The 245,487-nt window shown below is 52.4% G+C and overlaps 10 protein-coding genes and 1 non-coding gene across 36 annotated transcripts; 8 read left to right on the plus strand and 3 right to left on the minus strand.

Annotated features, from left to right (window-relative positions):
- The first annotated feature begins 453 nt into the window (after positions 1 to 453).
- On the plus strand, positions 454 to 2,796 carry LOC100970460 (histone H1.0). The gene has a single exon (XM_003821571.5). It carries the CDS (start codon positions 899 to 901, stop codon positions 1,481 to 1,483), a length of 585 nt encoding a protein of 194 aa, XP_003821619.2. The 5' UTR covers positions 454 to 898; the 3' UTR covers positions 1,484 to 2,796.
- A 446-nt stretch (positions 2,797 to 3,242) lies between these two features.
- GCAT (glycine C-acetyltransferase) lies at positions 3,243 to 12,309 on the plus strand. Of its 5 annotated transcripts, none has more exons than XM_003821572.6 (9): positions 3,243 to 3,525; positions 5,390 to 5,520; positions 8,254 to 8,355; positions 8,833 to 8,979; positions 10,537 to 10,691; positions 10,829 to 10,911; positions 11,073 to 11,244; positions 11,612 to 11,733; positions 11,979 to 12,309. In XM_003821572.6, exons 1-9 carry the CDS (start codon positions 3,330 to 3,332, stop codon positions 12,128 to 12,130), a joined length of 1,260 nt encoding a protein of 419 aa, XP_003821620.1. In that variant the 5' UTR covers positions 3,243 to 3,329; the 3' UTR covers positions 12,131 to 12,309. The 5 variants fall into 5 exon arrangements, 3 of the variants coding, with proteins under 3 accessions (XP_003821620.1, XP_034804282.1, XP_034804284.1); XR_004668519.2 differs by having other exon boundaries at positions 3,248 to 3,525; positions 5,312 to 5,520; positions 11,073 to 11,286; positions 11,518 to 11,733; positions 11,979 to 12,005; XR_004668518.3 differs by having other exon boundaries at positions 3,248 to 3,525; positions 5,312 to 5,520; positions 11,518 to 11,733; positions 11,979 to 12,005.
- Positions 12,310 to 12,448: 139 nt separating this feature from the next.
- GALR3 (galanin receptor 3) lies at positions 12,449 to 35,934 on the plus strand. The gene is made up of 4 exons (XM_034949066.3): positions 12,449 to 19,142; positions 20,081 to 21,164; positions 22,080 to 22,199; positions 35,433 to 35,934. The coding sequence occupies exons 1-2, from the start codon at positions 18,616 to 18,618 to the stop codon at positions 20,826 to 20,828; spliced, it is 1,275 nt and encodes a 424-aa protein (XP_034804957.2). The 5' UTR covers positions 12,449 to 18,615; the 3' UTR covers positions 20,829 to 21,164; positions 22,080 to 22,199; positions 35,433 to 35,934.
- Positions 28,823 to 46,450, minus strand: ANKRD54 (ankyrin repeat domain 54). 4 transcript variants are annotated; one of them, XM_057300999.2, is made up of 8 exons: positions 46,318 to 46,450; positions 38,096 to 38,143; positions 36,413 to 36,506; positions 31,625 to 31,696; positions 31,100 to 31,147; positions 30,899 to 31,023; positions 30,578 to 30,685; positions 28,823 to 29,971 (listed from the first exon to the last, which is right to left on the minus strand). In XM_057300999.2, the coding sequence occupies exons 2-8, from the start codon at positions 38,114 to 38,116 to the stop codon at positions 29,897 to 29,899; spliced, it is 543 nt and encodes a 180-aa protein (XP_057156982.1). In that variant the 5' UTR covers positions 38,117 to 38,143; positions 46,318 to 46,450; the 3' UTR covers positions 28,823 to 29,896. The 4 variants fall into 4 exon arrangements, with proteins under 4 accessions (XP_057156982.1, XP_008973304.1, XP_034804961.1 ...); XM_008975056.6 differs by lacking the exon at positions 46,318 to 46,450 and adding an exon at positions 45,487 to 46,156 and having other exon boundaries at positions 36,413 to 36,511; XM_034949070.3 differs by lacking the exon at positions 46,318 to 46,450 and adding an exon at positions 45,487 to 45,599.
- EIF3L (eukaryotic translation initiation factor 3 subunit L) lies at positions 46,362 to 84,233 on the plus strand. 4 transcript variants are annotated; one of them, XM_003821574.7, is made up of 13 exons: positions 46,362 to 46,737; positions 47,270 to 47,318; positions 48,544 to 48,754; positions 52,807 to 52,886; positions 55,908 to 55,969; positions 60,200 to 60,269; positions 60,516 to 60,589; positions 66,547 to 66,718; positions 70,428 to 70,582; positions 71,894 to 72,064; positions 73,722 to 74,219; positions 82,382 to 82,462; positions 84,028 to 84,233. In XM_003821574.7, exons 1-13 carry the CDS (start codon positions 46,576 to 46,578, stop codon positions 84,064 to 84,066), a joined length of 1,824 nt encoding a protein of 607 aa, XP_003821622.3. In that variant the 5' UTR covers positions 46,362 to 46,575; the 3' UTR covers positions 84,067 to 84,233. The 4 variants fall into 4 exon arrangements, with proteins under 4 accessions (XP_003821622.3, XP_063459332.1, XP_054961642.1 ...); XM_063603262.1 differs by having other exon boundaries at positions 46,488 to 46,737; positions 82,382 to 84,233; XM_055105667.2 differs by lacking the exons at positions 46,362 to 46,737; positions 47,270 to 47,318; positions 52,807 to 52,886 and having other exon boundaries at positions 48,547 to 48,754.
- A 2,666-nt stretch (positions 84,234 to 86,899) lies between these two features.
- On the plus strand, positions 86,900 to 87,001 carry LOC112438179 (U6 spliceosomal RNA). Its single transcript, XR_003026657.2, has one exon. It is a non-coding gene; the product is annotated as a U6 spliceosomal RNA (small nuclear RNA).
- Positions 87,002 to 101,790: 14,789 nt separating this feature from the next.
- Positions 101,791 to 144,566, plus strand: MICALL1 (MICAL like 1). 3 transcript variants are annotated; one of them, XM_034948662.4, is made up of 16 exons: positions 101,791 to 102,135; positions 107,526 to 107,574; positions 107,929 to 108,070; positions 113,289 to 113,377; positions 114,615 to 114,757; positions 117,551 to 118,005; positions 120,214 to 120,271; positions 121,216 to 121,598; positions 122,966 to 123,375; positions 127,350 to 127,484; positions 128,119 to 128,245; positions 128,364 to 128,454; positions 128,605 to 128,678; positions 132,648 to 132,762; positions 133,314 to 133,360; positions 136,267 to 144,566. In XM_034948662.4, exons 1-16 carry the CDS (start codon positions 101,990 to 101,992, stop codon positions 136,386 to 136,388), a joined length of 2,586 nt encoding a protein of 861 aa, XP_034804553.2. In that variant the 5' UTR covers positions 101,791 to 101,989; the 3' UTR covers positions 136,389 to 144,566. The 3 variants fall into 3 exon arrangements, with proteins under 3 accessions (XP_034804553.2, XP_008973312.3, XP_034804554.2); XM_008975064.5 differs by having other exon boundaries at positions 101,797 to 102,135; positions 122,966 to 123,381; XM_034948663.3 differs by lacking the exon at positions 101,791 to 102,135 and adding an exon at positions 107,006 to 107,146 and having other exon boundaries at positions 122,966 to 123,381; positions 136,267 to 137,560.
- Positions 123,399 to 149,169, minus strand: C23H22orf23 (chromosome 23 C22orf23 homolog). Of its 6 annotated transcripts, none has more exons than XM_034948674.3 (7): positions 148,957 to 149,151; positions 148,556 to 148,667; positions 146,990 to 147,052; positions 142,807 to 142,989; positions 140,573 to 140,704; positions 139,952 to 140,052; positions 123,399 to 127,354 (listed from the first exon to the last, which is right to left on the minus strand). In XM_034948674.3, the coding sequence occupies exons 2-7, from the start codon at positions 148,656 to 148,658 to the stop codon at positions 127,346 to 127,348; spliced, it is 591 nt and encodes a 196-aa protein (XP_034804565.1). In that variant the 5' UTR covers positions 148,659 to 148,667; positions 148,957 to 149,151; the 3' UTR covers positions 123,399 to 127,345. The 6 variants fall into 6 exon arrangements, with proteins under 6 accessions (XP_034804565.1, XP_034804562.2, XP_054961674.2 ...); XM_034948671.3 differs by lacking the exon at positions 123,399 to 127,354 and adding an exon at positions 138,551 to 139,781 and having other exon boundaries at positions 148,957 to 149,169; XM_055105699.2 differs by lacking the exon at positions 123,399 to 127,354 and adding an exon at positions 138,687 to 139,781 and having other exon boundaries at positions 142,807 to 142,887; positions 148,957 to 149,156.
- An 11-nt stretch (positions 149,170 to 149,180) lies between these two features.
- POLR2F (RNA polymerase II, I and III subunit F) lies at positions 149,181 to 237,116 on the plus strand. 9 transcript variants are annotated; one of them, XR_004668553.3, is made up of 9 exons: positions 149,181 to 149,316; positions 152,280 to 152,349; positions 154,856 to 154,986; positions 160,765 to 160,836; positions 165,892 to 165,972; positions 178,685 to 178,855; positions 179,729 to 179,940; positions 219,373 to 219,651; positions 219,777 to 220,187. XR_004668553.3 is itself a non-coding variant. In XM_063603288.1 (6 exons), exons 1-5 carry the CDS (start codon positions 149,297 to 149,299, stop codon positions 165,932 to 165,934), a joined length of 336 nt encoding a protein of 111 aa, XP_063459358.1. In that variant the 5' UTR covers positions 149,181 to 149,296; the 3' UTR covers positions 165,935 to 165,972; positions 237,053 to 237,116. The 9 variants fall into 9 exon arrangements, 5 of the variants coding, with proteins under 5 accessions (XP_063459358.1, XP_034804559.1, XP_034804560.1 ...); XR_010111791.1 differs by having other exon boundaries at positions 179,771 to 179,940; positions 219,083 to 219,651; positions 219,782 to 220,187; XR_010111789.1 differs by having other exon boundaries at positions 179,771 to 179,940.
- SOX10 (SRY-box transcription factor 10) lies at positions 165,974 to 178,195 on the minus strand. Its single transcript, XM_014343299.4, has 4 exons — positions 177,978 to 178,195; positions 176,996 to 177,507; positions 171,529 to 171,797; positions 165,974 to 167,859 (listed from the first exon to the last, which is right to left on the minus strand). Exons 2-4 carry the CDS (start codon positions 177,421 to 177,423, stop codon positions 167,156 to 167,158), a joined length of 1,401 nt encoding a protein of 466 aa, XP_014198785.2. The 5' UTR covers positions 177,424 to 177,507; positions 177,978 to 178,195; the 3' UTR covers positions 165,974 to 167,155.
- LOC100972053 (uncharacterized) lies at positions 179,951 to 204,021 on the plus strand. Its single transcript, XM_014343300.4, is given in 4 exon segments — positions 179,951 to 180,327; positions 180,330 to 180,372; positions 180,374 to 180,408; positions 180,411 to 204,021. Coding segments are annotated over 4 exon segments (882 nt in total). The 5' UTR covers positions 179,951 to 180,089; the 3' UTR covers positions 180,977 to 204,021.
- Positions 237,117 to 245,487: the final 8,371 nt, after the last annotated feature.

Raw genomic sequence — 245,487 nt, forward strand, 5'->3', positions numbered from 1 at the left:
TGGACAGAGAGGGGTAGAGGTGTGGAGGGACCGGTGGCGGGGTGACCCCCGAGAGGTGACCGGACCCCGGGGGAGCGACCCCTCCCCCCTGTCCCGGCTCGGCCCGGTTGGGAGTCGCCCAGCTCGGGGCCGCGTGTGTTAGTTGGGGCCGCTTTCCGGCAGTTCCACCGGGCTAGGGGACCCCGCAGCGGGCCGGGAGCAGAGCCCCCGGTAGCCTCAGGGGAGAGCTTTGCTACGGGGGGTTTCCCGCACCGAGGCTCCCTAGCCCCGCAGAGCCAGCCCCCCGCAAAGGGGAAATGTGCCGGCACACCAGCGGTCCTCGGCGCCGTTTGGGGTGCGTGGCGGGCGCGGGGGGCTGCGGCCGGGCCAGCGGGCCGCCCGGCGGGGAAGCCCAGGGAGCCAGGCAGCGGCCCAGGGCGGCGGCGGGGAGCAGGAAGGCCCGGGCCGGGGGGAAAGGTCGGATTTGCTCGGCGGAAGAAACACAGATGGCGGCGGCGCAGCGCCATTCCGGGCCGGGAGCAGGCAGCCAGCAGCCCTGTCCTCACCGCGGTCCGCCCGCCGCCGCTAAATACCCGGATGCGCCGCCCAAGCGCCAGACGCGGAGCTGGGAAAAGGGAGGCAGAGGAGGCGGAGGCAGAGGCAGAGGCAGAGCACGGTGCCGAGACCAAGCGACAGACCGGCGGGGCTGGGCCTCGCAAAGCCGGCTCGGCGAGCTCTCCCGACACCCGAGCCGGGGAGGAAAAGCAGCGACTCCTCGCTCGCATCCCCGGGAGCCGCACTCCGGACTGGCCCGGTAGTCAGGGGCTCAGGAGCAGATCCCGAGGCAGGCTTTGCTCAGCCTCCGACGAGGGCTGGCCCTTTGGAAGGCGCCTTCAACAGCCGGACCAGACAGGCCACCATGACCGAGAATTCCACGTCCGCCCCTGCGGCCAAGCCCAAGCGGGCCAAGGCCTCCAAGAAGTCCACAGACCACCCCAAGTATTCAGACATGATCGTGGCTGCTATCCAGGCCGAGAAGAACCGCGCTGGCTCCTCGCGCCAGTCCATTCAGAAGTATATCAAGAGCCACTACAAGGTGGGTGAGAACGCTGACTCGCAGATCAAGTTGTCCATCAAGCGCCTGGTCACCACCGGTGTCCTCAAGCAGACCAAAGGGGTGGGGGCCTCGGGGTCCTTCCGGCTAGCCAAGAGCGACGAGCCCAAGAAGTCAGTGGCCTTCAAGAAGACCAAGAAGGAAGTCAAGAAGGTAGCCACGCCAAAGAAGGCATCCAAGCCCAAGAAGGCTGCCTCCAAAGCCCCAACCAAGAAACCCAAAGCCACCCCAGTCAAGAAGGCCAAGAAGAAGCTGGCTGCCACACCCAAGAAAGCCAAAAAACCCAAGACTGTCAAAGCCAAGCCGGTCAAGGCATCCAAGCCCAAAAAGGCCAAACCAGTGAAACCCAAAGCAAAGTCCAGTGCCAAGAGGGCCGGCAAGAAGAAGTGACAATGAAGTCTTTTCTTGCGGACACTCCCTCCTGTCTCCTATTTTCTGTAAATAATTTTCTCCTTTTTTCTCTCTTGATGCTCACCACCACCTTTTGCCCCCTTCTGTTCTGACTTTATAAGAGACAGGATTTGGATTCTTCAGAAATTACAGAATAATTCATTTTTCCTTAACCAGTTGTGCAAGGACAGCAACAACCAATCTAATGATGAGAATGTACTTATATTTTGTTTTGCTATTAACCTACTTACGGGGTTAGGGATTTGCGGGGGGACTTGTGTGTTTTGTTGGCTTGTTTGCCATGAAGGTAGATGGGGGTGGGGAGAAGACACAAGGCAGTTTGTTCTGGCTAGATGAGAGGGAACCCAGGAATTGTGAGGTTAGCAGGAATATCTTTAGGGTGAGTGAGTTTTCTTTGAGTTGGGCACCCGTTGTGAGAGTTTCAGAACCTTTGGCCAGGAGGAGAGAGGTGGTAGGGAGCAGCCAGCCGGCAAAGGAAGGAGGTGGGAAAAAAACCGCCACCGGGCTGACTTCCACCTCCCAGTGGTGAGCAGTGGGGGCCCAAACCCAGTTTCCTTCTCATTTTTGTTAGTTTGCCCTTTCGGCCTCCCTATTTTCTTAGGGAAGGGGAGTGGGGTCCAAGTGACAGCTGGATGGGAGAAGCCATAGTTTCTCCCAGTCAGCTAGGATGTAGCCATTGGGGGATCTTTGTGGCTTCAGCAAATTCTCTTGTTAAACCGGAGTGAAAACTTCAGGGGAAGGGTGGGGAGTCAGCCAAGTGCCTCAGTGTGCCCTGTTGAAACTTAGGTTTTTCCACGCAATCGATGGATTGTGTCCTAGGAAGACTTTTCTTTTCCTCTGGATTTTTGTTCCTCCTGTACAAGAGGTGTCTTTGCTTGGTTTGGTGGGGCTGCGGCCACTTAAAACCTCCCGATCTCTTTTTATTTTGAGTCCTTTATTATAAGTAGTTGTAGCTGCGGGAGGGGGAGGGGGAGGGGGAGTGGGCGGGCAGTGGATAGTAAGACTGCAGTCGATTTGGGATTTGCTAAGTAGTTTTACAGAGCTAGATCTGTGTGCATGTGTGTGTTTGTGTATATATATATACATATCTAGGGCTAGTACTTAGTTTCACACCCGGGAGCTGGGAGAAAAAACCTGTACAGTTGTCTTTCTCTTATTTTTAATAAAATAGAAAAATCGCGCACTTGCGCGTCCCCCCCCACCCCCTTTTTTAAACAAGTGTTACTTGTGCCGGGAAAATTTTGCTGTCTTTGTAATTTTAAAACTTTAAAATAAATTGGAAAAGGGAGAAACTGAGCGGTGTATTTTTCCTCACTTTGAAGACTGGAGAATGAATGCGGAGCGGTTAGGCGGGCGGGCAGTGGGGACATCTGGGGCGTTTGCACCTGAGAATTGGGGGGAGGGTTCAGGAGCTGGACAGAAGCCAGGAATCCTTAGTCCCGGAGGCTGCGGAACGTGCCTTAGCCGGCTTCTAGGCTTCTGCCTTTGGGGTCCAGAGGGTAACCCATTTCCGGCCGAGAGGTGAGTACGTGGGAATGCGGTGGGGAGTCTGGTGGGCTTGGCCCTGACGCGACTTCCTCCGCCCCCTTCCCTCCCCTCTGCCATCCGGACTGCTGCAGTCTCAACTTACAAGTCAAGCCGCTCGCTCCCTGGCGGATCCCGCCAGGCCCCGCCCATCCGTCCTAGGCCCGCCTCCCCGCCTTTTTAAGCGAGCCTCCTAGCTCCGATTGGCTGCTGGAGCCCGGCCCCCGGCCACGCGACCAGGCTGCGTCCGCGATGCGCACGGCTCCCAGGCAGGCAGGCGCGCTCGAGCGAGGTAGGAGCGATGTGGCCTGGGAACGCCTGGCGCGCCGCACTCTTCTGGGTGCCCCGCGGCCGCCGCGCACAGTCAGCGCTGGCCCAGCTGCGTGGCATTCTGGAGGGAGAGCTGGAAGGCATCCGCGGAGCTGGCACTTGGAAGAGTGAGCGGGTCATCACGTCCCGTCAGGGGCCGCACATCCGCGTGGACGGCGTCTCCGGAGGTAACTCTCCGTTCCTGGAGTCGTTCCAAGACCTTTCCCGAGCTTGCGCTGGAATGGAGGTCCTGGAGGTGGGGGTGGGCGGCTCCTACACTCTTAGCTACTGTTCCCCTTCGCATCTCTCAGGGCGACTTTATGGCTTCCTAATATTGACTCTCGCCTGGTTAAACCCTTTTGACGGAGGGAGGCGATTTGCCCAGCAAGAAAACCCGCATTTCTTGAGCGGCTGCTTTGTGAAGGTCTCTACCAATTGTTGCTGCACGTGAACTCCTGCTAACTTCTAGACGCAGGAATGACTAATTCCACTTTACAAACGAAGAGGCTGAAATCCACAGATATGAAATGGCTTGCCCAAAAGCCCCCAGCTAGCTGCAGGCAGCGCTGGAATATTGGAGCTGGAACATTGTCTGACTGGCCAGAGAGGACAGCTTGCTGGGTAAACTCATAGCAAGCAAGGGGTCCCAGGGCTGCCGCAGAAATCACATGATGAGTTGGCCTTGCCAGGTCTCCCTCATTTCTTTCTTTCCTTTTTTTTTCTGAGACGGAGTCTCGTCTTCCTCTGTCGCCCAGGCTGGAGTGCAGTGGCGAGATCTCGGTTCACTGCAACCTCTGCCTCCCGGGTTCAAGCGATTTTCATGCCTCAGCCTCCCAAGTAGCTGGGACTACAGGCACGTGCCAGCACACCCGGCTAATTTTTGTATTTTTAGTGGAGACTGGGTTTCACCATGTTGGCCAGGCTGGTCTCGAACTCCTGACCTCAAGTGATCCTCCCGCCTCAGCCTCCCAAAGTGTTGGGATTACAGGCGTGAGCCACCACTCCCAGCCCTCCCTCACTTCACTCTAACCAGTGGTTACACCTGACTTATTCGTGTCAGGCCTCAGGCGAGTGGTGATCATCAACAGGCTCCCAAAGCTGCCTTCTGCCCAGGAAATAGGCATAGAAACCTTGGTGCTGTTGCACTCATTTGTAAAACAGACGTCCCAGGTAATCCCTTCTCTCCCTCAGGGGAAGCTTAGAGCCAGTCAAAAGATGGGAAATTAGGAGACCCAAGTTCTCATCCTGTTTTTGCTTTTCCCAGGCTGTGTGAACTTTCCCCTCTGGCTGTTTGCTCCTAAGGTCAGCTGCGTTCACTCTGGGCTTTAGAATTAGGGGACTGGTATCTCAGGCACCTACTTTTGGGGGTGTGATTCTGGCAGCAAAGTAAACTGTGGAGTTCCAGGACTGCAGCAGGCATCTGACCCAGCCCTCTTCTTTAACCCTCAAGGAAACCAAGGGGTCAGATAAGGAGTCAGTGGTGGTCTTCAGGCACAGGAGAAGCCTGTGAGGAAGGGCTGAGTTCCTCCTTGGGTAGAATGTGATTCAAAGCCAGAGTTTAGGCTGGGCACAGTGGCTTGTGCCTGAAATCTTAGCACTTTGGGAGGCCAAGGTAGGAGGATTGCTTGAGGCTAGGAGTTCGAGACCAGCACGGGCAACATAATGAGACCCCATCTCTACAAAAAATAAAAAAATTTAATCGGGCATGGTGGCACGCACCTGTAGTCCCAGCTACTCAGGAGGTTAAGTGGGAGGATTGCTTGAGCCTGGGAGGTTGGGGCTACAGTGAACCATGATTGCACCACTGTACTCCAACCTGGGCGACAGAGCTGGACCCTGTCTCAAAAAAAAAAAAAAGTTTAAACTTCTTGCTCTTCAAGATGTGTAGCACTGACCCTCCTTCTGTAGCTGTTGAATTTGGTGCCTCCTCAATGGTGACTCCAGGTCTGTTTCCTTTCTGGACCATTTCCCCAGGGCCTGGCACTGTCATCTTTCCAGGCCTGCCCTTGCCCCACCTGAGCTGCTGTATCCATCTCCTCTCCTTCACCTCAGGAATCCTTAACTTCTGTGCCAACAACTACCTGGGCCTGAGCAGCCACCCTGAGGTGATCCAGGCAGGTCTGCAGGCTCTGGAGCAGTTTGGAGCTGGCCTCAGCTCTGTCCGCTTTATCTGTGGAACCCAGGTACACAGTGAGTGGTGGGGGGTTGTGGGGACTGACCCCAGCTGCCTGCTTCCCACAGTCAGCAAGACTGGTTTAGCCAGCTCAGCTCAGCCACAGCCCTGGGCCTACTGTTGGCCCCAGAGCTGTGCAGCAGAAAGGCTGAGTGCAGGCCTCTGTTTTGCTGAAAAGCTTTGGCCAAGGAACTTTATATACATTTTTTTTCTTTTTGAGACAGAGTCTTGCTCTGTCACCCAGGCTGGAGTGCAGTGGCCCAATCTTGGCTCCCTGTAACCTTCGCCTACCAGACTCAAGGGATTCTCCGTGCCTCAGCCTCCTGAGCAGCTGTGATTACAGGCATGCTACCACACCCAGCTAATTTTTTTTTTTTTTTTTTTTTTTTTTAAGACGGAGTCTCGCTCTGTCGCTGAGGCTGGAGTGCGGTGGCATGATCTTGGCTACTGCAAGCTCTGCCTCCCAGGTTCACGCCATTCTCCTGCCTCAACCTCCCGAGTAGCTGGGACTACAGGCGCCTACCACCACGCCCGGCTAATTTTTTGTATTTTTAGTAGAGACGGGGTTTCACTGTGTTAGCCAGGATGGTCTCGATCTCCTGACCTCGTGATCCACCCACCTTGGCCTCCCAAAGTGCTGGGATTACAGGCGTGAGCCACCGCACTCGACCTAATTTTTATATGTTTAGTAGAGATGGGGTTTCACCATGTTGGCCAGGCTGGTCTTGAACTCCTGGCCTCAAGTGATCTCCTCCACCTTGGCCTTCCAATGTGGAAACTGCCTTTTTGAGCATTCATTTTCCCACCTGCAAAACAGAGTCCCTCACACCTGACCTTCTATAAGAAAAGAGGAGTAGGCGGCAGGAACTGAGACTAAGGGCTCTGGGGCTGTTCTGACGGGAGCACAGTTGCCAGTGCTGCCCTTTAGTGTCCCTGTTCCTGTGGGCAAATATCTTAACTTTTCTCTGTCTCAATTACTTCATAGGGAAAATGAAGATAATAGCACTTAATAGGATCATTACAAATTAAAGACTTAATACATGTAATGCTTAGAATAGGCCGGGCGCAGTGGCTCATACCTGTAATCCCAGCACTTTGGGAGGCTGATGCAGGCGGATCACCTGAGGTCAGGAGTTTGAGACCAGCCTGGCCAACATGGCGAAACCCTTTCTCTATAAAAATATAAAAATTAGCTGGCATGATGGTGGGTGCCTGTAATCGCAGCCACTTGGGAGGCTGAGGCAGGAGAATCGCTTGAACCTAGGAGGTGGAGGTTGCAGTGAGCTGAGATCATGCCACTGCACTCCAGCCTGAGCAACAGAGTGAGACCCTGTCTCAAAAAAAAAAAAAAAAGCATAGAACAGCCTGGCACATAGTAGTGCTCAATGAACATTGGCTATTATTTATTTTCCAAATGTTACAAAATAAATTTATATAAGTATGAAACTTAAATAGTACTTATTATGTGCCAGGAATTCTTTTAAGAAAATTACAACTATTGGCCAGGCGTGGTGGCTTATGCCTGTAATCCAGGCACTTTGGGAGGTCGAGGTGGGTGGATTACTTGAGGTCAGGAGTTCAAGACCAGCCTGGCCAACATGGTGAAACTGTCTGTGCTAAAAATACAAAAATTAGCTGGCCGGTCTCGCTTGAACCCATGAGGCAGGGGTTGCAGTGAGCCACGATGGTACGACCACACTCCAGCCTGGGTGACAGAGTGAAACTCTGTCTCAAAAAAAAAAAATAAAGAACATTACAAGTATTAACTCATTAATCCTAAGTGATAGTTGCTATTCTTATTCCTGCTATTGAGATGAGGACACTGAGGTCCAGAGAGGTTAAGTGACTTGCCCAGAGGCACACAGCCTGTTGTGGGATTTGAACCCTGGCTCAAGAGTCCATGCTGGCTGGGCATGGTAGTTCACACCTGTAATCCCAATACTTTTGGAGCCCAAAGCAGAAGGATCACTTGATGCCTGGAGTTTGAAACCAGCCTGGGCAACATAGCAAGACCCTCTCTCTACAAAAAAAAAAAAGTTTTTAATTAGCTGGGTGTGGTGGTGCGCACCTGTAGTCCCAGCTACTAGGGAGGGGAGGCTGAGTTGGGAGGATCACTTGAGCCCAGGAGCTCAAGGCTACAGTAAGCTGTGGTCTCACTACTGCACTCCAGCCTGAGTGACAGAGAATCCCTGTCTCATTTGCCAAAAAAAAGAGAGAGTCTGTGCTCCTGACTACTTGTGATTATCATTAACTGCCCTCTCAGAAAGGTGAGAGTGAAATGAATGTCAGAGGCAGAACTCCTGACTCGCATCCAGTCACTTCCCAGCAAAGCCCTCACCCAGACCCAACAGTTTTCAAATCTACAAATTAGAGGCCCAGGTGAGCCCAGAATTACCTCTGTGATCTTTTTCTTCACCATTAGGCAACGAAAAAAGACACTCACTATGGTGTTAGGAAGACACATCTTTCTTCTCCACGAGTGCCCGTAATTCCACCATTAGACTGCCACTGTAAAACCAAAGTCTGCCCAGGGAGGGAACCTAACAGGTCCCCAGTTCCTCAATGGGAACTGTCTGTCAGATTCCTGGCAGCTCTGGGATAGCCCATGTGTGGCAGAAAGTAAGGAGACTGAGGCTGCAGGCTTTCTGGGTTGGGTCTCTGTGGTCCTCCAAGCCTCTGTCCCCTCGAACTTGTCCCACATGACCCCACAGGCATCAACACGTGTCTCACTCATTTTCTTCAGAGCATCCACAAGAATCTAGAAGCAAAAATAGCCCGCTTCCACCAGCGGGAGGATGCCATCCTCTATCCCAGCTGTTTTGACGCCAACGCCGGCCTCTTTGAGGTGTGTGGAAGCTGTCCTGCGGGTGAGGGTTGGTGGGGCCTGTTAGGCTGAGGAAGGCTTGGGGGTGGGCAGTCGGGAGAACCTAGCAGGATTCAGTGCCATGCCTAGAGGCTCCAGAGCCCGCTTCTTCTGGAGGTCAAGGTTGGGCCAGGTAGGTGCTCCAGGAGGAATCCTGGGGCTTGCAGGGAGCCTGAGTTCCAGAGCCTTTGGGGGATAAGCTACATCAGCTGGAAGGCTGGGGGAGGCGGGGGCCTGGTACTCACCAAATATATTCTCACCTCCTCTTACTAGAGCAGGGCGCTGGTCCAGCCCGGCACTGAGACACGGGGGCCCCAGAGAGAAGCACAGAACACCTTGCCTCTCTACCCAGAGGAACGCCCTGGCTGGCAGTACAGTTTTTTGATTTGCGGGAGTCCCGGTCAAGGGAGAATCCCAGGGTGGTTAAATGATGGCTCTACGCTCACTGCCTCCCTCCAGGCCCTGCTGACCCCGGAGGACGCAGTCCTGTCGGACGAGCTGAACCATGCCTCCATCATCGACGGCATCCGGCTGTGCAAGGCCCACAAGTACCGCTATCGCCACCTGGACATGGCCGACCTAGAAGCCAAGCTGCAGGAGGCCCAGGTGGGGCGACGCCTGTGTCCACCCTCAGCCTCCGCCTGGGGAAGGAAGTGAGGCTTAGAGAGGCCAACTCCTCATTCACAGAGATAGCCTGAAAGTTTGAAACAGCAGAGATTTGTCCAAGATTTGAACCCAGATCCCTCACACCCACAGCATTCTTCTTTTTTTTTTTTTTTTTTCCTGAGACAGAGTTTCACTCTGTCGCCAAGGCTGGAGTATAGTGGTGTGATCTCGGCTCACTGCAACCTCCACCTCCTGGGTTCAAGTGATTCTCCTGCCTCAGCCTCCCAAGTAGCTGGGATTACAGGCATCCTCCACCCCACCTGGCTAATTTTTGTATTTTTAGTAAAGATGGGGTTTCATCATGTTGTCCAGGCTGGTCTCGAACTCCTGACCTCAGTTGATTTCACCTGCCTAGGCCTCCCAAAGTGCTGGGATTATAGACGTGAGCCACTGTGCCTGGCACCAGAGCATTATTCCATTGTGCCATGGTGCCTTGAGGTTTTTCCCTGTGTGTGTGTGTGTGTGTGTGTGTGTGTGTGTGTGTGTGAGAGACAGACTCACTCTGTTGCCCAGGCTGTATTGCAATGGTGCAGTCATAGCTCACTGCAGCCTCAATCTTCTGGACTCGAGCGATCCTCCCACCTCAGTCTCCTGAGTAGCTGGGACTACCGGTGCCCACCACACCCAGTTTTTTATTTGTTTGTTTGTTTTTTAGGTGGAATTTCACTCTTTTTGCCCAGGCTGGAGTGCAATGGCGTGATCTCAGCTCACTGACACCTCTGCCTCCCGGGTTCAATTGATTCTCCTGCCTCAGCCTCTGGAGTAGCTGGGATTACAGGCACACACCACCGTGCTCAGCTAATTTTGTATTTTTAGTAGAGATGGGGTTTAACCATGTTGGCCAGGCTGGTTTCGAACTCCTGACCTCAGGTGATCTGCCTGTCTCAGCCTCCCAAAGTGTTGGGATTACAGGCATGAGCCGCCGCACCCAGCCTGTTTGTTTGTTTTTGAGACAGGGTCTCACTATAATGCTCAGGCTAGTCTTGAACTCCTGGGCTCCCAAAGTTACAGGCATGAACCACCATACCCAGCCAGTTTTTAAAATTTTTAGTAGAGACAGGGTCTCACTATGTTGCCCAGGCGGGTCTCGAACCCGTAAGCTCCCAAAGTGCTGGGATTACAGGTGTGAGCCACTGTGCCCGGCCTGCCTTGAGTATTAGCCAGCACCTTCTGTGTGGCAGGCCCTTGCTAGGCATAAGGATAGAATGTACATGTTGGTGAGACCTGGTCCCAGCCTAGCCTGCCTTCTGGGACCTTACACAGGAGACTGAGACGTGAGCCCATTCTCACTGTCCAGAGCTCAGCGTGGAGATGGGTGACGCTGAGAGGCACAGATGAGGGAGAGGATGTTCCAGCCCCCAAGATGGTGGTACCTCTGTGCCCACCCCTGTGCTGGGCACTGGGCAGGATGAGCTCTCAGAACTCCAAGCAGCACAAGAGACGGGTGGTTTGGCCCAACTTGACACCACCCACCATCTGCTCATGTCTTTCCTGCAGAGGCATCGGCTGCGCCTGGTGGCCACTGATGGGGCCTTTTCCATGGATGGCGACATCGCACCCCTGCAGGAGATCTGCCGCCTCGCCTCTAGATATGGCGCCCTGGTCTTCGTGGATGAATGCCATGCCACTGGCTTCCTGGGGCCCACAGGACGGTGGGATCATGTGGCACCTGAGGCCTGGGGTGGGGCTTCTGAGGGTGGCTGGGAAACGCGGAGGCCAGTCCCCAGCATGATCCATAATCCCTGGGCTCTCAGGAGGCCAGTGACAGCAGCGGTGGCTTCCCTTGCAGGGGCACAGATGAGCTGCTGGGTGTGATGGACCAGGTCACCATCATCAACTCCACCCTGGGGAAGGCCCTGGGTGGAGCATCAGGTACCTGCAAGGTTGTGTCCCTGGGGTCCCCTTGTCCTTTTGAAGGGCCCTGGAGGGGCTCAGGGAAGTGGGGAGGGCAGCATGGACTGTACTTTCAGGAGGGGTTGGGTAGGCTCTGGCCCCTGACCAACCCCTCCCCCCACCTCTTCCCTTCTTCTCAGGGGGCTACACGACAGGGCCTGGGCCCCTGGTGTCCCTGCTGCGGCAGCGCGCCCGGCCATACCTCTTCTCCAACAGTCTGCCACCTGCTGTCGTTGGCTGCGCCTCCAAGGCCCTAGATCTGCTGATGGGGAGTAACACCATTGTCCAGTCTATGGCTGCCAAGACCCAGAGGTGCGACTCCCAGCAGGGCAGGCTCGGGGGCGGAGAGACGTGGTGAGAGCCAGCCTCATGTGTCTGCCCAGGCCCACAGACAGCTCTGTGCCCACCGGGTCTGCTTCTGCCTGTTCCCCTCCCTTCTCTCTGTCCCTGCCTCTCCCCTCTAGCTTCTGTGTCTCCTTCTTATCCATCCTGTCTTTCCACCTCCCTTGTTGTTCTCCCTGCCCCCTGCCTGGCTCCCATCTGCCTCTTAGAGCTTGTAACTGTCTTTGTTGATCCTTCTTGCAGACTTGGGCATAGACCTCGGGCCTGGTCCCTGCAAGGAGCGGGTGTGAATGCTCCATGGCCCCTTAGCTACCTGTGACACACCTTGTGCTCACAGGTTCCGTAGTAAGATGGAAGCTGCTGGCTTCACTATCTCGGGAGCCAGTCACCCCATCTGCCCTGTGATGCTGGGTGATGCCCGGCTGGCCTCTCGCATGGCGGATGACATGCTGAAGAGAGGTAAGGGTGCTGAAACAAGGGAACTGGTGGTGGGTCCTGAGAGAAGAGAAAGGGAAACCCCTAGACTGTGACCCAGCCCCGCACCCAGCCACGCTGCGGCCTCTTAGGCCAGCTGTCTGTCTAAGCTTGAAAACCCCAAGCCATGAGGCAGTCCCGAATCTGAGACCTGGGGCAGTTCCCTTGCCCTCTGTGTTCTGCCCCCAAGCCTGTTGGTTCTGGCACGCCCTTGCTTTCTACCCTCCCAGGCATCTTTGTCATCGGGTTCAGCTACCCCGTGGTCCCCAAGGGCAAGGCCCGGATCCGGGTACAGATCTCAGCAGTGCATAGTGAGGAAGACATTGACCACTGCGTGGAGGCCTTCGTGGAAGTGGGGCGACTGCACGGGGCACTGCCCTGAGCTCTGGGTAAGGACGAGAAGAGCCAAGGTCCACCTACTGCCACAGGGTCAAAGGAGGTTTTCGATCAGCCCAGACCAGAGGCTCTGAGCCCTGAACCAAAGTCCCAGAGCTGGGCTGGGACGTGACCTGTGCTGAGGGCTGTGAGAATGTGAAACAACAGTGTGAAAATTGGCTGTGACACTCTGGTCTGCTTTATTGTCTCTGGGCAGGCCCAGTCCTGTGGCCGGTTGAAGAATCAGGCAGGAGCCAGGGCTCTGAGGGGAGGCTCCTGAGGACTGCAGATCTCCACTGACCTCTTTCCCTAGATTAAGATGGGACCCAGTGGCCGGGCACGGTGGCTCAGGCCTGTAATCCCAGCACTTTGGGAGGCCAAGGCAGGTGGATCACCTGAGGTCGGGAGTTTGAGACCAGCCTGACCAACATGGAGAAACCCCGTCTCTACTAAAAATACGAAATTAGCCAGGCGTGGTGGCGTATGCCTGTAATCCCAGCTGCTCAGGAGGCTGAGGCAGGAGAATCGCTTGAACCCGGGAGGTGGAGGTTGCGGTGAGCCAAGATCATGCCATTGCACTCCAGCCTGAGCAACAAGAGCAGAAGTCTGTCTCAAAAAAAAAAAAAAAAAAAAAAAAAGGCTGGGACCCAGGCCTTTGGGAGATAGGCCCGGGCCACCGTTTGTCTCGGGTAGTTTCTGTGCTGCTGTGGAGGGCTGCTGAGAACTAGCCCCACAGGCCCTTTACCCTGCCACTGCCCGCTACTCTGCAGCCCCTGAGTCTAGTCTTAGAGTCTAGCTTCTTCCTTCTCCCCATTGGAAGATGTCCTGTAGCTGCCCAGATAGGAGGAGGCTGGGTGTCCATGTTTGGAAGGAGAGGCAGAGGATTCAGGCCCAAAAGAAAAGAATGAGGATCACCCCTGGGGAAGCTCCAGACAGTCTGGAACCCTGTGTTCGCGCCCACTCTCTCCCTGCCTTACTCTGGCTTTCGGCAAGCTCCAGTCCCTGTGTGTGCCTCAGTCCTCCTGCCACTACGCCTTGAGATCTGAGGTCCTTCCATCTCGCTCATTCCAAGGCCTACGATGATCAGCCGCCAGGGGGTGCTGCGAGCACGGGCCGCGGCCGCCGGCTCGCCCCGCCCCTCCAGACTGGGGGCCTTGGGCCGCGGCTGTTCAGGCTGCCCAGCAGTCAAGGCCAGGAGGGGCGATTTGCTGCTGCCAAGGCCCCATCCTCCCTTGTGCCCCACAACGGCTCGCCGCTTTCCTGTTGGAGGGGCCTGCGGGAGGAGGGCGGTCTCTCCCTGGCGACCTTGTGGACCCCTTGTGGGGTGGGGAGTGGGGTCCCCGCAGCTCCACCCTCAGCGTGGTGTGACCTTGGGAAGCTCTTAGTTTGCTTGGGACAGAGGATGAAAAGGCCCTTTATCATTAACGACATGAAACTAGCCCTACGTCTCTCTCTGACGTCCTGCACCTCCAGCCCACCCATTTGCCTGTTATCTTGGGATGAACAATATGAGCTGGGCTCTGGCCCAGCCCTGCAGGATCTGAAAGCTGGGATTCAGGGAATCCTAGCCTGCGATCCGGAGGACCTTGCTGCTGGGGTCCAGGAGCTGGGGAAGGGGTGGGTGTGGGGAGCCGGTGTGAGGGTGGAAGGCAGCCTGGCTGGGGTAGCTGTGGCCACATTAGCGGCAGGAACATTTGCAGCCCACCACCACCGGCTAGGGCACGTGGCACCAGGCGCGCTGCTGCAGGGGATGTGCACAAGGGCTCAACCAGTAATGTCGAGCCAGCAGCTTGATGAGCATGGTCTGCTCTAGTCGGCAGCTCATGTTAAGCGCCACGGGCAGCTGCGGGGTGACGTGTGGCAGTCGGTGTGGTGCACCCGGCGGGGCCAGAACAGAGGGCCCAGGTCCACCCAGACCGACGTGAGGCGGCACGAGGCGAGATCCAGACAGCGGCGCAGAAAGTGCGTCGCCGCCCCTGTGGCTCCCAGGAGCCGCCGCTGGCGTTGCCCTGCTGCGCTGGCAGCGCCGCGACCCCCTGGGCTAGCCGATCGCGGTAGGGCTCCACGCCGTTGGCCAACCCGCGGCTCAGCGTGTCCTGCTGCACCAGCCCGGGTCCGCCGCCGCGCTTCTTCCGCAGTCATCCAGAAGGTGTCTGTAGGAGGCGCAGCAGCCGCTCTGGGTGCACGTGTTTCGGCTTGGGCGCCTACCGGTAGTCGCCGGCCGCCCACGACAAGCTGTAGGGCCACGCGGGGCGGGAGGGCCGGCCGTGGATCAGCTGCAAGTCTGCGTTCTGCAGAATCAGAGGCTCTGGGGACCGCCCCAAGGGCGCAATGTCCTTGTTCTCTGCGTCGCGCACGGGGTTCAGGGCCGCGGGCTACCAGAAGCGGCAGTAGGGGTGGATGGAGGTGGCACCGGGCGCACCCAAGGTCTAGGCTCACGGCCGCGCTCTTTATGGCCGCCTGTTCCTTCCTCCTTCCCTCCACCTCCGCTCTCATATCAGCTTAGCCTTGCCGCTGCTGGGAGCTCATCGCCCTAGGCCAAGAAGGACCTTGTGGGCAGGGGGCTCCCAAGGGCCAGGAGTGCAAAGTCATGAATCTCAGATGCTTTCCAGCCCGTTCCAGGGTTCAGGCATGCACATTCGTCCAGGATTCTGGGAGTCTAAGGGTGCGTTACTTTCACGCAGTGGTTGTAGATCTGTCAAAGGTTCTAAAATCCCACCAAGCTGAGTCTCGCCATTCAGGGATCATAAGAGTCTACAATTCCGTTGCGCAATTCAATTCTGAATTCAATTCAGAATTAATTCAATTCTGGCCGGGCGCGGTGGCTCACGCCTGTAATCCCAGCACTTTGGGAGGCCGAGGCGGGCGGATCATGAGGTCAGGAGATCGAGACCATCCTGGCTAAAACGGTGAAACCCCGTCTCTACTAAAAATACAAAAACAAAACATTAGCCGGGCGTGGTGGGCGCCTGTAGTCCCAACTACTCGGGAGGCTGAGGTGGGAGAATGGCGTGAACCTGGGAGGCGGAGCTTGCACTTGCAGTGAGCTGAGATCGCACCACTGTACTCCAGCCTGGGCAACAGAGCGAGACTGTCTCAAAAATATATATATATATTAATTCAATTCTGAAGCTTCTGAATTCAGGTTTGGCAAGTCTAGATTAGATTCCTAATAGTTTCAATTCCGTGAGACTCTGCTTCCAAAAATTGAGGATTTTCTGCATCTAAAGAAGGTGACATCAGGCTCTATAGAGGCACCTCTGAGCCCTCGTGAAAACCCCGGGGCCTTTGAGGAGCTGGTTCTTTTCTTTTCTTTTTTTTCTTTCTTTTTTTTTTTGAGTCTTGCTCTGTTGCCCAGGCTGGAGTGCAGTGGCACAGTCTCCGCTCACTGCAACCTCCGCCTCCCGGGCTCAAGCCATTCTCCTGCCTCAGTCGTCCCAAGTAGCTGGGATTACAGGTGTGCACCACCATACCTGGCTAATTTTTAGTAGAGATGGGTTTCACCATGTTGGCCAGGCTGGTCTTGAACTCCTGACCTCAAGTGATCCAACTGCCTTGGCCTCCCAAAGTGCTAGGATTACAGACGTGAGCCACCACGCCTGGCCTTAAGGAGCTAGTTCTGAGCATCTACCGAGTCCTGGCTCCACCAGCGCCCCTCACACTGTTTTCTCTCCCCTTACGCACTTCCCCTTGATGCTCCCCAACCCCACCCCCAGCTTCTAAAAACACTACACTCAGCCCCTCCACCTCTCCCCTCCCTTCCTTAACTCACTGCAGACTGCCTTTTGCCCTCAAAACACCTGTCCAGTTTACCAGCAGCCTCCTCATTGCTGAATCCAGTGTACCTTGCTCCCCAGGTGCTAGCCTCCCTAACCCTCTGGAGGCATTTGGCCATGTGGCCCCTCCTCCACACAGTTCAGGACAGAACTCCATGACCAAATCACACAGCCGTTCACCAAGACTTATTCACCTCTTTGGCTCTTGCCTAGACGAGAGGCTCCTAACAGGTCACTCATCAGATCTCTCCCCCTCTGTCCATCCTTTTCACCCCGGGCAATAATAGACTTTTTTTTTGAGACAGAGTCGCTCTGTTGCCCAGTCTGGAGTGTGAGCGATCTCGGCTCACTGCAACCACCACCTCCCAGGTTCAAGCGATTCTCGTGCCTCAGCCTCCTGAGTAGCTGGGATTACAGGTGTGAGCCACCATGCCCAGCTAATTTTTGTATATTTAGTAGAGGCAGGGTTTTGCCATGTTGGCCAGTCTGGTCTCGAACTCTTGACCTCAGATGATCCGCCCACCTCGGCCTCCCAAAGTGCTAGGATTACAGGTGTGAGCCGCTGCGCCTGGCCCATAACAAACTTCTTACAAAAGATAATGTGGGGGAAAAAAAAGAAAGAAAGAAAGAAAATGTGCGGGTCATGTCTCTGCTGTAGAATCTTAGTAGTTCCCCGTTGCTATCAGGTAAAGCCAGACTTTTTGGACAGGTACCTAAACCATCTGGGCTCCAGCTGGACTAAGGCTCTGGAAAGAGCTTCCAGAGAAGGATCTCAGGATTTGCAGAGCCTGAGGGAGGAGTCTCTGGAGTCTGCCGAAAGGAGACTCAAGTCCTGGTTTCCCACTCCAGGAAACCCCAGTCAAGACTAGGAATCCTTTTTTTTTTTTTTTTTGAGACGGAATCTCGCTCTGTCGCCCAGGCTGGAGTGCAGTGGCACGATCTTGGCTCACTGCAACCTCCAACCCCTAGCTTCAAGCAATTCTCTGCCTCAGCCTCCCGAGCAGCTGGGATTACAGGTGCCCGCCACCACACCCAGCTAATTTTTGTATTTTTAGTAGACATGGGGTTTCATCATCTTGGCCAGGCTGGTCTTGAACTCCTGACCTCATGATCCACCTGTCTTGGCCTCCCAAAGTGCTGGGATTACAGGCATGAGCCACCGCACCCAGCCTCTTTTTTTTTTTTTTTTTTTTTTTTTGAGACAATGTCTCACTCCATCACCTAGGCTGGAGTGCAGTGGCGTCATCTTGGCTCATTGCAACCTCCACCTCCCAGGTTCAAGCGATTCTCCTGCCTCAGCCTCCAGAGTAGCTGGGACTACAGGCGCCCACCACCACGCTCAGTTAATTTTTGTATTTTTAGTAGAGACAAGGTTTCGCCACATTGGCCAGGCTGGTCTCGAATTCCTGGCCTCAAGTGATCTGCCTGCCTCGGCCTCCCAAAGTGCTGGGATTACAGACGTGAGCCACCATGCCCGGCCTAGGAACCTTTTCTAAACATGGATTGGAGCAAGAAGGTGCAGGGATAGGGGATGGAGTCACATCAGGCTGGGCCACAGGAGGTGGGAGTGCCAGAGACTGGCTGGGCCCTGGGCACAGAGGGGTTAACTACAAAGCAAATCACAGAGAGCGAGATCAATGGGTTACTGGCTGCAGAGAGAGGAAAAGGCAGCAGCAACGCAGAGAGGCAGAGAAGAGCCAGGCAGAAGAGCCTGCCACCTGGGGGAAATCAGGGACTGAGGAGGAAGTGGCCAGTGGCTACTCCAGAGGGAGTGCCCAACTCCGGCTCAGCAGAGGGGGCAGAGGAGAGGAGGGGCCTTAAAGGCAAAGGGGGAGAAGTAGAAGGCAGACCAGTACCTGCAGGCAGGCACCGAGGGGCAGCCGCTGAATCAGGAGGCCCACCCAGCCTGGCCATTCCACCCAGGATCAAGCCCACTGCCCAAGGCGGAGGTGGGTGTTGCCCATCCTGGGCTTTGGGGACCTACTGCATGCTGGGTGCTGGGGTGCGGGCAGACATTGCCTTTCTTCCCTACTCCCTGCCTGACCCCCCTTTCCCCTACTTTGTCCCACCACCCCAGTGGTCTCAAGCCTGCAAGGAGATCCACAGGTAGTAGGAGACATGGGCTGTAGAGTGGGATGGGGGTGAGCATGGGTGCGGTGTGCACACACACACAGGTTGTCAGAGGCACCACCTGTTACAGGCTCTCAGATGAGCACTCTAGCTTAAGAGGCAGGATACCAGGGTGGCAACAGCCCCAGAGTTGCCATTTCGAGTGTGATATTATCCTCCCATGTCCCCTCTCTGGGCCTTGATTTCCCTGTGCAGAGAGGGAGCAGTGACCTACACGGTCTTCCCAGTTTTGCCATTGTGATGATCTCACTATACTGGACCCTCCAATGACTCAGGGATGTTACCCGTGTTTTGCTAAGGCTACAGCTTGTAGCCAGAGAAAGCCCTAAACCCATGTCCCAGGGTCTCCCCTGAGCTTCAGATCCCCATTGAGAAGGAAAATATACCAGTTTCTGGGTTTGGCCCCTCCCCCCATCGCCATATCTTCATCCTACTTCGCTTGTGCCTTCCCCAGCCTCGTGGGTTGAAAGTGTCCCTCAAATACCTAGGTAGTCCTCCAGGCAGGACTCCAGGGGTGTTCCTTAGGAAACTGAGGAACTCTCACCCCTTGAACACCACGAGCTTGCTCACACAGTGACACTCAGCGATGACTTTGGCTCTGCTCTCCCCTCCTCCATCTCCCACGAGCTTCCAGCCCAGAACACCTGGCCAGACCCAGGTCGGGGGAGTTAGATCCCGGGGTCAAGCAACCAGAACTGGGGGCTCTTGCCTGAGGACTCCAGCTTCTCTTCCCAGGTGCCCGTCTGATGGGGAGATGGCTGATGCCCAGAACATTTCACTGGACAGCCCAGGGAGTGTGGGGGCCGTGGCAGTGCCTGTGGTCTTTGCCCTAATCTTCCTGCTGGGCACAGTGGGCAATGGGCTGGTGCTGGCAGTGCTCCTGCAGCCTGGCCCGAGTGCCTGGCAGGAGCCCGGCAGCACCACGGACCTGTTCATCCTCAACCTGGCGGTGGCTGACCTCTGCTTCATCCTGTGCTGCGTGCCCTTCCAGGCCACCATCTACACGCTGGATGCCTGGCTCTTCGGGGCCCTCGTCTGCAAGGCCGTGCACCTGCTCATCTACCTCACCATGTACGCCAGCAGCTTCACGCTGGCTGCTGTCTCCGTGGACAGGTGCGCTGTGCCTGGGGCCTGGCTGGGCAGGGCTGTGGGGGCGGGGGTTGGGGGAGGAGTCCTGAACAGATCCTCACTGGCCTTAGGAAGGAGAGAGTGGGGGACCAGAAAGGGAGGTGGGTGGGAGGAAACAAAAGCTCCCTGACCCCTCGCAAGCAGCCTCTGGGCACCTGCAGGGCGTGCTTGAGGGGACTGTCCTGCCCTTCCCCTCTTCCACTGTGAACTTCCAGAGGACGCCTCTGAGTCTCAAGTGGCAGCACAGGGTCTGGCACATAGTAAGTGCTCTGTAAGCGCGAAATGAATCGCAAAAGAAGCTCACGAATGCGTTCATCAGTTTTTTTTTTTTTTTTTTTGGATCTTGGCTCACTGCAACCTCTGCCTCCTGGGTTCCAGCGATTCTCCTGCCACAGCCTCCCGAGTAGCTGGGATTACAGGCCACCACACCTGGCTAATTTTTTGTATTTTTAGTAGAAACGGGGTTTTGCCATGTTGGACAGGCTGGTCTCGAACCCCTGACCTCAGGTGATCCGCCCGCCTCGGCCTCCCAAGTGCTGGGATTACAGGCGTGAGCCACCGCGCCCAGCCCAGCTATTTTCTAACTGCCCACACCTGGCCAAGCTGTGCACACATCTGCTTCCACAGCTTGAAACTTGGGGTCAAATCCAGGCTCACTCCAGCTGATGACCCTGGGCAAGTCACTTCTCTCTGGACCTCATCTGACGCATCCATAAAATAATCCTAGAAATAACAAGTCACCGGGATCGGGCCCTTGCTAGGTGCAAGGGCCTAAGCACCTTGCGCGTTCACACCCTTAATCCCCGCCACGTCCCCCACGGTTCACAGGAGGCGCACTGGGCCGCAGGGCCCCGGCGCGGGACGTGGCGCGGGCCCCTGCGGGAGGGCACCTGCCCGCCCCGCTGACCAGGCGCCCTCCGCAGGTACCTGGCCGTGCGGCACCCGCTGCGCTCGCGCGCCCTGCGCACGCCGCGCAACGCCCGGGCCGCAGTGGGGCTTGTGTGGCTGCTGGCGGCGCTCTTCTCGGCGCCCTACCTCAGCTACTACGGCACCGTGCGCTACGGCGCGCTGGAGCTCTGCGTGCCCGCCTGGGAGGACGCGCGCCGCCGCGCCCTGGACGTGGCCACCTTCGCTGCCGGCTACCTGCTGCCCGTGGCCGTGGTGAGCCTGGCCTACGGGCGCACGCTGCGCTTCCTGTGGGCCGCCGTGGGTCCCGCGGGCGCGGCGGCGGCCGAGGCGCGGCGGAGGGCGACGGGCCGCGCGGGGCGCGCCATGCTGGCGGTGGCCGCGCTCTACGCGCTCTGCTGGGGTCCGCACCACGCGCTCATCCTGTGCTTCTGGTACGGCCGCTTCGCCTTCAGCCCGGCCACCTACGCCTGCCGCCTGGCCTCGCACTGCCTGGCCTACGCCAACTCCTGCCTCAACCCGCTCGTCTACGCGCTCGCCTCGCGCCACTTCCGCGCGCGCTTCCGCCGCCTCTGGCCGTGCGGCCGCCGACGCCGCCACCGCGCCCGCCGCGCCTTGCGTCGCGTCTGCCCCGCGTCCTCGGGCCTACCCGGCTGCCCCGGAGACGCCCGGCCTAGCGGGGGGCTGCTGGCTGGTGGCGGCCGGGGCCCGGAGCCCAGGGAGGGACCCGTCCACGGCGGAGAGGCTGCCCGAGGACCGGAATAAACCCTGCCACCTGGACTCCGCCTGTGTCCGTCTGTCTCACTCCCGTTCTCCGAAGGCGGGACGCCACCGGGCCAGGGATGGGGCAATGCCACGAGCTCTCTGAGGGGCATTGAGTGGAGCGACTTGTCCCCGCTCCACAGCGGAGCACCAGCCCAGTGGACACCCCTGGGTGTGAATATGGACAGCACAGCCCGCCCCCAGCAGGGCAGCCCCCAGAGCCTGCCCAGAGCCAGCCTGGCAGTCCCTCTGCCCATCCTTCCAACTGGGTGACACCTAGGCCCTGCTTCCTCCACCACCTCTTAACTATCTCCTTCTTGGTTCCAAGCTCAGTCCTAGGTAATTTAACATCAACAGCTAATAAATGGCTAATATTTAAGTGGGACCAGGTGCTTGGCTCATGCCTGTAATCTCAGCGTTTTGGGAGGTCGAGGCGGGAGGATCGCTTGAGGCAGCAGTTCAAGGCTGCAGTGAGCTATGATCACGCTACTGCATTCCAGCCTAGACAGCAAAGCAAGACCTTGTCTCTAAAAACATTTATTAAGCAGGTACCATATGCCTCATGCTACATTCTTTGTCAAAACAGCTTTGCAAATAGATATGATTAACCTTTCCTTTTTTTTTTTTTTTTTTTTGTCTTTTAGAGACAGAGTTTTGTCGCCCAGGCTGGACTACAGTGGCGCCATCTCGGCTCACTGCAACCTCCGTCCCCCGGGTTCAAGCAATTCTCCTGCCTCAGCCTCCAGAGTAGCTGGGATTACAGGCGCCCACCACCACATCCGACTAATTTTTTTTTTTTAATAGAGACGGGGTTTCACCATTTTGGACAGGCTGGTCTTGAACTCCTGACCGCAGGTGATCCGTCTGCCTCGGCCTCCCAAAGTGCTGGGATAACAGGCGTGAACCACTGTGCCCGGCCGTTTAGCCCCATTTTACAGATGTAGAAATCAAGGATCATAGAGATTTAGTGATTTGCCACACCGCTGGTGTTTGGCAGAGGTTGGATACAAACCCATGGCTGTGTAACTTTTTCTTTTTTTTCTATTATTATTATTATTATTATTATTTTTGAGAGAGAGAGAGAGATTGTTATCCAGGCTGCAGTGCAGTGGCACAATCTTGGCTCAATACAACCTCCGCCTCCCAGGTTCAAGCGATTCTCCTGCCTCAGCCTCCCGACTAGCTGCGACTATAGGCGTATGCCACCACACCTGGCTAATTTTTGTATTTTTTTTTATTTTTATTTTTTGGTAGAGATGGGGTTTCACCGTGTTGGCCAGGCTGGTCTTGAACTCCTGACCTCAAGCGATCCGCCGGCATTGCCCTCCCAAAGTGCTGGGATTACAGGCGTGAGCCACCGCGCCCCGCCCAGAGGTAACATTTGACATGTATTTTCTTGGACAAAGGTGGGGAGGGGCATGCCAGGTAGAGCAACAGCCTGTGCAAGGCAGGGGACATGCAGGGCAGTAAGTGGCTCCTGCAGCTGAGGCAGGGAGAGATTGGGGCAGGGGAGGCCTGGAGGGCAGGAGCTTCATCCTTCAGGCAGATGGTGATGCCACTGAAGGTTTTCAGGAGAGGAGGGGGCCTATCAGATGTGCAGTTCAGAAAGCTCCCAGGGCTGCTGTGTACAAGCTGGAATGGAGGCCTAGACTTGGCAGAGGACTCAGATCAGGTGGGTTCTCCTGGGCCCTTCTTGGAAGTGAGGAGACCGGTAAAGAGTCTGCTCCGTGAGCTCTGTTGAGGAAAGCCAACGAGGCCTGGCCTAGGACTGGGAAGATATTTTTGCTGTGGACTTGGCAGGAAGATGGATGGCCTGCTGCCAGGCTTGGGCTTGGTTCCCGAGGCTCCGAGGTTTGCTTCAGGGGGCTAATGAAACACTTGGAAGAGCAGATGGTCGTAATAATAATAACTCAGGAGAGAATTGTGTGTCCAGTAGAGCCCAAGGCAGGCAAGAGGGTCGGAGTGGAGGCTGAATTGAGTCCTGGCCACTGCTCCCCAGGGCCTGAGAGAACCCTCCTGATCTGAGCCCTCTGTCAAGTGTAGGGCTGAGCCTGGGGCAGCCCTGGGGACCTGGAAAGGCACTTTTCTTAGTTGGAAGGAGGTTTGGATTCTACAACCTTCTTACCTTCCTGTTTGTGCAAACCTCTTAAGAAGAGGCCTGGCCGGATCACGAGGTCAGGAGATCGAGACCATCCTGGCTAACACAGTGAAACACCATATCTACTAAAAATACAAAAAATTAGCTGGGCGTGGTGGCAGGCGCGCCTGTAGTCCCAGCTACTCGGGAGGCTGAGACAGGAAAATGGCGTGAACCCGGGAGACAGAGCTTCCAATGAGCCGAGATCACGCCACTGCACTCCAGCCTGGGGGACAGAGTGAGACTCCGTCTCAAAAAAAAAAAAAATTACTCTTTAGGGGGCCTGGCGCAGTAGCTCACGCCTGTAATCCTAGCACTTTGGGAGGCTGAGACGGGTGGATACGAGGTCAGGAGTTCAAGATCAGCTTGGCCAAGATGCTGAAACCCCCATCTCTACTAAAAATACAAAAAAAAAGTGGTCGGGCTTGGTGGTACACACCTGTAATCCCAGCTACTCGGGAGGCTGAGGCAGGAGAATCGCTTGAACCCAGGCAGTAGAGGTTGCAGTGAGCCAAGATCACGCCACTGCACTCCAGCCTGGGTGACAGAGCAAGACTCTGTCTCAAAAAAGAAAAAAAAGATTTACTCTTTAGGGAGCTCTTTCTGGCTGCCCCGGCAGGCTTTCCTAGGGAGGAAGTACAGAGTGTGCTGACTGGAGCAGAGAGGTCAGTCAGGAGGCTCGTGTGAAAATCCAGAGAGAAAGACATAGAGGCATTGGAAGTGGTGGGGAGACATGGACAGATGGGTCAGCCACTTAGGAGGTACAATTGCTAGGACTTGGTGACTGTTGGAGGGTAAGGAGGAGAGACGTGTCCCAGATGACACCCCAGACTTCTGGCTTGGGCTATTTGGGGGTGGCAGTGGGGATAACTGAGGGGGACAGTTTTGGTGGTCATGGTGGGGGTGCCCGCAGAATAGCGGTGTACTCTGAGTACGTGCCACGTTTCAGGCCTGTGTCTGGAACTTACGCCTCATCAGCTTTAGAGATTGAAGATGGAGAAACTGAGGCTCGAAGATTAAGTAGCTTGTCCAAGATCACAGAGCTAGCCAGAAACAGAACTGGGGTTTAACTCAGGTTTGTCTGATTTTGGTTCCGTGGTCTTTAATGGAAGCTATGGGAGATGAGGCAGGAAGGAATTGGTTGAGGGGGAGGGAGAAATTTGAAATGTGCAAAGGTGACCTCCTCATCCCCGTCACCCCACCCTAGGCAGCCACAGTGGCAAGGCTGTAACTCAGCCCTGCAGAGAGCAGGCAAGTTAACCTATCTCCTCTGCCTGAGGCTGGCAGGAACAGCATCATCTGTCAACTTCGAGGTGTGCATCTGGGGAAATAAACACCAATTAATGACCCTGAGGTTTCCTATTCGTGAACACCAGTTCTTCAGCCCTGACGTAGGTTCATTTGTGAGCCACTGGCTGAATACAAGATGGCATGAGGCCAGAGGGAGAGGCTGAGCAGGGGGTAATATTGCTTCTGGCTCAAGAAGATCAGACTCTGATTTATTAAGGCATCTGTTTGGTGTCAAGTTAAGTGGCCCAGGCTCTGTGTAGGAGGCGAGGTTGAAGCAGAAAGGGTGGTGAGGGGCAGGGGTGCCAGGATTAGGCTGGAATATCGGGGGGTGCTCTGGGGCTCCCCAAGCTTCCCTGGCCCTGGCCGACTGTGTTGTAGGGGAGGGCACTGGCCTAGGCATCTGATGAGCCTGCAAGGGCAACTCTGAGAGGTGGTTGATGCAGGGGCTAAGGCAGAGACTCTGGAGCCATGCTGTTGACTTTGAATCCAGACTACTGCGCTTGGCAACCCTGACCTCTCCACGCCTCAGTGATCTGCTCAACTGAGCTCTGTCTGAGCCAGGTTTCATTCCAGGCACCGCGGATCCTTCCAGAGGGAAGCCTCCTCAGTTGCTCACAGTCTGGCACCAGCTTCATGCAATGTCTCATGGGCTTTCTCAGGCCCTCACAACCCAGTGGAGGAGGCGCGACTCAACTGCCTCTGTCCCTCTGGGCGCGCTTCACTGCCAAGTGCATCTGTGGATACGGGCCATCCTCCTGGGCTTCCAAAGCCAGCTGCTGCCCTCTGAGCACAGGGACAAGGAAACACTCTGGGCCTGGAGCCCTGGTCTGGGGCATCAGGCAGGGCTCTTGCACTTCTCTGAGCCCGTTTCCCCATGTGGAAAGTGTGCTGATCTAATCTTCCTGTCGGCACTGAGGGCCCAAATTTGAGAGTCAGCATGGGGGTTTGGCCGTCATTCCCCTTTGGCCCCACAGTTGGAGGGAACCAGGGACTTTGTCGGGATTACCTTAGGTTTCAGTCTAGCTTCCTGCCCCAGCTTGGGCTCAGCATCTGAAGTAGTCTGGGGAGCGGGTGGTCCTGGTGGGGGTAGGGGCTTTTCCCCAGACTGAGGTCACACCCAGAGCCAGAAACCTTCGTGCCTGCTCAGGGCTAAGGATGCAGCTGGCCCCAGGGTGCAGGTAACTGCCCACTTTACCTGGTTTCTGCCTGCCAAGGCCAATCTTCAGAACTTGAGACTTCCTAGCCTGTCCCACCTCCCTCTCTGGCCAGGTTAGAACCCTCCCGGATCCAGTACTTTTTCCAGGCCATCTCCTGGTTGTCCTCCTTCCCTGAGGCCTGGCTCATGCTGCTCCCCCTACCCACTCACCAAGACCCTCAAGGACCACTCCACACCCAGCTCAGCCCCATCCCCCTGTGTAGTCCTTTCTCTTTCCTCGGGTGACTAGGTGCATATCTTGGTGCTCAAGACGTTCCCTGTCCCTGGGAATGCCCTGCTGATCAGAGACCAAGGCATTCACTTGGTAAGGCCCATTGGTTTCTACCAACTGTGTCCTGGGAGCACTGGGGACATTGCACTTTGGAAACCTGGCAGAGAGGATGCTAGACCTGGGCTGGGCTCCACTTACCAGCTGCGTGGTCTCAGGCAAGTTACTTTCTCTCTCTCAGCCTCAATTTCCTGCATCTCTAAGATAGAGGAGAGCAATAAATAACATGGGCTACCTAACACTTTATTCCAAACACTAAATCAAAGGGCTTCAATAAACTCCCTACTAGCACATAGTAGGAGCTCAACAAATGCTGCCCTCTGTTTTAGGAAACTGGTTGGGAGAAAGTTCTAAATTTCGGGAATGGTAGAAACAGCATGAACTTTGGGGGTAGATCCAGGTTTCAGCCCCAGCTGCTTGGCTGGGTGACCCTGTCTGTTTCCCACCTAGAAAAGGCAGCAACAAGGCCACATAGCTTTTTTTTTTTTTTTTTTTTTTTTTTGAGATAGAGTCTGGCTGTCGCCCAGGCTGGAGTATAGTGGCCCAATCTCGGCTCACTGCAACCTCCGCCTCCTGGGCTTAAGCGATTCTCCTGCCTCAGCTGCCCAAGTAGCTGGGATTACATGCGCCTGCCGTCACAGCCGGCTAATTTTTGTATTTTTAGTAGAGACGGGGTTTCACCATGTTGGCCAGGCTGGTCTCAAACTCCTGGACTCAAGTGATGCACCTGCCTCAGCCTCCCAAAGCGCTGGGATTACAGGTGTGAGCCACCGCGCCTGGCCAAGGCCACATATTTTACAGGATGGTTGTGAGGATCTGTATTTCTCTCCAAGCGCTTCCCACTGTTTGCAGGTAGGCAAGGGCAGGGAGCTTGTCCTTTCATTCCCTGCTGCCCTCCCACCTAGAACACTGCCTAGCACATAGCAAGCACTAAGTTAATAAGTCAATATTTATTTTTATTTTTTGAGATGGAGTCTCACTGTTTTGCCCGGGCTGGGGTGAAGTGGCTGAATCTTGGCTCACTGCAACCTCCACCTCCTGGGTTCAAGTGATTCTCCGGCCTCAGCCTCCCAAGTAGCTGGGATTACAGGTGGGCGCCACCATGTCTGGCTAATTTTTGTATTTTTGGTAGAGATGGGGTTTCGTCGTGTTGGCCAGGCTGGTCTTGAACTCCTGACCTCAGGTGATCCACCTGCCTTGGCCTCCCAAAGTGTTAGGATTACACGTGTGAGCCACTGCGCCTAGCCCAGTATTTCTAACATGAAAGAAACACGAAGTATAAGGCAAAGGATCTTAACCCGCAAGGTGAAATCAACAAATGTTTCTTCTTCCTGCCATCTTCTAAGCCTTCCTCTGCACCTCCCCGACTCTTCAGTAATTCGCAGAGCAGCCAGCAACCAGCAAAACTCACCCCTGTGAGTACAACCTCAGCTGAGCTCTCTTTCCTGCCCTGGCCCATGGCCAGCTCAGGGACCACTGAGCTCTCTATCCTGCCCAGTCCAGCCAGCTCAGGGACCACTTGGGTGTTTTGTGACTCACTCCAGTGTCTGAGGCCGACTTCATCTGGCTGGCTCTTCAGACACAATTGGGGTTACAGGAAATATCCTGGCTGGAAATGGGGTGAGGCAGATTGGCTGTCTACATGGCTGTCTGGCAAGTGTTTGATGACTGACCTATTAGCCACCTTCAGTCAAGCCTTTGGTTCACTGTCTACATGGCCAGGGAGGGAGTCAACAATAGACACTCCACCTCCGCAACGGCCAGTTCTCCTGGATCCATGGCTCCAGGGATGGAGGATGCTGCAGGAGACACAGGCCTTGCTTCCCAGCTAAGGACTGTGGGTCATCTCAGGGTGATTTCACGGTCCCAGCATGCCCCAGCTCTCAGCTCTGCAAATACCAAGCAGCCTGCCTAGGGGACAGTGGGCTCAGGAGTGCCCTTGGCAGGCCCTCACCTATCTGCTCCCACAGCTCTGTAGCAAGGGTTCTAACCTTTTTTGAGTGTGGAGCCTGCTGAGAATGAGAATGAGAGCTGTGGACCCGTTTCCCAGAAACGCATGTGTGTACTCTCCACACAAAACCTTGCACTGTTTCGGGGGCTCACACCTCCCTAAGGGCTCGCTAATTGAACCCCTTGGGCCTGAGGTTGAGAAACCTTGCCTCAATTCTTCCCCAGGTGATCAGGCCAGGGTGAGAGAGGACAGACCTGGCAAGCAGGACCCATGAGAAAGCCCCCTTCCTGGACTTTGAGGCCCGCTCCCTCCTGCCCCTGCCTCCCCTCTGCCCTGGACTCCTCTCTGCTCTGCCCCATTCCCAGGGCCATGGCCATGGGGGGGCTGTGTTTGGATACAATGGCAACCCTGGGCCCAGAAAGTGGGCAGGCTCACCTGGAGGGGATCAGAGTAACATGGCAGGAAGCGAGTGAAAAGCTACCCCAGAACCGCACCTCTGCTCTCCATGTGACTGGGGTGCCATCCTCCCTTACCTCCCTCAGGCAGTGGCCTGAGTTCCACGGGCGCGCCCCACAGCTCCCTCTGCCGCCTCTCTTCAGACTTGGGGCCACCGCACTTTCCCTTCCCCAGCCCTGCCAACCTGGTGGGGCACTGGGCTTCCCTCTCACAGGGTCCTGGGGACAGGCCTACCCTACATCTCATACCCACAGACAGACCCTTTTTTCCTCCAAGGCCTGGCCTAGGTTCTATGAGTTCAATGCAGATCTGAGCCATACCAAGCTGGGTTTGGGGAACACACTCTCCTCCTCTGAAAGGTAGACAGGGATTCCAACTTGGTGAAGGGGAGAGTAGGGCAGAGCCAGACGGGACACGGACTGATCACCTGGAGAAAGTCACCATCAGCAGCCTTGGTGCAGGGGCGGGCCCAGCAGTGCCATCCCCTGGGTTTTCCCTGAGCAGGCCTCCGCTAGGAGCGCACGCTTTCTTCTGCCTGTCCATGGCCCACAGCAAAGGACTGGTGCTCCTGCAGCGGGGAGCGGGGCTGCTGACAGGACTGAACCTCAAGGTGAGTTTTTGGGGCTTCACTACAATACTAGTTTCTGGTTGCTGCTGCAATAAATTACCACACACTTAGTGACTTAAAACAACACAAATTTATTCCCTTAGAGTTCTAAAATCAGCCAGAATTATAAAATTAGCCTCACTGAGCCAGTCCAGGTGGGAGCAGGGCTGGGGCCTTCCAGGGCTCTGTGGGAGGATGCATTTCCTGGCTCTGAGGTGGCTTGAGCTGCCCTCCTCGACTCCAGTTTCCTACTCCATCGCTACACCTCCAACCTGCTCTCCCGTCACCTGCTCTGCTGTTATACAGACCCGGGTGAGGACATCAAGCCCTCCTGAACAAGCTGGGATAATCTTCCCGGCCAAAGATCCTTAACTTCATTACATCTGCAAAGCCCCTTTGGCCATACAAGGTAATTTTGACAGGTTCCTGGGATTAGGACATGGGCATCTTGGGAGGCCACTACTGGCCTACCACAACTGGGCAGCAAAACTATTACACCCTCCGGTATAATAGTTTTGGTGTTTCAATGACTGGGAGGAAAAGGGTTGGAATTTTTTGCTTTGGGGTCCCTCTTAACCTTGTATTTTTAAGGTCTGGGACTCACCAACCCTCCCCTTCCAACCACAGAAACTCACTGCAGTATCTCCTTGAAAGTCCGGTGACGTGTCTGTCTAAGTGCTAGTGAGAGGCACAGGACCAACTGAGGGCCTCACGCAGTACCCCTGGCCACAGGGTGCCCGCCTAAGCCCACACCTGCTGACTGCAACAAGCCCGTGGCCAGGACGGAACACAGAGAAGGGTCTGAGGCCTGGGGCGCGCCATGAAGGCCATGGGGCAAGTGAGGTCTGCTGAGATAGCGCAGATCTGCGGAGCTGAAGTGCAGCTGCAGAGGCTGGTCTGGTGCTGCGAGAACTGGAAGAAGCTGGGAGCTGTGGTCCCTGTCCACAGAGATGCTGGAAACTGTGGCTGGGAGTGGCTCTGAGGCCGTGGAGAGAGAGCATCTCTGCCCCATGGCATCTGTGGGTGAGGGCAAGGTCCTCACCAGACAAGTGCAGCTCCAAGTCCCAGATGTTGGGCTTTTTCTTGGTACTGAGACAGCAGTGGGGCAAGGTGGGGCAGTGGCAGGAAGGCAGGGAGCCTCTCTTGCTACCTCTTCTCCATGCTCTGCATCTGCAGACTGAGGGAGGTAAAGCTGGCCAGGAGGTCAGTCACTTCATCCACCTGCAGGATGGAACAGAGGCTCTGTTATGGGACATGGGGTGTGCCAGGGCTCCTGGGTCTCTTCCACAATCCCACAGGAACGGTCTCTCCTCCCAGGGTGTGTGGTGGCTTCTGACTATGCAGCAGTTGACCAAGGGTCAATCTTTGACACCAGGTGGCCTAGGGCTGTCCTAGAGGGCAGGGCCATGAACACACACTAGCCACTGGCAACTTCAAAGGAAGTGAATGGAGGCTTTGAAGCCTGCAACCCCATAATCATAGGCTCTTTCCCCCACTTTTTTTGTTTGAGACAGGGCCTTGCTCTGGTTTTTTTTGTTGTTGTTTTAATAATTTTTGCCTTTTTCCACATGTTCTGAGAGGACCTTGCTTTGTCACTCAGGCTGGAGTTCGGTGGCAATCACAGCTCACTGCAGCCTCGAACTCCTAGCCTCAAGTGATCCTCCCACTTCAGCCTCCCATAGCATTGGGATTACAGGTGTGAGCCCCTGCGGCTGGCCCCAGCCCACAGCCTCTTTCTGATACGAGTGTCTGGTGGCATCGGAGCAGGGTGGACTGGCCCTGAGGCTCTTGCCAGGCCCTGGGTCTGGGCCTGTGGCTGCAGCTCACCTGCTCTTTGGTACTGGTCATCTGCAGGCGGGTGCAGAGGTCATCCAGGCGTTCTCGCTGCTCATGTTGCCCTAGGCGCTCCAGATACTCCCTCAGCATATGGATGATCTGGAACAAGAGGGTGAGCTGAGCTGCCTGGGTTCCTAGGGAGGCAGACAGGCTGATGCTGCTTCCAAAAAGCACAGTGGAGCAGGTGCCAACTGGGGTCAGTGTGAAACGACCCAGGAGCCCTGGGGCCAGAGGCAGGTGTGTCTGTGGTTAGGGCAGCATCTGTCCAGTGCTGCCTTGGTGCCGTGGGCTCCACACAGAAGGGGTACTCACCTGCTTCACCTCCAGACGCACAGCCTCTAGGCACTGGGCATGGCCCTCCTGCAGGATGTTCAGCTTTGACTTGGCCAGGTGCAGGGGTGTGCGACCAGCTCGGTCCAGGGCATCCACACGGGCCCCTGCAGGTACCAGCTGAGGTGAGCATTCTGGGGGTGAGGGGGAGAAAGAGGACAGAGAGGGGAAGAAACCACATACCTCCTCGTAGCAGTGTGGTGATGACAGGAACGTGGTTGGTGCAGGCCGCTGAGGAAGAACAACAGAGACTTAAGAATCCAGGACCACCAGAGCCTGGCTCTGTGTGGCCACTGGAGGGAGCAGGGCTGTGTCTCCCAGACGCCTGTGCCAAGTTATGCCTACTGAGAAGGTATCACCAAGGCACAGCTAGGTAGGACTCAGAAGTCAAGTTCAACTCCCTCCCTGTACAGCAGAGGAAACTGAGGCCTGGAGATAGGATCTGCCTCAGTGTGAGCCACAGTGCTGAGTGCTGCTGGGCTAGCCTAGGTTGCTAAATTGGCTCTGCAGAGGGCACAGCCAACTGCTAAATGATTGGAAGACCCATGGGACACAGGCTGCTGGGCAGTGCAGCCCTGGGAGTGCAGGCCTAGGATCTTCCCTGACACTCACAGTTTCTGCCAGGAGCATGCCGGGCCCCACCCTCTTCATCTAAAGAGCCTTTCTTTGCTGCAAATGAGTTGTCTTAGTGACTTCTGACATGCTTACCCAGGTGCAGTGGCGTGTTCCCCAGCCCATCTCGCTGGTTAGGATCAGCACCATGGTCCAGGAGCAGCTGCACTGGAAACAGGCAAACCCAAGAGGAGTTGTCGGAGGCTTCCATTGCCTGCACCCTGAACCCCTAACCTAGCTAGAGAGGCTGGCTCAGAGTAGGGGACATGGAATGCAAGCATGGATGGCTATGTTACTTCATTCATTCACTCACTCACTCACTCACTTACCAGAGTTCATGGGCAAGGCCCTGAGGGCCAGGAACTGAGGATTTGGGGAGGGCCTCTTGGCCTATGCAGGTGTAGGAATGAGATTTGAAGGGTTAAGTAAAGTTCTTCCAATAGCAGCTGCTCCTGGTGAAGGCTGTCCAGGGCATTTTCTGCTTCTCCCACAGCCAAGCACCATGGTAGGAATTAAGTCAATAAATGATGCTGAGCTCCATGGATAACCTCTCCCTCCTGGCAGTCTTGGGGTCACCTCAGGGGTGTGCTGTATTATCACCAGGGTCTGCCAATACCCAGAAGGATGCATAGGCAGGTAGCTTGGATCCCAGACATCATACAGGGAGGTCAGGCTGAGCCTCACACCATGTACAAAAGCTAATTCAAGAGGGACCATAGACATAAGTGTGAAAGCTAAAACAGTCAGGCTTCCAGAAGAACATGAACATCTTGGGCAGGCAAAGATTTCTTAAATAGGTCACAAAAATACTAACTATAAGAAAGAAAAAGCCAGGCATGGGAGCTCAGGCCTGTAATCCCAGCACTTTGGGATGCCGAGGCAGGTGGATCATTTGAGCTCAGGAGTTCAAGACCAGCCTGGGCAACATGGAGAAACCCTTTCTCTATACTAAAAACACAAAAATTAGCTGGGCATAGTGATGGCAGACTTGTAGTCCCAGCTACTTGAGAGGCTGAGGTGGTAGGGCGGCTTGAGCCCAGAAGGCGGAGGTTGCAGTCAGCCGAGATGGTGCCAGTGCACTCCAGCCTAGGCAACAGAGACAGACCCTGTCTCAAAAAAAAAAAAAAAAAAAAAAAAGAGAAAGGAAAGAAATATTGATAAATTGGATTCATTAAAATTAAGAACGTGGCTGGGCACGGTGGCTCATGCCTGTAATCCCAGCACTTCGGGAGGCCAAGGCAGCCAGATCATCTGAGGTCAGGAGTTCAAGACCAGGCTGTCCAACATGTTGAAACTGTCTGTACTAAAAACACAAAAATTAGCTGGGTGTGGTGGCATACCCCTGTAGTCTCAGCTACTTGGGAGGCTGAGGCAGGAGAATTGCTGGAACCTGGGAGGTGGAGGTTCCAGGGAGCCGAGATCACGCCACTGAACTCCAGCCTGGGTGACAGAGCGAGACTCCGTCTCCAAAAAATAAAAAAATAAAATAGGCCAGGGCACAGGAGCTCACGCCTGTAATCCCAGCACTTTGGGAGGCCAAGGCGGGTGGATCATCGGAGGTCAGGAGTTCGAGACCAGCCTGACCAACATGGTGAAATCCCATCTCTACTAAAAATAAAAAATTAGCTGGGTGTGGTGACACGCACCTGTAATCCCAGCTACTCAGGAGGCTGAGGTGGGAGAATAGCTTGAACCTGGGGAGCAGAGCTTGCAGTGAGCCAAGATCGCACCACTGCACTCCAGCCTGGGCAACAGAGTGAGACTCCGTCTCAAATAAATAAATAAATAAATTAAAATTAGGAACTTGTGTTCATCAAAGTATACCACTCAGAAAATGAAACAGCAAGCTCAGAAAATCAAGTCATTTATATTTGATAAATGATTTCTAACCAGAATATACAAAGAATTCTTACAAATCAATAAGAAAAAGGCCAGGCGCAGTGGCTCATGCTTGTAATCCCAATACTTTGGGAGGCCAAGGTGACAGGATCGCCTGAGCCCACGAGTTAGAGAACAGCTGGGTAACATAGCAGGACCACGTCTCTACAAGATGTTTTAAAATTAGCTGGGCTTGGTGGTGTGCACCTGTCATCCCAGCTACTTGGGAGGCTGAGGCAGGAGGATTGCTTGAGCCTAGGAGATTGAGGCTGCAGTGGGCAGTGATCAGGCCACTGCACTTAAGCCTGGATGACAGAGTGAGACTTTGTCTCAAAAAAAGAAAAAGACAGAAAACTAGTTTTTTTGTTTGTTTGTTTTTGAGACAGAGTCTTGATTTCTCTCCCAGTCTGGAGTGCAGTCACGCGATCTCGGCTCACTGTAAGCTCCGCCTCCCGGCTTCACGCCATTCTCCTGCCTCAGCGAGTAGCTGGAACTACAGGCACCCGCCACCACACCCGGCTAAGTTTTTGTATATTTAGTAGAGATGGGGTTTCACCGTGTTAGCCAGGATGGTCTCGATCTCCTGACCTCATGATCCACCCGCCTCGGCCTCCCAAAGTGCTGGGATTACAGGCGTGAGATACCGCGCCCAGCCAAAACTTGTTTTTAAAAAAATGGACAAAAGAGGCCAGGTGCGGTGGCTCACGCCTGTAATCCTAGCGCTATGGGAGGCCGAGGCGGGCGGATCACCTGAGGTCAGGAGTTCGAGACCATCCTGACCAACATGGAGAAACCCGGTCTCCACTAAAAATACAAAATTAGCCGGGCGTAGTGGCGCATGCCTGTAATCCCAGCTACTTGGGAGGGTGAGGCAGGAGAATCACTTTAACCCGGGAGGCAGAGGTTGTGGTTAGCCGAGATCACGCCATTGCACTCCAGCCTGGGCAACAAAGAGTGAAACTCTGTCTCAAAAAAAAAAAAAAGGACAAAAGATTTGAACATATAGTTCATAAAAGAGGATGTAAAAATGGTCAATAATTGGACACAGGGAGGGGAACATCACATACCAGGGCCTGTCGGGGGGTGGGGGCCAAGGGGAGGGAGAGCATTAGGACAAATACCTAATGCATGAGGGGCTTAAAACCTAGATGACGGGTTGATGGGTACAGAAAACCACCACGGCACAGGTGTACCTATGTAACGAACCTGCACGTTCTGCACATGCATCCCACAACTTAAAGTTTAAAAAAAAAAATGGCCCGGGCATGGTGGCTCACACCTGTAATCCCAGCAGTTTGGGAGGCCGAGACAGGTGGATCTCCTGAGGTCAGGAGATTGTGACCAGCCTGGCCAACATGGTGAAACCCTGTCTCTACTAAAAATACAAAAATTAACTGGGTGTGATGATGCGTGCCTGTAGTCCCAGCTACCCGGGAGGCTGAAGCAGGAGAATTACTCAAACCCAGGAGGAGGAGGTTGCAATGAGCTGAGATCACGCCATTGCACTCCAGCCTGGGCAACAGGCAAGACTCCGTCTCAAAAAAAAAAAAAAGGCCAATAAACACATGAAGAGGTGCTCAACGTTACTGGCCATCAGAGAAATGCAAATTAAACCACTATGAGACACCGAAAGGGCTAAGATTAAAGAGAGACAACAGCAAGCACTGGCAGGGACGTAGGGAAAGGTGGAACTCTTACACTGCTGGTGGGGAGTGGGAATGTGTGTCAGTACATCCCTTTTGGGAAAAGGTTTAGTAGTACCTACTAAAGCTAAATACATGTGTACCCTAGTGACCCAACAATGCCATTCCTAGGTTTATAGAGGATAGATGAGTGTTTACAGCCACAAATCACATATACAAGAATGTTCACAACACTTCATTCATAAAGCTAAAACCTGGAAACACCACAAATGTCCATCAATAGTAGAATGGATAAATGGGGTATATCACAATGAAATACAAACCAGCATAAGAAAGTACTAACTACAGTCCACCCTCCCTAACTGTGAGTACTGTGTCCACAGATTCAATGAACCCTGGACTCAGAACCCGAGGATATGGAGGGCCAACTTCAAAGGACTTGAGCATCCATGGAGTTTGGTATCTGAGTGGGGTCCTGGAACCAATCCCGAGAACACTGAGGGAAGACTGTACTGATATAGGCAGTATTCATGGGTGAATCTCATGGAGATAACTTTGAGTAAAAGTATGCAAGGCTGGCGCAGTGGCTCACGCCTGTAATCCCAGCACTTTGGGAGGCCAAGGCAGGTGGATCACGTGGTCAGGAGTTCAAGACCAGCCTGGCCAACATGGTGAAACCCCATCTCTACTAAAAAATACAAAAAAATTAACCGGTGTGGCCGGGTGCAGTCTCTCATGCCTGTAATCCCAGCACTTTGGGAGGCCGAGGCGGGTGGATCACGAGGTCAGGAGATCGAGACCATACTGGCTAATACAGAGAAACCCCGTCTCTACTAAAAACATATAAAAAATTAGCCAGGCTTGGTGGTGGGTGCCTGTAGTCGCAGCTACTTGGGAGGCTGAGGCAGGATAATGGCGTGAACCCAGGAGGCAGAGCTTACAGTGAACCGAGATGGCACCACTGCACTCCAGCCTGGGCGACAGAGCGAGACTCCATCTCAAAAAAAAAAGACTCCTATAAAAAGAGAAAAGCTGTCCTGCTGCTGTGGTTGGCACTGAGTAAATGTTACCTGAAAGTCTTGGAGGGCTGGGTCCTGCACTCTCCAGTGGTCTCTTAGTTGGAGACATCCCTTCATCCTCAGTCAATCATATTATCTCCCCCAGGTTTACCCTGCCCCAGTCTAACATTGCCAGTTCCACAGGCTAACGGAGGGAGAAGGGCAGGGCACTGCAGCGCCAAGTCTTCCTTATATCCAGAACAACTGGGTATCCCAAGGCTGTGCAGACAGCAGCGCCTCCCCCAAGGCCTGTGCAGAGACACTACTTGCCTAGCCCTACTCCCTCCTCCCTCCCCAGGACTCACCAATCTGGTCATTGCCATTGCACGAGGCAAAGTGTAGAGCTGTGCGGCCCTTGTCATCAGCTGCACAGGGATCCGCGCCATCTTCCAGCAGCTGCTGCACTGACACCACCAAGACAGAGGGAGGAAGGGGGAGAAAGCGGCGATGTTAGCTAAGCTGCAGACCCGAGCGATGGAGAGGGAGGTTCAGGGGTGCCTCTAGACAAGACATCGACAATGCACAGGAAAGCAGCCCTTCCTAGATGCTGGTCCCATGGGAACAAGCAACTTGTTCTTCTGAGGGCACAACTGAAGGCCATGGATTCTGAGTGCTCAAACTACACGCCTAGTGATAGAACATCGTAGGAGGTTCAAGGCCCTCAGGGTCAGAAATTTTAGGGTCACAGGAATCCCTAGCATAGACAGTGGTCCCCCTCCCGTGACCTCGGCTTGGATACACATCCATTCTGGCTGGAAACAGCTGCCCAAGCTATTGGCCTATGCTTTGCTCCCAGCAGGCAGCAATCCCCCAGCTACTTGGGGCCTCCCAAGTAGCCCCCAGCTAATTTTTGTATTTTTAGTAGAGATGGGGTTTCACCATATTGGTCAGGCTGGTCTCGAACTCCTGACCTTAGGTGATCCGCCCACTTCAGCCTCCCAAAGTGCTGGGATTACAGGCGTGAGCCACCACACCCGGCCTGAAAAAATGTTTATGATACACAAAAAATTATGCAGGCTACAGCATGTGTATATAGCAGTTTGCAAGCCAGCCCATAAAGAAAATTCCAGTGTATAGGAAAGAAGCCTTGAAGGATATTCATCAAAATATTAACAGATTAGTTCCTTTGTGGACATGGATGTTTTTCTTATATATTTCTCTAATTTCCACAACATTTTTTAAAAAGTTTTTTCTTATTTATTTATTTGAGACAGAATGTCGCTCTGTCACGCAGGCTAGAGTGCAGTGGCGTGATCTCCGCTCACTGCAAGCTCTGTCTCCCAGGTTCACACCATTCTCCTGCCTCAGCCTCCCAAGTAGCTGGCACTACAGGCGCCCACCACCACGCCCGGCTAATTTTTTGTATTTTTAGTAGAGATGGGGTTTCACAGTGTTAGCCAGGATGGTCTCGATCTCCTAACCTCGTGATCTGCCCGGCTCGGCCTCCCAAAGTGCTGGGATTACAGGCGTGAGCCACCGTGCCCAGCCAACATTTACTTTTTGTAGAGACGAGGTCTCCCTATGTTGTCCAGGCTGGTCTCAAACTCCTGAGCCCAAGTGATCCTCTTGCCTTAGCCTCCCAAAGTGCTGGGATTACAGGCATCAGCCACCTCACCTGGCCGTGGCAGCTAAGTTGAGTATTCACTCCCATTAACCACAAGTTCCAAAGTTAGTGCCTACTCTTTGCAGAAGACTGTGATGGCTGCCAGGGATACAAAAGTATACATGGTCTCCACCATCAAGGAGTCCACAGGGTGGTAAATGCTATGACATCAGGAAGTTCAAAGTGACAGGGAAGCATGGGGAGAGTGAGTGTCTAAGCCAGACTTACCTTCAGCAAGATGACTGCACAGTCAGACAATAAATACAGTGAGCCTGCTCCAAGGGCGTGAGCTTGCAGACTGCCTTCCCACATATTGATTACCTGGCCTTTTCCTTCCCCAACCAGCCCATGGGACCCTGTAGCTGGACCTACTGTGCACACTCACCTGTTTCCACATCATTGGCATTGGCCGAGTCCCTCAGTCTCTTCAGAGCTGTAAAGAGAGTAACGGATGCCAGTTTAAAAAAACAGCCATGGCTGGGTGCGGTGGCTCATGCCTATAATCCCAGCACTCTGGGAGGCCAAGGCAGGCAGATCACGAGGTCAGGAGATCGAGACCATCCTGGCTAACATGGTGAAACCCCATCTCTACTAAAAATACAAAAAAATTAGCCGGGCGTGGTGGCAGGCGCCTGTAGTCCCAGCTACTCGGGAGGCTGAGGCGGGAGAATGGCGTTAACCTGGGAGGCGGAGCTTGCAGTGAGCAGAGATCGCGCCACTGCACTCCAGCCTGGGTGACAGAGTGAGACGCTGTCTCAGAAAAAAACAAAAACAAAAACAAAAACCAACAAAAAAAAACCCAGCCATCTAGCTGGGTGTGGTGGCGTGCACGTGTAATACCAGCTACTTAGGAGGCCGAGGTAGGAGAATGGGTTGAAGCCGGAAGGCGGAGGCTACAGTGAGATGAGATCACGCCACTGCATTGCAGCCTGGGCAAGAAAGTGAGACTGTCTCAGGAAAAAAAAAAAAAAAAGCCACAATGGCTGGGCGCAGTGGCTCATGCCTATAATCCCGGTACTTTGGGAGGCCAAGGCAGGTGGATCACTTGAGGCCAGGAGTTCAAGACCAGCCTGGCCAACATGCTGAAACCCCATCTCTACTAAAAATACAAAACTAGCCATACGTGGTGACTCACGCCTGTAATCCCAGAACGTTGGAAAGCTGAGGTGGGCAGATTGCCTGTGCTCTGGAGTTTGAAACCACCCTGGGCAACATGGTGAAACCTTGTCTATACTAAAATACAAAAAATTAGTTGGGCATGGGGGTGCACGCCTACAATCCCAGCTACTTGGGAGGCTCAGGCAGGAGAATCACTTAAGCCCAGGAGGCAGAGGTTGCAGTGAGCCAAGACTGTGCCACTGTACTCCAGCTCGGGCAACAGAGTGAGACTCTGTCACACACACACACAAAAAACATAGGCCGGGCACAGTGGCTCACGCCTGTAATCCCAACACTTTGAGAGGCCAAGGCGGGTGGATCACAAGGTCAGGAGTTTGAGACCAGCCTGGCCAATAAGGTGAAATCCCTTCTCTACTAAAAATACAAAAATTAGCCAGGCATGGTGGTGCATGCCTGTTATCCCAACTACTCAGGAGGCTAAGGCAGGAGAATCACTTTAACTTGAGAGCCGGAGGTTGCAGTGAGCCAAGATCGCGCCACTGCACTCCAGCCTGGGCAATAGAGCAAGACTCTGTCTCAAAATAAATAAATAAATAAATAAATAAATAAATAAATAAATAAATAAAAACACAAAAATTAGCCGGGTGTGGTGGTGCATGCCTGTAATCCCAGCTACTTGGGAGGCTGAGACACGAGAATCACTTGAGCCCAAAATCACACCATGGCACTCCAGCCTGGGTGGCAGAGCAACACTCCATCTCAAAAAAAAAAAAAAAAAAAAAAAGAAAAAATATTTCTCAATCTTAGGTTAAGTTCTAACTTAAATCAATCTAACATGGTAAAACCCCATCTCTACTAAAAATACAAAAACTAGCTGGGTGTGGTGGTGCGGGCCTGTAGTCCCAGCTACTTGGGAGGCTGAGGCAGTGAGCCGAGATTGCACCACTTGCACTGCAGCCTGGGTGGTAAAGCGAGACTCTTGTCTCAAAAAAAGAAAAGAAAGACAGTGCCCTGGGAACAAGGAGAAACTTGAAATGAGGCGGAGCTAGTACAAAGGCCACATCCTCCTGCAAATCCTCCAAGACTTTTGGAGCCAGATTTCCTCTCTATCACTTGTAGTCACAGGGTGACCTTGAGCAAGCTAGTTAACCCAGCTGGGCCTCAGGTCTATCATCTGCAAAACAAGGCTGAGTTGTTCTGCCAGCCCTGAGTTATTGCAAATGATTTACATAGAAGCTCTTTGTGAGCTGATTACACAGATAATCTTACATTCTCCTTCAAAGCAGGTCGTTCCCAAATGATTTGCCTAAATTTGGTATTTCCTAAGCAGATTTTCCCCCTCCAATGGCTAATGGAAAGCAATGTCTTTGTCATCGGAGATATGGTCAAAAATTGCAATTCAGATACATGACAATTCCTTGCTTTCATACAGCACTTTATGGTCAATACAACGCTTCCAAATTCTTATTTCATCTTCGTGACATCACTAAAATATGGCTAGAGTCATAGCCAGTCCTGGAAGAAATCCCCAAAGTCCCCATTCTTAATCTCTCAGTACCTGGGTTTCCATGTCACCCATGCATTGTAGAAGACAATATGGTAGATATACCAGAGGAGAAGTTTGAGTCGGGCTGACCCGGATTCTAATACCAGCAACAGCCACTTGCTATGTGACCTGGAATAAGACAATTTCTCTGAGCCTCAGTTTCCTCTTCAGTAAAGTGGGAACAATTTCTATGTCTCAAAGAGTTCTTGTGAGGACAAATGATCATGTATCAGCAGTGTTTGGGGCACAGCAAAGGCAGCATAACAGCCAAACATCCATTACCTTACTTAACTCATCCCATTTTACAGATGAGAAAACTAAGGCTGAGGCCGGGCCAGTGGCTCATGCCTGTTATGCCAGTACTTTGGGAGGCCGAGGTGGGTGGATCACCTGAGATCAGAAGTTCGAGACCAGCCTGGCCAACATGGCGAAACCCCATCTTTACTAAAATTACAATAATTAGCCGGGCTTGGTAGTGGGCGCCTGTAACCCCAGCTACTCGGGAGGCTGAGGCAGGAGAATCGCTTGAACCCGGGGGGCGGAGGTTGCAGTGAACCAAGATGGCGCCACTGCACTCCAGCCTGGGCAACAGAGCGAGACTCCGTCTCCAAAAAGATAATAATAACAAATAAATAAAAATAAAAAAATTTAAAAAGAAAACTAAGGTTGAAAGGGTCTATCATTTGCCCTAAGGTCTAACTGTGGTAAAGGAGTCCAAGTCCGTGCATTTAAACAAGCTGGTACGACTTGGCTGCAGGCTCTGGCCTCCCCTCTCCATGATAATAAAAGTGTTCCCCAGTACCTCATTTTATTATTCACCAATAAGCGTTCCGAGTCATGGGAAGTTTCCATTCAGAAATTACCCAGTGAGAGAAGACTAGGGTGACTGGCTCAGAGCAGGAAGACTTTCTAAAAAAACCATCATCACCATCGTTACTGAAAGGAGACTCAAGGGTCAGTGTGGCCCTCAGCGCAGACGTCGGGGGACCCCGGCTGAGGGTCGGGGGCGACCAAAGCGCGGCCATTGGTCCTCTGAGGCCCCGCCCCTCGCCCGGGCTGCCCCGCCCCGGGCCGCCGCGCCGCTCGCGCCGCTCACCGTGCACCTCCTTGCCCGTGGGCCCGAGCCGCCGGTGGGGCCTGGCAGCGCGCCTCAGCCGGCCGGCGGGTATCTTGCAGCGCAGCTCGTCGCGCGGATCCGCATCCTGCTGCCACAGGACGTGCAAGTAGCGCAGCGGCGACTGGGCCCCGCCGGACGCCCGGCCCGAGAGGCCCGCGCCGCCGCCCAGCGCAGACCCGAAGTCAGCGAAGGAGAAGAGGCCCTCAGCGTCAGTCAGCGGCTCCGGCGCCACCGCGCACTCGCCCTCCGAGCTCGAGTGGCCTGAGCGCGGCTCGTCGTCCGCGTCCCCGGCGGCGGCTGCCATGGCAACGGCTCCGCGCGGGCCTGGCCGCCTGAGCCTCGTTCCCAACCGGCCAACGGACCTACTTCCCTCCGCCCTGAGTCGTGCTGTCAGCGAGCTGGCGGGCGGGCCGGGCCCGCAACCACGGCAACCGAGCGGGGGCGGGCTCAGGCCGAGACGGAGCGGCGAACCAATGACTACCCTTCCAGCTTAAACCGGTCCCAAAACCAATCGGAAAGGGAGGGCACAGTACAAGCAGGATAATTGGACAGGGTTTCCGGCAACGTGACTGACAGACATTGTAACCAATTACAAACTTGAAGTGACCTTGGCTTTCGCTGTACGTCGCTACCGGAGCCAGTAAAACAGCATTTCAGACGGTTTTTTTTTTTGCGACGGAGTCTCGCTCTGCCGCCAGGCTAGCGATCTCGGCTCACTGCAACCTCCGCCTCCTTGAAGCAATTCTCCTGCCTCAGCCTCCCGAGTAGCTGGGACTACAGGCGCGCTCCACCACGCCCAGCTAATTTTTGTATTTTTAGTAGAGATGGGGTTTCACCATGTTGGCCAGGATGGTCTCGATCTCTTGATCTCGAGATGTGCCGGCCTCGGCCTCCCAAAGTGCTGGGATTACAGGCGTGAGCCACCGCGCCCGGCCTTTTTCTTTTTCCTCTCCATTTCCCGGTCTAATGAGAAAACAAGCAGATACCTTAGCAAATCAGATTAAGATGATTTGCAGGCACTCACAAAGGAAAATGAAGAAGCCACGCTATCCATGTAGATAGATATAGATGTTGTAAATCAATGAACGCAAAAAAAAAAAAAAAAAAGAACTTCCCACAAATGCATAATGTACGTGGGAAAGGGAAAATGTGTTGAAATTTGGAGATACCACTACAAACTGTGAGTAATAGTGTCTAAATGCAATGGATTTCCTTTAGTCAGAGTTCTCTAGGTAACCCCGACGTAGATCACTGATCTACAAAGATTTGTAATACAAAGTGATTACATTAGAGCAATAGTTTAGTTCGACAGCCAGTCACTGAGCCAGGTAACTGCTAGGTCCTGGACACAGGATCAGACTTGGTGCCCCTGAGATGCTCACAATCCAATGGGAGAAGACCAGCAAACAAATAAGTGTTCCTCAAGCAACATTTCATGGGTGCACGTTTTCATAAAACTTCTCACAATCCCGTACCCCACAAGCACTTCTATAGACAAGAAGGACCATCCCTATTTTATAGATGAGGAGTTGAAAAGCAGAGGGAAGAGACTCATTCACAGTTGCCCAGCTCTCACCGGACCAGGTCTTGTGTCCTGGCAAAAGTTCTTTCCATATATAAACCCTCCCACTCAACCCAGTTAAAATGTAATCTTTCCGCACGGTGGGTCACGCCTGTAATCCCAGCACTTTGGGGGGCCAAAAGGGGCAGATGACAAGGTCGGGAGTTCAAGACAAGCCTGGCCAACATGATGAAACCTCGTTTCTACTAAAAATACAAAAATTAGCTGGGTGTGGTGGCGCACGCCTGTAATCCCAGCTATTCAGGACACTGAGGCAGGAGAGTCGCTTTAACCTGGGAGGCAGAGGTTGCGGTGAGCTGAGATCGCACCATGGCACTCCAGCCTGGGTGACAGAGCGAGACTCCATCTCAAAAAGAAACAAAAACAAAAAAAAGGCCAGGCGCTGTGGCTCTCGCCTGTAATCCCAGCATTTTGGGAGGCCGAGGCAGGCGGATCACGAGGTCAGGAGATTGAGACCATTCTGGCTAACATGGTGAAACCCCGTCTCTACTAAAAATACAAAAAAATTAGCCTGGTGTGGTGGTGGGCACCTTTAGTCCCAGCTACTCAGGAGGCTGAGGCAGGAAAATGGCGTGAACCCAGGAGGCAGAGCTGGCAGTGAGCCGAGATCGCACCACTGCACTCCAGTCTGGGCGACAGAGAAAGACTCCATCTCAAAAAGAAAAAAAAGTAATCTTTCTCTTACAATTGGAAAAGCAGTTCCAGAATTTTCAGTGTTTGCAGGTCGCCATTGTGAGGTTTATCATTGTACTATATGGAAAAAAATGCTATGTTTATTTGTACTCTCCTCGTCTGCCCCATAATGGATACAGTGCTGAGACAGGATCTCTTACTGTCACTCAGGCTGGAGTGCAGTGGTGTGATCACAGCTCACTGCGCTCAAGCTTTCCTCCCACCTCAGCCTCCTGAGTAGCTGGGGCCACAGATGTGTACCACTGTGCCTGGCTAATTATTTTCTTGATTTTTTGTAGACATGGTCTCACTTTTTTGTTCAGACTGGTCTTGAACTCCTCGCCTCAAGGGATCCTCCTGCCTCCACATCCCAAAATGCTGAGATTACAGGAGTGAGCCACAGTGCCTGGGCCCCAATTTTTTTTTAAGATGGGGTCTCACTATATTGCCCAGGCTGATCTTGAGCTCCTGAGCTCAAGTGATCCTCCCACCTTGGCCTCCCAAAGTGCTGGCATGAGCCACCACATCCAGCCCCATGAAAATCTTCTGACTTCACAACTCCTTCTCAAATGTCATGAACATTTTGAGAATTGTTGTCAAATTGGAGCAACTTGTATCAAATTCCTGTCATATATGGACTATAAGATTTCAGGTAATTTCTTTTCTTTTTCTTTTCTTTTTTCTTTTTTGTGAGGCAGTTTTGCTCTTGCTGCCCAGGCTGGAGTGCAGTGGTGCGATCTTGGCTCACCACAACCTCCACCTCCTAGGTTCAAGTGATTCTCCTGCCTCAGCCTCCTGAGTAGCTGGGACTACAGGCATATGCCACCATGCCCGGCTAATTTTATATTTTTAGTAGAGACGGGGTTTCACTATGTTGGCCAGGCTGGTCTCGAACTCCTGACCTCAGGTGATCCATCTGCCTTGGCCTCCCAAAGTGCTGGGATTACAGGTATGAACCACTGTGCCAGGCCTTGGAGAAGAGTTATTATTTAAACTAGAAACTAAATGTCTCCCAAAGTTAGCTTGGTTCGAGCCAGGAATGATTAAGGGCAGTCTGAAGATTAAATGGAAGATGAGGGTTGGTTAGATCAGATCTCTTTCACTGTCATTATTTTCTCACTGTTACAATTTTTGCAAAGGTGGTTTCAGCAATAAAAATATTTCACAAATTTTACAAAAGCAAAGGACCATGAGGACATTGTTGGGGACCCTCCCTGAACCAAGGAAGAGACTGCGACTCTTCCTTGGTTCAGGGAGGGTCCTGAACCAAATCGAAGGTCGGTAAAGCTTAAGCTCCATTATTTCCAAATTTGTGTCACCTCTGGTGACAGCACAAGGAAGAAACACAAAACAAGAACGCAGCATAGGGAGTTGGGGCTGGGCATTGCAATTCTCAATAGGATGTTGAGTGGATGGCATCAGAGCAGACACCTGAAGGTGCCATGCAGATACCGATAGGGAAGGGAATGGGAGTGGGTCTGCCACTGCATTCGATTCTAGACTTGGATAACAGTGAGTGCAAAATCCCAGAGGTGGAGCGTGTGCCTCAGTGGGAAAAGCAAGGAGGGCGGCGTGACAAAGGGACCCAGAGAGTCCTGGTCACACAGCAAATCAGTGGCGGAGTAGGGACTGGAACTCGGATTTCCACTAGGTGTTGTGTATGGGCAGATGGCTAAACTAAGGCCTCTCCTTGACTCATACACCGGTTTTTATTGGTTTGTTTTATAACCCCATCTCTACCTTGAGGGTTTCCCCTGGCCTCGAACCCGGTGTACTCAAGAGCTGCCCATGTCCCAGGCTTCGCGACACAGTTGGCCTCATCTTTGCCTGCTCCAACTTTAATGTCCAAAGTTGGGTGGCTCCTGTTCTCCATGCCCTCTTACTGCATGGGACCAAATCTCAATTTTTTTTTCTTTTTTTTTTTAGACGGAGTCTTGCTCTGTCGCCCAGGCTGGAGTGCAGTGGCGCGATCTCGGCTCACTACAGCCTCTGCCTCTCAGGTTCCACCGATTCTCCTGCTTCAGCCTCCTGGGTAGCTGGGATTACAGGCGGACGCTACCACTCCGGCTAATTTTTGTATTTTTAATAGAGACGGGGTTTTGCCATTTCGGCCAGGCTGGTCTCGAACTCCTGACCTCAGATGATCCACCCGCCTCGGCCTCCCAAAGTGTAGGGATTACAGGCGTGAGCCATCGCGCCCGGCCAAATCTCAACTTTTATCCCCAGTAAGTTTAGTCTTGTGAAGTCCGAACGTTTGAATAATTTACTCGCTGCAGGCAAACCGCCTACAACTAAATCCATCAGGCCCCCGTACCCGAATCTCCCTTCACGCGAGAAGCCGGCCATCTTTTGTGTAGCATTCTTTCTGGTTCCTCCAACTTTGCCTCTCCTTTACGCCAAATACGTGTCCTTGTATCTGAATCTACACCACTATTATAGATTCACCTTCTTTGAGAAGTCCCTATTTTAAGAGAGGAAAATTCAGGCTACTTGTAACCCTCTTATTTTTTTTAGACGGAGTTTTCCCTCTTGTTGCCCAGGCTAGAGTGCAATGGCGCGATCTCGGCTCACCGCAACCTCCGCCTCCCGGGTTCAAGCGACTCTCCTGCCTCAGCCTCCCGAGTAGCTGGAATTACAGGCATGCGCCACCACTCCCGGCTAATTTTGTATTTTTAGTAGAGACGGGGTTTCTCCATATTGGTCAGGCTGGTCTCAAACCCCCGGCCTCAGCCTCAGGTGATCCGCCCGCCTCGGCCTCCCAAAGTGGTGGGGTTACAGGCGTGAGCCACGGAACGCGGCTCCTCTTCCTTCTGGATATGGCTGTCTCAGATGGCCAGAGGCCTCGGAAAGGCTTCCGGTTTCCCGGCAGGCCCGAGTGGGGCTGAACTTCCGGCCTCAGGACGCAGGCGCGGGCCGCTCATTTCGCTCTTTCCGGCGGTGCTCGCAAGCGAGGCAGCCATGTCTTATCCCGCTGATGATTATGAGTCTGAGGTAAGGTGGCCGTAAGGGCGCGGTGGGCTCCACGACGGGGTGATCTCTGGGACCACTGGATGTGGGTCCCGGCGCGAGGCAGCTTCCGGGTCGCGGCCAGCTCCGGCCGACCTCCCGCCCGGCCCTCAGGCTGCTCCCACAGTTCCCGGTCCCTAGACAACCCTGGCTCTGCCCGCCCACTTCGCGTGTTCGATTGGCTTGTCCTTCCCCTTTCTAAGACCGGAGACCAAGGCCTGTTAGACGTTTCTGTGTTTCTGCACCTGAGTTTTTTTGGTCTAGGCTCCGTCTGGTCAAATCTCGCTGATTCGCACAGCCTCTTGTCCTTTGCTCCACCTCATTGCACCCGTAATGTTGTATTGTCATTGTCTGTTTACTGTCCCTTTTCTCTAAGGCCTGTGAGTTCCTCAAAGGCAGGCACAGTGTCTTATTCGCCTCTGTATCTTTAGCTCTCTGCTTGGCATCTAGACTCTAGGATGAGCGTTTTGAATTCACGACTTGGCGGCTGTCCTTGACTGTGTCTTTTTTCTTCTAGGCGGCTTATGACCCCTACGCTTATCCCAGCGACTATGATATGCACACAGGTGAGACCACGGGTTAGGCTGGCTGAGTACTCGTAGGGATCAGTTCCTTTTGGAATGTCTTAGAACCAGCTCTGACAGGCACCTGTTAAAAATTGCTCTTTGATGGTCCAGGTTTGGAGTCAGTCATTAGCTGCCAGTGCGAGGGGTTGTATAAAGCCTAATAAACCAGGCTTTTTATCATAGTCCACCTCAGTGTTGGAAGAGAAGGATTACTTACCTGGCTATGGTTTTCTTGTGTAAACTATTAGCCAAATAAGAAAAGCTTTTTTGTTTTGTTTTGTTTTTGTTTTTGTTTTTGAGATGGAGTTTCCCTCTGTACCCCAGGCTGGAGTGCAGTGGTGCGATCGCGGCTCACTGCAACCTCCGCGTCCCACGTTCAAGCAGTAGTTCTCTTGTCTCAGCCTCCTGAGTAGCTGGGATTACAGGCGCCCACCACCATTCCCGGCTAATTTTTAAATTTTTTTAATAGAGACGAGGTTTTGCCGTGTTGTCCAGGCTGGTCTTGAACTCCTGACCTCAGGTGATCCACCCGCCCCAACCTCCCAAAGTGCTGGGATTATAGGCGTGAGCCACCGCGCCTGCCCCAAGGAAGAAAATCTTGATGTGAAAAATTTAAGTAATTCAAACCAAGCCCGAATGAAATGTTTTTGGGAGGTGTCTGAGGTTTCCTGAAACGTTATAGTGACTTGACTTAGTAGTCAGTGTTATCCATTGTTCTAAGTACTTTGTATGAAATATTTTGTTTAATCCTTATAGCAGTTCTGTATGTTAATGTCTCCTAAAGAATAGAAAATATAGCAGAGAGGTTTATTAGTAGTAACTTGGCACAGTCATATATTTAGAAGGTGACAGTTATTCATTCAAGAAATATTAAGTACCTGTTACCACTTACTTTCCAACAGTCTTGCCTCTCTCCCCTCCAACGCACACTTTTCTAGGCCCTGAGGATATGTCCGAGTACAAGACAGACGAGATTCCTGACTTCCTAGACTTGGGAGAAGGGTGCAAAACAGATAATAAGTGAAAAATAACTTTAAGTCATGGTAATATTTTTGAAGAAACAGGGACAATGAGATTGGGAGTGACTTGAGATGTTTGTATCTCTGAGTATTCAAAAGGGAATTTTACGCAGACCTGAGTTTAGTTTCTGGGGTGGTCTTGCCATTTCGTTCTATCATATATGTGGGTTTGAGCATACTCTGTATTTGTTATATCCAACCTCCAGGAGATCCAAAGCAGGACCTTGCTTATGAACGTCAGTATGAACAGCAAACCTATCAGGTGATCCCTGAGGTGATCAAAAACTTCATCCAGTATTTCCACAAAACTGTCTCAGATTTGATTGACCAGAAAGTCTATGAGCTACAGGCCAGTCGTGTCTCCAGTGATGTCATTGACCAGAAGGTGTATGAGATCCAGGACATCTATGAGAACAGGTATGGGCTACTGGCTGAAAGGGCCTCTTTCTGGGTGGGAGTGGCCTGGTAATATAGTTCCTACAAATAAGGTGAGCACTCTGTAAACAGTACTTTCGAGGGGGTTGGGGGGGGGCGTCTTTGTGAGTCCTTGAGGCTAGGGACATTTTATTTTGTTAGACTTTATTTTATTTATGCATTTGTTTATTTTTTGAAACGGAGTGTCACTCTGTCGCCCAGGCTGGAGTGCAGTGGCAAGATCTCAGCTCACTGCAACCTCCGCCTCCTGGGTTCAAGTGATTCTCCAGCCTCAGCTTCCTGAGTAGCTGGGACTACAGGCATGTGCCACCACGCCTAGTTAATTTTTTTGTATTTTTAGTAGAGACAGAATTTCACCATGTTGGCCAGGCGTGTGTTGAACCCCTGACCTCAAGTGATCCACCCGCCTCAGCCTCCCAAAGCACTGGGATTACAGGTGGGAGCCACCGTGCCTGGCCTAATTTTTGTATTTTTAGTAGAGACGGGGTTTCATCATGTTGGCCAGGCTGGTCTTGAACTTCTGACCTCAAGTGATGTACCCCCGTTGGCCTCCCAGAGTGCTAGGATTACAAGCGTGAGCCACCATGCCCGGCCTGTTGGACTTTATATCCTCAGAAATTTATACAAAGCCTAAAATAATATCACTATTAACAATTATAATAATAATGATTAGCATTTGTTTTTATTACCAGGATAGATCCGTCAATGTTCAGTGTGTTGTTTGTGTTTTTACTCATTTACCCTTCACAGTAACCCCATGAAGGAGCAGTTTTTCTCATTTTACAGATGAGGAAACAGCACAGAAATAAGTCATGTAGCTAGTTTAATGGATGTGCTGAGATTTGAACCTGCAGTGTCTGGCACCAAAGCCTAATTTCTAAACTGTGCTATGCAGCCCTTCAGTGCATATCAGAGCAAGCTGAACTCCGCAGGTTTTGAGGGGCTGCCGTTGTGTAATGAGCGTTAGAGATAAGATAGGTCAGTCAAAGCTGGGATAGTCAGGAGTGACTTCACCAAGGAAATAGAATTTAAGCAAGTCAGAAGGATGGGGGAGAGAAAACAAATAGCCAAAGGCCTATTGATCAATGAATAGGATCTCTGACATGTGTTTTCTTTTTTTGTTGTTTTGAAAGAGCTGATTGTAGTTGAAAAGCAGAGGAAACCTCAGACATTGCATGGTTTTAGGCTTCACCCCTGCCACTCTCGTGAGCCTAAGTTCTACTTGGTGTGGACTCCAAGGTCCTTCCCACCCCTGCAAGCCACCCGTTAGGTTGAGCTGAGAGATCAGCCAACGGGAACAGAGTCACTTATGACCAAGAAGAATTGTTCTGGGGGTTAGTTAGTAAGCAGGAGAGAGAAAGAGAGAAAACCTTGTTCAGAGGTTGAACACCTCCAGCCGAAGAAGGTGCAGCATCGAGGTCTCTCACCACTAGCAAATGGATCCAAGTCATGCGGCACCAAAAGAGGTTAGCAGCCAAAGGTGTTCAAGTGACACAACACCAAAACATGCTACCAATGATGAATCCGTATCTGTACAGGTCTCCAGCAGCCTCAGTTCTTGCCTCCTCAAAAGAAAGAATTCGACTGAGGGGTAAAATGCTGCCGATGATGAGTCCGTATCTGTACAGGTCTACAGCAGCCTCAGTTCTTGCCTCCTCACAAGAAAGAATTACACTGAGGGCTAAAATGCTACTGATGATGAGTCCGTATCTGTACGGGTCTACAGCATTCTCAGTTCTTGACTCCTAACAAGAAAGAATTCGACTGAGGGGCACAAGGTGGAAGAAGAGAGGGAGGCAAGTTTGAGAGCAGGAGTGAAAGTTTATTAAAAAGCTTTAGAACAGGAATGAAAGAAAGGAAAGGACAGTTGGAAGAGGGCCAGGTGGGTGACCTGAAAGGCAAGTGTGCTGACCTGTGTTTTCTTTATTCCCCAGGTCTTTTGTGATTAGAAGTATATAAACCAGTGCCTACAAAAATTAGCTGGGGCATGGTGGCAGCATGCCTATAGTCCCAGCTAGTTGGGAGGCTGAGGTGGGAGGATCGCTTGAGCCTGGGAGGTTGAGGCTGCAGTGAGCTGCGCAACAGAGCGAGACCCTCTCTCAAAATTAAAAAATGGACCTGATATTCAATAGAAATATAGCTAGACATTAATTTTAATTTTTCAGCCAAGCGAAGTGGAGATTTATTTAAAATATTATTTCTATTTGTAATCAGTATTTAAAAATTAAGGGGATATTTGCCCTTTTTTTCTTTATACTTAAAGTTTCCTAAATCCAGTGTGTATCAGAAATACTTGCTTTGTGTTTAGATTTTATAGAGTTTATGACTGGAAAAGCAGATTCAAATATTAGAGTAATTCCAAATAGACCTAAAAGTTTTCCAATACTGAGTTAAGTGTTGGTTTTTAAACTTAAATGGCAACTAACTGAAAGTTAAAATTTAACTCTTTGCTTATATAGTAGCCACATGTAGCTAGTGGCTACTGCATTGGGCAGTGCCCGCAGATACAGATGACAGTTGAAGCCAAGCATCTTGTAAGTCTTTCTCTAGGAGAATGTGAGAAGAAATGCTGGTGCCTTAAGAAGTATGTTTCTTTAGGGATGGGTGGGCAGGCAAAGAAAGGATCTAGTAAAGGAGGCAGAAAGAAAAGTGAAAAGTAGATAGTAAATTGGCAAAGAAATGTCACAGGAACCAAAAAGTCTGCAGAAGAAACTGAGGAAGAGAGTATCACCAAATGTTTTAGTGAGGTCCAGATGAGAAAAAAAGCCAGTTGAATTTGGTAACTTGGAGGGCCTTGATAACCTTAGCAAGGTCAATGTCAATAGAGTGATGGAAGCAACAGCCAGAGAGCAGTGGGGTGAGAAAGGGGAATTGGTAAGTATCGGGGACATAAAGGGTCACTGAGTGGCTTTGTGTTTTGTTTCTGTGTTTTTTCTGTTTTTGTTTTTTGATTTTTGAGACGGGATTTCGCTCTTGTTGCCCAGGCTAGAGTGCAATGGCGCAATCTCAGCTCATCGCAACCTCCGCCTCCTGGCTCCAAGCGATTCTCCTGCCTCAGCTTCCCAAGTAGTTGGGATTATAGGTGTGCACCACCATGCCTGGCTAATTTTGTATTTTTAGTGGAGACGGGGTTTCACCATGTTGGTCAGGCTGGTCTCGAACTCCTAACCTCAAGTGATCCACCCGCCTCAGCCTCCCAAAGTGTTGAGATTACGGGTGTGAGCCAGCGCGCCTGACCTGTTTCAGTGTTTCTTTTCTGTTCTGTTTCTATGTTTCTCCCCAACCCCCATCCCGTAGAGACAGGGCCTTCCTATATTGTCCAGGCTTGTCTTGAATTCCTGGGTTCAAGCGATACCCCATCTTGTCCTCCCAAAGTGTTGAGATTACAGGCGTGAGCCATCATACCTGGCCTGTTCAGTGTTTTTTAGGGGAACTTGAGCATGTTTATATGTTGGACTAAAAGAGCCAGAGAAGCAGGAGGGGTGGGGCTTGAGGAGATTGGAGGAAAGTATTAATAGCTGCTGAGGGGATCAGGAGAAGAAAATTAAACAACCTGTTGCAGGTTTGTCAAGTAGCAGTGTTTGGATTGGATAGGCAGCAGTGTTTAAATTGGATGCTGTAGGTCTGTTGTGGCCTTGGACTGCAGCAGACTGATTTGCTTCTGTGTTTAGAGACGTTTGGATGTGCTCCAGGAGATGGAAACGCTGTGTTAAAGAATGGTGGCCAAAAAAGTAGTTCTTATAGCAGAAAACAGCAAGCAGTTAAATATGGCTATAGTTAATGATACAGAGGCAGGAGATTATCCTGAAAAGCTTGATGGGTCCCTAACTGATACAAAAACAATATTTTCTTGTGTTGAGAAAGATTGAAGTGTGGAGTTGGGTTGAGGACAGTTGTGGACTTGAAGGGCTTTGGCCTCAGCTCTGTTTATGACATCTTCCCCTTTCTAAGCCTGGGTCCTCATCTGTAAAATGTTAGGATTGGCATTCTCCAGTCCTTTTGGAATTTTAGAGATTTTTTTGCTTGATTTTTAGCTGGACCAAGCTGACTGAAAGATTCTTCAAGAATACACCTTGGCCCGAGGCTGAAGCCATTGCTCCACAGGTTGGCAATGGTAGGTGTGAGCTCTTTATATCTTGTGCACTGAGCGGAATCCAGTGGCTGAGTCATTAGACAGGAAGCTCAAGAGGGTCTGTGTCTGTTTTGCTCACCGTTTTGTTTCCCTGGTGCTTGGTATGTAGTAGGTCCTTGGCAAAATAACTTGTCGAAGGCTGGATGATTTAAGAGAGGACAGAGATCTCTCATATATGGTGAAATTTAGATCTTTGTACTGACTTGTTTCTATTTCCTTCTATAATTTGGGGGTCATTACAGTCACTCTGGAATAAGCTCTCTAGCTTCCCACCTTTGACTTTCTTAGATGATGTCCTTTATATATGGGTGAGGTAGGCAAATCCAACTTCATTATTTTGCTTGTGGATATTCAGCTACCCTGGCACCAATTTACTTATTTATTTATTTATTTATTTATTTATTTATTTATTTATTTTTTTTGAGATGGAGTCTCGTTCTGTCTCCCAGGCTGAAGTACAGTGGCACAATCTTGGCTCACTGCAACCTCCGCCTCCCAGGTTCAAGCGATTCTCCTAGGTTCAAGCAATTCTCCTACCTCAGCCTCCCGAGTAGCTGGGATTACAGGTGCCTGCCACCACACCCAGCTAATTTTTGTATTTTTAGTAGAGACGGGGTTTCACCGTGTTGGCCAGGCTGGTCTCGAACTGCTGACGTCAGGCGATCCGCCCACCTCAGCCTCCCAAAGTGCTAGGATTATAGGCATGAGCCACCGCACCCGGCCTGCCCAGCTAATTTTTAAAAATTTTTTGTAGATATGGAGTCACACTTTGTTGACCTGGCTGATCTTGAACTCCTGACCTCAAGTGATCTTCCCAAAGTGCTGAGATTACAGGCATGCACCACTGTGCCCAGCCACATTGTCTTGATTACTATATTTTTGTAGTAAGTTTTGAAATTGGGAATTGTAGGCCGGGCGCAGTGGCTCACGCCTGTAATCCAAGCACTTTGGGAGGCCGAGGCGGGTGGATCACCTGAGGTCGGGAGTTTGAGACCAGCCTGATTAACATGGAGAAACCCCATCTCTACTAAAAATACAAAATCAGCCGGGCATGGTGACACATGCCTGTAATCCCAGCTACTTGGGAGGTGGAGGCAGGAGAATCACTTGAACCCGGAAGGCAGAGGTTGTGGTGAGCCGAGATCGCGCCATTGCACTCCAGCCTGGGCAACAAGAGCGAAACTCCGCCTCAAAAAAAAAAAAAAAAGAAAGAAAGAAATTGGGAATTGGTAAGTCCTCCAACTTTGTTCTTTTTTTTTTTTTCCCCAAGATTGTTTTGACTATTCTGGGTCTCTTGGATTTGCTTATTGATTTTAGGATGGACTTGTCAATTTCTGCAAAGTAGCCAGCTGGGATTTTGAGAGGAATTGCCTAGAATCTGAAGATCACTTTGGGGAGTATTGCCGTCTTAACAGTATTAAGTCCTCCAGGCCAGGCGCAGTGGCTCATGCCTGTAATCCCAGCACTTTGGGAGGTGAAGGTGGACGGATCACGAGGTCAGGAGATCGAGACCATCCTGGCTAACACGGTGAAACCCCGTCTCTACTAAAAATGCAAAAAAATTAGCTGGGCAGGCCGGCATGGTGGCGGGCACCTGTAGTCCCAGCTACTCGGGAGGCTGAGACAGGAGAATGGCGTGAACCCAGGAGGCAGAACTTGCAGTGAGCTGAGATTGCGCCACTGGACTCCAGCCTGGGCGACAGAGCAAGACTCCGTCCCAAAAAAAAAAAAACCAATATTAAGTCCTCCAATCTATGGACATGAGATGTCTTTGATTTATTTAGGTCTTTGGTTGCGTTCACCAATGTTTTGTGTTTTCAGTGTACAAGTCTCTCATTTCTTTTGTTATAGCTAACGTTTTTTTGAACACTTAACTCCTTTTTTTTTCCCCCTAAGACGGAGTCACGGAGTCTTGCTGTCTTGCCCAGGCTGGAGTGCAGTGGCGCAATCTCTGCTCGCTGCAACCTCTGCCTCCTGTGCTCAAGCAATTCTCCTGCCTCAGCCTCCCGAGTAGCTGGGATTACAGGCACCCGGCTGATTTTTGTATTTTTAGTAGAGATGGTGTTTCACCATCTTGGCCAGGCTGGTTTTGAACTGACCTCAAATGATCTACCCACCTCAGCCTCCCAAAGTGCTGGGATTACAGGCATGAACCACTGCACCTGGCCTGAACATTTACTCTCAATTGACTAAACACAGAATGAGTTCAAAACTCATTCTGTGGCTGGGTGTCGTAGCTCACGGCTGTAATTCTGGTACTTTGGGAAGCTGAGGTGGGAGGATTTCTTGAGGCTGGGAGATTTAGACTAGCCTGAGCAACATAGGGAGACCCACTTCTCTACAAAAAATTTAAAAAAAAAATTAGCCAGGCATGGTGGCACGTGCCTGTAGTCCCACCTACTCGGGAGGCTGAGGTGGAAGGATCACTTGAGCCCTGGAAGTCGAGGCTGCAGTGAGCCATGATCATATCACTGCACTCCAACCTTGGCAACAGAGCGAGACCCTGTCTTCAAACAAACAAATAACATTCTGAAATTAATATTTTCTTTCTTCCTTTTTTTTTTTTTTTGACATGGGGGTCTCACTGTGTTGCCCATGCTGGAGTGTAGTGTGATAATGGCTGACTGCAACCTGTGCCTGCTGGCCTCAAGCGATCCTCCCACCTTAGCCTGCCGAGTAGCTGGGACCATGGGTGCGCACCACCACGCTTGTCTAATTACTCTTGTGTGCTGGTTTATTTATGCACTTGGATGGCAGAAATCTCTAAATGGTGAAGGGAAATAGATCTGAATGAGATCTTAATCTCATCGACAGAGATTGAGGTTGATGGAGTCAAATGAGAAGTGGATTTTCTCATTGCATGTATTCTTGGGGCATATGCATAGCAATTTAGATGTTGTTTAGTCTTCAGAATTACCTTTATTCCTCCCCACCAAAGAGCTAAAGCTGCCAGGATACCCCAGTTTTATGGTTAGTGAAGCACCCTTCTGCCATCTCTTTCAGATGCTGTCTTCCTGATTTTATACAAAGAATTATACTACAGGCACATATATGCCAAAGTCAGTGTAAGTATTTAAGTGTTGCAGTTTTTTGTTTTGTTTTGTTTTTTTAACTCTGTACTGTTTTTGTCCCTAGAACACAGTCATTTGTTTATATTGGTTCAGTGTCTGGGCGTGATTGGCATGTTTTTGAGTTTTAAGAAGTGGTGGAAGGAACAATTTAACCCAGAAAGCTGTTCAGACACACTAACGCTATATAACCTATGCATTCTTTTAAATTTCTCTGTCCCCACAATTCTCCTGGACTGGGCAATCACCCATGCACTGGTTATAGGCTGCCAGCCTCATAGGATATTTCCAGGTACCTGCTGCTGCTTCTGCTTGTGGTTCTTTTTCCCTTCAGAGCATTGAGCCTCCGTTTCTCTGAAATGTACATAACACTGTCACTGTATGCCAAGCACAATGCTAGGCACTTAGCACACATCTTCACATAACTAATTCTACTATCAATCGTGCAAAGTTGGCACCTGAGGTGCCAAGAGGTTACCTTTTCTCAAATTTATCCAGCTAGTAAGTGCCAAAACTCCTTGAATCTAGACCAGCTTGTTATAACACCAGTATTCTACACATTATCCCAACTTTGGGCACTTGCTAGATTCTGTTCTTCCCGACTTCTAAATTATAGAGTACCTGAAGTTTCTTTTTTGTTGTTGTTGTTGTTGAGAGAGAGTGAGTCTCGCTCTGTCGCCCAGGCTGGAGTACAGTGGCGCGATCTCAGCTCACTGCACGCTCCACCTCCCAGGTTCACGCCGTTCTCCTGCCTCAGCCTCCTGAGTAGCTGGGATTGCAGGTGCCTGCCACCACACCTCGCTAATTTTTTTGTATTTTTAGTAGAGACGGGGTTTCACTGTGTTAGCCAGGATGGTCTCCATCTCCTGACCTCGTGTTCCGCCCGCCTTGGCCTCCCAAAGTGCTGGGATTACAGGCGTGAGCCACTGCGCCCGGCCTAGAGTGCCTAAAGTTTCTTAAAATGCCATCTGTACTATTTAAGGCCGGGCGCGGTGGCTCACGCCTGTAATCCCAGCACTTTGGGAGGCTAAGGGCAGGTCACCTGAGGTCAGGAATTTGAGACCAGCCTGGCCAACATGGAGAAACCTTGTCTCTATTAAAAATATGAAACTACAAAAATAAGCTGGGCGTGGTGGCGGGTGTCTGTAATCCCAGCTCCTTGGAAGGCTGAGGCAGGAGAATCCGTTGAACCCGGGAAGCGGAGGTTGCAGTGAGCCGAGATCGTACCACTGCACTCCAGCCTGGGTGACAGAGTGAGACTCTTGTCTCAAAAAAAAAAAAAAAATGCCATCTGTATTTATATACACCAATGACTTAATCTCTATCTTTAGCCTCAGTTGCCCCACTGAAGTCCAGACTTGTATATTCAGCTGTCAGCATCTGCACTTGGCTGTCTGAGTCATCTCAAGCTTCACACATCTAAAACTGAATTCTTATTTTCCCTCTAAACTAGTTTTTCTCATGGTAATCATCTCAATAAATGCTACCGTTTATTACCAAGTTAATTGGACTAAAAGCCTTGGCATTATTCTTGACTTTTCTCTGACATGATATCCAGCAAATCCTGTTAAGCTCTGTCTTCAACATACTTCTTTTTGTTGTTTTGTTTTATTTTGTTTTGTTTTTGAGATGGAGTCTCGCTCTGTCATCCAGGCTGGAATGCAGTGGCGCCGTCTCGGCTCACTCCAACCTCTGCCTCCTGGGCTCAAGCAATTCTCCAGGCTCAAACGATTCTCCTTCCTCAGCCTCCTGAGTAGCTGGGATTACAGGCATGTACCACCACGCCTGGCTAATTTTTGTATTTTTAGTAGAGACAGGGTTTCGCTATGTTGCCCAGGCTGGTCTCGAACTCCTGACCTCAGGTAATCCACCCGCCTCGGCTTCCCAAAGTGCTAAGATTACAGGCGTGAGCCACTGTGCCTGGCCTTCAGCATACTTCTTGAATCAGCCACTTTTCACTGCCACACTGCTGCTCACCTAGTTGAAGTCATTATCATCTCTTCCCTGAATTACTGCAGGAGCTGCTTACCTGGTGTCAGTTTCCACTCTTGGCTGTTTATTCTCAACATAATAACCAGCATGATCCTTTTGCTACATAGTTTCATCAGGTCACTCCCAATCCTACCATGACTTCCCATCACACTTACTAATAACAGATTTTAGCCCTGTTTCCCTTCTCACTCATTTCCTGAAACTTTCCCCCTCCCTCCCTGGGCTCCTGGCAATATTCGTGGCACTTCAGAGCACTTATGTCTTGTACGTTGTATTTGTTTATTTAGGGGAGGGAGTTTCTTAATCTACTGGAAGGTTAACTCCACCAGGGTATGTGCTTGTCTTGTTCACTAATATAATCCAGTGCCTAGAATAATGTCTGGTCATAATGGTGTTAATTGTGCATGTGTGTGCTTGCATGCATGTGTAAGTGAAGGAAATTGGCACCAAGATCTCCACCTAAGGAGGTCCTAGTTTCTCACAGTTACTCACCCCTCTTCTCCTTGAGGACCACTTGATATGGCTAGAACTCCTGCCTTGGCCACAGGAGCCACTGTCGGTAGTGGTAGGTGGAAAAGTTCTTGCTGCCAGAGTAAGGGGCCATGTTTTTCTGGCATCCCAGCGGGATCTCTGACTACTTTATCTGATAGAAAGTAAAGATTCCTGGCCAGGCGCTGTGGCTCACGCCTGTAATCCCAGAACTTTGAGAGGCTAAGGCGGGTGGATCACGAGGTCAGGAGTTCGAGACCAGCCTGACCAATATGGTGAAACCCCGTCTCTACTAAAAATACAGAAATTAGCCAGGCGTGGTGGCACGTGCCTGTAATCCCAGCTACTCGGGAGGCTGAGACGGAAGAATCACTTGACCCCAGGAGGCAGAGATTGCAGTGAGCTGAGATCGTACTGCTGCACTCCAGCCTGGGCACCAGAGCGAGACTCCGTCTCAAAAAAAAAAAAAAAAAAGTAAAGATTCCTTACCACCATTGATGCTAAAGTTCAGGTACTTTGTGGATATGCTAAGGATCTAGCCATTATGTGTACACTGCTTTTTTGGGAACACCATGACACCATAGCCCATAGTATAGCTGGTTTTACCACCTCTAATCTCTCTGTTCGGTCTGTAGATGAAGATTCAGCAGAAGCTTATTGATGCTGTTATCTTTTTATTAGCTACCAGGACTCCTACATAAATGACCAGTTTTAAGCCCTTGGGGAGCAGTTTTTCATTGAATGTGCTTAGATTGTGCTTAATGTATTAAGCACCTTACATAACTTTTATTAAACAGAGACAGGGTCTTGCCATGTTGCCCAGCCTGTTCTCAAACTCCTGGGCTCAGGTGATCAGCCCACTTCAGCCTCCCAGAGTGTTGAGATTACAGGCGTTGAGCCACTGCGCCTAGCTATATAATCTTACTTAATTGTGACTAGTCAACAATCTTTTGCCCACATTTTACTGAGATTAAATACCTTGTGAGAACCCCACAGTTAATAAGAGGTGGGACTGACTCCAAAGTTGTGTTTCTTCTCCATCACAAATACATTGTTCATGGTATGGTTCCCCAGCTCAGAAACTATCAGTGGTTCTCAGATGCAAGCAACATAAAGACCAGACCAGGGGTCAGCCACCTTCTCTGTGGAGGGTCAGATAATAAGTATTTTAGTCTCGAGGGCCATGATGGTTTCTGTCAAATCTGTTCAGCTATGTCTTTGTGGCAGTTATCAACAATATGTAGTGAGTGGGCATGGCTGTGTTCCAGTAAAACTTCTTTATTTACAAAACAGGTGGCGGAATAGATTTGCAGGCCCCCTGACCTAGATTCTTGTTTGGCGTTGGAAGACTGCAACATTCCTGGCCCGTAGTCTAGTGATGCCCGGTGCAGCATTATCTTCTCTTAACTCCCTAGCCTTCAAGTGCCACGATTTAACTTCTTCGCCTTTGCTAGTGTGGTTTTTTTCTGAAACACTTTTCCTTCTCTCTGCTTTGCCAGATCATCATGCCTGCTCTGAGGGTCATTTAAGGTCTGTTGCTGTAGAACCTAACCACGTGTTGCAGTATTCGGTGCCTCAGCTGCTATAGGACTTTCTATCTTCCCTCTCACTTGCATATTTACATAGTAAGAAAGAGAGGACAGATAACAATTCTCTTGTATTTGTTCACAGCTGTCACAGTATACCATGGGTAAAACACATTAAAATTAAATATCTGTATCTTGATATCTCTTCTTTTCTTTACAGGGGGGACCTTCCTTGGAGCAGAGGTTTGAATCTTATTACAACTACTGCAATCTCTTCAACTACATTCTTAGTGAGTCTGAGATTTGGCCAAGAGGGTGTGTGTGGTTATGATGAGGTTCAGCATTGGTCTCCAGCTTTTTTTTTTTTTTTTTTTTTTTTTTTTTTTTAATTAGCAGGATCTTAATGTGTAGGTGGGAAGAGGGGAGGTCTTGTGATTCATGGTCCTTTTAAGAGAGAAATTACAAAGCATTCTGCAGCCTACAGAATGGGCAGAGTCATTGCTTTGAATCTGACTTTTCTGTGATCTCCTGCACAGATGCCGATGGTCCTGCTCCCCTTGAACTACCCAACCAGTGGCTCTGGGATATCATCGATGAGTTCATCTACCAGGTATCTGGTCAGCTTCAGCCTAATTTGAAATAACTGGTCCATGCCAGGAATAGCTGTTACTATTGTTTGTGTAAAAAAGCTGCAGGGTGTAAAAATATCCCCATCGTAGTGTAAAATACCCCATGGCAGTAGACTCCAGTTTCAGTTGGCTTTCGAAAGAGGCAGGGAAGCCTAAGCACTCCAGATAGGAAGCTGGAAGTCGGATAAGTTCAGCTCCTGACCTTCATCAAGCTCTCACTAGACCTTGTTAGGTGGTCTGGTGGGAAGAACACAGGCATCACAGGCTTTGGAGCCAGGTGGAAGTGGATTCTAACTTGGGTGCTGCCACCTGCTGGTAGCTCTGTAACAGTGATGTGCTATTTAAACTCAGAGCCTCCCTTTCTTTACCCACACAATGGAAATGTTCTATTATCTTTTTTTTTTTTTTTTAAGAGTCAGGGTCAGGCCGGGCGCGGTGACTCACGCCTGTAATCCTAGCACTTTGGGAGGCCGAGGCGGGCGGATCATGAGGTCAGGAGATCGAGACCATCCTGGCTAACACGGTGAAACCCCGTCTCTACTGAAAGTACAAAAAATTAGCCGGGCGTGGTGGCAGGCACCTGTAGTCCCAGCTACTCAGTAGGCTGAGGCAGGAGAATGGCGTGAACCTAGGAGGCGGAGCTTGCAGTGAGCCAAGATCGTGCCACTGCACTCCAGCCTGGTAACAGTGCAAGACTCTGTCAAAAAAAAAAAAAAGAGTCAGGGTCTCACTCTGTTGCTCAGGCTAGAGTGCAGTGATAATAGCTTACTGCAGCCTAGAACTCCGGGGTTCAAGTGATATTCCCACCTCAGCCACCTGAGTAGCTGCCACTACAAGGCCCGCACCAACTTACGTGGATGTTTATATTACTGTAGAGACGAGGGTCTTGCTGTGTTGCCCATGCTGGTGTTGAACTCCTGGCCTCAAGTGAGCCTCTTGACTTGGCCTCCCAAAGTGAGCCACCATGCCTAGCCATCTATATCTTGATTGTGGTGGTGGTTACTTAAGTGTATGCTCGATCAGAATACAATAGAACATTTTCATCACAACAAGAATATCACCTACCTCAGGAGTTGCTGTTCAAGGTCGAATGAGAACTGTGCCAAATGTGTACACAGTAGCTGTGTAGCCTGGGGGTAAAAGTCCAGGTTTTGCTGTTGCTGTTTACTGGCTTTTTTTTTTTTTTTGGAGATGGAGTCTGACTCTGTTACCCAGGCTGGAGTGCAGTGGCGTTATCCCGGCTCACTGCAACCTCTGCCTCCCGGGTTCAAGCGATTCTCTTGTCTCAGCCTCCCCAGTAGCTGGGATTACAGGTGCCCACCACCTCGCCCAGCTAATTTTTTTATTTTTAGTAGAGACAGGGTTTCTCCATGTTGACCAGGCTGGTCTCGAACTCCCAACTTCAGGTGATCCGCCCTCCTTGGCCTCCCAAAGTGCTGGGATTACAGGTGTGAGCCACCGCGCCTGGCCTACTGGCCCATTTTAAAATGGTAACATGTTCTGTTGTGGGCACATTACTCAACCACACTGTGCATTGGTTTCCCCATCTCTAAAACGGATTGCTGCGAATGTTGCTGAGATACTACGTATAGAGTGTTTAGCATAGTGCCTGTCACAGAATAATTAATACATGTTGCCTGTTGATTGTGATGATGTTCAATGTCATCATTATTCTTTTCCATCTTATTTAGCCCAGTCCTTCTATTTAAAAATACAGATTGCTCACAACTGTAATCCCAGCATTTTTGGGGTCCAAGGCAGTAGGATCGCTTCAGTCCAGGAGTTCGAGAAATAGAGACTACAAAACATAAAATAGGCTGGGTGTGGTGGCTCGCGCCTGCAATCCTAACACTTTGGGAGGCCTAGGTGGGCAGATCACGAGGTCTGGAGATGGAGACCATCCTGGCCACAATGGTGAAACCCCATCTCTACTAAAAAAAAAAAACAGCTGGGCGTGGTGGTGTGCGCTTGTAATCCTAGCTACTCGGGAGGCTGAGGCAGGGGAATCGCTTGAACCCGGGAGGCAGAGCTTGCAGTGAGCCAAAATCGTGCTGCTGCACTCCAGCCTGGCGACAGAGTGAGACTCTGTCTCAAAAAAAAACCCAAAAAAAAAATATATAATTCGACAAAATATAATTCTTTTCCCCTTTGTGTGCTGTCTATAGCTCTAACTGATTATTTCAGGATAAATTGGTATCTTAATAAAGATGTTATTAGAACTCCATGAACCAGGGAGACGTTGTGTATACAAAGTGCTGAACCGTTACGAGTGGTGAGCTGAGAAACCTTCATAGTGCTCCTTGAGAAGGAGGCTTCCTGCTCAAGATTAGGCTTCAGTGCCTTTCATAGCAAAGGCCACAAACCGTACTGGCCTTGTTTGCCCTCTGGCTCCTTGGCTTGTGTCATCCTTTTATTTGGAATATTTATAGATGAATAGCAGTCTTTTTGACTTAGAGCAAGTGAAGAAGGATCATCCGTGCTGATTTTCTTTATCCCTCTTAAGATAATCATAATTCCCTGGGCTTAGCCAGTGTTGTTGTTAAGGGGCTTACGGTGCTTTCTAACAAAGACTGTCCAGTGAGGGTCAGTGAGTGGCTGGTGTATTTCGTCCTGGCCAGGTAGATGCCACATGGGGTAGGTGGCTCTTCCTCGCCACCCTGTTTTATTTATTTGTTTTTGTTTTTTCAAACTACAGATATAGTGAAAGTGCCTGCCTTGCTTGCTTTTGCAGAGGTATCAATTACTGTCTGGAAGGAAAGGCACCTTGTTGTCGTTTCTCAGGCACTTACATAAACGTGACTGTATAAAGAGAGATCACTTCAAAAATGGTTACGTACTCTATTGTGCCATTTACTGTGACTTGTTAACACACTTAAACCATATTTTCATAGACCTGACTTGCTCTTTTGCTGCAGTGTGCGTGATATGGATATACCATGCCTCTGATGATGAACGTTTGGGTTGTCAGTTTCCACAATTACAGGCAGTGAATCAGTGAATATCCATATATATGTTGTACACAGGCATATTTTTAGGGATCACTACCTAGAAGTAGAATTGTGGATTGAACGATACTTGCTTTTTAAGTTTTTTAAAATCAGCTTACTGAGGTGTAGTTTATTTTTTTATTTAAGTAGAGATGAGCCACCAGCTCGCGCCTGTTAATCCCAGCACTTTGGGAAGCCAAGGCGGGTGGATCACGAGGTCAGGAGTTCGAGACCAGCCTGACCAACATGGTGAAACCCCGTCTCTACTAAAAATAGAAAAAAATTAGCCGGGCGTGGTGGCAGGTACCTGTAATCCCAGCTATTTAGGAGGCTGAGGCAGGAGAATCCCTTGAACCTGGGAGGTGGAGGTTGCAGTGAGCTGAGATTGTGCCACTGCACTCCAGCCTGGGTGACAAAGCAAGACTCTGTCTCAAAAAAACACAAAAAACAAAAAACAGGTGTGAACCACCATGCCCAGCCATGAGGTGTAGTTTAATATACAATAAAATGTACCAGTATCAGTGTACAGTTGATGAGATTCAACAAATGTGTACAATGCCACCATCAAGATAAAAGAACGTTTCAATCACTTTGAATTATAATAAATAGTAATATATTGCCCCGCCAATGGGCTGTATCAAATTATGCTACTACCAGCAGTGTTTGAGAGCAACTGTTGGTTTTTTTGTTTCTTTGTTTAAGAGATGGGGGTCTTGCCTTTATGGTCCAGGCTGGAGTGCAGTGGTGTGATCATAGCTCATTGCAGCCTTGACCTCCTGGGCTCAAGCAATCCTCCCACCTTAGCCTCCTGGTGCACCCAGCTGATTTTTAATTTGTTGCAGAGATGGGGTCTTGAACTCCTGGGATAAAGCAATTCTCCCTGCTCAGCCTCCGAAAGTGCTGGGATTACAGGCATGAGCCACCATGCCTAGCCAAGACCAACTGTTTTCTGTACTGGATATTATCAGTCTGTCTAATTTTTGTCAGTTCAATGGGAAAGAAATTCTGGCCGGGCGCAGTGGCTCACGCCTGTAATCCTAGCACTCTGGGAGGCCAAGGCGGGTAGATCACTTGAGGCCAGGAGTTCGAGGCCAGCCTGGCCAACATGGTGAAACCCCGTCTCTACTAAAAATACAAAAATTACCCACACTTGGTGGTGCATGTCTGTAATCCCAGCTACTCAGCAGCTGAGGGACGAGAATCACTTGAACCGGGAGGCAGAGGTTGCAGTGAGCCGAGATCACACCACCGCACTCCACCCTGGGCAGTAGAGTGAGATTCCGTCTCAAAAAAAAAAAAAAAATCAGCGCGGTGGTTCACACCTGTAATCCCAGCACTTTGGGAGGCCGAGGCGGGCGGATCACGAGGTCAAGAGATTGAGACCATCCTGGCTAACACGGTGAAACCCCGTCTCTACTAAAAATACAAAAATTGCCAGGCGTGGTGGTGGGCGCCGGTAGTCCCAGCTACTCGGGAGGCTGAGGCAGGAGAATGGCGTGAACACAGGAGGCGGAGCTTGCAGAGAGCCGAGATTGCACCACTGCACTCCAGCCTCGGAGACAGAGCGAGACTCCTTCTCAAAAAAAAAGAAAAAGAAAAAAAATCATACTTTTCTGATTTCCCATGTTAATTGTCAATTTTGTTTTCTTTGAAGTGATCGTCACTATTCTTTGCCTGTTTTCTATTTGATTGCTTTTTTTATTGCATTACGAGAATTCTTTGTAGGATTTTTAGTAGAGATGGGGTTTCACCATGTTGGCCAAGCTGTTCTCGAACTCTTGATCTCATGATCCATCCACCTTGGCTTCCCAAAGTGCTGGGATTATAGGCTTGAGCCACCGTGCCTGGCATATTCTTTGTTTTTATATTACAAAATTAGCATTTTGTCCCACAGTCTAGAAGAAGATAATTTTTTGTGTTTTGAGACAGAGTTTTACTCTGTCACTCACACTGGAATGCAGTGTCACAACCTCACCTCACTGTAGCCTCCGCCTCCTGGGCTCAGGCAAAGCCCCTACCTCAGCCTCCTTAGTAGCAGAGACTGCAGGTGCCTGCCACCATTCCTGGCTAATTCGTTTGTATTTTTTATAGCGATAGGGTTTTGCCATGTTTCCCAGACTGGTCTTGAGCTCCTGGACCCAAGTGATCTGCCCACCTCAGTTTCCCAAAGTGCTGGGATTACAGGGGTGAGCCTCTGATCTCTGCTGGAAGAGTTGAAGAACAGTCTTAGATCTTCTAAGACCTAGGTTTTAGGTCTGTGATTTCCAAACCTGATGCACACCAGATTCAACCTGAGAACTTTAAAAAATTGAGTAGGTAGGTCTGTTGTGTTCCATCTGTGTGACTGCTGGAGCCAGGCCAGCAGTGCTTCCAGGTTCTACTTCTGTCCCAAACAGATTCCTGTGGCATATCTTCTCTGTGATCGTTGTGCTTGGCCAGACGACTCTGGTTGAGAGTGGTAGAGAGGTGACATAGTCTGGGAACTGATGGTCAGCTGTGGTAGGGAAGGCTCACACGTGCAGATACCTATTACCACATCACTGCTCATAACCCAGGGCGTACCACAGTCTAGCTGCCTCTGAATAGATGGTACAAGAGCCCCTGTGGTGTTTCTGGTGGCCCGGTCAACTGCATTGTGAGGCCCAGAGACAGGAAGTGACTTTAGATTGTGTTTGACTGCAGATTGGATGTTTTTACCACAGACTACCTCTAATCCTAGAGATTTTCACTTCACTGTGTAGTAAGTAACATTCAGTAATGAACAAAATTCACAGTTTAGTCAAGATGGCTTTGAAAAACAGCGTACGGAATGGTTTAGAATGAGAAGTGGTCATCTCATCCTCACCTCGCCCCATCCAGAGCCAGAGCATTGCCTCGTTTTCAGCATTGTGGACATGGATGATCACTTTGGGCTTATACCACTACTGCATGTTTCTTTTCTTCCTCAACAGTTTCAGTCATTCAGTCAGTACCGCTGTAAGACTGCCAAGAAGTCAGAGGAGGAGATTGACTTTCTTCGTTCCAATCCCAAAATCTGGAATGTTCATAGTGTCCTCAATGTCCTTCATTCCCTGGTAGACAAATCCAACATCAACCGACAGTTGGAGGTATACACAAGCGGAGGTGAGTGCAGCAGGCCGACAGCCGTGGCCTGCGAATTTCCAGCAGCTTGCCATCTGTTCCAAATGAATAGATCACTGCAAGTAGAGCAGATGAGTCACCATGTCTTAGGTGGTGGTCTGTTGACTCTTTGTAGGTGCTTGAGTACAAACAGTAGCAGAGTATTTGTGCTGGGGGCTCTGGGACTTGGGAGTCCGTTGGCCAACAAACTGAACCAGCACATTGAGATTTGCGTTTGTAAACACTTCTGTGTCTCCAGTGCTTTTGTTTAGATAAGCGCTTCTCACACGTGTTGGTGTCAGAGCCACTTTACCCTGTTAAAATATTGAGAACCACAAAATGTATCTATTTTAAAAAATTTTTTTCTTTTTTTTTCAGTGAAGAATGGCATTTTTGCAGATCTCTCTGTCTGGCTGAGATAGCTGGCTTCTCATTTCTGCTTCTGCATTCAATCTGTTGCAATGTGTTCTTTTGTTTGAAGCACATAAAGAAAATCTGGCCCAGGCACTGTGGCTCACACCTGTAATCCCAGCACTTTGGGAGGCTTAGGCAGAAGGATCGCTTGAGTCCAGGAGTTTGAGACCAGCCTGGGCAATATAGTGAGACTTTGTCTCAAAAAAAATGTTTAAATTGGCTGAGCATGGTGGGTGGGGTGCCCCTGTAGTCCCAGCTACTCGGGAGGCTGAGGTGGGAGGATTGCTTGAGCCCAGGAAGCAAAGAGTGAACTGAGATCGCACCACTGTACTCTAGCCTGGGCCACAGAGCGAGAACTTGTCTGAAAAAAAAAAGAAGGAAAATCTGGCTTCACACGGATATAGGAAGTTTTCTTGTCGTTTGTTTTTGAGACAGGGTGTCGCTGTGTCACCCAGTCTGGTCTTGGACTCCTGGGCTCAAGCAGTCCTGCCTTGGCCTCCCAAAAGTGCCAGGATTATTGGAGAGGATTTTCTTTGATACTACACCATGTATTAGTATGTATGGGTTGAATATTCCTGACTTGAAAATTTGAAATCTGAAATGCTCCAAAATCTGACTTTTTGAGCACTGACATGACGCCGTAAGTAGAAAATTCTACACCCAACCTCATATGACCAGTTGCAGTGAGAACTTCGTCTCATGCACAAAAGTATTTAAAAGATTATAATAAAGTTACTTTTAGGCTGTGTGTATAAGACACATATGAAAAATAAATGAATTTTATGTTTAGATTTGGATCCTATCCTTAAGATACTCATTAGGGCTGGGTGCCATGGCTCACGCCTATAATCCTGGCATTTTGGGAGGCCGAGGCGGGCAGATCACCTGAGGTCAGGAGTTCAAGACCATCCTGGCCAACATGGTGAAACCTCATCTCTACTAAAAATACAAAAAATTAGCCAGGCCTGGTGGTGGGCACCTGTAATCCCATCTACTTGGGAGGCTGAGGCAGGAGAATCATTTGAACCAGGGAGGCAGAGGTTGCAGCGAGCCGAGATCGCACCACTGCACTCCAGTCTTGGTGACAGAGCGAGACTCTGTCTCGGAAAAAAAAAAAAAAAAGATATCTCATTAGGCATATGCAGATATTAAAAATTGCAAAATCCAAAACACTTCTGGTCACAAGCATTTATGGAAGTATACTCACCCTGTACTTCTTTGAAGTAACCAGTGGTAGTTTCATACAGATTAGGTGCAGTGAGGAATCTGAAACTGTATTGGTGAATTTTTCTTTTGTTAACGTTATTCGTCACTTCTGTAATTTGAATGAGTTCCTTACATCTATGTGTGACTTTTTTTTTTTCCTGAAACAGAATCTGCTCTGTTGCTCAGGCAGAGTGCAATGTCATGATCTCAGTTCACTGCAACCTCTGCCTCCGGGGTTCAAGCGATTCTCCTGTCTCAGCCTCCAGGGATATAGAAAGGAAGGATTACAGGCACACGCCACCACGCCAGGCTGATTTTTGTATTTTTAGTAGAACAGAGTTTGAACATGTTGGCCAGGCTGCTCTTGAACTCCCGAGCTCAAGTGATCTGCCTGCCTCAGCCTCCCAAAGTGCTGGGGTTACATGCATGAGCCACTGCGCCTGGCCATGTGTTATTTCTAAAAAAATATTGGTTCTCTGAGTTATAAAGATCTTCCAAATGTTGACACATTTTATTACATTTTTTTAAAAAGTCAGATTTGTTACTTTTGCCACTGACATCAGGTAAGCATTTATTTGTAAGCTATAGAGCTTGTAGTGGCAGATACAAGTTTTGCAAAATTCCATTTTTGCTTAATAGCTTGAATTTTTATTTATTTTGAGGTGGGGTCTCACTCTGTCACCCTGGCTGAAGTGCGGTGGCACAATCATGGCTCACTGCATCCTCTACCTGCTGGGCTCAAGTGATCCTCCTACCTCAGCCTCCCGAGTAGCTAGGAACGCAGGTTTGCACCACCATACCTGGCTGATTTTTTTTTTTTTTTTTTTTTTTTTTTTTTTGGTAGAAACAAGGTCTCACTTTGTTGCCCAGGCCAATCTTGAACTCATGGGATTTCATGTGTGAGCCACTGTGCCCAACCTTTGAACTGTTCTATAGGTAGCAAACACTGTCAGTTATTTTCTTTGAGGTGTGACAGGTTTACTTCATTTTTGTGAAAATGTCTGCCCTTTTTTCCTTTTTTTTTAATTTTTATTTTTTTTGAGACAGAGTCTTGCTCTGTAGCCCAGGCTTGAGTGCAGTGGCACAATCTCTGCTCACTGCAACCTCCGCCTCCCGAGTTCAAGCGATTCTCCTGCCTCAGCCTCCCGAGTAGCTGGGACTACAGGCGCCCACCACCACGCCCGGCTAATTTTTTGTATTTTTAGTAGAGATGGGGTTTCACCTAGCCAGGATGGTCTCGATCTCCTGACCTCGTGATCTGCCCACCTCAGCCTCCCAAAGTGCTGGGATTACAGGCGTGAGCCACTGCGCCCGACCTATGTATCAGTTGTTTTTTTCAAGTAAAAATGAAAAAAGAATTTTCTTTCTTTTTTTTGTCTTTTTTTTAGAACAGGGTCTCTCTGTTACCCAGGCCAAAATGCAGTAGCACTTCCATAGATCTCAGTCTCAAAAAACAAACAAACAAACAAAAAACAACTGATACAACAATCTCTGGTTATTCAGATATGGTACCTGGGCTCAAGCACATCCTCCCATCTCGGCCTCTCAAGTTGCTGGGATTAGAGGTCTAAGCCACCATGCCTGGCTAAGGACTAGTTCTTTTAGTGCAAATGCATGGCAAGAAGCAATGCAGTGACTACTAGTACAATTTTGTGTCGTTGCCTGACTTATGCTTAAGTTGACAGTAATTTTACCCAACATAGTGTTTGCATCATGCAAAATTCAACTCAGTGGGAAGGGCAAGTAACATCTTAGTGTTGTTATTAGGAAAATAGCTTTGACCTCATGTGCTTTCTGAAAGGAGGGGTCTTCGTGGTTGTATTTTACTGATGAGAGGGGCCTTTGCATGTGTTGGGACCAAAAAAAAATAAGCAAAATGAACTGCCATCCTGTAAGCAAATATTGGTAAATCGAAGATTAGCATAAGATTGGTTTTGCTGTTTCTTGGTATTCCTTTGAAGTTATTCCCCAGTTGAGGGAAGCTTTCAAGGCTGGCAGTAGGTGAGATGCCTACTGAGTAACATTCAGAGGTCAGGTGTGCCTGCCTTTACCTGCCTCCTATCAGAGTATTCACGGTGTCTGTCTCTTTCAGGTGACCCCGAGAGTGTGGCTGGGGAGTATGGGCGGCACTCCCTCTACAAAATGCTTGGTTACTTCAGCCTGGTCGGGCTTCTCCGCCTGCACTCCCTGTTAGGAGATTACTACCAGGCCATCAAGGTGCTGGAGAACATCGAACTGAACAAGAAGGTGATGCCTATTGCCTCTGGCCCCTCTTGCCAGAGCCAGAATATCTATTTCTAGAGAACCACTCTGATCGCTTAGGACAAATTTCCAGGAGAGGAAAGAGGACTCTTCCCTCAGGCCATTGAAAGTTGAGACTAAAACTGGGCAAACAGCTGTGGTAAAAAGCTAGACCTGGACGATTTTGGTAGTTAACGACAGTTTTTTATTCTGTTTTCAAAATGGAATGATGATGGCAGCTTGCTCTGTCGCCAGGCTGGAGTGCAGTGGCGTGATCTCAGCTCACTGCAACCTCCGTCTCCTGGGTTCAAGCGATTCCCCTGCCTCATCCTCCTGAGTAGCTGGGACTACAGGCATGCGCCACCATGCCCAGCTAATTTTTTTTTTTTGTATTTTAGTAGAGTTGGGGTTTCACCGTGTTGGCCAAGATGGTCTCGATCTCCTGACCTCGTGATCCGCCTACCTCGGCCTCCCAAAGTGCTGGGATTAGAGGCGTGAGCCACCATGCCCGGCCCATGGCAGCTCTTTACTCTTCACATTTTGCTAAAGGATTGAGAAGGCCAGTCGCAGTGGCTCACACCTGTAATCCCAGCACTTTGGGAGGCTGAGGCAGGTGGATTACTTGAGGTCAGGAGTTCAAGACCAGCCTGGCCAACATGGTGAAACCCTGTCTCTGTTAAAAATACAAAAAAAAAAAAAAAAACTAGCTGGGTGTGGTGGTGGGCACTTGTAATCCCAGCTACTCAGGAGGCTGAGGTAGGAGAATCACTTGAACCTGGGAGGCAGAGGTTGCAGTGAGCCGAGATCACGCCATTGCACTCCAGCCTGGGCAACAGAACAAGACTCTGTCCCAGAAAAAAAAAAAAAGAATTAAGTAAAGATGTAATTCTAAGATGGTATGTTCATTGATACATGGTTAGCTGTTGTGTTCTTCCTAACCACAGAAAAATATTACAGATAATTTTTATTTGGTGTTTGGCTCATGTGCATGTATGTGTTTCTGTCTTCCCTGTCCAAAAGGACTTAATTGAAAAAGCAAGGAAAAATAACAAAACTGAGATGTATAGCATTTTAGAGCTGAAGGAGATTTTAGGGATTACCTGATCCAGAACCTTCTTGTTTACAGCTAAAAAAATGGATTCCTCAAAACATACAACTTAATTGATGAATAGGAAGATCCGCTCTCAAACTCTGGGACTGCAGAGCTTCCTCTGGATAGTTGAGGGCCTCTGCAGGGAAAACTCTTGGTGTTTCTACCTCTGGTTCTATCTAGGATGAATTGGGACTCATGAATGTTTGTTCCACCTCCTTCTACAGAGTATGTATTCCCGTGTGCCAGAGTGCCAGGTCACCACATACTATTATGTTGGGTTTGCATATTTGATGATGCGTCGTTACCAGGATGCCATCCGGGTCTTCGCCAACATCCTCCTCTACATCCAGAGGACCAAGAGCATGTTCCAGAGGACCACGTACAAGTATGAGATGGTAAGGGGGACTCTGCCTGCCACCAGTGGCCTTTCTAATCAGGGGGATCCTTGGCACCTATGCCAACCATTCTTGGTAAACACCATCCAAAATATTGCACTTTTAAGCCAGGAGTTCAAGACTGTAGAGCGCTCTGTGATTGTGCCTACTAATAGATCACCCAGCTGGAGTGCAGTGACGCAGTCACAGCTCACGTCAGCCTCAACCTCCTGGGATCAGGCAATCATCCTACCGCAGTCTTCCCAATAGCTGGGCTTAAAGGCGCACACAACACCACCGGCTAATTTTTTTTTTTTTTTTTTTTTTTGAGACGAAGTCTCTGTCACCCACGCTGGAGTACAATGGTGCAATCTCAGCTCACTGCAATGTCCGCTTCCTGGGTTCAAGTGATTCTCCAGCCTTAGCCTCCTGAGCAGCTGGGACTACAGACGTGTGCCACCGTGTCCAGCTAATTTTTGTATTTTTAGTAGAGATGGGGTTTCACTATTTGGCCAGGCTGGTCTCGAACTCCTGACCTCAGGTGATCCATCCACCTCAGCCTCCCAAAGTACTGGGATTACAGGTGTGAGCCACCACGCCAGCCAAAATGATCTTTTAATGGCTAGCATACTCTTAAGAGTTTCTGTTGTGATGCCTGTTACCTCAGATCATTAACATCTTGATGATAAGGACCTGATGATAATATCTTTTGTTTCAGTTATATCCTCCAGCAGTGCCTACATTTATTTATTCAGCATCAGTATGCTGAGTGTTCACTGGGTTCTAAGTGTTTTGATATAAGGTGTGGATATTGGTGGGAAGGAGGATGGGTTCAAGAATTGGGAGGAGCTTCCTAGGCAGAGAATATAATGAGCAAAGTGGTTGAGACTTGAAAGTGTGGTGATGCAGCCGCACCATAAACCGTTTTGGCTGGAGGGCAAGTAGGTAGTAGGAATTGGGTTATTAGATTTTGAGAACCTTCATTAACCCAGGTAAAGTATAGTCCTGTGTCATTTGATGCTGCAGATACATTCTGAGAAATGCATCGTTTGGTGATTTTGTTGTGTGAACATCATAGAATGTACTTACACAAACCTAGATGGGATAACCTACTACATACCCGGGCTACATGGTATAGCCTATGGCTCCTTGGCTACAAACGTCTAGAACATATTACTGTACTGAATACCATAGGCAGTTGTAACACAAAGGTATTTGTGTATCTAAGATACAGTAAAAATACAGGATTATAATCTTGTAGGATCACCATCCTATATGTGGCCCATGGCCCGTTGTTGACTGAAACGCTGTTGCACGGCACATTACTATTTAGTCTATATTTCTGTCGTCATCAAGGTCGCATCAAAGGTTTTGGGTAACTCGATCCTAACTGTGTAAAAGGATTGACCTGCTAGTGATGTGTGGGACAAACTGGAGAGACTAAGACAGAGGTGCCAGTAAGGAATCCAGAAGATGGCTAAGGAGGATCTGGAGCTAGGATGGAAGTTAGGTAGATCTAGAGGGAGGATTGGAAGAGATGTTGGGGAAGTTCAATGGCTGGTATGAGACAACTGGGTAAGTCAAAGATCTGTGCAGAGAATGGTGAGGCCAGTTGGCAGTGGGGACCTCAGGAAGTCCGTCTCATTTGACCCGGTACCACTCTCCACCCCATCCCCAGATTAACAAGCAGAATGAGCAGATGCATGCGCTGCTGGCCATTGCCCTCACGATGTACCCCATGCGTATCGATGAGAGCATTCACCTCCAGCTGCGGGAGAAATATGGGGACAAGATGTTGCGCATGCAGAAAGGTGACCCACAAGTCTATGAAGAACTTTTCAGTTACTCCTGCCCCAAGTTCCTGTCGCCTGTAGTGCCCAACTATGATAATGTGCACCCCAACTACCACAAAGAGCCCTTCCTGCAGCAGCTGAAGGTGTTTTCTGATGAAGTACAGCAGCAGGCCCAGCTTTCAACCATCCGCAGCTTCCTGAAGCTCTACACCACCATGCCTGTGGCCAAGCTGGCTGGCTTCCTGGACCTCACAGAGCAAGAGTTCCGGATCCAGCTTCTTGTCTTCAAACACAAGATGAAGAACCTCGTGTGGACCAGCGGCATCTCAGCCCTGGATGGTGAATTTCAGTCAGCCTCAGAGGTTGACTTCTACATTGATAAGGTATGCCTGTCCCCTGGGCTTGGGGTCTTGTATTAAGTGTTCACTATCTTTCATTCACTATTGTGGGCACGTGAAATATATCAGGGAACAAAATCAAAGATTCCTGGCCTTGTGGTGCTGCCACAAGGTGCCAGGTGTGGTGGCTCATGCCAGTAATACTAGTACTTTAGAGGAGGCTGGGGTGGGAGGATCACTCTAGCCCAGGAGTTCAAGACCAGCCTGGGCAACGTAGTGAGACCTTTTCTCTATTTACAAAAAAAAAAAAAAAACACAAGAGATAAACAATAGATGGTTTTGTTTTGGTTTTTTTTTTGAGATGGAATTTCGCTCTCGTTGCCCAGGCTGGAATGTGATGGCACGATCTCGGCTCACCGCAACCTCCACCTCCCAGGTTCAAGCCATTCTCCTGCCTCAGCCTCCTGAGTAGCTGGGATTACTGGCATGCGCACAATAGATGTTATAATTAAACAAACTATGTAGTAAGAAGTTGCCAAGCACTGCAGAGTAAAGGAAGGCAGAGGTGGTGGGAAGCACAGGTTGCAGTGTTAAATACGGTGTTCAGACAGGCTTTGTTGAGAAAGTGAAGTTTAAGCTAAGCTAAGACTTGAAGGAAGTGAGGGAGTAGTGTTTTGGTTTTTTTTGTTTTGTTTTTGACAGTCTTGGTCTGTTGCCCAGGCTAGAGTGCAGTGGTGCAATCTCGGCTCCCTGCAACCTCCGCCTCCCAGGTTCAAGCAATTCTCCTGCCTCAGCATCCTGAGTAGCTGGGATTATAAGAGGCTGCCACCACACCTGGCTAATTTTTGTATTTTTAGTAGAGACAGGGTTTTGCCATGTTGGCCAGGCTAGTCTCAAACTCCTGACCTGAAGCGATCCATCTGGTGGAGAGTTCTTAATAGCTCACCAAAGGCTGGACACGGTGGCTCATGCCTGTAATCCCAGCACTTTGGGAGGCCGAGGTGGACAGATCATGAGGTCAAGAGATCAAGACCATCCTAGCCAACATGGTGAAACCCCATCTCTACTAAAAATAAATTAGCTGGGCATGGTGGCGCATGCCTGTAGTCCCAGCTACCCGGGAGGCTGAGGCAGGAGAATCACTTGAACCCAGGAGGCGGAGGTTGCAGTGAGCTGAGATCGCGGCACTGCACTGTAGCCTGGCAACAGAGCGACACTCCGTCTCAAAAAAAAAAAAAAAAAAATAGCTCACCGGATATCTGGAGGAAGAGCCTTCCAGGCAGAGGAACAGTTAGAGCAAAGGCCCCAAAGAGGAGTGAGGCCAATAAGTTTAAGGGACAGTTGTAGTATGCCCGAGTGGCCTGAGAAAGGAGGCTGTGTAGATGAGGTTGGAGAAAGGGGGATGGTGCTTTGTATGCTGTTGGAGTACTTTACAAGTGGGAAGCCATTGTCCTGCTGCCTTCTTTATTTTTTTATTTTTAGTTAGCAATAATCACACCTCACATAACCCTCATTGGCCATACTGCCACTGCACAAAGCTTTTTTTTTTTTTTTTTTTTGAGATGGAGTGTCATTCTGTCGTCCAGGCTGGAGTGCAGTGGCACGATCTTGGCTCACTGCAACCTCTGCCTCCCGGGTTCATGTGATTCTCTTGCCTCAGCCTCCTGAGTAGCTGGGATTACAGGCTCACACCACCACACCCAGCTAATATTTTGTGTATTTTTAGTAGAGACAGGGTTTCACTATGTTGACCAGACTGGTCTCCAACTCCTGACCTTGTGATCCGCCCGCCTCGGCCTCCCAGAGTGCTAGGATTACAGGTGTGAGCCATCGTGCCCGGTATTATTTTATTTTTATTTTATTTTATTTTTTTTGAGATGTCTCGCTCTGTCGCCTAGGCTGGAGTGCAGTGGCGCGATCTCAGCTCACTGTAAGCTCCACCTCCCAGGTTCACGCCATTCTCCTGCCTCAGCCTCCCGAGTAGCTGGGACTACAGATACCCACCACCACACCTGGCTAATTTTTTGTATTTTTTTAGTAGAGACGGGGTTTCACTGTGTTAGCCAGGATGGTCTCAATCTCCTGACCTCGTGATCCACCCACCTCGGCCTACCAAAGTGCTGAGATTACAGGTGTGAGCCACTGCGTCCGGCTCTCTTTTTTGAGAAAAGGTCTCACTCTGGTTGCCCAGGCTGGAGTGCAGTGGTGTGATCTCAGCTCACTGCAGCCTCAACTTCCTGGGTTCAGGTGATTGTCCTACCTCATCCTCCCAAGTAGCTGAGATTACAGGCGCACGTCACCACGACTGGCTAATTTTTGGTATTTTTAGTAGAGATGGGGTTTAGCCATGTTGCCCAGCCTGGTCTCGAACTCCGATATGTGCCACTGTTCCCAGCCGATTTTAAGTTTTTACTTTATAGAAACAGGGTCTCACTTTGTTGCCCAGGCTAGTTTCAAGTGATCCTCCTACCTTGGCCTCCCAAAACGCTGGGATTACTGGTGTGAGCCACTGCGCCTGTCCTGTCCTGATGTCTAACATCTTGGATTAGTGCTGCCTGTTTGTGAACTTTATATAATGGAATTACACAGTATGTACTCTTTAAGTCTGGCTTCTTTTGCTCAACGTTATAATTGAGTGAGTCACCGTCCATTGTGTGTAGCAGTGATTCCTTCATGTTTATTGTTCTGTGATAGTCCAGCATCTGCTGTTGTTATTGTACTGCAGTTTATCCATTCTCCCATTGATTAACATTTGGATGGTTTGTATATTACAAAAAATACAAGTAAGGTTTTTACAGAGTGGCTAGTAATACATTTATATGTGCCTATGTATGCCTCAAGTTCTTTCCAGAAGGATATACAAGCAACATAGCAGTAGCTCCTCTCAGGAGGGGAGGTGGGTTGAAGAACAGTGTTAATTTTCACTGGCACTTTTAAGTTCAAGCTGGACATTTTAATGTCTGATGAGATTTTCATTTTTATTTATTTATTTATTTAGAGACAGAGTCTCATTGTATCACTCAGGCTGTAGTGCAGTGATGTGATCTTGGCTCACTGCCACCTCCGCCTCCTGGGTTCAAGCAATCCTTCTGTCTCAGCCTCCTGATTAGCTGGGACTACAGGCGCTGATGAGCTGATGAGGTTTTTAAAAGAATTGTTTTCTTTTTTTTTAGACTGAGTCTTGCTCTTGTTGCACAGGCTGGAGTGCAATGGCACAATCTCGGCTCACCGGAACCTCTGCCTCCCGGGTTCAGGCGATTTTCCTGCCTCAGCCTCCCGAGTAGCTGGGATCTACGGGGATGCGCCACCATGCCCAGCTAATTTTGTATTTTTAGTAGAGACAGGGTTTCTCCGTCTTGGTCAGGCTGGTCTCGAACTCCCGCCCTCAGGTGATCTGCCCGCCTCAGCCTCCCAAAGTGCTGGGGTTACAGACATGAGCCACCACACCCGGCCGTCAGCCCAGGTTTTCTAAGATCAGCAAATGTCCATAGGGCAGAGGGGGTCTTCTGTGCTTTTCTTAGAATGGTTTCTTTTTTCCCAAAATGTTCTGTTACTATTTTGTCAGCTCTTTGATGCTGTAAGTAAATTTTTTTCTAATATCCTGCATTTTTCATTGTTTTTGAAAGCCTTTTGAGCCAGGCACAGTGGCTTATAGCTATAATCCCAATACTCTGGAAGGACGAGGCAGGAGAATTGCTTGAGCCCAGGAGTTCAAGACCAGCCTGGGCAACAAACCAAGACCCTGTCTCTACTTTTTAAAAAGAGAAAAAGCATGCTGGGCACGATGGCTCAAGCCTGTAATCCCAGCACTTTGGGAGGCCAAGGGGGGTGGATCACCTGAGGTCAGGAGATCAAGACCATCCTGGCCAATATGGTGAAACCCTGTCTCTACTAAAAATATAAAAATTAGCCAGGCATGGTGGCACATGCCTGTAATCCCAGCAACTTGGGAGGCTGAGACAGGAGACTCACTTGAGCCCAGGAGACAGAGGTTGCAGTGAGCTGAGATCAAGCCACCGCATTCCAGCCTTTGTGACAGAGATGAGACTGCGTCTTGAAAAAAAGAGAAAAAGCATTTTGGTCTAAATGTATTGTTGGAAATAGCACTTTTTGAGCAGTTCTTAAAAATACATAATTTTAGGCTGAGTGCAGTGGCTCATACCTGTAATCCTATCACTTTGGGAGGCCAAGGCGGGTAGATCATCAGAGGTCAGGAGTTCAAGACCTGCCTGTGCAACATGGTGAAACCCCGTCTCTACTAAAAATATTTTTAAAATTAGCCGGGCATGGTGGTGCGTGCCTGTAATCCCAGCTACTCGGGAGGCTGAGGCACGAGAATCACCTGAACCTGGGAAGCAGAAGCTGCAGTGAGCCGAGATTGTGCCACTGCACTCCAGCCTGGGCAACAGAGTGAGAGACTGTCTCAAAAAAAGAAAAAAACATAATTTTTATACATAATTTGCATGATAAGCTGGGCGCGTTGGTTCACGCTAGTAATCCCAGCACTTTGGGAGGCCGAGCTAGGCGGAACACGAGGTCAGGAGATCAAGACCATACTGGCCAATATGGTGAACCCCATCTCTACTAAAAATACAAAATTAGCCGGACGTGGCAGCGCATGCCTGTAATCTCAGCTACTCCGGAGGCTGAGGCAGGAGAATTGCTTGAACCCGGGAGGTGGAGGTTGCAGTGAGCCAAGATTGTGCCATTGCACTCCAGCCTGGGCAACAAGAGCGAAACTCCGTCTCAAAAAAAAAAAAAAAAAACTTGCATGATCCCAGCACTTTGGGAGGCTGAGGCAGGCAGATCACGAGGTCAGGAGATCAAGACCATCCTGGCTAACACGGTGAAACCCCGTCTCTACTAAAAATACAAAAAATTAGCCGGGCATGGTGGTGGGCGCCTGTGGTCCCAGCTACTCGGGAGGCTGAGGCAGGAGAATGGTGTGAACCCGGGAGGCGGAGCTTGCAGTAAGCAGAGCTCGTGCCACTGCACTCCAGCCTGGGCGACAGGGCGAGACTCCATCTCAAAAAAAAAAAAAATTGCAGGATATAAACTTCACCATTTTAAAGTGTGCAATTTGGCCAGGTGTGATGCTTTACACCTATAATCCCAGCACTTTGGGAGGCCAAGGCTGGCAGATCACTTGAGACCAGGAGTTCAAGACCAGCCTGGCCAACATGGTGAAACCCCATCTGTACTAAAAATACACAAATTAGCTGAGTGTGGGGGCGCATGCGTGTAATACCAGCTACTTGGGAGACTGAGGCACAAGAATCGCTTTAGCCTAGGAGGTGGAGGTTGCAGTGAGCCAAGATCATGCCACTGCACTCCAGCCTGGGTGACAGAGTGAGACCCTGTCCCCATAAATAAATTGAATGAATGAATGAATGAAGAATTCAGTGGTTATTAGTATGTTCACAGTGTTTTGCAACCATCTCCACTGTCTAATTCCCAAACATTTCTGTCCCCCCAAAAAGAAACTCCCTACCCACTAGCAGTCACTCGCAGTTCCCCAGTTCCCCCTTTCTGCTATCCCCTAGCAAACCACTAATCTGCTTTGGTCTCTCTGCATTTGACATTTCAGATAAATGGAATCATGTAATATATGGACTTTTGTGTTTGGGTCCTTTCACTGAGCATGTCTTCAAGTTTCATCCATATTAAAGCATGTGTCAGTACATTCCTTTTATAGCTGAATAATATCCCATGTGTTAATGTACTGCATTTTGTTTATCCATTTGTTGTTGGACATTAGGGATTTTTGGTTTTTGGGGGTTTTTTGTTCCTTTTTTCACTTTTTGGCTTATGAATAGTGCTGCTGTGAATATTCATCTAGAAGTTATTGTGTGAACATATGTTTTAATTTTCAGATATATATCTAGTTGTGGAATTTCTAGGTCAGTTTGGGTAGTTTGTTTTTGAAAGTTCATTTTGCTTTAAAATAAATACTCTCATTTCATTTTTATGGCTTCTGGAAGACTTGGTTTTTGCCATAAGTTAGCTAGCCCGATACAAACAGATTTGCCAAAAGTAATAACACGTCAGTAGTGGAAGTTTTCCAGTGTTTTAAATCATGCTTTTATAAATCAAAGAAACTGAGCCAGGCTGGGTAGCGTGTACTTGTAGTCCCAGCTATGGGAGAGAGTCCCTTATAGCCCCTGCCTTAGGAGGCTGAGGCAGGAAGATGGCTTGAGCCCAGGCGTCTGAGGCTGCAGTGACCTAAGATCTTACCACTGCAGTCCAGCCTGGGTAACAAAGTGAGACCCTGCCTCTAAAAATAAATAAATACATAAATAAAGAAAAATAAAGAAAACTTTCTCCCTTGCCAGGATCATGTCAAGCCTTTTTTTTTTTTTTTTTTTTTTTTTAAGATAGCATCTTAATCCTCCAGTTGTCCAGGCTGGAGTGCAGTGGCAAAATCACAGCTCACTGCAGCCTCAACTCCCGGGGGCTCAGGTGATCCTCCTATCTCAGCTTCCCAAGTAGCTGGGACTACAGGAGTGCACCACCACATCTTGCTAATTTTTGTATTTTTTGTAGAGATGGGGTTTTACCATGTTGCCCAGCCTGGTCTCAAATACAAACTCTTGGGCTCGGGTAGTCTGCCCACCTCTGCCTCCCAAAGTGCTGGGATTGCAGGCGTGAGCCACCACGCCTCGCCTAGTTTTTTCTCAATACCTGACATATATACGTTCTTTGGCAATTATAGTAGCCTCCTGCATTCGTCTGTCACCTCTTAATTACCAGCCTAGCTATTCTCAACTAATCTGGGTAGTTTAACAAAACATTTCTCCTAAGAATTGGCTATTTGATTATTATTTAATTGCATGTTTTACTGTTATTCCTCTGTTGCCGGTTCAGGTTTGTCTTTGGCAAAGTGCTTCTTTTTTTTTTCCTTTTTGACTCTTCATTCTTAACTTGAAAGAAATCCTATCAGAGATTTAGAATGTTCTTAGGTCTTAACCTAGGGGATATAGAAAATTTTAAAGTAAAATGGTGTTCAAAATATTTTCAGCTAAAAACAAAACTTAAAGATTGGACTAATTTGCAATTTTATCAACAGTGTAGGAGCATAAACTTTTTTTTTTTTTTTGAGATGGAGTCTCACTTTGTCACCCAAGCTGGAGTGCAGTGACGCAGTCTCGGCTCACTGCAACCTCTCCCTCCTGGGATTACAGGTGCCCGCCACTACGCCCAGCTAATTTTTAGTAGAGATGGGGTTTCACCATGTTGGTCAGGCTGGTCTTGAATTCCCAACCTCCCAAAGTGCTGGGATTACAGGCGTGAGTCACCGTGCCCAGCCAGCATAAACATCTTTATTCCCAAAATAAAAAAGACGAGGCTGGGCACGGTGGCTCACGCCTGTAATCCCAACACTTTGGGAGGCCAAGACGGGCGAATCATGAGGTCAGGAGATCGAGACCATCCTGGCTAACATGGTGAAACCCCGTCTCTACTAAAAACATACAAAAAAAATTAGCCAGGCATGGTGGCGGGTGCCTGTAGTCCCATCTACTCGGGAGGCTGAGGCAGGAGAATGGTGTGAACTCGGGAGGTGGAGCTTGCAGTGAGCCGAGATCGCACCACTGCACTCCAGCCTGAGTGACAGAGCAAGACTCCATCTCAAAAAAAAAAAAAAGACTAGAAAATGAAAGACAAAAAAAAAGTCTAGAAAATAAAAGTACAAATGAATTGATAAAAAATATATATATAAACTAGGCCGGGCACATTGGCTCATGCCTGTAATCCCAGCACTTTGGGAAGCTGAGGCGAGTGGATCACCTGAGGTCAGGAGTTTGAGACCAGCCTGACTAACATGGTAAAAACCTCATCTCTACTAAAAATACAAAAATTAGCCAGGCAAGATGGCGGGCGCCTGTAATCCCAGCTACTTGGGAAGCTGAGGCAAGAGAATTGCTTGAACCCTGGAGGCGGAGGTTGCAGTGAGCTGAGATCATGCCATTGCACTCCAGCCTGGGCGACAAGAGCAAAACTCCATCTCAAAAAAAAAAAAAAAAGAAAAGAAAAACTCTCTAGAAAGAGTGAGTTACTGTTAACTGGTGGTGTTTTTCCAGTGGTCTTTTCCCCACCTTTACATCTAACACTCACCATCATTATCACTTGCAAGTCCATGGTGGCTCCTGGGGTAGATGGCCCTGCTCCTCCACCTGGCTGCTCTTCCCTGACTGTGCTTTCCCCCACAGGACATGATCCACATCGCGGACACCAAGGTCGCCAGGCGTTATGGGGATTTCTTCATCCGTCAGATCCACAAATTTGAGGAGGTGAGAGATCTGAGAGAAGAGGGGTTTGTTGGCTCAGGACAGAGCTTAGGAACTGAATCGAGAGTTTACTTTTTTTTAATTTTTATTCCTTTATTTATTTTGAGATGGAGTCTTGTGCTGTCGCCCATGCTGGAGTGCAGCGACGTGATCTTAGCTCACTGCAACCTCTGCCTCCTGGGTTCAAGCGAGTCTCCCTCCTCAGCCTCCTGCATAGCTGGAATTACAGGCGTGTGCCACCACACCCAGCTAATTTTTGTATTTATGGTAGAGATGGGGTTTCACCATGTTGGCCAGGCTGGTCTCCAGCTCCTGGCCTCAAGTGATCCAGTCCGTCTCAGCTTCCCAAAGTGTTGGGATTACAGGCATGAGCCACCATGCCTGGCCTTTTAAATTTTTCATTTCTGTTATTAAGAAAGCCTACTGCCCTCCAGCCTGGGCAACCGAGCAAGACCCTGTCTCAAGAAAAAAAAGAAAGAAAAAGAGGCCTGGTGCAGTGGCTCATGCCAGCACTTTGGGAGGCTGAATTTGAGATCAGGAGTTCACGACCAGCCTGGCCACATGGTGAAACCTCATGTCTACTAAAAATTAAAAAAATTAGCTGGGTGTGGTGGTGCGCACCTGTAATCCCATCTACGCAGAAGGCTGAGGCAGGAGAATGATTTCAACCTGGGAGGTGGAGGCTGCAGTGAGCAGAGATCGTGCCACTGCAAAAGAAAGCTTGAGGTTGGCCCTTTAAATTTTCAAGCTAGACTGGCTGGCTGCTTGGGGTTTGGGGAGTGGGGTTGGGCCTGTAGGAATTGCTGCATCAGCCTTCTCCAGAGCATCTCTTTCCAAGATCTCCCTCTGCGGGTGGCCAGCTCTCCTCTCCCTCCCTGGTATTTCCTAATATGGGTGGATTCACTGCCTGCTCTTGCCCATCCCTCCCCATTTGGCATTGTTTTCCAACTTAGACAGGTCTGGCTAGTTCCTGTAGGCTGGAGGATAGGAAGCTCTGTTTTGACGTACTTGGTGCATTCCTTGTCTTGCCCTAGGAGAGGTCTTGTGGGTCAGGCCAAACACTAAGGGTGTGGGTCTCTCTTTGTGGCCATTGCTAGGGCTACTGTGTCCTGGTGCTTTGAGTTCTCCAGCAGAGGTCAGGCTCTTCCTGCAGGATCATAACAGCCCTGCTGCTCTTTTTACTTTCTGGCTGTTTAGATCACATCTGTCAGGGTGGTGGGCTAGGGCTGTCTTCTAACAAGGATCCTGTTCAAAGCTTCTCATTCTTCCCCTAACTGAACTAGTAACCTTGAAACGTCTGACTAGTCTGAATCCTTTTCTGTCAGATGGATAGAGCAGTGTTGGGTATGGGTTTGTTGAGTGTGAAGGGCAGGTAGAATAATCTGCGTGAACTGTGCAGGGCCATATGAATGTCACGGCTTTGCACACACATAGTGGACACCCACATCAGAAACTTCCTTTCTTGGCTTCAGAGGGGCAGCTGGGAATCTGACCTAGTGATCATACACACTGTAGGAAAGGGGTTGGGGAAATCCCCGTATGTAACTTTGCTTTTCTTTCTCTTCTAGCTTAATCGAACCCTGAAGAAGATGGGACAGAGACCTTGATGATATTCACACACATTCAGGAACCTGTTTTGATGTATTATAGGCAGGAAGTGTTTTTGCTACCGTGAAACCTTTACCTAGATCAGCCATCAGCCTGTCAACTCAGTTAACAAGTTAAGGACCGAAGTGTTTCAAGTGGATCTCAGTAAAGGATCTTTGGAGCCAGATTTGTCGTCTCATTATTGTAGGAGACAATTTGTGGGTTGTGGCAGTAATGCATTTCCCATGTGTCCTGATGCTTTCAGGATACATCGGTTGTTAGTGTTTAAATTATTTTTATTTTGTGCTTTTGAGATGGAGTCTCACTCTGTCTCCCAGGCTGGAGTGCAGTAGCGTGATCTCGGTTCGTTGCATCCTCCGCCGCCCAGGTTCAAGCAGTTCTGCCTCAGCCTTCCAAGTAGCTGGGATTACAGGCGTGTGCCACCACACTCAGCTAATTTTTGTATTCTCAGTAGAGATGGGTTTTACCATGTTGGCCAGGCTGGTCTGGAACTCCTGGCCTCAAGTGATTCGCCTGCCTTGGCCTCCCAAAGTGTGCTAGGATTACAGGCATGAGCCACCACGCCCCGCCTAAATTCAAAATCTTTTTTTTTTTTTTTTAAACGGAGTCTCACTCTGTCGCCCAGGTTGGAGTGTACTGGCGCGATCTCGGCTCACTGCAAGCTCCACCTCCCAGGTTCCCGCCATTCTCCTGCCTCAGCCTCCGAAGTAGCTGGGACTACAGGCGCCCGCCACCATGCCCGGCCAATTTTTTGTATTTTTTAGTAGAGATGGGGTTTCACCGTGTTAGCCAGGATGGTCTCAGATTTCCTGACCTCGTGATCTGCCCATCTCTGCCTCCTAAAGTACTGGGATTACAGGCGTGAGCCACCGTGCCCAGCCCTAAATTGAATTCTTAAATCCCTCTTGTTCATAAAGCAGTATATTTGGTTTACAGGACATTTTCACGTTCAGTATTTTGTTTGTGCGTCACAAGATCCTATGAACTTTAGATGACCTATAATTTTCATGACATATTTGTGGCAGTGCTGGGTCCTGGAAAGAAACTATTAAACACCTCCTACTGCCAGGAACTGTGCAAAGAGGGATCCATATACATTACTTACACCTTACAACTCAGGTTTAGTAGTAGTTCCTCATCTTATTGATGAGGAAATGAACCCACAGTAGTTAGTGACTTGATCAAGGTCACATTAGGCAGCTGCTGGAGCTGAGCTAAATGGTTTCCTGCCTACCCACAGTATTAATGCTATACCTGTCACCCTATAGTGGGTACTTGGACTGGAAGCCCCTGCTTGCAAGTTGTCTCACATCTCTGCCTGGTTCCTTGTATATAAAATAAGGTTAGCAGGCCAGGCGCGGTGGCTCACGCCTGTAATCCCAGCACTGGGAGGCCGAGGCGGGCGGATCACAAGGTCAAGGAGATCGAGACCATCCTGGCTAACATGGTGAAACCCTGTCTCTATTAAAAATACAAAAAAATTAGCCGGGCGTGGTGGCAGGCGCCTGTAGTCCCAGCTACTCGGGAGGCTGAGGCAGGAGAATGGCGTGAACCCAGGAGGCGGAGCTTGCAGTGAGCCAAGAGATCGTGCCGCTGGACCCCAGCCTGGGTTACAGAGCGAGACTCCGTCTAAAAAAAATAAAAAATAAGGGTAGCAGAACCTGGCTCACTGGGCAGTGGTGACGAATAAATGAGAATGCTATTTTGAGTGCCCAGTGCAGTGCCTGGCCTATAATGGATGTTCAGTTACTGTTTCCCCACACTTGGAATTCGTAAGCTTTTCAGTATGCTCTTTTTCCCCATTGGTTTGATAATTATTATTGGGAACTGAATGGTGGTTCCCAAGAAGACATGTCCATATCCTAAGCCCTGGATGCCATCAGCATGACCTTATTTGGCTGGCATGCAGTGGCACGATCTCTTCACTGCAACGTCTGCCTCCCAGGTTCAAGCTATTCTACCTCAGCCTCCCAAGTAGTTGCATGCCACCATGCCTGGCTAATTTTTTGTATTTTTATTTTTGTTTATTTATTTTTTTGAGACAGAGTTTTGATCTTATTGCCCAGGCTGGAGTGCAACGGCGCGATCTCGGCTCACTGCAACCTCCGCCTCCGGGGTTCAAGCGGTTCTCCTGCCTCAGCCTCCCAAGTAGCTGGGACTACAGGTGCACGCCACCACGCCTGGCTAATGTTTGTAGTTTTAATAGAGACGAGGTTTCGCGATGTTGGCCAGGCTAGTCTCGAACTCCTGACCTCAGGTGATCTGCCTGCCTCAGCCTCCCAAAGTGCTGGGATTATAGGCGTGAGCCACTGCGCCTGGCTTTTTTTGTATTTTCAGTAGAGACTGGGTTTCACCATGTTGGTCAGGTGGGTCTCAAACTCCTGACCTCAGATGATCACCCATCTCGGCCTCCCAAAGTGCTGGGATTACAGGCGTGAGCCACAGTGCCCGGCCTTCTTTGTTTTGTTTTTGTTTTTGTTTTTGAGATGGAATCTCGCTCTGTCGCCCAGGCTGGAGTGCAGTGGTGCAATCTCAGCTCACTGCAACCTCCACCTCCTAGGTTCAAGAGATTCTCCTGCCTCAGCCTCCTGAGTAGCTGGGACTACAGGCACCCACGACCACACCTTGCTAATTTTTATATTTTTTTAGTAGAGATGGTGTTTTGCCATGTTGGCCAGGCTAGTCTCAAACTCCTGACCTCAGGTGATCTGCCTGCCTCAGCCTCCCACAGTGCTGGTATTACAGGCGTGAGCCACTGTGCCCAGCCAGCATGACCTTATTTGGAAGAAGGTCTTAATGGTTGTAAGTTAAAGATCTCAAAATTAGATCATTGTGCTTGCTTTAGCAGCACATGTACCAAAATTCGAATGATGCAGTTTAGCATGGCCCCTGTGCAAGGATGACATGCAAATTTGTGAAGTGTTCCCATGTATTAAAAATACATTTTTAAAAATGAGATCATTCTGGATTATCCAGGTAGGCACTAAATCCAATGACAAGTGTCATGAGAGACACTGAGGAAAGAGACAGGAGGAGAAGGCCACGTGAAGACAGGCTGATGGAGTTAGCAGGCACAAGCTAAAGAATGTGCGGGGCCACTGGGAGCTGGAAGAGGCAGGGATGGCTTCTCCCCTGGAGCCTTTGGTTTTGGACTCGTGGCTTCTGGAACCGTAAGAGGAGAAATCTCTGTTGTTTAAGTCCCAAGTCTGTGATAAAGCAGCCCCAGGCAGGAATTGAATGCAGTGCCTCCTGTGTATCAAGCCATTGGAGGATTCAGGGACAGAAAGCTGGGTCCTTTTCTACGAGCAAACCAGCCAGGCACTGATAGGCAAGGGGGAAGTCAGGACGTGGGAAAAGACCGAATTCCTGTCTTCAGACTCAAATTCTAATGGTTGAAGACAGGTGATAAGCCATATTTAGTGTGTTGGATGGTGGTTTGTGTTGTAGAGAAAAATCGAAGGCAGGAGTTTCTATTGTGAATAGGATAGTCAGGGACCACACTGATGGGCGTCATTTGAGCAGAGACCTGAAGACATTAGGAGGGGGATGGTGCAAGTATGTGAGGCAAGAGCTCTCCAGGAAAAAAACTGCAAGTACAAAGGCCCTGAGGCCAGAGCATGTTTTATATGTGGAGCAAATGGAGCAAGAAGGCCAGCTGGAGCAGAAGGTAGCAAGGAGGAAGAGGCCAGATCCTGGAATGAGGCTCCAGGTTGTATGTAAGGCCTTGTAGATGACTGGAAGGACCAACTTTGAATCTCAGTGAGGTGGGAAGCCATCCTTCACCAGAGAGGTTGCAGAACTTGTCCAAGTTCCCAGAGCTAAAGGATGGAGCCAGGATTTTATTTATTTTTTGGGACAAGAGTCTCGCTCTATTGCCCAGACTGGAGTGCAGTGGCACAAGCTTGGCGCACTGCAATGCAACCTCTGCCTCCTGGGCTCAAGCGATCCTCCTGTCTCAGCCTCCAAATTAACTGGGACCACAGGCATACACCACCATGCCCAGCTAATTTTTTATAGTTTTGTTTGTATGGATGGTGTTTTGCCATGTTGCCCAGACTGCTCTTGAACTGAGCTTAAGCAGTCCACCTGCCTTGGCCTCCCGAAATGCTGGGATTATAGGCATGAGCCACTGTGCCCGGCCCCAAAGGAATTTTTAAAAAGCAGCCTCTAGTTATAAGTCCAAACATTTGTAGAGCTCTTGGTAGCTTTCCAAGCCGTCCTTCATCTGTTGCCTTGTTGGAACCAAATGAGTGGCCCAGTGCCAGCCAGGGCTCCTTACCCCCCACTCCCTGGCTACCACATGGTTCCTTGGTGCAGGGAGGTTGCTGTGCATTGATTCCTCCTAAAGAATGTCTCATGCTTTGTCCACTATGCCCTGACATTTGGTGATGGTGGCTTGCAGGAACTCCGACTCAACTGGGCAGCCCCCTGGGTTAATGTGTTTTGAATTCAATGCCAGTTTCATAGTTCATGTCATAGTTCTCTATCATTACAATTACGCCAGGTCCAAGTGTGTTGTCTGACACGGCTCTTGGCACTCTTTTTGCTGTGAGGCCATTGCAGGCACTCTGGGTCACACAGACCCAGTGTGTATGAGTGCCTGGCTTGGGGCCATCTCCCAGCAGCTTGGTCCAGGCTCGGCAGCCGGGCCAGGCAGCTAGCAACCCCTGTGAGGGGGCAGGCACAGCTGGACTCTGCCTGGCACCACTCGCGGAATGCACAGCATTCATCAGCTGTGGCCAGCTCAGGATTTTTATTCCATCAGAGCAGAATAACCAGGTTCATGATCCCCCCCCATGCTAAGGAGAGCAAGGGCTTTGTTATCGGGGAATTGGGAGCTCTGGGTGGTACCAGTTTCCAGAAGTTTCTCCACCAGCAAGAGAAGGGGGCAGAGCAAAATGTGTAGGCTTGGACTTCCTTGGACCCTGGTCTGAGTCCTGACTGCCACATACCAGCTGAGCCAAGTTGCGTAGTTTTCAGTGCCTCACCTTTCTCTAAAAATTGGGTTAGCGCCTGCCTCAGAATTGTTCTGTGCACCAAATTATGTAAAGTTCTTAGCAAAGCACCTGGCAGTAGTGTGTGATAAGGGGAGGAGGGCCTTACTAAAACACTTGGGTAGAGTGTGTGATAAGGGGAGGGAGGCCATTGTTACCTGGCCATGACCTTGGCCTCCAGAGCCGTAGAGCTATAGATGACTGAGGCAGGTCATGTGTGGAACAGCCCGGCTACTTCCTGGTGGAGCTGGGACCGGAAACCTCCAGACTCCCCCCTGGGGCTCTCTTAACTGCTCCAAGGACCAAAGAGAAGGCCTGTTTAGACAGTGTGGAGGTCCATTCACAGAGGCCAGGGCACTTGTCTAGAGCAGCCAGCCACGGAGGAGCTGGGCCCCACGCACAGTGTCGGCAGCAGGCATGAGGGGAGAATTGGAGAGATTGGGAGGTTGCAGAGGACAGGACTTGGATGTGGCAGCTGAGTGGATGTGGAGGCTGTAAGGAAGTGAGATGCCCAGTTCTCAGGCTGTCTGAGATGGGGGTTGGTGGCTGGAGCAGGTTTGGGACTGGAGGAGGTAAGTGCAAGTGGGTAAGGAACAGGAGTTTGAGGAGCCTGTGGGACGTCCAGGTGGAAGTGCCCAGGGCCTAACAATTTGGGCAGAGGCAATGAACAGCTGGGGCTGGAACCCTGGTCTCCAGGCCCCTAGGCTAGAGCTGGTTCCTCCTCAGACAAGTCCCTGGTGGGCTTGGCACACTTATTCTTTTTTTTTTGAGATGGAGTTTTGCTCCTGTTGCGCAGGCTGGAGTGCAATATCATGATCTCAGCTCACTGCAACGTCCACCTCCCGGGTTCAAGCGATTCTCCTGCCTCAGCCTGCTGAGTAGCTGGGATTACAGGTGCCTGCCACCATGCCTGGCTAATTTTTGTATTTTTAGTAGAGACGGGGTTTTGCCATGTTGGCCAGGCTGGTCTTGAACTCCTGATCTCAGGTGATCTGCCTGCCTTGGCCTCCTGAAGTGCTGGGATTACAGGTGTGAGCCACTGCGCCCAGCCTGGGCTTGGCACACTTCTTTCCACACAGTCCCCCTCTCTGCATCCTTCTCCTACACTGGATTGTGAGTCCAAGTTGGGGGCGTGGGGTGCATTTCCTCCTATGATCGCCTTGACCATAGGTGGCTCCTGATAGCTTCATCTTCTAAATGAGGCAGTGGGACTAGCCGCTGTCTGGGGGCTGCAGCCCTGCATTCTAGAATTCTGGGTGACATCCTAAGGATCTAAATGGATCTAATAGGAGGAAAGAGGCAGCACTTGAGAGCAATGACCCTTTCGGTAAAGCGATTCTGTTGAATGAATGGTGAATGCAAGAGGAAGTAAGTGAATAAGGACTGAATGCAACAATATCAGTATAGGAATAAGGCTGGAGTGTGCCTTAAATCCTGTCTGGAATGTAGCGGCACAGATGAATTGATGAATGGATGTGCTCTCCAGCCCAGCCTTTAGCCAGGGAAAGCCGTGGCTGTGCCCATGCTGGCTCTTGCTAACAGTGGCCTCCCGTCCCCACCCCCAGCCTGCCCTGCAGACTGGATATAGGCTGGAGTGGCTGTGGCCCGGGTCAGGAACTGGCCTCCAATGTGGGGGAAGGGCATCAAGAAGAAGCTGAGAGGGAGGCAAGGGAAAGGTCCAAAGCCTGATCAGCAAGTTCCTGAGATTTTCCCGAAGGAGAGGGCTAGGGGAAGCAGCACCTTGTCTTGGTTCCTGTGGCTCCACATTCCTGTCAAGCCTGCAGCTGAAAGACCTGGCTTTTCTTTCTTTCTGGCCCCACCCTGCCCCTATCCAGCCACCTGATTAAGATCAAGTTATCTCCTTCACGCCCTGACTCCCACCCCTACTTTCTTACCTGGGGCCAGTGGATCCTGAGAGGGTGGACTTCACTCTCTAGTCATGGTTGGGAAGTGGAAGGGAGTCTAGGTTCAAACCCTGACGCTGCCCCTTGAAACTGGAAAATTCCAGGCACTTGGCTTAACTTCTCTGAGCCTCTGCTTTGTCATAGTCAAATAAGGAGAGTAATTCTCCCCTATCTGGGTCTTTCTAAGTGTCAACATAGGCCCGGCACGGTGGCTCATGCCTGTAATCCCAACACCTTGGGAGGCTGAGGTGGGAGGATTGCTTAGGCCTAGGAGTTTGAGACCAGCCTGGACAAGATAACGAGACCCTGTCTCTACAAAAATAAAAATAAAAAAATGAGGGCTGGGCGCAGTGGCTCACACCTGTAATCCCAGCACTTTGAGAGGCTGAGGTGGGCAGATCACGAGGTCAGGAGATCGAGACCATCCTGGCTAACACGGTGAAACCCCGTCTCTACTAAAAATACAAAAAAATTAGCCAGGCATGGTGGCAGGCGCCTGTAGTCCCAGCTACTAGGGAGGCTGAGGCAGGAGAATGGCGTGAACCTGGGAGGCAGAGTTTACAGTGAGCCGAGATGGCGCCACTGCACTCCAGCCTGGGCGACAGAGCGAGACTCTGTCCTAAAAAAAAAATTAAATTAAATTAAAAAATTAGCCAGGCGTGGTGGTGCGTGCCTATAGTCCTAGCCACTTGGGAATCTAAGGCGGGAGGATTGCTTGAGCCGAGTTCAAAGTTACAGTGAGCTATGATCACATCACTGTACTCCAGCCTGAGCGACAGAGCAAGACCCTGTCCCTAAACAATACATAAATCCGAGCATAGTGAACTCAGGTATGACATGGGTGTTTGGGATGACTCATATCCATCCCGGGTGTATTGTATCACCTGGGGATAAGTTGTGCCCTATCTAACCCCTGCTCTATTTAGAGGAAAGAGCAGCTCACTCCCAGAATTTCAACATAAGCCTCACTTTCTGTTTCTAACAGGAAGAGCTGCCTGGCTCACAACACCATATACATATGACCTCAGGTAGCTGGGAGACAAACAGGCCTCTTCCGGTGTCTGACAGCCCCTTCCTTGCCACTCAGGCCTCAGAGGAGAGGCGACCTTCCTGTGTCAGGAAGGCTCAGAAACTGTTTCCCACTCTGCCTGCCTTTGCCTGCAGAGCAGGCCAGATTGATACTGAGGGGGTAGTTGGGAGGGCTCTAGCTCCCCCACCCCAAATAATCTGGCACCCCCTAAACCTACAGCCAAATCATAAGCAGTGGGCTTAACCTACAGCCAAATCATAAGGAATGGGCTTGCTATGCACACCAAATTCTAAGTCAAGTAAAATAAAAGTCAGGACTTAGCCTAGCTGTTTGTTGTTGTCGTTGTTGTTGTTGTTTTGCCCAGGCTGGAGTGAAGTGGTGCAATCTCGGCTCACTGCAACCTCTGTCCCCTAGATTAAAGCAATTCAGCTTCCCGAATAGCTAGCTGGGATTATAGGCTCTAGTCTCCTTCCCTTTCTTCCTGCCAAATTTCTGCCCCTGAGCTCCTCCTACAGAGTGACAGGTGCCCAACTATTAGGGCCTTGAATACTACATTAGCACCCAAACATCAGTCCTGCTGGCCTGCTGGCCTGCTGGAAAAATCCCACCACCAATAATTATTGAAGTTGAAGGGGAGATGGGAAGTTCCTAGACAGCAAAGGCTGGAGGCCTTGGGAGCTTTCTGTCCAGAAATGGCCTTTGGTATCGTGGATCAAGGCCTCAGTGCAGCCAGGGTCTGCAGAGGCTGTGGAGCTGGGGCTCCCAGCGGGGTTCTTGCTCACCAAACTCACGGGAAGATAACAAATGAATTTACAGTGAAAACCAGGCATGCAGTGGTAAACTGGACACAATGCCTGCCTCCATACACCAGAAGAAAGTTCTTTGTGAAGTCAGAAAGAGCTAAGCTGAGGCCAGAGCTAGGCTCACACCTGTAATCCTAGCACTTTGGGAGGCTGAGGTGGGTGGATCACCGGAGGTCAGGAGTTCTAGGCCAGCCTGGCCAACATGGCGAAACCCCATCTCTACTAAAAATACAAAAATTAGCGGCGTGGTGGTGGGCGCCTATAATCCCAGCTAGCTACTCAGGAGGCTGAATCGCTTGAATCCGGGGGGCGGAGGTTGCAGTGAGCAGAGATCACACCACTTCACTCCAGCCTGGGCAAAAAAAAAAAAAAAAAAAAAAAAAATAGCTAGGCTGAGTCCTGACTGCACTTTTTGTTGTTGTTGTTGTTAGCTATGTTCATATTATATTCATTTTATTTTACTTTTATTTTTATTTTTCAAGTGTGACTGCAAGTTTTGACAGCTGTGTGGCTTTGAACATGCTTGTTGAACCCTCAGAGCCTTGTCCTCATCAGTAAATGGGGATAATGAGATAGCTCCTAGCTCACAGAATTGTGAGGATTCAATATGGTAATGTACCTTAACAACAAAAACAACACACAAACACACACATGATGTCTAGAGTGTGGTTAGTGCTCATAAAGTTACATAACTGTATCATTAATGATGTCACAATCCAATGAAGAGAGACAGGTATGCACAAATACATGCCATACAATGTGAGCAACAGTTCAAATGCCACCTCCTACATGCAGCCCTCTGGGCTCTCTCTCAGTCCCTGGCAGGAGGTGACAGGCTCCTTCTGGAAGCCCTATAGCATTCGGCCCCTCTCTCCACCACATCCCTACCCTTGTCTTTCTGTGACTGTTCGTTGTGATTGTTTATAGAGCTTCTTCCACACTGGTCTGCCAGTAGCAGACATGTGGAAATTCCTCTGTAAATTAGCAAGCACATCCCCTCTAGGTCCCCTCTAAGGGTGGGATTCTGTGAGAAGATCTGAAGTTGTGGCTTCTGTCTGGGCCTATCACGGAAGGCTTCAGGGAGGGGATGATGTCTGAGCTAGGTCATAAAGCCTGTGGACAATTTGGAACAGCAGCAGTAGCCATTTCAAGAGCAGTCAAAAGGGGAGAGAGCCTGGCAGGCTGAGACCTCAGCAAGCAGCCAGAAACATAGAGAGTGTGGGGCAGCTGGATGGGGGGCCCTGCTCCCCTCCTAAGAGTCTCTACAACCTGGAGCAAACACCTCTGCTCTCTGGGCTCCAGTCTCTCCTCTCAGTGTACTGAGAGGGCTTTGCTAGATAAGGGTCCCTGCCAGTTTGGATATTTCAGTGGCTTCTTTGACCTGCACCCTCGTGGAGCCCCAGACAAGTGTGAGGGTTTCCCAGCTCAGACAGCACCCGCCCAGTGAGAGCCAGCACATGTCCTCTGTTCTGGAGGGTTTAGTTGGAGGATAGTTCAGTTTTGGGGTAGGGAGGCAAGACCACTTGCCCAGTCCCAGGTATATTTTCCAGAATGTGTATCTGCCAGGGCAGGATGGTCTATGAACAAAGGCTTGGAATAGCTGTCTGTCCTCAGGCATAGCTGGGATTCCAGAAGACCCAGGCCTCACCCAGGCAGGCAGGGGCGGGGCCCAGGGTACCGTCCTGGCATGTTCTAGGCATGCCTCTGGCCCAGCAAGGAGGGAACACAGTGAAGCAACTGCCACTCCAGCGACCAGCGCCTTCCACTGCCCCAGGCCCCAGCTCCAGAGGTCCCACAATGCTTCCATTGTCCACTGCTCTGCCCGGCTGCCCCCCAGGGAGCAGCTCAGAGCCAAGAACCTGGGCAAGGCCCTGATTCCTGGGGCACAGACTGGGTAGAAGAGAGAAGAGCAGAGTGGTCAGATTCACAGAAAACAGCCATGGAACTTGGAGAATTCCACCCTAAGAATCCTAGAATCGGCTGGGCAGGGTGGCTTATGCCTATAATCCCAACATTTTGGGAAGCCAAGGCATGTGGATCATGAGGTCAGGAGTTCAAGACCAGCCTGGCCAACATGGTGAAACCCGGTCTCTACTAAAAATACAAAAATTAGCCAGACGTAGTGACGAGTGCCTGTAATCCCAGCTACTTAGGAGGCTGAGGCAGGAGAATCACTTGAACCCAGGAGGTGGAGGTTGCAGTGAGCTGAGATATGCCATTGCACTCTAGCCTGGGTAACAGAGTGAGACTCTGTCTCAAAAAAACAAAAAACCCCACAATATATTGTCATTAACAATAGTCACCATAGGCAGGGTGCCGTGGCTCACGCCTGTAATCCCAGCACTTTGGGAGGCCAAGGCAGGTGGATCACGAAGTTAGGAGATCAAGATCATCCTGGCTAACATGGTGAAGCCCTGCCTCTACTAAAAATACAAAAAAATTAGCCAGGCAAGGTGGTGTGTGCCTGTAGTCCCAGCTGCTGGGGAGGTTGAGGCAGGAGAATGGCATGAACCCGGGAGGCAGAGCTTGCAGTGAGCCGAGATCGCACCACTGCACTACAGCCTGGGCGACAAAGCAAGACTCCATCTCAAACAAACAAACAAACAATAGTCACCACACTGTACAATAGATCCTTTGAACTTATTCCTCCTATCTAACGGAAATTTTGCACCCTTTGACCAACATCTCCCCAACCACTCCCCCTACCCACCAGCCCCTGGTAACTACCATTCTACTAGCTATTTCTTTCTTTTTTTCTTTTCTTTTCTTTTTTTTTTTTTTTTTTTTGAGACAGGGTCTTACTCCATCGCCCAGGCTTGAGTGCAGTGGTGCAATCACAGCTCACTGAAACCTCCGCCTCCCTGGCTCAAGCGATCCTCCTGCCTCAGCCTCCCAAGTAGCTGGGATTACAGGCGTGAGCCACCAAACCAGGCCTCTACTCTCTATTTCTATGAGATCAACTTTTTTAGATTCCATGGGTGAAAAAAATAATTTTTTTCTTTTTTGAGACGGAGTCTTAAAATGTTTCTCAGCACACTGCATCCAAAGTAAGGATGATGAGATTCTATGTTGGGAAAACATTTCAACCTTGGCCTTTTTTTTTTTTCGAGATGGAGTTTCGCTCTTGTTGCCCAGGATGGAGTGCAATGGCGCATCTCAGCTCACTGCAACCTCCACCTCCCAGGTTCAAGCGATTCTCCTGCCTCAACCTCCTGAGTAGCTGGGATTACAGGCATTTGCAACCATGCCTGGCTAATTTTGCATTTTTAATAGAGATGGGATTTCACCATGTTGGCCAGGCTGGTCTCGAACTCCTGACCTCAGGTGATCTGCCCACCTCGGCCTCCCAAACTGCTGGGATTACAGGTGTAAGCCACTGTGCCGGCCTGTTTTTATTTTTTTTGTTGTTGTTTTGTTTTGTTTTTGAGATGGAGTTTCACTCTATCACCAAGGCTGGAGTGCAGTGGCACCATCTTGACTCACTGCAACGTCTCCCTTCTGAGTTCGAGCAATTCTCCTGCCTCAGCCTCCGGAGTAGCTGGGCTTACAGGCGCCCACCACCACCCCTGGCTAATTTTTTTTTTATTTTATTTTTTGAGATGGAGTCTTGCTCTGTCGCCCAGGCTGGAGTGCAGTGGCACGATGTTGGCACACTGCAAGCTCTGCCTCCCGGGTTCGCGCCATTCTCCTGCCTCAGCCTTCTGAGTAGCTGGGACTACAGGCGCCCGCCACCATGCTCGGCCAATTTTTGTATTTGTTTTAGTAGAGACGGGGTTTAACCATGTTAGCCAGGATGGTCTCAATCTCCTGACCTCATGATCTGCCCACCTCGGCCTCCCAAAGTGCTGGGATTACAGGCATGAGCCACCACGTCTGGCCTAATTTTTGTATTTTTAGCAGAGATGGGGTTTCACCATGTTGGCCAGGCTGGTCTTGAACTCCTGACCTCAAATGATCTGCCCGCCTCAGCCTCCCAAAGTGCTGGGATTACAGGCGTGAGCCACTGCGCCCGGCCAAGTTCTTGTTTTTAATCTTGCTTTTGTACCTCCCTCCTGCAAAGCCATGCTACAAAGCCTGTTGGCTGGAAGAATGGTGTGTGGAAAAACACGACCGTCTGCCTCAAACTGTCAAGGGCTTCCTTTGGGTTCCCGTGGTTCCTCTGGTTTCCTTTTCCCCGCCTTTATTAGGCTACAGGCAGAATTGTTTATGGAACTGTTTCCTTCCCTGGCCTAGCCAGTCCTTCCCTGCCAGGATCCTGCCCCATGGCTAGACACCTGCAGCTGTTACCTGGGAAGAAATCAGAAAGGATTCAGCCAGATGCAGGGGCTTGTGCATATAATTTCAGCATTTTGCAAGGCCAAAGCAGGTGGATTGCTTGAGTCCATGAGTTCAAGATCAGCCTGGGCAACATAGTGAGACTCCCGTCTCTACAAAAAATAAACAAAATTATCTGGGTGTGGTGGTGCATGCCTGTTAGTGCCAACTGCTCGGGAAGCTGAGGTGGGAGGATCGCTTGACTCCAGGAGGTGGAGGCTGCAGTGAGCCGTGATTGTGCCAGTGCACTCCAGCCTGGGAGACAAAGTGAACCCCTGTCTCAAAAAAAGAGAGAAAGAATTCAAACTCTACCTATATTGACAGCTCTCACCTGTTTGCATTCAGCTTGCTTCCCTGGGAGTTAGGTGTTCTTCAGCCTAAATGATGTCACCATCTCAAAGAGGTGTTCCCTGGCTATGCTATCTGTCCCCATCATTCTCTGTCACAGCACCAGTCACCACCTGAGGTTCTCCTTGTTTTTGTTTTGTTTTGTTTTGAGACAGGGTCTCACTCTGTTGCCCAGACTGGAGGACAATGGCACGATCTTGGCTCACTGCAACCTCCGCCTCCCCAGGCTCAAGTGATTCTCCTGTCTCAGCCTCCCGAGTAGCTGGGATTACAGGCACACACCACGCCCAGCTAATTTTGGTATTTTTAGTAGAGATGGGGTTTCACCATGTTGGTCAGGCTGGTTTCAAACTACTGACCTCAAATGATCCACCTGCCTCAGCCTCCCAAAGTGCTGGGATTACAGGCGTGAGCCACTGTGCCCAGGCTGTTTTTTGTTTTTTGTTTTTTTTGAGACAGAGTCTCACTTTGTCACCCAGACTGGAGGGCAGTGGCGCAGTGTCAGTTCACTGCAACCTCTCCTCCCTGGTGCAAGCAATTCTCCTGCCTCAGCCTCCTGAGTAGCTGGGATTATAGGTGTGTGCCACCACACCTGGCTAATTTTTGTATTTTTAGTAAAGACGGATTTTCACCATGTGGGCCAGGCTGGTCTTGAATTCCTGACCTCAAGTGATCCACCTGCTTCGGCCTCCCGAAGTGCTGGGATTACAGGGGTGTGCCACTGTGCCCGGCCTCCTTGTTGTTTACTTGTTTACAGCTCCTGGCCCCCAACAGGTGCTCAGTAAATATTGTTGACTCCATGCTTGACTATAAATGTGTGAACAAGGTGTGGAAGGCTGTTTCACACCGACAACTGCGGCTACTTCTTAGGAGGGGACTAGAGTTGAAGGAGACAGTCAAACTGGAACTTTAGATTTATTTTTAAATTTTTGATAAGAATGATGTATTCAGGCTGGGCATGGTGGCTCATGCCTGTAATCCCAGCACTTTGGGAGGTTGAGGTGGGCACATCACTTGAACTCAGGAGTTTGAGATCAGCCTGGCCAACGTGGCGAAACTGTGTCTCTACTAAAAATACAAAAATTAGCTGAGCTTGGTGGCCCATGCCTATAATCCCAGCTACTAGGGAGGCTGAGGCAGGAGAATCACTTGAACCTGGGAGATGAAAGTTGCAGTGAACCGAGATCGTGCCACTGCACTCCAGCCTGGGCGAGAGAGACTCATCTCAAAAAGAGACAGGGTCTCCCTATATTGCCCAGGCTGGTTTAGTCTTGAACTCCTGGACTTGGCCTCCCAAAGTGTTGGGATTACAGGCATGAGCCACCGTGCCTGGCCCCATTTCTTAACTGATAGTTAAAAATAAAACAAAACAGCACTGAATTAAGGGCCCAAGTCTCTCAATTCTAATCCCGAAATTATAGCATGATTTTGGGCAAGTGCCCTACTCACCTATCTCTGTGGCTTCTGATCTCACCTGTAAACACACAGACCCACCTTCCACCTGAACCCTGGATTTACAGTCTGCACAGCATTTTCTCATCCATTATCTCACCTCGTTACCCACAACCCTGGGATTCAGGCAAAGCAAGTATTATCATCCTCATTTTATAGGGTAAGAAATTGGGGTTCATGAGGGTGAGTTGTCTGGCCTGCGGTCACACAGCTGTGGTTGTACAGGTCCTTACTTCAAAACATTGTGAGCTGACTCAGATAATGAGTTTATAAAGCCCACAAATGGCTAATGGGGGTGACCAGGCTGTGCTGTGTAAGCTATTAGTACGGCAACAGGATCAGATATGGAGCTGTCTTCAGGGACCTAAAGGGAGCCCTTTAGGATAGTGAGGACAGGGCTATAATCCCTCCTGGTTTCTTTTGTTTGTTTTTGGTTTTTTGTATTTTAAATGGAATCTCGCTCTGTTGCCCAGGCTGGAGTGCAGTGGTGTTATCTCAGCTCACTGCGTCCTCCACCTCCCGGGTTCAAGCCATTCTCCTGCTGGGATTACAGGTGTGTGCCACCACGCCCAGCTAATTTTTCGTATTTTTAGTAGAGACGAGGTTTCACCGTGTTAGCCAGGCTGGTCTCGAGCTCCTGACCTCGTGATCTGCCTGCCTTGGCCTCCCAAAGTGCTGGGATTACAGGCGTGAGCCAAAAAAACCCACCATCTTTGAGATGGAGTCTCGCTCTCTCCCCCAGGCTGGAGTACAGTGGCGCGATCTTGGCTCACTGCAACCTCCGCCTCCCAGGTTCAAGCGATTGTCCTGCCTCAGCCTCTCGAGTAGCTGGGACTATAGGCACGTGCCACCACGCCTGGTTAATTTTTTTATTTTTAGTAGACATGGGCTTTCACCATTTTAGCCAGGCTGGTCTTGAACTCCTGACCTCATGATCCGCCCACCTTGGCCTCCCAAAGTGCTGGGATTACAGTGAGCCACCGCGCCTGGCCCAATTTTTTGTATTTTTAGTACAGACGGGGTTTCACTATGTTGGCCAGGCTGTTCTCAAGCTCTTGACCTCAGGTGATCCACCTGCCTCGGCCTCCCAAAATGCTGGGATTACAGGCATGAGCCATGGTGCCCAACCCCCCCCCCACCCCCCGCCTTAGGTTTTAATGAGAGTCCTGGGTGGTCTTTGAAGGCCTAGGTGGATGCTGGTGTCAGGATCCTGAACCCAAGTCCCTGATTTCATAAAAAGCATCCGGAATCCTGCTTTCCTGCCACTGTTATCCCACAGGGGACAGGGCAGGAGTTGGCAGCTCAGGGCTGGTGAGAAGTCCAGAGGGCTAGCCAGGCTCTCTGGCCATGCTCTTCCTAGGTGGCCTGAGAGTCCATATACTGAGCCAAGATGGCGGCCTTCCAGTTGCAGGAGTGTTAGGCCAGCCCAGATTGGCAAGCTGGGTTCTCCAGGCCCTGGGCCAGTATTCTGGACTGGGACTCAGTGGACTTTGAAGAGGTAGAATTCCCTAAGTCGGCCTCTCTCCTTGATAATTTACCCAGAATGGCCCAGATGACAATGACAATCTGGGTACAAAATATTTCAGTCCATTTCATCATGTTTACCAAGTACCAGGTGTCAATAGAATTTATGAGTGATAACTAAAGGGTAAGGCACTTTACATCTTAATCCTCTCAGCCACCTTGTAAAGCAGGTATTATCTCCATTTTTAAGTCGTGGAAACTGAGGTCCAGGGAGGCACAAGATCACATGACTAAGGGAATGGGGAAAGCCAGGATTGGAGATTGGGTTGATAGGGCTCCAAAATGCCTGATCTTTCCACTCCCCTGAGTGCTCAGGGGTGATGAAGATGACTAAGACCCTGTTCCTTCCCTTGGGAGGGAGCGACATACCCACTCCAGCTAACTATTGCATGGGTCAGGGTGACATCACCACCTCTGCAGCAGATGGAGGCTGATTCATCTGTGGGAGAGTCAGGAGGGGCCTCTGCGGAAGGGTCCGCTGGCTGGAAGGGTCAGCTGGCTGGAAGGGTCGGTTGGCTGGCGGGGGTCTTGAAGAGGGCAAAGATAAGAGAATGAGCCTTGGGGAGGTTCCAGGGCCAGATGCAAACTGCCTGTATGCCTACCAAGCAGGGGCCTCCTTGGCCTAGGTCCTTCCCATAGGAGCTCAAACCGCCACCACACTAACCATGGCTGAGGGGACCCGGCAGGCCGCAGTGGGGAGGGACGAGATCCCTGAGCTTACACAGGGGCTGAGGGGAGCTCAGTGAATCACCTAGGGGACACCTGGACCAACGGTGGCGGAGGGGTGCATGGGTCTCCCTGCCAAGCTATGGGGGAGGGGATGATGGACATGAGAACTTCCAGCTCATTGGTGCTTTAGGGTGGGGAGCCGGGATGAGGGAAGCTGGTGGCTATCGGGGGGGTGCTCTGAGGTCTGCAGGGGAACTGCCTCCCCAAAGTTTCAAGCTAGGGGTGGAAGGGGGGATTTGCGGTCATTAGGAGCGGGAAGGAGGCCGGATGGGAGCACGAGGTGTCCCGCCTCCAAAGGGTGGAGGGCTCCCGGTGGGCGGCGCGGCGCCGGCCGCGGCGGTGAAGTCATCGTGGGGAGTGGTCCGCTTGCGGCGGGTGCGGGGGCTTCGCGGGCACCCAGTGGAGCAGCGGGAGCCCGGCGCCGTCGAGGGGCGGGCGATGGGGCGCCGGCCCGTCTTGGTAGGGGTGGGCTCCGCACTGGGGGCGGAGCCGCTGCTGGGTGGGGCGCGCCTCGGGCGCGGACGGAGGCGGCGGGACGCCCGCGCCCACGGCCGGCCCACAATGAGGCGAGCGGGCAGCGCGGAGTAGGCGGCGGCCGGCCGGGCCGGGCCACGCGGCGGCGCTGCTCGGGCAGGTTGGGGCAGGGCCGCGGGGCGCCCGAGCGAGGACACCGCGGCCCCGCCTCCGCCCCTCCCCTCGCCTGCCGGTCGGCGCCCGAGCTCGGAGCCGCAGCCGCAGCCGGAAACCGGGCCCGCGCGGCGGCCGCCGTCCCGGCCAAGCCGGGGCCCCGAAGCCAGAGCCGGAGCCGGGCGGGCCGCGGGGTCATGGCTGGGCCGCGGGGCGCGCTGCTGGCCTGGTGCCGCCGCCAGTGCGAGGGCTACCGCGGCGTGGAGATCCGCGACCTGAGCAGCTCCTTCCGGGACGGCCTGGCCTTCTGCGCCATCCTGCACCGGCACCGGCCCGACCTGCTGTGAGTGCGGGGCCCCGGGCGAGCGGGCGGCGCGGGGCGGGCTGGGGCCGCGACCGCCGCCCCCCTCAGTGACGCGAAGCCCGGGCGGTGACAGGCGCCGCCCCCGGACACGGAGACGCCGACCCCCCCGACAGCCGCGGACGCCGGGCGGGTCCCTGAGACCCCGGCCCAGGGCGCCCCTCCCCCGCCCGGCCGCCCTGACCCCGCCCGTGGGATCCCGAACTCTCCCCCGAGGCTGGTCCCTCCGCGGGGACACTGGCCCCGCCCACAAAGCGCTGATTTCCGCCGAGGATCGCTGAACCCCTAAGCCCTTGACCTCTTTGAAGGGGTGTTGAGCCCTCTTTGGGGGCCCTGGGCCTCTCCTACCCTAAACTCTTCTCCACGGGCTCGCCGGGCCTCCCCTCTCCCCCGAGGCTTCCCACTCGGGGTGGCCCCTTGCTCCAGGTGTGCAGGTGAACCCCCACTTCTCTGACCCCCAAATAGGAGCTTGCCTCCAGACAGTAGCACAGTTCCCGGCACAGAGGAGACCTCGGCTAACAGGTGTTGGATGAATGGATGTACAGACCCTGTGCTTTCCCCACGCCACCCAACTTAGGACGCAGCCCTGCCTCCCGGGTGTGTGCTCGATGGCCCTGCTGCCCTCCTCAGTGGGGCACGCAGGTGGGGCGCGCAAGAGGAGTCACAGGCCGGCAATGTTGGGAAGACTCCTAGGATCCGATTGATAGACACCAACCGGGTGCTGCAGGTTGTGAAATGGCCCCTTCCTGCCCAGAGCTGCCCAATGAGGTTCTCATGGGAAAATGCATTCAGACTCCCCAGAACAGTTGACTTGGAGCCTCTGTCTTTGCTCTCTCTGCCTTGAGCCCTGGAACCTCTCCTCCTTTCGTCCTTTCATTCCTAAAACACTGGGTGAGTTTATCTGGTGCCATTCCTTGCACTTCAGGTCTCACCTGTGAATCAGGGAGGAGAGTTCTGGTCCCTACCCCTTTCGCATGCAGCCCTCTTGCCAGGGCTCCCCCAGCCTGGCAGATGGAGGCTTTCTGTGCCTGTTCCACCTCCAGATTTGCACTGTCCGAGGGCAGCATGTGGGAAGGCTTCTAAGGGATTGCCTCAGGATTCCATGATGCAGGTGCACCTGGTTTACCTGTATGTACCCTGCAGTACCGTGTCTGTGGGTGGTGGCTTGGGCCCTGGAGGAGAGGGTTTTGGGGCTGTGGATACAGAAGGGAACAAGATGAGGTGGTCATGTAGGTGGGCCCCTGCCCGCTGTGGGGCATGTGACACCCATACAAATGGAAGCACAAGGTTGATGCCTGGTTGCCCAGGAGCAGGGGGTAGAAGGATGGAGGAAAAGGGCACCAGGGTTAGACCTGGGCATTGGAAGGGAGGGCCCAAGGGGTCTTCTATTTTGTCTGAGGGGCAGGAGTGAGGCAGGAAGCAGGGACAAACCCAGTGTGGGAGGGGACTTGGGTGTGAAGTGAAGCCATTTGGTGGGCCTGAGCCTAGTGGCATCAAAGTAAATAAAGGCCGCCTGGTTTGTGTTTAGCTTCTCCATGTCTTAGGCGCATGGCCTTGGGTCCTCATGGGCTCTCTCCAGGCATCAGTGTCCTCATCTGTGAGGTGGGATTGATAATGTGACACAGCTCACAGAAATGTGAGGATTGCATGAGATAACAAGCATTCATTTAACATTAGTTACTGTAAGTAACTGTTACTTTTTTTTTTTAATGTTTTTTATTTTTTTGAGATGGGGTCTCACTCTGTCACCCAGGCTGGAGGGCAGTGGCACAATCATGGCTCACTGCAGCCCCCACCTCCCGGGCCCAAGCAATCCTCCCACCTCAACCTCCCTAGTAGCTGGGACCACAGGCACACGCCACCACGCCTGTCTAATTTTTTTGTATTTGTAGAGATGGGTTTTCGCCATGTTGCCCAGGCTGGTCTTGAACTCTTGAGCTCAAGTAATCTGCCTACCTCAGCCTCCCAAAATGCTGGGATTACAGGCATGAGCCACCATGCCTGGCCCAATAACAATGTTTGATTTCTTCATTTATTCAACCAGTATTTGTAGAGTCATATTGCTCTGTGCTGGACACTGTACCTGGTAATGGAAGTACCAATCAACAAAACAGGCAACCCTACACGCTCTCCCACACCTGTAGGGGAAACGTGTATAAACGATGATGGCAATTCCATGTACCCTATCAGAGGGCTGGGGCTGGGAGACCTCCTAGGGAGAATATAGTCTTCAAGGAGATGGCAGGAGCCAGGTGAGGGCTGCTGGGTGGACATTCTGGCACGGGACCCCATCTGAGCAAAGGCAAGGGGCGGGAGGTGTGTGCAAAGCTGGAGGCTGTGTAGCTGAGTGGGGAGCACACAAGGTAGCGAGTTGGGAGATGCAGTTGGGACAGATGGCTGACAGCTGCTTTTGCTGGCTAAGGAGCATGGATAGGGGCCTCAGGGAACCATGCAGGGTTTTTTTTGTTTTTGTTTTTGTTTTTTTGAGATGGAGGCCTGTCACCCAGGCTGGAGTGCAGTGGCGCGATCTCGGCTCACCACAACTTCTGCCTCCCGGGTTCAAGCAATTCTCCTGCCTCAGCCTCCCAAGTAGCTGGGATTACAGGCACGCACCACCATGCCCGGCTAATTTTTGTAGTTTTTAGTAGAGATGGGGTTTCACCATGTTGGCCAGGCTGGTCTCGAACTCCTGACCTCAGATGATCCGCCTGCCTTGGCCTCCCAAAGTGCTGGGATTACAGGCGTGAGCCACCATGCCTGGCCGAGCCACGTAGGTTTTTTTTTTTTGAGACGGAGTCTCACTCTGTCAGCCAAGCTGGAGTGCAGTGGTACGATCTCTGCTCACTGCAAGCTCCACCTCTTGGGTTCACACCATTCTCCTGCCTTAGCCTCCCGAGTAGCTGGGACTACAGGCGCCCACCACCATGCCTGGCTAATTTTTTGTATTTTTAGCAGAGACGGGGTTTCACTGTGTTAGTCAGGATGGTCTCAATCTTCTGACCTCGTGATCCACCTGCCTCGGCCTCCCAAAGTGCTGGGATTATAGGTGTGAGCCACTGCACCTGGCCAACCACGTAGGTTTTAAGCAAGGGAGGGATGTGGCTGGAAAAAGTGTGCAGGGGAGGGTGGCTCTGCTTCTGAGATCCAGAATCATGTCCAGGCATTCATTTGCAATATTGCCAGCGCATTGCACAGGAAGCTGAGGCCCAGGTCCCACATAATGTGTAGGGAAGTCCTCAGTGATGGGTTGGGAGGATCTCCGTGAGAGTAGGAGTGGCCTAGAGTGAGGGCAAGAATCATCTCCTAAAGTGGTTCAGGCTTCTAGGGCTGTGAGCCCTGCCTGGGTGAATCCAGTGTTGGCCCAGGGCTCTGCTGGGACGAGGGTTGTGGGGGCTGGGCCATCCCTCCGCACCACCCGAAATCCAGACATGCTTAAGCTCCTTTGAGGGCGTGGACCATGTGGGTTTCATTTCTGTGTCCTTCGTCTTCCCCAGAGCCAAGTAGAACTCCGCAGGCCTCTGAAGACTCTCAGAAAATATATGTGTTACCAAAACACAGATGTTAATTAGGGACAGAGATGGGGGTGGAAGAAGTTGGAAGAAAACCTGCAGGATCCTGAAGGTTTTTTACAGTTTTCACACTGTTTTCCGCATTGATTCATTCAACAAACATTTACGGAGCATCTTCGAAATTTGGGGAACTGTGTAGGGAGTTGGGGGCACAGAGTAGCTAGAATGTGACCCCAGCCTTCTTGGAACACTTCTGGGGTGACCGAAATAAACGGCTGAGACAAGTTGCTTTTGTCTCATTTGGTCTTGGAAAAAGCCTCTGTTGGGGGCTGGGTACCATGGTGTTTTCCTCGCCCTGTTGCAGTGTCATGAGCCAGACCGGGAGACGGAGGTTTCGAGAGGTGAAACACCTTGCTAAGGTCGCACTCTGAGGCAGTGGCAGAAAAGGGGAGCTAGGGAGGCAGCCCAGGGGAGAAGGAAGTGGCCTGGTCAGAGTGGCAAAAAGGGAGCTGGTGCCCAGACATAGTCACCTTGCCTCTCCCCGTCCACCCAGCCCTGGGGCACCAGACCCCTTCCAAGGTCCTCAAGCAACTCTTTCCTGCCCAGGGTTCACAGTCCCTGGCCCCTGCCTGGAAAAGTGTTGGGGGCAGGAGGAGGGGGCTGTGCTTACCCGGCTCCCTCATATCTGCGAGGCCTGCCCTTTACCAAGCTGGGACTCCACCAGCTTGGGAAGTGGTACTAGTGCTTTTCCTGATTTGCAGATGGGACAATGAATGCTGGAAGGACTGCTGATCCCCCCAACCCCATGGTCACATGGGAATTCAGCCCTCAGAGGTGGCGTGGCCTGCTCTTGCCTCTGCCCACCCGTCTCCGGCAGTCAGGGCTGCAGTTTTCAGCCATAGAAGGGCAAGGCTGCATGCGGATGCACCCAGGAGGCTGCCCGGCGGGAAGACTGAGCTGCCTCTGCTGGTTTCAGCGGCCTGGAGTGGGGAGGGAGGAGGGGGATAAATAAAGCCTGCAGGCCAGCCAGCTGTCCCGTGCTGGGGCCCCTAGACAGGCCCTGCCACCTCTCACCTTTCCTAGTTTAGAAACTAGAAAATCCCTCACTGCTTCCCCAGTGGAAGCTGCCCCAGGAGTGGCCCAGTGGGGCCAACCAGCTGTTCTATGCCAGCAGCTCCGGAGTATGTACATTTCCACTCTGGTTCCAACTTGTTCTTCTATTCACGGCCCCATTAAGAAAAACATTCATCTGCAGGCCGGACCGGGTTGGGATTCAGCAAGTTGGTGTGGCTACTCTGAGTGTGTGACACACCTGCAGGGGCCTGTGAGCAGTGGGAGGGCCAGACATGTGGATTTCCAGGGCTGGTGGCTTCCTTTCTCCAGGCCTCAGTGTCCTCATCTATCAAATGAGATCAATTCTTGCCAAACAGAGTTGCTGTGACAAGAAAGTAAATGAGACAGAGGAGCCCAGCACTGCGCCCTGGGTGAGGTCACATGCGGGTCTTAGTTATGTCTTTGCTACGGACTCCAGAGGTGGCTTCCTGCAGAGAGGCAAAGGATCTTAAGCTTGAAAGCCTGGGCTTGAGCCCCACCCCTTCCCAGTGATTTCCCAGCCTCTGCTTGGATGCCTCCAGGGCCCGTGATCTCATGCCCTGCCCTGCCCTGGCAGCTCCAGCTCTAGCAGCAAATGTTTGCTGCCTCAGTTTCCCCCTTAGTAATCCACAGACTCCCCCCCAGCAACCCTGCTGAGGTTGATGCTGGCTGGGACGTCTTCTCTGTTCAGCTCCTTTCTGACTCTGACCCCGCCCCTATTCCCCAGTCACCTCCTCTCTTGACCAATCCTCCTCCCTTTGCCTCTTGCAGAGATTTTGATTCGCTTTCCAAGGACAATGTCTTCGAGAATAACCGTTTGGTAAGTTCCCGGACAGATGGAAGCCCAAGAGGCTCTGTGTGTGTGTATGTGTGTGTGTGTGTGTGTGTTTGGTGGGGAGGGCAGGGGTCTTGCACGGTGGCTGCCCTTGTACACTGGCCCTGGCTGCACCTTTCCCCACCCTCTGCTTCCCACCAGCCCCCTCATGCATGGAGCACCAGGCTTCCCCTTTCTCCAGGCCGTCCTGTGGCGCTTGGGTGGGGTTAATACTGAGGGGAGCCCACAGTCACCCCATCCCACTGAAGGGAGCTGGGCCTAGGCTGAGGGGTCGCCCCCTAACGCTACCTCCTCTTCCTGCTTCGGCTGCTCCCGCCCTTGCACCTGTCACCACCCCAGGCCTTTGAAGTGGCTGAGAAGGAGCTGGGGATCCCCGCTCTCCTGGACCCCAATGACATGGTCTCCATGAGCGTCCCTGACTGCCTCAGCATCATGACCTATGTGTCCCAGTATTACAACCACTTCTGCAGTCCTGGCCAAGGTGAGAGGGGGACTCAGCCTTTCACGGAGGCTGGCCCAGCGGGTGGCCCTGGGGATGTCTGATGCTTGCTACTGGTTTTCTGAGTTGTAAACAGGCTGCTGAGGAGTGTGTCATTCATTTACTTATTCATTCATTCACTCGTTGAAATATTTCTTTTTTTTTTGAGACAGAGTTTCGCTCTTTTTTTTTTTTTGAGATGGAGTCTTGCCCTGTCACCCAGGCTGGATTGCGATGGCACGATCTCGGCTCACTGCAACCTCCGCCTCCTGGGTTTAACCTCCTGCCTCAGACTCCCAAGTAGCTGGGATTACAGGCACCCGGCACCACGCCTGGCTAATTTTTTGTGTCTTTAGTAGAGACAGGGTTTCACTATGTTGGCCAGGCTGGTCTCAAACTCTTGACCTCGTGATCTGCCCGCCTTGGCCTCCCCAAGTGCTGGGATTACAGGCGTGAGCCACTGTGCCCAGTCCCACTTTTTTTTTTTTTTGAGACGGAGTTTCGCTCTTGTTGCACAGGCTAGAGTGCAATGGCGCGATCTTGTCTCACTGCAACCTCCGCTTCCTGAATTTAAGCAATTCTCCTGTCTCAGCCTCCTGAGTAGCTGGGATTACAGGCACCCACCACTACACCTGGCTAATTTTTGGTATTTTTAGTAGAGATGAGGTTTCACCATGTTGGCCAGGCTGGTCTTGAACTCCTGACCTCAGGTGATCTGCCCGCCTCAGCCTCCCAAAGTGCTGGGACTACAGACGTGAGCCACTGGTGCCCGGCCTGACATATATCTTGAGTAAAAGAGCCCTGTGCTGGGCTTTGGGGATGCAGCTGTGAATGTAATCACTGCTGAAGTCCCATGGGGGAGATAGACACCAAACACACCCACCAGAAAATGAACACAATCATATCAGAGGAGACACAGCAGGTTGCGTTCATCCGCTGCATGGAGTCCACCTCCCCGGCACCCACCCTCACTTCCTGTTTGCAGATACTTCCTTGGGTTTTTCCTCCAGCGGGGAAGTGGCCCTGTCTGGTGAGGCTGCTGTGCTGTCTTCCACAGAAGTGACTGAGAGCTGAGAGGCTGGGGAACTGGGGAACCAGAGTTGCAGGGGCTACAAGGTGACTCGGTTCTGAGTGAGGTCACTGGGCATTCCCATGCAAGGACCTCCCTTGGGGGTAGCTGGGCCTCCCCTTCTGCAGAGAGGAGATAGGCCTAGAGAGGGGAAGCAAGGAGCTCAAGATCACACAGCAGACAAACTGAACAGCTGGGTTGAGAATCCAGGTGTCCTGAATCCAACGCTGGGTTCCTGCTGTCCCTGGGTCTGAGTAGAGCCCATTTCAGCCCCTCCCTCCTGCCTCTGCTGTCGGTCTAGACAGTTCTGGCCCAACTCTTTTTTTTTTTTTTTTGATACAGAGTTTTGCTCTTGTTGCCCAGGCTGGAGTGCAATGGCGCGATCTCGGCTCACTGCAACCTCTGCCCTCAGGGTTCAAGTGATTCTCCTGCTTCAGCCTCCTGAGTAGCTGGGATTACAGGCGTGCACCAATATGTCCGGCTAATTTTTGTATTTTTAGTAGAGATGGGGTTTCGCCACTTTGGCCAGGCTGGTCTCAAACTCCTGACCTCAGGCGATCCACCTGCCTCGGCCTCCCAAAGTGGTAGGATTACAGGCATGAGCCACTGCGCCCGGCCCTGGCCCAACTCTTTAAAGTGTTTTATGAAGTCAGAGGTTTCTTTTCTTTTCTTTCTTTTTTTTTTTTGAAATGGAGTTTCACTCTTCTTGCCCAGGCTGGAGTGCAATGGCGCGGTCTCAGCTCACTGCAACCTCTACCTCCCGGGTTCAAGTGATTCTCCTGTTTTAGCCTCCCAAGTAGCTGGGATTACAGGCACCCGCCACCACACCCAGCTAATTTTTGTAGTTTTAGTAGAGACGGGGTTTCACCATGTTGGCCAGGCTAGTCTCGAATTCCTGACCTCAGGTGATCCACCCACCTCAGCCTCCCAAAGTGCTGGGATTACAGGCATGAGCCACTGCACCCAGCCATCTTTTCTTTCATTATATATATATGTATATATATACACGCATATACATATATATGTACATATATTATGTGTATATATGCGTGCGCGCGCACACACACACACACACACACATATGTGTATTTTTTTTGAGACAGGGTTTTACTCTGTTGTGTTGCCTAGGCTGGAGTGCAGTGGCATGATCACAGCTCAATGCGTCCTCTACCTTCCTGGGCTGCGGTGATCCTCCTACCTCAGCCTACTGAGAAGCTGGGACTACTGGTGCATACAACCACACCCAGCTAATTTTTATATTTTTTGTAGAGGTGGAGTATCACCATGTTACCCAGGTTGGTCTTGAACTCCTAAGCTCAAGGGATCTACCCTTCTCGGCCTCCCAAAGTGCTGGGATTACAGGCATGAGCCACTATGCCCAGCCATAAATAAATAACTTTAGAAAAAAAAGAAAAAATAGCCGGGTGAAGTGGCTCATGCCTGTAATCCCAGCACTTTGGGAGGCTGAGGCAGGTGGATTGCTGTTGAGACCAGACTGGGCAACATAGCAAGAACCTGTCTCTACCAAAATAAAAATAAAAAAATTAACCAGGCATAGTGGTGGCACACCTGTAGTCCTAGCTACATGGGAGGTTGAGATGGGAGGTTTGCTTGAGGCCAGGAGTTCGAGGCTGCGGTGAGCTATGATCACGCCAGTGCACTGCAGCCTGGGCAACAGAGCGAGACCCCATCCCTAAACAGAAAAAATAAACAAGAAAATTTAGAACATGGCAAAAGCAGAAAAATTAAAATAATGTCTTATACCCCTTCCCCCTGATGTAACACTAGGGGTTAAAATAATTGATCAAATAACATTATGTATATTTTAATAGAAAACAAAATGAAAGTATTTCCAGACCCCAGAGGCTCTGGTGAGAGGCAGTCTAAGGTTGGGGTTAAGAGCATGGACTCAAAATTTTCACTCTGCCATTTCCTCTTTGGGTGACCATGGGTCAGTTATTTAACCACTCTGCCTCAGTTTCCCTTTTGCAGTGAGGATAGGAATAACACCCATCTCACAGGGTTAACTTGAGGAGTAAATGAGGAAATGTATAAACCAGTGTTTGGCACCTATTTAGATTAGTATTCTTTTTTTTTTTTTTTTTGAGACAGAGTCTCGCTGTGTCATCCAGGCTGGAGCTCAGTGGCACAACCTTGGCAGACTGCAGCCTCTGCCTCCCACGTTCAAGCGATTCTCATGCCTCAGTCTCCCAAGTAGCTGGGATTACAGGTGCGCACCACCACGCCTGGCTTAATTTTTGTATTTTTAGTAGAGATAGGGTTTCACTATGATGGCCGGTCTGGTCTGGGATTTCTGACCTCAAGTGATCCACCCACCTTGGCCTCCCAAAGTGCTGGGATTACAGGTGTGAGCCACTGCGCCCAGCCAAGATTAGTATTCTTACTACTTCTTATTTCACTGATTAGCGTTTAGCTGGATTCCTTAGAATCACAATTCAGCCTTAGCCTGCGGCCTTTCTTGTGGCCAAACCTGAATCTCTCTCTACTGAGCTCATCTCTGGGACTCTGCGGGGTGGGTGGGGTGTGGGCAGCTGTTGGTGGTACGCAGCTCATTCGTTGGCCCTCTCTGGGCAGCCTGGTGGGCAGGGGCAGCCCTGGTGGGCACAGCTTACCGTGCTGAGTGTGGGCATGGGCACTCCCTCGCCCTGCAGGGATTCTCATTGATAAAGGTACAGTTTGTGGCAGACAGTCCTTTCTCTGTTATGCTGCCTGTATTTTCAGCCTCGCAATGTATTTTCATACCTTCTCTAATAAATCTGCCTTTTGTAATAAAAAAGAAAAGGTACAGTTTGTGCCTTTCATACAACTTGGCCCCTAAATGCAAACCATTTTTATCCCATCTGCTGCTTAAGCAAAGGAAACAGTGATGTGTTCCAACTCTGGAGGCAAAGCTGGCTGTTCGACTCCCCCAGATGGTCCTGTACTGTACTTTCTGGGCGAGTGGAGGCATTTCAAGAGTGACTTTGACTAGCCTTGACTTTTTACCAGACTGGGTAAGTTTGGAGCCTGCCCCTGGCTGAGATGTCGTGGTGCTGTGCTGAGTGTTCAGCTGTGCCACCACGCTCAGTGGGTGCCAGTGACCCCGGGCACAACAGACAGACCCCCACCCTGGAGGAGCTGCAGCCTGCTCAGGGAGCCAGGGCATGAGTGAAGGCAGCCAAGCGGCTGTGGGAAATCAGAAAGGGGTTGGGGAGTAATGTCAGGATGAAGTCCAGCTTCTTCATGTGGCTTCTAAGGGCCTCTCCCCAGTCAGCTGGAGCCACTCCTGGTACCAACCATAGTGTTATTGAATTTATTTCTTTTTTTGAGACAGAGTCTTGCTCGGTTGCCCAGGCTGGAGTGCAGTGGCGCGATCTCAACTCACTGTAACCTCCACCTCCCAGGTTCGAGCGATTCTCCTGCCTTAGCCTTCCGAGTGGCTGAGTGGCTGTGATTATAGGTGCGCACCACCACGTCCAGCTGATTTTTGTATTTTTAGTAGAGATGGTGTTTCACTATGTTGGCCAGGCTGGTCTTGAACTCCTGACCTCAAATGATCCACCCACCTCAGCCTCCCAAAGTGCTGGGATTATAGACGTGAACCACTGTGCCCGGCCTGAGGAGCTGAGTCTTAGAGGAACCCAGGGTGGGTGGGTTTGTTCTGGTGAGGGGGTGTGCAGGCCGGGTTCTGGCCCCCGATACCCACTTGGGGATAGGCAGGACAGCTCCTTGTCAACCCCAAGGAGGCAGCGCCTTTCCTGAGCTGTCAGGGCAGCACCATGTGGTTCCTTTCTTTTCCTTTCCTTCACCTCCTCTACCCTGGTGGCAGGGAAGCTGCTGGTGCAGCCACACGTGGGTGCTGTGTTCTGTGATCGTACTGTTGCGCCATTGTTCGGATTGGCTCTGTGCAGTAGGAGTCACTCTCCCCATTTGATGGAGGTTCAGTGAGGTTCATGGCTTGCCCTCAGCACTTGGCTTAAAACTGGAAGCGTCCCCGGGCCCGTGTGAAGCGGGAGCCAGCTCCTGTCCCACTGCATTAGGTGGTCTGCCTTTAGGTGATGGCTACAGGTCTCAAATCTTCAGCCAGGTTGGGACCTCCTGGGACTCCAGGATCTCCACCTGCTTCAGGACCCCTTTCTCATCTCTTGGCAGCTGGTGTCTCACCACCCAGAAAGGGCCTGGCACCCTGTTCCCCGCCATCTGTAGCACCCACTCCAGTGGAACCAGAAGATGTGGCTCAGGTAGGCAGATACCTGGAGAGGTGGGAGGGCCAGGGGTGGAGGGGGCGAGTTATGTGGACGACTATCATTGCAGTGACTGGGTCATGTGAGGAAGTTAGCCCTGACAGTGTTCAGAGGGTGCTTGTTCTCTGTCCCTGCCCTATTGGCTTTGGGAACAGGTGTCCCTGACTGGGGCAGTGAGGCATGGGTCAGGAGGCCAGTCCCGTTCTATGGGCAGGGAGCCCTACCTCCTTCTCCAGGACTCAGGTGGGGTCAGGAGATGCCAGCTCTGGCAAGGGGAGAGAGGGCAGTCCACAATGCTGACTTCACCATCATGGGACTGTCAGGAGTTACACACGTAGTAAAGCAAAGATTCCCCTTGATTCCTGTGGAGACAGCTTTAAACTTCCCGGCTTGATTTCCTTTAATCCTCTCAACAACCCAGGGAGGTCAGCATTATGGGCCCTGATATACAGATGAGGAAACTGAGGCTCAGCGAGGTTTAGTCATTTGTCCAAGGTTACTTAGTAAGGAAGTGGGGGCCAACTGCCAGTCACCTGTTTGAAGGACTTAGAGGAAGTGACACCAGCCCTTCACATCTGGACAGCACCTTACAGTGTGTAAAGGGCCTTCCCCTCCTGCTCCCATCTGCTCCTTGCTGGAGGGAGCTAGCCCCAGGGTGGGTGCCCCATGAGGGTACATGGGGCTGAGGCTGGCAGGGATTATACAGTTTCATTCTGCAGGTGGGACCCAAGCCCACACTTGAGCAGCTTGCTCAGGTTCACTGTGCTTGGATGTAGAGAAACTGGGATTTAAATCCGTGGCAGTTCTAGGAGAGAACAGAAAAGGCAGCTGAGGTGGGCCTGGGAGGACAGGAACCTGTCAGGGGGGCTCCCCAAAGGGGAGGAGGAGGGGGCAGGAGCCACCAAGGGGAAGGGGCTGCACAGCCAGGAGCTGCCTTCCTTGGGGGAGGGAAGCCTCAGAAACCGGAAGTCAGGATTTTCGTGTTTCCGCACTGGCTCAGTGACCTTGAACAAGGCTTTCCTCCGTTCTGGGCTTTGGCTTCCTCACCTGGGAGACAGTGGCAGCCTCCTGCCCTCTGCCTCTCCTGGGGCCCTGATGAAGTCCATTTCCACCACGAAGCCTGGTGCACACTTGAGTGATGGTGGCCGTTGGAGGGAGGGAGAGGGCAGTGATGTGAACAGGATGGCTGGTGACCATGTCCTGCTCCCAACCTCCCCCACCTCGTTCTCTGCAGGGCGAGGACCTCTCCTCAGGCAGCCTGTCAGAGCAGGGCACCGGCCAGACCCCCAGCAGCACGTGCGCAGCCTGCCAGCAGCATGTGCACTTGGTGCAGCGCTACCTGGCTGACGGCAGGCTGTACCATCGCCACTGCTTCCGGTGAGTGGCCAGGGCCGCGTGTTACCCCCGAAACCAGGGAGGGGGCTACCATGGGTTCAGCACACACAGTGCGCCAGGCACCTTGCCAGGCCCTTCACACCAGAGCCCCTGGCTTATCCCCGTTTTATGATGAGCAAACCAAGGCTTAGTGAGGGGAAAAGCACTTGCTCAGCCACATGATTCGAGACAGAAACGGGGTTAGAGCACAGGGGTTTTCCTTCCAGCGCCTACGCATTTTGAGGATAACTACTGCATGAGGATGAAGGAGCACTTTAAAAGCCATGTGTACTTTAAAAGCCATTGAAAATTAGCCGGGCATGGTGGTGCACACCTCTAATCCCAGCTACTGGAGAGGCTGAGGCAGGAGAATCGCTCGAACCCGGGAGGCAGAGGTTACAGGAAGCCGAGATCGTGCTACTGCATTCCAGCCTGGGTGACAGAGTGAGACTCTGTCTCAAAAAAAAAAAAAAAGAAAAAAGAAAAAGGCCATTGAAAAAAGAAAATGAAATATTTTAGCTTAAAAAAAATTTTTTTGGCCGGGTATGGTGGCTCACGCCTGTAATCCCAGCACTTTGGGAGGCCGAGACAGGTGGATCACCCTGAGGTCAGGAGTTTGAGACCAGCCTGATCATGGTGAAACCTCATCTCTACTAAAAATACAAAAATTAGCTGGGCGTGGTGGTGGGCACCTGTAATCCCGGCTACTCGGGAAGCTGAGGCAGGAATCACTTGAAGCCAGGAGGTGGAGGTTGCAGTGAGCTGAGATCGCACCTTTGCACTCCAGCCTGGGCAACAGAACGAGACTCTGTCTCAAAAAAAAAATCTTTTTTTCTTTTAAGATGGGTCTACTATGTTGCCCAGGCTGGTCTCAACCTCCTTGGCTCAAGTGATCTTCCTGTCTTACCCTCCCAAGTAATCAGGACTACAGGCATGTGCTACCATGCCCTGTTTGAAGTTTTAAAAAATTACAGTAACAACTTGCTTTAAGTATGTGGCTTCCAAGGGAAGCCAGATTTTAAGAGAGTGGTATAAGCGGCAAGGAAAGTAAAAAAAACTTAGAAAATTCATGGAAACATTTTATATGTTTCAAAAATGAAACCAAAAGAGGAAATTGAACAGTCAAGGAAGCCGGGACTGGCAGCACGCACTTGATCTGGTTGAGTGTGCCCCTGAGTGGGGGGCAGCTGGTGCTGGAACCCTGGAACCTGACTGCAGAATTGGGGTGTCATGGGGAAAAATCGCGAGGAGGAAACAGACTCTACCAACACAGTCACATCTGGCTACCAGGGCAGTGTTTTAGAAACTTTTTACAGGCCGGAGCTGGGTGCGGTGGTGGCTCATGCCTATAATCCCAGCACTTTCGGAGGCCGAGGCTGGAGGATCGCTTGAGGCCCAGAGTTTAAGACTAGCCTGGGCAACATAATGAGACTTCATCTCTACAAAAAAATTAAAAAAAAAAAAATTAGGCCAGGCGCGATGGCTCACGTCTGTAATCCCAGCACTTCGGGAGGCCGAGGCGGGTGGATCACGAGGTCAGGAGATCGAAGCCATCCTGGCTAACACGGTGAAACCCCGTCTCTACTAAAAATACAAAAAAAATTAGCCGGGCATGGTGGTGGCGGGCGCCTGTAGCCCCAGCTACTCGGGAGGCTGAGGCAGGAGAATAGTGTGAACCCGGGAGGCAGAGCTTGCAGTGAGCCGAGATCGCGCCACTGCACTCCAGCCTGGGTGACAGACTGAGACTCCGTCTCAAAAAAAAAAAAATTAGTGTAGTGGCAAGCACCTGTAGTCTTAGGCATTTGGGAGGCTGAGGCAGGAGGATCACTTGAGCCCAGGAGTTTGAGGCTGCAGTGAGTTATGACTGCACTACTGCACTCCAACCTGGGTGACAGTGAGACGCTGCCTCAAAAATAAAAAGAAACTTTTTATAGTAACTCCTAGTAAAAAATGCACTTGACACTGTGACTAGATGTAAATATTTACCTGAAATAAAACTGTGTAAGTAGAGGCACAGCTGGAGTAAGAGTTTCACAAAGCACTATTTGGCCTTTCTTGTATGATACAGTCTTATACATTGTATCTTATTCTATTTCATTAACAAAACACAGCTGGAAGCAGTGGCTCACACCTGTAATCCCAGCACTTTGGGAGGTCTACGCAGGTGGATCACTTGAGGTTGGGAGTTTGAGACCAGCCTGGCCGACTTGGTGAAACTCCATCTCTACTAAAAATGCCAAAAAAAATTAGCCAGGTGTGGTGGCAGATGCCTGTAATCCCAGCCACTTGGAAGGCTGAGGCAGGAGAATCTCTTGAACCCGAGAGGCGGAGGTTGCAGTGAGCCAAGGTCGCACCATTGCACTCCAGCCTGGACAACAAGAGTGAGGCTCCATCTCAAAAAAACAAAACAAAACAAAATGAAAACAAAACACAAAACACCACCTGATTGGGTAAAAACCACTGCTTTATTTTCCTGAGCCACTACTGGATGCAGCCACTCACTGGATGCCACCTCTCAGGGGGACCTTTGCTTCTTCCTCTTGCAGCATAAACTGAAGGCATTTTTCACAATTTCTGTTGCTGATTTCGTGTGATTTGGTGATTTTATTGTTCCACTATGCTTCTGACAGTTACTGTTTTCTTTATCCTCTGGGAAGTCTAGGGTATGGAGCCTGGAGCTTGGCTGGCAGTTGGGAGGAGGGAAGGGAGGAGACAGCCCTGGGTGCGGCTGGAGGGGTAGCCAGTGCCTGGGCCCGGCTGCCTGGCTAAGTGAACCCCTGTCCTGTCCCCTGCCAGGTGTCGGCGGTGCTCCAGCACCCTGCTCCCTGGGGCTTATGAGAATGGGCCCGAGGAGGGCACCTTTGTGTGTGCAGAACACTGTGCCAGGCTGGGCCCGGGGACACGGTCGGGGACCAGGCCTGGGCCCTTCTCACAGCCAAAGCAGCAGCACCAGCAGCAACTCGCAGAAGATGCCAAGGATGTTCCAGGAGGCGGCCCCAGCTCCAGTGCTCCTGCAGGGGCTGAGGCCGATGGACCCAAGGCCAGCCCTGAGGCCCGGCCGCAGATCCCTACCAAGCCCCGGGTTCCTGGCAAACTACAGGAGCTGGCCAGCCCCCCTGCGGGCCGCCCCACCCCTGCCCCCAGGAAGGCCTCTGAGAACACCACCCCAGCACCCCCCACGCCCCGGCCCCGCTCCAGTCTGCAGCAGGAGAACCTGGTGGAGCAGGCTGGCAGCAGCAGCCTGGTGAACGGTGAGCAGGGTGCAGTTGGGGCAGGGGGCACTGGGTGGCAGTGCACTATCTGTTGAAAAGTCTGTGTGTCTGGGAGTGTTGGTGGGCCCCTCTCCATCTGTGCCATTGTGTGCTGTGCTGTGTTGGGGCCTGCCTGTGTTTTTGAGGTTAATATATATATATATATTTGTGTGTGTGTGTGTGTGTGTGTGTGAGATGGAGTTTTGCTCTTGTCCCCCAGGCTGGAGTGCAGTGGCTTGACCTCGGCTCACTGCAACTTCCACCTCCCGGGTTCAAGCGATTCTCCTGCCTCAGCCTCCTGAGTAGCTGGGATTACAGGCATGTGCCACCATGCCCAGCTAATTTTGTATTTTTTTTTTTTTTTTTTTTAGTAGAGACGGGGTTTCTCCATGTTGGTCAAGCTGGTGTTGAACTCCCTACCTCAGGTGATCTGCCTGCTTCGGCCTCCCAAAGTGCTGGGATTACAGGCATGAGCCACTGTGCCCAGCCTATTGTTATTTTTGAGACGGAATCCCACTCTGTCACCCAGGTTGGAGTGCAGTGGTGCGATCTCAGCTCACTGCAACCTCTGCCTCCCGGGTTCAATCAATTATCCTGCCTCAGCCTCTTGAGTAGCTGGGATTACAGGCTACCACAGCCTGGCTAATTTTTGTATTTTTAGTAAAGATGAGGTTTCACCATGTTGGCCAGGCTGGTCTCAAACTCCCGACCTCAGGTGATCTGCCCACCTCGGCCTCTCAAAGTGCTGGGAGTACAGGCATGAGCCACTGTGCCGGGCTCTTTTTATTTTTTTTGAGACGGAATCTCACTCTGTCATCCAGGTGGAGTGCAGTGGCACAATCTCGGCTCACTGCAATCTCTGCCTTCCAGGTTCAAGCGATTCTCCTGCCTCAGCCTCCCAAGTAGCTGGGACTACAGGTGCACACCACTATGTCTGGCTAATTTTTGTATTTTTGGGTAGAGATGGGTTTTCACCATGTTGGCCAGGCTGGTCTCGAACTCCTGACTTCAGGTGATCTGCCCGCCTTGGCCTCACAAAGTGCTGGGATTAAGGCCTGAGCCACCATGCTTGGCCTGTTTCTGAGGATATTAATTCCTGCCACAAATGCCGAGTTCCTGCAGCCTCTGCCGTGCTCTGTTCTCCATGCTGGGACGGTGCAAACAAAACAGACCCAGGCCCCGCCCTTACACTGCCTCCCTCTGCATGCGCTCTTTTGCATCTGTTCTTGTGGGCTTTAGTTTCAGGGTGTGTAGTAAGTGCCACTCTGCATGTGCCCGTGTGTCCCCGAGCTCTCTGGAACTCTGCACATTGGTGTCCTTCCTGTGTGTCCTGGCCCATCCACAGGCACACTGCAGGTGACCTCCATGCCCAGCCTCTATGCTTGTCTATGTCTAGAAGGGGAGAGCTCAGGGGCTTGGGGGAGAGCAGAGGGGTCAGGTGGGCCCCGGAGCCAGTGTGAGCTGCAGTGGAGACCCCTGGCCCATTCTGTGGGTGCATTCTCCCCCAACCCCACATTGTAGAATGCTCCCAGATGACCTCCCTGGGTTTCCGTGAGCTTGTAGGATTGAGACTCCTTGTATAAGGCTGCTGGGCAGCCCTTATCATTCCATTAGGGAAGGCATTGGTGGCCACGGGGAGAGAGACTCCCAGGGTCACCCTGCGACTTGCACCAGAACATTCTATTTGTTCAGCTCTTGTGGAGGCTGGATCTGAGCTGACCGCTGGGGACACAGATTACTGTTCAGGCCTATCTGTGCCTTCAGGGTGCTCCCAGTGTTGAGGTGGAGACAGGCACAGATGCAAGGGTTTCAGTGGATTGTGGAAGTCTTGCTAAGTTGGAAGGAGGGGAGCAGGGGCTGCTGTGGGATTCACCGAGGACACTTGGGAGTCCAGGACTTCCAGGAGGAGGTGGCTCCCAGGCTGAGTTGAGATGATGTTTTCTGCCCACACTGGCGGGGGGTGTCTGAGGGGATTTGGGTTTCTTCTCAAATGAAATGCAAACGGGGTCTCAGGTGGCCTGGCCTTGACCCCTGACTGTTCTCAGGCACCTGGGTGCTTATCTAATCTCCATGGGCTGGCCTGGGGAGGTGCGAGGGTGCCAGGAGGAAGGCGGGGCGCTCCTGGGGAGGCAGGTGCTGTGGCTGGCTCCCTGGGTGCCCACCTCCTGCTGCCCATGAAGGCCTGGCTCACTCTCCTTTCCCATCTAGGGAGACTGCACGAACTGCCTGTCCCCAAGCCGAGGGGGACACTGAAGCCGTCCGAGGGGTATGTCGATCCCTGAGGGGCTTTCCTGCTTTGGAGGTCCTGGTGGTGGGAATCAGGGTACTCTGGGGCCGGGTAGGGAGAGAGGCTTCCTGTGGATGGGCAGGGCGGGGCTCAGGAGGGGAAGGAGAGCTGGGCCCACACCCCTTCTCCTGAGGCTCACCCCGGGATTCCTGCGGCCAGTGCCTGGCCCCCTCCCCAGGTCCCTGCTCCTGTGGGCAGTGCCCGGTGCAGGCAGCCACCTCTGGTACCCGTCGCCTCTCCAGGCTCCTTTGCCCTGTAACATGGGAGGCCAAGGCTTGATTATAGAGTTGATTTGAGGCTTAGCAGCAGAGTATAGAAAGACCTGGAAAAGCTCAGCTGTAGTACCAGTCCCTCAGGTCCTGCAGCACGGGACCCTGCTTCACGTGGAGGACATCTACTTCAGCTGTTATTTGAGGGCCATGCTTCCCCCATGTGGTCGGTCTGTAGGGAGCCAGGTGGGCCATGGCTGTGCCAGTTGTTAACGTTTACTGAGTCCCTGGCACTGAGCAGGTGCCCCAGTGCCCCGCCCAGTGCTGGACTCCATAGCTCACTGCATCCTTACACCAACCCTGTGAGGCAAGGATTATTAAGGTCCCCATTGAGTGGAAAGGGAGACTAATACAGAGGGAGGGCAGGTGACTTTCCCAGGGTACATGGATTGTAGGTGGCAGAGCCCCTCGTCGATCCTTTCCTGGGCTGGGTTAACAGCAGCTCTGTGACTTGAAGGTTCACATTCTCTGGGCCTCAAAGGCTGTGACTGTAACAGTCCATTTCAGACTGGCCCCATGGGGCTGGGGGTGGGAGAAGGGAAACAGCCGTTTCTCATCCACCCGCTTTGAAGTAGAGTCAAAACTGTCTAGAGAGAGAAGGAAGCTGACCCTTGCCTCTGCTAATGGTTTCTGCTGCTTCCCCCCTCCCTCCAGGACACCAGCCCCCAGGAAGGACCCCCCATGGATCACGCTGGTGCAGGCAGAACCAAAGAAGAAGCCAGCCCCACTTCCCCCAAGCAGCAGCCCGGGGCCACCAAGCCAGAACGGCAGGCAGGTGGAGAATGGAGGCACCGAGGAGGTGGCCCAGCCGAGCCCAGCGGCCAGCCTGGAGTCCAAACCCTATAACCCCTTTGAGGAGGAGGAGGAGGACAAGGAGGAAGAGGCTCCAGCTGCACCCAGCCTGGCCACCAGCCCTGCCCTGGGCCACCCGGAGTCCACACCCAAGTCCCTGCACCCCTGGTACGGCATCACCCCTACCAGCAGCCCCAAGACAAAGAAGCGCCCTGCCCCGCGTGCACCCAGCGCGTCCCCACTGGGTGAGTACCTTTCCTGGAGCTCTCCTGACAGTCGGAACTCGGGGGTGGGGTCTGGGCCTGGGGAGGGGGTGTGGTGAGGCAGAGCCTCCCAGGCCAGGCACCACGTGTTTCATGGGTGACTTCTCATTTAATCCTAGAGCAAACCTGTGAGTAGGTATCGTCACCTCCACTTTGCAGGTGAGGAGACTGAGGCACAGAGAGGCTAAGTAGTTTGCCTAAAGCCTCTCAGTGCTTAAGCAGTAGAGGCAGGATTTGAACCCACGGAGTCTGGCCCGAGTCCATCTCTTCACCCTCCCTGTCGTGCTCGTTAAACGTGCTGTCTAGTGGTGTGCTCAGTGCAGCGAGGGGCTCATGGAAAGGAGGCGTTTGCTTGAATCCTGCCTAACTCTGTCACTGTCGCTGCAGTTCCTGAGCGACCTGGGCTCTCACCTGGCCATGTGTGACCAGGTGTAATGACTCTGACTGTCCCTGAGTCTGTCTGTAGTCCTCCATGTGACATGGTGGCTCAGCTCCAGGCTGCTGGGCCTCCTCCGCCCAGTGCTTCCCCCCTCACCCAGGAACGCTGGAGTTTTTGGCCCTCACCTTCTCCCAGTCTTCTGATACCCTGAGCTGGGTTTTTGGCCCTAACCTTCACCATGGCTGGGTCTGGCCGCCTCTGAGAGTTCCATGGGACCCCCTCTCACAGTGGGGCAAGAGCATGCCAGAGCTGGCAGAGGCAGGTGCTCAGGGGGTCTGAGCGGAGCCCTGGGACCCCAGCTGAGGCTGGCCTGTCTGGGTGGAAGTGGTGGGCAGCTTCAGGGGACAGCAGAGGAGCATGAGCTCTGGAGTCAGATACAGTGGATTCAGTCCCACCCCGTGCTGGGGCGAGTGCCCTCTCCTCTCTAAGCCTGTTGCCTCATCTGGAAAATGCAGATAATGTGTTTGGAAGCATCATATCCATCAGCCACGAGGAGATAAATTGGTGCCCGGCAGTGCCTGTCCCAGAGCTGGTGGCTGTGAGGGCTGCATGCTCCTCCCCCCTGCCTCCGCACTGCAGATCAGGGGCAGAGGAGGGGCCACCTCTCTTCCTCTGGCATTCCCAAGGTGGTTTTGCTGTGGGTGCCCTCATGGGGGCTATGGGGAGTGTGGGGAAGTGGAGGCAGCAGGCAGAACGCAAGGCGGGCGGGTTGGACTCGGGTGGCTGGATGCACCTCATGACTTCCGTCCTGCCGGGCGTTTGCTGTTCCCTGGGCCTTGGCCCTGTCTCGATGTGGAGGGCTTGGGTTTCTGGGGCTGCCTGCGGCTCTGTTGAGAGTGGAGCCGGGAGGTGGGGCTGGAAGCCCTTGTGGTGCTCCCCTTGTGAGGTGTCCTGGTGCTCGTCCGCACAGCTCTCCACGCCTCCCGCCTCTCGCACTCGGAGCCGCCCTCGGCCACACCATCGCCAGCGCTCAGCGTGGAGAGCCTGTCGTCTGAGAGCGCCAGCCAGACTGCAGGTGCAGAGCTTCTGGAGCCGCCAGCTGTGCCCAAGAGCTCCTCAGAGCCTGCTGTCCATGCCCCTGGTACCCCTGGAAACCCTGTCAGCCTCTCTACCAACTCCTCCCTGGCCTCCTCTGGGGAACTAGTGGAGCCTAGAGTGGAACAAATGCCTCAAGCCAGCCCTGGCCTTGCCCCCAGGACCAGGGGCAGCTCAGGTCCCCAGCCAGCCAAGCCCTGCAGTGGCGCCACCCCAACGCCTCTCTTGTTGGTTGGAGACAGGAGCCCGGTGCCTTCCCCTGGAAGCTCGTCCCCACAGCTGCAGGTAAAGGTGAGTGCCCCCTCACCCTCACTAAAAGTGACATCCTCTCTAGTGGATGCGGGTCTGGTCTCAGGGCAGAAATGTCCAGGGCCTTTTCTTAATTTTTTTGAGATGGAGTCTCTCTCTGTCACCCAGGCTGGAGTGCAGTGGCGCGATTTTGGCTCACTGCAAGCTCTGCCTCCTGGGTTCACGCCATTCTCCTGCCTGAGCCCCCAAGTAGCTGGTACTACAGGCGCCCACCACCACGCCCGGCTAATTTTTTGTATTTTTAGTAGAGTGGGGTTTTCACCCCGTTAGCCAGGATGGTCTCGATCTCCTGACCTCGTGATCCGCCTGCCTCAGCCTCCCAAAGTGCTGGGATTACAGGCATGAACCACCACGCTTGGCCTTCTTTTTTATTTTTTTTGAGATGGAGTCTCGCTCTATCACCCAGCCTGGAGTGCAGTGGTGTGATCTCGGCTCTCTGCAAGCTCCGCCTCCCAGGTTCACACCATTCTCCTGTCTCAGCCTCCCGAGTAGCTGGGACTACAGGCGCCCGCCACCATGCCCAGCTAATTTTTTGTATTTTTAGTAGAGACGGGGTTTCACCGTGTTAGCCAAGATGGTCTCGATCTCCTGACCTCACGATCCACCCGCCTTGGCCTCCCAAAGTGCTGCGATTACAGGCGTGAGCCACTGCCCCCGGCTGTCTAGGGCCTTTTCTATCTTTACTGGCCTCTGACTTCCTGAGTGGCCTTGGCCAGTCTATCTACCCATTACCCACTCTGTCCAATGAGGCACAAACCCGTCTGTCCATGCTTCCATCCATCTGCCAGAGCTCCCACCTATCTATCCACCTGTCCACAAACATAGCCTCCCAGGTTTTATGTATCAGGGCCCCTGTTTGCCTCCCATCCCCTCCACTTGCCTATTTGGGTTCCACTCACCAGCCACCAGTCATCCCGTATTGTCTGTCCGCTCTTCCATTCACTCAGGCTCTACTGATGCCAGACCCTGGGCAGAGTTGTATTAAAACCCTATCCTGGCTGGGCATGGTGGCTCACACCTGTAATCCCAGCACTTTGGAGGCTGAGGCAGGCAGGTCACTTGAGGATAGGAGTTTGAGACCAGCCTGGCCAACATGGTGAAACCCCATCTCTACTAAAAATACAAAAATTAGCCAGGTGTGGTGGCAGGCGCCTGTAATCCTGGCTACTCGGGAGGCTGAGGTAGGAGAATTGCTTGAACCTGGGAGGTGGAGGTTGTAGTGAGCTGAGATGGCCCACAGCCTGGGCAACAGAATGAGACTCTGTCTCAGAAAAAAAAAAAGACCCTGTCTTTGGCCTCCAGGGGCTCACGATCTGCTCAGGGAGGTAGGCATAATGGGCATTTTGGAAGGTGACCTAGAGTAGAGCACAGAGGGGAGGGATTCACTCCCTTCTGCAGAGACCTGGGTCTCCCTGCCATGGAATAGGGGAGCTGGGGTCTCTGAATGCCTCCCATGTGCATGGCTGCCTGGGCTCCACAGGTCATGTGGACATAGTGGTCCCTGTCCCCAAGGTGCTCCCAGCCAGGTCAGGGGGAGGTGCTATAATGTACATGCTGCTGTGTGTGGAGTTTGTAGTGGGCAGGGGGTCAGCCCCCAACAGGCAGAAGGACCCAGGACACACAGCTTTCTTGGGTGCTTCTGTTGTGTGCCATGAGGGGTGTTTACCGAGGAGAGCAGACGTGGCCCTATCCTGTCCTCCTGCTCCCTTGCTGGGCTCTGTCTTTTCTCAGGTGACATGGGTGTGGGGAGGTTCTGGCTGGGCACCCATCCAGGCTGCTCCTGTTCCAGGTATGCTGTGTGCTGTGGGCTCACCTATTTCTCAGCCCCATACTGAGAACCTGGGGATTGCCTGGGCTCAGTACTTTCCTCTGGGCACCCAGTTCATGAGGGCCCTCTCTTGCAGCCACAGCGCCTTTGGATGGCCCAACGCTCTGCAGGCCTCTGAGCTCCCAAGGCTCATCTGGCCCCAGGTAGAGGGTGGCAGGACAGCCTTTGTGGGGCAGCTGAAGTTGTAGCCTGACCCTGCCCATGTGCCTCAGGCATCGTTGAACCTTCCCTGGTCCCGGCAAGAGCCTCTTGGGCATTGATTCTGGCTCTGCCTCCCACCTGCTGTGTGTCCTTGAGCAGGCCCCATCCTCCTCTGGGCCTCGGGCTCCCACAGATGGTGAGGGGCTGGCGGCACCAAGTGTCCTGAGTGCTCGAAAGACCCCCTGGTTCCTTGGTGGTGGAGGGCACGGGGGTGGGTCACCTTCGGATTCTCGTGTTTCGTGTCCTGGGCTGCGTGAATATTGGTCTGAAGTTTTGGGGCTGAGAAAAGGCTGAAAACCTTTGAGGGGCTCAGGGGCTTTGGGCTGCTTGGCTCTGCTGGCCCCTCTGGGTGTGTTAGAGGGAGGGGGCAGAACCCCGGGTGCACTTGCTTGTGGGGAACCCCTGTCCCACTGTCACCCCAGGATCAGGGGAGACTTTCAGAGGCAGTGGGGGCCTTGGGGTGCCACCCTGGGTCATTGGGTGGGTGCTGCCCTGTGGGAGCCAAGCCCTGGCTCCTTGCTGTGCCCAGACCTGGGCCCCAGCACCCTCCCTGCTTCAGAAACCCCAGAGCAGCTCCCACCCCGAGAGCCTCTCTCCCTGGGCTGGCACAGGCCTCCACCTGCTCCGCAGCTGCCGAGGGAAAGCTGGGTCAGTGCTTCTTGGAGCATCCCAGGTCTCAGGTGAGGCCTCTGTAAGGGGCTCGCAGTGACGTCTGTTTCCAATGAGCTGGGAAGAGTGGTTGGGAAATAGTGACGTTGCCCGTGTGGTGGGCAGGGCCTTGCCGTGCCCTGGCGGTGGGGCTGCCCGGCCTGTGCTGGCCTCAGAGAGGGCGGGGGTCTCCCCAGAGGCACGGAAGGATGCAGAGCCTGGGCTCTGGGTGTGTGGGTACTGGGCTGTGCAGCAGAGGATGAGATCTTTCTCTGGCAGGGAGGGAGGTACCCTCTGACTCCATCTGCTGGTCAAACACTTCCTGGCTGGGTGACCCTGGGTGAGGAACTTCACCTCTCTGAGCCTCAGAGTCCCCAGCGGGGAGAGGGTGGTTATGAGGCCTGAATGAACTACCATAGCTCTGTCTTGCCCTAAACCCAATGCCATTCTGTGCTTCTAGGGAAACCCCTGCCCTCTTTGAGGCTAGCACAGCCAGGCACCCCCACCAGTGGGGCACAGTAGGGCACTGCCTGCCACATGGGCAAGGTTCTAACCACTACCCCTCAATGCTAGATGGCTGCCCAGGCCCTGAAACAGACAGATTCTCATCCCAGCTTGGGCTCATGGGAAGTATGTGGCCGTGAGCAAATGACTTAACCTCTCTGAACTTGAGTTTACTCAGCTGTGAAATGGTCATTGTAATATCCACTTGGCAGGGTGGTTGGGAGAATTAAACAAGAATGTATAAAAAGGCCAGGTGTGGTAATCCCAGCACTTTGGAAGGCCAAGGCAGGAGGATCACTTGAGCCCAGGAGTTTGAGACCAGCCTGGGCAACAAAGTGAGAACCTGTCTTTACAAAAAAAAAAAAAGTAAATACAAAAAATTAGCCAGGCGTGGTGGTGCAAGCCTGTAGTCCCAGCTTCTCGAGAGGCTGAGCTGGGAGGATTGCTTGAGCCCCAGGAGGCTGAGGCTGCAGTGCAGCCGTGGTTATGCCACAGCTGCACACCAGCCTGGTGACAGAGTGAGACTGTCTCCAAAAAGTGTAAAAAGTATCCAGTGCAGTAACTGACACACGGGAAGAGCTCTGGAAATGGAAATGTTTATTGAATGACTGAGTGCATCAGAGACGGAATTCAAGGAGACTGTCTCTTTGCCTGGGTCCTGCTGGCCCTGGAGTGCTGGCCTGCTTTCCATGTTCCCAAATATGAGGCTGCTGGGGTCTCACGTGCCCTCTTCCCAGGCTCACCCTCTGTCATGTCTCCTTCCCTTTAGTCCTCCTGCAAGGAGAATCCTTTTAACCGGAAGCCATCACCTGCAGCGTCCCCAGCCACAAAGAAGGCCACCAAGGGATCCAAGCCAGTGAGGCCACCTGCCCCTGGACACGGCTTTCCACTCATCAAACGCAAGGTACCAGCTGGGAGCCCCCCGAGACCAGGCTGGCCTGGGCTGGCAACCCCCACTCTGCAGCTGCAGGCTTCCCCTGGGACTCTAAGGAGGCTGGCTGGCTAGGCAGCGGGCCTCAGATGCTCAAGAGAGCACTCTTGGCGGCCCAACTGGAAGGTCTAGCTTGCAGCCTGGAGGGATTTGGAGCAGATCAGCCCTTCACCACCAAAAGCAGTGGGTGGTGCGTTTAATTTGTTACTAACAAGTTCAAGTATCAAGCACTCATGATAACACTGCTACTTAAGCTGATTAGAGTGTTCTCAAGTTTATCTCTGTAATAAGGTCACTCTCACTGACATTGTGATACCCTTTCTGGAGTGGCAGAGAGGAGGCGTTTCCGTGAAGGGCAGGGAGTCATGCCACCTTCTGGAGTGTCTGTTGGTGCTGGGACCAGTGGCATGCAGGGTTGTGGCTGTCCCCACACCGGCCCCTTCCCCACTGGGACCCTGCCTTCTTACCATGCTGGGGTGGGGGACAGGGCCCGGGCCCTGGAGCCACCAGTGGCCAATGCTGGCCAGAGAAGAGGGCAAGGCTCCTGGCAGCAACCAGGCAGGGGAGGGCTCGGCTGGCCGTCAGGTGACCAGGCACTGTTGGGCAGGTCCAGGCTGACCAGTACATCCCTGAGGAGGACATCCATGGAGAGATGGATACCATTGAGCGCCGGCTGGATGCCCTGGAGCACCGTGGGGTGCTGCTGGAAGAGAAGCTGCGTGGCGGCCTGAATGGTGCGGGAGCGGCTGGGAGGGCCTGCTGGGTGGGGCTGGGGGCAGGAGCCTCTATTCCCCGGGGAACTGAGCCAGGCATGGCAGCCAGCCCTGGCCTCAGTGGGTATCTGGCTTCCAGAGGGCCGTGAGGATGACATGCTGGTGGACTGGTTCAAGCTCATCCACGAGAAGCACCTACTGGTGCGGCGAGAGTCCGAGCTCATCTATGTGTGAGTCCCCCCGCCTGGGGCATCCCTCCCTGGAATCTGTAGAGCTTAGAATGGAGAACCCTTACCCTCTTCCCTCATCAGTAACAGCGCAGGGCAGGGCAGCCGGGGCTTGGGCAGAATTGTTAAGAGTCACCTTATTCCCACCCCTAGCTTCAAGCAGCAGAACCTGGAGCAGCGCCAGGCTGATGTCGAGTATGAGCTCCGGTGCCTCCTCAATAAGCCAGGTGAGTGCAGCCACTGGCACTCCCCTGGCACCTGCCCTGGGGCCTGGTGACACGGAGGAGTGGGGGAGCGGGCGGACAAAACCCCAGTAGGATGCACAGGCAGACTGGGGACAGGGCCAGAGGAGGAGGTGTGGGGCAGGGCTGTCTGGGTCACCCCCAAGGATGGGAGAGACTGTAACAGGCAGTAAGCTGGCTGGGGCTGTGGTAGGAGAAGGAACCGCACAGACAGTGTAGGGTGTGGACGTCCGGGGGACCAGGGATGACAGGCTCTCAGTGAATGAAGATCAGGCCCAGGACCAGCCCAGCCTGTTTTGTGCGTGGGTCAGACTGTTCCTTCTTCTGCCACTAACTTGCTGTGTGACCTTGGGCAGGATTCTTAGCCTCACTGAGCCTCAGTGGCTTCAAGTGTAAGATGGGAATGAAGGTCCCCACGTCCTCGGGTGTTCTTGGGACCAGGAGACAGTGGACGTGGACTCTGTACCCTCTGAAGGGCTGATGGCTGATGGTTACCATGTGGCTGAGTTGGGGTTTGGTGAGGAGGGCTCCTCACACGCCCTGTGACCGTGGAATGCAGTGAACCGCAGCTGCAGGCAGAGACCCCAGGACTATGGAGATTCCAGAGTTGGGAGCCAAAGCTTTTGACCACTTTCTTATGGCTCAGGCATGGTGCCAGCCCTGGGCAAGGGCCATCTTGACAAATGGGAAGTGGAGGGCCAGAGAGGTCAAGGGACTTGGCTGTTGGTGACGGGGCTGGGCTTCCATCCATGTCTCTGATCTGGGGCTGTCCCTGCACACACAGCCCCTCCAGACTGTGGGGATGGTGGCAGGGGAACTGTCTACTGACTGGGGAATTTGGGAGGCTGGAGCGTCCCAGGGGAAGCCACAGAATGTCCCAGGCTTCCACTGCCTTGTGTGAGTCACTCCCAACTCTGCAGGAGGCTGGGGCGTGGCCACCACTCAGAGCCACAGCGGCGCCCTGTGGCCAGAGCGGGCACGGCTCCTCTGCCTCCCTGGCTAGCCCGGCCCCAGGGCTTACTGTGGCTTTTCCAGCCCCCGTGTGGTGGCTGTGCGTCCCGGGCTTGTCAGCCTGTCCCGGATGTTGCTTTTGGAAGGTGAAGCTGGTGTATGAGGCCCCGAGTACAGTACACCATGAGGGCCATTGCTTGGGGGCATCAGGCTGCCAGGTTCAAATACCAGCTCCACCTTCACTGTGTGACACTGGTCAAAGATTTCATGTCCCTGAGTCTCAGTTTCCCCACGTGTAGACTGGGGACATAACTTACCCAGGCCCCAGATATGGGAAATGGCAAAGTGGGATTCAAACTTGGGTGGTGATTTGGAGGCCCTGCTCTGTCCCCAGAACCAGGTTGGGCCACCTGCTCCTCAATTTTGGCAAGGTGAGGCCATAGGGGAAAGGGGCAGTGGCTGAGGGGGCTTCAGGATATTTATTTATTTATTTTGGGGGGGGGTATTTATTTATTTAATATTATTATTATTTTTTTGAGACAGAGTCTCACTCTGTCGCCCAGGCTGGAGTGCAGTGGCGCGATCTCGGCTCACTGCAAGCTCTGCCTCCCGGGTTCACGCCATTTTCCTGCCTGAGCCTCCCAAGTAACTGGGACTACAGGCGCCTGCCACCACGCCCGGCTAATTTTTTGTGTTTTTAGTAGAGACCAGGTTTCACCATGTTAGCCAGGATGGTCTCGATCTCCTGACCTTGTGATCCACCCACCTTGGCCTCCCAAAGTGCTGGGATTACAGGCATGAGCCACTGCGCCTGGCCCTATTTATTTATTTATTTATTTAATTTTATTTATTTATTTATTTATTTTTTGAGATGGAGTCTCACTCTGTTGCCCAGGCTGGAGGGCAGTGGCACAATCTCGGCTCACTGCAAGCTCCGCCTCCCCAGGTTGACACCATTCTCCTGCCTCAGCCTCCCTAGTAGCTGGGACTACAGGCGCCCGCCACCCCGCCCGGCTAATTGTTTGTATTTTTAGTAGAGACGGGTTTCACCATGTTAGCCAGGATGGTCTCGATCTCCTGACCTCGTGATCCGCCCACCTCCGCCTCCCAAAGTGCTAGGATTACAGGCGTGAGCCACTGTGCCGAGCCCTGGCCCGATTTGTTATTATTATTATTTTATTTTATTTTATTTTTTTGAGTTGGAGTCTCGCTCTGTTGCCTAGGCTGGAGTGCAGTGGCACGATCTTGGCTTACTGCACGCTCCGCCTCCCAGGTTTACGCCATTCTCCTGCCTCAGCCTCCCATGTAGCTGGGACTACAGGCGCCCGCCACCACACCCGGCTAATTTTTTGTATTTTTAGTAGAGACAAGGTTTCATCATGTTAGCCAGGATGGTCTTGATCTCCTGACCTCGTGATCCACCCACCTCGGCCTCCCAAAGTGCTGGGATTACAGTCGTGAGCCACGGCACCCGGCCTATTATTTTTTTGAGATGGAGTGTCACTGTGACATCCAGGCTGAAGTGCAATGGCGTGAACTCAGCTCACTGCAACCTCCGCCTCCCAGGTTCAAGCGATTTTCCTGCCTCAGCCTCCCCAGTAGCTGGGATTACAGGCGCCCACCACCATGCTTGGCTAAGGATATTTACTTTTTTTTTTTTTTTTTTTTTTTTGAGACAGAGTCTTGCTCTGTTGCCCAGGCTGGAGTGCAGTGGTATGATCTGAGCTCACTGCAACCTCCACCTCCCAGGTTCAAGCAATTCTCCTGCCTCAGCCTCCCTAGTAGCTGGGATTTCAGGTGTGTGCCACCACACCCTGCTAATTTTTGTATTTTTAGTAGAGACGAGGTTTCACCATTTGGCCAGGCTGGTCTCGAACTCCTGACCTCTGGTGATCCACCTGCCTCGGCCTCCCAAAGTGCTGGGATTACAGGCGTGAGCCACCGGGCCTGGCCTAGGATATTTATTTGAAGTCAGGGAAGCCTGTGGCGGTAGATGTTGTGGAGGGAAGGCCAAGTGTGGGCACTCATCCCTGCAGCCTGCAGGCTGGGGGAGGGGGAAATACTAGGGCCCCAGTGGGCCCCTGGGGGTGGTCCTGTGGGTTGGCTGGGGCCTTGAGAGGAAAGGAGGCAGGAGGGGCAGCAGGTGTGCCCAGCTTCAGGGGAGCCTCCTGCTGGGCTCCCTGCCCCCATCATCCCCTCTAGTCTACCTTCCTCCACAGCCTTGGATAAATGTCCCAGTATGTCACTTGGGTTGTGTTGCTTCTCCTGCTGGAGGAGCCCTGGGGTTCCCTGTTGTCTCCTCGCCCCTGCCCCACTCTGTCCCTCCTGAATCTTGCCTCCCGCCAGAAGCCACCTAGTGAACATTTGTTGAATGGATGAATGAACATGAGCATGAGACCCTTGGTGCTGCCCTGTTCTTGCAGCAGGTGCTGTGCTGGCCCTGCTGGGGCCCCTTGCAGGGCTCTTTGGTAGGCAGCCTGGTGTCCTTGGTCTCTTCTGTCACAAGCTTCTTTTCCCTAAGAACTTGTAGGCCCTGGCCGGGCGCGGTGGCTCACGCCTGTAATCCCAGCACTTTGGGAGGCCGAGACGGGTGGATCACGAGGTCAGGAGATCGAGACCATCCTGGCCAACATGGTGAAACCCTGTCTCTACTAAAAATATAAAAAATTAGCCGGGCGTGGTGGCAGGCGCCTGTAGTCCCAGCTACTCGGGAGGCTGAGGCAGGAGAATGGCGTGAACCCGGGAGGCGGAGCCTGCAGTGAGCCAAGATCACGCCACTGCACTCCAGCCTGGGCGACAGAGTGAGACTCCGTCTCAAAAAAAAGAAAAAAAAAAGAACTTGTAAGCCCCACCTATCGGGGCCCTTCCTTTCTGCGCTCTTAGTTTCTTGCATGGTATTTAGCATGGGGCTGGCCTGCCGCACTTAGGCAGTGGCACCTGGTGGCCTGGGGAGGAAGAGGGCTTTCCTACCACTCATGCCCCCTAACTTTTCTCCCTGGGCAGAAAAGGACTGGACGGAGGAGGACCGGGCCCGGGAGAAGGTGCTGATGCAGGAGCTTGTGACCCTCATTGAGCAGCGCAACGCTATCATCAACTGCCTGGATGAGGACCGGCAGAGGTGACATGGCCAGGGGTGGGGGGTCCTGGGGGCAGGGCCAGAGCAGGTCAGGCTCTGGGCCTCATGGGTGGGGCAGCTCCCTGGAGAGCCAAAGACACAGTCCACGCCTCAGGCCAGGCCAGCCCTGCCCTCCTACCAGCGATCCCAGTGCACCGTTGCTCAGCCCTGTGTGGACAGAGAGGGCATCTGCTCCTTCCTCCCGTAGGACTCTCAGCTGCCGCTGCTTTTTTTTTTTTTTTTTTTTTTGAGACAGCGTTTCACTCTTGTTGCCCAGGCTGGAGTGCAATGGCATAACCTCAGCTCACTACAACCTCTGTCTCCCAGGTTCAAGCGATTCTCCTACCTCTGCCTCCCGAGTAGCTGGGATTACAGGCATGAGCCACCACACCCAGCTACTTTTTGTATTTTTAGTAGAGACGGGGTTTCACCATGTTGGCTAGGCTGATCTCGAACTCCTGACTTCAGGTGATCCACCCACCTTGGCCTCCCAAAGTGCTGGGATTACAGGTGTGAGCCACCACGCCCAGCTTAACTGCTGCTACTTATTTCAGGGAGGAAGAGGAGGACAAGATGTTGGAAGCCATGATCAAGAAGAAAGGTGAGGCCCTTGCTGGGGATGAGGCTGGTGAGCCCTTGAACTTCGGCATTGGGGCTGGAAGGGAGGGACTGGTTGAAGGGAGGGTTGGAGTGGGCACTACCAGGATGGCTGTGCACAAACTCCGCAGCCTCTGTTGTGCAGAGAGGGCTGTGTGTAGCAAGAGAGGCCAGCATACAGCCAGGAAGGCTGTGGCTTAGGCTTGGAGGGTAGCCGTGGGATGCCCTGATGCCTACAGAGACGACTGTGGTATATGGGAGGCATCTTCCCAGGGTGGATTTGCCCTCAGCTGTGCATTCCCCCTTGAGATCTGCAGCTGGTTTTGTTGGAGTCCGTGGGCCCAAACAGCAGTGCTTCCTGGGGACCAAGTGGTGCTTGAAACAGTTAAAAGAGTACTGGACAGGAGATCGAGACCATCAGGGCTAACACGGTGAAACCCCGTCTCTACTAATACAAGAAATTAGTTGGGCGTGGTGGCGGGAGCTTGTAGTCCCAGCTACTCGGGAGGCTGGGGCAGGAGAATGGTGTGAACCCGGGAGGTGGAGTTTGCAGTGAGCCGAGATCACGCCATTGCACTCCAGCCTGGGTGACAGAGCGAGACTCTGTCTCAAAAAAAAAAAAAAAAAGTACTGGACTGTAAGTCAAAGAATTTTTTTTTTTTTTTTTTTTTTTTTTTGAGACAGAGTCCCACTCTGTTGTTCAGGCTGGAGTGCAGTGGTGTGATTTTGGCTCACTGCAATCTCTGCCTCCTAGTTTCAAGCAATTCTCCTGTCTCAGCCTCCTGAGTTGCTGGGACTACAGGCGCGTGCCACCACACCCAGCTAATTTTTTTTTTTTTTTTTGAGACAGAGTCTTGCTTTTGTCACCCAGGCTGGAGTGCAGTGGTACGATCTCAGCTCACTCAACCTCCGCCTCCCAAGTTCAAGCAATTCTGCTTCAGCTTCCTCAGTAGCTGGGATTAGCTGCCACCACACCCGGCTAATTTTTGTACTTTTAGTAGAGATGGGGTTTCGCCATGTTGGCCAGGCTAGTCTTGAACTCCTGACCTCAAGTGATCCGCTCGCCTCGGCCTGCCAAAGTGCTGGGATTATAGGTGTGAGCCACTGCGCCCGGCCCTGGCTAATTTTTTTGTATTTTTAGTAGAAACGGGGTTTCATCATGTTGACCAGGCTGGTCTCGAACTCCTGGCCTCAAGCGATCTGCCCACCTCGGCCTCCCAAAATGCTGGGATTATAGGCGTGAGCCAGTGTTCCTGGCCAGGATTTGGGTTTTGGTCTTGGTTTTACCAGTACCTCACTTTGTGGCCTTGTGGTTAGGTCTTGACTCAGGCCAAGTCAGACTACTTGAGTTCTAGTCCCAGCTCTGGCACTTATGAGCTGGGTGACTTTGAGCCGGCCACTTTACCACTCTGGTCTCATTCTTCATATCTGCAGAATGCGGGTGAAAATGGCACCTCCTCACAGGTGTGTGCTGGGATTACTGAGATAATGTGTAAAACTTAGCTGAGGGCCCTGGCCCTACAAAGGGCTCAGTTGGTATTAGTCAATTTCAAAGGCCTACATTTTCCTTGTCTATAAAATTAGGGGCTCAGACAGATGATTTTGAAGGTTTCTCTTGCTCTGACAGCATTTGTGTTGTAAGTAACAGAGCTGTGGGCACCAGCCTGGGTGAATCCAGCCTTTTAAAGATAAATGGGGGCCAGGCGCGGTGGCTCACGCCTGTAATGCCAGCACTTTGGGAGGCCGAGGCCGGCAGATCACGAGGTCAGGTGTTCGAGACCAGCCTGGCCAGCATGGTGAAACCCTGTCTCTACTAAAAATACAAAAATTAGCCGCGCATGGCGGCGCTTGCATGTAATCCCAGCTACTTGGGAGGCTGAGGCAGAAGAATCGCCTGAACCCAGGTGGCAGAGGTTGCAGTGAGCCGAGATCGTGCCACTGCATTCCAGCCTGGGCGACAGCGCAAGTCTCCGTCTCAAAAAAAAAAAAAAAAAAAAAAAGATAAGTGGGGCCAGGCACGGTGGCTCACGCCTGTAATCCCAGCACTTTAGGAGGCTGAGGCGGGCTCATCGCCTGAGGTCAGAAGTTTGAGATCAGCCTGGCCCAACATGGTGTAACCCCGTCTCTACTAAAAATACAAAAATTAGCTGGGTGTGGTGGCACACTTCTGTAATCTCAGCTACTTGGGAGGCTAAGGCGGAGAATTTCTTGAACCAGGAGGCAGAGTTTGCAGTGAGCTGAGACCGCGCCATTGCACTCCAGCCTGGGCGACAGAGACTCTGTCTCAAAAAAAAAGAAAAAGAAAAAGATAAATGGATGCCATGCTTCAGAATTCCTGGATTCTAGGCCGAGTGCGGTGGCTCATGCCTGTAATCCTAGCAGTTTGGGAGGCTGAGGCGGGGGGGATCACGAGGTCAGGAGATCGAGAGCATCCTGGCTAACAGTGAAACCCCATCTCTACTAAAAATACAAAAATTAGCCGGGGCGTGGTGGCACCCGCCTGTAGTCCCAGCTACTCGGGAGGCTGAGGCAGGAGAATCGCCTGAACCCAGGAGGCGGAGGTTGCAGTGGGCCAAGATCGCGTCATTGCACTCCAGCCTGGGCGACAAAGCGACTCAGTCTCAAAAAAAAAAAGAATTCCCGGATTCAGCAGAGCTCTTACATGTGCTGACCATCTTGATCTTTCCCCAAACACTGGAGGTGGGGAGGGGGAGGATGGGCCCCATCCTCTAGGTGAAGAGACAGAGGCTGGGAAAGGTGAGTGTCTTGTCCCTCCCAGGCTCCACACAGGAAGTGGTGGGGCTGGCTGAGCCCTGCTGCCCATGTCCAGGCCTGTGTCACTGGGTCTAGCCTGCCCTGGATGTACCCCTCTTCTCCACTTTATTAAGTGCTCCCCTCTCTGTGCTGCAGAGTTCCAGAGGGAGGCTGAACCTGAGGGCAAGAAGAAGGGGAAGTTCAAGACCATGAAGATGTTGAAACTGCTAGGAAACAAACGTGATGCCAAGAGCAAGTCCCCCAGAGACAAGAGCTAACAGCACGAGAAGCCAGTTGGGGATTGCCCCCTCCTGGAGCAGCTCCTGGGCTGTGCTCTGTTTGAAGGGGGCGCCCTGCTCCCCTCAGATCAGTCAGGAGGAAGATGACTAAGGGGAGGGATCCTCTGGGTGATGGCCTCTTCCTCCTCAGGGACCTCTGACTGCTCTGGGCCAAAGAATCTCTTGTTTCTTCTCCGAGCCCCAGGCAGCGGTGATTCAGCCCTGCCCAACCTGATTCTGATGACTGCGGATGCTGTGACAGACCCAAGGGGCAAATAGGGTCCCAGGGTCCGGGGAGGGGCGCCTGCTGAGCACTTCCGCCCCTCACCCTGCCCAGCCCCTGCCATGAGCTCTGGGCTGGGTCTCCGCCTCCAGGGTTCTGCTCTTCCAGGCAGGCCAGCAAGTGGCGCTGGGCCACACTGGCTTCTTCCTGCCCCATCCCTGGCTCTGAGTCTCTGTCTTCCTGTCCTGTGCAGGTGCCCCTGGATCTCAGTTTCCCTCACTCAGGAACTCTGTTTCTGAAGTCTTCAGTTAAGTTTGAGTTTATGACTGAGTGGCCTGTACTGTCAGACGTGAATGGGCCTGACGGGCAAATCCATCCCTCTCTCCCTCACAGTTCCAGGAGCGGCTTCCCTCGTCTCCCCTTACTCCACAGGGAGCCTCCCTTGCCAGGACCAGGGCTGCGACGGCCATGCTGGGGCAGGTGGGTGCTCTGTTAGCTGCTCCCAGTGCTGTCCCAGGCTGCAGTTCTGGTGCCTGGTTGTCAGGTAGGAAGGGTGCACTTGAAGCAGGTGCTCATCTCGGTTCCCTAACGTTTATAGTCTGACCCCTCATTTAGGCTTTCCTCTGCCACCCCGGTCCAGGGAAGAGGCTCGCTCCCGCCCATGGTCATCACTGGTCTGTCTGCTCTGTTGTCTGTTCTCTCCCTGACTCCCTCCCACCGAAGGCCTGATGGCCACTCACCCCTCTGGGATGGCTATGGGAGAGGAGGAGTGATGGGGACCGCCACCTTTTCTGCAGGAAATGTGCCCAGCAGCTCTTGGTCAAAGCACTGTTGCTATAAGCTATCTCTGGGATGCCTCTAGGCCCCCTTCCCTCTACACACCTCTGGGAAAAGATCACACTGTATTAACTCTCGAGGAGTTTCCTCACCAATAAACAGACAACCTCAACTGCCAGTGCCCTGCAGCCTCGGGCCACAGCGGCAGCCTTGTTTGCCTTCCCACCTGCCTCTGCCACACCTGGTGGCTGAACATCTCTGGTCGCCCAGAGGCCATGTTGGGGCCATCCTCCAAGAGGGATCTCTGCCCTCACTGCCTGCCACTGGGCAGGATCCCTTTCCTCTGCAGGGAGAGGTGGCTCCTCGGCCATGCAGCCCCTGGCAGGCTCCTTCTAAACATGCCTGTTGACCTGGAGCTGGCACCACCAACTCCAGGGCCTTTCCAGGGCCAGACAGGTAACACGCATGAACCCGAGTGACAGCTCTGACGGGCTGTTTCGGTGTCAGGAGACAAAGCTGGCAGGGGCAGGGGTGAACTGGAGGCAAGTCAAGTCACCTGTGGCCTGTGGGGCTGAATGTGGGCCCGGTGTTGCCAGATCCTTTGTCATAAGAAGCTAGAAATCCAGATTTTATGTGTGTGTAATTTGTAAATGCTGAAAGCTAGCCTGAATTTTTTTTTTTTTTTTTGAGACAGAGTCTCGCTCTGTCGCCCAGGCTGGAGTGCAGTGGCGCAATCTCAGCTCACTGCAAGCTCCGCCTCCTGGGTTCACGCCATCCTCCTGCCTCGGCCTCCTGAGCAGCTGGGACTACAGGCGCATGCTACGACGCCTGGCTAATTTTTTGTATTTTTAGTAGAGACAGGGTTTCACCGTGTTAACCAGGATGGTCTCGATCTCCTGACCTTGTGATCCACCCACCTTGGCCTCCCAAAGTGCTGGGATTACAGGCGTGAGCCACCACGCCCGGCCACTAGCCTGAATTTCAATCAAGGGTTGGCTGATACTGTGTGTCCAGGGTGGACTGGATTTGTCCTGGGGGGTTCTCTGGTTTGCTGCCTCCTGACCACATGATGGGGCCTTCAAGGTCGAGGACAACTGTTCCCATTAGATTGCACCCTCTGCCCTCAGGTTCTTGAGGGTGTGTGGACACAGAGGCTTTCCATGGGATGTCCCTGAGCCGGCCCTTGATTAGGGCCTACCATTTACAGGGCCGTTTTATTCTGCAAACCGAAACTTGGGTCATGTGACCTGATGGGATTATGGGACTCCCTCCAGGTGCCCGAGACAAGGTTGATATTTCCAAAATATTTTGGTGATTTACTGGGACAGGCAAATGACAGAATACCGGAGAAGGCAGGGATCGTGGGTGTCAGGAGCCAGAGGGGAGGGGGACAGATGTGCTGTGTACAGGACAAGGTGTCAGGTGACTCCTTCCCAGCAGGGCCTCGCAGATGCACGAGCACGGAGCTGGTGGGTTTTGCCCAAGAAAGGTCATGCGGCACATGCAGGGATTGGAACTCCCAGGCCAGGGCTCTAGGTCGCTCCCACCTTTTCATGTTTCTTTCTGTGGCCATGGGTATAGTGGAAAGACATAAAGCTAAAGCCAACTTTTAATCCTGAATGCACTGCTTGCCAGGTAAATGCCCTTGGTTGTGGTATCTTGTTGAGACTTAGTTTTCACAGAGGGATAATGAACCGTTGCAGAGGTTTATTGAGATCATTAACAGAGTGGAATTCAGCACCCGCCACAGCAGCCAGCCATGGGGTGCCCAAGAGGTTGGTTCCCGTTGCCACTTGAAATATGCAAACAGGTAGCTAGAAACCATCTGGGCTTGACAAAGTCTAACGCCTTGAACAAATAAGCTTATCCCTCTGAAAACAAAATGGTGCTTGTAATGACTGGCCAGTTAATCATTGTGGTTGAATACTTGCCTAAGGCGGTAAGAAATCAAATAAGTAAATCCTAAAACAGGAAGAAAGGAATCATATTCATTCCTGAATTCAGAAAACTAAATGAGCAGGCCACAGATCAGAGGTGGTGGGAAGCAGGCCCAATGGATACCTTTAGACGCATGTCCTAGTAGGGATGCTCGGGCTTTGCTTCTCTGCGGACGGGGCTGTGAGTCTCAGAGGCTCCATCTGCATTCCGGGGCAGGGGCTAGGCTGCTGAGTATGCCTTGGGGTACTGCAGGGCAGTGCTATGCCACCATCTGACGTGGCAGAAGGCTGGTAGGATGGGCTGGCCTGAGGATGGCCCTGCCTGGCAGAGGAGTGGACTCCAGTGGTCGAGCTTGGGCTACCCTGCCCGTCTCTGGAGACAGATTAAGTGGTGGCAAGACCCTTCCTAAGTTCCTCACTCCTTCTGTGGTCAATGTCTTCCATTTCCCGGAGTTTCTGCAAAGGGCATCAGGGAAAGCAGGTGTATCAGGGCTAGGAACCTGAGGAGCTGTCACAGCAGTGAGCTAGAGCCTGACCGCTGACCCCTGCCACAGCAGGCCCTGTATTTCCATTCGCACTTGGCGCTGGGCCCTTCCCCTCCCCACTTCCCCGGTTGTTTCTCTTACCTGGGAGATTTCAGCAAGGATGATTCCTCGGTACTGTTTGCCCTGTCCCAGGGCCTCCATGTCAGCCAGGAATTCTTTCCTCTCCTGGATTTCCTTCACCACTGGACAGAGGAGAGGGCTGTCAGGTTCCCGTGAGGGATGCAGGCAGCGGGTTGCCTCTCTTGAGGAGAGGAAGTGGTTCTCTTGTCAAATAGTGTTTCTAGGCCGGGCGCGGTGGCTCACGCCTATAATCCCAGCACTTTGGGAGGCCAAGGCAGGTGGATCACGAGGTCAGGAGTTCGAGACCAGCCTGACCAACATGGTGAAACCCCGTGTCTACTAAAAATACAAAAATTAGCCAGGCATGGTGGCGGGCGCTGGTAATCCCAGCTACTCAGGTGGCTGAGGCAGGAGGGATTGCTTGAACCTGGGAAGTGGAGGCTACAGTGAGCCCAGATCACGCCACTGCACTCTAGCCTGGGCAATAAGAGCAAGACTGTCTCAAAATAAATAAATAAATAAATAGTGTTTCTCACTTGTTGGCCCTTGGCCCTCAGGGATCCCCTGACTGCTCCATCCAATTCTGGGCCCCCTCCTCACATTACCCCCACCCCCAGCATGACTGGTCCATCGGAGTCTTACGCTCTTCAAATCGGTCTAGCTCAGGGGCTGGAGCCTTCTGTCGTGCAGGAGGGGCCTTTCTTTTCCGTTCCTCCAGGTCCTTCCCCGTGGCAAAGATATTTTGGAGTCTTTGTTTCTCCTTCTCCAGATCCCCTGTAGGGCCAAAAAGAAATGGCCTAGTTAGGCTGTAAAGGGTGCCCTTATTCATGGTCTGTGTTCCCAAGTGCACGTGCTTGCTGCAGGGTGCCTGGTCATGCAGACAGGGCTTCCGTACACCTGCTGCTACCCTGGGTTCTCCTGAGCAATACTGTACTGTCAAGAGAGGCAGGAAGAGGTGGAAAGAACCAAGAAAAGAGTTTGGGTATGGTCTGTAATTCCAACACTTTGGGAGGCTGAGGTGGGAAGATTGCTTAGGACCAGGAGTTCAAGACCAGCCTAATGGATGTAGTGAGACCCTCATCTCTTTTTTTCTTTCTTTTTTTTTTTTTTTGAGACAAGGTCTGACTCTGTCGCCCAGACTGGAGTGCAGTGATACAATTTCGGCTCACTGCAACCTCTCGGGCTCAAGTCATCCTCCCACCTCAGCCTCCCGAGTAGCTGGGACTACAGGTGGACGTCATCGTGCCCAGCTAATTTTTGTATTTTTTTTTTTTTTAGTAGAGATGGAGTTTTGCCATGTTGCCCAGGCTGGTCTCAAACACATGAGCTCAAACGATCTGCCAGCCTCGGCCTCCCAAAGTGCTGGAATTACAGGCATGAGCCATCACGCCTGACCAATATCCTATCTCTAAAAAAAAAAAAAAAAAAGTCCAGGCACGGTGGCTCACACCTGTAATCCTAGCACTTTGGGAGGCTGAGGCGGGCAAATCACGAGGTCAGGAGTTCGAGACCAGCCCAGCCAACGTGGTGAAACCCCATCTCTACTAAAAATACAAAAAATTAGCTGGGCATGGGCCGGGCGCGGTAGCTCATGCCTGTAATCCCAGCACTTTGGGAGGCCGAGGTGGGCGGATCACGAGGTCAGGAGATCAAGACCATCCTGGCTAACATGGTGAGACCCCACCTCTACTAAAAATACAAAAAAATTAGCCCGGCGTGATGGCAGGTGCCTGTAGTCCCAGCTACTCGGGAGGCTGAGGCAGGAGAATGGCGTGAACCTGGGAGGTGGAGCTTGCAGTGAGCCGAGTTGGCGCCACTGCACTCCAGCCTGGGCGACAGAGCCAGACTCCGTCTCAAAAAAAAAAAATTAGCTGGGCAGGGCATGGTGATGGGTGCCTGTAATCCTAGCTACTTGGGAGGCTGAGGCATGAGAATTGCCTGAACCCAGGAGGTGGAGGTTGCAGTGAGCCGAGATCATGCCACTGTACTCCAGCCTGGGTGACAGTGCGAGACTCCGTCTCAAAAAAAGCTGGGTGTGGGGAACACCTGTGGTCCCAGCTATTCTGGAGGCTGAGGCAGGAGGATTGCTTGAGCTCAGGAGTTCTGGCTGCAGTGAGCTATGATCATGCCACTGTATTACAGAATGGGTGACAGAATGAGAGCGACACTGTCTCAAAAAAAAAAAAAAAAGGCCGGGAGCGGTGGTTTGTGCCTGTAATCCCAACACTTTGGGAGGCCAGGGTGGGCGGATCACTTGAGGCCAGGAGTTCAAGACCAGCCTGGCCAACATGGTGAAACCCCATCTCTACTAAAAAAATTAACTGGACATGGTGGTGGACACTTGTAATCCCAGCTACTCAGGAGGCTGACACATGAGAATTGCTTGAACCCGGGAGGCGGAGGTTACAGTGAGCCGAGATAGCACCACTGCACTCCAACCTGGGCACAGAGTAAGGCTCTGTCTTTAAAAAAAAAAAAAAAAAAAAAAAAAAGTTTTGTCAAAACTTAGCAGAGCAAGGCTAAGAAAGCTCAGGAACCTGGGGCCTCGGCGATGCCTGTAGTGGCAACTTATGTATAGGGGCTGCAGGGAGAGGTTAGGCTGTGGCATTGAGCCCTGATAGCCCCTATCATCAGGAAGTGGTAGATTTCAGTTAATCCTGAGTTCTGGAAAAATAAAAAAAAGGACCATCTGACTGGTTTCCTCTGCGCCCTGAATATTCCTAAGCCAACATGTGCTGAGGCTCAAGAGCATTGGTACAAAGTGCATGGGGATTTGATTAGCTACCTTCCCACCTTCCCTGTGGGCTGCTTGTGTCCCTCTCCCTTGTCCTCCCCCAGGGAGATGGAGAAAGGCCCTAGCTGAGACCCTCACTTACTGGTGGCTTGAGGCTTGAACTGCTCCCGGCTGTAGGCCCCATTGGCTTGACACATGTTGGCAGGCCGGAGGTGGGGACGGGCTGCGAGGATGGGAGGCAGGTAGATGGGCGAGGCTATTTGCTTGGAAGGTAAGACTCTCTGGCTGGATGTTGGGCTGCACTGTAGGGGCAAAGCATCTCCTCCTGGGGAACGAAGAGTTGGGGTGGGAGGACCCACATGGCTTTTTTTTTTTTTTTTTTTTTTTTTTTGAGTCTGAGTCTTGCTCTGTCACTCAGGCTGGAGTGCAGTGGCACGATCTCGGCTTACTGCAACCTCTGCCTCTTAGGTTCAAGCGATTCTCCTGCCTCAGTCTCCCAAGTAACTGGGATTACAGGCATGCGCCACCATGCTTGGCTAATTTTTGTATTTTTAGTAGAGACAGGCCATGTTGGCCAGGCTGGTCTTGGACTCCTGACCTCAAGTGATCCACCCACCTCGGCCTCCCAAAGTGCTAGGATTATAGGCATGAGCTATTGCACCTGGCCACTTTTTAAAAATAAAAGTTGGCCGGGCATGGTGGCTCACGCCTGTAATCCCAGCACTTTGGGAGGCCGAGATGGGTAATCACTTGAGGTCAGGAATTCGAGACCACCCTGGCTAACACGGTGTAACCCTATCTGTACTAAAAATACAAAAAATTAGCTGGGCGTGGTGGCGGGTGCCTATAGTCCCTACTGCTCGGGAGGCTGAGGCCGGAGAATGGCATGAACCCGGGAGGCGGGACTTGCAGTGAGCTGAGATTGCACCACTGCACTCCAGCCTGGGCGACAGAGCGAGACTTCGTCTCAAAAAAAAATTAATAGAATAAAAATAAAGGTAATACCTACCTGTTAAAAGAAGTCAAAAGGCCAGGTGCAGTGGCTCACGCCTGTAATCCCAACACTTTGGGAGGCTGAGGTGGGCAGATCACTGGAGGTCAGGAGTTTGAGATCAGCCTGGCCAACATGGTGAAACCCCATGTCTAAAGAAAAACAAAAAAATTAGCCAGGCATTATGACGGGTGCCTGTAATCCTAGCTACTTGGGAGGCTGAGGCGGGAGAATCACTTGAACCCAGGAGGTGGAGGTTGCAGTGAGCCAAGATTGCACCACTGCATTCCAGCCTGGGTGACTGAGCAAGACTGTCTCAAAAAAAACCCCAAAAAACAAAAATTAGCTGGGCGTGGTGATGCAGGCCTGTAATCCTAGCTACTGGGAAGGCTGAGACAGGAGAATCGCTTGAACCCAGGAGGTGGAGGTTGCAGTGAGCTGAGATTGAGCCACTGCACTCCAGCCTGGGCAACAGAGTGAGACTCTGTCTCAAAAAACAAAACAAAACAAAACAAAACAAGTCAAACAGTACAAGGAGTCTTCTCTTCTTCCTTCCAGTCCCACCCCTCTATAATGAATGAGTGATAATGGTAACAGTTTGGTGGTCTCCTTCCTTTTTGATGCTTATACAAACATGTTCAAAGATATATGTGCATATAAGATTCTTTCAAACACTGGATCATACTGTAATATATTAAAATAACAGACTCTTTTCACTTAACATTTTTTCATGGATATCTGTCCAGATCAATCCATTTATATATAACTTATTTTTTATAGCTATATACTAGTATCCTTAGAATGGATACATTATTTATTCAGCTCACCTCCTTGTTTCAGAAATTTAGGTTATTTCTAGGTTTGTTTTTTACTACTTCAAACAATGCTGCAATAAACATTCTTGTACATCACATCTTTGTACTGATGCTTTAATTTCTATGGATGGGTTCCTAAAACTTTCTGTGTGGTGCATGGACAAGCAGGGACAGTTTGGATGATAGCAGGTACCTATCCCTCCCGCTGTCCATCCCCCCGCTTGGCCATCCCTGGGGCTTCTCCCCCAGGCGATCCAAGTGTGTCACCTGTCTGGTCAGTTGACCCCACCTCTCAACTGCCATAAAGCCCAGCTTAGAGCAGGTCCCATCCATTGTTTTTTGTTTGTTTGTTTGAGACAGAGTCTCCCTCTGTTGCCCAGGCTGGAGTGCAGTGGCATGATCTTGGCTCTCTGCAACCTACACCTCCTGGGTACAAGCAATTCTTGTGCCTCAGTCTCCTGAGTAGCTGGGATTATGGTATGTGCCACCACGCCTGGCTAATTTTTTGTTTTTTTGTTTTTTTTTTTTTTTGAGACAGAGTTTTGTTCTTGTCACCCAGGCTAGAGTGCAATGGTGTGATCTCAGCTCACTGCAACCTCTGCCTCCTGGGTTCAAGCTATTCTCCCGCTTCAGCTTCCCAAGTAGCTGGGACTACAGGCCCGGGTCACCACACCTGGCTAATTTTTGTATTTTTAGTAGGGATGGAGTTTCACCATGTTGGCCAGGGTGGTCTTGAACTCCTGACTTTGGGTGATCTGCCTGTCTCGGCCTCTGAATGTGCTGGGATTACAGGCATGAGCCACCGCACCTGGCTCATCCACTGTTTTGATCTGGGTGCCTGTCTACTTTTTCTGCCCGTCCAGCCTTTACAAGGTCAATTCCCCAGGAGCGAGCGGTCAGAAGTATTAATTTTTTTGGTCACACACCCAAAAATTTTGCTGTAGAGAGAGGTTTCACTGTGTTGCCCAGGCTGGCCTTGAACTCCTGGGCTCATGTGATTCTCCTGCCTCAGCTTCCTGAGTAGCTGGGACTACAGGTACACCTCAGTATGTATGTGTTTTGCCAGGCTGGTCTTGAACTCTTGGGCTCAAGCAATCCTCCTGCCTTAGCCTCCCAAAGTGATAGGATTATAGGTATAAGCCACCACAGCTGACCTGTTTTTTTTTATTTTTTATTTTTTGTTTTTGAGACGATGTCTTGCTCTGCCACCCACGCTGGAGTGCAGTGGTATGGTCTCGGCTCACTGCACCCTCTGCCTGCTGGGTTCAAGTGATTTTCCTGCCTCAGCCTCCTGAGTAGCTGGTATTACAGGCATCCACCATCATGCCCAGCTAATTTTCGTATTGGCGTAGAGACAGGGTTTTACCATGTTGGCCAGGCTGGTCTTGAACTCTTGACCTCAGGTGATCTGCCCGCCTCAGCCTCCCAAAGTGCTGGGATTACAGGTGTGAGCTCCCACACCCGGCCTGACCTGTTTTTATTTTAATTTAATTTAATTTAATTTTAATTATTTTGAGATTAGGCTCCACTCGGTCGCCCAGGCTGGAGTGCAGTGGTGCAATCACAGCTCATTGCAGCCTTGACCTCCCAGGGTCAAGTGATCCTCCCACCTCAACCTCCTGAGTAGCTGGGACTACAGGTTGGCACCACCACACCTGGCTAATTTTAAAAAATTTTGGGGGCTGGGTGCAGTGGCTCATGCCTGGAATCCCAGCACTTTGGGAGGCCGAGGCGGGCAGATCACGAGGTCAGGAGTTCGAGACCAGCCTGGCCAACATAGTGAAACCCAGTCTCTACTAAAAATACAAAAATTAAGCTGGGCATGGTGGCGCACGCCTGTAATCCTAGCTAGTCAGGATGCTGAGGCAGGAGAATTGCCTGAACCCAGGAGGCGGAGGTTGTAGTGAGCCGAGATCATGCCACTGCACTCCAGCCTGGGCGACAGAGAGAGAGACTCATCTCAAAACAAAACAAAACAAAAAAGTTGGCCAGGCGTGGTGGCTCACTCCTGTAGTCCCAGCACTTTGGGAGGCCGAGGTGGGCGGATCATGAGGTCAGGAGATCGAGACCATCCTGGCTAACATGATGAAACGCCATCTCTACTAAAAATACAAAAAATTAGCCAGGCGTGGTGGTGGGCACCTATAGTCTCAGCTACTTGGGAGGCTGAGGCAGGAGAATGGCATGAACCCGGGAGGCAGAAGTTGCAGTGAGCCGAGATTGCGCCACTGCACTCCAGCCTGGGCGACAGAGTGAGACTCTGTCTCAAAAAAAAAAAAAAAAGGTTTTGTGGAGATGAGGTCTTGTGGCTTGTGGTGTTGCCCGGGCTGGTCTTGAACTCCTGGGCTTAAGCCATCCTCCCACCTCAGCCTCCCAGTGTTGGAATTACAGGCATGAGCCACGTGCCCGGCTGTCTTTGTTTTTTTTATATGAGGTCCTCTCTCCCTTAACATGGAGAAGCATTAAAAGTGTGGCCCCAGATCCCTCTGTCCAGGAAGCCTCTGTGGACTGCCCCTTACTTTTCATGATGTCCATGATGTGGCGCTGCTGGATGTTCGTCAGTTTGGATTCCTTCATCATCACTGCACGACAAAGCATTCTATGAGGTCTCTTGGGCTGCAAGCGGATGCCTTCACCTGACACCCTACTGAAATTTAAAACCCTACATCCTAGCCCCATTCTGCACTGAGCATGCCTTCTCTATCTTTCCTGCTTTGTTTTTTCTATAGCACTTACGACCACCTAAAATTCTATATATTTTATTTTATTGTTATCCTTCTATATTAGCTGTATGATAAGAATTTTTGCTGGTTTAATAAAATTTCTGCCCTCTGTTAAATATTTTTTCCTCTTTCTCTTTTTTTTTTTTTGAGATGGAGCTTCCATCTTGTTGCCCAGGCTGGAGTGCAGTGGCGCGACCTCAGCTCACTGCAATCTCCACCTCCTGGGTTCAAGGAATTCTCCTGCCTCAGCCTCCCGAGTAGCTGGGATTACAGACATGCGCCACCACGCCCGGCTAATTTTGTACTTTTAGTAGAGACTGGGTTTCTCCATGTTGGTCAGGCTGGTCGTGAACTCCTAACCTCAGGTGATCTGCCCACCTTGGCCTCCCAAAGTGCTGGGATTACCGGCTTGAGCCACCTCATTTTCTTTCACTGCTGTATCCCCAGCACCTAAAACAGAGTCTAAGGCACATGGTAGACTTAAAAATGCTGTTGTTGGAAAAAAACAAAAAAGTTGTTGAGTAAAAGAACACATGAACACTTGTTCATCATGTTTCAGGGGCTGGAGCTACAATTGTGAGCCGAAACAGGCACGGTTCCTGCCTGATGAAATTCATGATCTGGAGGGATAGATGGGACACCAAATAACTGACTACAGCTTGTGCTAAGCCCAGTGAAGGAAAATGTGTGAGGGCGCATAACAGTTGATCCTACTGTGGTGGTGAGGAGCAGAAGTCTTCCTCGGGAAAGTTGAAAGTGTGATCTAAAGGATGCATAGGAGTTAACTACTCTAAAAATTTTAGTTCTTTGACTTTTGGCAAGGTGTAGCACCTTGAACCTTCCCCTCCCCCCCGCCCCGCCCCGCCCCGCCCCCAACTAAGGCATATGCAGTAGAATTTTGAAGCTTTCTGAACCCCAGGCTCCTTATCTGTAAAGGAAAATAGTGCTAAGCCATAGGTCAGGTATGGGGGAACTGAGTTACAGAGGGTAACTACCACCATTCTTCTCTCATCCTTTAACTCAGGGGTCCCCAACCCCCCGTCCGTGGACTGGTACCAGTCCCTGGCCTGTTAGGAACCGGGCCGCACAGCAGGAGGTGAGCGGCAGGCTAGCGAGCCTCACCGCCTCCTTTCAGGTCAGTGACGGCCTTAGATTCTCATAGGAGCGCGAACCCTATTGTGAACTGCGCACGCGAGGGATCTAGGTTGCACGCTCCTTATGAGAATCTAATACCTGATGATCTGAGGTGGAACAGTTTCATCCCGAAACCATTCCCCACACCTCCGTCAGTGGAAAAATTGTCTTCCACGAAACCGGTCCCTGGTGCCAAAAAGGCTGGGATCGCTGCTTTAACGCACTGACCTCTGAGCAGCTCGCAGGTCCCCGGGGTGTAAGTGGTGGTCTTGGGGCGGCGCCGGAACCCAGTTCCTTTGGTCACTACCTCCATCTGCTTCTGTGAAGCCATGGGAGGACTCTGAGGAGGGAAAGACGCAATGACACACCCCCTGTCTCCTGTCCCTAATCTCTGTTCCCCGACGCCCAACACCCCCAGAAGTCTGGAAGCGGGGATCGAGCCAGAGAATGATGCCGCCAGTTAATATTGCGACAGTGCCCAAACCTCCCATCCAGACACACAGATACACACACACAGTCCTCATTCTGACCCAGCGCCTGTGGCAGGGAAGTCTCCTCGGGAGGGAGTGTTAACACAGCCATGGTCACAACAGTACCCACTGAGTGATATGCCAAAATTGAAATTTCACCCTAAGACCCTCTCTGGGTGCTCCCCTCTCCACATAGAAGTGGGCTCCCGGAGGCGGTGACCACTGCTTTACAGCCGCATCCGCACCGGTGCCACGCAGAAATACTGCGCGACCTGGGCTGCTGGAGCTGGCAGCTAGCGCCTCTGGCTACTATAGAAACGCGCACACACCAGTCAGCGCATGCGCACTTTCCCCGCTCTGTCCTGCCTCCCGGAAGTGATTTCCTCTGGGTTACGGCGCAGGCGCAAGATAAGCTAGGAGCCGCGCGAGTCGTAGTGTCGCTGTTTGCGGGACTCCGCGCGGGACCGGGGCGCAGCGGGGTCGCTGAGGCGAGGGTGTCATGTCAGACAACGAGGACAAGTGAGTGCGGGAGCGGAGTGGCCTTTGCGGCAACCTTGGAAGGGGCGGATGAGGCAAGGCTTGGGTCGGCTGAGGAGCCTGGCGTCTAGGGCAATGTCTGAGGGGACTGGGGTCCTGAGGGGGCCGGCGGAGCCGAGGAAGGGAAGGGCGGGCGACCCAGGAGCACAGCCCCGGCTGGAGGCACAGGAGGGCCCAGGCTCGAGGGTCCAGAGGGGATCCGTAGAAAAGGTGTCCTTCAGCAAATGTTCCAGCGAGCCGGGCTCTGTGTCATGCAGTGGGAATATTGAGGTGAATGAACAATCGTCCCTGCCTCTCCACGTGCTCACTTTCTAGAACAGGGGTCACAGGCCCATAAGTAAGCAAGCAAGCAGGTAACGGTGGTCGCGTGAGCTTCCCCAGTTCTAGAAGTATGTAGTATAGGAGTACTCCAGAGGAGGGTCTGGGGCAGCTCCACCGGGTGGCATTAAATAAAAGTATGGGACGGTCCTTTGCAGTATTTTTTTTTTTTTTTGAAACAGAGTCTTGCTCTGTCGCCCAGGCTGGAGTGCAGTGGCGCGATCTCGGCTCACTGCAGCCTCCGCCTCCGGGGTTCAAGGGATTCTCCTGCCTCAGCCTCCCGACTAGCTGGGATTATGGGCGTGCACCACCACGCCTTGCTAATTGTTTGTAGTTTTAGTAGAGACGGGTTTCACCATGTTGGCCAGACTGGCCTCGAACTCCTGAGCTTGTGATCCACCCGCCTCGGCCTCCCAAAGTGCTGGGATCACAGGCGTGAGCCACCGTGCCCGGCCTGCTTGTGGTAATCTAGATGAGAGAAGTCAGTAGCTTATAGTAGGGTGGTAGGAGTAGAGGTGGTGAGAACTGGTTTTGAATTCTGGATATATTACTATTTTAAAGATAGAGCCCAAAAATTACCTGTTGGATGTGTGGGTGCAAAGAGAGCTAGTCTGAGGATAAAAATAAGAAACGTGTGGGATTGCTACCGCATTCCCAGTGAGTGTCAGTAGAGAAGAGGAGATGACCCGTGGCTGAGCATTAGGGCATTTGGACATTGAGTGCTTGGGGGAAAAGAGAAGCCGGGGAGGTGGGGGAACACCAAGAGGGTGAGGTGTCCTTGGAGTCAAGTGAGGAGAGCAAGTGGCCTAATGTGCCAGCTGATAGATCAGGCTAAATGAGAAGGAGAGTTGGCCATTGGATTTAGCAACGTGGAGATCATTAATGAGCTTGGAAAGTGGTTTTGATGGAGCTGTTGGGGTGAAAGGCTTTTTGGAGTGAGATTATGACAAAATGGGAAGAGGAAGATAGTGAGGGTGGACAGCTCTTTCACACATTTTTGCTTCAAAGGACACCATGGAATTAGGGCTATAGGGGGAGAGAGAAGAGAAATAAGGGTTTTTGTTTGTTTGTTTTTGTTTTTTTAGATGAGGAAAAACACATGTTGAAATGCTGATGGGGCCGGGTGCTGTGGCTTACACCTCTAATCCCAGCACTTTGGGAGGCCGAGGAGGGTGGATCACCTGAGGCCAGGAGTTCGAGACCAGCCTGGTCAACATGGTGAAACCCCATCTTTACTAAAAATACAAAAATTAGCTGGGCATGGTGGCGTGTGCCTATAATCCCAGCTACTCGGGAGGCTGAGACAGGAGAATTGCTTGAACCCAGGAGGCGGAGGTTGCAGTGAGCCAAGATCACGCCATTGCACTCCATCCTGGACAACAGAGCGAGACTTTGTCTCAAAAAAAAAAAAAATGCTGATGGGAATGATCCAGTAGAGAGGGAAACAGTGATGACGAATGAGTACTAGCAATATTTGGGGGCAGATGGGGAAAAATTGAAGGGGTAAAATGGAACAAAAGTCGGATTTACTTCTTCTTCTTCTTATTTTTTATTTTTTGAGAAGGAGTCTCGCTGTGTCACCCAGGCTGGAGTGCAGTGGGGTGACCGTGGCTCAGTGCACCCTCCACCTCTCGGGTTCAAGCAATTCTTGTGCCTCAGCCTCCTGAGTAGCTGGGATTACAGGCGCCCACGACCACACTCAGCTAATTTTTTTGTATTTTTAGCAGAGACGAGATTTCTCCATGTTGGCCAGGCTGGTCTTGGACTCCTGACCTCAAGTGATGCACCCACCCCGGCCTCTCAAAGTGCTGGGATTACAGACGTGAGCCACTGCACCCAGCTGATTTACTTATTAAGTAAATATTTATTGAGTGCTTCCTACACACTGGGCGAGACACAGATCTCTGCCCTCTTTGATTTTTTTGTTTGTTTGTTTTTTGTTTTGCGGTGGCGGGGGGTTTTTGAGACGGAGTTTCACTCTTGTTGCCCAGGCTGGAGTGCAATGGCGTGATCTCAGCTCACCACAACCTCCGCCTCCTGGGTTCAAGTGATTCTCCTGCCTCAGCCTCCCAAGTAGTTGGGATTACAGGCATGTACCACCACCACTCCCGGCTAATTTTGTATTTTTAGTAGAGATGGGGTTTCATCATGTTGGTCAGGCTGGCCTTGAACTCCACCCGCCTTGGCCTCCCAAAGTGCTGGGATTACAGGCTTAATCCCAGAGCCACAATACAAAGCCACCATGCCCGGCCTCTGAATTTTTTTTTTTTAATTTTTCTTATTTATTTTGAGACAGGTTCTTGTTCTGTCACCCATGCTGGAGTACAGCGGTGCAATCTTGGCTCGCTGCAACCTCCACCTCCTGGGTTCAAGCAATTCTTGTGACTCAGCCCCCCAAGTAGCTGGTATTACAGACATGTGCCACCATGCCCGGCTAATTTTTGTATTTTTAGTAGAGATGGGGTTTTGCCTTGTTGGCCAGGCTGGTCTTGAATTCCTGGCCTCAAGTGATCCACCCACTTCAATCTCCGAAAGTACCAGGATTACAAGTGTGATCCACCGTGCCCGGCCCCTCTTTGATTCTTTTAAGTGATGCTCTAAGTAACTGATCTCTTCTTCCTGTACAGTTTTGATGGCGACGACTTTGATGATGTGGAGGAGGATGAAGGGCTAGATGACTTGGAGAATGCCGAAGAGGTCAGTATTCAGCCTCAGGCTCCCACCTCAGCAGCCCAAGCTGCCAAATCGTCTGGCAGGTGATGATTAGCTGAATGTGTCTGCCTTCTATTTGTGGTCAAGGCCCCTGCCATAAGCATTCCCAGTTAGAGTGAGCTGTGTTCCAGTCTTGCATAGCAGAACAGCCCTGCAGGGTGGGCCTGAAAGCTTTTGTCCATGTGGTCCACAGCCTGTGGCTTCTGGGGCAGTTAGTTCACTGACAAGTTAAACGGTGCCTTCCTTCATTTGGCAAACATGTGTTGAATGTTTATTATATGCCAGGTGCTTTCTGCTGGGTGGGACTGCTTAAGGAGCAAAGGGAAGAGGTAAGCAGGGCTCAGATGAGGCAGTATTTTGTAGCCTAAAGGCAATGGGAAGCTACTGACAAACTTTGAGCCAGGGCACAGTCCAGGTTACATTTTAGAAAGTACATTCCTGCCTCGAGTAAGGAGTGAACTGGGGAAGGGCAAGAGTGAAAGGTGAGAGGCCTGTGGCTTGGACATAGGTGCTGGTAGTGCAGGTGATGAGAAGGCAGATGAAAGAGTTATTTCGGTGGGTTGGTTATGGGGCTGAGAAAGTCAGTGGTGACGAGGACGACTCTCAGGTTTCTGGCTTGAGCAACTAGGTGGATAGGTTGCCAGCCTCAAGAGGCAAGTAGGGCTTTCTGTCCTGTGTGACTGATGAGGGAAAAAATGCAGTTGTGTTCTGGAGAGACATGGAGCCTTCTCTCTCTCTGCATGGCACTTTCAGATACCTTTTCACTTGAGTCAGATGCGTCCTTCTCCATCCTTCTGGTCCCCTTCCCATCCCTGTCATGTAGATTGTGCCTCCTAGATGTACTTCAGCCCTGTCTGCATTTTTCTACTCCTGGTGCCTTAACCTGGCTTAGATCTTATTGCTTTTCACTCACATTCCTGCAGGAATTGTGTGGCTGGTTTTCCTGCTTCAGTCTCACTCCAGACTCTGCTCTGTGTGCTCTTCTCCTTTCAGCACCCTTTCTTACTTGCCCACATGCTCAGTTACTACTGGCTTTCCTAAATGGCCTCTCTGCTTCTGCCACTGCCCCCTGCAGAATATTCGCAACAAGAGTATCCAGAGTGATCCTTTCTTTCTGTTTTTTGTTGTTGTTGTTGTTGTTTGTTTGCTTGTTTTAAATTAAGAAGTGGTGTCTTGCTACGTTGACTAGGCTAGAGTACAATGGCTATTTTCAGGTGTGGTCATAGCACACTATAGCCTTGAACTCCTGGGCTCAAGTGATCCTTCCAGTTCGGCCTCCTGAGTAGCTGGGACTGCAGGTTCTGCACCACCATGCCCAGCTCAGAGTCAACTTTTTTTTTTTTTTTTTTTGGAGACGGGGTCTTGCTCTGTCGCCCAGGCTGGAGCGCAGTGGGGCGATGTTGACTCACTGCAAGCTCTGCTTCCCGGGTTCATGCCATTCTCCTTCCTCAGCCTTCTGAGTAGCTGGGACTACAGGTGCCCACCACCACGCCCGGCTAATTTTTTTTTTTTTTTGTATTTTTAGTAGTGACAGGGTTCACCGTGTTAGCCAGGATGGTCTCGATCTCCTGCCTTGTGATCCGCCCGCCTCGGCCTCTCAAAGTGCTGGGATTACAGGTGTGAGCCACTGCACCTGGCCTGTTTACTTAATTCTTTATATACCACAGAATTTATTCTCTTGCCTACAATCCTCTACGCACCTTTTGTTCTAATTATTGTCCACAACTAGTTGTCCAAACCTCTTTCTCCTCTATGCCTTTGCATGTTGCCTCCTTCCTCATTGGTTTGACAGCTCCTGCTCATCCTTCTAGGTGAGCTCAAGTCTCATCCCTGGAGTTTTCCTAACCCCCAGTGTGAGTGAGGTGTCCCCACCTCCTCGGGAACTCTGTTGCACCCTTCATAGCACCTGCTCTGTTTACTCTTGTCTCCCCTTTAGACCATTAATTGAGAGCAGAAATTCCTAGCTTTCTTTCTCAGCATCTGTTAACAATATCTGGCTCAGGACAAATGCTTAGTAAGTAATTGTTAAATATTCCTGCCTTCACCTTGACTTTTCTAGCCACTTGACCCATTGGCTCAGCTCCCCTATCTGAAAGATGGGGAGACTATTCCTAGCTTCCTGCTTAGGGTAATTTTTTTGTGCCAGGACCTCTTTTACAGGACCAACATTCTGATACCACCCCATCTCCAGGCCCTCTGCTCTCTTCTGGATGAGGCAGTTAGCTCTGGAATCTCAGACCTCCATTACCAGGTCTGAGGCTTGGTCAGGTTAGCTGACTTTCCAAGCCTCTGAAATGAGAACTGTAATCCCTGCCTCATAAGGTTATTGTAAGGATTACATGAGTTGTTAGGAAGCAGTTATGCGGTCCCCTGGCATGCAGTAAGCATTAACGGTGGCTGTAGCGAGGATTGTGATTGTTGTCATTATCACCCTCCCTGTAACCCAAAAATGCCACCTGAGACTTTCCCTCTTTTTTGTCTTCGTGTCTAGGAAGGCCAGGAGAATGTCGAGATCCTCCCCTCTGGGGAGCGACCGCAGGCCAACCAGAAGCGAATCACCACACCATACATGACCAAGTACGAGCGAGCCCGCGTGCTGGGCACCCGAGCGCTCCAGATTGCGTGAGTGATTGCCCCTTCACTGTCTTCTCCATCTGTCAGGCCACAGTAAGCTCTTGTACCGCTGATCTTTCCCAGCCTGGCACCTGAAAACAGACTCTCTGCTCTCACATTCCAAAAGTGGTGCCGTCCCTGCGTACCAGGCATTGAGCTAGTCCCGTGCCCTCAGGGAGCTTGTGATCTAATAGGAGAACTAGGACATGAACATCTGAGAAGTCAAGTAACAGTATGGGAGAAAAACGATAAAAAAAAAAACCAGAACTAGATGGTTGCCTGTCAGATTAGTGTAGCAAAAAAGGTGAATTCAGAGCCAATGTGTACCAGTGTGGTTTTTTTTTTTTTTTTTTGGAGATAGAGTCTCGCTGAGTCACCTAGGCTGGAGTGCAATGGCACAATCTCAGCTCACTGCAACCTCTGCCTCCCAGGTTCAAGTGATTCTCGTGCCTCAGCCTCCCAGGTAGCTGGAATTACAGGCATGTGCCACCATGCCTAACTAATTGTTGTGTTTTTAATAGAGACGGGGTCTCGCCATGTTGCCTAGGCTAGTCTCGAACGCCTAGCTTCAAGTGATCCACCTGCCTCTGCCTCCCAAAGTGTTGGGATTGCAGGTGAGAGCCACCGCGCCCGGCCATGGTGGTTCTTTGTTGTTTTATTTTCCGAGTCAAGATCTCAATCTGTTGCCCATGCTGGAGCACAGGGGCCTGATCATGGCCCATTGCAGCCTCAAACTCCTGGGCTCAAGCAATTTTCTTTTCTTTTTTTTTTTTTGACAGAGTCTTGCTCTGTCTCCCATGCTGGAGTGCACTGGCCCAATCTCAGCTCAATACAACCCCTGCCTCCCGGGTTCAAGCGATTGTCCTGCCTCAGCCTCCTGCGTAGCTGGGACTACAGCCATCTGCCACCACACCTGGCTAATTTTTGTATTTTTTCTTTCTTTCTTTTTTTTTTGAGATGGAGTCTCGCTCTATCACCCAGCCTGGAGTGCAGTGGCGCGATCTCTGCTCACTGCAAGTGCTGCCTCCTGGGTTCACGCCCTTCTCCTGCCTCAGCCTCCAGAGTAGCTGGGACTACAGGCGCCCGCCACCACGCCCAGCTAGTTTTTTGTATTTTTAATAGAGACGGGGTTTCACCATGTTAGCCAGGATGGTCTCTTTCTCCTGACCTCATGATCCGCCCGCCTCGGCCTCCCAAAGTGTTGGGATTACAGACGTGAGCCACCGTGCCCGGCTATTTTTGTATTTTTAGTAGAGACGGGGTTTCACCATATTGGCCAGGCTGGTCTCAAACTCCTGACCTTGTGATCCACCCGCCTTGGCCTCCCAAAGTGTTGGGATTACAGGCGTGAGCCACCGTGCCCGGCCGGTGCGATTTTCTTTTTTCTTTTTTTTTTTTTGAGATGGAGTCTCGCTCTGTCGCCCAAGCTGGAGTGCCGTGGCGTGATCTCGGTTCACTGCAATATCCGCCTCCTAGGATCACGCCATTCTCCTGCCTCAGCCTCCCGAGTAGCTGGGACTACAGGTGCCCACCACAACGCCTGGCTAATTTTTTTGTATTTTTAGAGGAGATGGGGTTTCACGGTGTTAGTCAGGATGGTCTCGATCTCCTGACCTTGTGATCCACCTGCCTTGGCCTCCCAAAGTGCTGGGATTACAGGCGTGAGCCACTGCGCCCAGCCTATTTATTTTTTTTTTGAGAAGGAGTCTCACTCTGTCACCCAGGCTGGAGTGCAGTGGTGTGATCTTGGCTCACTGCATCCTCCGCCTCCCGGGTTCAAGTGATTCTCCCACCTGAGCTTCCCAGGTAGCTGGGATTACAGGCACCCGCCACCATGCCTGGCTAATTTTTGTATTTTTAGTAGGGACGGGGTTTCACCATGTTCGTTGGCCAGGCTGGTCTTGAACTCCTGATCTCAGGTGATCCTCCTGCCTCAGACTCCCAAAGTACTGGGATTACAGGCATGAGCCACCACGCCCAGCCTTTTCTTTTATTTTTTTAGAGACAGTTTGGCTCTATCACCCAGGCTGGAGTGCAGTGGTGCTATCATAGCTCACTGCAGCCTCAAAACTTCTAGGCTTAAGTGATCTTCCCACTTCAGCCTCCCAGGTAGCTAGGACTACAGGCTAATGCCACCACACCTGGCTAATGTCTTAATTTTTTGTAGAGACAGGGTCTCACAAAAAGACTCCTGGCTTCCAGTGATCCCCCTGCTTCAGCCTCCAAAGTGCTGGGATTACAACTAGCCACATTTCAAGTGTGTTCAGTAGCCACATGTGGCTACTGGTTACCATAAAGGATAGCACAGGGGGATAGGACATTTCTGTCATTGCAGAGCATTCTATGGGGCACACTAATATAGGCTAAAAGTGGGCCAGTAGAAAGAAGAATTCATAAGTTATTTTTAAAACAAATAGACTGCTTATTTGCAAGTTAAACAGTCTTTCAGCACTGAAGAAAGATACTGCATTAGCACTTGATAGGATGCTGAGATGATTAAAGATGTAGTCCCAGCCGGGCGCGGTGGCTCACACCTGGAATCCGAGCACTATGGGAGGCCAAGGTGGGCGGATCACCTGAGGTCAGGAGTTCGAGAGCAGCCTGGCCAACATGGTGAAACCCGTCTCTACTAAAAATACAAAAATTAGCCGGGTGTGGTGGCATGCGCCTATAATCCCAGCTACTGGGGAGGCTGAGGCAAGAGAATCGCTTGAACCTGGGAGGCAGAGGTTGCAGTCAGCCAAGATCGCGCCACTAATCCAGCCTGGGTGACAGAGTGAGACTCTGTTACCAAAAATAATTAAAAAAAAAAAAAGACATAATCCCCAGTCCTCCAGGTGTTTTCTGGTGGGGGAGATAGACCTGTGCACAGGTACCCACAACCCAAGGCAGATGCGAGTGGTGCTTTATGAAAGGTACAAAGAGAGTTATTGCAGAGGTGACTGGGAAAGCCTTGTGAAGGGATTAGAATTCTAGTGGGGACAGGTAAAGAGAGTTGGTTTTGTGGGTACTTCAGGTGCCAGAAACAGCCCAAGGAAAGGTCCAGGTGGAGGCAGGCAGTTGTGGATTTGTGATGAGGGATCATAAGCAGCTTGGGGCATAAGGCTGGAGAAGATGACACTGGTCCTGTGAGTGACAAGTTCAGAAGATTAGAGTTCATTTGGTGGGCAGTGTGCAGCACTTAAAGGTTTTGAGGCCAACATCCAGCATCCAGGCCACTCATAAATCCAAGTGTCCTGTTTTTCTTTTCTTTCTTTCTTTCTTTCTTTCTTTTTTTTTGAGATGGAGTTTTGCTCTTGTTGCCCAGGCTGGAGTGCAATGGCATGATCTTGGCTGATTGCAACCTCTGCCTCCTGGGTTCAAGGAATTCTGCAGCCTCAGCCTCCTGAGTAGCTGGGATTACAGGCACACGCCACCATGCCTGGCTAATATTTTGTATTTTTAGTAGAGACGGTGTTTCACCATGTTGGTCGGGCTGGTCTCGAACTCGTGACCTCAGGTGATCCACCTGCCTTGGCCTCCCGAAGTGCTGGGATTACAGGCATGAGCCACTGTGCCCAGCCAAGTGTCCTGTTTTTCTTGGGGAGCAAAGCTTGATCCAGCTCATTCCAGTCTTTAGTGCTCTTTCCACTTAAGGGCTATGACACCATCTGGTGGCTCCTTGCCTGCTGTAAGCTCTTGTACAGCCATAATGGGACTCTGCACTTGGTAGGTGCAGATGGAGTCTCACTCTGTCACCTAGGCTGGAGTGCAGTGGTGCCATCTCGGCTCACTGCAACCTTCACCTCCTGGTTCAAGCGATTCTCGTGCCTCAGCCTCCCGAGTACCTGGGACTACAGGCATGTGCCACCACGGCCGGCTAATTTTTTGTATTTTTAGTAGAGACAGGGTTTCACCATGTTGGCCAGGCTGGTCTCAAACTCCTGACCTCAGGTGATTCGCCTGTCTCAGCTTCCCAAAGTGCTGTGATTACAGGCGTGAGCCACTGCACCTGGCCAGAACAACTGTTTCTTGGGTAGGTTTTGGATGGGGTTTCAGTCTGGTTCGTTAGCACCACCTGGTGGCTGATGATGTTTGTCACATCTACTTCTTAACTGGATGGTTGATGTGTTTCTCTGTAGAAGCCATGGTGCAAGAAAAATTAAATTACTTAAGGACACATTCTTGCACATTCCATGTGCACAATAGGTGCGGAATGAGTGAATGCCCTTGAATTATTTATATTTTGAAAGAAAGCAGGCATATGCAGATCAGGTATTTTGCCACATTCTTTAAAGCTTTATATTTTGGGAAAGTTTAAATACTTATTAAGAGAGGATATAGGGAAAGTTAAATACTTCATCTCTGCCCTTGGGAAATTTTCAGGCTTTTGGGAGTAATATAAATCAAAATATTTAGTAATAAAATTAGTAAGCTGGTAGCTCTCAGACTAGCTGATTATCAGAATCTTCTGGGCAGTTTTGCAAATGCAGGCTCTCAGGCCGCTTCACTAGAGATTCTATTCAGGGGGTCTGGGGAAGGACCCAGGAACCTGTATTTTTTAGCATGCTCTCCTGTTAATTCTGGGTGTGTTGGTGTGAACCTGAGCTGGAATCATCAGGGGTGGCTTCCTAGAGGAGATGGGCCTAGAATTGGCATCCCTTTGCTTGGTGGTAGAGTCCCCACTGTGGGCCAAGTGTGATGCTGGGGGCTGGGCCTCCGTGGTGAATCACATGTGGTCTGGGCCACTAGGAGCTCATGGTCTAATGTGGAAAGTTTCCAAACAAGTAGTTACAGTTCAATGAGATTGGTGCCAAGAAAAGTTTATGCAAAATGAGTCCAGGTACTGAAGAGTCAGCACACGATTTCCAGGGTGGAGACATCCGAACCTCTCGCAGGTTTTTAGGGAGAGGAAGAGCTTGTAAGAGCACACAAAAGGGAAACAACATGGTGCATCTAGGGAACCAGAAATAGTTTGGTATGGCTGGAATGTGGGGTAAATACAGGAAAGTAGCACGGGACTGTGCTAGGAAGGCAAACAGGGACCAGACTGCACTCTGGCCTGATAGCCAAGGGGAGTCATGGCAGTGTTGTAAGCAGGTGAGCCCCCGACTGCTGGCCTCAGGTGAAGGGTGGGGAGGGCTGGGCAGGAAGGGCAGGGCCTCTACTGAGGTGTTGTGTCTATAGAGAATAGAAATGACGCCGGGCACGGTGGCTTATGCCTTTTATCCCAGCAATTTGGAAGGCTGAGGCAGGTGGATTGCTTGAGCCCAGGAGTTTGAGACCAGCCTGGGCAACATGGCGAAATGTTAATTTCACCCATCTATACAAAAAATACAAAAAATTAGCATAGCTGGTGGTGTATGCCTGTAGTCCCAAGCAGGAGAATTGCTTGAGCCTGGGAGGTGGAGGTTGCAGTGAGCCAAGATCTCGCCATTGCACTCCAGTCTGGGCAATGGGAGTGAAACCTTGTCTCCAAAAAATAGAGAGAGAAAATAGAAATTGAAATGAGGTGCATGGGCACTGAGGCAAGGCTCTGGGGTTGGAGCAGTTAGAATGGTGTGCCTTTGCACATGTCTCCCTTTCCACCAGGACATTCTGCTGTGGCCGCTGGACTCCGGAGTCTGTGATAGGCCTCTGCCAGGGAAGATCTCTGGCAGTGCCCCTACACACCACTCCCTACTGTGCCTGCCTACCTAGAAGATGACGTTTCTAGGTGGGGACCAGGATGCCGTTCCACCCTCACTGCCTGTTGGGCCCTTCTCCCTGGGTTTGCAGTCTCCCTAACACCTGTCCCTATCCCTACAGGATGTGTGCCCCTGTGATGGTGGAGCTGGAGGGGGAGACAGATCCTCTGCTCATTGCCATGAAGGAACTCAAGTAAGTCACTCAAATCATGGTTCACTTCTCCAAATCTCTGGGAGGCATCTGTTGGGCTCTCTGTTGCACCCTTTGCTCCCACTTCCCTGGCTGGAGAAGTTGATGCTTATTCCTACAGATCCTTAGGAACAGCTCACCAGGAAGTAGGAGGAAGAGAGAAGAGGAGGCAGGGAAAGTGGGAGGGCACTGATGAGACACGGACGTCTTCTGGCTGTTGGAACTTCCCTGTTCCTGCTGCAGGAGTCCTTACCAATATTCTGTCATTCTTCCCCCTCTTGTCTGATATAAAAACTTTCTTTTTCTTGTAATTGCTTTCTTACAAAGTACACTCATCAGCCCCAAGAGGCTGCTCCTAAGACTTCTCTTTGCTTGTGTTTTGCACACAATCTGTTCCTTCTGCGGCAGAGCTGGGGTCACCAGCCCTCATGTACTTGTGACTTCTCCCCTGCCACAGGGCCCGAAAGATCCCCATCATCATTCGCCGTTACCTGCCAGATGGGAGCTATGAAGACTGGGGGGTGGACGAGCTCATCATCACCGACTGAGCTGGAGTCATCTTCCTGCCCTTGCCCCATGCCCAATTTTCATTCTCACTTTATATGTGTAAATAATAAAATATTCAACTTTCCAACCCCCTTCCCCTCTGCTTATCTGCAATGTCACCACCTGTTGCTTCCCTGTTACCGCCATGCTGCGTGGAGCATGCACCTATTCCAGTGGCCCTGTGACTGTCAGCTCCTTAAGAAGCACCAGGGGCCCTTAGCCCCTTTGGATCCCCCACATCCTTCCCTCCATCTCCCTGTTCCCCAGAGCAAAGGCTGCTGCAGGGGAGACACCTCAGCTGCCTTCCAAGCAGACAGACAAGTCTTTGTGCCCAGGGAGCTGGTTGCCACGGAAACCCCCAATTTCCTTTCCAGTGGGGACTGGCTGCAGGGGCTTCTCCCTTCTCAGGAGTATCACAGAGCAGGTCTCATCAAGCCACCCATTGTTTCCTAAGGACCTGCTTCGAGCCTCTTATCGTGGGCTCGGATCCCCTTTCAGGAGCAGTGCCCCAGCAGGAAGCGTGGGGGTGTGCTGATCTCCCACCCTCCCCAGGCAGAGCCCTGCTGGGCAAGTCAGCAGCTGGAGCAAGGACCGAGCACCTGCCTACCCCTGCCCCCATGGCTCTGTCCCCACTCCTCCTCAGGACTCTGCCCACACGCTGTCCTCTGTGGCCCACCTCTTTGGTGTGCCACACCCATGCCTTCTTCCTAGCCTCTATAACATATCCTTTCCCTCCTATTTGGGGCTGGTGATCCCCTGAGGCCTTGGGGAGATGGTGCTGGGGTGGTGGTGCTCCTGGGTTCCAGGTGTTACATTAAGTCAGAGCTGGAGCTCCCCCTTCCTCTGCCTGAGGTTCTAATGGGTCCTCTTCCTTTCTCCACCCTGCTTACCCAACCTGACGTAAGACCAGTCACACTGGCTCCTCCCTCCTAGAGGGGGTCAGGGGGAGGGTGTATATTGACATGAACAGGGATAGAGGGTAAACTGGCTCCCTGAATATGCCAGCCTTCACCTCCATTCCACTGCCAGCTCCCCTTCCAAGAGGAGGAGCTGGGCTTCCCTAACCTCTGCAGGAGGCAGGGCCTCCAGGCCTGGGTGCAGCCTGGCCCTGGGATGGGGTGTGGGGAGTGAATGGTGAGGATCTGCATTGGTGGGAGGGGTGTCTGCTGCCCTGGAGAAGGGTTAATTCAGGGAGCAGTGGACTTCACACCCCCATCCACCCTCCTCCAAGCCTGTGGAATCCTTTAATCAAGTTGGGTGCTGAAATTTCAGCTCTGAAATGCCGCCTTTGTGCTGGCATCCAGGCAGCCGCCCCAGAGTGCGGGGGTCACTTTCTCGGCCCCATTTCTCTAAATGGTCTCTTTGTTCCCTGCTGGGCTGCTCAGTATCAGATGTGATTAAAGGGAGATGGGGTTTGGGCTGGGGAGGAGGGGAATTGGGGGTTAACCCTTAGGGGATAGAGTGCAAGGGAAATGGGACAGAAGGGGTGTTTTTCCTCCTGTCTTCCTCTTCCCATTCTCCTCTTTTGGGGAGTCCCCTGCTATTCAGCTGTCTGGGCCTGGCTTTTGACTTCTCTTGAATAAAATGTCCCGGTCACCACTATTGGTTCTGTTTTCTTAGGGTTTGGGCATAGTCTCTTGAGTCATTTCCAGAAACACCTAACCCTTTTTTAACAAGTGGAGCTCCTGCCTTCCTGAGGCCTGTGCACACTTGGAACCTTTGGTCTAAGGGATGGACACAACCCAGGTCTTCTGACTTCCTTGGGGTCATTTCCCCTCCTTCCACATCCTCAGTGATTTCCCACTCAATCTCATGAGATGTGGGGTCTTGGAGGTGATAGTGTCATCTTCTGGATGTGCCCCCTGCTCCCCACCGTGCCAGCTCCATATCCCTCATCCCACTGCGAGCAGGAGTAGTGAACAGACCACAAATGGACAAAAGTCCTGCCTTTCAATGAAGGGGAAAGGGTGGGTTGTAAAGATTATAAACACATAAGGTTAGTACTGATTGATCCATGGCAAAATTCTAGAATAGGTCCCTCCATGTTTAAAAGTGCTTATATAATAAAGAGGAGATCGGGCGCTAGCATAGGGTGTCTAAGAACCAATATTGCCAAATAAGTGTTTTTTTCGATGGTTACTGGTCCAGTAGGTTGAGGGAATGCCAGAGATCAGTGAATCTTGATTTTGACAAGGCATCGGTAGTCTCCATGCCACTGTGACAGAGAAGTGTGTGCTTCATGGTGATGTAATTAGACAGTTTTAGAACTGATTAGACAGCCTCAAGAGTGGAGATAATAGCTGGGCGTGGTGGCTCACACCTGTAATCCCAGCACTTTGGGAGGCTGAGGTGGGCGGATCACGAGGTCAGGAGATCAAGACCATCCTGGCTAACACAGTGAAACCCCGTCTGTACTAAAAAATACAAAAAATTAGCCGGGTGTGGTGGCGGGCGCCTGTAATCCCAGCTACTCGGGAGGCTGAGGCGGGAGAATGGCGTGAACCCGGGAGGCGGAGCTTGCAGTGAGCCGAGATCCCGCTACTGCACTCCAGCCTGGGCGACAGAGAGAGACTCAAAAAAAGAGTGGAGATAATAGGCCAGGTGCGGTGGCTCACGCCTGTAATCCCAGCACTTTAGGAGGCCGAGGCAAGTGGATCATGAGGTCAGGAGATTGAGACCATCCTGGACAACATGGTGAAACCCCATCTCTACTTAAAAAAAAAAAAAAAAAATTAGCTGGGCGTGGTGGTGCATGCCTGTAGTCCCAGCTACTCAGGAGGCTGAGGCAGGGGAAGCACTTGAACCCAGGAGACAGAAGTTGCAGGGAGCCAAGATTGCAACATTGCACTCCAGCCTGGCAACAGAGCAAGACTCCATCTAAAAAAAAAAAAAAAAAAGAGTGGAGAGAATAGGACTGACAGTGGAGAGAGGCGTTTAGTGCTGTACACAGGTGTCCCTCTTCATTTCTACCTTTATTAGTGACTTGAATGAGGCTATTCAAGTTTGCAGATACATAAAGCTCTAAAGGAGAGCTAAGTTCTAAAAAGTTTAATACAGGTGGGGAAATGGGTCAAACCCAACAAGGTGAGATCTGTTAAAGATCAGTGTAAAGTCCTGCTTTTATCTAAAACAAAACAAAAACAGCATACATACAATTTGGATATGACTTTGCAATGGATATTGTCTAAAAGATCGGGGTTTCGGTTACCATCCAGCTTCACGGGAACCAGCAGTTTTGGGGAGGTTGCTTGAAGAGCTTCCATGATGCAGGTCCTAGATGGAGGGATTTTGGCCACCCTGGGGACTGGGCTACTTCTTGGTGCCCTGCCTCTCCCCTGGTCCTGACTAGGGGCTGGAGACCAGAGATGGAAGGAAGGAAGCTGAGGATGCCCAGTCTGGAGCAGTGGAAGATGCATTGCTCCAGATACAAAGCAGAAGTAGGGGCTGCAAACCACAGGCAGGTGGAGGGGATGATGGTTAAAAATGCAAGCCTTGGAGTCAGAGCTGGGTTCAGATTCTGGCACCAGCACTTCTTAGCATCAACCTCGGAAACTTCAGTTTCCCCATCTGGAAAATTGAGATAACGATCGGACCTACCCCTTCACTGGCCTGAATGACATAAAACCCTTGGTGGAGCACTTAGTAAATGGCAGCTGGATATAAGCTGTTATGAGCTGGGTATGAGGAAGAACTTCCAACCATCGGAGTTGTTCATCAGTGGAGCAAGATGGCAAAGAGTCCTTGGAGTTGTGTGCTTGTGAGGTGGAGTGGTCCTGGCCTCTGGGTGCAGTTTGGACTTCTGCTGAGGAAAGAGCTCTTAGGGAGTAGGCGCTTAAGGAGTAGACTGTCTGACATCCTTGGTCTAGACTTGGACAGGGGCACCTGCTGTGAAGGCTTGGCTAGATCCTGGCGTGGGCTGCTGTGTGTGTGCTGGGGGAGGTGGCAAGTGGGGGGATGCAGCAACACAGGGCCTATCCACACATCCTGAAGGACAGGCCTCTGACTGCAGGCAGCACGGTGTCACCCTCAGCCCACCTCCTCCTCTTCAGATACCTGTCTCTTGAATTCTTTGCAAACTCCCCTCTGCTGAGTGCTGGGTGAGCAGAGGGGCTGCTTGCAAGGCAGTGAGTTCTAGCTGAGCCAGTTAAGAGTGAGTGGCCCCCCTGCAGTGTGGGGCACAGCCGGGCTGGGGAGAAGTTCCCATCTGAGGCTTCAGTCCCTGAGCTCAGATGGACCCCACTGGGATGCCAGCTGTCCTAACACTCTCCATTGTTCCCACTTTCTTAGCAGGGAGAGAGACAGAAAGAGAGAGAGGAGAGTGGGAGGGGGGAGAGAGAGAGAAAGAAAGGAGAGGGGGAGGGGGGAGAGAGAGAGAGAAAGAGAGGAGAGAAGGGAGGGGGGAGAGAGGAGGGGGGAAGAGAGAGGAGGGGGGAGGGGAAGGGGGTGGGGAAAGAGGGAGGGAGGTGGGAGAGAGAGACCTTTGATGATCTATCCTTTGCATTCTACTCCTAGCTACTTCCAGAAAGCATTTGAGGAAGCACCAGTACAGGGATAAGAGATGAAGAGACAGGCCAGGTCAGGCTCACCAAGCAGGTAACCGGAACCTTTAATTTTATTATGTGGAATGCTTAATGCAGAGTTAATAGGGGCTAGAGTGGCTAGGAGAGGGGACTACTGAGATAAATAACAGGAGACAGTAATGAGTTACATGTGGATCTGGGGGGCTGCAGAACAGGAAAATAGGGGCAGATATAGCTACATACTTTATTCAAATACCACTGGGAGGCAAGGGGTAAGAGGCAAGGGCAGAATGTACAGGTCAGGATTCTAGTGTCTTCAGCCTGCTGACAGCAACCTGGGTGCTGGGCCCTGTGTCTCCTGGAGCCAAGGGTTAGGGCCTGAGCAGCTGTCACTCTCTGGGAAGCCCAGGAGTGGGGCTGACTGAGCAGGGGCCATAGAGCCTAGTAAGGGAAGAGGGAGCTGGCAAGGAGCCCAGGGAGGGAGGCTCTGTGAATTGTCTCTGATTCCTTTCCTGGAGCCCCTGCCTCGTCACCTCCTGGGATGCGTCTCAAGGTCATGGAGGTTGTAGTGGAGGAGGACTGGGGGCTGTTTCTCAGACAAAGAATGAGGTTATTGGCACAGAATTGGATCAGGGGGCCTCTGTGCCAACTCCTTCCTGCCTTCGGAAAGGGAGGGGGCATTGAAGGGATGAGAACTCCACTAAGTCCCTCGAACCCCCCACTCCCCAGTGAGGCTCCTCAAAGCTACTCTCAGCCCCTGAGTGGGAGACACGGCCAGCTCCGGGCACAGTCTCTGGGTGGCCTAGCCCTTAGGCACTGTGGCATAGGTGGCATGGGCATGTCAGACCCTCACTATCTGTGAGAGAGAAAACAGGAGTCATAGGAGTGGTAAGGCCTCCGATGCCACCAACCCTGGTGCTTCCCCTCCCCGAGGAGGGTGAGCAGGCCCTTCTCAGGTCCTGGGATAGAGGGTCATTCCTGGGGGAAGGTGCAGCCCCTCATCTTTCAGTGTGGGTGCAACAGTCAACCTCCTTCTCCTCTGTCCAGCCTGTTCTCCTGGGGCTTTGCTGCTGGAGCCTGGATGGGGCAGGTGGGTCATCAGGGCAGTGAGCCAGACAGAAAGCCCCCCGACCTGTCGGCCTCTTCAGCCTCCTCAGCCTCCTCCACTGCCACCACCAGGCCTGAGGTGGGCAAGGAACAGGGCACACAGGCTGGGGGCAGGGGCTGGGCGGGGGGTGGTGGCGACAGGGCCCCCTTTAGGGCCGGGACAGCGTCGTATATACTGGCTGCTCCCAGTGTGTGGGGCTGTGGGACTGGGGCCCTGAGGGGCTGGGGTCAGAGATGGCCGTGTAGAGGGGCCGCTGCGAGGGCCCCATATAGGAGAAGGCCGAGTAGAGGCCAGAGGCCTGGCCCGAGTGGCCGTAATAGGGTCCTGAGGGCTGATGGTCAGAGTAGTCAAACTGGGGGCGGGAGATGGAGGGGAAGGCTGAGCCATAGTGGGGCAGGCTGAGGGAGGTGTAGGCGATCTGTGAGGTGGATGGCTGGTCGGTGTAGTGTGGGGGCCCCTGGGGCCCCGCGGTCTCTGTCTTCACCTGGGCTTTGGCATCCACACCAGGTGGTGAGACCGTGGGCAGAGCCACGCCTGGTGGCTTGGAGATCCAGGCGGAGTGTCCACTGGCCACGGCCAGGGCGCTGCCCAGCCCATAGCCGGCTGCTGAGTAGCTGCCCACGTGGCCTGGGTGCCCATTGGGCGGCAGGTACTGGTCCAACTCAGCCACATCAAAGGTCTCCATGTTGGACATTACCTCGTGGCTGATCTCACCAATGTCCACGTTGCCGAAGTCGATGTGAGGCTTCCCGCCCTCCCCCATGGAGCGCCCGTCCCGCTTCAGGTCTGCCTTGCCCGACTGCAGCTCTGTCTTCGGGGTGGTTGGAGGGGTGGGTGGGCCATGGCTCTGGCCTGGGTAGAAGGGAGACAGAGAGAGAGAGCGCAAGGGGGAAGCAGGTTAGAGGCAGGTGGGCGCACGTGAACTTCCATGGTTCACCTTCAGGCAGCGGGTGCCTCTGGGAAAACCTTGTAAGTTCACATTTTGGCAGCATGAGTCAGGGTTTTTTTTTTTTTTTTTTTTTTTGAGACGGAGTTTCACTCTTGTTGCCCAGACTGGAGTGCAGTGGCGCCATCTCGGCTCACTGCAACCTCTGCCTCCTGGGTTCAAATGATTCTCCTGCCTCAGCCTCCTGAGTAGCTGGAATTGCAAGTGCCCACCACAATGCCCAGCTAATTTGTGTATTTTTAGTAGAGACGGGGTTTCACCATGTTGGCCAGGGTTGTCTTGAACTCCTGACCTCAGGTCATCCACCTGCCTCGGCCTCCCAAAGTGCTGGGATTACCAGCATGAGCCACTGCGCCCCACAGCATTTGTTTAAATACTGGTGTCTTAGATTGATCTCTAGTTGTTTATGAAATTCTCAAATCTTAGGGATGGGTCCTGGGGAGGCCTGCCTCATTCTGAAAAAACCTTTCCTGTGGAAAGTTCTTCCTCTCATCAGCTTCTCTGCTGTCCAGGTGGTCTGGCCTGGCCTTTGCGCTCTGCCAGCCCCACTTCCACACCCATGCCGACTGTCTTCCTTGCTGAGCCTCGCTCGCCCAGGCTCCTGAGTGCTCTGTTTCACCTTTGCTGGTTGCCTGGGCCTGCTCCCTGTCCTGGCCTCGTGTTGTGTCCTTTCCAACCCTTCCCTCCTCCTGAGCCCACCCTGCTTCCCAGCCCACTGGCAGGCCCTTAGCCCCGTCATACGCTGGCCTGTGTTGCCCTGTTGTTCTTTGAGCTGCCTTCCTCCATGGGAGGACACTTAGAAAACTGGTCCTTGTTCCTTTGTCTGTTCACTTTCCTATTCACATATTAATTTAGCAAACTCTTAGGGAGCATTACAAAACGCCAGGTGCTGTGCCAGGTGCTGGGGATACTAATGTAAATAAAATGGATCCCTGTTCCCAAAAGCTCATAGTCTAGTCATAGATCCATAGATCCACATGCACCCAGAGTTGGAAGTGCTGTGGTGACAATATGCAAGGACTTGGGAGACCAGAGGAGGAGTCTACCCGCTGCCTCAGGGATTTGGGGAAGGTCTCATCGGGGAAGGATGTCTGAGTGGGGTGGGGCCTTGAAGGGTGAGAAAAAGTCTGTGTCCAGTTTCATTCTGAGGTGGTTGCTCTGTATGTGGTCCAGGGTCTCCTGATGTGTGTGTGTGTGTCCCTGAATCTTTGAAGGTGAAGAGTATGTACACGTGTGTGGGAGGGATGACTGCCTGGCATCGCAATGGAGACAGAACATGTCCATGGTCTTAAGAGACTAGGAGCTCCCCAAGGACAGGCCTGTGCCTCCTTCATCAGACCAGAGGCAGCGCCAAGTCCTGCATTGGCCAAGGGCTCTGTACTTCAAGAGACCTGCCTAGGCTTTTGAATCCTGGTTCTGTGTCTGGACAAATCCCCAGTCTTCTCTTAACCAGTTTCCTTATCAGTAAAACAGAGATTATACCAAGCAGCCCAGGCATTGCCTCTTTCTGGAAGCCTTCCTTGACAAGAGTCTGGTGGGCAGTGGGGTGTTCTTGGAGACCTGACTGGATGGGATAGACGGCCGTGCCACCTCTGGATCTCACACAGACTTCTTGTGCACTTGTTTCTATATATATATATACTATATATATAGTAAGAGATAGGAGGCTGGGCGTGCTGGGTCATGCCTGTAATCCCAGCACTTTGGGAGGCTGAGGTCAGGAATTCGAGACCAGCCTGGCCAACATGGTGAAAAACCATCTCTACTAAAAATACAATAATTAGCTGGGTGTGGTGGCGTGCATCTGTAATCCCAGCTACTTAGGAGGCTGAGGCACAGGAATCGCTTAAACCCAGGAGGCAGAGGTTGCAGTGAACCAAGATGGCACTGCTGCACTGCAGCCTGGGCAACAGAGCAAGACTCCATCTCAAAAAAAAACAAAAACAAAAAAAAGACAGAGCCTTACTACATTGCCCATGCTGGTCTCAAACTCATGGGCTCAGGTGATCCTCCCACCTCAGCCTCCTGTGTAGCTGGGACTGCAGGCACATTCCACCATGCCTAGCTTTGTTTCTTCCTGTACTTAATTCACTCATTTTCATCCCTGCTCCTCTCTCTAGACTATGGGCCCCTGAGGCCAGGGACTGTAGGCTTCTCTGGTTAGTACCCCTGGTGTCCACTCCAGTGTTAGACACAAAGTAGGACTCAGAGCGTGTCCTCTGAAGGCAGAGCTCTGCTCACTGAGCACTTCCCATGTGGCAGACCTGTGTGTGTCACTTTCTGTACATTAGGAACACAGGCAAGGCAGCTGTGGTGCCAAGCAGATGCCCTGGAGCCAAACTGGGGAAGTTCCTGTCTGTTTCTCATCAGTAAAATGAGAGTAACTTGCCACAGCTGAGATCTGAGCCCAGGCAGTTTGGGTACCTCATCACATTGTTTGCAATGATTGAGTTAGTATACATAAGGCAACTAGCACCTAGCACAGTGCCTGGAACAGAGTAGGTGCTCAATTAAGGTTAGCTGTTATTATCATTAATGAAAATTAAACAAGATAGCTTATGTCTGGCCCATCCATGGCCAGACACGGTATCACATGCCATGTCTCCTCTGTCAGAATGGCTGGTGGGATTTGGGAGGCCGAAGCGGGCAGATTGCCTGAGCTCAGGAGTTTGAGACTGGGCCTGGGCAATATAGTGAAACCCTGTCTCTGCTAAAATACACAAAATGAGCCAGACGTGGTGGTGTGCACCTGTAGTCCCAGCTACTTGGGAGGCTGAGACAGGAGAATTGCTTGAACCCGGGAGGAAGAGGTTGCAGTGCACCGAGATCATGCCACTGCAGCCTAGCCTGGGCGACAGAGTGAGACTCTGTCTCCAGAAAAAAAAAAAAAGAATGGCTGGTGGGAAAGAGGCAGTGATTTCCTCTCCTCCATTTGCTCTTCCATTTCTCAAAACCATCCTGTCTTCTCCCCCTTTCCTTGTAACTGCCCCAGCCACCTCTCACTCCATGACCTCCACAGAGTCTTTTTTTTTTTTTCTTTTTCTTTGAGACAGAGTCTCGCTCTGTCGCCCAGGCTGGAGTGCAGTGGCGCAATCCCGGCTCACTGCAAGCTCCGCCTCCTGGGTTCACGCCATCCTCCTGCCTCAGCCTCCTGAGTAGCTGGGACTACAGGTGCTCGCCATCACGCCCAGCTAATGTTTTTGTATTTTTAGTAGAGACGGGGTTTCACTGTGTTAGCCAGGATGGTCTCGATCTCCTGACCTCGTGATCTGCCCTCCTCGGCCTCCCAAAGTGCTGGGATTACAGGCGTGAGCCACCACACCCGGCGGCCTCCACAGTCTTTAACTGGCCCTCTTTGCCCAGTAGGATCAGCCCCGGCCAGAGCCATCTCACCCAGCCACTTCCCCTGGCACCGGAACCCCCATGGAGCTCCCTCTGGGCCCCTGCAGCTCTGCTGGGGCAACTGCACAGCCTGGCACACTCTCCCTAGAGTCCAGGGTCTCATTGCCATCCAGCCATCTCCTCTCTCCACTGACTGGCCTTGCCCCACCCTCAGCTCTGTCATCAGCACTCACCTGAGGGGTGCTCGGGGTTCCCATCTGACATGGGGGAGCCCTCTCCTGGGTGCCGGTGGTCCAAGTGGGCGCTCTTGTAGTGGGCCTGGATGGCGGCAGTCCCACCTTGCTCGGCCTCCCCACCGGGGCACTCCGCCTCGCCCTGGGCGGCCTTCCCGTTCTTCCGCCGCCTGGGCTGGTACTTGTAGTCCGGGTGGTCTTTCTTGTGCTGCATACGGAGCCGCTCAGCCTCCTCGATGAAGGGGCGCTTGTCACTTTCGTTCAGCAGCCTGGGGTGTGGTGGGAGGCGGAGAGGACAGCAGAGGGACTGGCGTGAATGCCAGAGCACTCCAGGTTGGCCTCCCTCTGAGTGTCCATCTTGGAAGATGTGAGGCCCTGGGATGGGGCACCCAGAGGACAGGACCCGGGGTGGGGGCTGTGCCCTATGATTTGTGGACTGAGAGATGTGAGGCCCAAGGAATAACAGCCTCAGAGGGCTGCCCCCAAATCTTTCATGGGCTGGAGGGTGAGAGAGGGGTCAGCCCGCTGCTCCTGGCAGCCCCTGAGGAGGAGTTAGAAGTAGGAGTAGAGGTTTCAAGGGGCAGATGCCAGTTCAAGGAAAGGAAAAACTTTCTCATCATCAAAGCTGTCTGCAAGTAGAATTGGCTACTTCATTGGGGGTGAGCTCCCTGGGACTGAGGGTGGGCAATAGAAGCAGCATGGCTGGGGGAGAACTCAGTCTCTGCTACTTACTAGCTGTGTGTGTGACCTTGAGCAAATTACTTCTCTGAGCCTGAGTTTCTTCACCTATAAAAGGATGATAACATTGGCTTAACTTGGGTGTGGGATTGGCCAGAATAATGGATGTGAGATGCCTTGCACCAGGGCCTGGGAAGCGGGCTGAGCACCTTGAGAAAGAGGTGCTTTTCTTTTTTTTTTTTTTTTTCTGTGAGGGAATCTCACTCCGTCACCCACGCTGGAGCTCAGTGGTATGATCTCAGCTCACTGCAACCTCTGCCTCCCAGGTTCAAGTGATTCTTGTGCCTCAGCCTCCCAAGTAGCTGGGATTACAAGCATGCGCCACCACGCCCGGTTAATTTTTGTATTTTTAGTAGAGATGGGGTTTCACCATGTTGACCAGGCTGGTCTCCAACTCCTGACCTTAGGTGATCCGCCTGCCTTGGCCTTCCAAAGTGCTGGGATTACAGGCATGAGCCATTGTGCCCAGCCCAAGAGGTACTTTTCTATTTTTAATTTTTTATTTATTTAGAGACAGAGTCTCACTCTGTCGCCCAGGCTGGAGTGCCGTGATGCGGTCTCAGCTCACTGCAATCTCGGCTTCCTGAGTTCAAGCGATTCTCCTGCCTCAGCCTCCCGGGTAGCTGGGACTACAGGCACGCACCACCATGCCCGGCTAATTTTTGTATTTTTAGTAGAGACGAGGTTTCACCATGTTGGCCAGGCTGGTCTCCAACTCCTGACCTCAGGTGATCCACCCGCCTTGGCCTCCCAAAGTGCTGAGATTATAGGCATGAGCCACCGTGCCCGGCCCCAAGAGGTGCTTTTCTAAGGCTGCTTGTGGGGGTGGTTGGACAGGAGGATCTAGGGTTGGTCTCTTAACTCTGGGTCCTGATTGTGTGAATTCCAGTGTGGTGGGACTGAGGGGGCAGATGTGGCTCCTCTTTACCATGGGTCTGGGCGGGGGGTACTGCCTCCTGTGGGGGATCCTATATCCTTGTCCAGAAAATAGCAGAGAGTAGAGGAAGCTAGCCTCTCCTCAGACCCTGGAACAGTCCCTGAAACCAACACATGGAGAGAAGAAGCCCTGAAGCCAGCGCCCTTGCCACCGACTCCAGCCTCAGGCCAGGGTTGGAGGGTGGAGGGCATTTAGGGTTTGGCTGCCCCAGGGTGCGGAGGGCAGGATGGGGTACCTTACAGAGGGGGTCGAGGGGAAAGTCCAGATTCTAGAATCCCAGACCTTGGTACTGAGAATCCATGAGTCTTTGTGGGAGCAGCCTTGTCTGTCAGTCCAGAGGGCTTGTCTCTTCAGCTGCCCCACCCCTCACACCCCAGTGAGTGCCCTCTTCCCCCAGTCAGCAGAAGGCCGAGCCCTCCCTCCCCAGGCTGGGCGGGGGTGGTCATGCCAGGCACCTCCTAGCCGGCAGCAGCATTCCTCTGCGGCTTAGCCTCCCTGTCTACTCCCCCCACCCCGGCCCTGAGCCCAGCCCTAGCCCCAGCTTTCTCAGAGGGTCCCTCCAGCCGAGACTCTGTCAGAGTCAGTGTACACACTTAGGACAAAGATGCTGGAGCAGGGCCTTTAGAGTCAGGGAGTGGGATGTGGGCCTCCTCTCTGATGGCTGGGACCAGGGGAGGGGGTGGAGCAGGCCTTGAGGGTGTGACTGGGGAGAACCCACAGAGGAGAGAGCTGCTCCGCCAGCAGTGGACCCCAGCAGAGGGGCTTCTGGATGGCTGGGGACATGGGACACAGAGCTCACTCTTTTACCTATCCTTCCCTTGCCCCCTGCCCAGCTGGCAGCCAGCATCAGCAAGAAAGTGACAGGGGCCAGAAGAGAGAGAGGATCCCAACATCGGATTCCACTGCTACCTCCTAAGCTAGTTCCCAGCATTAGCCTAACCCTGACAGAAATCTAAGCCCGGGGCCACTGCCATCCCCGACCCCAGCTCCCTCCTCCACCAGCTGTGCCGGACAGCTGATTCCACCTCCACCCCAACCCCAAACCCAGCCTGCCCACCATGTAAACCCAATCTCCAGCACCAGTCCCCACTCAACATTACCAGCCCCAAACCCCCAACGTCGCCTCCAGCTCTAACTCCAAACCCAGTCCTCATTTGCACCTTCCTGTCAGCCCTCTTTCTCCCTGGTCTCCCAGGTTTGGAATGGGGGCAAGAAGAGGTAGGCTGATTCCTCACCCAAACTGGAAACCCCAACCGGGGACCTCCCACAGTGGGGCACTGATTGCTGCTACATGTGTCCTGCTAGGCCAGGGGCATAAGAAGACTACTTGGGGAAGGGGCCTGTGGCACTGGGAACAGAGGCTGGGTGACCCCCACCACACAGGAGGGACTCTTGCCTGTGTCCGCCTTTCCAGTTTCTTGGCTCTGGTTCTTTCCAGGCAGATCAGCCAACCCACAGGCACCACCCTGTGATCAGCCTCTACTAGCCCCTCCCCAGATGGGCATCAAAGGTTAGAATGACTGTTGGGGCTCACACGGCCCCTTAGGACCTGGGCTCCAGTGTGTCTGATCCCACACTCCCTTGGGGCACTCCACACAGTCTGTGTGTATCTTTCTCTTTTTGGTTTTAAGACACCTGTTTTCCAGCTCTGCCTACCTAACCACCCCCCTTCTTGACATCCCGGGAGTCACAGCTTGGGGAGGTTTCAGGAGAAGCCCCTGGAGCAATTGGCCAGCCCAGCCCAAATCCAAATGTCTCTCAGGACCCCCCTCCAGGGTCCAGGGAGCCACCCTCTGTTGGCATTGCCTTTGATCCTTGCCATGGTTCTGGCCCTGTCCTCCCATTGGGATTGGGTCCTCAGCAAGTAGTGCCAGTTTTCCTGACTGCCACACCTCAGGCTGGCCCCTGTGCACACAGCTTGAGTGATGGCCAAGAATAAGTCCTCCTGAAGGGAGTCCAAGCCCAGGGTTCTGGGCTGGGGGAACCTGGGGACAGGGACAATGGAGGAGCCAATCTTAAACCCTTGGCAATGGGAGATGGAGGGAAAATGAGGTCCGTCCTTGCTTTGACTCTCGTTGGGCTTGTACTGTGGTCTTCTCATGGTCCCCAGAGTCTGCCCTGTCTGTATGTCTCTCCTGGTTGTCTGTTTCTCACTTGCTCTTTGTCCCCTGGCACTAAAGATACTGGCCTGGGCCAAGCCCCACCCAGATCTGGATGGACCTTGGGTGGAGGAGCTAGCTGTGACCTCTGCTCTTGGGCAGAACTGGGCTGTCTGGGTCCACACAGCGGGCTGGTCGCTGAGCCCTGGGCCTGCCCTGGGTGAGCAGGGCACTGAGGGCTGAGAAGGGGCAGGGGAAGGGGCACCAGGTCTTCAGCAAACACATGGCAAGAACAGGCCAGGGGGCGGGATGTGAATCTTTTGGTCTCTTGGAGATCCTCCTGCACCTTCTACCACTCTAAGCCTCTAGACCCAATCTCTACCCAACTGTGGCTGGCAAGGGGGAGGGCAGCGGAAGAGAGCCGGGCTCCTCTGACAAAGCCCTAATTTTCTGGAACCCAGATGCCCCTCACTCTTGTTCTCATCTTCTTGCTTCCCCCCAACCTCCTGACCACTCCTCAAAGTGTAGGTGATCCACCACTGTCACCAGGGTCAGGGGAAGTCCTCTGGACAGAGAGTATGGGAGTCCTGGGTTCTGGCCCTGGCTCTGCTACCAACTTCTATGTGACCTTTGTGATTCCTTTGCCTTTCGGGGCCTGTCTCTTGGCCAGTCTAGCGGCTCACATCTCCTGGAGTCCCTGGTCTCTTTCAGAGCTGCTCTGGCACTCCCGGGTGGGAGTGGGGGACTGTCTTGTTCCACACATCCCCAGGAGGCCTGGCTGAACCCCAGACCTGAGTTGAGGGTGGGAGAATTGCTCCCTGCGGGGGATGTTTTTCCTAGAGGTGTGGGCTGGTCCCAGGGAACCTGGGACGCTGAGGGCCCCTGGGCAGGAAGGGGGCCAAGGTTTCCTTCTGGCCAGAGTGCTCAGCTCCAGCTCTGGGGCAGTGGGGAAGAGGTTGCTCAACGTTGGGGTGGGGCCCTGGCAGGGAAGATGGCGCCGAACTGGGAGAGGGAGGAAAGAGATCAGCTTGGTGACTCTGGGGCAGGGCAGGAGGGGGAGCCCCTTACTGTGTGTCCTCTCCCTAGGAGGGTGAGGAAGCCCCCAACTCAAAGGAGGGTGGCGTCAGAAAGTCCCAGGGAAGAGCCCTAGGATAGGATGAGATCCTGCAGCAGCAGATTTGTCCCGCAGTTCTTCATCCCTCACTCTTCCAAAGACTCTCATCTGAATTCCCTGTTTTCTTTAAACCTCCCGAGTTCTCCATCTGACTGCCTCAGTTTCCCTGAATCTCCAGGCAACCCTTTGGTTCTTTCCAAGCGTTTCCCTCGTATCCTCCGGACCACAGCAGCTGGTGGCATAGTGTGCGTATCTGTGGGCAGGAGTTAGTGAAGGCCTCCTTCCCTCCCTCCAAAGCCCCAGGCCCCACGGTCTGCCACCCGCAAAATTCCAACCACGAGGGGGCGCCTTCCTGCCCGCCGCCCCGTAGGGAGACCCGGCCTAGGCCGCTGGAGTTCCGAGTTCCAGGGTCCTTGTGATGGAAGGGCGGGCGCGGCCCCCACACCTGGTCTTCCAGCCCTATCCAAGGAGGACTGCCAGACAGTCCCGCTCTGAGGTGCAGGAGGCCGGGCCGCCTCGGCTACCCTGAATCCACCCGAAGCTAGAGGGCCCGAGCCCGGGGGGCGGTCGGGTGCTCACCTCCAGAGCTTGCCCAGCGTCTTGCTGAGCTCAGCGTTGTGCAGGTGCGGGTACTGGTCCGCGAGCTTCCTGCGCGCTGCCTGAGCCCACACCATGAAGGCGTTCATGGGCCGCTTGACGTGCGGCTTGCTTTTGCTGGCGCCGTTGACGCGCACGGGCATGGGCACCAGCGTCCAGTCGTAGCCGCTGAGCACCTGGCTGACGGCCTCGCGGATGCACACGGGGAACTTGTCATCGTCCGCCTCGCCGTCCTGCTGCTCCTTCTTGACCTTGCCCAGCTCGCCTGGCCCCGGGCTGGCTCGCAGGCCTGATCCGCCGCCGCTGCCGTCGGGCCCTAGCGAGGGCGCGCTCCCCGGGGACAGGCAGCGGGGCTCCTCCGAGCCCACGGGGCTCAGCTCCACCTCCGATAGGTCCTGCTCCTCCGCCATGTCGCCCCCGGCCGCCGCCGCCGCCGCCTCGGCCGCCTCCCCCGGGCCAGCCGCCGGGGTCCTCGCAAAGAGTCCAACGCCCACCTGGATGGAAGGAGGGCGCGATGGAGCGGCCGCGCGCGCAGCCCCGAGGGCGGCCCGAGACAGGACGTGGGCACAGCCCCGAGGTGGCGGCCCTTCCTGCTCCAGCTAAACCCATCTGGCCCCTGGGGCCCACGCACATGCCAGACTCTAGGTGGGTGCGTCCCGCCTCTGCGTCTTCCCACCACCTGGTCCCAACCGTCTCTTGGTGTGGGTGGCTTTTTTTTTAGCCTCCTTTTTTGGGTGGAGGTTTGTTGATGATAAGGAAGAAAAAAACGGAGCCTTTATTTTGCTCTAATCCCGGCCCCTGGAATTTCCCACCTTTTCTCTCACCTTTCCTTCTTCCCTCAGCCTGCCCCAACGGGGTTTAGAGGAGAGCCAGGTGGGGGGCAAGGGCGGGGTGTCGCCTCTCTCCACCTCACAGCAGGGTCCCAGGCCTGGGCGGGCCAGGGAGGAGCAGGCTGCGCACTCACCTCCTCGGACCTCTCCTCCAGTCTGGGGCTCGTCCTTAGGAAGTGGAAAACCGTGTCCCAAGGTGTGCGGTCCAGCTCGGGGCTGGGAGGTGACGCTGGTGGGCTGGGAGGGAGGGGCGGGGGGCCCTGAGCCTCAGGCCACGGCCTCGTTAGGACGGAGCCTGAATCCTTACCACCAACCACCCTGGCCGGACAGCCCGAGACTGACTGAGCGACTGAGCCGCTGCGGAGGGCTGGGGAAGGAAGGAGGGGGAGAGGGGGGAGGGGAGAGGAGGGAGGGAAGGGCAGAAGGTGGAGCCTCCAGGCTTTCCTTCATCCCCAACACTCAGGGCTCCTCCACCCGGAGCCCAGGCCCCCCCACCCAGCTCCCTGCCCTACTGCCCAGGCCCATCTTGCTGAGGCTTATCTTGGGCTTAGTCTGGGAGGTGGAGGGGAGGTTAGGCCGAGGAAGGAAGAGATGTAGGCTGGAGGGTCAGAACCTGTTGGATGGAAGAAAATTGGGCCCAACCAGGACTCCTAACGTCTGCCTCAGGTGGCAAGATGGGCACTTGGCAGGGGACTAGGGAGAGACGTGAAGGCGGTGAGGGTCCTGTGGGCCCGTGAGGGTGGCTGGCCCGAACTGCTTCGTCTGCGAAATCCTGTTGAGTGCCTAGTGTGTGCCAGGCACTGATGCCCAGCTCCTCACCCTGCCTCCTACCTTTTCCCAGGCAGCCCTTTCTGCCCCATCCTGCACAGTAAGAGAGACTGCTCAGGGATCCCTCTAAGAAGTGCAGAGCCCCAGCTTGACTCCTGGTCCCTTCTCTGCAGACAGCCAGCACACGCACGTTCTGGTCTGGTTCAAGGTGGAAACACAAGACTAAAGCTGCCAGGAGGCCAAGGTGGGACAGGTTGGGGGCCCTCTCTCAGTAGGTCTTAGAGGCATTTTGGGTTGCTACCTCCTGGGACCCAGCTCCTTCCACACTGGGCTCACCCTATCTTGGGAGAGGGTAGGGGAGTCCTAGTCCTGATTGTCACGAAGTCCTCTACTCCCCCACCCCAACAAGGGGGGGGGACTTGCCCTGCCTCTTCCCTCCTCTGCCCACCTCTCCCTCCCTCCCCTTTTCTTTCCTGCCCATCCTCCGTTGACACCTTTTCCTCTCTCTTTCCTTGGCCTCTCCTCCAAAGGTCGCAGTGCTGTTCTCTTAACTGAGGGCAGCCCCGCCGGGGTGTTGAGGCCGAGGTGGGGTGTATGTGGGTTATGTAATGGAGCTGGGGCCGCATTGGCAACCATGTGACGTTCTGAGCTCCTCAACATCAGGGCAAGGCCCCAAGCCCACCCCAAGGGGTCCTGTCTGGAGTGGGCTGCAAGGGGTCCGGGGAGGCAAGGCCTCATGCTTGGGAAAGGCCAAAGGGGTGTAGGGGGTGGGAAATGGGACACAATGAGGTAGTCACACGAGGCAGAGGCATGTTGGGGGTGGGGGGAGCGGACACTGGAACACACACACCACACACACACACACACACATGCTCACACACACAACCAGCCAGACAATTGGGCCAGTGTGTCTGGGGCCTCGGAGCCCAGTGAATTAGGAGTTTGATAAGGGTTTTCTCTTTCTCTCGCTTGCTGGCCTTGGACAATCTCCCCCCAGTTTTCCTCGACGCCACCCCCGGCGCTGCCAACCCTCCTCCCCCCGCCTCCCTTCTCTTCCCTGTGCCCAGACTCTTGTTCGGGGCCTTGAAACAGTGAGCTGTCTTTGTTCGAAATACAGGTGAACGGCAATCATGTGATTAACACACACACACATAAAAAGCTTTTTAACAGCGCCCGCTCAGCCTCAGAACCGCCCGGAGAGGAGCCGCCCTGGATGGACAGAGGGACGAGGGACGAGCATCTGCCGTCGTGTCCCGGCTGCCCTGCAGTCGCCTCCAACACCCGCTGCTGCCCGCCCGCTGCCTGCCTGCCTGGCATCTCTCTCTCCCGGTGGGTCCCCACTCATCCTTCCACCCCTCAGTTCCTCCTCTTTGAGGAAAGGACCTCCCCGCTCTCTGCTGTGTCTGTGACTGGCCTGAGACCCGCCTGGGGCAGGAGGGGTGGTTGTGGAGGGAAAGAGCCCAGAGTTAGGAGGTGGAATGTGGGGTCCCACAGCTGCCCCCTCTCTAACTCCCTGCTTCCTCCTTTGCCCTCCTTGGTCCAGCTGTGCCAGGATGGGGGTGGGGGTAGCAGTGGGCACGCTCTGTCTGCAGGAAGCCACGCTAGACAGAAGGGGCCACTCCCTCTCTCTCGCCCTTGTCCCCGCACAGACACTGCCTTCCTCTCAGGGCTGTGCTGGGCTTTTTGCTGAGCAGTGTTGGGTGAGGCAGGTGGGCCTGCAGGGGGGTGGGAAGGGCTGTCAGATGACCAGTGCTGTGTGTGTGGTTGGGGCCCCTGCTGCGAACACATCCCTGCCATCCCATCCATCCCCTCCATCCCATCCCAGGCCCTGGGAACCCAGTGTTCTCCAGCAGGCAAGGGTGAAGGACCCACAGTCATTCCTGAAGAGCAGGGAGCTTGGAGAGGGGAGGGATCCTGGCTGAAGACACCTGGGCCTCTGCCCCAGCAGGACAACAGGAGGGCCAGTGTCACCTTCTCCTCCTTTCCCTGCTGGGGGTGGCAGGGGTCCCTTTACCCCCTCATTCTTGACCCTTCTTCAGGGATGCTTGTGACCTCCTTACCCCACCCCCCATCACCTCTCCGTCCTGAAGTGAGGGTTTGTCACCGTCCATGGCAAGGTGTGGTGTCTGGTAGGCTCTATGACCTGCCCTCTCTCAGGGTGTTTATTCTGCAGCAGAGAGGGGTCTGCGGTCTGAGTGTAATGGTGGAAATCCAGGCTTCCTTCCATGGCCCAAGGAGGCCTTTCCAGAGCAACAGGGTTTTCCTGGGACTCGGCCTGGCTTTTGTTAAGGCAGGTCCCGGATTTACTCAGAAGATGGGCCCCAGAGAGGAGGAGAGGAAAGGAATACCTGTCAGTCAAACGTGAAGCCCACTGATGACACTGCCTGGCAGAGCTGCCTCCGGTCAGCAGTGACCCTTCACCCCCCAGCTCCCAAGTCCTCTTCCTGAGGGAGCTGGTCCGGCTTTATGGAAGGCTCCGCCTGTGTTCCCCACCCTGGGTCCCTGGTCCCTCACATGTCACGTGGGGCGATGGTCACCCTCCCTCCCTGCCTGCCCTGCAGGATACACTGAGATGAAGGTCAGGAAATCTGCTGGCTGCAGAGCCAGGGGCCATGCAGAAGTGAGGGATGGTCTGGTCAAGTTGAGGCTCTGCCCCAGCCTCAGTTTCCCCACACAGGCATGAGACTGTCTTCCTGACTTTCAGAGGACAGGGCTGAGATGGGATGAGGGAACACAGGGAAAGCGTTTAGCACCTCTGAGTGCTGTGTGGATGCGACCTGGGGGGTCCTGGCCATCCACTATTTAATTCTATCTGGACTGTGCACCCTCCTACCTCCAGTTTCCCTGCGGGGGCCTTTCACAGGGCCTGGCTTGCGGATACGGGGTTTGGCGTAGGGCAGTGCTTCTCAAATGGGAAGGCACACTGAGATTCTTCAGGTTGGGGTGGGGCCTGAGGTTCTGCATTTCTAATCAGTTGCCTAGGCTGGCTCTAATTCTTGTTGAATTTAGAATCACTTGTGGAGTTAAGAAAAACATAGTGGGCCTTGGTTGGGTGCGGTGGCTCACACCTGTAATCCCAGCACTTTGGGAGGCCAAGGTGGGCAGATCATGAGGTCGAGAGATTGAGACCATCCTGGCCAACATGGTGAAACCTTGTCTCTACTAAAAAAAAAAAAAAAAAAAAAAAAATTAGCTGGGCATGGTGGCAGGCGCCTGTAATCCCAGCTACTTGGGAGGCTGAGGCAGGAGAATCGCTTGAACCCGGGAGGCGGAGGTTGCAGTGAGCTGAGATTGCACCATTGCACTACAGCCTGGGCAAAAAGAGCGAAACTCTGTCTCAGAAAAAAAAAAAAAAGAAAAAGAAAAAAAGAAAAACATACTGAGCCAGGCGTGGTGACTCATTCCTGTAATCCCAGCACTTTGGGAGGCCGAGGCGGGCAGATCAACTGAGGGCAGGAGTTCGAGACCAGCCTGGCCAACATGGTGAAACCCCATGTCTACTAAAAATACAAAAATTAACTGGGCATGGTGGCACGCACCTGTAAGCCCAGCTACGTGGGAGCCTGAGGCAGGAGAATCACTTGAACTCAAGAGGCAGAGGTTGCAGTGAGGCGAGATCGCACCACTGCACTGCAGCCTGGGTGACAGAGTAAGACTCTGTCTCATAAAAACAAACAACAACAACAACAACAACAACAACAACAACAAAAAACATACTGGAGCCTAGATCCCACCCCAGAGTGGTTGATTCTGAATTTCTGAGGCTGAGGTACAAGCATAAAGTTCCCTGGGAGGTCTTCACAGAGTCTCTGGATCCCTGAGGCTGTGAATGACCCCCTTCCAGAGCCAAAATCACCAGGGATGGAGGAGGGGTCTTGGACCCACCAGCCAGGCAGGTTATACTGGGGTATCCGGAGAGCTTTGGGGTGTGGCAGGGGAGGGCCTATGCACTGGGAAGGTGGAGGGCTGACGGGCACAGGTTAGTGGTCGAGGGCAGCGTAGTGACAGACAGAAGCTACCCTGCGGGTCTTCAGCCGAGTCTGAGTACGCTGGGGTGGCTGTGGGAGCTCCCCTGAGCGTTTTCTAGGCCACCTCCACCTTTGGATAAGGCTGTGTCATCCTCAGTCTCGGATGTAGTGGAAAGTGACTTGAAGTCAAGAAATCCTGCAACTAGTACCCAAGGGGCCTTAGGCAGATCATGCTATTAACCTCTCAGGACTCAGCTTTTGCATATGTACGATGTTGATAATCTTATGCACCCTTGATATCCCCAAGTGATGAGAGAATTATATAAGAATACACACACACATCTCCCCTACCTAGCACAGTGACTGCTCAATAAATGTGAGTCAGAGGAAATCATTTAGCTATTAGGCCAGCACTGGGAGGTGTGGAGGATGCTCACCTCAGGTCAAGTGCACAAGTATTAACCGAGCAGCCACCACGGCCTCACAGTCAGGAGTTTATCATTTGCCTTTTGAATCCTAATGTCAGACCAGGTGGCATTCCTGCTTGGGATGACAAGCTCCTCTGTCATGGGTGGGCCTCCTCTGCCATGCCCCTTAACAGCGCAGGCGACACTCTAGGGCCTCCCCAGGTGCCGGCTCAGCTGTGAGGGCTCCTGTCATCGGACTTCATCCTCCCAACAACCCTCTGAGTAGATGCTATTATTCTCATTTTAGGGAGGAAACTGAGGCACAAAGCGATTCAGTGACAGGCCTGAGCTCGCCCAGCAAATGATGACAGGGTGTGGACTGGGACCTGTGGTTGGTCCCAGCCCAGCCTCTGACCACTCTGCTCTATTGCCCCTAGGCTGCAAGTGCAGCTGCAGGTGGGCCTGCTCCTGCCTCCTCTCCTTGCCTGGGCCTTTGGGCCTGCTCCGTCTTCCCCTGGAGCGCTGTCCTCCCTCTGCCTGCTGGCGGTCTAGGCACTGCTGCAGCCCCACTGAGAGGTCCTCTTCCAGGACACACCTTGGGCACCTTGGTTGGAATTCTTTTCCCTATGACTTTCCCTCAGAGGAGGAGACACCTTCAGATGTGCTCTGCCTCCTTACTGAACAGCCTGGAGGACAGGCCAGTCTCCAGTTCCTATTGGGAGCCCCTGAGGCCATGCTCAGCCTCGGCTCACCTTCCCTGAGCCGAGTTGCTGTCAGAGTTCCAAGGAGGAAAAGACCAGGGAGGCTGGAGCGGGCAGGAGTGGCTTCCTGGAGGCAGAGGGTCTGAGCTCTGGGGGAGGAGGATGGCATTCCATGGCCTGTCCCAACGGGGGCTCTTGCCCCTCCCTGTTTCTGGTGCAAGCAGAGGGTCTCGGACCCAGGCCAGCAAGGCAGCTCCCGGGGTTGGAATCTTCCTTCGCTCCCAACTCCATCCTTTCTGGAAACCAGGAAGCTGGGGCCAGTGTCCAGCACTGCCTCTGGCAGCCTGGCCTCTGCTCTCTTCTGAGAAGCCTTCAGAGAAGTTGACTGCCCATTCCTGCCATCTGTCCCCAGCTGCTGGAACGCCCTTCCTGGCGTCTGCCCTGAGCCTCTCCAGCTGCTGGGAACTTCTGTGAATGTGTCCTCTGTGCAGGGCACTGGGCCAGGAGCTGGGACTGGGAGGTGAGAGAGACCAGACCTTGGCTTTGAGGAGCTGAGGGTTTGATGGGAGAGACCGATGTAGAAACCTGGAACCTGGCACAGCCAAACAGGCAGCTGGAGCTGGGCCTCTGGACCCCAAGAGCTGGGGTCAAGACCCAATGGCTGTGGAGGCCCTGTGTTGCCTTGGCAACCTTCTTCCCTCTCTGGGCCTCAGTTTCCCCATCTGTAAAATGTAAAATCAGCAGGCTAGCTGATCTCTGAGAGTGTTTCCATATTTGATAACCCATGAATTGTATTTCAAAACAAGAGGCCCGTGCCTGATCCAGTGTTTGCAAGGTGATGCCTCAGACCCTTGGTGTTCCTCAGGACACTGATAGGCATCTCTTGAAAGACATTTGGGAAACACTGCTTTCTGCTTCCTCTTTTTAGAGATGTAAGGGTGGGACGTGGTGGTTCACGCCTGTAATCCCAGTACTTTGGGAGGCCAAGGTGGGAGGATTGCTTGAGTCCAGGAGCTGGAGACCAGCCTGGACAACATAGTGAGACCCCCGTTTCCATTGTTATTATTATTATTATTATTATTATTATTACTATTATTATTTGAGACTGGCTCTGTTGCCCAGGCTGGAGTGCAGTGGCGTGATCTGGGCTCACTGCCACCTCCACCTTCTGTGCCCAAGCAATTCTCCTCCCTCAGCCTCCTGAGTAGGTGGGACACTACCGGCGCATGCCACCATGCCCGGCTAATTTTTTGTATTTTTAGTAGAGACGGGGTTTCACCATGTTGGCAAGGCTGGTCTTGAACTCCTGACCTCAGGTGATTTGCCTGCCTCAGCCTCCCAAAGTGCTGGGATTACAGGTGTGAGCCACTGCGCCTGGCCACCATTATTTAAAAAAAATTTTTTTTAAACTGTTTAAGTAAAAGAGATGCATTGCCTCTAAGCATGCTAAAAGTTCTAAATTCTGCAGTTAAAAACTGCTCTTTAAAATATTTAATATGAATCTTCAATTTATTATTCTATTATTTTTACCACCTATTAACATCTTGTAGAGTTTTTGATGGAAACCAGTTTCACCCTGTTCTGGAGAGGACATAGTTGCCTGAGGTGGACGTGGAGGCACCATGGCCCCTGAGTGAGATGTGCATGTTCCTTACTTTGGGGTCACCCTGCCTTGGTTTCCAACTCCGTTCAGACCTGTTTGACGTGTACCAGGTGACTGACTACTCAGTGTCAGGCCAGGGAAGCAGCTGAATAGAATATGGCACTGACCCCCAGTTCCCTGTGTTCCCATGCCTTCAGAGTTCTCATTGTCTTGCATTGTCCCTGCTGGGGTGTGGACTTGAGGGCTGGGTCCTTCCCGCCTCCTCCGTGGTGCCTGTTACATAGGAGTAACGTCAGCAGATGAAGGGCTTGCATGGAAGAGAATGTGTGCAGGCAGCATGTGGGGAAGGAATGCGCATGCGCTCCTGAGTTAGACAGTCCAGGTTTAAAAAAACATTGTTAGAGATGGTGTCTCAAACTCTTGGGCTCAAGTGATCCTTCCACCTCACCCTCCTGAGTAGCTGGGACTATAGGTGTGTGCCACCATGCCTGGCTCTAGCTCCAGGTTTGAATCCTGACACCTCCATTTATTAGCTGTGTGTCCTTGGCAAATGAATTAAGGTCTCCGAGTCTCAGCTTCCTTCCAGGTTGTGGTGAGGATTAAAGCAGATAATGTATGTAAACACTTAAGACAGGGTCTGGCACATGACGGAACCCAGTAAATGGTAGCTATTGTTACCAGCAGCTTGGGGATCTGCCGCCAAGGTGGCTGTTGGTTGACCTTGGGTTTAGAGTAGTCATTGCTGCTGCTTTTTTTTTTTTTCTAGACAGAGTCTCACTCTTTCACTCTGTTGCCTAGGCTTGAGTGCAGTGGTGTGGTCTTGGCTCACTGCAACATTTGGCTCCCAGGTTCAAGCAATTCTCCTGCCTCAGCCTCCCGAGTAGCTGGGATTACAAGTGCACATCGCCATGCTTTGCTAATTTTTATACTTTCAGCAGAGACGGATGGGGTTTCACCATGTTGCCCAGGCTGGTCTCAAACTCCAGACCTCAGGTGATTCGCCCGCCTCGGCCTCCCAAAGTGCTGGGATTACAGGTGTGAGCCACCGTGCCCGCCCCCCGGCTAATTTTTATATTAGTTATTGCTTCTTATCCTGTCAAAATGCTGTCATCAGATGTTCCCCGTCTGCTCCCAGTCACCACAGAGGCTGCAGAGCCAGGGCCGATGGCCATCCATGGAACCAAAGCAGAAGGGGAAGCAAGTGACTGAGCTCACATGACTGTTTAGTCATGGAACTGGACATGTCTGCTGTGACATTTTGTTCCCGGGGTTCCTGGGGACCTACCCTAGGCAAGCTCCTGCTGTCTGTGGGGTAAATAAAGAGGGGTGAGTGTGCCCCTTGTCTTTAGGGAGCTTGTTCATTCATACATGTCTAGACACTAGGCAACATGGTGCAGACATGCATGAGGATTAAGAGAGTGGGGAAGGTGGAGGGAAGGAAGAGAGGGGGCAGAGGGGACCTTTATGAGATGGGTCCATTGGTGTTGTCCCTGGAGCGGAAAAGAGCTGTCTGTAAATATGGTCTGAGCAGGGTGGGCTGCACATGGCTCATGAGACCTTTGTCCTTTCACCACTGGCAGGCAGCTGGCAGCTTGGGGGAAGGGGCTTGTCAAGGTTGCCCAGCTTAGGAACTGACAACGGGACCAAGTCTTCTCATTCCAGATTCCTTGTCATTTTCCTCTGTGATCTAGGCCACTGCCCCAGACCAGGGCTGGGCAGGAAGGGAGCTCAGCCCACCCATCTTCCTGCTCTCACCCGGTTTACTGCTGTCCCTTAAAGGTAAAAATGGGGTGATCCAGTCAGAATTTAGTGTTTGTCTGAGCTTGAAGGATCCTCCTCGCCGACATAAGGTTTCCTTATTCTTCGCTGATGTCACTTGTTAATGAAAATGGGAGCCGAGTGATGATGAGCTGAGCTGGGGATCCAGAGACCAGAGTTCAAGGCTGGCCCTTGCCCCATTTACCAGTGAGATTGGGATAAGCTAAGTAACCTTCCCATGCCTCAATCTCCTGTCTGTAAAATGAGAATCACGATACCTGCCATGTCACAAGGATAAAAAGGGCCGGGCACAGTGACTCACGACTGTAATCCCAGCACTTTGGGAGGCCGAGGCAGGTGGATCACGAGGTCAGGAGATCGAGACCATCCTGGCTAACACGGTGAAACCCCGTCTCTACTAAAAATACAAAAAATTAGCTGGGCATGGTGGCAGGCGCCTGTAGTCCCAGCTACTCAGGAGGCTGAGGCAGGAGAATGGCGTGAACCCGGGAGGCGGAGCTTGCAGTGAGCTGAGATCGCGCCACTGCACTCCAGCCTGGGCAACAGAGCAAGACTCCGTCTCAAAAAAAAAAAAAAAAAAAAGAAGTAAGGAATGGCAAGTGCTCAGCCTAGCACCTTTGACAAAAACAAGACCTAGTAGTTGCCTCTTTCAGTCATTTCAACTGCCAGTTAATGCCCCGCATTTTCCAGGTGGGATGGCTTATGTCTTGGCTATAATCAAGCCCGGGAAAACCTCTTCCCTTTCTAGGGTGCAGAGTTGAGCTTACTGAGATCACAACAGGGAACCCAGGCACAGCCCTGGGGTGTGTTCACATGTCAGGGGCTTCCGTTCACACAGGAAGTATAATATTTGCTAGGCTGCCAGGCTGAGGGCCTCACACACACGCACCCCAGCTCACCTTCAGCTGTGTGTGCTTCACTGTGAGCAGGTGTTATTTTGCTTTGTGTTGTTTTTGAGACAGGGTCTCACTCTGTGGCCCAGGATGGAGTGCAGGGGTGCCATCACGGCTCACTGCAGCTTCTACTTCCCGGGCTTAATCGATCCCCCACCTCAGCCTTCCAAGTAGCTGGTACCACAGGCACCAGCCACCACGCCTGGCTATTATTTATTTATTTATTTATTTTTGAGACGGAGTCTCTCTCTGTCGCCCAGGCTGGAGTGCAGTGGAGTGATCTCGGCTCACTGCAAGCTCCGCCACCCGGGTTCATGCCATTCTCCTGTCTCAGCCTCCTGAGTAGCTGGGACTACAGGTGCCCACCACCATGCCTGGCTAATTTTTTGTATTTTTAATAAAGACGGGGTTTCACCGTGGTCTCGAGCTCCTGACCTCGTGATCCGCCCGCCTTGGCCTCCCAAGGTGCTGGGATTACAGGCGTGAGCCACTGCACCCGGCCAATTTTTGTATTTTTTTGTAGAGACAGGGTTTCACGATGTTACCCAAGCTGGTCTCATTGAACTCCTGAGCTCAAGCTATCCTCCCGCCTTGGCCTCCCAAAGTGCTGGGATTATAGGTGTGTGCCACCTGCACAGGTGTTTTATATTTACCTCACCTCTCTACCAGGTGGCAAATTGAGACATCAGAGAGTTTAGGGCTTAGAACCCAGAGTTGAAATCACAGTGACTGCTTTGGCAGGTGCAATGGGAGGAGCTGCTCCCGACTCTGCCAAGGTCCCAGCTCCTGCTGTGTGATCTTGGGGAAGCCAGCCACCCTCTCTGGCACACTCTCCATCAGTGCATTGAGGGAGCTGGCCTCTGACATCTATCAGATTTGCTATCAGGGGCTTTAGGGCTCTACTGAGACAGGCCCACATTTGCTTTTGTTTCCCACCTTTTGTCCCCCAAGTGCTCGGGGTTGGACATGTGAGCACACAGCAGATGCTCAATAAGTGCTTGCTGAACCTCAGTGATCAGAGAGATAGCTTGGCAGGTCTGTCTCCTGGGTGTGTCATTCCCTTAGCACTGCGTGGGGAGTCCCCTCACATCCTTTCCTGCTGGGGGACCTCCTCCTGGGGGATCACCTAAAGCTCATGTCTACAGAGACGCCTCTCTCGACCCTCCACTACCAGCTGTTTTCTCTGACAGCACCTGGCCTTTTCCTTTATAGCACTCATTGCAATTTATGATCACATATTTATTGGCGGATTAGTTGTTCATTGTCTGTCTTCCTCACAAGGATGTCTACTTCATGAGGGCAGCTTCCTAAGTCCTCAGTGATCAACTGAGTGCCTGAATGAATGAATGAGTGGTGAGGACAGAATGGGGGGTAAAAAGCTGGGAGAGGCAGGTACAGTGGCTCACACCTGTAGTCCCAGCACTTTATGAGGCTAAGGCTGGTGGATCGCTTGAGCCCAGGAGTTGAAGACCACCCTGGGCAACCCCCTTTCTACCTTGTTATCATGGCGAAACCCCATCTCTACTAAAAATTAAAAAAAAAAATCAGCTGGGTGTGGTGGTGTGTGCCTGTAGTCCCAGCTACTCGGGAAGCTGAGTGAGAGAATCACCTGAGCCTGGGAAGTTGAGTCTGAGAAGTGAGTCATGATCGTGGCACTGCACTCTATCCTGGGCAACAGGAGTGAGACCCTGTCTCAAAAAAAAAAGAGCGAGGAGGAGGCTGAGGGTTAGATGAGGCTGTCCAGGGCCTCTCACTGATGGAGGTGGTCGTGACTCCTAGTCCAGTGCTCTTCCTTCTTCTGGAGCAGGGACACCCTGGGGGACCAGGCTGGGTTTAATGGGCAGCCAAGCCCCTGAGGACCTAGGGAAGAGGAGGAGGGGATGGGGGATCTGAGCCAGCTCCACCCCTTCCCCCAGCAGGCAGGAAGGACAGGGCAGATCTGTCAGCTTCAGATACCACTGCCCCAGGGGACCCAGCCCTGAGCCCAGGGAGGCAGGGAAAGAGGGGGGGACAGGAAGCACCCGGGTCTTCCCCTCCTCCCTTTTGCCCCACCCTCCGCCCCCATCTCTGGCGAGAGAGCTCACAGCCCCAGGCCTTGGCACTGGGGGGACAAGGGCGGGGCAGTGGGGGACAGAAATCCAGTTCTGGGCAAATCCCTTCCTCTCCCTCATTTGGTTTCTGGCCTCAAATTGGGGACTGCCCTGGCAGCCCCTGGAGAGCTTGGCTGGGGCCTTGAGGCAGGAGGGATGGAGTGAGAGGGAGAGGGCACTGCCCACTTACACCCTTCCTGTGTGCCCAGCCCTGTGCAGACCTAGCTGCAGTGTCACTCGACAGGAGGAGGAGCCCTGGGCGGGACCTGGGAGGCCTCACTGAAAGGCTGGGCTCTGTCAATAATTGCTGTGTGACCTTGGGTGGGGCACAGCCCCTCTCTGGCCACTGTCATTCTCCTCATCTGCCAATGTGGTCCAAACCTGGGGCCAAAGAACACAAGCCCTTGGGGAGTTTTAAAAGACTAATTCCCAGGCCCCATTCTGAGTGGTAGATTTGGGTGGGACATCTGTATGTTTAAATCTCCGCTGCGATTACGACGCACCTGGTGGAGGCACTACTGCCATAGATGGTCTAAGGGCCTCTCCCCAGCCTTGAAACTCCCACCCCTAGGGCAGGCCACCCCACTCCTGTGTCCTACTCGGGAAGGCAAGGGCCTCAGTGGCTGGCTGCATCCTTTGGGGTGCCAGCTGGGACACAGGTGGCAGGCCGTAGGGAGCAGGGTGCTGCCTGGGGAGGGTGTGTGCTGTGGACCTGCCAGGAACAAACACAGAGGGGCCTGGGAGGGCCCTGAGCTTCCCAGCCGGAGTCTCCCCTCCATCCCCTCCTCTGAAGGCCTCTTCCCCCTGACCTTTCTCCCTTCTTTTCCACTTCGGCCTCCACCTTGTTTCTCTGTCCATTGCTCCCTCCTTCTCCTCTTTCTGTCCCCAGCCTCCTCTCTCTGGGAAGCTTTTTAATTTTGACCCCACATCCCACAGTTGGTTGCTCCTGCCTCTTGGTGTCCTTCCTGTCCTGGCCCTCCTGCCCTGGCTCCCTGTCTCTCTCCGGCCCTGTCTCTATCTCTCCCTGTTTTTCTCTCCCTGATGCGTTCTCTCCCTCCCTCCCTCCATGAATTTCTCTGTCTCTGTCCTGTGCCACCTCTCATCTGCCCTGCCTCTGTAAATGTGGGGAGGACCCTGGGAAAATGACAGAGATGGGGAGAGCTGACAAGTTAGAGAAACCAAGGCTTGTGGCAACCCGCAGTCTTCCCCACCTGGCTCCAGCCTACCTTCCCCAGGCCACCCGGCTCTGTCCCCTGCATGCCCTGGGTCACCCTGCCCCTCCCTCGTGCCTGTGCCCAGCTCCGCATCTCCCTCTTCCCATTTCCAGCTTCCCTGACACTGCCCCGGGGCCCTTTCTCTGGCTGTCCCAGGGACCTCACCTCTTGTGAGCCCACAGCTCACTGTCTGTCGAGGGGGGACAGGCAGGAGGTAAGGATGCGTCCGAGCCTCCCTGGGACACGACCCTCACAGAGTCATGGAGTGCAGGATTTGTACCATCTCCTGGCGCGAGAGCCAGGGTTGCTCAGATTGATGGAAGAGCAGGTGTTTGTGTCCCCTTCCGGTGAGAGCTTTCCAGCGCCCAGAGAGCCAAGACGGCTTGTGGAATTGGGGAAGAGGCAGGGAGAGGGTGGGAAGTGGGAGTGGAGGGGTATGTTCTTCCCCTCCCGGGGCCTCAGTTTCTCCTCACAAGCTCTTCCCTCTCTCTCATTGTCTAAGCCTTTCCCTTCCCGCCTCTGGTGCGATTGGGGGTGGGGCAGGGGCAGGGAATGAGGGGATGCTGGGCTTTTACTCAACAGAGCAATTTATCCTGTGATCAAAAGAGGCCATGGCCGCCTCATCTCTCCTCAGAGACCTGCCCTGACAGGTGTTGTCCTGCCTCCAGTCCGTGTTAACCCCCTCAAGGCCAGGGCCGGGCCGAGGGTCTGAGCCTTCCATCTGCCCCTTGAAGGGGCCTCCCTGGGGTCCAGAGACATCAGGCTGGCCCTGGGGAGGCTGTGGACCCTGGGCCTCACACTTACATCTGGACAGGCCTTCTGACTTCCAGGGCCTGGTGAGAACCTCAGGTGAAGAGTTGCTGTCAGGCTCCCTGGGCAGGTTGGGGTGGTCCTGCTGTCCCACCCTGGGGACTTTATTCCAGGGGCTGTGGGCTGGAAGGAGCCCCTGTTCCTTCCAGACTCCCTCTCTGCACCCTCCCTACTGCTGGCCCTGTGGCCCTGGGCGTGGGATGTGCAGAGGACCGGCCAGGAGAAGGGTTAAGTCAGGGACTCTTGGGATGGCTTTGGCCACGGCCATTCCTCCGAGAGAAGAGAACAAGGGGCCCATTCTGTGTGTGGGAATTAATAGCAAAGAGTCATCTGGGGTGTCACTCAAGCACTGATCGACTCCCAGAGGAATGTGAGAGGGAGAGAGAGAGGGAGAGGAGAGGAGAGGAGAGGTGTGGTGGGGGCTGAGACGGAGATGTCAAAGGCAGGGCATTAGGGTCTGGCTGGTACAGGAGCCCGCCCTGGTAGGAGGACCCGCCGCCCCAAGATGGGTCCTGCTTTTCACCACAGATGCGCCCCCGTCCCTACACAGGATGAAGACCCCCTCCTGTCATTCCCTCACCCAGGGCCTCCCCCTTCTGTCTTCCCTCATTCCCAGACGGCCGTACCCTCTACCCCGAGGTGGGCCTGCTGGGCAGCTGGCCCTGAGTTCCTGGGCTCTCCCAGTCTGCCCCCATCTTTGCTGAGAGATCCAGGTGCTCCTTGTGGGAAATGCCCTGGGGATGGTGCTGTGGAGTGCCAGCCTGGGGTCCTGAGTTGTACCCTCTGTCCCAGGATCCAGGAGCCCCACTTGCCTGGCTCCAGGCCCAGTTCAGACACATTTCTACCGGGTGGCTGCAGGCACCTTTGGCTGCCTGCGTGTGGGGATGCTGGAGCTTGTCAGCCATCACAGGGGGCTCAGCCTTCCTCATCTGCTCAGGCCCCTGTGGCAGCCTCAGCCTGGCCTGTGGGTGAGGACCAGCAGGCCTCCTGACATCTGAATGTCACACCCTAAGGAAGGCCTTGGTGAGGCTCCAGGAGGCCTAGGAGGGTGTGGTGCTCTCCTGCTCCAGTTGTGGGGCTGAGTCAGAATCCTCCCAGGTCATCTGCCCCTGGGTGTCCTGACACCCCTTCCCCTCCCCAGGGCCTCAGGCTGGCCACCGAGCCGAAATGAGCCTAGACTCTGTGGGATGCAGAGGCAGTGGGGTGCGGAGGATGAGGGCTTTGGGGCAGTCAGAGCAGGGTGCCCCACTCCTTGGCCCTGTGACCTGGGCAGAGCTCCTTTGTCTCTCTGAGCCCCGGGGTTTCCTCTTGAAAATGGGTCATGTCATAACTGGCAGGTTCAGAGGTAAGAGAATGTAACAGGTGTCAAGTGCCCGACACAATAGCCAACCACTGTGTGTTGTTATTTTTATTGTGATGATTATTGTTATTGGAGGGCTGGGCAGCCTCCACTACCCTTGGGCTGGAAGGCACACTGTGCACACCATTTGACTGCCTGGATCTGCACCTGGCAGCCTGTGCCCGCTCGGCGAATTGCAGGGATCCCAGCGCTGTTCCTCCTCAGCTGTGGTTTTGGCGAGGGTGAGCTTATTGGCCCCCAGACCTCCTGTGTGCCAGCGTCATTTCCATATCTGGTGACTCATCCTGCTGGTCCTGCCGGAACATGATGCCTCCCCTGACGGCATGGTGCAGGCACAGTGTGTGCAGCCACTGGCCTCGGTTCCTCCCCTGGGAGTTGGCCACCTGCGCCCCCACGGTAGACTCTGGCATGCTAAAGCCTGAAGGGAGCTTAGCGGTTGTCCAGCCGGACCTTCTTATTGTACTGACAGGGAGCTGAGGTCTAGAAAAGAGAGGGCCTTTCTGGGGCACTGTGGAGTAAACAGAGTTGGCAGGCTCTTCTACATTGGGCTAGGAGTCTGGACTCCTGGGTTCTTGCCCAAACTTGGATGCTAGGGGCCAAGTGGGCTGGGGAAATTCCTTACTCATAGCTGGGGTGGGGAGAGGACACATGGAGAAAGAAGGTGGAGCCTTTTGCAAACTAAAGTGCTTTCCAAATATGGGGGGTTATCAGGAGGGTGGCTTTGGGCCCCTCGAGATGGTGCTGACCCTGTGTTCCTCTGCAGTCTGTGCAGGGCACTAGGGTGGTTGGTGTCACCAGCCCAGGGGCTGCTGGACACAGGCCCCACCCAGAGGAATAAGCCAACACCATTGAGGAGGGGCAGCCCAGGGCTCCCTGCCTGGCTTTGGAGGTGTAAGGTGTTTGAAATAACATTCTCCAACATGCTCAAAGTGAAACCAGCTTCCTTTGGGAACATATGGAGACCACAGGCACTTCACAGGGGCTGATGAGGACCCACCAACTCTGCTGTGGGCTCTGTCCCTGCCCTCGGAGCTCATAGCCTGGTGACCTTGGCATTCATTATTTTCATTCCAGTTCTCAGCACAGCGCTTGGCACATAGTAGGAACTCAGGAAGTGTTTATGGGATGGAATGGGGTGATGATGTTGAGGCAAGATGAAGGGTATGAACGGAGATGACATCTGCGTCTTGCCTGGAAGCAGAGGGTAGGAAAAGGAGCAAGTAAGGAGTGGTGGCTGGCATGGGTGCAGCACCACTGAGAGGAGGGGTTGAGAGAGGTTAGAGAAGGACTGGAGTCAACACTCCTGAGAGCCCTTCTTTGCCCTGTGGCCTCTTACTTGCAAGCTAGTTCCCCTCTCTCAGCCTCAGTTTCCTAATCTGTAAAACAGGGATAATAGAATTTATTCATGAGTTGTTGCAAGGCTCAAGAACGGTAACGCATGGGCCATGGCAGGCTCTCGACCGTGCCTGCTGGACACCCAGTGTGTTGTGAACAGAGATCTTTAGAGAGAACAGATAAAAATTACAGAAGTATCTTATAGAGACACAGTTGACAGATACAGAAATAATGTGAGTTGCATCATATTAGATTCAGAGAGATTAAAGATAGATTTTTAGGGGAATTTACGAATTTATTCATTTTGGGGACACAGAGAGCGATGAGCACTGGGATGGAGATAGTGAACGCCTGACATTGGAGGCTCCTGGACTATAGAGTTGCTTTGTTTGTTTTTTGGATGGAGTCTCATTCTGTTGCCCAGGCTGGAGTGCTGTGGTGTAATGTCGGCTCACTGCAACCTCTGCCTCCCAGGTTCAAGCGATTCTCCTGCCTCAGCCTCCTGAGTAGCTGGGATTACAGGCATGTACCACTATGCCTGACTAATTTTTGTATTTTTAGTAGAGATGGGGTTTCACCATGTTGGCCAGGCTGGTCTCCATCTCCTGACCTCAAGTGATCTGCCCGCTTAGGCCTCTCCAAGTGCTGGGATTACAAATGTGAGCCACCTTGCCTGGCCAAGTGGTTTTTTTTGGATGGAGTCTCACTCTGGTGCCCAGACTGGAGTGCAGTGGCATGATCTTGGCTCACTGCAACCTCTGCCTCCTGGGCTCAAGCAATTCTCCCACTTCTGCCTCCTGAGTAGCTGGGATTACAGGCACCTGCCACCATGCCTGTATTTTGTAAAAATACGAAAATACAAATTTTTGTATTTTTAGTAGAGACCAGGTTTCGCCATGTTGGTCAGGCTGGTCCCAAACTCCTGACCTTGGGTGATCCATCCACCTCAGCCTCTCAAAGTGCTAGGATTACATGCGTGAGCCAGCACACCTGGGCTTTTTTTTTTTTAATTTATTTTTTTCCCCAAACTTGGACAAAGCATATCACTTACAGACTTTTTATTGGGCCACAAAAATGCTTAAGAACTAAAGAAGAAAACTCCAGCTCCAAAGTATACAAAAATAGCAACAGAGAAATTATTCAAAATTTTAAATGAAAAATAAAAAAGACTCTTTAAAACTTGTTTATAGCCAACCAGTTCTATGTAGCATGTGACGTGGGTACATTTCAACATGCTTGATGCAATGTGGGGTCAATGGGACCCACAAGAGTCTTATAAAGTGTCCAGGGCACTGCAACCTCCGCCTCCCAGGCTCAAGCAATTCTCCCACCTCCCAGCTGAGTAGCTGGGATTACAGGCACCTGCCACCATGCCCGGCTAATTTTTGTATTTCTAGTAGAGACTGGGTTTCACCATGTTGGCTGGGGCCATGGGGCTGGGGTTGCTCAGCAAAGTCAGCTGTGTCTGGGGGCAACTGAGAAGGGCTTCCCGGTGGAGGTGATGTTTGGGTGCAACCTTACAGAGAGAGAAGGGATTGAATAGAGGGGAAAATGGCCTGATGGTGACTTTTGAGTCTTTTTTTTTGAGACGGAGTCTTGCTCTATCACCCAGGCTGGAGTGCAGTGGCGCCATCTCAGCTCACTGCAAGCTCCGCCTCCTGGGTTCACGCCATTCTCCTGCCTCAGCCTCCCGAGTAGCTGGGATTACAGGCACCTGCCACCAGGCCCGGCTAATTTTTTATATTTTTAGTAGAGACGGGGTTTCACCGTGTTAGCCAGAATGGTCTCGATCTCCTGACCTCGTGATCTGCTTGCCTCAGCCTCTCAAAGTGCTAGGATTACAGATGTGAGCCACCGCGCCCGGCCAACTTTTGAGTCTTGAGGTAAAGGGAGATGTGTGAGCAAAGGTTCAGAGAAGGGAAAGCACATGGAGAATTAGGGAGAAAGGCGAGATACTTGGCATGCAAGATACTTTGGAATTAGGATGTGGAGAACAGGGGAGGGGTTAGGGTAACTCTAGAAAGTTTGGTAGAGGCTTATGTACCAGGCTTGGACTTTATCCTAAGGACAGTCAGGAACCATGAGCGAGACAGAGTCTTGCTCTGTTGCCCAGGCTGGAGTGCAGTGGCGTGATCTCGGCTCACCACAACCTCCGCCTCCCGGGTTCGAGAGATTCTCCCGCCTCAGCCTCCTGAGTAGCTGGAATTACAGGTGCGTGTCGCCACACCTGGCTAACTTTTGTATTTTCAGTAAGGATGGGGTTTCACCAAGTTGGCCAGGCTGGTCTTGAACGCCTGACCTCAAGTGATCCGCCCACCTCGGCCTCCCAAAGTGCTGGGATTACAGGAGTGAGCCACTGCACCCGGCTGGGAGATAGTTTAAGAAGGGTGAGGAGAGTGGTGGTGACACAGTCAGCCTATTTTTTTTTTTTCTTTTTGAGACGGAGTCTCACTCTTGTCACCACTGGAGTGCAGTGGTATGATCTCGGCTTACTGCAACCTTTGCATCTCAGGTTCAAGCGATTCTCACACCTCAGCCTCCCAAGTAGCTGGGATTACTGGTGCGCGCCACCATGCCCAGCTAATTTTTGTATTTTTATTAGAGATAGGGTTTCACCATGTTGGCCAGGCTGGTCTCGAACCCCTGACCTCAGGTGATTCACCTGCCTCAGCCTCCCAAAGTGCTGGGATTACAGGCGTGAGCCACTGTGCCCAGAACAGTCAGCCTTTTTTCCCCGAGTTCACTCTCAAAGCATTGTGGCAGCTGCATGGTTGATGGGGAAGGGAGGGAGGTGCTGGAGAGTGGAGGCCGGAGACCCACTAGGAGATTAGGAGACTGTTTTGTTTTTTAGATGGGGTGTCGCTGTGTTGCCCAGGCTGGAGTGCAGTGGCGTGACATAGCTCGTTGCAGCCTCAAGCTCCTCAGCTAAAAAAATCCTCCTGCCTCAGTCTCCAGAGTAGCTTGGACTACAGGCATGCACCTCTGTGTCTGGCTAATTTTTATTCTTTTGTAGAGATGCGGGGGTCTCACTATATTGCTCAGGCTGGTCTAGAACTCCTGGCCTCAAGTGACCCTCCCACCTGCCTGAGATCCTGATGGCATAAGCCACCACACCTGGCCAGAGGCTGGAGTGTTAACACCGGTGAAAAATGATGATAACCTGTATTAGGATGGGTCGTAGGGAGGGAAGAAGAGGAGAGATTTGAGAACAAGTCAGGCAGTGGCTGGAGTGAAGGACATTGGAAATAGGTGGTAATAACACCCTTGCCACTTCCTGAGCGCTCACTGTGGGCCAGGTGCTTTCTACCTATAAGACATGCATATCTACTCGCTGAGTTCTCATGACTGCCAGAATGGAGCAAGAGATGGCAGGCAGGCCTGATTTAACTGGAATCTGCAGAATCCATACATGCCCTGCAGTTAAAAACCACTGGCTAACTTGATTACCTCTGTAAGAAAACAATAAATAAATAAAACCCAGTGTCAAAAACCGCATGATAGGCTGGCCGCATTGGTTCATGCCTGTAATCCTAATACTTTGGGGGGCCAAGTCGGGCAGATCACTTGAGGCCAGGAGCTCGACACCAGTCTGGCCAAGATGGTGAAACCCCATCTCTACTAAAAATACAAAATTAGCCTGGTGTTGTGGCGCACACCTGTAATCCCAGCTACTTGGGAGGCTGAGGCAGGAGAATCACTTGAACCTGGGAGGTAGAGGTTGCGGTGAGCTGAGATTGGGCCATTGCACTCTAGCCTGGGCAAAAAGAGTGAAACTCCGTCTCAAAAAACAAAACAAAACTATGTGATACATATTTGTTGCTGGCAAATTAGAAAATATAGAAAAACAAGAAGAAAGGCCGGGAGCCATTGGTTTTTAACTGCAGGGCATGTATGGATTCTGCAGATTCCATTTAAATCAGGCCTGCCTGCCATCTCTTGCTCCATACTGACAGTTATGAGAACTCAGCGAGTAGATATGCATGTCTTTTAGGTAGAAAGCACCTGGCCCACAGTGAGCACTCAGGAAGTGGTAGGGGTGTTATTACCACCTATTTCCAACGTCCTTCACTCCAGCCTCCCGAGTAGCTGGGACTACAGGTGTGTAACACCATGCCCAGCCAATTTTTGTTTTGTTTTAGTAGAGTCAGGGTTTCAGCATATTGGTCAGGCTGATGTCAAATTCCTGGCCTCAAGTGATCTGCCCACCTCGGCCTCCCAAAGGGTGGGATTACAGGCATGTGAGTCACCTCAAATGCCAGATTTAAGAGTTGGGAGTCCTAATGGGGAACCACAAAGGATTTCAGCTCAGGGGTGATGGAACCCTGTAGACCTTTAGCAAGCTCATCCTGGCCAGGTGGAGGAAAGACTGATAGCAGGAGAGCTGGTACTGGCCTGGGGGCCGGAGAGGAGAGCTCCCACCAGCAAAACATTACGATGAAAGGCAGTTGGTGATAGATCGGGTGTGCAGGAGCCAGGGTGAGGGATTGTCAGGCAAAATAGGAATGGAGGGGCGATGCAATCACGTAAAATGACAAGACCCAGAGCAGTACCCTCTGAGCGAGGTCTGCAGAGTGGGACCTCCTTGCGCTGTTTGTCACTGGTCCTCAGCAAGGTCAGAGATGAGTACAGAACTTAGACAAGTATAGTCTAGAAACTCCTGTAACAATTTGATGTGGCTGCCATTTCCAAGACTGTGATTCATTTTTAGTAATTGTTTTTTATTGTATGTTACAGAAGTATTGGTCTGCAAAGAATTGGTTTTTAAAAACCTTGGGCCAGATGTGGTGGCTCACGCTTGTAATCCCAACATTTTGGGAGGCCGAGGCAGGAGGACCACTTGAGGCCAGGAGTTCAAGACCAGCCTGGGCAACCTAGTGAGACACCATCTCTATTGAAAAAAAATATTAGCCAAGTGTGGTGGCCCATGCCTGTTGTCCTAGCTATTTGGGAGGATTGCTTGAACCCAGGAGGTAGAGGCTGCAGTGAGCCATGATGGCACCACTACATTCGAGACTGGGCAAGAGAGTGAGACCCCATCTCTAAAAAAATTTTTAAAAAATGGTTTGCTCTTCACTCCATTGAGCTGCAAAAACACTGGTCTAGATGGACTTTGGGACATACGGAGGGCAGCGAACCAGTGAGCGAGGCAGTGAGCAGGCATGTGGGTGGCTGTGCACACACCCCAGGGACCTGGGATTATTTCTGGAGTCAGAGTGATCATTGGGAGCTGACCACAGCCACCCAGCCCATAGCAAGGGCCACCCTCCAGCCGCTCACTCAGCAAATATTTAGCAGGCACATACTGTGTGCCAGGCCAGGCGCCGAGGCACATGTTGGGAAGACAGAGGAGACGAGGCAGGTTCATCCCTTCCTCTTGGAGCTGATACCTGCTCGCACTAGTCCCCAAGGGTCATTCCAGAAGGGAAACTTCAACGTGGCTCTGGGGAGGAGCGGGCAAGGGGAGCAAGGAGCAGCTTTTCCATCCTACCTGGTCCATTGCTCCCACAGACCCCCCAGGAAGGGCCTGGCTTGGGGAGGCAGCAACGGGGGAAAGACAGGGAACAGAACTTGGGTCAGCAACCATGGCCCCAGCTCTGTCACCTCTGTTTATGCCATTGTCCTGGGGAGCCTGTCGTCTCTGAGCTCCAGCTTCCACATCTGCATGGTGGGGATCCTGGGGTCCTCCTGCCTCACCCAACAGAGGTCTGGATTAGAAGGAGCTTGGGAGAGGACAGTGGGCTGACTTGTGATCACAGTCCAAGTTTCCAGAGTGCACCCTGCATCTGTCTTCTTGTAGAGCTTCTGGAAGCCACAGGTGCACACATCTGAAAGGAACTTGGAATTTACTAGTATGGGTACTCCATTTTACAGGGAATTGAGCTGAGAGGCCTGGAGGGAGACAGATGTGGCTAAGGTTGCCCGTGGTGAGCTGCAGAGTGGGAACATGAACCTAGACCCCCAACTGGACATCTGGCACCCTGAAAGCCTGAGGGAAGGGCCCTCCCAGAGTGCCGTGAAAATCTGGATGACAGAGACCATGTCTCCGGCAGGCCCCCAGCCCCTTCTTCACTAGGTCTCCTGATAGCAGCCACCCAGGACTGCCCAGGGTGGTGGGAACCTTTCAAGAAGGCAGAGGGAGAGTGGGCTCAGCCATAGGGCAGACCCTGAGGGGCTCACAGGGCATGAGGTGGCCCAGGCAGGCAGCAGTAGGGTGGCTGGCAGACAGAAGGGGGACTTAGCAGCAGAGACCCATGTCAGGGGGCAAGGTTCCAGACATGTGAGGGATGTGGCTAAGGTTGACCTGGAAAAAGGAATGCTGGGAGCCTGGGAGGTGGAAGGACACTGGAGGAGCTGGCGGTGGACAGAGCGGGGCCACCCCCATGCCTCCAAGACCCGCTTTCACGTCTGCAAAATGAGATGGAAAGCCATGCCTCCCAGGGCTCCTGGTGGCTGGCAGGTGACAGAGAGGGCACCGTGGGCCTCCAGTTCTTCCCGAGTCCCCCAGGGCCTTGCCTGGGCCCATCAGCAGCAGCAGGCCCTCCGCAAAGACTTGCTGAATTAACAAATGCCTGAGGGAGGGAGAGGGGAACTCACACTAGTTGTGGTCATGGTAGATTTCTGTCCTGAAGAATGGGGAATTACAGCGTTGCTGGGCTCCCTGTGATGGGGCAGCAGGACTGAGGCCTGCGCGAGTGAGTATAGACGCTGTGGTCTGTGTGCAGCCCACTTGCCTTCAGAGCTCTGCCACGGCAGGCCCCCTTTAGCTCCTCTGTTGCTTTACAATAAACTCGCTGGGTGTGGTGGCTCACGCCTATAATCCTAGCACTTTGGGAGGCTGAGGCAGGTGGATCACCTGAGGTCAGGAGTTTGAGACCAGCCTGGCCAACATGGTGAAACCCCGTCTCTACTAAAAATACAAAAGTTAGCCGGGCGTGGTGGCACCTGCCTCTAATCCCAGCTACTCAGGAGACTGAGGCAGGAGAATCACTTGAACCCAGGAGGCAGAGGTGGCAGTGAGCAGAGATTGCACCACTGCACTCCAAACTGGGTGACAGAGAGAGTCTGTCTCAAAACAAAACAAAAAATTAAACATTAAAAAAGGCAGGCGCTGTGGCTCATGCCTGTAATCCCACCACTTTGAGAGCCCCAGGTGGGCGGATCATCTGAGGTCAGGAGTTCAAGACCAGGCTGGTCAACATGGTAAGACCCGGTCTCTACTACAAAAAATTAGCTGGGCGTGGTGGTGCACGCCTATAATCCCAGCTACTAGGGAGGCGGAGGCAGGAGAATCGCTTGAACCTGGGAGGTGGAGATTGCAGTGAGCCGAGATCATGCCACTGCACTCCAGCCTGGGTGACAGAGAGAGACTCTGTCTCAAAAAAAAAAACAACAAACAACAACAACAACAAAACATTAAAAAAGCCAGGCGCGGTGGCTCACGCCTGTACTCCCAGCACTTTGGGAGGCCGAGGCGGGTGGGTCATCTGAGGTCAGGAGTTCGAGACCAGGCTGGCCACATGGCGAGATCCCGTCTCTTCTACAAAAAATTAGCCAGGCTTGCGCCTGTAATCCCAGCTACTAGGGAGGCTGAGGTGGGAGAATCGCTTGAACCCAGGAGGCAGAGGTTGCAGTGAGCCGAGATTGCACCACTGCACTCCAGCCTGGGTGACAGAGTGAGATGCTGTCTCAAAAAAAAAAAAAAAAAGAAAAGAAAAAAAGCAGTGCATTAATTTTACATAGTATGATATGTGGGCAAGTGGAGCAGGGAAAGGGGTGTCAGGAGTAGAGGGGACAGTGATGGAGGGGCAGGCCCCTCTGAGAAGGTGGCATATGCATGAAGACCTGAAGTTGCACAGGCAGTTGGACATTTGGGTATCTGGGGAAGAACATTCCAGACAGAAGGAACAACCGTGCAGAGGCTGCAGGTGGGAGCATGGCCGGAGTGTTCTGAGGACAGCCAGGAGGCCGGTGCAGCTGGGACAGAGTGAGCGAGGGGGACAGAGAGGAAGAGATTCGAGGGACCACCAGATGGTCCCTGTGGCGACATGGGCTTGTACTCCAAGGGCAGTGGGGCTGCGGAGGGTTTCAGCAGAGCAGAGATGTGCCCTGATCTCTGTGTTCACAGGATTGCTGTCTACTCTGTTGAGAATGGCCCGAGGGGGTCAAAGCAGAAGCTGGGAGGCCAGGAAGGAGGCCCCTGAGGTATTTCAGAGGAGAGGCAATGGCGGGGGCCAGGGAGTTGGGGGTGGCCTGGCAGGCCACAGTGGCAGTGGTGAGAAGTACACAGTTTCCTGGTTGGGTTTGGTTTTCCTTTTTTAAAATTATGTTTTTGACAGCTTCTCTTAGGTACAGTTGACATACAATAAACTGCACATATTGAAAAGGTGCACTTGGATGAGTTTTGACACATGTATGCATCACACATGAAACTCTATCACCACAATCAAGTAAACAAGTACATCTACCATCCCCAAACTTTCCTCTTGCCCCTTTGTCATCCCTCCCTTCACCCCACCCTCTCCCTAGGCAACCACGTGCAGTCACTGTAGATTAATCTGTATTTTCTAGAATTTTATCTAAATGGAATCATACAGAAGGTACTCGTTTTTGTGTGTGGTCTGGCTTCTGTCACTCAGCATAATTGTTTTGAGATTTATCCATGTTGTTGTGTGTATCTGTAGTTTATCCTTTTTATTACAGAAGAATATGTCATTGTATGGCTAGACCATAATTTGTTTATCCCTTCACCTGTTGATAGACATTTGGGTTGTTTCCAGATTTGGGCTATTACAAATAAAGCTCCTATGAACATTCATGTACAAGTTGTGTGGACATATGCTTTCATTTCTTGTAGATAAATAGCCATGAGTGGAATGTCTGGGTCATGAGGTATGTATATTTAACTTTTAAAGAAATGATCAAGTCTGGGCGTGGTGGCTCATGCCTGTAATCCCAGCACTTTGAGAGGCCGAGGTGAGAGGATTACTTGGATCCAGAAGTTCAAGGCCAGCCTGGACAACATAGCAAGACTCCATCTCTATTAAAAGTAAAAATATTAACTAGATATTGCAGTGCACACCTGTAGTCCCAGCTACTCGGGAGGCTGAGGTGGGAGGCTTGATTGAACGCAGGAGTTTGAGGTTGCAGTGAGCTATGATTGCAGCACTGCACTCCAGCCTGGGCAACTGAGCAAGGCCTTGTCAAAAAAAAAAAAAAAAAAAGGAAAAGAAAGAGAGGAGAGAGAGAGAGAGAGAGAGAGAAAGGATCAAACTGTTTTCCAAATTAGCTGTACCATTTTACATTTCCAGCAGCAAGGTTTCAGAGTTCCAGTTCCTTCACCCTGAACAACACCTAGTCTGATCAGTTTTTAAAATTTTAGCCATTCTAATAAATATGTATATGTAATAAATATGTAGTAATAATTCCTTGTGTTTTTTTTTTTTTTTCCTTTGAGATGGAGTCTTGCTGTGTCACCCAGGCTGGAGTGCAGTGGCGCGATCTCGGCTCACTGCAACCTCCACCTCCCAGGTTCAAGCAATTCTCCTGCCTCAGCCTCCCAAGTAGCTGGAATTACAGGAGCACCCCACCATGCCCAGCTAATTTTTGTATTTTTATTAGAGACGGGGTTTCGCCATGCAGGCCAGGCTGGTCTCGAACTCCTGACTTCAGGTGATCCGCCTGTCTTGGCCTCCCAAAGTGCTGGGATAACAGGCGTGAGCCACTGCGCCCAGCCTTAATGGTGTCTTTTGAAGAGCAAAAGTTTTGAATTTTGAGGAAGTATAAGTTATCAATTGTTTTCTTTTATGAGTTGTGCATTTCATGTCATATCTAGGAAATCCTTGCCTAAGTTCCCAAATACTATCTCCTATATTTTCTTCTAAAAGTTTTATAGTTTTATATTTAACATTTGGGGCTATGATCTGTTTCTTTCTTTTTGAGACAGGGTCTTGTTTTGTTACTCAGGCTGGAGTGCAGTGGAATGATCACAGCTCACTACAGCCTCCATCTCCCAGGCTCAAGTGATCCTCCCACCTCAGCCTCCCGAGTAGCTGGGACTATAGGCATTCGCACCATGCCTAGCTAATTTTTGTATTTTTTTTTTTGTAGAGGCAAGGTTTTGCCATATTGCCCAGGCTGGTCTTGAACTCCTGGGCTCAAGTAATCCACCTGCTTTGGCCTCCCAAAGTGCTAGGATTACAGGTGTGAGCCACGGCACCCAGCCTTGTGATCTGTTTCGAGTTAGTTTTTAAAAATATGTTGTCAGATAAAGGTTATGGTTCTTTTTTTTTTTACACTTGCTTATTCAATTGTTTGAGTGCTATTTATTGAAAAGACTGTTCTTTCCCTATTGACTTGTCTCTTACACCTTAGTTGAAAATCAATTGACCACATGTGTGGGTCTATTCTTGGGCTTTCTATTTTTCCACTGATGTATGCCTTTATGTCAATGCTACACTGACTTGATTATTATAGGCTTGTAAATCTTGAGATCAAGTAGTACAAGTCCTCCAATTCTGTTCTTCTTTTCAAAATTCCTGTACTAGTCTGGATCCTTTGTGTTTCCATATAAATTTCAAAATCAGCTTGTTAATTTCTTCAAAAAAAGCTTGCTGGCATTTTTTTTTTCTTTACTGGGATTGAATTAAATCTATAGGACAATGTGGGGAGAATTGATATCTCAGCAATGTTTAGTTTTTTTTATCCATGAATGTGGCATAGCTCTGCATTTATTTATGTCTTCCTTAATTTCTTTCGGCAACATTTATTTATTTAAAATTTTATTTCTTTTTTCAGCATAATAAAGCACCAAGCAATCAGTAATATTTTATAAGTTTCATGTAGAGGTCTTCACATATTTTGTTAAATTTATCCCTAAGTATTTTATATTTTTATACTTTTTTTTTTTTTTTTTGAGACAGAGTCTTGCTCTGTCGCCTAGGCTGGAGTGCAGTGGCACAATGTTGGCTCACTGCAACCTCCACCTCCTGGGTTCAAGCGATTCTTGTGCCTCAGCCTCCCCAGTAGCTCGTATTACAGATACCCACCCCCATGCCCAGCTAATTTTTGTATTTTTAGTAGAGAGAGGGTTTTGCCATATTGGCCAGGCTGGTCTCGAACTCCTGGCCTCAAGTGATCCTCCTGCCTTGGCCTCCCAAAGTGCTGGGTCTACAGGTGTAAGCCACCGCACCTGGCCTGTTTTTACTTTTTAGTTTGAAATAATTTTAGATTTACAGAAGCGTTGCCAAAGCAGTACAAAAAATTCCCGTATATCCTTTACCCAGCTTCCTCTATGTTAAGATTTTACATAACTATGATACACTTACTGAGAAATTAACATTGGTAAAATACTATAACAGAAGTACAGTCTTTATTCAGATTTCCTCAGTTTTTCCATTAATGTCATTGTTGTTGTTGTTGTTGTCGTTGTTCCAGGATCCAAGCCGGAATCCCACGTTACATTTACTCACCATATCTCCCAGGTCTCCCCCTAACTGTTGACAGTTTCTCTATTCTCCTTCCTATGTTTCATGACCTTGACATTTTTGAAGCGTACAAGTCAGGCATTTTGTAGCATGTCCCTCAACTTGTTTTTTTCTGGTGTTTTTTCAAATGAGGGTGTGGATTTTGGGGAAGAACACCACAGAGGTGATTGCCCTGTCATCACGTCATTGCAGGGCGTACATGATATTGATATGTCTTATTCATGGTGATGTCAGCCAGACCTCTGAGTTAAGATGGTGTCTGCTCCACTGTAAAAACAGCTATCTTCATATTCTATCCATCAGAAGTGAGTCACTAAGTCCAGTTCTCACTCAAGGAGATGGAAATGAAGCTGCACCTCTTGCCCCACAGAACTTACTCTAGCACTCCCTCATTGCTTAGTTATGACTTCCTTCCCTTCCTTCCCTTCCTTTCTTTTCTTTCTTTTCTTTCTTTCTTTTTCTTTTTTTCATATAGATTCTCACTGTCGTCCAGGCTGGAGTGCAGTGGCATGATCTTGGTTCACTGCAACCTCTGCCTCCCGGTTTCAAGTGATTCTACTGCCTCAGCTTCCTGAGTAGCTGGGATTACAGGCACATGCCACCATGCCTGGCTAATTTTTGTATTTTTAGTAGAGGCGGGGTTTCATCATGTTGGCCAGGCTGATCTCGAACTCCTGACCTCAGGTGATCCACCCGCCTTGGCCTCCCAGAGTGCTGGGATCACAGGCGTGAGCCACTACGCCCGGTCAGTTGTGACTTCTTTCTTAAGCAGAGAGAAATCTTGCTATCATTGTCTATAGCATATTTACCTATCTGTTCAAACTCTGTGTACATGTAAAATGGTCTCAGAATTCCTAACTTATACCCTTGTCAAAAACAAATTTACTAGCTAGCATACAGTGTTTGTGTATAGTTCTTTTTGTTTTTAGCTGTACAGTATCTAGTAAAAACACCATTACACAAAGTTATTTAGGTCACCTCATTCTCTCTCCACATTCTTCAGTTTCATTCTGACATATTTATAATACAAATTTATCCCCAAGTTATCCCTAAAAATTTCATGTTTTGTGATGTGGTTTTAAATATTTTAAAAAGTAATTTCTAGTTGTTTGTTGCTTGCATATAGAAATATAATTGACTTGTGGCCAGGCGCGGTGGCTTACGCCTGTAATCCCAGCACTTTGGGAGGCTGAGGCAGGCGGATCACCTGAGGTTGGGAGTTCAAGACCAGCCTGACCAACATGGAGAAACCCCGTCTCTACTAAAAATACAAAATTAGCTGGGCATTATGGCGCATGCCTGTAATCCCAGCTACTCGGGAGGCTGAGGCTGGAGAATGGCTTGAACCTGGGAGGTGGAGGTTGCTGTAGACAGATATTGCGCCATTGCACTCCAGCCTGGGCAACAAGAGTGAAACTCTGTCTCAAAAAAAAAAAAGAAAAAAGAAATATAATTGACTTGTATTCACCTTCTATCTTGCAACCTTGCTAAACTCATGTATAATAGATTTTTTGTAGATTACTTAGGATTTTCTATATAGATGATTATGTTGTTTGTGAATAAAGACAGTATTGCTTCTTCCTTTCCACTCTGTATGCCTTTTATTTCATTTTCTTGCCTTATTGCTCTGTCTAGGACTTATTTTTTTTATTTTTATTTTTTGAGACAGAGTCTCCCTCTTTTTGCCTAGGCTGGAGTGCAGTGGTGCTATCTTGGCTCATCACAACTTCTGCCTCCTGGGTTCAAGTGATTATCCTGCCTCAGCCTCCTGAGTAGCTGGGATTACAGGCGCCCACCACCACGCCCGGCTAATTTTTTTTTTTTTTTGGGACGGAGACTCAGTGTGGCACGATCTCAGCTCACTGCAACCACTGCCTCCCGGGTTCAAGTGATTCTTCTGCCTCAGCCTCCCAAGTAGCTGGGACTACAGGACCATGCCCAGCTAATTTTTGTATTTTTATTGGAGATGGGGTTTCACCATGTTGGCCAGGATGGTCTCAATCTCTTGACCTTGTGATCTATCTGCCTCGGCCTCCCAAAGTGCTGGGGTTACAGGTGTGAGCCACTGGGCCTGGCTCACACCTGTATTTGTATTTTTGTGTTTTTTTTTTTTTTTGAGTTGGAGTCTTGCTCTGTCGCCCAGGCTGGAGTGCAGTGGCGCGATCTCGGCTAACTGCGAGCTCTGCCTCCTGGGTTCACGCCATTCTCCCACCTCAGCTTCCCAAGTAGCTGGGATTACAGGTGTCCGCCACCACGCTCGGCTAATTTTTGTATTTTTAATAGAGACGAGGTTTCACCATGTTGATCAGGCTGGTCTCAAACTCCTGACCTTGAGATCCACCCGCCTCAGCCTCCCAAAGTGCTAGGATTACAGGCATGAGCCACTGCACCCGGCCTCTGGCTAGGACTTCTAATACAGTGTTGAATAGAAGTGAGATTGGATATTCTTGGTGTGCTTTGAAGGTAGAGCTGACAGGATTTCCTCAAGCACTGGAGTGTTAGTGATTACTATGAACGTCAAACTTCTATTGGAGAAAGAGTTGGTGCCCATGGAAGGGGCCTGAGGCTCCAGCTGAGGTGGTGGGGATGGTTTGTGGGGAGCAGACAGGCTCAGGGTGTTGTCAGGAGCCCCTGCTCGGCAGAGGTGAGAGGTGGGTGAACAGGAGACTTTCCCATGTGTCTTCCTTCGTCTAGTTTGAGCTTGAACCTGAAGGAACTAACTGGACTCGATGTGATCTGGGGGAAGGAAGACAGGCTGAGACCTGTTTTGGGATCAACTCTGGAATAGCTCCTTGAGCACTCCTCTCTCCCTCAATCCCAGATTTCTGCTTTTGGGTCCCCCATCCAAAGCAGTTGAATAGGCAGGAAAGGTTCCTGGATTTGGAGTTAGGAGCCCTGGGTTGGAATCCCGGCTCTGTAAATGCAGCTATGTGACCTGAGAGGTGTCCCAGCCTCAGCTGCCCCCTCTGTGGGGGCCATGATAGAAAGACAGGGGAGTTGTGAGAATCCATGATAGCAACACCACCACCACCAACAGCAGCCACACCTGTCTAACCTTAACCATGTGCCAGGCTGTGTTCTAAGTACCTTATTTTTGTTTGTTTACTTAACTTCCCAAGTTTCTGTGAGATAGGTATTATTATTATCCTCGTTTTACTGATGGAGCAGTGGGAAAGGACCCCAGGTCTCATAAGTGGCGGTGGGGGCGCATCTGAGTCTCGGCCTCTGCTGGTACTGCCCATTGTGCTTTTGCTTGTGTGGCCTCCTCTGCTCAAGCATCCACCCCTCCTGGAACTCTCCCCCGATGGTCTTCCCTACTCTCTAGCCCACACCAGCAGTGTCAGGCCCACTGCCCTAGGCTCCTACATACTCATCCTCTATGTTCCCTTCACATTAGGGGTTATGTCTTGCTCAGCCTTACACCCCCTGTGTCTGGCCAGGGACTCAGCACCCACTGGGGCATCAGCGAATCTGTTTTGTCCTGAAAGGCACAGCTGGGCCAAAGCCTGGGGTCATCATCATGTAGACCCAAAGTGGGCTCTGACCACACCCTTGGGGGTCACTTCAGAAGGCCTCCTCCAATGAGGCATTACTCTGGACAAAGCCCCAGCCCAAAGGCATTTGGGAGCCTGCTCCTCCCTCTGTACCTCCACCAGCCGTCCCTGGGATGCTCCAGGAAGTGCTGCGCTTGACACATTGCCCCCATCCGCCACCTCCCAGAGAAGGGACCATTGTGTCCGAAGGGTTAACGAGGGATGTGAGGAAGGGGCCCTTTAGCCATGATGCCCTCTGACCTTTCATAAATCAGAGGGGCTTAGGGGCGAGGGGGCTGCTTGGCAGGACTTGGTGGGGTGGGGGCTTAGAAGCAGCTGCGCGCGACGTTGACATTGTTCCCACCATTCTAAGTGCAACAAATCCCTCTATTGTGTTCCTGGTTTATCTGGTTCCTCTTGTTTATGAGCAGGGCTCCTTTGGCAGCGGTTCCAGCCCTGGGCGGGTGGAAAGAGTGCTGGCACGCACCGCGGGGGGAGGGGGCGGGAGGGGGCCGCCGTCAATGCCCGCATTGTCCCCGCGCTTTTTGTTTCTACTGTAATGACATGTTGGAATAGAGAGAGAGAGAGAAGGAAAAAAAAAAGATACAAGCTGGGGAGGGAAGAGGAGGGCAGAAAAGAAAGAGCAGAGCAAGGGCCTGGTGTGGATTGATGTCTGGGCCTGGGCGGATGTGCCGGCAGCTGGGCGGCCGGGAGAGATGGAGCCAGGCCGGGGTGCCGGGGGGCAGCGCAAGGGGCCAGCCAGCCCCCCACCCCAGCCTCTGCTGCCTGGCACCAGGTCCCCCCACCACTCTCCAGCCCTCCTGAGGCAGCTGTGGGGCCGTGCCTGAGCGGGGCACGTGCCAGGGTCTGGGGTCTGCATCCTCATGTGCCCTGGCCTTGCTGTGCCACCCAAGGCAGCCTCTCTAGGTCTGGGTGCCCAAAGGCTGCAAAACTGGTGTGCTGGGGAAGAAAGGCTCCTCTGGGGGTTTTGGAAATGATGACGTGCCCTTCCTAGTCCTGGGTCTGTGCGTCTGAGCCTCGGGTGGAATAGGGGGCTCACACTAGGACAGAAAACCCTGAACTGCCCCCAGAGTGATCATGCTTAATGTCAGCTTGGTTCTTGGGGGTCTGTCTCCCAGCTGGGCCTGGTCCAGATGCGGGGGCAGGAGCTGAAAAAGAACCTCAGTAGGGGAAGGTGGGCCCTGGTACCACCTGGTTCTGCCAAGGGCTCCCAAGTTGTTCGCCATCTCTGGGCCTGTGGGTGTCTCCCTCTTCAGGTAATGGGCTGTAGGGTCCTTCCAGATCTGGCAGTCTGGGCTGTATCTAGGGCTATGTCCAGGTTGTAGGGAAGAGCTCAGAGCACCTGAATGGGTCATGCAGTCCCGTCAGCATCTCAGGGCTGGAGGGGCCCTCTGAGGCTGTGGCCTCTCCCTGCAACTTCCTGTAGGTCTCTCTGTAGCACCAGCCAAGAAGTCACCCGCCCCCGCTGGCACAGCTCCAGTGACATGGAGCTCACTCCTCACATGGCTTGCTCTGTCCTTGCCCAGCCCAGGCGTTTGGGAAGTTCTTTCTGAACTCTGTCTCCCTGCAGCTTCTACCCTTTGGTTCCAGTTCTACTCATTGGAACCATATGGAACAAGTTAAGCCTCCCTGAGAATTGGTTTCCTCACTTGTAAAATGGGCATGATTGTCCCTGCCCTCCTGCCACATAACAGAGGCTATAATGTGGGCCCTATAACGTGGCCATAAGGTGGAACGTTATCCAGATCCTCCTGGGCTTCAGCTAGGAATTTCTGTCCTGGGAAACCAGTGGGGACCATCCCTTATATGACGGAGGGCAGAGTTTGCTGAGAGGATTGGCTTAGAGTGGGGACTCAGGCTATAGCCAGGGCAAGGGCTCAGGCTGTGATCGAAACCAGGGCTCATCTGTGAACTTTCGTTCATTCTGGGAGAGGGCGAAGGCTCAGTCTGAAGTCAAGATCAGGGCTTCGGCTTGAGCCAGGTTAAGGGTTCAGTGTAGGGTTAGGATCAGGGCTATGTAGGATTTGGAACAGGGCTCAGTTTATAGACAGAGTCAGAGATAGGGTAAGCGTTCATTCTGGACTTAGGATAATGGTTCACTCTGGGGTCTGCAGAGTAAATATTCATTTTTGGTTTCAGGATCAGGGTCCAGTTTGTGACCAAGATCAAGGCTCATAAGTGTCATTTTAGATTTAGAATCAAGCTGAAGGAGGGGTCAGGGTCAGGGTCAGGCCTCAGGCTTAGGGTGGGGTCAAGGCCTCAGGCTATCACCGAATTCTGATGGACAATCTCTAACTAGTGTCATGGCTCCATCTGGGGCTGGGCTGGGGTCAGGACTCCATCTGAGGCTGTGTTTTGACTGTGAGGTGGCCCAGGCTGGGCTGACTCCTGAATGTGCAGTTTTTGCATCTTCTCCCTGCTGAGAGTCCACCAAAGTTTTCTATGGTAGACCCCAGTCTCTGGAAGTTATCACCAGAGCAGGCAGCACCAGGATGTGCCGGTAGGTTCAGCAGTGGGGAGATGAGGCCAGATGCAGGAGGGTGTCCTCTCTCCAGGCAGCCCATGGGAGGAGGCCAGTGTGTGGTGCGGGAGAGCTGGGGAGGCTGGGGTCAGATTCAGGGAAGAGATTGGCCTCTGGAGGGCCAGGATGGCTCGGACACATGAAATCCCCCCGTCTCCAGGGAGAACCAGGCCATTGGCCTCAGGATTTCCAGAAGATCCTGGGGATGCTTTGGGGCTGGGAAACATGGCTAATGTGGAGAAGAGTGAGCGGTGGAGGGAGGGGGTGGAAGAGGTTGGACCAGGAGAGAAGGAGGTGTGGGGGCACCCGGGCCTTTCCCTGTGCACGTGGCTGTGTGTCGGTGGACTGGGAAGGTGTGCATGTGTGTGGGTGTCTGTGTTGGAGTGATGGGGACTTGACACATGTTTGGGGCACAGTGTGGCTGTGGGCGGGGTCAGAGTAGGGGTAAGATGACACCCTCCACATCCCCCATTCCTAAGCTGCTGGTGCTGCTTCTTCAGCCCCCGGGCTTGACATTCCCCAAGGGTCCTGGCCATCCCCACATGACTGGCATCTGTGCCCTGGGCAACCATCAGCTGAGAGCCCGTGACTACTGCCCAGCAGCTGGAGACACCCCAGGAGCAGCCCACCCTGGAGCAGTCCGTGGCCTCACAAGGACCTCCTTGGGGGTGGTTGGGGAGTGAACCCCTCAGGTGACAGATGTGGTCATGACCCCGTGGATCACACCTACCCTCCCTGATCCCCCAAGCACGCCCTGAAAATGGCCCGGTTCACAGGAATCTGCCCAGGAAATAGATCTGCCCAAGGCAGAGAGAGGGAGGGCGGACATGGTGGGGGGGCACCAGGAAAATCAGGCCGTTGTCTGGAAGAAGGTGGCATTCCCTCCTCACGTGGGCGGGGCCCACAGCAGTCCATGTCTTCCCTGGCCTTTTAAGAAGTCTAGTGGGGCTGGGCATGGTGGCTTACGCCTGTACTCTCCCAGCACTTTGGGAGATGGAGGCAGGTGGATCACCTGAGGTTAGGAGTTCGAGACCAGCCTGACCAACATGGTGAAACCCCATCTCTACTAAAAATACAAAATTAGTGGGGCTTGGCGGCGCATGCCTGTAATCCCAGCTACTCGGGAGGCTGAGGCAGAAGAATCACTTGAACCCAGGAGGCAGAGGTTGCGGTGAGCCGAGATTGTGCTATTGCACTCCAGCCTGGGCAACAAGAGCAAAACTCTGTCTAAAAAAAAAGAAAAAACAACAACAAAAAAAACAGAAGTCCAGGTCCAGGTGGGCCGGGCATGGTGGCTCATACCTATAATCCCGGCACTTTGGAAGACTGAGGTGGGAGGATTGCTTGAGTCCAGGAGTTCGAGATCAGCCTGGGCAACACAGCGAGACCTTGTCTCTGCTAAATACACACACACACACACACACACACACACACACACACACATATATATACATATTTAAAAAAATTTTTTTAGATGGAGTCTCATATTGTCTCTCAGGCTGGAGAGCAGTGGTGCAACCTCGGCTCACTGCAACCTCCTCCTCCCGGTTTCAAGCAATTCTCCTCCTTCAGCTTCCTGAGTAGCTGGGATTACAGGTGTGCACCACCACACCTGGCTAATTTTTTTTTTTTTTTTGTATTTTTAGTAGGGACAGCGTTTCACCACATTAGCCAGGCTGGTCTCAAACTCCTGGTCCTGCCGGCCTCGGCCTCCCAAAGTGCTGGGATTACAGGCATAAGCCACCGTGCCCAGCCTCTACTAAAAATTAAAAGAAAATTTAGCTAAGTGTGGTGATGCACACCTGTAGTCCCAGCTACTTGGGAGGCTGAGGTGGGAGGCTTGCTTGAGCCCAGGGGATCAAGACTGCAGTGAGCTATAATCATGCCACTGCACTCTAGCCTGGGCAATAGAGTGAGACTGTCTAAAAAAAAACCACCAAAACACAAAGAAGTCGGGTGGGATCAGAAGGTTTCCTGCCACCTTTTCCCCTCCACCTCCACCCCCTCTCGTTGCCACGGTTTTCTTGGTTCTTCTGTGCTGTAACCATCCAGGGTCAGCTGCACATTCACTTACTTGCAATCAGGGTCATGATTGGGTATCAGGGCTAGGAGGGATCTGAGCTGCCTCCCAGTCCCACACTTGTGTGTGCTGCCTGGTGTGAGGCTCTTTTGTGGTTACTCCTGTCCCTTTGCTCACGGCCACTGGCTGGGCCTCTACTGTGTACCAGGCCCTCAGCAAAGCATCCAGGGCACAGAGGAGAGTCCCACGTGGACCTTTCCTGGGGTGCACACTGCTTCTGAGGGGAAGACAGCCAGCAAGGGAAGGCCCAGGCTGAGGGAGTGCCTGGCTGGGGAAGGCACCAGGAAAGGCTTCCTGGAGTTGCTGACCTTGAACCAAGGCTTATAGGTGAGGAGGAATTGGCCAGGGACGGTGCATATGTGTTGAGGTTGGTGAGGGTGGCCCAGAACTTGTTGGTAGAGAGGGAACTTGGCCATGGGGCTGCCTTTGCCAAGCTCTTCCTTGTGGTTTGATAAGAAAAACTCTGGTGGGTAATAGCATCTGTCTCTTGGGGGTGAAGTGAGAATGACAGAATCTAATTTCTCCCATCTGTTAAAGGAGGCCACAAGACTTCAGTACTCCAATGATCTAAGCAGCTGTTTCTGACCTTTTTCTTTTTTGAGCCCAGGCTGGAGTACAGTGACGCGATCACGGCTGTCTGCAGCCTCGACCTCCCAGGCTCAGGTGATGCTCTCACCTTAGCCTCTCAAGTAGCTGGGATTACAGGCACGCGCCACCATGCCCAGTTAATTTTTATATTTTTAATAGAGGTGGGGTTTCACCATGTTGGCCAGGGTGGTCTCAAACTCCTGGGCTTAAGTGATCCTCCTGCCTCAGCCTCCCAAAGTACTGGGATTACAGGCGTGAGCCACTGCACCTGGCCAACCTTGTTGATTATGCATCCTTCTCACTAAAAATGTGGGGCACGGAGTCCCAGAATATGGACAGATATTCCTCATTTGAAAAATCTATTTGGGGCCGGGCGCGGCATCTCACACCTGTAATCCCAGTACTTTGGGGCCCAAGGCGGGCAGATCACTTGAGGTCAGGCGTTCGAGATCAGCCTGGCCAACATGGTGAAATCCCATCTCTACTAAAAATACAAAAATTAGCCAGGCTTGGTGGTGGACGCCTGTAATCCCAGCTACTCAGGAGGCTGAGGCAGGAGGATCACTTGAACCCGGGGTGTGGAGGTTGCATTGAGCTGAGATTGTGCCACTGCACTCCAGCCTGGGTGACAGAGGGATACTGTCTCAAAAAAAAAAAAATTCATTTGCCTCCTGAGTTTGGATAGTATGAATCAGATGCATTTGAGTATTGAAGCTATTATTAAATATATTTGGGTCCTGAGTTTTGGATAGCGGAGTATATCTCACATAATTTCTAAGAATCTGGCTGAGCATGGTGGCTCACACCTGTAATCCCAGAACTTTGGGAGGCCGAGGCGGGCGAATCACCTGAGGTCAGGAGTTCGAGACCAGCCTGACCAACATGGTGAAACCCTGTCTCTACTAAAAATACAAAATTAGCTGGGTGTGGTGCCACATGCCTGTAATCCCAGGTGCTCAGAAGGCTGAGGCAGGAGAATTGCTTGAACCCAGGAGGCAGAGGTTGCAGTGACCCGAGATTGCGTCACTGCACTCCAGCCTGGGCAACAAGAGTGAAACGCGTCTCAAAAAAAAAAAAAAAAGAAAAAAGAAAGAAAGAAAGAAAAGAATCTATTTAGTTCCTAAGTAAGATCTCAAGGCATTATCTGTTTATTTATTTCTAAGTTATATACATGTTTTACTATGCTCAACATGCACAAAGTAGAAGTTTTAAAATAATGAGAGTAAAAATAAAAAAAGAAATAAGTGGGCCAGATGAGGTGGCTCATGCCTGTAATCCCAGCACTTTGGGAGGCTGAGGCAGGAGAATCACTTAAGGCCAGGAGTTCAAGACCAGCCTGGCCAACATAGCGAAACCCTGTCTCTACTAAAAATACAAGAAATTAGCCGGGCATGGTGGGCACCTGTAATCCCAGCTACTCGGGAGGCTGAGGCAGGGGGATCGCTTGAACCCAGGGTGCGGAGGTTGCAGTGAGCCGAGATCGTGCCATTGCACTCCAGCCTGGGCAACAAGAACAAGACTCTGTCTCTGAAGAAACAAACAGACAAAAAAACAAACAAAGAAACAGAAATAAGCATTGAGATTCTCCTTCTGTGCTCCACTGGGTTATTTTGTGTTCCCCTTGGGGTGTCCCAGCCGTCTCTGAAGACTCCTGGGCTGTGATAGGGACTGGGAGGAGGGTGCCTCCAGAGTGGTTTTCCCAGACGGCAGTGGGGTCTGTCAGGGGACCTAGTCATAGAAGGCATTTGTTTATCAGCACACGTCACTGTGCACCCATCTCACCTACACGTGGCGCTGGGACACTGGGGAGAAGAGATCCAGCATCTGCTTGAAGGACGTCAGTGATGTCTGCTTGTCTTCTGTTATCAACAGGCTACAAGGCCTGAAAACTGTTTCTTAAAATCTATGAAAAGGTCTTCCTCATCAAACTGTAAGGGACTCGTGCCTTTTTTTTTTCCAATAAGTTTGCGTGTGTGGTAAAATATATGTAGCCTAAAATTTCCCATATTAACTATATTATTGAGTGTACAGTTTTGTGGCATTCATATTGTGGTGCATCCATTACCACTATCCATCCACAGAACTTTTTCATCTTCCCGAACTGAAACTGTATGCCCATTAAACACTAACTCCCTTAGCTCCAGCCCCTGGAGATCCCCATTCTACCTTCTGTCTCTATGATTTTTGTTTTTTTTTCTTTTTGGGATGGAGTCTGGCTCTGTCACCCAGTCTGGAGTGCAGTGGCACAATCTTGGCTCACTGCAACCTCTGCCTCCCGGGTTCAAGTGATTCCCCTGCCTCAGCCTCCCGAGAAGCTGGGATTACAGGTGCGCACCACCACGCCTGGCTAATTTTTTTTTTTTTTTGATACGGATTCTCACTGTGTTGCCCAGGCTGGAGTGCAATGGCATGATCTCAGCTCACTGCAACCTCCTCCTCCTGGGTTCCAGCGATTCTCCTGCCTCAGCCTCCCGAGTAGCTGGAATTACAGGTGCCTGCCACCATGCCCGGTTAATTTTTTGTATTTTTAGTAGAGACGGGGGTTTCACCATGTTGGTCAGGCTGGTCTCGAACTCCTGACCTCAGGTGATCCATCCACCTTGGCCTCCCAAAGTGCTGGGATTACAGGCATGAGCTACAGCGCCTGGCCCTGTCTCTATGATTTTGACTACTCTGGGGACCTCAGAAAAATGGAATCATATAATATTTGTTCTTTTATTTCTAGTTTATTTCACTTAGCATAATGTCTTCAAGTTTCATCTATGTTGTGGCGTGTGTCAGAATTTTCTTTTTATGGCTGAATAATTAATTATATGGATATAGCACATTTTGTTTATTCATTTATTGATGGACATTTGGGTTGTTTCTACTTTGGGCTATTACGAATGATGCTGCTATGAATACGTGTGGTCACATTATCTGTTTGAGTCCCTGCTTTCAATTCCTGGTGACTTTTATAGAGAGAATTCTTTGACAAGTTTTCCTTGGTTTTCAGTCTTAGGGATCACGGTTTTGTAAGCTACAGCATGCTGAGAGGACTGTAACAGATGTTTGTGGGGGCACAAGACATTATGGGGGTGCAGGAGGGTAGGGGCAGGGACAAACATGGGAAGGACGGACACTTGGTGGTGACTGAGAATGCCCCAGGCAGACCAGGTCTGGGAGGTGGGGGTGCAATCCATGCAGGTGTGGAGGGTCAAGGGAAGGTGGTGCATCTGAGGGCATGATTTGAGAGTGTGATTTGGTCTGGCCGAAGTGCAGGGAACCAAGGAGGCTGGCAGTGGGAGAGGACTGGGCAGAGTGGCTCAGAGACTCTGCCTGCTCCTACAGTGTAGGCAGTACCCTGGAGGGGTCGTGCAGGGTGCTGTGGACCACGCAGAGGAGTCCACGGAGGGAAGAGGAAGTCATGGAGATTCTTAGTAGTGGAGGGGAGGGTCTTGCTTCACCCCAGGGGCTGGCTCAACCATTGGTGCCACCTTGCACCAGGGATGCCTGGAATGTCAGGGAAGCCAGGTGGAGCCGAGGCCTCCACCCCACAGCAGGTTTCTCCTTTCTTGGCGTTTCCGGGCCTCTTGGAGGTCCCTTCTGTCTCCTGGTGTCCTGGTCCCTCCAGCCACTCAAGAGGACATTCCCTAGGCAGCTTGGCCTGTTCATATATTTGACCATTTCAGGGCTTAGCTCAGTCTCCCTCCCAAGAGATTTTCCCAAATATGGTCCCTTCACGGTGACACATGTGCACTCACTTGCTCACACACACACACAGGCACTCATGTACTCCCACAACACACAAACACACACAGATGCACTCGCAATCACAGCACACATGCACATACACACATGCAATTATACATACAATCACAACGTACACACACACACGCACAGTCATACACAATCACAATACACATGCATACACATGCCCACAACTCACAGATACACATGTGCACACACTGATTCATATACACACACGTACTCAAAGATACGATCACAAACACACATTCACACTCACAGTCCCAACATTCACACTTTCCCTGATCGTCCCCCTCGTTTGCCTGCCCACGCCCTTCTCCCATCTCTCTCATTTCCAGACTTCTCTGGGGGCTGGAATACACAGTGCTGAGACCCTCCTACGCACTGGCCCATGGCCTAGGCTCTTTCAGCATCTCCTCCCGCTGACTTCTCCTGACAGTCCTGCTGGGTGGATATCATCACCCCATTGTACAGATGCACAAACTGAGCCCAGGTTGCTGATGGTCTCACCCGAGCTGAACACAGGATCCAGGGCACTCAATCTGCACCCTCTTTTGGGCACTTTTCATGGCCAGCATGGTGTTTCCTATGTATGAAACTCACTTCACCAAGTTGACATCCTCCCCAGGGCTGGGGCCGTCTCTTCTCCCTCCTGTCTTCTACATGGGATGGACTCAGGAGCGCTCAACAGATGCTCTGAAATCAATGACTCTGAATCTAGAAGTCAACCGGAGAATGTGCTCCTCAGAGGGCCCTGGAATCTTCCCCTCGTGCACTTGGGTTTCAGTTTGCTGAATAAGACGGACTCTGCTGCCTGCTCTTCGGAGAAGGTTTTGGTGGAGGACTCCCCTCAGGTGCCCCTGCCTGGATCCCCCACTGCCCCAGAAGGCTGACCTTCAGATGCCTGGTAGGCGGGCACCAGGTTGGGGGGAGGCTTGGTTGGTGCCTTGTCCATCCTCCTGAGCACTGAAGCCCTGAATAGGCAGCTTCTGAGCAGAACACTCAGTTTCCCTCTCTTTCCCTCCTGCCCAGGGTAGCTGGCTTGCTTGACCCAAGCATGGACAAGTGAGAACAGATGAAAGAGGCCAGCAGACCCAGGACGCAGCCCTTTCTCTGCCAGCAGCCAGCACTCACTCTGCTGTGCGACCTGAGACCAGGCAGACCATCTCTCTGGGTCTCAGTTTCCCCTCTATAACACCAGGGGCTGGTCTTCATGATCCCAGGGCCCTCCCCAGCTGTGCCCTTCTGCAACTGTGAGATTCTGAGAGCGGAGGAGGGAAGGCGGGATGGCCCCTCTTTCCCCACCGCCTCTCTCTGTCCCCCAGGGTCACCCCAAAGCCGCCCCCTCCCCCGGCTCCCTGGAACTTCCCTGCAGCTGCAGGCCTGGTGAGACAATTGGGTGTTTTAGAGAAATACATTTTTGGGCTAATTTGCCATGCATAAGTGTTTCTCTTACCCTTTAAAGGCGGAGAACAAAGAGGTCTTTCTGTGCCCAGGCAGGCTGCTGGGGAGGGGACGCAGCTGTACTGGGCTGGCGACCCTCCTCCCTCCCCCCATCCCTGCGAGCGCCCCACCACACCGCCCACCGCCCCCCAGAAGAGACAGCCCGGACTTTCCCAGCCTCCCCCAGTCTCCTACCCCGGCTGCCTCTGAGGCTCCTCTGGCCCTGCCTTGCCCCAGCTCCCCCTCCCAGCTGCCCCAGGCAAGAGGGAAAGTGTGTGTGGGTGGGTGGATGGACGGGGAGGGGCGTGCATGGAGAGACAGCGGCTTTCCATGTGGCCCGGGTGGCGAGGCTCACTGGATGGTGATGGCCTGCGGGATGTGCGTCCCTGTCCCTGGGGACTGTGCGGTGTGTCGTGGGGTGCGAGATGGCATAGGGTGCGGGATGACGCCAGTCCTCAGGTGACTCGTTAGCGTATAGGGGGATACACGTGGTCCATTCATTCGTTCATTCATTCATCAACTAGTCTCTATTGAGTTCCTCCTACCTGCAGGCCTCAGAGTGCTCCCATGCTGGGTGAGGGGCACCTGTAGTTCTAGGAAAGCACGCTGAGTTCGTGTTCTTCTCACAGGATGTGACTGTGGGAGGGGTTGCATGGACCAAGGTGTAGAGGCGTGAAATGGAGGCGTGTCACCCATGTGGGGCGGGGGTCAAGAGCAGCTCAAGGAGGTCTCTGTCCTCTGCTCAGTGGGGGTGGTCCTGAAGCTGGTGGCTTCCGCAGCGTGTCCTCCTTGGCCACAGTTCACTGTCCACACCTTTGCCCAGGCCATTCCTTCTGCCCGGAACTCCCTCCTCTCACCGTGCTGTTCTGAGACCACATCTGGCCTCATGTGGGGCCTGTCACAGCTCCTGATCCTCCTCCATCAGGGCCTGGCCCCCAACAATCCTCATTTACTCCTGCAGCATGCCCAGAAACAAATGCTCATATGCACGTGTGCACACACACATTCCCCCGCCTCCGCCACCCCAGGCCTGTGAGCAGCCGGCTCCCTGTCTGCTCCTCCCCATCCTCATGAACTCCTCGGTGTGTTCCCCAGCACCCAGCACAGCGCGGGCTCATAGGCAAGGACACTGGACACCCCCCTCCACACTTATAACAGCAGCAGCCAATGTTTATTGAGCCCTTACTGCATGCCACAGTGTGGTGGACATCAAATGCATTTAATCATAACCACCTTACAAGGTGGCGCTGTTACCCACCGCTGTATCCTAGGGAGGAAAACTGAGCTATAGAGAGGTTAGGATTTTGCTAAAGATCATCCAGCTAGCCCTTAGGGAAGGAGGCGCCACAGTCAGGGTTGTAAGCCATCGTATCTGCATCACCGAAAGTCCCTGCTCCCTGGAGCTTTCTGGGATGTCCTGGCACACTGACCGCCCCTTTTGACATCCCGCAGCTTGTTCTGTGTGTTCCCTGACTACCTTGTGTGCGTGAGAGAGAGAGACTGCGCTAGAGATGGAGGAGGTCACCACATGAGAACAGTGGGGACCTGGGTTATTTAGACAGAGACACAGAGCCAGGATCGGAGGATGCGTGGGCTGCTTTCCTGCTGCACGGCGATGCTTTAGGGTGGGGGGTTTCAAGACTGATAAGGGATTGGGAGCCCCTTCTCACAGCCCCACATGGTCTTCCCTGGGGTCAACACACCTGGATGGCACATGGACAACTCCCTGTGCTCCAAATGTCAGTGCAGGGTGACTGATACGGGGGCTCATGACCCTCTGTGCCTGTGCATGCATCTGTGTGTGCGTGTATGTGTGTGTGCGTGTGCATACGTGTGTGTGCATGTGTGTGTGCGCATGTGTGTGCATGTATGTGTCTGCATACGTGTGTGCATGAATGTGTGTATGTGTGTGCCTATGTGTGTGCACGTGCATCTGTCTCTGGGTGTGCTTGGGAGATAGAGAAGAAAGCAGAAATTGGGGAGAGGACAGCGGCCACATAGCCACTGTGTCCCTCTGTGGGATGGGGAGGAAGGGGCAGCAGCAGCCTGTCCCACTCCTGCACACACACCCTCTGAAGGTCTGAGTGAAATAGGCAGAGAATGGGATGTGGCTGTTTGTCCTGGGGGCTAGAGGGGACCCTCCACCCGCACTGTGATAGGCAGGCAGCTCCCAGGCCTGTCTGAACAGGAACTCTGCCAGCTCTCCAAAGGCCCCACAAGCCCCGGCCACTCCATCACAGCTCATTGATGGGCACTTATGGGTGCTGACTGTGCACTTGGCTGGTGAGCCAGGCCTGGAGTGGGCAGGAGAGGCCTCTGAAAGGGTTTCAGAGGAGTCCACAGTCTGAGAGAAGAGAGCACCCTAAAAAAGGGAGTTCAGGGGTCTGAGGAGAGACTGCTGTGGTCTGCAGGGTGAGGTGGTGTTGGTGAAGGCAGCTGAGGAAGGGGCGTCACCCACTGGAAGGCTTGCAGCTTAGGGAAGGAGACTTGAAGATTAGAGATGGATAAGGAGTGGGGCATATCACAGAATCCCAGAATAGGAGATGCAGAATGTCTTTGGAAATGATCCCGTCTAAGTCTGGCTTATCCAGAGGGGAAAACTGAGGCCCAAGGATAGTGGAGGATGACTTGGCTGACAGTGATGGAGTCATTTCAAGTTAGTTCAACAAGCACCTCCTAAGCTTGTTGGGCACCAGCCTGAGGATAAAGCCTTAAATAAGGCTCTGTCTCCTCTGGCTATGGTCTAGTGGGGTGATGGACAGACAGATAAGCACTACCCTGTGCCATGAGTGCAATGATCAGTGTGTGCAGGGCACAGGGGCAAGGGGGTAATGGAGGACTTCTGACTGGGCAAGACCTCTCAATGGAGGCAGCACCTGGGATGGGTTTTGAAGGATGCAGAGGAGTTTGAGACTGACCACAGAATGAAGGGATTGGTTTCCAGGTAACCTGGATGGTTCAAGTTGGTTTCTGTTTTTGCTACCTGTGAAGCAGTGACCAGTCTGTCCTCCATTAACACCCCATTATCTGGGAGACTGCAAGCAAGCTAGGGAAGGCAGGGGATTTCGGGGTGTCTCTGTCCTGAGGCAGAGGATTGGATGCAGGGTTTCCCAGGGTCTTGGCCTTCACCAAGGCACCACCAGGTCAGTCCTGGTTGTGGAACCTTCGTCCACGCTCCCTCCCATTCAGCCAAGAAACATTGACTGAACACCAATTGTGAATGAGCCTTGCAGGCTGGAGATGATTTCAAGAGGCAGAGTTAGGGGAAAGGCATTTTGGGAAAAGGGAATAGCATGAGCAAAGGTGCGGCTGTTGCAGCAGCAGGAAACTAAGGAAGCAAGGGCCTTTTTGGCAAGCATCATCTGTTCTTGTTTGGCTCAAGCATGGGGGCACCAAGGAAACAGTCAAGATGCAGCTGGGAAGATTGCCTGGGCCTGATGCTGGGGATGGAAAACCCAGGGGAGGAGTTTGGACTTTCACTGGTGGCAAGTGGGAGATATCAATGGATTTTGAGCAAGAACGACTCCCCGAAGATCCCCAGATAGGGCTGGGAGCTTGAGAGAACCCACAAGCCCCCTGGGGAGCCAGGAGTCGGGCCCTCTGGACAGTCATGTGCTGGTAAATATGCTTCACAACCAGCTCTGTTTGTGGAGGCGGGAGACACAGAGGTAGACTGCCAATTTTCATAGTGTAAAAAGTCCCATCAGGGCAGGCTCAAAGCTTCCAAGGTAATATCAACTGGCTTCGATTCCAGAGACTTTCACAGTTGGCTCTCGGGAGCCAGTGTGCGCTGACTCCAGCACACTGCCACACCCTGGGTTATAAACTGTATTTGCCCAAGACTGCTAGTGCTCAACCCTCCTTCTCCCCGATCATTCCCATGGTGCCCTGCAAACCGGAGCCCGAGGACAGAAAAGTACTCTGTGGTTTGTCCAAGCTCAGGGGACCGCCATGGTCTGAGACCCCAGGCCTGTGGGTCTGAGCTGCTTATGCACTGGGTGATTCAGGCACATCCTCACTTCTCTGGGATGACTTGCTTTGCAGAGTCGCTCCCCGGATAAGAAGAGGTCACGCAGTGGGGAGGTGTGGGTGGGGGCAGGGTTGTGCTGGGAAGGCCTGGGGAGCGTGGTCAGTGGTTCCCCGGGGATTAGGAACAGGCCCTCTCCCACCCCACCCCCAGCTCAGTTGCTGGACAAATCCATCAGATCAGTCGGCTGTCACCAGTAGGGGGTGGGAAAGGCAGGGTCTGTGAAATGAGGGGCCCTGGGACAGGACGAGGGCCGGAAGAGCTGTGAGAGGCCCTGGGCAAGAGGTAAGGAAGCAGGCTACAGACCACCAGCACTTCAGACCCTGCCAATGGAAAGACGGGTCTTGGCAAGTGTCGGTGTCGCCCCCTCCCTCCTTGTCCCTTGGGAAACTCCTACTACTCTGTCAGGCCTCAGCTCCAGCACACCTCTTCCAAGACGCAGGGGTTAAGAGCGAGAGTTTGGGCGTCATTCCATCTGCAGGGCCCTGGACAATCTGCTTCATCTTTTTCAAACTCATCTGTAAAATGCGGACAGTAATACCACAGAGCTTACAGGATGGTTGCAAGGATTAAATGAGATGTTCTTGGCACGGAGGAGCCTACTTCTGACAACAGGGATGCCCTCGTTCCTTGGCTACTTCTCCTACCCACGTCCCCCCACAAGGTAGGCTTGGCCCTCTGAGTCCTCACCACACCACCCTCTTAGCCCAGGTAGTAATTACAGTCATGTCTGTCTCCTCCATGGAACAGTGAGCCCCTAAGTGTGGGGACTGGGTCTGATTCACCACCAGGTCCCCAGAGCCCAGTGCAGGACCTGGGCAGGCATGGACTTCACACCCTGTGCCGCTGTCCAGGTCCCCACCAGCACCAACACCCTGTCCCAGGCGCCTGATGTCACAGGTGTCCCGGCTGAGTGGCAGCTCCTCACTCAGCTTCCACTTCCTCACGTGTGACCCTGGTGACCTCCGAAGGTTGCTTCCAGCCTGAAAGTGCTGTGAGTCCATGTCTCAAACCCGCGTCACCATGCTGCCCCCAGACCAACCCCTCCCCGCTTCCCTGCCCCATCAACGGCCCCACTGTTCTCCAGTGACTCAGGCATGAAGCTTCGGAGTCATTTTTGACTCATCCATCCCCTTCATCCCCTATGGCTAGTCATCGGCCATGACAATTTTTCCTTCCAAACACATCCGTAGTCCCCTCCCCAGCATTCTAGTCCCCTCTGTCTTGGCCTCCGTTTTGGTCTGAAGTCTGGAGATTTTGTCCAGTTTCTTTTCTTTTCTTTTACTTTTTTTTTGAGACAGGGTCTTGCTCCGTGGCCCAGGTTGGAGTACAATGGCGCGATCTTGGCTCACTGCAGCCTCAACCTCCTGGGCTTAAGTGATCCTCCCACTTCAGCCTTCCAAATAGCTGGAAGCCTAGGCACAAGCCACCACACCCAGCTAATTTTTAATTTTTTTGTAGAGACAGGGTCTCACTCTGTTGCCCAGGCTGGTCTTGAACTCCTGATCTCAAGCAATTCTCCCACCTTGGCCTCCCAAAGTGCCGGGGTTACAGATGTGAACCACTGCACCACACCTGGCCTGCTTTTATCCATTTTCTAACTGGCCAGTGTCCTCTCACCTTCCACCACAGCCATCTTCCCAGGAGAGCTCTGGAGTTCCACTGTTACGGTCCTCCCAAAAATGCACAGCGGGTATCTGACAGGGGAAACTGCTTCACACCCATCACCTGCCCCTGAATCCATCAGTCAGGAGCCGAGCTGCTGCCTTGAGGCTGAGTGTGCCCAGGAGAGACCGGGGTCTCTGCCCACAGTCAGGCACATAGTCCACTGAGCTCTGCTATTCCTTAGGCCCAACACTGGGCATGGGGCAGGGAAACCAGGATGCTTGAGGCATAGGCCCTGTCCACACCCTGATTGGGGACATGGATGGATGATGCCACACTGACACAGTGTGCTGTAGGAACCAATGTGGGGTGGCGGACGCCCCTCATGCTGCCTGGAATCAGGACGTGTCACAGAGGACGGACAGTCGAGCTGGGTCTTGAGGAATGAGCAGGAGTTCTGCAGAGAGGGTGCTTCAGCAAGGAAGCTGCCTGGATGCGCAGTTATGAAGGCCTGCAGGGGCAGGAGGGGTGGCCACGGTGGGAGGCGGGGAGGCCAAGCTGAGAAGGGCTCCGTGGGCCACTGGTGAGCTGCCTCTGGAATCCCTTACTGCCGTCCATAATTCATGTCCCCCACACGGAGCATGACATAATTCATGACCTCCCAACCTATGAGGCAACATCTCCCTGTAAACATCAAAGCAGCCATCTGTGAGCCATCTTTGAGCCCAGGAGGTTGGGGCTGCAGTGAGTTGTGATCATGATACCGCACTCCAGCCTGGGCCCCAGAGTGAGACCCTGTCTAAAAAGAAAAGAAAGAAAAAAGAAAAGAAAAAAAAAAAGGAAGTGGACAAAATCTCGAGATTTTGCACAGAGCTGTCCTCCCTAGTTGCCTGTCTTTCTTCGCCAGCCTTTTCAGGTGGACGGGGCATGGCTTATCTCTCCCATTTTACAGATGAGGACTCTGAGACCTACAGAGAGAAGGCACTTGTCCAGGGCGGCCCGCTAGGCTCTGGTAGAGCCAGGCCTGGAATTTCCCTGGCCCCGGATCCCAGAGTCTAGAGGTTGCAGCGGGGTTCAAGCCTGGTTACCCAGTCCCTCTGGGGTAGGGCTGGTTCTGTAGGACCAGATGGGGCGACAGGCAGGCCCAGCTGCTGGGAACTCCAGGACCAATCACCAGTGCCCACAGAGCCTCGCCAAGGCAAGCCCTGCTGGGCTGGCACAGCCTCTGAGGCCAAGCCTGATCCCCCAGTGCAGTGGGGGTTGGGGGATGGGATCTGGCCCCGGGGGAGCGGGAGGGACTGGGTGGCGGATTTGTGTTTCCACTTGATTTCCTCAGTTGTTTTCCAAGAGCGGTGGCAGGATCCTGAGGGGAGGGGTGGATGTGGGGAAGCCACCGGAAGGCGTCACGGCCCCGCTGCCTGCCCCCCATGTGACTCCACTGACTGACGACAGTGCCCGTGGAAGGGCCTCAAGGCTTCTGTCCTGTGCTCGCTGGGAGAGGGTGTGACGTGGACGAGGGCACTGGGCGACTCCTCGTGACCCATGCTGACTCTAAGTTTGCTGCCCACTTGGGGCCCCAACCCCTTTGATTCTGGGAGTCAAGAGAGGTTGTGACCGCCGCTGACCCCTATTCCCTGCACCATCCCAGGGGTCAAGTGGCTGGGGCCAAACCCGGACAGGGCAGGGGTGCCCCAAAACCTAGGGCTTGGCATGGCCCCTTGGTGTCCTCCCGACTCCCCTTGTCAGCTCCTTCCGCCTCCCCTTCTGCTTCCTCTACTTCCACCGTTTCAGCCTTGCTGCCTCACCACCACCATCTGTCCCCCAGCTCCTTGGGCCTGTCCACGCTGCTCCTCATCCCCACTAGTTGTCTTTTCCGCCTTCCAGGGCTGCACTGGGCTCTCACTGGGCCTCGGGCCACAGCCTCTTCCCTTCCATGCACCCCTGCGTCCCAGGCCTGGCAGCTTCCCCAGGCCTGTCATAGAGGAGTGGGGTCAGCCACTCCTGGCTTCAGAATCTGCTCGGCCACTTCCTGGCCACGTGGCGGCAGGCAGGTCCCAACCCTTCTCTGGGCTCCAGCTTCCTCCTCCAAGAAGCGGGGGAGGGGATAATGCAAAACCAGCGACCTCCTGCACCAGCTCTAAGGAGACCGAAGTGCCCAGCATGGGGCGGGGTGCGGAGGCAGCCAAGAGCTCAAAGGAGAGCCAGGCCACTTGGAGTTGAAATCCCAGCGGTGACACCAGCCGTGCAGCCCTGGACCCCTCTCTGAGCCTCAATGTCCCCCTCTGTAAAATGGGGATAATAATAGCAGCTTCCCCTTGGGACAGAATGAACTAATCCCAGGGGAGACCTGTCAGCCTGGACTTTCTGGAGGGGGTTGTGCCTGCGCAGCTCGGAACAATGAGTCAGAAGCAGCCAGCAGAGACACGGAGCGCACTGGAGGTGGGGGCAGGGCTTGAGCAGCGGCCAGAGGAGAAACCAGTTGGGAGCTTTCGGCCCAGGGCTGGGAGTGGTGGGAGGTGAGACCTGGGGCCCTGGCCTAGGACGAGCTGGGGCTTTCCAGGATCCCACCCCAGCCTCCCCACCCCACCTTGCTAGCCAGGGGGCTGACATCCCTCCCCACTCCCCAAGCAGATTCCCTTGTGCTGGTCCTTCCACCTAAGCGCTCCCCACACCTCTTGGCCTCTGCAAATCCTGCCCATCCCTCCATAACACACATAGTGTAGGTCTTGCTTCTTCTAGGAAGCCTTCCCTGCTCTCTGCCATAGCCATCTCTCTCTCCCCCCCTGTGTGTGTCTCTCTCTCTCGGTCTCACACCCTTCTGTGGCATCGCCTGTGGCACAAACTCACCATGGTGGGTTATTCTGTAAATGGTGCACATCTGGAGCCCATTAACTGTTAACAACAGGCGCCTCCGAGGCCTTTACATCCAGTGTGGTGTGTACATACCCCTCACCTTGCCTGATTCTCAGCACCATCCTATGGGACGAGAGGGATAAGCCCATTTGACAGATGAGGATGCTGAGGCCTAACAGGCCAAGGGGCTGCTGCCCAACGGTCTAGAGCAAGTCAGTGGGGCAAGTGGGAATCAGGGGTCGCTCTCTTCCCTTCCCAGGGCAGGGGGCCTGGCAGGAGCACATTTCTTTTCTGTTCATTTGCAATCCCTCAGTCTATCCTGCTCCTGTCCTCGGGGCCATGCAGCCTCCCTCTCCTGCCCACCGGCCTCTCTGCCATCTGAAACCCCCTGCTACTATCACCACTTTCTGCATGACTGCCCCACCTCACTCTCCAGGTGCTGCCTGACACCCGCAGGCACTTCATATGCATCTGCTTCATAACCATGGCTGAACTGAGGCACCCGCCGGGCCACTGGGAACAGCAGAAGAGGAGGGGAAGCCCTGGCGGGAGCGGGTGGGAGTTGCTGCCCCTTCCCAGCTGGGTGACCATGAGTTGCAGCCTCACGTCTCAGAGCCCCCTTCCTGCCCCCATAGGGCAAGCTGCCTTCTTTTGATGAACCCACAAAGCTCCAGGGTGGGTGTGGTTTTACTGATGAGGAAACTGAGGCCCTGGGAGGCTGGGAACCAGCCTGAGGTCAGAGGTGAGGCACTGAGCCCCTGCTTTTCTTTTTTTTTTTTTTTGAGACAGAGTCTCGATCTGTTGCGCAGGCTGGAGTGCAGTGGCAGGATCTTGGCTCAATGCAACCTCCGCCTCCCGGGTTCAAGCAATTCTCCTGCCTCAGCCTCCCAAGTAGCTGGGATTATAGGCGTCTGCCACTGCACCTGGCTAAGTTTTTGTATTTTTAGTAGAGACGGGGTTTTGCCATGTTGACCAGGCTGGTCTCGAGCCCCTGACCTCAGGTGATCCACCTGCCTCAGCCTCCCAAAGTGCTGGGATTACAGGTGTGAGCCACCGCACCCAGCCGAGCCCCTGCTTTTCTAGGCCATTTGCTGATGTCACGGCACCATGAGGCTGGTGGGGCAGGGAATGTCCTCAGAGTCCTTTGAGAAGCTTTAAAAATTCCCCGAAGGAGAGGCTTCCTTCTGTGCAACCAGGAAGTCCACAGGCAACTTTCCCCTTCAGGGGCCTGGAAGCCCCCATTAGTGAACCGCCCTCAGGGGCAAGGCTGCTCTCCTTAGGAACCTGTCCTAGAGGAACAGGCCCATTCTTAGCACATACTAGATGCTCAGCAAACACTTACTGAAAGAATGATTTGGATCTCATTTAGGAGGGGTGGGCAACCGGGGAGGAGTGGCTGCAAGGGATGGGAGAGAGGGGGTAAGGAGGGCTGTGGCCAAGAACTGTGGGTCTCTCAGTTTCTGACCTTGACCTCCAGAGAGTCCTGTTGTGATGGAGTTCAGACCACACCATCCCCTGCTCAAAGCCCCAATGGGCCCCTCATGCCTAGCCTTCCCCCAGCGTTCAGAGCTGGGCCCTCCAACCCCACGTGTCTGACTCCTTTTCCCACACACTGGCCTCCTGGCTGTTCCTAAACTCAACAGCACATTCCCTCTCAGGCCTTTTGTGCTGTTGCCACCGGCTGGAACATTCTTTCCCCAGACATCCTTCCTCTCTTCTTTCAGATCTTTGTCAAAGGTCATACTCTTGCAGGGGTCTTCTCTGACCACCATGTCTAACATAACACCCCACCCATCTCTCTCCACCTTTACCCTGCTTTGTTTTTTATTCTGGAACTCATGGCTGCCTGATGTTAGCTTGTAGGTTTACTTGTATACTATGCATCTTCCTGAGGAGAGAGGAGAATATCTGCTCCGTGAGGGTAAGCTGGTCTGTTATGTCCACTGCTGTAGCCCCAGAGCTGGGCACATGGCCACTGCTCAATCAGTGTTTGTGGAAGGAAGGAAGGACTGACCTTTTTATTCTGCTAATGAGCAACCTTATGTTATGTTATGTTATGTTATGTTATGTCATGTTATTTTTGAGACAAGGTGTCACTCTGTCTTCCAGGCCAGAGTGCAGTGGCGCAATCTTGGCTCACTGCAGCCTTGAACTCCTGGGCTCAAGCGATCCTCCCGCCTCAGCCTCTAGAGTAGCTGGGACTACAGGTGCACACCACCATGCTCGGCTTTTTTTTTTTTTTTTTTTTTTTTGTAGAGATGGGGATCTTGCTATGTTGCCCAGGCTGGTCTTGAACTCTTGGCCTCAAGCAGTCCTCTGCTTTGGTCTCCCAAAGTGCTGGGAATGCAGCTGTGAGCCACTTCCTGGCCAATGCCTGGCCTCTTCCTATCTCCTATCTTTTTTTTTTTTTGAGACGGAGTCTCCCTCTGTTGCCCAGGCTGGAGTGCAGTGGCACCATCTCAGCTCACTGCAACCTCCACCTCCTGGGTTCACGCGATTCTCCAGCCTCAGCCTCCTGAGTAGCTGGGACTACAGGCACGTGCCACCATTCCTGGCTAATTTTTGTATTTTTAGTAGAGATGAGGTTTCACCACGTTGGCCAGGATAGTCTTGATCTCCTGACCTCGTGATCCACCCACCTCGGCCTCCCAACTCTTCCTATCCTTTGTTCATGGAGTGCCTCCTATGTGTGGCCCTGTGTGAGGTGCTTTTTGAATAAGTAGCCTCAGCGGAGAGACAGCAGCTCACTTCATGCAGGTTGGCCGGAAGTAGCAAGGGTCATCAAGTCAGCGTGTGGGAAGTACCCTAAGCACAGTAGGTGCTCATGAACAGTAGCTTCTTTTAGAACAACTTGCCTATTATCAGATGGCCTCTCTGGGAGCCTGAGAGCCAGTGTTGGGGGGTAGAAGGTGGGGGAAGGGGAGAAAGCTGGGGTGGGGAAAGAAAAAATGTGATTAAATTTTAGGAAAAACGTTCTGAAAGGCAAACTGTGCAAAGATGGAAGGGACAAGCTCCCTGTCAGTATCAGGAGGCTAATGGAGCCCTGGTGGCCCTGGAACCAGGACCAGCTTTGGGATCTGAAGCCAGAGGATGTGAGGATTCAGAGGGCGTCCTCTTGAGGTTAGGGTGGGCCAGGCCCCAGAGCTTGGAGCAAGCGGCTTGGGGGAAAGGACCAGGCCGGGCCCAGGCAGGTGGAAGCCATGGCTCTGGCCGGGTCACAGGGCGGCTGGGGTTTGACCTGGCGACCATGATGGGCTCTGGACCCAGGAGCCACCCGGGCACAGGATGGGACGGATTGAGAGATTGGTCGTCCAGGCCTTGAGTGTGCCCTCGCTCCTCCCCACCTTCCGCCGTGGCCTCGAGCCCCTTGCGCCCGCGCCCATGGGGTTAAATCTCTCCCTGTCTCTCTCTGCTCCAAGTTGTTTTCCAAGTGAGGCAGAGAATGGTTCTCTTGTTACCAACATGGCTTCTGGGCATTGGGTAATGCGCTCCCTCTTCTCCCGCAGCGCCACAAAGGGACCTTTTGTTCCCCTCCCTGCCCCTCTCACTGGCTCTTCCCGGCCCCCCACCCACCCCAACTCCCTCCTCCCCCCGCCGGCGCCCGCACCCCGGGGCTGCGCGCTGACCGTGGCGGCCGCGGCGCCCTCCCTCTCCCAGCGCCTGCACTGGCGGCCGCCATCTTGCGAGCGGCCCTCAGGGCGGCCTGGCCTTTCCCGGGGTTCTCGGGGCCGGGGCAGTCGTAGGGGGCGGCTGGGGCTCCACAGGACGTCCGTGACCCACCTTGCGTCCCCCAGGGAGTGGCAGGACCCTCCCGTCCCCAGCCTCCGCGCCAGGCCTCGTCCCTGCATGGGACAAGAGGCAGCCCTCCGCCATTTCCCGCGGCCTTTGCCTCCCGGGAGCGACTCCCCTCTGACGACTGAGTGGACTGCGCTTGAGGGGGCCGCCGCTGGGAACCAGCCCCTCCAGAAAGAGCCGTCTCTGCACCCGCTCCCACCCGTGGGAAGCACCAGATGGGGCTGTCTCCCGAGACAAAGCCTAAAACCAAATGTACCGGAATTTTTGGAAACTGAAACACAACTTGTCCTAGATAGGAATGTCAGGAAGCCAGCGAGACAATGAAGAGTCTGCCCTCCGGGGACACAATTTCTGTCCACTGTCCCTGCCCACGTCCCCTCACAGCCCTGCAAGGTGGGTGGGGACGGCTGATGATGCCATTTTCAGATGAGGAAACTGAGGCACAGAGAGGCTCCACAGCCAGGACTGGGCGCTCATCCAGTTGACTCCAGGGCAGATCCTCTCTTCCCAGGGCAGCCACCCCCGCCTTGTGAGAGCCGGTGCCCGGGGGAGGGGAAGGATGGAGACCTGGGCAGTTCACCCAGGCCCAGGAGCCAGAGCCCTGGCAGGTTGTACGCAGCTGCTCCCAAGAGGCACCCCTTCCACCCCTGCACCAGCCCTGCCTCCACAGACGCGCAAAGGAAGCAAAGGCACTGCTGGCGAAGAACCTTGGCATTCCAGCCGCGCACAGACACCCAGAGAGGAAACCCGAGCACCCGGAACTGGACGGGGTGGCGGGCAGGGGCAGGGCGAGGGCCATTGAGTTCAGCGAGACCCTGGCGGCCCTCAAGGAAGACAGACAAATCAGTGAAGAGCCCCTGTGCTGCAAGAGGGGGCCTGGGCTACCCAGGAGCGCCTAACCTGAAGTTGAGAAAGGAAGGCTTCCTGGAGGAGGTGACTGTGAATAAAGTCTCAAGAGACAGTAAAAGTTCTGCAGGCAATGAAAATGAGAAATGGAGTCAGGTGTGGTGGCTCACACCTGTAGTCCCAGCACTTTAGTAGGGTGAGGTGGGAGGATCACTTGAGGCCAAGGAGTTGGAGACCAGCTTGGGCAACATAGGGAGACTCTGTCTCTATAAAAAGATTTAAAAATTAGCTAATCATGGTGGTGTATGCCTGTGGTCCCAGTGGTCCCAGCTACTTCGAAGGCTGAGGCCAGAGGATCACTTGAACCTGTGAGGTCAAAGCTGCAGTGAGCCGAGATCACACCATGGCACCCCAGCCTGGGGGCCAGTGAGACCCTGTCTCAAAAAAAAAAAAAGAAAGAAATTGAGAAAAGGGTAGGAAAGCAGATGTGAATGGCAAAACTGGTGGGGAGAGGCACCCCAGGCCATGGGCTGGAGCAGAGGGCCTGGCAGGGGTGGTGGGAGAGGCAGCAGGGGGAGGAGCAGTCAGCAAAGTGGCTACAGAGGTCAGCAGGGAGCTCCTGAGGACCAAGGGTGGCCTGGGAAGGTCTGGGGACTAGATCCTGAGGGCAGTGGGGTGGTCACTGTAGGATTTCAAGGGAGTCAGATTTGTGTTCTAGAAAGGTTGTCACCATATGGGCTGACCATATGCCAGTCTGGTTTATTACTGTTTTCCTAGCACCTAGCTCAGTGCCAGCACACAGTAGATGTTCAGTAAATGCTTTGAATCAATACACAGATGCCAGCGGTGTATCCAGAGGCAATGGTTAACTCCTGCGGGGGTCCTTCAGCTTCAGTTTCCTCCTTTGTGAACGAGGGCACTGGCACCTGCCTGGTGGGCATGTTGTGATGGTGAAGGGAGCATGGCAGTTTGGGCTTGCTGTCCTGCACGTGGTCAGCGCTCCGTAATGGCAGCTTTTATAAAACGTGTGGAGGATGTGCCAAGGGGAACATGGGGGCAAGGACCCTGGGCAGGAGTGGTCAAGTCAGCCAGAGGAGAGAGAATAATGATGACAACAGTGACGTTGATCAAAGGCTGAAGTTCTTCATGTATTTCATTCATGTCATCCTCAACACAGTGAAGGAAGACGGCACCGTAGTTATCCCTGTGTTATTTTCCAGGAGGCGGCGGCTCAGAGAGGAGTGACTCGCCTGAAGCCCCGTGACCAATGCATGGTGGACGGAAGTACATGGAATGCCAGAGCCAGGCTGGTGACTAGTGCTGGTGGTGGGGACTGGTCAAGGCGGCCGCCAGGGAAGGGATGTGAGGACATGGTCTAGACTGATGGACCAGATGGCGGGGGCAGGCACAGGGGGAGGGAGGTTTCAAGGACACCCCTCAGTTTCTGGCCCAGGTGACCAGATGGAAGGTCATTCCATCTCCTGAGTGAGGGACACAGCAGGACAGACAGGCTTGGGGAGGGACTGTTGGGATGTCTGGAGTCTAGGAGAGGATCCAGGCGGGGGATGGAGGGGAGGGCGGAATGAGCTCATGGGGCAAGTGGAAGGCTTGTGGGCGGTGGAAGAGCTCCAGCCCCCGGACACCTAGCCAAGGTCAAGTAATAACGACAGTAGACGTTACATAGCCTTGACTCTGTACAGACCTCATCCTGCATCCTTACGTTAACTCATTGAACCCTCCCAACCATTATCAAATTGGAGGTACCATTATCACCCCCATTTTATAGTTGGGGAAACTGAGGCAAGAGACATTAAGTCTGCAATATTGGAATAGGCAAATCTGTAGAGAAAGGAATGTGGGTGAGTGGTGGGCTGGGGCTGGGGGCTGGGAAGGATCACGGCTAACGGGCACAGGCTTTCTTTTTTGGGTGATGAAAATATTCTAAAATGACTGTGAAAATATTGCACAACTCTGTGAATATGTGAAAAACCACTGAATTGTATGCTTTAACTGTATGAATTGTATGGTATTTGAATTTCACCTCAATAAAGCTGTTATCAAAAAGCAAGAGAGAGAGAAAGAGAATATTTGTACTTGGACATTTTTGCCCCTGGGTGGAGATTACTCCACCTCAGGAAGCAGTAAACCCCAACCACCAATTTTTGGAGGCTTGCTGCATATGACTTTGGGGAGGGGTTGGGGAAGGATGGGGTAGGATAGTGTCTCAACTGCTCTTCCTGGAGGAACAAGGGCCCAGCCAGCAGATCACCCAGAAGTTTGGTGCCCCAGCCCCTCCTAGAGGAACCCTGGTGTCTGCTTGGGTCCAGGAGCACACAGTGGCTGCCTTCCTCCTGGTCCTCCTAGTCCCTGCAGGTCATGGGCTGGAGGCCCCGGATGATCTCTGTGATGGTCACACTTGGCTCCTCCCTCCACAACCCAACTGAGGCCGGGAGGCCCAGGGTGCCCTGGTGCCCAGGGGCTGTGACTGACCCATGGCCTGTGCCAGGATGGGGACTGTGAAGAGGCTCCAGGGACCCCCTGGGTGTGAGCCAGTGGGAGAATGAAAAGAGGAAGGAAGAAGTCTGCAGGCCTGCCCCGCCCACCTGGAGGGGTCAGAGAAGGAGCCGCACTGTCCAGGAGGGTGGGGTGGCCAGCAAAGTGGCCTGGAGAGACGAGGAGGAGAGGGTTTGGGAGAGTGCCTTCCCATGCCATGGCACCTTCTCCAGAGCAGGGTCACAAGCATTCGGGAGGGAAGGAAGTGCAGACAGCTAGTAGACAGTTCTTTGGGGAAGCTGGGCTGGGAAGGGAGAAGGAGTAGAGCAATAGCTGTTCTTATTTTCTGGGCTGAGAGGAAGGAATGGGTAGAGGGGAGAAGAGCTGCTGACCACACAGAAGAGGGGTGGGCCAGTGGGAGAGGGGCTCCTGCAGAGATGGAGGGTTCTAGAGCTGGGTGGGGACCCCCCACTCCCAGGGGGGCAGCAGGTGGGGTGAGGGCTGAGAGCTGCAAAGCTGGTGGCCGGAGGGGAGGCCAAGGGGCCCTGTCCAATGGCCTCTCCTCTCTGCAATAGAGGAGGGGTGTCAGGAGTGTAGGGCTTCAGGGGGTTTACTGTCTCTACTGAAGGTCCCAGAAGAAGGAAGCCTTGGGGACCAGAAAGGGTGGGTGGTGCTGAAACAGGGTTGTTCTTTCTCTTTTGAGAGCTCCGAGTGCCGGCCATGTGCCCCTGGCCTGGGGAGCAAGGGGCCTGTCCTCTGTGGGTTTATTTACAGCTTTTCAGAGGTGCCCCTGCCTGGTCCTGGGCAACTTGTCATCAGTGTACCTGGTGTGGATACTGAGGAGAACTGAGAGAGGCTAGGTAGCTCCCGGTGCTTCCCCAGGCCCCCAGCCCAATCCCTCAGCTGAGGACTGCACCTCCCTCTCCCACCCAGGCTGTACCTGTCACTGCCCTCCACTCCACCAGGCTCAGCACACAGTAGGGCCTTAGTCAGTTTGCCCTTATGCCTGTATGCTCTGGGCAGATCCAAAGCACTTTCCCCTAACTACCCACAGGGAGCCATCTCTCCACCACTACCCCTATGCACACACACTCCCACTGGGGCTGGGGAGAGTTCCCCTGACCCTGGACCCAAATCAGGCACTTCGTCCTGAGCGAGCCCCTCCTGTGCCTCATTGACCCACTCGAAGTCCATTTATTCTTCCTTTTGACACAGTCCTGATGCCTTGGGTGCTTCCATTTCCTAGGCTGGAGGTGAATTAGAAAGGTGCATGTGAAGAGAGAGGGCCCAGGAAGAGAGAAGACAGGTGGTAAGTTGGTTTTGTCGATAACCTTGAAATTTGCAGCCAAATTTCAAGGGAGGCCCTAGAGCCACTGTATAACACAGACGTGACACCTATGGGGCACTTGTTGAAGGACACACGGATGCTCTGCTGGTTTGGTGGCTGTGATGACTTCATGCAAATGGCAGCTACATTTGTATGACACTTTGTTAAAGCAAACTAGGTATAAATAAAGATTCATGCCCAAAGATCTGTATTGCGATGTAATTGTGAATAACTGGCCACAACCTTAATCAACAGTAGAGGATTACGGCCAGGCGCAGTGGCTCATGCCTGCAATCCCAGCACTTTGGGAGGCCGAGGCGGCCGGATCACCTGAGGTCATGAGTTCAAGACCAGCCTGGCCAACATGGTGAAACCCCGTCTCTACTAAAAATACAAAAATTAGCCGGGCGTGGTGGCGGGTGCCTGTAATCCCAGCTACTAGGGAGACTGAGGCACAAAATTCGCTTGAACCCGTTAGGCGGAGGTTGCAGTGAGCCAAGATCATACCACTGCACTCCAGCCTGGGTCAGAGAGCAGGACTCTGTCTCAAAAAAACAAAAACAAAACACAAACCAGTAGAGGATTGGTAAAGTGCATCATAGCATAATCCTGTGACAGAATATGACATGGCCACTAAAAATGATGCCTATGAGGATTTATTTTTTTTGTAGCACCAGGAGGAACTTGGGGCCACAAGTGTGTTTGAAGGGTCAATGGTCAATGCCACACAAGTAACAAACTAACTGCCGAGTCTAAACATCTTAACATCTTACTTTTTTTTTTTTTTTTTTTTGAGGCAGAGGTCTCACTCTGCTGCCAGGCTGGAGTACAGTGGCACGATCTTGGCTCACTGCAACCTCCGCTTCCCATGTTCAAGTGATTCTCCTGCCTCAGCCTCCCAAGTAGCTGGGATTACAGGCGCCTGCCACCATGCCCAGCTAACTTTTGTATTTTTAGTAGAGACGGGGTTTCACCATGTTGGCCAGGATGGTCTCGATCTCTTGACCTTGTGATCCGCCTGCCTCGGCCTCCCAAAGTGCTGAGATTATAGGCATGAGCCACCATGCCCAGCCTTTTTTTTTTGAGACAGAGTTTCGCTGTGACGCCCAGGCTGGAGTGCAGTGGCGATCTCGGCTTACTGCAACCTCTGCTTCCCGGGTTCAAGCGATTCTCTTGCCTCAGCCTCCTGAGTAGCTGGGATTACAGACCCATGCCATCATGCCCAGCTAATTTTTGTATTTTCAGTAGAGACAGGGTTTCACCATGTTGGCCAGGCTGGTCTCGAACTCCTGACCTCAGGTGATCTGCCTGCCTTGGCCTGCCGAAGTGCTGGGATTACAGGCGTGAGCCACCGGGCCTGGCCAACATCTTACTTCTTAACACGATATGTGAGGCCCTGGAAAACCTGACCTCTGCTGGCCTCCTTAGCCTCCTCCCTCACTGCTGAACTGCTGTGATTCTCACAGCTGGTTTTAGTCTATGCCTTTGCATATGCTGTTCCCTCTGCCTGGAATACCTTTCTTTGCTGTCCCCATCTACTTTGGTCTAACTTCTACTCCCCCTTTAAGAATCAGCCCCACAGGAAGATTGCTTGAGCCTTAGAGTTTGAGACCAGCCTGGGCAATGTAGTGAGACCTCATCTCTCCAAAAAATTTAAAAAATTAACTGGGTGTCGTGGCACACACCTGTGGTCTCAGCTACTTGGGGGGTTGAAGTGGGAAGATTGCTTGAGCCTGGGAGGTCAAGCCTGTAGTGAGCCAATATTGTGCCACTGAACTCCAGTATGGGAGACAGAGCAAGACTTTTTCTCAAAAATAAATAAATAATAAAAAATAAGGCCAGACACGGTGGCTCATGCCTGTAATCCCAGCACTTTGGGAGGCTGAGGTGGGCAGATCATCTGAGGTCAGGAGTTTGAGACCAGCCTGGCCAACATGGTGAAACCCGTCTCTACTAAAAATACAAAAAATTAGCCGGGCGTGGTGGTAGCTACGTAGGAGGCTGGAGGCAGGAGAATCGCTGGAACCCAGGAGGCAGAGGTTGCAGTGAGCTGAGATTGTGCCACTGCACTGCAGCCTGGGCGACAGAACGAGCCTCTGTCTCAAAAAAAAAAAGAAAAGAAAGAAAGAAAGAAAGAAAGAAAAGAAAAGTAAAAGAAAAAAGAATCAGCCCCAGCATCTTCTCCTCCTGGAAGCCTCCCTGGCTTCCTGGCTCGGCTGGGGTTCCCTTTTCTGGTACCCCCTATTCCTCTGTTATAATTTTTGGTTGACATGCTGATCCTCCACTTCCAGCCTGTGAGTCCCTCGAGGGAGAGACTGTGTCTGCTTTGCCTCCATGTCCCAGTGCTGGCCCCATCCTGGCACATCTGGGCAGGAAGTCACACGACCTGGTTCTATTCCTGGTCATGTTCCTGCCCAAGCCACCCCTTCGGTTTCCCCATCCAAAATGTGGGAGAGCTGGGCTTCGCCAGGTCACTTCTGAGGGTACAATTGTCCAGAAGATGGACAGGGCTGGCGTGGCCCAGGCCTGTGCCAGGCGCCCAAGATTGATGGTTGAGGGCCATGGGCAGTTCCCTCGGTCAGCACCCCCCTCCGTGGCTCCCTGTAGCCCCATGTAGAGAATGGGGTGGGTGTAGAGAGGGGGCAGAGGGCTACGTGCCAGGGCCTCAGCAGACCAGACCCCACCAAAGAGGCTAGCCTGGCACCCCCCAGCAGGAAGGTGGCCCCCAATGGTTATCAAAGGCCAGCGGAGCCCCTCCCTCCAAGGATGAGGGGGTGTCCCTGACAAGCAGGACCATCCGTCAGCCCTGAGCACAATGGGGTCATTAACCCCTGACCCCAGCTCCTTTTTAGCCACTTCCTCTGAGGGCTGAGTGTGTGGGGCTGAGAAGAACAGAGCAGGGATTTCTGTCAAGCCTCGCTTTTCAGCAAGGGGCCGAGGAGCAATGGCTGTTTGGCTGGTCCCAGGCTCTCTAGCTCCCAACCCCTGAGGCTCCCTCGGAGGCCTGGGGGAGCCTCCCACTCTCTGTCCCCTGAGAGGGCACCCCCTTGGCCAACCACCCTCAAGCCAAAGCAGTGTGTATGGGGAGGGACAGATAGAGACCCTGAGAAAGAGACAGAGACTGGGAGAGAGGGAAGCCGAGGTGGGCAGATCATCGGAGACAGACACTTGAGACCCGAGACGGCTCCTTTCCCTTTACAAAGTGCATTCACAGGAAAATCATAGACCAACCCTGCTTGTGAAATTAGATGTGAGAATCCTAAATAAAATATTAGCCAAACAGATATATGCATCATGCCCAAGCTGAGTTTATCTTAGAAATGTAAGGATCATTTAACATTTGAAAAATCTATTAGTGAATTTATCACATTAATAAATTAAGGGAGAAAAGTCATATGATCATCTTGGCACTGGAAATCAAGGTCAACATCTACTTAAGATAAAAATGTTTTAGCAAACTGGAGATAGAAAGGAATTTCCTTAGGCTGGGCATGGTGGCTCCCAGTACTTCAGGAGGCCAAGGCAGAGGAATCGCTTGAGCCCAGGGGTTCGAGACCAGCCTGGGCAACACAGTGAAACCCTGTCTCTACAAAAAATACAAGTTTAACCGGGCCTGTTGGTGTGCGCCTGTAATCCCAGCTACTTGGAAGGCTGAGGTAGGAGGGTCGATTGAGCCCAGGAGTTTGAGACCAGCCTGGGCAACATAGTGAGACTGTGTCTCATAAAAAAGAGAAAGAAACTTCCTTAAACTGATAAAAATTATCCACAAAACCCAGCACAAACACAGTTCTTAAAGGGGTAATGGACACATTTCTTAAAATCAGGGATGGGTTTGCCCCTCATCCATGAGTTGATTCAACATTGCACCTAAGGTCCTAGCCTGGAAAGTAGGCATGAAGAAAAGGGATAAGGATTGGAAAAGAAAAGCAAAACTGGGATTATTTATAAGTGGTATGACTGTCTATTCATAGAAAACCCCAAATCATCTAACTGGCAAAGTATTAGAACTATGAATGAAATTTAGCAGAGAAAGGATATTCCTACATCAAATCAATATCAATAACTAATTATAGGGTGCGGTGGCTCACGCCTGTAATCCTAGCACTTTGGGAGACCGAGGCAGGTGGATCACGTGAGGTCAGGAGTTCGGGACCAGCCTGGCCAACACGGTGAAACCCCATCTCTACTAAAAATACAAAAGTTAGCCAGGCGTGGTGGTGGGTGCCTGTAATCCCAGCTACTCAGGAGGCTGAGGCAGGAGAATCGCTTGAACCCGAGAGGTGGAGGTTGTAGTGAGCCGAGATCGCGCCACTGTACTCCAGCCTGAGCGACAGAGCAAGACTCCATCTCAAACAAAACAAAACAAAAAGCAAAACAAAACAAACAAAAAAACTAATTAGAGTTAAACACAGATAACCCTTGAAAACATGATCCTCAGCAAAAGAAGCCAGAGGTAAAAGGTCACATATGAAGTGATTCCATTTATATGAAATGCCCAGAATAGACAAATCCATAGTGACAGAGAGTAGATTAGTAGCTTCGGGGAGCTGGGGAGAGGAGGGCTTGGGGAGTGACTATGAATGGGTGAAGTTTTCTTTTGGTATGATGAAAATGTTCTGGAATTAGATAGCAGTGATGGTTGTATATAACCTTGAGAATATATGAAAAACCACTGAATCGTACACTTTAAAATGATGAATTTTTATGGTATGTAAATTGTATCTCAAGAAAAAAGTAATTGCATTTATAAACATCAGAGCTGACAACATATAATTTAAAAAATCTTCCATTTACAATAATAACAAAAATTACATCTAACGAAGTATTTATGGTGATAAACCTAAAATGCTGTTGAGGTACAGGCGCACTGAAAAATGGCTTGGCAGTTTCTTTCTTTCTTTTTTTTTTTTGAGGTGTAGTCTCACTCTATCGCCCAGGCTGGAGTGCAGTGGCATGATCCCAGGTCCAAGTGATTCTCGTGCCTCAGCCTCCTGAGTAGCTGGGATTGCAGGTGCGTGCCACCGTGCCCAACTAATTTTTTTTTTTTTAAGACAGGGTCTTGCTCTGTTGCCCAGGCTGGAGTGCAATGGTGCGATCTTGGCTTACTGCAACCTCCACCTCCCAGGTCCAAGCAATTTTCCTGTCTCAGCCTCCCAAGTAGCTGGGATTACAGGCACGCACCACCACGTCCAGCTAATTTTTTGTATTTTAGTAGAGACAGGGTTTCATCATGTTGTCCTGGCTGGTCTCGAACTCCTGAGCTCAGGCAATCCACCCACCTCAGCCTTCCAAAGTGCTAGGATTACATGCGGGAGCCACCGCACCCCGCCCAGCTAATTTTTGTATTTTAAGTAGGGACAGAGTGTCACCATGTTGGCCAGGCTGGTCTCAAACTCCTGACCTCAAGCGATCTGCCTGCCTTGGCCTCCTAAAGTGCTGGGATTACAGGGGTGAGCCACGATGACTGGCCAGTTCTGTATCTTAATTGTGATGGTGGCTACTTGAATCTACTCATGATGAAATTGCATAGAACCACACACACACACACACACAGAGGCACTTGTACACACATACCATGCACACACAGGCATACACACGTGTGCACACACACCTACCCGAATGCATGCAGAACTAGCGAACTCTGAATAAGGTTCTGTGGTCAAGTACTCTAGCTATATAAGACGTTACCTTTGGGGGAAATTGGGAAAAGGGTACCTGGGACCCTTCTGTACTATTTTTGCAACTTCATATGAGTCTAAAATTATTTGAAAATAAAAACATAGACAAAAAATGTTATTGGAAGACATTAAAGAAGATCCTCGATATTTGCTTCACCATAAGGAAAGCTGAGATGGAGGAAGGGGTGCAGCATGGGCAGGGTTGTGGCTGAAAATAGAGCGGTGGTGAGGGATCACTGGGCAACTTGGTGTTAGGTACAAAAAGCGTCATTACCCTCTTCTCTCTAATTTTGTACTTTAAAAAATTCCCTTAATAAGAAATAAAAGATGTAAGTGAATGCAAAGAGACAGCTATTAAGTTGCATATAGAGATTCAGTATAAAGATGTTCATTCTCCCCAAATTAATGTCAGTTCAACTCAGTCCTGATCAAAACCCGACAGGCTTTCTGATGGAGCTAATCAAGCTGATTCCAAAAATCAGCGAGAAAGAGCAAAGCAGTAAGAATAGCTGAGACACTCCTACAGAACGAGGCGGGACACCTGCCCTACCCACTATCAAGGCCAGGCGTACAGCTACGGTCTTTAGGCCAGTCTGGGATTTATCAGTGCAGAGGCGGCCACCAAGACCCATGGGACAAAGAGCCCGGCACAGACCAACGCACACAGGGATACTGAAGGTGGGGGCGTGGCAGGCGAGGAGAAAGGAAGGACCAGGCGCATCCACATCAGTTTCACCTGCTGTCTGTCCTCATCCCTCTCCTCTAGGCTGGCCTTGCTCTTCGTGTCCCAAGACCCCATTCCACACTGAGGTCACTGAGGCTCAGAGCGGGCCAGTGACACCCAAGGTCTTCTGGCTCTGGTCCCAGGCTCTTTCCAAAGTGTGGTCCCACCAGCCTTCCCCGCCTGTGTCTGAATCATGGGCCTCCAACCCACTAAGGTCCCAAAGATTCAGAACCTCTGAGGGAGGGGTGCGGATGGGGTGTTGCGGCATCTACAAGAGAAATAGCTTCCCACTTGAGTTTGAGAACCCTGACCAAGGGAGAGGGAGGAGAGAGAGAGGGCGAGCGCAATGAGCCAGCCACTGTGCTGCCAGGGTGGGGAACAATCAGGCTCTGTCCCTCTCCTCCCCATCCCCCTGGGCTCCCACCAGCTTTCATCACTGACCTAACCCGGGGGCAGGGCACATGGGGGGTGGGGGTGGAGGGGAGGGCAGAGGTCAGCCCATTACACGCCCAGCCGAGCCAGGAATAGAACCACTTTGGGGGTGGCTGGGGGGACTTGGGGCCCCACGGAAGCCCACCTCCCCACCTTTGGCTGGAGGCAGCTGACTGGAGGAGGCAGTGGAGAAGAGAGGAGATAGCTGCCCTGTACCCCAAGGGTGGTGAGAGCCAGGGATCCATCAAAGCTAAGAACAGGCTTCCAGAAGGATGCGGATGCCCCTGAGCCACACTAACCCCCTCCCTCGCCTCCACTGCTGCCACCCTAGTGGGAGACACTTTCCTGTCCCAAGAGGAAGGTGACCCTCGTGACCCGCTGTCCTCAGGGCTGGCCCACCCCGCCAGGCCTCCCTTCTGCTGCCCCAACCCAGCTTCCCAGTGGTTCGGCCCCTGGGCCCTGTCCCCACCTTGCTTCAGACTCAGGGGGTGGTGTTCCCATCCCCACCAATGGGCCCCCCTGTCTCCCTCAGCCTGTCTATGGTAGCCAGGGGCCTCCAGGCAAACACAAGTCTAACTGCCCTTTCCCTTCCCGGCTAGAGTCTCCTGTGGCTCCTCAGTGCCAGGCAGATCAAGTCTGGGGTTCTGATGCCAGCACTTGAGGCCTCTGCTATCTCTGGCCACTGCCTGGTATCTGGCCTCCTACTTTTGATGACACAGTTATTCATTCATTTAACAGACAGGTGTTGAGTGTCACCCCATGCTAGCCAGTGTGCTAGGTGCTGGGGACAGAGGTATGACCTGGATGGGCCAGGTTTCTGCCCACAGGGACCTGGCTGTCTGTAGAAAACAGACCAGAGACTGGTTAGCAAGCAAGCGCAGGCCCCATCACCAGCCACTCTGCAGGCATCTGTGACAAGAGGGGGATAAGAACGCAGGACTGGCCCCTGCTGGCTGCACCACCTCTTCTCAGGCCGCTTGAGGGTGACAGTGCACACCTGCTGCAGAAACGCCCTGCCGCTTCCTCCTGGGCGTCCCTGAGCACTTCCTCAGAGAGACCCTCTCAGAGCGGCACGTCTAAAGAACCCCCTGGGCCAGGCATAGTGGCTCATGCCTGTAATCCCAGCACTTTGGGAGGTCGAGGTGGGCGGATCATCTGAGGTCAGGAGTTCGAGACCAGCCTGACCAACATGGTGAAACCCCAGCTCTACAAAAAACACAAAAATTAGCGAGGTGTGGTGGCGCTTGCCTGTAATCCCAGCTACTTGGGAGGCTGAGGCAGGAGAATCACTTGAACTCAGGAGGCGGAGGTTGCAGTGAGCCAAGATCGCGCCACTGCACCCATCACCTTTCCCACCCCTCCATTTTATAAAATCTCTGGTGTCTGCCACCAGCTGGAAGCAGTCAATTCTTTGCTTACCAGTTGATTGCCTGCTCCTCCCACTCACAAGGGCTCTGTCAAGGCAGGGCCTTGCTTGTCTCGTTCCCTGGTGTGTGGCCTGGACATAGTAGGTGCTCAAG

Source organism: Pan paniscus, chromosome 23 (assembly GCF_029289425.2).
Source record: "Pan paniscus chromosome 23, NHGRI_mPanPan1-v2.0_pri, whole genome shotgun sequence".
Lineage (NCBI taxonomy): Eukaryota > Metazoa > Chordata > Mammalia > Primates > Hominidae > Pan > Pan paniscus.

What these genes read in the sequence shown, in the direction of transcription:
- LOC100970460 (XM_003821571.5), top strand. Translation starts at nt 899, where the DNA reads ATGACCGAGAATTCCACGTCCGCCCCTGCGGCCAAGCCCAAGCGGGCC.
- GCAT (XM_034948391.2), top strand. Translation starts at nt 3,330, where the DNA reads ATGTGGCCTGGGAACGCCTGGCGCGCCGCACTCTTCTGGGTGCCCCGC. An exon ending in GCTTTATCTGTGGAACCCAG is followed by an intron (nt 5,521 to 8,253) that starts GTACACAGTGAG and finishes CATTTTCTTCAG; the next exon opens with AGCATCCACAAGAATCTAGA. An exon ending in TTCCTGGGGCCCACAGGACG is followed by an intron (nt 10,692 to 10,828) that starts GTGGGATCATGT and finishes CTTCCCTTGCAG; the next exon opens with GGGCACAGATGAGCTGCTGG.
- GALR3 (XM_034949066.3), top strand. Translation starts at nt 18,616, where the DNA reads ATGACTTTGGCTCTGCTCTCCCCTCCTCCATCTCCCACGAGCTTCCAG. An exon ending in GCTGCTGTCTCCGTGGACAG is followed by an intron (nt 19,143 to 20,080) that starts GTGCGCTGTGCC and finishes CGCCCTCCGCAG; the next exon opens with GTACCTGGCCGTGCGGCACC.
- ANKRD54 (XM_034949067.3), bottom strand. Translation starts at nt 41,796, where the DNA reads ATGGCAGCCGCCGCCGGGGACGCGGACGACGAGCCGCGCTCAGGCCAC. An exon ending in CAATGGCAATGACCAGATTG is followed by an intron (nt 31,697 to 36,412) that starts GTGAGTCCTGGG and finishes GCCTGTTTCCAG; the next exon opens with TGCAGCTGCTCCTGGACCAT. An exon ending in CACCACACTGCTACGAGGAG is followed by an intron (nt 31,024 to 31,099) that starts GTATGTGGTTTC and finishes TGGTACCTGCAG; the next exon opens with GGGCCCGTGTGGATGCCCTG.
- EIF3L (XM_063603262.1), top strand. Translation starts at nt 46,576, where the DNA reads ATGGCCAGAGGCCTCGGAAAGGCTTCCGGTTTCCCGGCAGGCCCGAGT. An exon ending in CAGGACATCTATGAGAACAG is followed by an intron (nt 48,755 to 52,806) that starts GTATGGGCTACT and finishes CTTGATTTTTAG; the next exon opens with CTGGACCAAGCTGACTGAAA. An exon ending in GGAGGTATACACAAGCGGAG is followed by an intron (nt 66,719 to 70,427) that starts GTGAGTGCAGCA and finishes TGTCTCTTTCAG; the next exon opens with GTGACCCCGAGAGTGTGGCT.
- MICALL1 (XM_008975064.5), top strand. Translation starts at nt 101,990, where the DNA reads ATGGCTGGGCCGCGGGGCGCGCTGCTGGCCTGGTGCCGCCGCCAGTGC. An exon ending in ACCCAGCGCGTCCCCACTGG is followed by an intron (nt 121,599 to 122,965) that starts GTGAGTACCTTT and finishes TCGTCCGCACAG; the next exon opens with CTCTCCACGCCTCCCGCCTC. An exon ending in AGCCATGATCAAGAAGAAAG is followed by an intron (nt 133,361 to 136,266) that starts GTGAGGCCCTTG and finishes TCTGTGCTGCAG; the next exon opens with AGTTCCAGAGGGAGGCTGAA.
- C23H22orf23 (XM_055105696.2), bottom strand. Translation starts at nt 148,658, where the DNA reads ATGGCTTCACAGAAGCAGATGGAGGTAGTGACCAAAGGAACTGGGTTC. An exon ending in GTTCAAGCCTCAAGCCACCA is followed by an intron (nt 140,705 to 142,806) that starts GTAAGTGAGGGT and finishes TTGGCCCTACAG; the next exon opens with GGGATCTGGAGAAGGAGAAA. An exon ending in GCTAGACCGATTTGAAGAGC is followed by an intron (nt 140,053 to 140,572) that starts GTAAGACTCCGA and finishes TCCTCTGTCCAG; the next exon opens with TGGTGAAGGAAATCCAGGAG.
- POLR2F (XM_034948665.3), top strand. Translation starts at nt 149,297, where the DNA reads ATGTCAGACAACGAGGACAA. An exon ending in ACCCGAGCGCTCCAGATTGC is followed by an intron (nt 154,987 to 160,764) that starts GTGAGTGATTGC and finishes CTATCCCTACAG; the next exon opens with GATGTGTGCCCCTGTGATGG. An exon ending in ATTGCCATGAAGGAACTCAA is followed by an intron (nt 160,837 to 160,954) that starts GTAAGTCACTCA and finishes TTATTCCTACAG; the next exon opens with ATCCTTAGGAACAGCTCACC.
- SOX10 (XM_014343299.4), bottom strand. Translation starts at nt 177,423, where the DNA reads ATGGCGGAGGAGCAGGACCTATCGGAGGTGGAGCTGAGCCCCGTGGGC. An exon ending in ACGCTGGGCAAGCTCTGGAG is followed by an intron (nt 171,798 to 176,995) that starts GTGAGCACCCGA and finishes ACCACACCCCAG; the next exon opens with GCTGCTGAACGAAAGTGACA. An exon ending in GAACCCCGAGCACCCCTCAG is followed by an intron (nt 167,860 to 171,528) that starts GTGAGTGCTGAT and finishes CCTTCTACCCAG; the next exon opens with GCCAGAGCCATGGCCCACCC.